General features: G+C 35.9%; 12 protein-coding genes, 1 long non-coding RNA gene and 1 pseudogene across 18 annotated transcripts; 3 read left to right on the top strand and 11 right to left on the bottom strand.

The window, feature by feature from the left end:
• Nucleotides 1-4,339: 4,339 nt before the first annotated feature.
• On the top strand, nucleotides 4,340-49,803 carry rad18 (RAD18 E3 ubiquitin protein ligase). 2 transcript variants are annotated; one of them, XM_059570689.1, is made up of 13 exons: nucleotides 4,340-4,445; nucleotides 4,829-4,907; nucleotides 5,025-5,086; nucleotides 5,747-5,817; nucleotides 17,516-17,856; nucleotides 18,174-18,273; nucleotides 21,659-21,840; nucleotides 24,039-24,109; nucleotides 24,278-24,338; nucleotides 32,498-32,625; nucleotides 35,133-35,251; nucleotides 41,723-41,769; nucleotides 49,542-49,803. In XM_059570689.1, exons 1-12 carry the CDS (start codon nucleotides 4,395-4,397, stop codon nucleotides 41,745-41,747), a joined length of 1,290 nt encoding a protein of 429 aa, XP_059426672.1. In that variant the 5' UTR covers nucleotides 4,340-4,394; the 3' UTR covers nucleotides 41,748-41,769; nucleotides 49,542-49,803. The 2 variants fall into 2 exon arrangements, with proteins under 2 accessions (XP_059426672.1, XP_059426673.1); XM_059570690.1 differs by lacking the exon at nucleotides 41,723-41,769.
• Nucleotides 49,804-71,689: 21,886 nt separating this feature from the next.
• LOC132160937 (uncharacterized) lies at nucleotides 71,690-84,591 on the bottom strand. Its single transcript, XR_009438086.1, has 4 exons — nucleotides 84,381-84,591; nucleotides 84,087-84,139; nucleotides 78,638-78,826; nucleotides 71,690-72,026 (listed from the first exon to the last, which is right to left on the bottom strand). It is a non-coding gene; the product is annotated as an uncharacterized LOC132160937 (long non-coding RNA).
• Nucleotides 78,742-87,837, top strand: LOC132160936 (isotocin receptor). The gene is made up of 3 exons (XM_059570688.1): nucleotides 78,742-78,847; nucleotides 79,050-80,151; nucleotides 86,023-87,837. Exons 2-3 carry the CDS (start codon nucleotides 79,233-79,235, stop codon nucleotides 86,271-86,273), a joined length of 1,170 nt encoding a protein of 389 aa, XP_059426671.1. The 5' UTR covers nucleotides 78,742-78,847; nucleotides 79,050-79,232; the 3' UTR covers nucleotides 86,274-87,837.
• A 314-nt stretch (nucleotides 87,838-88,151) lies between these two features.
• Nucleotides 88,152-90,566, bottom strand: LOC132160935 (caveolin-3-like). Its single transcript, XM_059570687.1, has 2 exons — nucleotides 90,242-90,566; nucleotides 88,152-88,889 (listed from the first exon to the last, which is right to left on the bottom strand). Exons 1-2 carry the CDS (start codon nucleotides 90,350-90,352, stop codon nucleotides 88,548-88,550), a joined length of 453 nt encoding a protein of 150 aa, XP_059426670.1. The 5' UTR covers nucleotides 90,353-90,566; the 3' UTR covers nucleotides 88,152-88,547.
• A 7,657-nt stretch (nucleotides 90,567-98,223) lies between these two features.
• Nucleotides 98,224-101,890, bottom strand: gpr61l (G protein-coupled receptor 61-like). 2 transcript variants are annotated; one of them, XM_059570686.1, is made up of 2 exons: nucleotides 101,469-101,890; nucleotides 98,224-100,034 (listed from the first exon to the last, which is right to left on the bottom strand). In XM_059570686.1, exon 2 carries the CDS (start codon nucleotides 99,943-99,945, stop codon nucleotides 98,659-98,661), a length of 1,287 nt encoding a protein of 428 aa, XP_059426669.1. In that variant the 5' UTR covers nucleotides 99,946-100,034; nucleotides 101,469-101,890; the 3' UTR covers nucleotides 98,224-98,658. The 2 variants fall into 2 exon arrangements, with proteins under 2 accessions (XP_059426669.1, XP_059426668.1); XM_059570685.1 differs by having other exon boundaries at nucleotides 101,139-101,889.
• A 3,026-nt stretch (nucleotides 101,891-104,916) lies between these two features.
• parp3 (poly (ADP-ribose) polymerase family, member 3) lies at nucleotides 104,917-109,776 on the bottom strand. The gene is made up of 11 exons (XM_059570684.1): nucleotides 109,655-109,776; nucleotides 108,674-108,867; nucleotides 108,428-108,553; nucleotides 108,138-108,317; nucleotides 107,906-108,050; nucleotides 107,399-107,619; nucleotides 107,037-107,192; nucleotides 106,408-106,488; nucleotides 105,948-106,125; nucleotides 105,631-105,774; nucleotides 104,917-105,538 (listed from the first exon to the last, which is right to left on the bottom strand). Exons 2-11 carry the CDS (start codon nucleotides 108,851-108,853, stop codon nucleotides 105,363-105,365), a joined length of 1,587 nt encoding a protein of 528 aa, XP_059426667.1. The 5' UTR covers nucleotides 108,854-108,867; nucleotides 109,655-109,776; the 3' UTR covers nucleotides 104,917-105,362.
• A 120-nt stretch (nucleotides 109,777-109,896) lies between these two features.
• Nucleotides 109,897-143,263, bottom strand: LOC132160932 (metabotropic glutamate receptor 2-like). The gene is made up of 6 exons (XM_059570683.1): nucleotides 143,249-143,263; nucleotides 132,146-132,840; nucleotides 117,343-118,180; nucleotides 115,309-116,372; nucleotides 112,575-112,752; nucleotides 109,897-111,437 (listed from the first exon to the last, which is right to left on the bottom strand). The coding sequence occupies exons 2-6, from the start codon at nucleotides 132,653-132,655 to the stop codon at nucleotides 111,364-111,366; spliced, it is 2,664 nt and encodes an 887-aa protein (XP_059426666.1). The 5' UTR covers nucleotides 132,656-132,840; nucleotides 143,249-143,263; the 3' UTR covers nucleotides 109,897-111,363.
• A 2,562-nt stretch (nucleotides 143,264-145,825) lies between these two features.
• Nucleotides 145,826-208,292, bottom strand: tex264a (testis expressed 264, ER-phagy receptor a). The gene is made up of 4 exons (XM_059570681.1): nucleotides 207,765-208,292; nucleotides 194,316-194,537; nucleotides 152,465-152,638; nucleotides 145,826-147,074 (listed from the first exon to the last, which is right to left on the bottom strand). Exons 1-4 carry the CDS (start codon nucleotides 208,020-208,022, stop codon nucleotides 146,763-146,765), a joined length of 966 nt encoding a protein of 321 aa, XP_059426664.1. The 5' UTR covers nucleotides 208,023-208,292; the 3' UTR covers nucleotides 145,826-146,762.
• A 278-nt stretch (nucleotides 208,293-208,570) lies between these two features.
• On the bottom strand, nucleotides 208,571-227,450 carry fancd2 (FA complementation group D2). 2 transcript variants are annotated; one of them, XM_059570679.1, is made up of 44 exons: nucleotides 227,283-227,450; nucleotides 226,978-227,084; nucleotides 226,734-226,862; nucleotides 226,516-226,583; nucleotides 226,312-226,421; nucleotides 226,161-226,218; nucleotides 225,684-225,736; nucleotides 225,509-225,587; nucleotides 225,213-225,337; nucleotides 224,933-225,020; nucleotides 224,478-224,582; nucleotides 224,264-224,364; nucleotides 223,984-224,095; nucleotides 223,845-223,880; nucleotides 223,595-223,741; nucleotides 223,353-223,487; nucleotides 223,121-223,252; nucleotides 222,820-222,927; nucleotides 222,602-222,711; nucleotides 222,442-222,496; nucleotides 221,830-221,949; nucleotides 221,676-221,749; nucleotides 221,329-221,475; nucleotides 221,119-221,219; nucleotides 220,773-220,888; nucleotides 220,440-220,548; nucleotides 220,143-220,244; nucleotides 219,948-220,045; nucleotides 219,562-219,729; nucleotides 219,368-219,484; nucleotides 218,641-218,769; nucleotides 218,425-218,543; nucleotides 218,227-218,337; nucleotides 218,005-218,138; nucleotides 217,824-217,923; nucleotides 215,344-215,466; nucleotides 212,956-213,049; nucleotides 212,790-212,861; nucleotides 212,657-212,695; nucleotides 212,501-212,575; nucleotides 212,319-212,393; nucleotides 212,032-212,178; nucleotides 209,869-209,946; nucleotides 208,571-208,880 (listed from the first exon to the last, which is right to left on the bottom strand). In XM_059570679.1, exons 2-44 carry the CDS (start codon nucleotides 227,039-227,041, stop codon nucleotides 208,815-208,817), a joined length of 4,329 nt encoding a protein of 1,442 aa, XP_059426662.1. In that variant the 5' UTR covers nucleotides 227,042-227,084; nucleotides 227,283-227,450; the 3' UTR covers nucleotides 208,571-208,814. The 2 variants fall into 2 exon arrangements, with proteins under 2 accessions (XP_059426662.1, XP_059426663.1); XM_059570680.1 differs by lacking the exon at nucleotides 227,283-227,450 and having other exon boundaries at nucleotides 226,978-227,209.
• A 275-nt stretch (nucleotides 227,451-227,725) lies between these two features.
• On the top strand, nucleotides 227,726-229,451 carry LOC132160929 (glutathione peroxidase 2-like; annotated as a pseudogene).
• Nucleotides 229,452-231,497: 2,046 nt separating this feature from the next.
• On the bottom strand, nucleotides 231,498-247,263 carry usp4 (ubiquitin specific peptidase 4 (proto-oncogene)). The gene is made up of 22 exons (XM_059570678.1): nucleotides 247,034-247,263; nucleotides 245,485-245,612; nucleotides 242,180-242,310; nucleotides 241,789-241,915; nucleotides 241,523-241,668; nucleotides 241,367-241,428; nucleotides 240,980-241,123; nucleotides 240,652-240,769; nucleotides 240,308-240,481; nucleotides 240,030-240,188; nucleotides 239,623-239,847; nucleotides 239,463-239,546; nucleotides 237,949-238,043; nucleotides 237,145-237,327; nucleotides 236,828-237,054; nucleotides 236,485-236,709; nucleotides 236,275-236,345; nucleotides 235,507-235,622; nucleotides 235,235-235,384; nucleotides 233,728-233,831; nucleotides 233,310-233,398; nucleotides 231,498-233,186 (listed from the first exon to the last, which is right to left on the bottom strand). Exons 1-22 carry the CDS (start codon nucleotides 247,180-247,182, stop codon nucleotides 233,064-233,066), a joined length of 3,030 nt encoding a protein of 1,009 aa, XP_059426661.1. The 5' UTR covers nucleotides 247,183-247,263; the 3' UTR covers nucleotides 231,498-233,063.
• A 677-nt stretch (nucleotides 247,264-247,940) lies between these two features.
• Nucleotides 247,941-251,365, bottom strand: emc3 (ER membrane protein complex subunit 3). Of its 2 annotated transcripts, none has more exons than XM_059570677.1 (9): nucleotides 251,267-251,365; nucleotides 250,535-250,725; nucleotides 250,384-250,441; nucleotides 250,203-250,296; nucleotides 249,997-250,101; nucleotides 249,808-249,889; nucleotides 249,646-249,725; nucleotides 249,028-249,110; nucleotides 247,941-248,822 (listed from the first exon to the last, which is right to left on the bottom strand). In XM_059570677.1, the coding sequence occupies exons 2-9, from the start codon at nucleotides 250,687-250,689 to the stop codon at nucleotides 248,694-248,696; spliced, it is 786 nt and encodes a 261-aa protein (XP_059426660.1). In that variant the 5' UTR covers nucleotides 250,690-250,725; nucleotides 251,267-251,365; the 3' UTR covers nucleotides 247,941-248,693. The 2 variants fall into 2 exon arrangements, with proteins under 2 accessions (XP_059426660.1, XP_059426659.1); XM_059570676.1 differs by having other exon boundaries at nucleotides 251,271-251,358.
• A 1,191-nt stretch (nucleotides 251,366-252,556) lies between these two features.
• sec61a1b (SEC61 translocon subunit alpha 1b) lies at nucleotides 252,557-257,823 on the bottom strand. Its single transcript, XM_059570675.1, has 12 exons — nucleotides 257,698-257,823; nucleotides 256,905-256,972; nucleotides 256,752-256,817; nucleotides 256,491-256,569; nucleotides 256,077-256,208; nucleotides 255,825-255,934; nucleotides 255,207-255,360; nucleotides 254,959-255,119; nucleotides 254,084-254,281; nucleotides 253,349-253,540; nucleotides 253,182-253,258; nucleotides 252,557-253,096 (listed from the first exon to the last, which is right to left on the bottom strand). Exons 1-12 carry the CDS (start codon nucleotides 257,702-257,704, stop codon nucleotides 252,910-252,912), a joined length of 1,431 nt encoding a protein of 476 aa, XP_059426658.1. The 5' UTR covers nucleotides 257,705-257,823; the 3' UTR covers nucleotides 252,557-252,909.
• An 8,538-nt stretch (nucleotides 257,824-266,361) lies between these two features.
• Nucleotides 266,362-272,893, bottom strand: ip6k2a (inositol hexakisphosphate kinase 2a). 2 transcript variants are annotated; one of them, XM_059570674.1, is made up of 6 exons: nucleotides 272,270-272,893; nucleotides 269,985-270,198; nucleotides 268,794-268,966; nucleotides 267,664-267,839; nucleotides 267,324-267,590; nucleotides 266,362-267,293 (listed from the first exon to the last, which is right to left on the bottom strand). In XM_059570674.1, exons 1-6 carry the CDS (start codon nucleotides 272,478-272,480, stop codon nucleotides 266,970-266,972), a joined length of 1,365 nt encoding a protein of 454 aa, XP_059426657.1. In that variant the 5' UTR covers nucleotides 272,481-272,893; the 3' UTR covers nucleotides 266,362-266,969. The 2 variants fall into 2 exon arrangements, with proteins under 2 accessions (XP_059426657.1, XP_059426656.1); XM_059570673.1 differs by having other exon boundaries at nucleotides 266,362-267,590; nucleotides 272,270-272,892.
• Nucleotides 272,894-274,380: the final 1,487 nt, after the last annotated feature.

Below are 274,380 nucleotides of genomic sequence, written 5' to 3'. Positions count from 1 at the left end.
AATTCAATTTTATTTGTATAGCGCTTTTTACAAAACAAATCATTGCAAAGCAACTTTAAAAAGTTTAAGTTTCTACAATATTTAGTAGTAGCTAATCAGTGGTGACTGTCAGTTTATGTGCATATGACAGGAATTTTCTGAAAAATTTATACAAGACATAATCAACCAGATGATGAACACTATTAACAGCAATTATTATATGATGCAATCACACTTTTAGCAATACTAGTCCATCAATTTATGTCTTGTGAAGAGAAAATCTGGATGCTTTTATCTATTGTAAATCGATATCTATTGTAAATCTGTTCTAATCTTCTACAAATCTGTTCCCGTGAATTTAAATAACCTGAGGGTGAGTACATTTTCAGGAATTTTTCAATTTTTGGATGAACTATTCATTCAATGTATTGTCATTTTCCTCTCCACTTCAAGAGAAGGCATGAGTGTCGTATGATTGGCAGAGATTTTGCTGTCCTCCAGGTGCTCAACAACCAATGTCTTTAATGGACTTTAATTGTTATCCTGTTGGGTTTGATCAGACCAGTGAGTGCGATCAAAACTGACAGAGTTCAAGCCCTATATGTTTAGAAAGGGAAACAGAAATTAAACTGAGTAAAGTGGACAGCAGAGTTCACCAAAGGTTCTGTCTCACTTACAGTACATTAACTTTTTTGCATGTAAAAATCTGAATAAGAGAGTGAGATTAGCTACACTGCAACCTTTGAGCAGGGAAAACAAATTTGCCGCAAAACTGTTTTCTTGCATTTATTTTTTATAGTCAAATTTAAATGATAAAATTAAAATATTGAATTGTATGTAACAGAATAAAATTTATTTAGAATATTTACCTCCAAAATTCAATGCAATTTCTACATTAATATTTCCCTCATTATATTACTTTAAGTACTGTAATTTCTCTCATTGTACCAAATTATACAATTATTTTCTTTGTACTGCAATTTAGAAATCTTTATAGTTGAATTGAAGTCTGAAGCCTGTCATTCTAAATTATTTCATTTCTTTTTTTGCAGGCCAATAATATAATGTAGTATTTACTTGTTGATAAGGTCATTGTCCTTCTGGAAAATGTATCTTAAGTGATATCTCTGACTGACTGTAACAGATTCTCCTCAAGGATTTGGATGTGGCTTTATCCATATTCCCTTTATTTCCATACATTTTGCCAATTTCTTAAAGCAACCCTAAGTCACAGGCGTAATGCTGCCACAACTGTTCTTGACTGATGATTGGGGAGGTGTTACTTTGTCAACACAACGCTTAGTATCCAGGCCAAAGAACACAAATTTAGTTTCATCACTTTCAAATGCTTCACATGGCTTTTAGTTTACTGCAGCTCTGACCTAATGTTAGCGTTTCTCAAAATTGGCTTTCTTTCGGCCACTTTCCCAGAGAGGCCAAGCAAATGAAGTGTGGTGAAAAGATCACTGATGGACAGTTTTAGCCATTTCATCCAAGACGCATCCCACAATTGTCCTGCCTGTTTGGTTGTCTAATTTGGTGGAACAGCCTGACTGAAGGCTGGGTTGTGTCATAAATTTACATTTCATTACGTGGACTTAGCAAAATGCTCAAAAAAGTATGGCGTTTTTTTTTTATTTGCGGCCAGATTTATTGAAAGTTAAGGACAGCTCATTGATCTCAGTGGCAGCAGGACTGATCTGATCTGATCTGATGTTCTAATTGAGAGACCCCACAAAGTCTTTTTGTGTGGTATTGTGATGACAAAGACACTGATAATTGTTGTGTTATCCAGCAATCGAATATGTACACTTTAACATTAGTTTATGTGATTATCTTTAGATGTTTTTATGTGTTTTAGTCTAAACAACTGTCCTGAATCTTCAGTGGAGTTTTTCAGTTTGGAGGATTTTCCGTATGGGATGCAAGTGACATGGCCTCGAATGTACTTTTATAACTATGTATAGACTACTTTTAATAAAATTGCAAAAAAAGAAAAAAAAGAGAGAGAAAACAACAACAACAACAACATATTATGCATATTAAACATGTTTAATGAGGTTGTATAAAGATACTACAGTATATACGTAAAGTGCTCCTTCAGTGATTTGAATGACTTTTTTCTTTCTTTCTTTCTTTCTTTCTTTCTTTTGGAAGCATGGGCAAACTTTCATAATTGAAATCAAGTCACGTTCTCCATATTCCATTTAATTTAATGATGGATTTTTTTTTTAACTTTTAGTAAATAAAATCCATACATTTAATAAAAGCCAAAAAAGTATCTTGCATTAAGGAATTAAGTCTACTGTACCCTGTTAAAAGAATTCTGTAAAAAAGGGCACACTAGTATTGTATTAAAATGAAAAACATTTCTTTTTTTTTTTTACTGGTGTTTCATCTGTGTTTTTAATTTTGCACTTCAGTGCATGTTTTATGGTTAACAGAAATATCCTTGAAATGAACGGATAATGTCCTGGTTTTTTGATTTAGATAAATAAATAAAATAAAGATAAATAAAGAAAGCTTAGTCAAATGCCCATTGTGGATATTGAATTACTGTCTGACACATTTTATAGTCCAATTGTAACTCTGCCAAGACATACAGTGCTGAAAGCAAATATCTTTACCCTCGCAGTTTTCTACAGTTGTGCTTATCAATGTATGTCACACATCCAAATCTAAAGTTTACACTGGTGGACATACTCTAATGACCTGACTGAGAACCCCATGATTTAATGATATCCACCTTGAGGACAAAATGGGCTTATTATCTTCTAAAAGGTTTTCATGTATCTTGGCAGTTAAGACTGCAGTCACACTTTGCTATCCATTACATTTTGCCCGTGTTCTGTGATCCACAAAGAGAGGCACCAGTAGACGTCTGAGAATATTCCCTTTCACATTTAAGTCATTTGGAACGCGTACCTGTATACTTACACTTGTCAGTCAGCCTCGTTTGTAATCATATTCATGCAAAATAAGCACCTGAATAGTGAAATTGAACCCAAGGTAGTTTCAACATCTATTTTCATTGACTATCCTATTATGTCCTAGTAAGTGCACTTACCGTAGATTAGATGAGGCTATATCACTATCCATTATAGCTAAGGAAATCAGTCACATGTGTGTGTGATTTAACTCAGTGTGTAGAAAAAATGTGCTTGTTAGTGCAATAATGTATGAAAAGTCTTAATTTTGTTATTATGTAAAGAACAATATTCAGTTTAATAGAACATCGGGATCCTGTCCTTATCGTCTAAATATCACCCTGTTTATTCTTGATGAAAGTGAGTGGTTATGGCCCAATTTATTTGTTTCTTGGCAATATTATATTAAATTATTATATTTGAAATTACAAATTCCCTTTCACACTAAATGTCTTTATTTGGTATGTACTCTAACCTTTCAGTAAACACAGAAAGAACAGCCTCTATTCACATAAACTTTCTATTTTCCTTAGCCTTGACATGTAGAGAAACAAGATAAGAACTATGTGTGTTATTCCAGAGTGCTTGAGGTGCATGACTATTCATTCAGTCTCATACTTTCTTACACCTGGCTATGATCACTTATTCGGTTTAGTGACACTCTGTGGGCTGTGAAACATCACCTTCACTTTCATATGCCAAAATATTTATAATATTCTAGTTCATTAATATGTAAAAATAGCATTATTAATAATCAATTATAAGGATTAATATTAGGATTAGAATTTGTCCTTTTGACCTGTTCCAATATTCCATAACAGTATGCTATACAGCCATAATTCATTCTCTACTATTCTGTGGAATAAATCCACTTAGCCTATTAAAGGATCATGATCAGGCCTGCATGACTAAACCACATCTAATTATTAATTACATTAATTATGACATTTAAACAAAATGTTGTTTATATGACTGATTTTAAATTGCAATATTTAACAACAAATAATCCCTAAATGTTATATGTTATTATTTATATTAACATTATAAATTATTAGGGATTATTTTTTGTTAAATAGTGCAATTTAAAATCAGTCATATAAAGTGTGTCATATTATATTTTAATTGGAGGATTCAACATTTTATTACTTCATCATGGAAATCATCGTTAAAAAACATAATCATTAGGCTACCTCACTTGTTTCTACAATAACACTCTAGTAATGTTGATTTGATGCTTTCAATCAAACAAATTTCAAAGATTCTTACAGTGTTTTGAAACTTCTAGTCTACATTAATTTATTTTGATTTTACAAAAGTAACAATAATTGGTAAATGTGTTATGCTCTTGTTACGTGTTTCAGCCGGAAGTGACGCTATTGTAGGAAGTGCTGAGCGATGCGCGGGAGTTTATTGTTGCTATTGCCAAGAGAGCTATACTAATTTTCTTCTTTCATCTAAATCAAGATAATAGCAGCACAGGGATTTGCAATGGCTCAACTAAACGAAGTGGACTTCCCGCCGAACCTGTCATGTCTGAAAGTACGTTCTGTGATTCAACTTTGTTAAGTCTGCAGTTCAAACAAGATTATCTGCTACCGTTGTGTTATTTCCCGCTCGTGTGTACAATGTTAATATAATTTTGTAATCTCGATTTCTAACGCGTTTTACAGAATATTTTTAATTTTATTTAAACGTCTTCAGTTGTTGTTTTATTGATATAACACACGAAATCTGTTCACGATGTCATTATGTTCGTTTTATGTCCAGTGGTTTTCTGATATTGATCAGAATAAACTGCGTTTCATGGTTTTATACATCAATAAGCACGTGTCACAGTGCTACAGATATAACTTAATAGTCATAAATCTGGATATTCTCAGGTTCGTTGACATCAGATCTTGTTTATTTATTGACTGTATCAGGGCATTGACACCCTCCTCCGTTGTCCTATCTGCTTTGAGTTTCTCAACATCACCATGATGACCCAGTGTTCTCATAACTGTACGTATACTTCTTCAGTTCAGTTTATAAACGTTTGACATGTATGATGTTTTATTAACTGGCATAATTGCTTTCAGCAAAATACGAAGTAATTGTTTCTTTTTGCTGTTCCAACAGTTTGTTCTCTGTGCATACGGAAGTTTCTGTCCTATAAGTTGTTGTGTCCTGTGTGTAACTTGGTGAGTCTAATGTCAAAATATTCTAAACATGACTGTCAAACCTAAAATACACACACACACTTACATATATATATATATATATATATGAAAAAAAAACAGTATAATATGTAATATTGTGAAATATTATAATCTTAAATAGCTTTCTGAATATATTGTAAGATATGGCAAAAAATAATTTTTCAACAGCCAATTCTCCACTCTTCAGTGTCATATGATCCTTCAGAAATTACTATAACATGCTTAATAGTGCTCAATTATTTTTATTTAATTTTAATCAATGTGTAATCTTTTTATTCTGCTTAATATTTTTTATGGAGAAAAAATATTTTTTATGATTTCTGAAGATTAATCTGACACTGGAGACTGGAATAATGCCTACTTAATACCAATACTTTGCCATCACAGGATTAAATTATATTTCAAAATATATTCAAATTGAAAACAATTTGAAAAAAAAACAATTTTTAAAAGCTATTTTTTATAAAATTATTTTAGCCATGGGAAGCATAAGAGAGTTCTTTCAAAAAAAAAAAAAAAATCTTTTTGAATTATTATTGACTCCTGGCTTCTACATATAAACATTGATGTTATTGCAGTTTAATGAAGTTATTAGGTTTAGCGTTAAGGACACTTTCCATTAATCTTAATCTCTCTTTGCAGCCATCAACAGAACAGGACCTGAGGAACAACAGAATATTAGATGACTTAGTTCAGAGCTTTCAAGCAGCAAGGTAAAGTTTATTTCTGTTTTAAATATGAGCATTTATTTCTAGAGATGTTCCGATACCCTTTTTCTCTTCCCGATACCGATTCCGATACCTGGGCTCAGGGTATCGGCCGATACAGAGTACTGATCCAATACCTGGGTGTGTATCTGTATATACAGCTATATATACTACTAGCCCTGTGTAAATTTCTGGAATTATTTTATGGTGTGCTTCAGACTTATCCCTTGATAAAACATGAACAAATACATGGTGAACTACTGTATTTATTACAGTATTTTTATTATCTGACATGAATTTGACAGTAATATTAATTTTCTTAATCGAAAAAGAACTTCAAATGTAGCCAAAAATCTAGAACCGCAAACTAAAAAAGGTATTTTAGTTTAACACTATAACTGTATAAAAAAACTGCAACAAATAAGTCTAGGAATATAAAAAAATTATATATTAATCAGATAATCTCTACAACAAAACAAGTAAAAAACAAGCAACCGTCTAGGCATAATTATTATTATTAATAGAGACATATTATTATTACTACATAGAGACAGCTAAATCTACTGTAGGCTACAACAGTAGCTTAATATATTGTCAATTTACTCACGTTAAACCGAACATTTATTTTGATGGGTTGCCATGAAGATCTTTGAGTGTCTGTGTTTATGATATGACAGTTTTCTCAAATGAAATGGTAAATTCTCATGAAGTGACGGTTTATGCGTTTGTGTCCTCACACACGGCAGAGACTACAAAACAGCGAGCTCCAGCGCATCTGCGCCCGTCACCCACAGAGATGTAGAATTTGCAGGAGTAATATTTAAATAGTATTTTGTAATTTAATATTCACAGACACTAGTATATATTCGGCTACAGTCTGGAGACCTGCGCTTAGACTAACACGGAAGCGACTGAGCGCAGCTGCGGGTAATGAATATACTCGGGAGTCGGTACCGGTACTACAGAGACGCTGGTATCATCACATTTTTTAATTTTCAGCACTGACTTGGTAGTGAAGTGCCAGTACTTGTGGCACCCTAGTCGCGTTTTACTGTCTGGTTGGTCCAGTCTGAAACACTGTTAAACAGCGGACATACTGCTAACCACTGATCTATAATATAGAATCAGCTTCACTGTCTGTTGGCAGTTTAGAACGCGATGAGCGATCCAGTCATATATAGATCAGTGCTGCTAACGCGTTTTCATTTCTTCTTCGCTGCTCTAAACAGGGGTTGCTCGTGGCAACACAGCACAACTTCCTGTGTTTGCAATTCATTCTGAACAGCGAAGAAGAACCGTGCAGCGGTTAGGCAAAGCTAGCGGTCATAACTAGGTCTTGTTTAAAAAAATGGTATCAGATCGGTTTATGGGTTCATGTACTCGCCGATGCCAGAATTTGTTGTGGTATCGGAATCGGAACAACTCTATTTATTTATGCTGTTTTTTTTTGTTTTTTTTTTGGACCTATACAGCATGTATTCTGCAGACTGGTTTTGCATATTGCATTGTTTTGGGGGGAAAATATGGAACACTGCATAAGTTTTAAACACGGTAAAATGTGTTTAACTTTTATAGTGATTAATTTCTGCAGAACTAAAGAGCTTTCTGAGGAGTTCTACGACTGCAAATTATGTTTGGGTCTGAATAGCAGTCTTATAGAAAGTCAGTGGGGGTTAATTAGTGGGTAGTGATAAAGTTGAACAGGGAAAAATGAATTAGTTCTAATATAATGGAAAATGCAGGTGAAGGTAGATAGTTTTTGGTTATGGGCAGAGTGAGAGGTCAAGTCATATTCAGTCTATATTTGCCCAAGAATTTATAAGAATCTCAAAAGGTAAAGGTTGAATCTGGTGCATCTGTCATTTTGCATATGTGAAAATCCTAATGTTATTAGATATATACTATTTATAACTCATATAAATGTTGATTATAATTTTCTCATTTTTATGTCTTTGTAACATTCATTTAAGATTTAGCTACAGAGTCCCAGACATTCTGATTGTGTCAATGTATGTTTTATCACAGGGTTTTGTGGGAGTTGGCACCAAATTTGTTTTTCTTCTGAATAATGTATCACCTTATGCTTCAGTTCTATTATATGCATGTTTAAGCTTTTGCTCTTTCAATGCTAAATTTTTTTTATTTCTTATTCCGAGTGTGTGAAACAGTCATGAAAAAGGCATGTAGATAATAAACAACCATCCAATTGCACTGCATACTCTAAATCTATTAACTGGAAGGGGGCGTTTAAGATTGTTCTAACTTGCCTGAAGGTATCAGAAAATCTGCTAATTTATGAGAATTTTAAGAGATGCAGTTGTTTCCTATTGTTTTGCATCTCATGACAAACTGGAACATGTAGCATCCTAGCCTGCCATAAGATTCTGGATTTCCTTCAACAATCAAGTAGGATTTTATTTTCAATATTTGGGTCTATACCTTTGGCATACTTCACCTGCTGCAGGACTCAAGGAAGCTGATCTGCCGGGCTTCTTTTCAAGGAGTCTTAAGTTCTCAGACTGTAGACATACAGTAATAAAAAATTCTTAAGGGTCTTAATGAAAAGTCTGTAACATAGTTTGGTTAAAATTTGTCAGTGGTAGTGTAAAACGACTCCCTGTCGCTTTAAATGTTAATGAGGAGTAGGGATGTAATGATACCATTTTTTCAGAACCGAACCGATCCAATACGAAAATTCTGAGTATCTGCCGATACGATCCAATCCGATACCCGCGTTTTTTAAAATCCAATATAGAATTTCTATACTTCTCTGTTTTGACCTGATCATCATTCTTTTGTGTTAATCACAATCTACTACATATACACAAATTCATTTTAATGAAAAATAACAAATGAAAAAAAAATATAATCATAAACTATTACAAAATATTATTATAAACTATGTTGGTAGATAATTCAGCAAAATGTTACACATTGCTCTTTGTATTGTTGTAAAATACATGATTGAAAAAACAAGTATATAAATTTATATAGAAATCTAAAAGACATTTATTTAAAATCTATATCACAGTAATAAAGGCAGCAACATATCATAGATAGGACAGAAAAAAAAGACTTAATAATCTTTGATTTCGCAGAAAATATTATAATACTGAAGGCGCCAATATAGAGCGCCACAGAACGCTTATGCATTGATACATTTGTACAATAAAAAAAATGCTTTCTATTGAAATATATTTTAAAATGTAATTTTTCTGTGGTCAAAGTTGAATTTTCAGCATCATTACTCCAGTCTTCAGTGTCACATGATCCTTCAGAAATCATTCTAATATGCTGTTTTGCTGCTCAAGGAACATTTTTTTTTATTATTATTACTACTATCATTATCACAAGTATATAAATTAATAGTTTTATTTTGCAAGGATTCTTTAAATTGATCAAGTGTGACAAAGACATAACATGATTTCTATTTCACATAAATTTTGTTCTTCTGAACTTTCAAAGAAACCTTAAAAAAATCTACTCGCTGTTATTTTAAATTGTAAAAATATTTAAACATTTTCTAAGCAGAAAAGACTTCTTTAAAAACATTACACATCTTACGGTTCAAAAAACTTTTGACTGGTGGTGTATATATAATATATTTAAAACCCCAATTTTTTATATTAAAATGATGAAAAAGTTGTTTAAATCGCTGATTCAAACATACTTCCCTTGTTTCATTACTGTATGAATCAGCGTTTTTGAACGATTCTCTTGAATGAAAAATTCATTCATTGACAAAAACATTTTAAGACACTTGTCACCACCTAGTGGCAAAACAGTGCAATCGACACAAACGGTATTTGAAGCGCAGTACTTTCAAAAGGGGATTTGCTCTATTTTGATCGCTGCCAGATAGATATCAATGTTTATATCTGAACTATAAACTTTATTCCAGTATTTCTGTGATAATATGAATGACTGTAAGACTGTAATACTGTATAGTTAAAAAGACCATTTGTGAATATGTTTTTTAACTAAACATGGTAAGAGCTCTCTCTGTGTCAGTGGCAGTGCGAGCACGGATTTGAATGATCCGGTAAGACTTCGTCAAAGGTTTAACAGACTCTGGGAATCGTTGTCATTTAGAAATGAGATCAAGAGGGTGTCTGAATCGAGATTGCGATCTTTTAACGATTAATCGTGCACCTCTATTGGCCATGTTAAAAAAAAAAAGTAAATAAATTGTGTATTAATGCTTACTGGAGACGCGAACCAGTTCAAACGATTCAGTCCTATTTGGTGAACTGGTTCAACCGGTTCACTAAGAAGAACCGGTTAAATCAAACGATTCATTTGTGAACCAGACATCACTAGTACAAAGGGAAGAGATATTGATACATAGACTATTAAATCTGTGCATTAGTTTAATTAGCCTTTTCTTTGAACAGTTTTAAACCTACTTTGCGCTCTTGAAGAGAGTTTCATCATTTTGACTCTAATAACCGAACGCAACATGCTCTTTGAACACTGAATGGAGGATGACAGACAGCCGCAGCGGAAAGAAGAGTTTGTGTGAACTTGAATTTAATGACTTCAGTATTAATCTGTATCTCACACTGAACTATGGAATAGCTTCAGAACACTTGAAATATGTTCTTGAAAACGTTTTGTTGCTTTATAATGTTTTTGTGCCTTTCGTGGAGCTCACAGGATCGGATTTGGATCGGTCTCATCTGACCGATACCCGATCTGCAGAAAATACCAGGATCAGCCGATCCCGAGTATCGGATCGATGCATCCCTAATGAGCAGTGCTGACCCCGGCCCTCTATTCCGAGCCGCTCTCTGAACGACTTTAATTTAGCTGCATTCACTGTGAAACTTGCTATTCAACATATTATGAAAGGAGATTTACAAAGATTCGTTAAAAACACCTTACACTCACCTGTTGAAGGTGATGGTGAAGCTGGACCACAAAGGATTTGCACGAAGATAAACCCATTTAGGTAGATTCGGGGCACATTCCCTTCAGAAACAAATGTAATCCACTGTGTCTTCAGTGGTTCAGATGTCGGGAGTAAATGATGACTGCCTTGTTCATTATTACATCCAACAACAAAACACCTCAGTCGCTTAGGAGATATTCTTATCTACATCTGCTCTTGCAGTGAAACAATAGCAGACTGATGAAAGCTCACTCGGGCGGGTTTAAGGTAAGACGCCCGTCCAATCTGTGCTGAAACGCCACTGTCAATCAAACTATTGTGGGAGGGGCCTCTGACAGGCATCTAATATCGGCTTGATTTGAGAAAGGGGAAATGATTTAACGAGATAAAAAAAAAAAAAAAAAAACACTGGTTGGATCTTTATTATTATAGGGTGGTTGTGTACACACATTTCCAAACAAACATTTCAGTTAAAAAAACTTGTGTCAGAGAGTGACAAAGAAAAACTACACTAAAAAGCTAAAAAAAAAAAAAAAACTTTCAAGCAATGCCCCTACTTCAGTGTGGAATGGCCTGAAAGCCATAACCAGCTACAAGACCCCATCCCCCAGGACTGAGGCCAATCAACAACTAGCTGAAGACCTGAACGAGTTTCACTGCAGGTTTGAAAAACAAAATTCTGGTCTGACACCCCACTCCTGCTTTGAGCGTCTCACAACACCGCCATTTACACCCTCCCCCCTACTGCTTTTCAGCCTGCACTTAAGATCTGTGAAGATGTACGCAAAGTCTTCAGGAAACAGAAGATAAGGAAAGCCAAAGGCCCAGACAGTGTCTCTCCAGCCTGCCTCAAATCATGTGCTGTCCAGCTGTCATCCGTCTTCTCATTGATCTTCAAGCAGTCACTTGAGCTGTGTGAAGTCCTTTCCTGCTTCAAACGCTCCACCATCATTCCTGCACCCAAGAAACCAAAAATCACAGATTAAATAGCTTCAGACCTGTTGCTTTAACATCTGTGGTCAAGAAGTCATTTGAGAGGCTCATGTTGGCACACTTGAAGGACATCACTGGACTCTTATTTGACCCCCTGCAGTTTGCTTACTGAGCAAACAGGTCTGTGGATGACGCAGTCGACAGGGGTCTGCACTACATCCTTCAACATCTGGACAAACCAGGAACTTATGCAAGGGCCCTGTTTGTGGACTTTAGCGCTGCTTTCAACACCATCATCCCGGATATCCTTTTGAATAAACTGACACATCTCTTTGTATCCACCTCCATCTGTCAGTGGATCAGCAGCTAGTGAGGCTGGGAAAACTAACATCCAACAGCCGCACCATCAGCACTGGAGATTCTCAGGGCTGTGTTCTCTTTCCACTGCTCTTCATCCTCCACACAAATGGTTGCACCTCTGCTGACCCCTCTGTCAAACTCCTCAAGTTTGCAGATGACACTACAGTCAATGGTCTCATCCAGGATGGAGTCGAGTCTGCTTACAGACAAAAGGTTGAGCATCTGGCTGTCTGGTGCAGTCACAACAACCTGGAGCTGAACACGCTCAAAACTGAGAAGATGATAGTCGACTTCAGAGGAAACCTCCACGACTCCCCCCACTCACCATCATGAACAGCACTTTAACTGCAGTGGAGTCATTTAAGTTCCTGGGCACTACCATCTCTCAGGATCTGAAGTGGGACAGTCACATCAACTCCATTGTGAAAAAGGCTCAGCAGAGGTTGTACTTTCCTTGCCAGCTGAAAAAGTTCAACCTGCTACAGGCGCAGATGAAACCGTTTTTCTCACCTGTTATTGAGTCAGTTCTGTGCTTTTCTGTAACTGTCTGGTTTGGGTCAGCCAGCAAATAAGATATAAGAAGACTCATAAGTCTTATTTAAATGTTCATGTTCTCATGTCAGATACGCATGCATGTACCAAGAACTCCTTAAAAAAAAAAGACAATGAATTCCTAGTGTGTTTGCTCACACTTGGTGAATAAAGCTGATTTTGAACTTGTAAAAGTGCATGACGCATCGGATGACCCCTTTAAATTAATCAACAAGGAATTTTTTTAAATAACATTGTTTTACCTGCTATCTTACGACTTTTCCACCCACACGTGTACCTCACATCGAATGTAAAAGTGCAAGGTAGTGAACAGCAAGAGCGCACAGTAGATTTTATTTGTGATATTTTTTGTTAATTCAGTCTCTCTAGGTGCCATAAATCTCCTCAGGGTTGTGTGCCTGTGAATATAGTTGGTTGGTGGAGTTTCAGATGGCCATCGGGATGAAGAGAGAGGTGCCTTATGGGACAGTGTTTTAATTTCCTGTTTTCCTCCAGTGATTTCAAAGGCATGTTTCATCTTTTGGGACAGGACGTTGGGGACCGTTATTAAGGCCTTTGATCTAGATATAGCATTGCTTTTATATATATATACAGTACAGACCAAAAGTTTGGACACACCTTCTCATTCAAAGAGTTTTCTTTATTTTCATGACTATGAAAATTGTAGAGTCACACTGAAGGCATCAAGGGCTATTTGACCAAGAAGGAGAGTGATGGGGTGCTGCGCCAGATGACCTGGCCTCCACAGTCACCGGACCTGAACCCAATCGAGATGGTTTAGGGGTGAGCTGGACCGCAGACAGAAGGCAAAAGGGCCAACAAGTGCTAAGCATCTCTCTGGGAACTCCTTCAAGACTGTTGGAAGACCATTTCAGGTGACTAACTCTTGAAGCTCATCAAGAGAATGCCAAGAGTGTGCAAAGCAGTAATCAAAGCAAAAGGTGGCTACTTTGAAGAACCTTTAATATGACATATTTACAGTTGTTTCACACTTTTTTGTTATGTGTATATAATTCCATTTATAATTCCACGTGTGATAATTCATAGTTTTGATGCCTTCAGTGTGAATCTACAATTTTCATAGTCATGAAAATAAAGAAAACTCTTTGAATGAGAAGGTGTGTCCAAACTTTTGGTCTGTACTGTATATATACTGTATATGTACTGTATATGTATATATTTGAACGAGTGGCCATCATTACTTTAAGAAATGAAGGTCAGTCAGTCCGAAAAATTGGGAAAACTTTGAAAGTGTCCCCAAGTGCAGTCACAAAAACCATCAAGTGCTACAAAGAAACTGGCTCACATACGGACAGCCCCAGGAAAGGAAGACCAAGAGTCACCTCTGCTGCGGAGGATAAGTTCATCCGAGTCACCAGCCTCAGAAATCGCAGGTTAACAGCAGCTCAGATTAGAGACCAGATCAATGGCACACGGAGTTCTAGCAGCAGACACATCTCTAGAACACCTGTTAAGAGGAGATTGTGTGAATCAGGCCTTCATGGTAGAATATCTGCTAGGAAACCACTGCTAAAGAAAGGCAACAAGCAGAAGAGACTTGTTTGTGCTAAAGAACACAAGGAATGGACATTAGACCAGTGGAAATCTGTGCTTTGGTCTGATGAGTCCAAATTTGAGATATTTGGTTCCAACCACCGTGTCTTTGTGCGACGCAGAAAAGGTGAACGGATGGACTCTACATGCCTGGTTCCCACCGTGAATCATGGAGGAGGAGGAGGTATGATGGTGTGGGGGTGCTTTGCTGGTGACACTGTTGGGGATTTATTCAAAATTGAAGGCATTCTGAACCAGCATGGCTACCACAGCATCTTGCAGCGGCATGCTATTCCATCCAGTTTTTCGTTTAGTTGGACCATCATTTATTTTTCAACAGAACAATGACCCCAAACACACCTCCAGACTGTGTAAGGGCTATTTGACCAAGAAGGAGAGTGATGGGGTGCTGCGCCAGATGACCTGGCCTCCACAGTCACTGCACCTGAACCCAATCGAGATGGTTTGGGGTGAGCTGGACCGCAGAGGGAAGGCAAAAGGGCCAACAAATGCTAAGCATCTCTGGGAACTCCTTCAAGACTGTTGGAAGACCATTTCAGGTGACTACCTCTTGAAGCTCATCAAGAGAATGCCAAGAGTTTGCAAAGCAGTAATCAAAGCAAAATGTGGCTACTTTGAAGAACCTAGAATATGACATATTTTCAGTTGTTTCACACTTTTTTGTTATGTGTATATAGTTCCACATGTGTTAATTCATAGTTTTGATGCCTTCAGTGTGAATCTACAATTTTCATAGTCATGAAAATAAAGAAAACTCTTTGAATGAGAAGGTGTGTCCAAACTTTTGGTCTGTACTGTAAATACATACATATATGCATATACATATCTCTTTGATAGAATATTTGTATGTGATTTATGACATTCGTATATATATTATGAATTTTTTTTTTAGAATAAAAGGAACAATCACAGTTCAGCAAATTTTGCCCATTAGCAAATTTTTGCTTTTTTTAAAGTTAAATTTTTGGACGTTTTCTGCCTTTTATTGAGACGGCACATTAGAGAGCTGACAGGAAAGCATTGGGGGGAGAGAGGCGTTCGGGATCGGCAAAGGACCTCGAGACAAGAATCCAAAAAAGATGGCAGATTTTATACTGTTTTTTTACAATTTCATACTGTCCTGCACCAGCTGGGAAACTGTCACTGAGTGGAATGGGAATGCTAATGAATAGCTTTCTCCCAATACTATAGAGCTGCTTGGTCTCAATGAGTGCAATTAGTCTTGTTTTTCAAGGTCTGATTATTGATTCCCCTGGGCTACTGCTGTTGCAAGCTCACAGTCCTTCTCTTGCTGTCGGAAGATCAAAGAGCTTCCATTTGAGATCCAAGTTCAAGTTCTCTGAAATTTCAATTCCATACAAACTGGGAAAGACTGTTTTTTTTTTCTGCCTTTATAGGCTTTAAGATGTTGACCACAGTATTTTTTGCAGCTATAGCCTGCTTGAAAGCTACAGAAATTAGTTTGTTTTAAAACTCTTATTGTATATAATTGGTTTTAAGCTCAGAATGATCTACTTTTCAATCATGGGTATTATTTCCAAAACTGTGGTTTCACCATGTTGCCGTTTTCTCAGCTGGAACCTGCTGGTGGTTATGTAACATATTTGGTTTCTACAGCAATACATTTTCTCTGTGCTCCATTTGCCTTACTGGATTCAGAGCAGTGCTTTGGGGAACTTAAAGTAGACACTATTTTCTGTGGTCTGGGAGTGGGTCCATGGGGGGTCTTTAATGGTCTTGGCTGGGTAGGTAGTTAAGCCTGAAGTTACAAGACTGCAGTTGATTTTTAAAAGCATTACTGAAGAAAGGCCAACAAATTAAGGAAAGTTTGTTATTCATTAGTTAAGGGGATCATATAATATTTCCTAATAATGATTTATCATTTTATTTTTGCATGAGGTCTGCTTATAATGTTAGTTTAGGTTTTTTCCTCCAAGCAGTCATGATTTAGTTAGTACAATCATGAAAATTCCACCCTGTGTCTGACCCTTTAAAGGTCTTTTTTCTTCTTTTTGCTGCTTTGTCTTTAAGACTTCTACATAAAAGTCCTTAATATGTGTGCTTCTGAAATTAAATTTAGTATGATGTTGAACAAGTGCGTTGCACATTATGGTTGCATCTGTAAATGTTTTTAATAAATTTGATGGTCATTCTTTCTACTATACCAATAAAGTGTAGTACTTTCCACTCCTTTAATCACCTTTCCCCGATTTTCCCCATAATCGGTACAGAAAACGTGTATCCTGAATTGTTTTTTCAAGACTTGTTCTTGATTCATAGTCTTTCTTGTTTTACTTACATTTACTCTCTACTGACTCTTGCAAATAACCTGCAAACACACATTTGCTTATTCATTTAGCCTCCAGGGTTATGTTGGGATATAAATCAACCAGGTGACTTTTCAATAAGTCATGGTGCCATTCTGTAAATAGAGCTTTGTGAGTATGTATTAAATTTAGCGTTTAACTAAACAAGAAGATTGGGATTAAGGCATTTTTCTTTTTTTTTAGGGTATAGGGTGAAGATGCTATTTTATATCCTTTTTAGTTTTGGTCTGTTTGCTGCTAGATCTTTTCTAATAGCATTGACATATAAGGAAGAAAACTGACATCGCCCTTCAAATATTAATGTAGACCCAAAATGGTCACAGCACATTAATACAGATTGGAGCACCTTGTTTTTTTCTTTTTTTGTTAAGTGTTTAGTTTTGCGTGCATGTATGTGGACTAATGGTCAGACAAAGAGAAATAAAAGGTTTCAATATGGAAAGTAGCATATGCACACCTCATTGATTCCACTTTATGGCTCTGTAATAGCCTCACAGACACTCTCTGCGTTTGTTGGCTTTCCACATTTCCACTGCAATTGCGAAACTGACAGGTGCTTGTCTGCATTCACTCTTTCTCACTTCCCTTTATGTACTCCCTACTCTTTCTCGCTCCTTCTGTCCTCTCCTCAAATTATTTTTCACTATTTCGCCTCTCACTCTCCCTCAGAAAGGAAGCGGAGATTTCGAAGGCTTACACATTGTATAGAGAAGCACACCTTTGCTGACATTGTCACTTTAGTGGCTCAGATACTCAAACAACCTTTCTTTTTCGTCCTTGGCCAAGTTTGTTCTTGAATAATTTTTTTGTGTCTTTGATAAATATTATATATGTCCCTAAAACACACACCACATGGCCCATAATTATGTGGAAGCCTCTTTTATCTGCTGTCACAAAAATCCACTTATTGATGATGATAATTTTTTCTTGATCACCAAATTAGCATATTAAAATGATCTCTGCAAGTACATGTGACTGAACTAATGGCTGCTGAAAATTCAGCTTTGCCATCACAGTACTAAACAAATTTAAAAAATATACTAAATACAATCTCTTATCTCACCAGGCAAAAATTGTGTCACTCAAATTTGGAATCTCCCCCTATTTCACCGGAAACCCCGGTTATGACTATCAAAGGCAAAGGAGCAAGACAGAAGGGCCTCAGAAAGGAAGCAAACACCCTCAGTCATTTTTTCCAGAAGAAGACCCCTGTGATTCCTTCATCAGAGGCCCAAACAAGTCTTGAGCTTCATGTGCCAGTCAAGTCAGAACCCGTGGAGCTGTGTTTACAGCAGCTAGGTAACCTCAAGCAAGAAAATGTAGAGGATACAGTGGGAATGGTGAAAGACGAAAAGATGGATGTAACTGCTTTTCCTTCCACGTCTCCCAATAATCCACTGGTTAAAGGTGATGTGCATTACATACTGTTTTTTTTTACATTTATATTGTATGATTGAAATAAACACACATATTAGATAAATGTTAAAAGTAATGGGTTTGTCTATCAGTCCATTACATTGTTTATCCCTTTATGCATTGACAATGGGTTGACCACTGATGCATTGAGTTTTCTTCACAATAAGTGAATTATACATATATATATATATATATATAATGTTTTTTTTTTTATATTTTTTAAGAGTAGTGACACCATTTAAAAAACATTTTTGTAATGTTGTGCTGGTTATATACAAGTAATAATTTGTTAATAATGTGTGTTGCAGTGGAATGCCCTGTCTGTGGATTAGGTGTGCCCGAACAGCATATTAATAAACATCTGGATATGTGCTTGAACAGAGATTATAAAAAGGAGGTATTGAGAAGGTATGGAAAATATTTGTCCAAAAATACAATATTACTGTGTGAAGTTTTTACAGTGCAAATGATCTGATTGTCTTAAGGAAGCATGCTGTTAGTTGTCCTGCTATTTTTCAAAATCAGAATCCTCTTTTTTATCAAGTTATTACTTGGTGATATTGTTTAGATGCAGTAATTCAATAAATAAGAAATTAATATTGAACAACTGATATTTCAGACACATATGTTGATGATGAAGGAAGTTTCAAAAGAATCTAAACATTCAGTGAAGCAAATGCGAAGAGTAAAGCAAATGCTAAGAGAGTGATGTTAACAGCAAAACATTTCAAATATCTTGAAACACCATTTGTCCAATCAAATAAGTGGAGCAAAACTAATGGCTATATATAATTCAGTTCACTTTTCTTGAAAGTAGGTTGTCCAGATTGTTTGCACATATGTCTGACAGCCTACACTTTCTTAGACCTGTTTATTTTTCTACCTAATCAAGGACCCTTTACAATCATGTATTTTTTATTTATTTTTTATTCTTGGATGTGCCTGAGTTAGTTGAATGAAGTTTAACAAATGAACTGATTGTGGCTGAAACCATTTTTTTTTTAAGATTGTTTAAAAAATTGTTCTGTGGTGAATAATTATGGGCACTTGAAAAGTTGTTGAAGAGTTATTTTGGTTAAAGAATAGATTGGATCCTTATTAAATAACATTCCCTATAGATTATAGCTTGTCTTCATCCCTCCCACTTTACTGGGTCTCCCCTTTTTCACTTGAGGGACATTCTGAAGGGCCAACATTTTGGTTTGTGTCTGAATGACAGAAAGGGTGATTTAATTTACTGGACATCTTGAGGATAACATGATTAATGAGTGCATTCATCAGCATTCCTGTGGCCTTAAGCCCATCCTGACATACTACTTCTACAGAGATTAATGATTTTTTCACCTTCAAATGCTTTTTGTGTAAGAATGTTGGGTCTGATGCTTATACCTTAATATTAGGTAAAAGTAATAACTCTCCCCTCATATCAAACCTTTATCTCTTTCCTCCTCTTTTTGTTGAACACAAAATAAGAGATTCTGAGGGGCATCCAGATTAGACCCCAGTGAGACACCTGAGACTTATTTTGTAATCCACAGAAAAAAGAAAGTCATAGAGGTTTGGGATGAAATGAGGGTGAGCAAATTTTTAGGGGAACTGTGCCTTTAATCACTACAGCTATTTAACTGTACTGCCTGAAGTCTGATGTATCCAGTTTAAAGGGGTCATATGACGTTGCTGAAAAAAACATTATTTTGTGTATTTGGTGTAATGAAGCGTGTTAATGCGGTTTACGGTTCAAAAACACATTATTTTCCACACTGTACATTATTGTTTCTCCTCTATGCCCCACCTTTCTAAAATGTGTAGATTTTTACAAAGCTCATCGTTCTGAAAAGCGAGGTGTGCACTGATTGGCCAGCTATCCAGTGCATTGTGATTGGCCAAATACCTCAAGCGTGTGATGGAAATGTTATGCTCCTTACCATATTGTGATGACGTGTACTGGTGCGACAAGACAAAACCAATAAAACCCATTGCAAACGAGGCATTTGTTGCATCCAATGGGGACATAATTACTGATTATAATGGCTTATACTGTCTTTTTACGCGTTGCATTGCATCACGCCACGTAAACCTAAAAACATTTCTGCGTTCGTGATCGAGAAACAACAAACAACAAGTGCTACTCTACACTGCTTAAAACTCGTGTTTTGAATCATCAGTGGTAAATCATTTAAATATGAAAACATACTTTTTGTCAGAACACTGGCCTTGTAGGCTACTCTCCCAGGAAACAGTCCTCATCCTATGTAAAAATGTGTTGCAGACATCTGAATATTGGGGTTGAACTGTTTTGGAACAGTGTTGTAAATACAACTTAACCACTGATTTCTAGTTGTGTCCTCTTTTGGAAAGACAAAAAAAGTAGATAAAAGTAGATTCCTTTCTTTGCTTGAACGTTTTGGGCGGTGTTTTGCAAATCTTCCCACACAGTGACGTAGACATGCAGTATGTTTAAATTAGGTATTTTAGGAGGGAGTCTTTTATAAAGAATATTCTCAGTCTGAGACTTTAGTCTTCACAACTTTAGGGATCTTATCTATTTATGAACAGCTTGTAACACTCCAAAGAGAAAGGAAAACTTAAAATAGCATCATATTACCCATTTAAGTGATCTATGCTAAGCTAAAAGTGCTACCGCCAGACCTGGAGATCGGATGAATGGATTCGAAAAATGGTAAAACTCAACTGTTTAACTCTAGGGGAGTTGGAAAATTAGCTTATTTTTTTTTTTTTTTAAATGTAGTGTTCCTTTAAATAAAGTAATGCATGATATAATCCTCTAAAGATCACACAAGTTACCAAGTAAATGGCAATACGGTCAGCTACCAGGATCATGCCATCCTTACAAACTGAGTAACCGGACAAGGGCATCTCTCAGAGAACTGACCACAAACAAGTTGCGGAGCTGTTTGTCTCGCATTTGAAAAATCCTGATACCAAGAGTATCTTCACCATTTGAGATTCACCTCTGGCACAGTGTCTAGTAGAAAGCCTTTTCTGAGAAAGGCTGGCATTAAATCATGTAAAAGCCACAGGATAAAACCTGAAACAGTTTGGTAGTACATTTTTTGGTCTGACAAGAGTTTGCTTCCTTGGCCTGAAAGCAAAGCACTTTGTTTGGTGAAAATACAACCCAGTACCAGGTAAGACCTACTCTGCCACGGTGGCAGTGTTATGTTTGGGGGATTTCTTTTTAAGATGGTGGAACTGGAAAGTTTGTTGGCATCAAGGCCTAAATGGATTAAGCTGAATGCATGCAAATCCTTGAGGAGAACTTGTTTCAGTCAGCCAGAGATATGAGTTAGTGTTACTTTCCAGCACAACAGCTGCACAAACTACATGGCAAAACTGTGAAGTTATTGCTTTATAGTTATTATTCTAGACACAGACTTTAATCCAATTTAAAATTTGTGTTATGACCTGAACAGTCACTCTCCATCTAATATGCTAGACTTACTGAGCATTTGTTTTAAAGAATGGGCTGAATTGAACATTTAGGCTAATGGACTATATTACTTTGTGGAAGAAATATTATTAAAGGTACACTATGTAACTTTTGGTCTTCTAGATTTAATAATTAAAACTGCATGCGTCTTGCAGAAGAACTTTATGCTTGAGGCTTTTTTACATGAATTCGTGAATGTGGTTTGTGCAATCAATGTACACTTACAAATCTAAATGTTTTATGAATTTATTTTGAATTATTATTATTATTTTTTTATGTACAATTTCAGTGTATTGATCTTTTTTTCTATAAATGACCCTGGGACTTGTGTATGTTTTTCAGTGGTAGAAGGCGAAAGGCAATGCCTAAGCTCTTGTACACTTTGATTGCTGTTCCAAAGCTCAAGAAGATGCTTAAAGAGTGTCACCTGTCTGCCCGAGGCAGCAGAGAGCAGCTTGTGCGACGCCATCAGGAATTCACCCACATCTATAATGCACAGTGTGATTCACTCAACCCCAAATCAGGTATAAAGTCAGAGATTAATAACTGAATGAACAAAGTGATGGTGAATTGAAAGCAATAGCTTTATAGACATTGAAAAACATGTTTGGGATTTCATGTAAATGTGTCATGAATGGCATGAACTACATATGTTGCTGGTAGGGCTGTGCGATTAATTGAAATCATCATAAAATCAAGATTTAAACGTGCACATGACCCCAACCTCCTGCAATATGCTATCCGATCCAATCTGAATGTAGCGCGCCTAAATCGAGCACGAGAACAGAACGGAGTGGGCATATGCCTACGTAAAGCCAGGTTCACACTCCTGCTTCTGCGTCTGATCCGCATACACATACTGTATACGCACTGCAGACGGAGTACATGTGAAGCTGGCACAACAAATCTTTCAACACCTTAGGCCTAAAAAAAAAAAAAGTTTGGTTCCGGTTGGTTGTCAGTTGAGGTCATTGGTCGGTAGGGATTTATTTTTAAAAAAAAAAATTGTTTTTTTTCTCCAGTGGCAGTTTTACACACACACGCGCGCTGATTTTAAATGTGTGTACCGGTACTTTTACGACAGTGATTCTGTATTCCCGTTTAAAGTCTGTTGTTGCCATAGACACGCAAAACGCACACACACACACAAAAAGCCTTCGCGGGAGTTTGACAGGCGATCTCATAGTAGATTAACATGGAGGATTTGAACTTGAAAAACGGAGTGTACAGACATCTTTTTGTAGTCAAACAACATTCTTTGTTATGTTCATTTATGTGGTTTATTTGATTTTGATGCTATAAATTAACTAGAAGCAAGAGACGATCAGTTAGTTTTAACTGATGATCTAACTTACAGCGATCTGTTCGACACATTCAAGAGCCACAAAACGGTATTTATTGTTTACATTTCTTTAAAAAATGACCACATTTGAAAGGTGAAATAACCAAATGAGACTTTGTTTCATATTAAAAGTAAGCTGGTAATGTTAATGTCCTGTCTGTCAGCATGTTGTCAGTGCCCTCTCTGTTCCGCGATATATTGTTGACTCCCCCCTCCCCCCGTGTTTCTCTTAATGTTACGATTTCCAAACCTTAAGTTATAGCTCACTTTAGGAATTGACAGTTAAAGGGTTTTGATGCAATACTTAATGGTTTTTAACGGATTACTTAAGTGTAAAACAGCATTTAAAGGAAACTGTAATTTAATTAACGATGTGTGAAAGACCGTTCTTCCCCAGTCTCATAAAATAAATTTGGGTCGCACATAAATTGACAGGGTCGGTCGGAAACCGGAACCAAACAAATTTTTTTTTTAGGCCTTAGGCACCTCTACAATGAGCTGGGCACGGGATTTATTAATTTTAAATTTTTTTGTCATATGTCTAGACATTTTGTCACACCTTTACTTAGTGATTATTTTGACTTATGTCTGTTCTAGAGACATGTTACAACTTTTTGATAAAGCTCTAATTGGGTTTCTTTTGGAAATATGTTTCAAATTCATACCGAATGCCTTTATGACTGTAAAGCATGTCTGTGTGTGTCAAAATCGTGATTAAAATCGAATTCGCAAAATTTATCCAAGAAATCGCGATATGTTTTTTTTTGTCCATATCGCACAGCCCTAGTTGCTGGTGAAAGAGAGTTTGCTGAACGCAGTTTCACTCTGACCTGTGACTGTATGTGGTGGAATGTAATTTATGTGCAGGAGTTAGTCACCCTGTGGGGGACCCTGGCACAAAGATGACAGGGCTGGAGGAAAAATACAGTAGTTTCATCCCTCATGTTTTGTCTGAGTTACTGCTTCCCTTCTCACTGACCCTTTCAGAGTTGAATTTATCTCTTTTCATTGAGCTGTCAAAGGTTTTGCAGGAAACCTTCTATTTGTCTTTGATTGGCCTTACGTTACCATGGTTTCTTTTGGACTTGAGCGTGGATTTTTTTTTTTAAGTTTAGTTTTTCCTACGCTACCTGTGTGGTTCTGTTTTGTCATATACAACGGCAGATTGAATTGATAAATTACAGTATTCAAATTACTATCCAGAATGGTATTAGAATGAAATAGAAATAGATATAGAAATAATAGAAATAGTTAGGCTACTGTATGTATTGGGTTGAGATTTTTATGTATTTGGAAATATTTATATGTTGGGCATTAAGTCTTCTTCAGAAACGTGGTCGTGTTTTATAGCTAACGTTTTGCTTTTTCATTTGTTGACAGCTGAAGAAATTGCCAAAGAAGTTGAAAACAACGAGAGGTTAAAGAATCAAATGGAGAGTAAACGAAAACCTGTATGTATTACTGTGGATTGTCATTTCTTAAATAAATGTGGGTCTACATGTCTATAATGTAATTTTTTTTATTTACAAAATAAATTGATGTAATGTTTCAGCTTTTTAAAAGTAAGCTATTTGATTTATGTGTTGCTCTTTTTTTCCATAATGTTCTGCATTTGACAGGTAATCGTCACTATGAAGAATCAGACTGCTGAAGAAATTGAGGAGCTGCACTCAATGTACCGTAAGTCCTGTCTTATAAAAATTGACCCTGAATGAAGAATAAGACTGTTACTCTTGTCAGTTTAGAGGACGCGCTGTCCTTGCACTGTTGGAAAATAATATTTGAGTGATGTTACAACAGGGTCAGGTTCGTTCTCATGCTTGTCCTTTGCATTATAAAATAAAAATGTTTCTTTGATTTATGTGCTGAACAACTTTACTATCTCCTACCTCAAGGTTGACTGAGCATATGCAAACAGTGAATATTTTTGTAAAATATTAGGTTAAGAATAGGGTTGGGTACCATTCACATTTTAAATGGTACAATACCGGTATCGGTACCTGAATTTCAGTTTCAGTTCAGTTTTTTTCGGTACTTTACTATAGAGTAAATTACGTTTTTTATGAATGGACTCTGCGATCCCGTCTGCATTTTCATAGAAACCACATGGCCCTAGAAATGTAACCACACTTCAGAATATTTCGGCTTGACCTGTGTTTTGTTTGAACCAGTTGCAGGGGGGACATCAAGTCAAACTCTCTTTCTCTCTCTGTAGCGTATACTCCCACATGCGTTCTCACTTTCTCAGGTACCGAAATTTAGCACCGATTGATTTAACGTGAATCGGTACTCTGTAGTACTGATGCAATTCGGTCGGTACCCTTAAAAGTACCCAACCCTAGAAGATATTAGTTATTCCAACCTATTGGGGGTCTATTCTCCCCACCCGTGGCGCCATCACAGTATTATTATAGTGTTTGGGTTGAGTCTTTTCAGCTAACTAATAATAACTTAGTTATTCAGGGGTAATATTATTATTTCGTAATATTATTAATATTATATTCAGGTTCAAGTTAGACCAGTCTACATTTTTATGTAACCAATTTAAAAGTTATGACCATTAAAATATAATATAACCACTTTGTAAAACTAATCTATGCCTTTCATGCAACAGGTCACAGTTCTGAGTCTAAACACTCAATTATTTAGTGAATTCAGAACTCATAACTACTATAAAGTTATTTTGTCTGAAAAAATAGCTATATTTAAAGTTCTAATGCAAAATAAAAAAGGGGGATTTGCATTTGAATCACTCATATGACTTACATAAGCAATGGTTAGATTGTCATTTTTATTCTTTAAACAAACCAGAAAGTCAGGACTGAAAGAAAATCCTGCTGTTAATATCTCATTAGGCTTCAATGGAAACAATTTGGAATATTTATCTACTGGCAGGCTCTCTTTAAAAGATGTACCCAGTGAGCTGCTGTTATGTGTTCTTGTAAGTAGTTTTTAGTGAATTTTTTATTTATTTATTATTATTACGTAAAAGAAGTGTTGTAGCTATGCTTAAGTGAGTTGCTGGGCGGAAAATGGCTGTAAGATTGAAGGTACAGCTGTGATCGTAATCATCAAACATTCCTTTTCTGATTTGCTGCTTTAATGTAATGCCCATGTATCATCAGTGTGCTCTGCAAGGGCATTTGCAATTTCCGTTTCCACCTCATATATCAGATCTTCTTGTTCAGGTGCGGTTTGGACTGGTGCAGAGATTTCTAAACTGAATACAGATTTGGCTTCGTCTTGAGTGGAGCTGCAGTCTTTCGCTTTAAAGTTTTTCTCCTGACGATTTTGATATGCATAATCTCTCTTCGGTTATCTTCAGTAGTTCTCAGCCAAAATGTTTTCCATAAACCTTTGCCTTTTGTGACTCCAAGTTCACTAAGCAGCTATGTGCGTGTGTGTACGCGTTTGTGTGTGTGTGTGTGTGGGAGAGGAAGGTAGGAAAATCCCACAAGGGGTTGGAGAGGCAGGTGGTGATCAATACGACAATACCAACAAGGTCTCAAGATCAATCCTACATCATTAAATGTTCCAATCTGCCTTAGTGACCCAGCTCAAAATGCTTAGACCAAACAATCAGACTTTAGGCTCCAAGCTTTAAAGATACTACCAATGTTTGATGGACTGCCTAGAGGGCTTATTTTTATGTCATCTATAAGGGAATCAGCCAATGACACAAATTATCAAGGTTGTAAGTTTTGTGGTGATTTAATGGAGTAAAATTTAATTACAATTACATTTTGTTAATATATACACTTTCTCTTGTGTTGTTCCAAACCTGACTGACATTCTTCCATAGATGAGTGAAGACTGATGCTTTCAAGCTACGACCATAAAATTATTGTGATAGTGGATAAATCATCAATTTGTATCATATCTTTTCATTCAGTTTCACTTATCTTAAAGATTCATTCTCATTTGGACTGACTAACATTTGTAGCATTTAACAGCCTAGAGGAGGAGAGGATTATCATTGAAAACGTCTTAAAATTTGCTCTGTTCCCCACACAAATCTATCATATGGCTTCAGAAAACTTGAAATATACTCTTATGGACCACTATGTGACACTTTTTGAAGCTTGAAAGTCTCAGGGTAATGGGGACTGATATCGGAATAGTGACCTGACCAGTACAATCTACTTTTGTGTTCCACAGCAGAAAGAAAGCCATAAGGTTTGTAAACACAAACGAAACTTATTTTTTTTAACTGTTCCTCTAATGTAAACCCAGGAAATATCCTAAGACATTCAGCAAGTAAAGCGAATGTTCTTTAATTGTTTGAGTTTATGGATGTTTATCCTCAAAGGTCCCAATGTCGTGCCCTGTTAACTTGAAGCTCTAAGGTTTTGTCCCATGTGCTCAAACCATGTTTCTGTTTGATATTACCAGGTTACAGCTGCTGGTCTTAGTAGCGTCTCTGCCATTATAAAACCCACTTACCCTAAAAAACCTCCTCCCAGGAGCTAAAATTTGAAACAAAGCCATTTAAAGGGTCCTGAAACCCCAGACTACTTTTTCTGAGATTTTAGCAGATGTGTTTGTGTTGCACATCATAGAGACAATGTTAGCATCCGATAATTTTAACTGTTTAATTTTAAGGTGTTTTTGCACTTTTTTCATATTCCGGGTTTAAAATCTATATTGTGTTGACGTCTCGATTTGTGTACTATAGAACATCGATGACTTGTCTACTAAATTTTTCATGAGACTGCGTGTTCTTATCCCATGAGAAGACACTTCGCTTCATTATTCACAACAGCATGTTTTGATTTGCTATGACAGATGTTTCAGACCGTGAGATGACATCGCAAGCATTAACTGAAAGAAATATTCATGGATCGAAGAAGTGTGTTTGTTTTTGCTTTGTAATAAGAGTTCGGCACAAACACGATTCATTCACTTGGTGAGCATAACCGTTTTTACCGCTCTGTGACACAACCTGTCAAAAGGCTGTGAAAATATAAACGATACAGAATAAGCCTTTAAAGTTCTCAGAGGTGCAACAGCGCATTCATATATATACGTTTTCGATGAAGAGTGCAAATGGCTGTGCAGTTATTTGTGTTTTTAACTCAATGGGAGCGAAATGAAGCTGCGTTTGTTGTCTGTCTCCCGCTTCCCCCTCCTCAGCTCCGCTGCTCACCACGCCCACTTTTTTTTTGCCTTTTTTAAAAACTGGGGTGAGGGCTAACCAGTGCTAAAACGGGGGATTTCATGACCCTTTAAGGTGGATTGGTGTCATTTTCGCCAAGTGAGAAAGCGTGGTCCATATTTGTTACGTAAAATGACCTGGCAGCAAAAGATGAAATGCACTGTGTGATTAGAACAGCAAGACTGTGATGTCGGAGACAGGATGTTGAAATATTGATGTGCAGCACGGAAGGGATCTATAAATAGCAGCATGCCAAGATAAAGTCTTGATTAATCATCAAAAGGGCTTGATGATTCACCAGCTTCATGAAGTGTCCGATGAATGGGGAATGACTTGAGGTGAATAAGACACACCCCAGAAATCTAGCTTTTCTGTACAACAGTGTCCAAAGTGTCACTGTTAGGCCATAGACCAGTTCTATGAACAGAATGTCATTGAAAATATTTTTTAATGATCTTTTCATTTATTTATTTATCCGTGCTTTCATTCATTTTTTCTTTTTGTGGCTGTGGTAAAAGGTTGCCAATAATTTGTAGAAAAAATTGGCATCTGGCTCAGTATAAATTGATGTATATAATTTTGGTAGAATTGGTATAACTCTTCTGTTATTATTTTTAACCACTAATTAACAATAGTTAATTTTCCATTGTCAAAAAATTAGTTTTTTTCAACAAAATCCTGATTGACCACAATGACATCCTTTATATTAGCATATTGGACAATTGCATTTTTTCCTTGCATTTATGTTCATTCTTAATTTTCTTTATAGCAATAGGAAAACTTTATTTAAATTATTTTTTTTCATGTACTTTGCCCTACGATTTCACAACGACCTGAAGGAAATTGTTTCTCTTAAAGCTCACTCTCTTGATTGTTGAAATATAGCATTTTACCTTTCATATAATCGTTTCAACCCAACCGTCTCTAAGTCTGTCAGAAATGAGGAAATGAAAATGAACAGGGCAGTGATCCGTTTTCTTGTACATGCATTTGTAATTTTGTCACATATGTGTTGCTTTGAAAGCTTTATTTTGTTGGATGATTTTGAGTCAGAGTCTTAGTTTAGTCTGTACAATGTAATATTGTTTATAGGTGCGTGTTCTGCGATTCATTGTATTTGTAATCTTTTTTTTTTGTCTTTGTCGTTAAATGTTTGTTATACAGATACACAAAGATGCTAAACTCAAGAGCTTGTTGGGAAACTGGCCATTATCAGATTTGATCCAGCTTTTGTCCTCAGTAAATAACTTGGTCTTCCATGAAGAAGCCTCAAATTTCCTTCCCAAGTGTTCTGAGTGTGACGCAATATGACTTGAGAAAGAAAAATAATATTTAGACATTGAAGTCTTGTAACACTTCACCACCCACTTCTTAGGAATAGTTTCAAGATTCCTGTAATGTTCTTTTTGTTCTGTCACAACGTGTTCATATTTTAATGTTGACTATAACCAAATAGGAAAACCGTAAGATCTGATGTGGGGAAAAAGCCTTATTTTTGTTTGTTGCATCCATTGAGATTTGGATATTTGAAATAACAGGAGAAAGTATTTCTAAAATGCTTCTTCAGGGTTTTTTAGTTGTTATCCTAGCAGATTCTTCTGCTTATAGCAAGAATTAATAAATTCAAGAACTTGTCTTATGTTTGATATCACTTTGTTTTCAGAATTTAGAATAATATTGGCTCTGGAAGAAGGGTCTGATTTCATTCCTTACTGAGTGTATTCAGCATGAGAATGAAGAAGAGACGCGAATCAGATACAGCTGGCGGGTGGCATGGCTTAGGTTAACTTAACTGTTTTTATTCTTCTGCAGTTTAGATGGATAGATACTTGCATCAATTCCATGAACAAAATTGCAGTGCAACAGAGGTTAATCAACACAGCATGGCACAGGGAAATTCACAACTGCTATGCACCTAATATATTAAAAATACAGGATACTCAAACAATTTGAAACATTCTTTTAAAAATGTATTAAATTATAAGACTGCAAAAATGAGAGGTTTGAATTGTTTCTTGTTCAGTTTAGCATTCAACTTCATGATTCTGGTTCCTAAACTATTCATTTTTTTCAGAAATTTTAAAGGAATAAATAAAGGAGCTGATTAGACATGGTCAATTTGTAGATTGATTCCAAAGACTAATTCACCATTTTGTTCTCTGGGGAATTTGGAATGTGTTTGTTTCTAAAGCTGTTTTCCATTTGCAGTGTTTTGTTTCTGAAGCCCACATAAAAAGGCAGTAATTGCTCCAACAGTTGACTACAGTCAACAAGTCATTTTAAAGTTCCCTATTTAGCACTTCTGTGATTAGCCAGCTGTGGTTTATGAAAAATGGCACTAAATAGGCTTTCTAATGGAATCACCAAAATGGACTTTGAGCTGTGGTAGTATGAAGTATGAGAACCGATATCAGGCTACCTTGCCACAAAACCATGACTAATGCACACCATATACAATAGATATTAGAAGCCATGCATTCTAGTGTTTTCAGTGAGTAACAACAGTGTGTTTGAGTTAAGATCACTAATAAACACTATATGAGTAATGATGCTCAGTGTGCTGTTTTAATGGCTAAAAATGAAGCCTTAAGGCTAACTGGCCCTTGCTGGACAAATTTGCTGTATGTGAAAATATGTAAGATGAATGTTGTGTGAAAATTGTTTTCTTGTAAGCATTACTTATGCCGCGTTTCCACCGAAATTACCCGGAACATTTGTACCAGGAACTTTTTTTCCAAGGAACTTTTTTCCCCCCAGACCTGTTGCGTTCTGCGTTTCCACCACGGTGTAAAGTACCGGGAAGATTAGGCAAATAGACTGGTGACGTAGCTCTGCGCGCGTTTCTCAATACAAAGTGCGCTGATTTTGGGCGTGCATTCTCGGTAGTTCAGACTTTGTGCATTCGACTCGGGAGTGTGATGTCCGCGACGACGCAAGTCCGGTAAATCTGCAAACAGCAGTGTACTTGATAACTTCAGTCAGCTGACCATGGCTACTGCAATTTTCCTCTCTGTATATTTACAATAAAAAGAAATAGGATATCAAATACCACTGCCTCCTTTCGTTTTCATTTAAGCATAATAACAGCTGCAGAAATGTACTTAGTTCAGGGATATGTGTATATATATATATATATATATATATATATATATATATATACAGCCATTACAATGAAACGAAATATTATATAAATTTGCCTTTTTTATTTTCATTTTAACATATAGATAAATTGAATACAGACCAAAGAAAACCTGTTACATTTACCCCGCAGCTGAATTATATTTTATGTTTAACCACTAAAGAGAAATCAAAGCCAGCGGCACACATCAGAAGGTCTAGCCGAGGTTAGGCTGCTTCTCGGCGGATACATGATCACTGAGCTCTCGCTGATTGCGTGGAGCTGACCGTCTCTGAGATCGGCGAAAATAGGCGCTGTCTTTATAAATAAACCACAGATTTGAGTTTTAAACAACTACATTCTCGCCTGAAATACTTTTAAAATTACATTTCATGACACAATAACAGTAATATTTTGAAAATGTTGATCCGGTTAATGGTGGTTGAACTCAACCAATGCTGCGCGAACTCAACCAATCAGGATGTTTAGCGCCCAAACCCCGCCCCCGAAAGTTCCGGAACTTTGAAAAAGTACCACCTCGCCAGCAGGGACTTTCTGAGGGACATTTTTTTACCCGGAACTTTATTTAGTTCCTGGTTCCTGCGGTGGAAACACACCGAGTACCAGGCCAAAGTCCCTAGTTCCTGGGTAAAGTTCCTGCGGTGGAAACGGGGCATTACATAAAAAAGTGTGCTGGTGTGCCTGCTTACTAGGCTAAAAACAAAAATGACTTGATTTTTTTTTTTGTGTGTGTAAATGGAAAACAGCATTCTATAACCTGTTCACTTGATTGTACAAATGGAAACCATACATGATCCATGAATAAAATGCAGGGTCTGCAGACATTACAGTGAGCTGCGATGGATATCTCTGTATTTGTTTTCCTGCAGTTCTTCAGTCATCGTCATTTCAGCTGATCTCTTCTTGGGCTGATGTGATTTTAAAAGCAGGCCATATGACCTTCAATCTGCTTTTGTTGGTTTTCGCCACTACATTTGTCATGGTCTACCTTATGTCAGTGCTTTCAGACAGATTCACTGTTATTTTCCATTGCAGGATTAATTCTCTGTTGTCATTCTCTGCTAAAATTTATTCATTTTTCGGTACGATACATTCAGATTTTCTTTTATGGCTTTGTTTTTTTTCTTCATTCATTTATTTTGACATTATGTAACAATTTATTATCCAGATATGACTGTTATATAATGCAGGTTATATAATACAGGTAATACAGAAATATTCCAGGTTAAAAAGGTTAAATAAAGTCGGCATAAAAAAGTGAAATGAAATCATAATTGACTTTATTTACTTTACTTATGGTGCATGTTCCTGATTCATCAGTGCACATTTTTGCAAAAGTGGGGACAAATTCTAATTAATTTTTCATCAAAATAATTTGCTCTGCCTCCTAAAACCTTCCTTGAGGCATTCAGATCTGCTATGGAATATGCCATTTTTAAAGATTCAGTATTTTATTACAAGTTCTTTTATTTCTTAATTTGTTTATACTTATGGATGAAGTACAGTTGAACATTTACATCGCTGCCTTTTGATTATTTTTCTTAGGGAAGCAGCACAGTAGCGAATTTTCCCGTTTGATTGCCCAGGTCAGAGGTCGTCTGGAGACATCCAAGAGAGTCCCGATCAAACAGGAAGAGAAGTCTGCAGAGGAAACAGACTCCAAAGGTCTCATTGTCTTCAGTTTCTCCTCAGATTGCATTTAAAGATGTTACATAATTTACATAAGTGACTTAATATGTTCATGTGGAAACACGAAAATGTACCTATGTTCCGCACACAAAATATTGCATTTGGTCATTCGGTGCACACGTGCACTGTAACGAAAGCCCTGTACCGAAATGGTCCGGTACGAATACACGTACCGTTACACCCCTAATATATATATATATATATATATATATATATATATATATATACATATACATATACATATACATACACACACACACACACACATATAATTTTTCTTTTCCCCAAAATCATCCAGAAGTCATTCTCTAGGTCTCGTGGGAGTATGTGAACCTCTAGAATTATCAGTTCATTTAAAGTAGTTCATAAAAAGCGGGTGTTAATTTGTGAGTTCTTGTGGAAGCAGGTCTAACAAGAAAATAACACACAGAATGGTGTGCATGGCAGGATAACAAGGAGAAAGCTGCTGCTTTCCAAGAAGACACTGCTGTCCGTCTAAAGGTTTCCAAAGACCCCATGGATGAGCCAGAAGACTGTTGGCTAAATGAATTGTAGACTGTAAACAGATCTTTTTGGTTTCAATGAGAAGTGTTACATTTGGCAATAAGGAACTTGCATTCAGTAAGAAATTTTATCTCAGATGTGAATCACGGTGATGACAGTGTAATGACTGCTTTGCAGCTTCTGAATCACACCTTTGATGGAACTATGTATTCTGCATTGTACCAAAAAGTTTTACAGGGGAATGTCAAGACGTCAGTCTGTAGACTGACACCTTGTGTTAAGGAAACTCGATGTCAAGCTGAAGACGTTTCTCCAATCTAACATTCAGGACTGATTTAAGTTTTTGGAAACATTTGGTTGCTTTATTGCTTTTCTGAAAGCAAAGGTCACATACTTTCATTAAACCATTTTACTTTATAAAGAAGTAAAAATATGCTTTAGTGTTTTGTCTTATTTGTTTTGATTAGACTCTCTTTATCAAGTTCTAGGACTTAAATGTCGAGGAAATGGATGCAGGAATAAAGAAAACTTTATAAACATTACAAATCTAACAGCACTATAGTGACAGAGTTACAATACACTGCATATTTCATTCACACACACAAACACTGTTTGAACTTGAGCATAAGTCATTTTGTTCGCCACCTCAACAATTGCAGTAAATAAGGGCCTGTAGACCCCATCACCTGCTCTGATGATAAAAGGCACCAGTCAATAATAATGAAGGAAACTTTATAAAACTGAACGTAACTTCAAACTATCAAAAATATGCCGTTACAAAAGAAGAAAAACACAATAAAAATGAAAAAAAAGGAACTCCGTCGCACAAATTTAACAGGCTCTTCAAATATAGTTCATTCTTTGTTAATGTTTTTCAAAGATTCGTTTTCGCTAATCGTGGATTCTGAATGCATTGCCACAGATTTTGCTTATGCTTCACAGTTTTCCGTTTGGTGTTTTGACACAAAACATCTCATGGGGGCTGGCTTAACAGTGATCTTCTCTGATTGGATAGTGAGCTTTTGATGGACAGGTGCTCTCTGACCGGGAAGTACAGACGCCACTCAGTGCGTCCATACATTTTCATGCTGTTATCAACAAAGCATATTTGGACTTCAAAGATAATAAGCAGTTTGCAGTGTAAAAGTATTCAACATGGCTGTTTGACATCTCAGTCAGTCAGTGCCGTCACAATTGGTTTAGTTGCAATTGATTTTGGAATTGTCAGTTCTCTAGAAGTTATGTGTAAATTCAAATGAAGTTCTTAGCAATGCATATTACTAAACAAAATTTTTATTTGGATATATTTATGGTAGGAAATTTACTAAATATCTTCATGGAACATGGTCTGTACTTAATATACTCATGATTTTCGATAATTTTGACCCATACATTGTGTTGTTTGGCTATTGCTACAAATATACCCGCTCTACTTAAGATTGGTTTTGTCCTCCAGGGTTATATATATATATATATATATGTGTGTGTGTGTGTGTGCTCTTGTTTTTGTGACATATCAGGACACAACTTTGTATAATGACACGGGTATTACAAGGAGAGGGTGACTTATGAGAACATAACCCATGTCCCCATTTTTCAAAATGCTTATAAACCATACAGAATTAGTTTTTTGAGAAAGTAAAAATGCACAAAGTTTCCTGTGAGGGTTAGGTTTAGGTGTAGGGTTGGTGTAGGGCCATAGAATATACAGTTTCTACAGTATAAAAACCATTACGCCTATGGGATGTCCCCACTTTTCACAAAAACAAACGTGTGTGTGTATATAAAAAATACCCGCCAAATGGTAATGTTTTTTAACTCGCCAAGACCCATTTTTATTTTATACCCTGTCTGCATCTAAAATACACATTAGCTATTGTCAAGGGGTCTCATTTTACATTTTTTCATTTTGTAGTGGTGTATTCCTAACTGTATTTTTCCTTCTTCCGTGTCTTTCCATGTAACAGGTTCACCAAACAGCATTCAGAACACTCCCCAGCCTCTCGTTTCTGCAATGCTGAAAATAAAGAGTGAAGAGATGGACGGGGTAATTGAGCTTTCATCAAGATCATCAAGCCCTACGATCAGTGAAGTGTCAGTCAGCAGGTACTGTTTGAAAGCTAATCATTTCCACCCTTCTGTTTGGAATAATTTTAGGTGGTCGATACTTACAGAGATAGTTCACCCAAATTGAAAATTATATCAATTACAAACCTTTATGACATTCTTTCTTCTGCAGAACACAAAAGAGGATATTTTGAAGAATATTAGTAACTAAACCATAGTAAACATTGACATTTGCATGAGCAAAAAAATAAATAACAGTGAGACATTTCTTAATATATATTTGTTATATGATTTATTTGTATGTTTTAAATTGACATGAGGGTAAGAAGGCATGTGAGACCATACTAAATTGCTGAGCTTTTTGTCTACAATGTCTTTTAGCTGAATATAGTATGGCATAGCAAGTTAAGTCAGAGATGTTTAATTTAACATTTTTTTTTTAAATAGTCAAGATGCTGTCTTTTCATATTTATTTTTATTATACTTAGAATCCATTAGGTATACATCTAAATATGGTCTTGATAACAAGTATGCATTTCATTTAGCCACGAAACATTGAATAGATCCTTGGACTTGCTTTGATTTGGCCTGGATTATGTAATGAAATTAATACCATTCGACCACAAATGCTTTCAAATCCTAACCTGAATGTTTCAACCCAACTTTTTTTCTCTAGTCCACTTCAAATACTACATATGTCTATTGAGGGGTTGCTGGATTGGCGTGAAATAAACAAACAAACATCCACCCCTAGTATTAAATGTCTCAGTTATTGGAATCCTGTGATTGAGAACACGTTCAGGTGTGGAAACATTGTAAATCATTTCCAGTGCCCCCTCAGTGCTCTGTTCCTGACTGTCTTGCACAGTTTTTCATTGGCTCACTTCCTCTCTCAGTGCAGATGAGCCAATTTCCTGCTGTTTTTAAAGCAATATTGACAGGTCCTTTGCTCTGCAATCATCCTGTGAGCCGTTTAGGTCAAAGTGTGGGATGTTAACTTTGGCAGAAAGAAACCTGTCAGTCACTGAGGAAACAGATTTGGAGAATTTTTCATTATCTCGAAGGCTTTTGCATACTTTGATAATCAGGTGATTGAGAGTTCCTTGTTTTTCTCATCAGGATCTATTCAGAGTCATTTTCTTTCTATTGTTGGGATTCATTGCATTAGCTTTGCTTTTTTTGAAAACAGCTTCTGTCGGACAAACAAAAAGATCATTTGAGCTCACAATAAAATTAACAGCATAAAGGGCTATGCCATCAATCAAATACAAATACTGTATGTATCAAATACATTGAATATACAGGGGATGAAATCATAAAGTATTAAAAATAACCCTATGAAAGCTTTAATGTAACCAGTGGCTGTTGTCCAGTTATAAATTGGTCATGCATTTCGGAGCCTAGCTGTGGCACATTTCAGAATTTCAAAAAAGGCTTTTTGAGGCAAATCAATTTGGCATGACCTTGAAAATGGGCTTTAGTTTCTATCAAGGCTGCCAGTAACACCTGTAGTATTTCTGATCCTGAAATGTAACGGTTCTGAATACAATTAAAATTGTGATACTACTGATAAACATAAACATGGACAAGAAAAAAACATCAACCATTATAGACAGGTTTCTCTCTTTTTTTTTTTCAGCATTTATTGTGCCCCACTTTTTTACATTTACTAACAACCTATTGTGCTTACATAAATAACAAGCCAAGTTCCTTCAGTTTTTTCAATGGCCATTAAGGATGCATTTTGAAATGTCGTCCTTTGTTTCCCTCAAAATGCTTTTTACACTTTGTATGTGAGCAGCTGCTGTGCGTTGGAAAAACAATATCCTTGCTGTAATATTTGTTTTACACAACCATTTTTAATGGTATTATATTTTGGTCCAGTTTAGTATTTTGTTTTGATGCCAGTATTAAATTCTACTGAGAGCTGTCACCAGGAGTCATGTTATTAATCATAATACGAAACTGTGGAATTTAGTTTCAGGCGAAAATGGTGTAGAATGTGTGATTAAGTTCATCAAACAGGGTCTTTTCATTATCCGTTTGTTTTTGTTTGACGGAAAATTTAGACAATAAGCTAATAACTTTTAACCAGATTTCATAAGAATATTCATGCCTGGTCACACACATCTTAAGACTGAAGAAAGTCATTGAGGGAATTATAAAAGTGTAACTTTTGGAAAGAGTTTACAAATTAACTTTAATTCTCAAGTGTTTCCCTCATTGTTTGGCTCTACATGGTGGCTTTTGTAGGACACATAATTTATATATGTAGATTAATATGATAAGATGTTATATGCACAGGCCTGCTTGGCTCAGGGGCACTATAATTTGATGTATTTGTTTTATTAATTTGTAAAAGGCCTCTGGTAACAGGTAATGTTTTAACAAGGTGAATGATAATGAGATATGCTTTTTCATTTGCGCCGTATGCATTGGCTTGCCAGACAGATCTAAACATTTATGTACATACAGTGGACTGTGAAAGTTTGGGAACCCCTTGAAGAATCTGTGAAATGTGAGTAATTGTGACAAAATAAGAGATATCATACAAAATGCATGTTATTTTTTGTTTAGTACTGTCCTGAGTAAGGACTGAAATTATTAAAATAACCCCCTTCAAAAGTTTGGAAACCCTTGGTTCTCAATACCATGTGTGGCTACCTGGATGATCTATGACTTTTTTTTGTTTTTGTTTTGTGATGGTTGTTCAGATGGTTATGTTTTTGCGCTCTACTGTACATCTTGGTGGTGTGGTTCACGGTCAAAAGAGTTTAAAAGTTAAGGTAAATTTTAGCAATGCATTAAGTAGCTTCAATAGTGTAAGGACACAAATCAGAGCTGATAAGATCTATTACAGGCTCACAAATTATATGAGCATGAATATCTACATGTAAATATTTGTAAAATATATTCTGTACGAGTATGCTTTTATATATTCATAATAAATATACACAGTACACACATTTAGGGCCCTCTCATACACCCGGCGCAATGCGACGCAAGGCGCAGCGCAAGTTTCAATCCGGCGCCGTTCGCATTTTCCCATCCAGCGACATGTCGTTTAATTAGCAAATGCATTTGCGCTCATTTGTGCGCCCATGGGCGTGCTGGTCTAAAAAAGAGGTGTGTTCAGGCACATTGCTATTTAAAGGAGCTGAAAGTAGACTGCTCAAACCTGGTCTAAAGTCAATGGCGCAGTATTTTTTTGTTATTTAAAGACACGTTGGTAGAAAATGCGCCTCTGGGCGGGTCCACAGTGTGCATTGACTTTGCTTATTACACACAGGGATGCGCATTACACAAACATGCCATGCGCTTTACACTTTGCATTTAGATCGTTAAATTGGGGCCCAAATTATGTAAACAAAAACTTTTATTTTGGATGCGATTTAATCGTTTGACAGCTCTATTATGCTTATTAAAATATTGCAGACCATGAACTGCATATTTCAAGATACTGTACTTGAACTTTGCATACTGACATTTTGAGTTTTTGCTGTAAAAAAATAGATTTAGTTTTAATGATTTGTTTACCCCTAGAGCTCTATTCTACGGTATGTCCTCTGTTCAGTACTTCTTTTTTTTAACTTCTCTCCCAGTTTGCTAAATCTTAAAGATGAAGTCTTACTCATAAAATAATTTAGGATAGTATAAGAGATAGGCTTGCCGGTTATGTTGCTTGCCCACTGTGGCACCGACCCCCACCATCTTTTTGATTTTTTTTTTTTTATAGTAATAAAAATCATTTAGTTCAGTAAAAGAACAGACACTATAATTAAAAACTGAATGCGGCTGCTCAATGCAGCATGCCGAACGACACACACAGATCAGATTCTTTTTCTCCAGTGGTAAGAGTGAGTCCAGCTGACTGACAAGAGTGAGGTGAGACAGACAAGACAATGGTGGATGATTTAGTTTCGATAAGAATTGCAAATGTGCCTGTTTGGCAATATTCAGAATTTTGAAAAGCCTGTTGACTTTTGCCTTTTATCTAAGGTGATTTTGGAAGTTTTTTTTTTATTTTATATATTTTTATTTAATTGGTTCTACATTGTTTGCTGATTTTTACTTTATTTAAACTTTGTGTCATTTATTTATTTCATTTGACATCAAGGTGTGGGCCGTGCCTCCAAGCTTTCTTACTAGTTTTCCTAATAAATGTTTTACGTTTCTTATTTATTTGGTTATATATTATACATGTTTACTTATTTCCAGTTTTGTATACATATTTAAACTTTATGAAAGTTATTTGTGATTTTATATGAGGCATAGCCTGCCCTATAGCATGGTGTATTTTTATTTTATTATGTTAAAGTTCTATATTGCATATAGACCTATAAGCTAAAATGAGTTTGACGTATTTTGTTGTTGCATTCAAGCAATTGATGTCAAATTTTTCAGTGGTAACATGACCTTTGTGTGTCTAAATATGTTATAAGAGGAGCTGTGTTGGTCCAGGTGCATGAAATGAACCAAAAATATTTCTGTTTTGCAGTTTAATAATCTTGTTGTTTATTATCATAGTAGTGAAATGTTACCAAAAAAAAAAGATTTTCAGAATTTTTGGTATTTGATTTGGTCCCTTCTTTTGCTTTGATAGGAACAGTGAATCTGTGGAAGCAAGAAATTTTAACTTTTTTCATACATGAGATTGTATTTGATCAGATTCTGTCCTGTCTTTTTTCCTTCTTGTAAATTTTCTGCAGATTAATCTTAGCTCTTCTGTCTCTGCTTGATCCCTGAATTTAAAACATCCCATTTTTCTTATTCAGGGCAGAAACAGATGCGTGTGGCTGCCTTGTTGTGGTTTTGTTTTATGTGTCTTTAATACATGTGGCTTCTTCTTTTTCTTTTTTTCTTTTATTCCTCTAAATCATCTTGGCCCTTCTTTTACTAAACAGCTCAATTCAGTCCTTGTATGTTCACAGCTTTAATGTTAAAGCTGTTAGTGGAGGCAATTAAACTCATCTTTATAAAAATTCCAATTAATAACCATTATGTTTAATGATTGTTTATAGCAGAATGCTTTTTAGATGTTCCTAAAAGCTATTACTACTGCCTTTGTACAAATTTGAAGAAATGTTCTTTTGAGTTAGCTACCTCTTCAACATAACATAGTTCTGATAATTTACTACTTGTATGTTCAGATGGTGGAGCCAGGTTTAATATGCTGTCAGTAATTGAACAGCAGTAGTATATGATTAAAAGGCCCATATGTCAGGGACATCATTTATTGATGTCATTAGTATTATAATTTTATTAAGTATATATGCCAGTATTGTACTTTAAATAACTGTTCAGTTTTGTATCAGTACTGAATTGCAGCCTCAATTTTCAAATTCAGTTTTGCACTATTTTTATGTTCAGCTGTCTGGTATAATTAACCTGTTAAACCAAGATAATGAATGAATACGGTCTTCTCCAGCATATACACAACCAATTAACCAAGTTTGGATACACCTATGTACGTCTTTTTAATTATTCAAATGTTTCTACAAATAACTTTACTTGCTTTATGCATGCATCTTTTGATGATACAAAGTCTGTCACATGCATCCAAACTTTTAAGGTCAAAGTTCACAAAATCTAAACTTTCGTACGCAGCAAGTTTATATGCTTGCCTACCTGCTCTTCCCTATAAGTCTAAGAATTGAAGTGAATGAAAACTTAATGCAACCACACAGGTTCATACATTATTGCTACCGATTCTTAATAATTTCAGTACCTACTATGTTTTGTGTTGTTTTTATATCCTCAAAATTAAAGTCAGAGATAACTGGGGGCTTGTTTTTTTTTTATCTCTCTCTCTTCATTTCCAACTTCCTCCTGTGCAACCAGTTCCCCCATTTCATCACTCTCCCCTTTCCATCACTGCCTCCAGGTTCACAATTTCCGCACTTCCTACAAGGACGATGGCTGGCTTATTGTGTCCCCTGTGCTTTTCATCAGTAGAGACCAGTTCTTTAATCATTTCCAAGCAGAGTTGGGCCCAAAGCACCAGTGTGGCAGTGACAGGGCCTTGTGTCTTGACTTAGATTATCGTCCCTTGTGTCTCACAATTCTGCCTAGGTCTTCAGAATCACAGTATGCCTTCTCTATGTATATGAATGAAGTGCAGTAAAATGTCATACTATTACATGATAACTCGATGTATTCAAGTTGGCCGTGTATAATAATAAAATAAGACCATGGTTTAATTTGAGTCAAAACAAAAAATCCAGTCATATGATGAATGAATCAGAATGTATGTATCCCCCTTTTGAGAGAGAACCATAGATTCTATTAATTATTCCTAACTGGTTTCTCAGATTTCCTGGAACATCTACAATGCAATATAACTTTGTAACATAATCACAGAAATATGTTTCTCACCAAGGTGACGAGTTTAATTTAGTTGACACTGTTTTTTATTGTTCATTTATGTTATATATGTTATATATATATATAATGCCAGAGATGGCCTGTGCTGAATTTACTTTTTTTTTTCTCTTTGTGTGTTTACTTCAGCTCCATCTCAGACATTTTCTGTTGAAGACATGGCAGCAGCTACTCCAGTAAGTAGTTCTTCACATGTAACAAAATGACTAACATTTCACACATCACATACACAATAACAAAATGTTAAATCTAAAAATCATAATATCTGAAACTCATCATTAACAGTTATAGTCATATTTGTAATGTTGCTTTTATTTAATTTCGTATTTCCTTTTATTCATTTTGTTTGAATGATTCATCTTTGCATGTGATTTCCATTCATTTCTCTTCAAATATATATTTTTCTTTTTGGATAGTGTGGCATATTTTATTAAAATTTTTATTCAGCAAAGATGAATTACATTGTTCAAAACTGACGGTTAAGACATTTGTGATGTTACAAAAGGTTTTAGGTTCATTGCAAGAAATGTTTCTTGAGCACCAAATCAGCATATTATAGTGAATTCTGATGGATTGTATTAAATTGAAGACTGAAGTAATGGCTGCCATGAATTCAGTTTGCCATCACAGGAATTAATAAACTATGTTGAAAAAGGAAAGTTATTTTAAATGTAATCATTCATAGTATTTACAGTATAGCTGTAATGCAAGTTGATCTATTGAATGTTAACAATGGACAATATCATGTCTCATGTTCATGATGAATATTCTGCAGTTGCAGGCATTCCTGTTATCCAGTACTGATTTTCCCATGTTAATTTTTTTCTACTTTCAGCAATAAACATGCGGTCTATTCTTTGACAGGATGTAGTCCCACAAAAATCCCTGCATTCACAGTCATCTAATGAAGGCTTAGAGTCTAGCGAGTTGTTGTTGGCATGGGTTGTATCCCTATATTTCCAGCACATCTGGAGTGCGTAAGGCCTTCTTTCAGCGAGGGATTGCTCTTCTTTGATATAGTAGTGCCCCCCACTATGAGCCACTCACTGGGAGACAAGACTCTCAGGCAGTAGCTGCTCTCTTTCCAGTTCAGTTTTTGTCTAGAGACAAGATATTCCCACAAGTTACCATAGAGCCTGCCTTGAGGATCCTCCTCAAGCTTTATAAATGTGGTATGGAAAATTTTACTTGTGGGATAGTATTATGTCAGATGTGATATTAAGACAGTGATGAGATACAAAAAAATCTGTTGAAAGACATTTTTTAGCCTGATTATTGAAACCAGTGCTCTTGGATTTAAAGAATCTCTATTAGCATTTATTCATATAGACTTCACTAATGGAATGTCAGTAAATCGTAGTTTGTCTTTAAATTCAGTTTTCTTATGACTGTCGTTTACAAAGGCTTAGCAGACTTTTGGCTATGGTGAGAGATGCTGTCAGAACTTTGTACCGTAATAGTCAGGTTTTGATTTTTCTATATTTAACAATCAACCTTTCTTTTAAAAATCCAATTGTACATAATAGTTCAGTTTCATAAATATTAAATTTGTACTGGACATCATACTGGTTGTGAAGCTTATCTCAACATGCATGTCAGAAAATGCTTGCTTACATGGAACAAGAACATTTGAAGGGCTTTTATCTGATATCCTCATTCATAAGCATGAGGTTTGCCCTATTTTGGTTAGAAAAGTTAATTGCATGCAGTAGGCCCATTTTACATATCTAGTCATAGTTAAATGAAAACATTAGAACTTTGGCTTGTCTTTGTTCTGAGTGTGGACAAATACTGTATAGCTGTTCCAGTAACATTAAAAAAGCACTCACATTTCAAACATGCATGTCACAGACTTTTGAACTGATATCTATCTGATCAGTGCCTGACATAAGCAATAGCAGAAATGGTGCTTGATTAATGTTCTGGAGTTTCTTTGAGAAACTTTCCTGTCTTAGCCAGAACAGAACTGTCATCTTACTGGTAATGTGAATTCTCACCACTCTGTCATCTTGCTGAAGTAGACCAGGGCTGAATCCCATTTCACATACTTTTACCAAGTACCCAAAATATGTATTGCATCGGTGATAATAAAATACTTCATAAAATGGCATATGAGAACCGTTCAACCCAGTCGTATTAGATTTAATTGAGGGATTTGAGCCAATATTATCTCAAAATGCACGCTTAGAAAATCTTCTGTAAATAATGTCATTTGGGCACCTTTGACATACTGTTTTAAAATTTGGGCCGAATAAGCAGTTGACCTATGCATGTTTATGAATGTTGAATGTTGTTATTCCGAAAATATTTGAGGACAGAAAATTTCTCAGGGTTTTAAGGTAGATTTTGACACTGATACAAATGGGAAATATCAAAATGGTTTAATTAAAATCTGTAGCATATTCTTACGATAAAGAACCTATCTTTCCTTCCTCCAAATTGTACGAATCTAGCTCAAACGTTGAAGCTAGTATGAAAGACTTGCACATCAAGGTCTCAGCTGTTTCAATTTTCTCTCAGAAGTGAAATTTTATCTCATAGCTGTGTCTTACAGCCTGTTCCCAAACACAAGAATGTTTAATGCATTTCCAGAATAGATCAGCCATTTAACGCCCTCTTTGTTGTTTATGAAACACAAAAATCCTTCCTCTCAATCTCTGTTTGGATAAACCTTCATCAAGACATACAGCTGCCTTTGTGTCCCAGACGATGTCATTCCTTTTCCTTTTGAACTGGCTGCTTTGGGAGTCATAAGCAAGTGCTCAGTGTCACTCACAGTTTCTCCAGCGCTTTGTGTGATTTATGAACCTGGGGCTGAAAGGGCTGATTTGTTTGTGTTTTTCTCATTAAGCATATGGATCAAATATTTCCTATGAATAAAATATTCTTCTATGGCTCTTAGAAGCCTTATCTGCAGGCCTTCAGCTCCTGCTTAATTGTTATACAATAAATCTATTTTCAAAGGCATAAAGAAGGGAGGAAGCATGTGGAAGGAAAACAGTACTGGTTTATTTGAGTAGCACCAAATCCCACACATATTCTCCTCTCACCGTGCAGCTGAGCCAATTTCCATAGCTCAGGGGTCTGCGACTTTTTTTTTTTTCAGGCCAAGGGGACCCCCCTTGGAGGGTAAAGAAATTGGAGCAGGAACCATATTGTGTTGCATTTTAAGCCTGGCATTCATTAAGCCATGATATGCATTTAGTATCATTACCATGTATTGGCACCATATGTGCAAGCCCATTTCCACTATTAAATAAAAACTTAAAAAAACAAATGGTAATTGCGACTTTGTCACATTTCTGATTTTTTCTTGCAATTGCAGGTTTCTCAGAGTTGAGTGGTATAAACTCGCAATTGCGAGTTATGAAGTCAGAATTGCAAGATATAAACTCGCAATTACATTTTTTTATTCAGTGGTGGAAACAAGCTTCCATAACCTTCACTCAAGTTTTTCTTATTTTATTTTGTTTTACTTTTATTCTGCAAAGATGCATTAAATTTATCAAAAGCTACCGTAAAGTCTTTGCCATCATAGGAATAAATTAACATTTTAATGCAAATTTATTATCTTGCCTGTGTTTTAGATCTCAACATGTAAACCACACCTACAGTAAATGATCTTGTACAATTACTTCACCCCAATTATTTTTTATGGACTATTTCTGTCTCTTACAGAGTAACACTTCCCTAAAGTGGCTGCAATATTTATATACATTCATATGAAATCTGTCCATATTTGCAGTCCCTTTCTACAGTGAAGTTCCTTGTCACGCATTGGATTGTATTCAAACTATGAAGCCATCTATAAGCTCCTCCATTTCAGATGAGGTGAATCAATTTGTTCCATTTGTTAAGAGCTGATCTGGAAGATATTAGGATCATTGGATGTTTGGATAAGCCGTTGCAAATGTCTTGCTAGTAATCCACAGTCATAAGCCAGAACCTGCAAAGGAGCCAGTGCATTTTCAGCGTTCTTGCTGATTTGTTAAGCTTATCCTGAGGGTTCCCTTATGGCATCTTTAGCTAGTATAATGAAAACATCTGTTTCAGGCCTCTTAGACACTAACAGAAGCCCGTGGTCGTGAGATGTTTGCTTCATCTGTCATCAAGCACTGGATAATCTGCCAGAAGAGACGTCTCTTTCACAGTTTGAATTCAGTCAGTAGCCAACATCTCTGGATGATTGCCTCACCTTTGCACCCATTCCAATTTATCATTTAGATGATATATTTGATTATGTTGAGTAGTAAGGGGAACAGGAGCTGGGTTGCAAAATCTGATCAGAAAGCCATCAGCTCTTACATTTGACTACCTTTTTATATTTTTATAATGCAGCATGGATACTACTTTGTAAGGCCATAATGCCAATATTACATTGATTAAATAATTACCGTAATTCCTCAAATAAAAGCCGGGGCCTTTATTTACCTAAACTGCAGAAGATAACATGCTTTTATTTGAAGCAGGCTTTTGTTAGAGGCAGGCCTTTATTTCTAATTCCATCTGTTTGATAAGTAATTCTTTTAAATAACCCGTTTTAAATTAAAAGCGATAGCGTTCTAGTGGACAGATATCATAACATTACCACAGAATAAGTTCAGAATCAATCACCAAAAGAACCAGTTCGGTTCAGACGCACTCTGTGTCAGTCTGCTTCACACTGAATCACATGATCAGTATGAGAATTTATATTATATACTTGTGTATATGTAACAGTGTAATATATTTGTAATAATCAAAAAATGAGTTCAAATTAAGCAATAATTGATGGGCCCTTACAATATCGCTGCAGACCCCTGTTGAAGATTTTGATTTTGTCATAGCATTTGTTACACATTGTTTGTATTTCACTTTGAACTGGTTTCAGCATTAAATAGTTTCTGGCTAAAGAAGGAAAATCTGTTTGGATGACAAAGTGTGGTTTCAAGTATGTTTTGGTTTTCACTTTTACTCCACATTTGGATTTCCGCTCTAAAGTGACCCTTAAAATTCCTTTGTTCTGTTAGAGGAAAAAAAGAACAGTGTTTCTGAGTTTTCAAAGTATGTATTATCTAAGATGATCTGATCTTATGGAAAAAGAATAAGATATTTTGCAGACAAGACATGATACTAACCAGAAAGCACAGAGAAATGGGCAAAGAAACTGCATTTCCAGTGACTGAGACACTGCACATACCAACTTGAAAATGAATGCAGACAAGTCCCTCTAAATGATAAAAGCATGTCCTAGAAAAGCAGAGGAATTACAGTTCTTAGAAATACTGGTCACACTGTGAAATTGGACTTTATCCATGATTTTGTTTGTGAAAGGGCATTTGTCTGCAGACTCAGAAAGAGCCTCTGACTATAGCAGTCAGTGATGTCAATTAACACTTGCCAAGCACGTAATGCATGTAAAACCAAATGATATTTTTGGATTTAAGGTCTTAGTTTTTTTTTTCTTTACTTGGGTAACATGGCTGAGGTTAACCCTCTGAGGTCTAAGGATATTTTTGGGTCCTGGAGAAGTTTTGTCATGCCCTGACATTTGTGCTTTTTTCAGTTTCTTATAAACATCTAAATGGCTAAAGTCTAATCTCACTGTAATCAGCACAAACTGGGCTCTAATAATATGTGAGCAGCATGTATGTACATGATTGTGTTTTTGAGAAAAAAAAGTTATGCGTGGTTAGTGAAAAACTAAAAATGTTAAATCACTTGAATAAGGCCATAAAACATAAACAGAACATTGGTTCCCGTGACTTTTGAGAACTGGAGCTTGTAGCCTAGAATTTTTCTTTCTAAATTATGTGAAAATTATCTTGTTTACTCACTCACAGAAAACAATATATTGATTTGAATTTTATAAGACACTTTTTGTTGGTAAAAGTCATATGGGTAGGCATCAACTATCATGAATATCATTGTGATTTACACCTGAGAAGACAAAGGCCTGCATAATGAGCTGCATAATGAGCCTTTCAGTCAGGTTTGTGACTGAGAGGGAAGAGTTACAAGAAAGAATGTGAAGACAAAATAAATATCATTTTGTTTGTAGTTTTAGAATATATTTAATTATCCCACAACATAATTTAATATTCACTTGCGAGTGCGGTTAAACAGTTTATTAGGAACAATCAAAGCTGACTTTCAAAGCTGAATTTTTTGCATCATTACCCAGTCACGCAATCCTTCAGAAATACTTTTAACAGTCAGATTTTCTAAATATATATATATATATATATATATATATATATTGTTGTTATTATTATCATTATTATTAATGTTGAAAAGAGCTGAGAATATTTTTTCAGGTTTTTTTGGGGGGGAGGGGGAAAATTGAAAGAACAGCATTGTTTGTTACTTTTGTTACAGTTACATTTATTTGTTACATTTATATTATTTACTTCAAGCTTTTGAATGGTATAGTATTGTATATTGTTATTGAAACTTCATAATGTTTCACTTGATTGTACATTTAGTCAGGAATTATAGTTTGGAAAAAGTCTACCTAGTAAAATATTTACACGTTATGTGAAAACTAGTAAAAGTGTGTGTGTATATATATATATATATATATATATATATATATATATATATATATATATATAAAGAGACTTACTCATGTTTATGATCTCTGCTGAATAAAGCACTTCATCCTTTTTTTTCTGAGGAAATCCAAATCTCAAATCCTCAACCACATCACATCTTTTTGGGGTGAATTATGTCTTATTCCTCTCATCGCGAAGCAAACAGTAAAATAAAAAAACTTGAACACTCTTGCTGCGTTGTCTTCTGTCATGTGGTAGTAATCAAGCCGCATGCTTCAGTGAAACATTAGAATCTGAATAGAGCGTTCAGCGCGGGGGCGTGGTCTCATTAGAAGATAATGAAGGGAGACGTGAAAAACGGACATCGCGTTGTTTTCATATGGATTACTTTATCACAGAATATTTTCGGCAGCACTTGTTTAGTTTAAATGTAGACATGTCAGGCTTTCTATAGATCTATCTCTCATGTCTCTTCATTGAGTATTCACTGAGTTACAGTTCATTTTATTGACGCGTTTGTAATTGAAGATCAGCGGAGACCAAGGCTGCAGGCAGCACACCTTGTTTGTTATCTTTATTTTATAAATGCACAAAGTTTTGTTGTTATGTCTGTATACAAAAAAGTAGACCCTTTACAGATTCGATTGATGAATTGCTCTTATCTGTACGATTTTTGTGTGTTAACAGGGCTGTGTACAAAATGTATTCTAAAATTAATTTATTTAGACATTATATTGAACTGCAAACAGTTTACTCATGGTGTTGATTTTCTTAAGCAGAATAATGTAATTTTCTGTTTTAAACAGTCAGGCAGACAGAAATAGAGACACGTCTGACTGATTTTAGATAGAAATACAAAAAGTTATAGCGTGGGTGTTTTATTTCAATGTGTATATTACAAGGACATGCTTCACAGAAAAACAAGATGAACCTAAACACAAATTGAAGATAAACTGGCTAAATTAACGAGTGGCTCAGTGAATGATTGTCTTAGTGTGAGATCCGGGGAGGAAATGGCTTTGGTCTATTGCATTTTTTTTTGTAGACTTCACCATCTCTGCTGTTGCTCAAATATTGAATTTAGTTATTTAATCATCATTAGTCTTTGTGTTGTTGTTTTTCCCATACATGTGTCTGTTTTTAAAATGATAATAACAAGGCTTCCATAGGGGAAAAACGGATGCAGTTAGTGTAATGTGTTGTGACATTTAACTTAAAGTGTAAAAGACTTTTTACAGTCTGCATTATTCTTCATTCTGATTATGTAGTAAAAGTCCATTCAGGAGAGAGATCAGTAACTCAGCCGTTTCATAACACTCTTTTTAGTTTGATTATTCTCTTTATGCTTGATTTAACCTGTGCTTTGCTGTAGTGCCAAATGGTCCCATTTCAACCATGTGAAATTCTCTCCCTAGACACGACGAGTGAGTTCTCCTCTCCAGAAGTCCAGAGCAGCCTGTTACAGAGAGAAGTATCCATTCCCATAGGGAAGATGTTTGAAGACCTTGTAAAGAGACACCCCCTGTTCATTATGTAACAAGAGTATCAGTTTCTAGGTTTTTCTGAGATAATGTGTGGTCTAAATATCTGAATTAAGTGATTTCCAACATATGTACAATAGTTTTTTTATCATTTCATTATAATGTTTTCTCCAATAAAACAGAAAAAAAAATTTCATGGAATGTCTGTAATTCATTCATAATTTCATATGGAACTTATGTACTCAACTGTAGTTGATCAGCTGAGGCAGGACTCCACAGAAGTATGTGTTTTGAAAACTTTTAATTTTTTTTTTTTTTTTACACGTGAGTGACTAATTACATTGGAGTTGGAAGAAAAGGAGATTAGAAGATCACATTCCCCGATCCTTCACTGACAACTATCCTGTGGCATGAAAGAAAGCAGATTAGTTTTTGTTTTTTAAAGAAACAACTGTTAAAAAAATCTACAGTATTTTTCAGGATAATTGTAAGTGGATATCAATGGAAGAACATATTTGTGACAAGTTTGTAGTTGCCACATCTTCCGGCAAGGACAGGGTCTGTAAAACCTTGACTCTGCTATTATGTGTTCAGAGTGTTATGAAATGCATCTTCCCTCCTGCTTTTGAACTGTTACCAATTGTGCTGTCATGAGTAATAAATAGTGAGGGTTTCCTGTGCTCAAGATTTCTGATGCTCATCCAAGCAGATAACCAAACTCAAGCATGCACATGCACTGTAAACAGTCTTTGCGTGTAAGTCCTGTCGCTTCTTTCTTCCATCAGAGCTCCACTGTACACAATTCTCTTAATGATTACATGACTTAAAATATTCTTTTGGTAGGATTTCACTTGTCTACAGTGGAAAAGCCAAAGCTGCACTTCACATTAGTGTTAAAAAAAAAAATCACAGACCAGTCAGTTATAAGCTTCAGGCAAGACTTCAGTACGGTAAAATGTATAATAATGTGTAAGATTATCCATGTTGCAAGGATCTGTACACAATTCCTGGAAGCTGAAAACATCCCAGTTCTTGCATGGCCAGCATACTCACCTTACATGTCACATGTCACCTCTGCAATAATCATTACATTTACATTTAATCATTTAGCAGACACTTTTATCCAAAGCGACTTACAAATGAGAACAATAGAAGCAGTCAGGTCAACAAGAGAACTACAACAGTATACAAGTGCCATGACAAGTCTCAGTTAGTCTAGTATAGAATGCCTAGCCAGGTATTATTATTTTTTTTTTTTAAATGAAAAGACAAGAAAAGGAAAAGTGCTAGTATTAGCTGGTTAAGTGCTGTAGAAAAAGATGAGTCTTTAGATGTTTCTTGAAAATGAGTAAAGACTCAGCTGTACGAATTGAGATTGGGAGGTCATTCCACCAGCTGGACACAGTCCAGGAAAAGGTCCGTGAGAGTGATTTTGAACTTCTTTGCGATGGCACCACAAGGCGTCGTTCACTTGCAGAGCGCAAACTTCTGGAGGGCACATAAGATTTAACCAGTGAGTTTAGGTATGTTGGTGCCGTGCCAGTGGTCGTCTTGTAGGCAAGCATCAGTACCTTGAATTTGATGCGAGTGGCTACTGGTAGCCAGTGTAACCTGATGAGGAGAGGAGTAACGTGAGCTTTTTTTGGCTCATTGAAGACAACCCTTGCTGCTGCATTCTGGATCAATTGCAGAGGCTTGACAGTACATGCAGGAAGGCCCGCCAGGAGAGCATTACAATAGTCCAGTCTGGAGAGAACAAGAGCTTGGAGAAGAAGTTGGGTGGCTTGCTCTGATAGGAAGGGTCTAATCTTCCTAATGTATAAGGCAAACCTGCAGGACCGGGTCGTTGTAGCAATGTGGTCTGTGAAGCTTAACTGATGATCCATCACAACTCCTAGGTTTCTGGCTGTCCTCGAAGGAGTTATGGTTGACGAACCCAGCTGTATAGAGAAGTTGTGATGAAGCAATGGGTTAGCAAGAATCACCAGGAGTTCTGTCTTCGTAAGGTTAAGCTGAAGGTGATGGTCATTCATCCAGCTAGAAATGTCACTCAGACAGGCTGAAATGCGAGCAGCTACCGTCGGGTCATCTGGTTGGAATGAGAAGTAGAGTTGGGTGTCATCAGCGTAGCAGTGATAAGAAAAGCCATGCTTCTGAATGACAGACCCTAATGACGTCATGTAGATGGAGAAGAGAAGTGGTCCAAGTACTGAGCCTTGAGGAACCCCAGTAGCAAGGTGTTGTGACTTAGAAACATCACCCCTCCAAGACACACTGAAGGATCTGTCAGAGAGGTAGGACTTAACCCACAGGAGTGCGGTTCCAGAGATTCCTATCTCTCTGAGGGTGGACAGGAGAATCTGGTGATTAACGGTGTCAAAAGCAGCAGACAGGTCCAGTAAGATGAGTACTGAGGATTTTGAAGCTGCTCTTGCTAGTCGCAGGGCTTCAGTAACAGAGAGCAGAGCAGTCTCAGTTGAGTGGCCACTTTTGAAGCCAGATTGGTTGCTCTCCAGGAGGTTGTTCTGTACAAGGAACATAGAAAGCTGGTTGAACACAGCTCGCTCAAGTGTCTTTGCAATGAATGGAAGAAGGGATACTGGTCTGTAGTTTTCAAGAAGCGCTGGATTTAGAGATTGTTTCTTGAGCAGTGGGCTTACCCGAGCCTGCTTGAATGCTGAGGGAAATGTTCCAGAGTGAAGAGAGGAGTTGATAATGTGAGTAAGCGAAGGTATGACTGAAGAGATCGCTTGAAGGAGGTGAGTGGGGATTGGATCAAGTGGAAAAGTAGTAGGATGATTGGACAGGAGAAGTTTGGGAATGTCCATCTCTGAGAGTGGGGAGAAGGAGGAGAAAGAGTGTGCGTCGGTTATTGTGAAGTTGTCCTCAGTCTGCGGTGTGGAGAATTGGTCACTGATGGTTCTTGTCTTATTTGTGAAGAAAACAGCAAAGTCGTCCGCTTTAAGAGTCGATAGAGGAGGTGGTGGCGGCAGATTAAGAAGAGAAGAGAAAGTCTTGAAGAGTGTCCGAGCGTCACAACAGCTGTTAATTTTGTTGTGGTAGTAGGATGTTTTAGCCGTGAAGACATTTGCAGAGAAGGAAGAGAGGAGAGACTGATACACAGTGAGGTCGGTAGAGTTTCTTGATTTCTGCCATTTCCTCTCTGCAGCCCTGAGTTTAGAGCGATGTTCGCGGAGAACCTCGGACAGCCAGGGGGCAGATGGGGCGGTGCGTGCTGGTCTAGACAACAATGGGCAAAAGTTGTCCAAGCAAAATGTTAAAGTGGAGCAAAGAGTGTCCGTAGCGCTGTTCGTGTCCAGAGCTGAAAACTGAGAGAGTGCAGGAAGCGAGGATGAAACCACAGAAGATAGGCGAGATGGAGAGAGTGAGCGTAGGTTCCGTTGAAAGGTGACCTGCGTTGGAGTGTGAGCCTCATCAGGAGTAATTGCTAGGTTAGCAGTAATGAGGAAGTGGTCTGAGGTGTGCAGTGGAGCAACTGAAGAGTTGTCCACAGAGCAACAGCGTGTGTAGATTAGGTCCAGTTGGTTGCCTGATTTGTGAGTCGCTGTAGTAGACACTTGCTTGAGATCAAATGAGGTAAGCACAGTTTTGAAGTCAGCAGCCTGGGGTTTATCTAGGTGGATGTTGAAGTCACCAAGCAGTACCAGAGGAGTACCATCTTCAGGAAAGTTTGATAGCAGCACATCCAACTCCTCCAAGAAGTTTCCCAATTGGCCTGGGGGACGATAAATGACCACAAAGTGGATTTTAACAGGGTGGGTTACAGTAATGGCATGTGATTCAAATGAACCATTACCTGTAGATGATGGCTGAAGATCAAATTTCCATTCTTTTGATATAAGGAGACCAGTACCTCCACCCCTCCCAGTGGTACGAGGAGTGTGGGAACAAGTGAAATTAGTGGAGAGGGCTGCAGGGGTGGCAGTGTCTTCAGGTTTGATCCAAGTCTCAGTCAGTGCCATGAGGTTGAGACCGGAATGAGTAGCAATAGAAGAAATGAATTCTGCTTTGTTAACTGCAGACTGGCAGTTCCAGAGACCAACTGGAATAGAGAGCATAGTAGTAGAGGTCAGAGGGACAGGCCTTCCTGTGATGTACGTAGCGCGCTCTACGAGTGCTAGTAGTGATAGTAGAGATCTGAAAGCACATAGTGACTACAAGTGTAAGAAATATTTGAGAACAAGTTATACAAAAAGTGAATAAAAAGGAGAAAAGCCTGATTACCTGTGATTGAAGTCAGCTGGCCACGCCTCACTATTTAGCAGATCGAAACTGGGCAGTCCCGCGATAGGCAAACGCAAAACCAAGCGCCACTTTCAGCACGTATTTACCAGGGTAAGACACACACAATTTTAAACCAAAAACTTTCCTAGCAATGACGATCACACAGTAGTCTAATGAGAAAACGAGACAAAACACTCAAAAGCTGCTGTCCTTCTCTGTAGCTCGACTGTTTCTTCTCTTTCTTCTGTCTAATCAGCAATGGGTTTTGCCATCAGGAGGAGAATGAGGAGAATGGATTATCTTGGCAAAGGAGAAGTGCTCACTAACACAGATTTAGACAGATTTGTGAACAATATTTGAGAGAAATAGCCTTTTGTGTACATAGAAAAAGTCTTAGATCTTTGAGTTCAGCTCATGAAAAACGGGGGCAGAAACAGAAGTGTTGCATTTATAATTTTGTTCTCTCTCTCTCTCTCTCTCTCTCTCTCTCTCTCTATATATATATATATATATATATATATATATATATATATTATTTTTAAAGAAAATAGAAGGCATGAGGAAAGCCAGATGACTGAGACATTGCTAATAAAGTTTGTAATGCTGTAAGTTTTAGTTTCTTTAAGTTTTAGAATAACAAATACATTTTACATGTTAATGTTACTTATATGCAAACAGCAAATAATTTTGCTTTCATATTCATGAAGAAATGCTAAAGTACTTCTCAAAGCTGTCCACATCCCTAGTCTCAAATTTTTTCGTTCCTATGGTAACGCTCAATCCCATGGGGCATTTATGTACAGCTTTGTTATTGATGACCACAAAATATTTAATCACTACATTATTTCGCCTCTATAATCTCTTGCAAAATATTTAAGAACAAAAAAAGCCCACCACTGGCTATATAGCATTTAAATACATTTCTGTAAATGGCATTTCAAGCGGTGTAAATGTGAGAGGCTTAGGAGACCAGAACAGAAGAATTCGGCACCATTTGTAACCCTTTAATGGAATTAGCAGAAATTCTTTGCATTGGACACATTTATGTAAAAGCAAAATACAGTAACAGTGACTCACTGCAGATGTGGCAGTAAGGGTTCAAGGCCTTATTCGTTCATTCTGCTAGTTGATTTCTTGTGCATTTCTTTTGAACCTTGATATTTTTCTTACCGCATTTCTGAGGGTGATTCTCTACCTACATAATATACAGTATTGTAACCCCCTCTCCTTTTCTAGGGGAGGGCAGCTGTGAGATGTTGAATATGCCTGTCATTTGTAATCATTGGTCAAATGTTCACCATAAGCTGCCTTTAAATTGATTTTGTGTTTGTTTGAATGTGCATTGTAGGGGCAAGATAATTCAATCTACTCAAGGTCTAAGGAAAAACAACATGAAAGAGAAGGGAACGTAGGTAATAAAGAGCGTGTGTGTGTGTTTGATCGAAATGGTAATTGAAAACAGAATGCAAATACAGTTGAAAAAAGTGATAGTAAGTGACATACTGTATGACAGGCTGACTGCTGCTTCACAATTGCTTATTGTTCACAAATGTATAAAAGATGTTTACATGTAGTCCACAAGACAAAATAATTGCTGAATTTATATATAAAAAAGTTTACATATGCGGAATTCTTAATATTGTATCACCTTAGTTTCTCTTCTTCCTCTGATGGCTGTTCAGGAGCACATAGTTTTTCTTGTTTTTCAGAAAAATTCTCCAATCCCTTGCTAATTCTTTGGTTTTGTTTAAATGAGACCTATTATGCCCCTTTTTACAAGTCTCAGGTGTCCCCACAATGGTTCTGATCATTTATTATATAATTTTGGAAATGCTAATTGTACAGTGGAAGCAAAAACAGGCTTATATCGTGCATGTCTCTTTAAATGCAAATGAGCTGCTGCTCCCCGCCCCATTTCCAGAATAGGGCTATGCCTTTACAGATGTTACCTCGGATACTCTGCTAATAAACATCTGCTTGGTTTTGATCATCATGACTGTTGTGCTGAAATCATGCGTTTTAATCCATATTCGCTTAGACTTCTGAGCGCACACATCTGAAGCACTGGCACAGAAAAATCTGAGTGGCTAATTTTTTTTTACCACAAGCTTGCAGAGAAAGGCTTACCAAAAAATATTTGATGATTTGTTCTTCTTTATGTTTTCTGGGTTGGTACATGCACCGGAGACCCGATTATAGCACTGAAACTGAAAAAGTCAGATTTACATGATACAGTATGTCACCTTTAAATATATATATTTTTCCTTTTGTACTGCCCTTCAGAAGCTACAGGAGATACCTAGGCCTACGTGTTTCCCAGAAAAGAAAAGAAATACAGGAAAGTGGACATTCACCAAAATGTCTCTTTTCTCTGCTTGCTTATTCTTTTCCTTTCCTATCTAATATTATTCCTGTGCTGTTTTCTTTCCTCCTACAAAATGCTGTTCTCACAGCTTTCCACTCCTTTGTTGCTCTATATCTTTGTCTTCTTTGACTGCAACCATCTTACACTTTCCCACGTGTCGTGTATCTCTTTACCCTCTATTATCTTCAGTATGTCTCCCTGCTCCTCTGTCTCAGGCTGGAAGCTCCTGTGCTTGTCATCCATAGTCATAACACCTCGGTCTCTGGGTTTGGAAAGGCACTCAAGCAAGCAGGGGTCTTATCGTCAGAGCCAAGAACCAAGAGGGATGTGCACACACAGACCCTCCCACAAATCCATCTGAAAACACTGCTCTCTCTTACACACACAGCTTTCCATAGCAAAAGTGCAAACATACAGCATAGCAAATTAGTTTAACAGCAATTTATTTATTTATTTGCAAAAAAACAAAGAAATCTTATGGATTATTTTGATATTACTTTTTTTTTTTGTCAATCACGTTTATGCGATTTAAAAATGTATGCTGAGAATGAAGTCAGAATTGCTTGATTTAACGTCAGAATTAATGGGATACAAATTCAAAATAACAAAAAAGTCAATTACCTTTTTTTCTTTTTTTTCTGCTGGGTTCAGACTGACTAAAAACATAAAATTAATTCTCATCACATTTTAGAAAGGTGCATGAAGGCTCATTCATGTGTATTCACTTTTGTGTTCGTGAGTTAAATAAAAAGTTAATTTATAAATACATATCATTTTTACATATTCATCAATGGAGACCCCATTCCCAGGTCCATTTAGCTTTTTAGAAAAAAAAAAACAGATATATGATGATACTCAAGGTCCTTATCTTACAAGAACATTTATTTATTATTTATCCATCTATTCTCCCAATAGGTTCTCCTATAGGGTCGCAGGAATCCTGGATCCTTTTAAATATGCTATCTGCAATGTGTTTTTGCTGGGATCAGACTGCCTGTAAGCAACAACATAATTAAAATTAATTCTGTTCACATTTCAGAAAAATTCATTATTTTTTTGGTAAAAGAAAAGATGAATAATAGGTTAACTTCAAAATTCATATATTTATTTTTATATATTCATCATTGGAGCCCCCAAATATAAACAGAAGTAAAAGTCTTACAAGGAAAGTATTAGAGACTGATGTTCAGAATGATAAAAGCTCAACCCATGAATGCAGATGAATGCACAAATCTTGCGATATGGAGTGAAGTAGGCAATATTGCAGTGTTCATCGCATATTTATGATATTTTCTGTGCCATGTGAGTTTGTCAAGTGCAGGTTGATATTTAGGGAGCATGAGCAACATGACTAATCAATAACAAAACAAAGCTGACCAAATTGCTGTGATCTCTGAGGTGCTCCACTCTTTCCACTGCAGTACATTGCTTAGTGTTCCTCTGGACCAGGACCAGAGGTTGTCTTCCACAGATTTTTGCACATTTGCCCATCCCCTTCCCTATTTACCTCGTCTTCTTATGGCTTTTCTCACCCACGCAGACTCCCCCAAATGTGAAAGCTCATTGATCTTGGCCCCATCAGAATTAAAACCCTTAAGCCTGAGCACGTTGCTATGACTGGGCAGTTTTTTTGTGCAAAAGATGTTGCCGTACATCCTGCTGTGAGCACGGAAACACAACCGAGTACACAACTCTGCTCCATTAACAATGTGTATGTCCATTCTCTGTTCACCTCTGCTTCCAATCCATTCCCACCAAGGGACACAAACCAGTCATGACCTCTTCGTAATTCCAAGTAACACTGCCAAAAAGACTGATTTAGAAACTTTCTTATTTTCAGAGAATAGCATAGCAAATAGAATAGCATAGAAAATGAGATGTGAAATGGAAACTTATCTTAGAAATCATAGCCAGAGATAGGATAATTAAGTTGCACTCTACATCACAATAGCGCTTAGCAGCTGTGGTGACTAACATTTATTCCATGACTCACATCATTACATCTGTTGCACGCTGCTGGTGTCAGTGCACACGCATGTGTTTTCTTTCTTTCCGCCAGGAACCTGTTCACAATGGTAACTAATCATTCCAAATTGGAACTAATTTTCAGTGTTGATATTTCCAGTGTTTGGCTGTCACATAGCATGACTGCATTGTTTAAAGTCGACATGAAATGGCATTTTTCAAACTTGTTATACTTCAATAATGTGATGTATTTCTACTGACTGACTGGATTGTGAATGAAGCCAGATCTGAAGTAAAGAAAGTGAGGTGACCCATACTCAGTATTTGTGCTCTGCATTTAACCCAGTGCACACACACACACTGTGAACACACACCCAGAGCAGTGGGCAGCCATTTTTATGCAGTTAGGGGTTCAGTGCCTTGCTTAAGTCGTGGTATTGAAGGTGGAGAGAGAACTGTACATGCACTCCCCCCACCTACAATTCCTGCTGTCCCGAGACTCGAACTCACAACCTTTCGATTGCCAGTCCAACTCTCTAACCATTAGGTCACGACGTCCCACGAAGTAGACTGAGTACTCATCAGGTCTGAGTTACCCATTCAGGATGGCCTACAGGTAGTATTTTAAATATAATCATTACAAATGACCAAAAAGGTATAACACTTCATAAGGAAGACCTTTAACACTATATAGTCTGTTAATCTGGTGGTTAAACAGAAAATATGTGTCAGGATGTCCTGCCTTTATGAATATGTTGTAATGAAGGACTGCCCTATTTTTTTAACTAATATTTTTTTAACTAATATTTTGTTTTGTTATTTATTAGTAACACTTAGAACTACAGGTTCAGCAGTAACAGCAGTAACCACTGCTCCGGGTGTGTGTTCACGGTGTATGTGTGTGTGTGTGTGTTCACTGCTGTGTGTGTGCACTGGATGGGTTAAATGCAGAGCACGAATTCTGAGTATGAGTATGGGACACCATACTTGGCTGTATGTCACTGAAATACTTGAACCAGACCTATAAATCGTAGTCTATGCTGCAATTTGCTGTAACAATATCATTTATCAGTGGTTCATGGTACCTATTGCATTAACATACTAACTAATTAAAAGTAAACTTGTTTCATAGTCCGAGCAAATTTTGATTAGAAATTACAAAGACAAACTTTTTTGTCTTTGGAATAATGTGCATAGATTAATCATACCTATAACCATCAGGGATGTGTGTACACTTTGATCTCATATCAATTTAAACTTTCTTCACATTATACCATGCAAATTAGGATCCGAGTGACTTTTTGATCAAATAACCAATGCAATTTCAAATCATTCTCTCCTGCAAGTGACCATATCAAACTACTGAAAATGTTTGATCTGAAAATGGAGTAATCCTTTCAAAGCCGCATCTGAATTAGTTCTGTGCTGAAGGTGCTTAGTTAATAATAAGTGTCACTATGGTGCCAGGGATAATACTGCCAAATTTGTTGTGAGTCTTAAGTCCCGTTTTGTCTGCCAGACCTTGTTGGGGAAAGGTCACAGTCATTAGATGAGGCTGAGTCCTGCCCTGTGTGTAGAGAAGGACTGCAGAGCCTCTCCAGCTTACACAAGTCTGTCCCCTGTGTGTGCTTGAGGAGAGAGATGGAGGGTGGTTATAGAGTGGAAGAGTATCAGTGGGGATGTGTGGGAACGGGATCGGTTTAGCATTAGGCACAGGGCATGCACAGAATGCATTTTTTAAAGTTATCTACTTTGAAATGTATTTTGTCCTAAAAATGTAGCTCTGGTGAAGTGAGGCAGATTGACCAACTCAATTGTGAAATGCATTTGCTGTGAACTGTAGGTCATTGGTATAACATGAAAATAATCTTTCAAAAACATGCATCTTTTGAAAGATGTATCTTATGATCAATAAGGCTGCATTGATTTAATTAAAAACTACAGTAAAAATACAGTAAAAATAATTTGTGATTGCAATGCTGAACTATTCCAGGCTTTATCATAAAATGATCCATCAAAAATCATTCTAATATGCTGATTTGTCTATCAGTTATTATCAATTATTATTCATACACAATGGTTCTTTTTATTAACAATGTTGAGAACAGTCTTTTGCTGCTTTATATTTGGATATATAATATTTGCATATGTCTAGCCAAAATATTTTTTTAATCAATTATTGGCACATACAGTTAATTCAAAGTAATGTAATTAATTCCAAATTATTATTATTAAGCAAAACTATATGTTGATTGAAAAGAAAATAGAGAAGAAAGTATAAACAAGTATAAAAAGTATAAATCTAAATCAAATCAGCAACATATAAATCACAGTACTGACCTAAACACTTTCTTGCGCATGGAAGCTATCACAACTGAAACAAGGGATTTTCTGAGTGGGCTCAAGTGTGGACGAAACCTAATAGGCTCTTTAATTGGCTTGTCAGGGTCGTAATCACATGGAGAGTTGAATAATGAGTATAAAGGAAAGGATCTGAAACGGTCAGTGTGAGCATACTGAATGGACTGGAATGATGAGTAGCAGTGGGTTTCTGTGAATGCTTCCTACTTTAGCGAATGATGACTTGCGGGTGAAGGAGAATGTCAGGTATAAATATAGTCTTTTGTGTTGGCAGTCTGATTATAAAGCAAGTGCTTCCTCTAAAATGCTAGTATGTGTTCCTGCTTTTCTGTTTATTGCAGTAACATTCATTTTATGTTTTTTTTTTATCACAGAAGATAAAGTGGAAGATGTAAACAATTATTCATGATTAATTTATCACATGAATTGTTCCAGTTCCAGATAAAATATAGGCTCAATGTGAGTTTGGTAGATAAAGGTATCAAAATTTAAAGATGGAGGTGTTATTTTCTGACTAAATTAAATTTCTCCTCAAGCCAGTTTTAACCCTCAAGGAACAATAACTTACAAACAGTAGCAATGAGAGTAATAATAAAAAAGAATTGGATTTAGAACAGCTGTACGTGGGACGGGTTAACATTGAGGTCAGTGAGTTGTTTTTTGCTTTTTTTCTCACCCTGAGGAGGAGAGAGAGCAGAATCGATGTAAATAGGGATATTAACAGCAATTATGGGCACAGAGGAGGAACAGAACCATGAGTTAATTAGCCCGTAAAATAATAAGCTCATTATCTGAAAGACATTCCCACGTCTTATTTCGCTTTATCACAGGCTTTTGTGAATAGAGCTTAAATAGGAAATAAGGTTATTTAATGATCACATAATCAGCAATGATCACCAAGTGTGAAACAACACTGAAGTTGGGCATTGTTTCTATTTTCATCTTCACTGTTTATCTTTTCAACAGTCTAATTTTGATCTGTATATCTTCATTAATACAAGATAAGCTCTAGTTTGAGTCTAAACATTATTATATTTTTCAAATGTTTTCAAATATAATTAAATAATTCTAAACTGACAGAAAACATTATATTAACAATATATAAATATAATAAGATACACCAGCAATGTTCATTTAAATGTAAATTTGTGAGGGGTAATAAAACTAAAAAAAAAATAATTTAACTATAGTGGAGATACTAAATATTGTATTTTTGTTCTGTTTTCATTTTTTCAAGAGATTAAACAATAACCTGACGGGTCACTGGTAGAAACCACTTATAATGTAATAAAATAAAGAAGATATTAGGTTCTGTTGTTTCTTAAATGTACTGTACATTCGCTTCGCTAGAGTTTTGAATCACTCAATAGCTGTCAGCCATTTTTGATCAAGCGCTGTATTTTGATATTGAAATTCCTGAAATGAAACCTTCCCTGTGCTGTTTTATCCTTCATTTTTAAGGTTTTTAAAGTGGAATGTATATAGATTCTCCTGCACTCAGCGGAAATTGGGCTTCCCTTTTAACCCTATGATGATTGAACATAAATTGTCTGGCTTGTGCTCTGGCAAGTTCCACTTGAGTAAAAGCAACTCAGAAATGACTTGTTCCACTGTTGCTTAAAGTTATTGTCCAGCCATGCAATGGACCATGTTTAGTGAAGGGCCTGAACCAGAAGAGAACCAGATTGATTACTCTGATTTTCTCCCACTGCAATCTCATGAGCGGAAAGGTGAGTCTGCTCCCATGATGCATTGCCTCTCATGCACATGTAACTCCCACAGAGCTCTGCTCCCTCTCATGTATCTCACAGGAGTGACATTTTTCAAATAAAAAGTAAACACTGGACTGCACAATCCCTGTGGTCAAGCATATATTTTTAGAAAGAGTAATATTGCTTCAATGACGCATACAATTATGATTTTATGACAATTACCATATGATGATGACTAATACATGCTAAATACGAAAGTAATAGTATCTCCGTGTTGCTGTCCTGAAAGTAAACATATAATATTATTAAGAACTGCAGCCAACATCCTTGTTTTACTTTCTTATAAAAAGAAAGCACTTGACATCTTCCTACAGTCTAGTGTCAATAACTCCTGGCTTTAAACCTCCCACCTTGCTTTTACAACTGATTTCTTATTGAAGAGCTGTCTATCATCAAATTTGCTTTTCATTTTTGCACCTGAATGGCGCTGATAAGTGTAACAGCGAAGCCTTGTGACAGCAGATGGCTCTATGTCTGAAGCTCTTGATTAGCCAATAAAGGCATAAATTGAAGCAAACAGCAGCTGCTGATGAACAAAAGGTCCAGGATGAACCATGCAACTGAGGTGATTCGCTCACCTACAAGACACAGCTGCTGAAAATACTGAAATCAGAGGACATCAAATAAGGTATTAAAGTTTTTTAATGTATTGAGAAATCAGTATTCTTATCAGTCACAGTCCAGTATTATTAGTTTTATTGTTACACTATTAATAATAAAGGTTATTTATTGGTATTAATGGTTACATGACAGATGCTTAAAATCCATGGAAACTTTCTGTAGCATAAAGGCTTATTTTAGTGGGGAAAAAAAGGTTCTTTAGGTTATTAAAATGTTCTTCACACAAGAATAAAAAAGTTATTTTAAGAACTGGGGAACACAAAATGGTTCTTCAACGACATAATAAATAATAAATAATAAACAAACATTGTTTTGAACATTAAAACTTTATTTTAAAAAAATGCATTGAATGCACCTACATTGAAGGAAGGACTTGGGCCGTTTTTAGGCACTTAAATATCAGAGAATTGAAGGTGGGCTCTTTTGAATTAGCAACCACCTACAGAACCCTGGAGCCACACTCTTTTCCATTCAAGAATTGAAAAATATAGTTTGCTTTTACCTTATTATTAGAAAGAATAACTTTAGCCTCCAGTGTTGTAAGTAATTTTGGATAAAAGCATCTGCTAAATGAAATGTTAAATGTTATTGTGTTGCTAGAGTGCAAAAATGTAAAAGTCCAATTGTTAGAATTTACTGTTTTTTTTAGTTTCTGAGCATTTTGATGAAGTTAGATTGAAAAATACTTTACTGATTGCCCAAATGACCAGTAAAATCAAACACGGAGTGCACAAATACACAACAATACGTCCACCATTTGGCTCCACAGTTGAATTTCCCTCATTTGTCTATTGGAAGAAAAGCCAGCTCTGATAACCCTGATGCACCAACAATCACATGTAATTTGTGTTCAGTATGGGTTCTGTCATCTCTTTTGTGATGCCATGGGAGATATTCCCCATCCCACAAGTCACATTAAGGTAGAGAAGATTTGGAATACAGCAGAAACTGTAACATCCAACTTGATCCCAATCTCTTGTGGTGCCTCCAGATGGCCTTGAGAAATTGAAAACAAACCATCCTGCTGAGGATTCACAACAATATGTGATGAGCTGCTGAAGCAAGACCATTTCAGGTTATCTTGCTCGTTTCTTCTTCCTTCAGGTCCATTTGTGCATGTGTGAGAGTGGCTATGCTTTAAGAATGATCTGTTGTGGTTATTTCTGGGATGACAAACGCTATATTTTCAGCAGCCATTACTCCAGTCTTCAGTGTCACACGCTCCTTCAGAAATCATTCTTAGCATCTGTTGCTCAGAAACCTTTCTTATTATTGTCAGTATTGAAAACAGTTGAGCTGCCTAATATTTTTTGTGAACGCCATGATAGCCATGATTTTTCAGAGATTATTGGATGAATATAAAATTCTAAATAAGTAGCATTTATTTAAAATAGAAACCTTTGTAACATTATGTTTTATTGTCACATTTGGTCAAATTAATGCATCCTAGTTGAATTCAGGAATACAAGTTATTTTTTATTGAATTTTTAAAAAATAAATATCACTGACACCTTTGAATGGTAGTATATTTATTTATCATGAACATCTATATTAATTTATATATTTTTTTTTTCAGGTTTCAGTTCATGATTTATGAACATAAACCTCATGAATTGCTTTTCACATGTGAACTTCAGTCTACCTCGGCTATTCTAACCGCTTCATCAAACCAACAGAGTTCCTGGGCAAATTAGATGTGATTTTCTGCAGTACAACATACTGAGCGCTAATGTGGAACTGCACACACATTTTAATACCACAGGGGCAGTGGGGTGCGACTTCTATTTAACACATGGAGAAAAAAAAACTGATTTAATTTCGACAGAGAGGAGGGAAAGTGCAGGAAAAACTGAGAGCGAGAGAGAAAGCACGTCTTACATACAGAGAAATCCTTCAAAGCTTAATAGATAAACCTCTTCTTCTACCTCTACGACAGTCTCTGAACATACTGTGTTCCAAGTTGTTTACCTTTAGTCTGTGTAATTCCAAATCCATTCGGGAGGAGAGGTGCGCAGCTGGCTTTCACTGATCGTGATTCTTTCTTGTACTCTACGTGCTTTACTGTCCCATGGGGGAATTTCAGGGAGATGATAAATTTGTGAGAGCCCTTTGATCCATGAGATTTCAGTCAGCTTCTCAATTTTTACATTCACTTCAGATTAGTACTCAGCTATTTAATTTACAAACCCGATTCCAAAAAAGTTGGGACACTGTACAAATTCTGAATTAAAACAAAATGCAATGATGTGGAAGTTTTAAATTTCAATATTTTATTCAGAATAGAACATAGATGACATATCCAATATTTAAACTGAGAAAATGTATCATTTTAAGGGAAAAATAAGTTGATTTTTAATTTCATGGCATCAACACATTTTTTAAAAGTTGGACCAAGTTGTGTGGCATACGGGTTTGTAAAAACAATGTAAATATCAGCAGAAGTGAGCAGTTGCAGTAGAATTCATTGATGACGTTTTTAACACTGCCTGTGGAGAGTTTAGTGTCTTGTACATTTTATATTTAATGCCTTTTTAATGCATCATTGCTTGCTATGTCTATTGAAACTGATTCTTTAGCTTAAAACTATGTTGAACATGATGGATTATATCACTGTGAGTGACAGATTTTCTGCTTGTAATATGTCTATTCGTTCAGATGAGCAAATGTGAGCCGCTCTCCCTCAGTCTGCAACTAGATTTCAGGATCTCTTTGGAACCTTTCAACTCATGCTGGTTCCAACTTGGCAGTGTGTTGAGTCCAAGCACACACTCAATGAAAAGCTAATCAGAATCCCAGCATAAGGTTAATTTATATATCAAATCGTTTTTTAGTGCTTTCATAGGATTTTCGCAGACATATGCCGGACGTTGATTTGTCAAGCTGAGCGTGAAGCCTGAATAATGCTTTCTGATTAATTACGCTTATCTGGAGAAGCTCTATGACTTCCTGAAAGTCTAATTACAGGCAATTGTGTCTAATTTTACAAGTCGTTTTCAAAATTAAATACATTATCTTATGTCTTAATGTCTTTTTATGTGAATTTGAAAATATTTTCTTTAGGAATACTTTAGGAACTTCCTTTCATTCATTCCTAAGGACAAAGCTTTGGAGCTGGGGTGAGTTGTGCCACTTCTTACCTATGTTCTTCAGTAGGCTAAGAAAAACTGAAAACCCCACATTATATTTCAGAGAGTGAAAATATGACTTATTAAAGCCTTGTGATAGCTTGATCCACATTAGAGGTATACAATTGTGATTTTTTTATACCTGAATAAATTAGCTTTGACATAAAATTTATTTTATTTTCCAACTTAGAAGTTTAATTACCGTTTTAGGATCCAGTACGAACTTATTCTAGGCCTACTGCAGGTTTTTGAAAATGCAATATATTCTTGAAGCTCGCTGTTCTAAATAATTTGGATGATGACTGGGGATCTTTTACGTTAATGACATTAATTAGGAGTCGTTTACAATGCAGAGAACTGAAACCATTTATTTGTACGCAAGTTCAAGATCATTTTCGATTCATAGGTTTCACATCTGAAAGAGATGCGTACATGTGTTTTCTGTAGCATACGTACATTCATTTTATGAATCACAGGTACGTTTATTCGAGAAAATTATCGTAAGATCAATTTTAGGATTGTTTCTGTGCAACATTTTAGAAATGAGGCCCAGTATCCTCAAAGCTTCACAGCTTACAAATATCCTCACGATTACATAAGCATAGATAGAAAATAACTTGAATCACGCACTGTAGCTCATTTGTTTGCAAAGAGCAAATATTGTGGTGCAGGATCTATGGATTCTTCTTGTATTTATACATTTAAATGAGTTCCAAAGGCTTGGACTGAATGTCTCAGAACAAGCTGAATTAAAATCAATGTTAATGCATAAAGCATGCAACGATTCTTCTTCCTAAGCCCGAGTCCTTCGACCTGTCTGGGAGACAAAACAGCAGCAAACAGCATAACAGCTGAATGTGCTGCATCTGGCAGAGAACACGTCTGCCAAATTAAACCATGATTTACAATAATATTACGCCTCTTTGAGTATTTATAGAGTAGAGAGAATCACTACCTCTGTGTGTGTGTGTGTGTGTGTGTGTGTGTGTGTAGTGTAATAGAAAGTTGAGAGTGTTGAATCCCAATATGAAAATTACTAATTAGTGTCGGGGCGAATGAGGGAAGCCAATTTGATAGCTTTGAATTTGTCCTCTGAATGCTGCTGTCCTGCGTCACTGCGACGCCATTATCAGGTCGACATTTGAACAGCTTTAATAAGCATCGTTTGCATTCACTGCCTGCCCCAGTCATAATTCCACCATGTGATACTTTCTTAGAAACTCTGATTGAGAATCTTGCTTCTTGTTGATAAAAGCCACACTTTAGCTTCAAACGTCACAGGATTTCAGGATGAGGAATTAGCCAAGGCTCAGGACCAAATGTTTATGATTTTTTTCTTGTAATTTAGCAGTTGATATATTAGTTTTCAGTTCCACCAATCAAGTCATGGGTTTAATGATTCTGCACACATGAATTTGCTGGAACTTGAAGAAAACACTTGGAAAGTCAGAGGTTAGCAGGACTTTTTAGTTGCTGTTTCAGGAAGTTCAAGATATTTACTTCATTAAAAAATGACTAACCCTGAAATGCGAAATGTCAATATTTATTTAAATGTATATCAAATTCCAACATTTCATCAAAGGATGGCCCCAAATGCATTCATAGATGTCTGAGCCCTGAATATTCACTGTTCCCAACAACTTGACTTGAAACAGAAAACAAGAGACATCAAAAGCATGATGACAGTATGATGTTACAAAGGAACTGGCCAATTATTTTAAATCAATTCTAGCAGAGAGTCTATTGTTGATACCTGAACAATATTTACAGCTGCTTTTGTGTTTGATTTTATAGGTTATAGCAATAATTGTTCAGATTTGGAGGATTCGGTTTAAGCATTTGCGGAAAGTAAATTACAGGCAGTCAAAACAGTAAGGAATATTAAAGAGATTATTATTATTCATGATAATAAGATTAAACTGATATTTATTTTTTATATTAATACAATATAATATTTAAAATATTATTAAAATAAGATAAAGAGAGTTTTTGTTGTTGTTGTTTCTAATAATAACTTGTATCTTGTCAAACCAAAAAAAAAAGTTATTCTTGAACATTAATGAATGCATGCATGCAATGTTTTTAATCAATTACTTGAGATTTAAATGAGATTCAATAAAATGAATGAAATAATTTTTGCAGCTTGGATTTTATGTTGGTCTCCTGAGATTATAAAGTTATACTGCTATATACTATAAATACACTGCTTCAGTCAAGAACTGAAAGACTGTAGATACTTGGATTCATTTTTGGGAAGAGGTGAATAGTGGTGGTAGCGGAAGTTGAATGGTTACCTCAGAGAGAGGTGAAATTTATAACCCGAGGGAGGTATTTTTAGACTAATAGTTCCTTAATGGCAGGTTTTATTAGCTTCCTTCTCACAGACAGAAAGCTTCAGGAACTGGACCAAAATGATTCTTTGAAGACAGAATAGAATGACACAATTACAGCAGAAATAACCACATTAGAGCACAAATAGGCCTAACACTTCCATGACCTGGTTATAGAGGTAATGCATAGTCAAAAGATGTAAATTCAGATATGAAAGATTAAACCAATAAATATAATGGATAATCACACAAATACAAGTATTCTAACATCAGTATCTCAGTAAGGAAAAAACTCCTAAGAAGTTCACATTTGGCTGTTTCTAGACCACATTTAGCATTCTAGAATCAGTGTACTTTATACTCTGTTTCTCATTTCACAGACCTGATGATTTGTGGTTTTGTATGACCTCCGCTTTTCCTGACTGACGGTGGAGTTTAAATTGAAGAGCTGCGCAGGTTTGCTTGTGGTGGTGCTTGTTTAGCTTCCTCCAGGGATGTTTCAGTGTTATGATGCTATAATTTTACCCTCTGCTCGAAATAATGAAATTATGTATAGCTATGAGAATATGGGACCTACTGTCTTGACAGTGACCTATGCCATATTTGCCTGCAAATCATAGATCACATTTTAAAATAGAGATCCTCTGTTTTCTGCCGATAATTCAGACAGGCTTATTTGCATGAGGTTCTCTTCCTTTCACATAATGAATTGCCATGCAACACTATGGGCTCAGACAAGAGAATTTTTCATGTCAGTTGCAAAATATGTTTTGCAGTGGACTCCACTGATTAAAATAAATTTTGCTGTCATGGAGATTGTAATAAGTCGACAATGGGAAAGAGGAAAAAGAGCCCATCAGCCTTTCTTGGGCCAGATCTAGGGAAAATTACACCTGTCTTAATCCCACTTTAAATGAGTCCATAGAGCCAATATGCTTAGCACACATTAGACTCACTCTCTGTACTTTTTCCAGGAGTGTGGAAAATCCTTTTTTTGCTAAGGCTCATTTGTTTGCCGTATAATATATTCTCTCAGCACTTTATCATCTTTAAAAGGTTGTTTTAGAATAGGAAGTGATTCAAAGGCCCCTGTATGATCAGGGTGTCATTATCAGTTTGCACCAGACAGCTTAGTCACTTCTTCCAAGAATTTGCAGCTCGCAATCATCTCACGATTCATTTTATAGGTCATTGAACATTGAAGCTATGTCACCAAAAGATTTCTGTGACCACAACATTTAAATTATTATTTTCACATTTGTTTATTATTGTGGCTTAATCTATTTGTCCTTAAATCACATGTAAAAAAAAAATCTATGCAAGACTAGCGGGAGCGTGTGTATGTGTATCTATATTGTTGCTTCATCTTTTCATGTATCCTACAGTCAGACTGTCTTTTTTGCAGTTGTTTTGTTCAGTGAGGGACTGAAGACATATAAAGTGAGGTGAGAAGCACGCTAGCGCTCTTGACAGTTTCAGAGAATCTAATGCTGTTGTTGTTTACTGCATCTTTTCTGTCTATGCCTCTCAGAAACACATGCTCACCAGAAATGCATAATCTCAACATTGTCTCTGGTCTGTTTAGTATTTTCTGGTAAGGAGGAGAGAATTGAAGCGATTCGGTGGTGGATGAAGTTTCAGAGAGTCTAATGCAGTAGTTATTTACTTTTCAGAGTAAAACAAACTGAACAGTGTCTGACTTATAATACTTGAGGTGAGGTTAGCCAGAGAAGCATTCAGATTTCTGTCTCTGAGCAGCTTCAAATCTAAGCACTCCTGTAAAAATCAGTGTTTGATGTATTTAGGTTTTTAAAGGTAATTTTAAGAGTGTTAACTCTTGAGTAGTTTCTCACCACCAAGAAAAAAAACTTTTTATTGTTTTTAATGCAATTCATGCAGTTACATTTTTGTATTGTTTTTAATAAAAATTGTATTGTTTCTAATGCAAATAACTATTTTTTTTTCCTTTCTCCATGCGGTTACAACATATACTTCTTAGAAGGAAACAAACTACATGAACTGAAACAAAAGTGTTAATAAAAAATAATGATATATGATTATATGTTTAATTAATTATATTTTAAATGAAGTATTCTTCAGCAAGAACACAATATATTGATCAATGTTACAAAAGGTTAAAATGACAAAACATTAATACTATTTTTTAACTTTGGTCATCAAAGACTTCTGACAAATATCTCAGGTTTCAACATTGATAATAATAAGAAATGTTTATTAGTCAGAAATCGGCATTCTATAGTGTTATAAACAAGGGGGAGCAGTGCTGCCACTGATTTGTCTCCAAGCACTGAGTGCCAGAAGGTTTTTGAATTTACAACAAACTTGAAAATAGAACAATTGAAAAAGCCAATCCAAACACACTTTCCCTTCATGCCTCTGCATCGTTTAATCAGTCAAGTGCTCATGCTGTGGGACACAGTGCAGTAGGTTTGAATGGTTTATATTTCCAATAGGCTTTTCCCCCTATACTCTCTGGGATTAATTACTGTTCAACCTGAATTGAGAATTTTTTTGAAGTCCCGTTTCCTTTTCTCTTGGTGTCTATTACCATCATTGCTTGCACACTCCAGTGAATATTTTTTGTCTGGTCTATATAGAAATTTCTAGCAAGGATGGGAGAGCTCAAGAGATTCAGTGGTGAATGGAGGTGAATTTTAAGAACTGCCCTTCACTTTTCCACACTCTCATTATGGCAATGCTGATTTCAATGCTACGATAGCCAAACATGGTCTCTCCCAAAAGGTCACCACCTTCTTAGGTTTATTTGTTTCATACTCTTTCACTTGTGGCTGCTGTCTCTCAATCTCTCTCTCTCTCTTTCTATCATGCGTGTTTGTTGACTCTCTCAGCTATGCAGTAGCATGTGTCAGCGGGTGCATACCAAATGTGAACGTGTCAATCCTCTTGTCTGAATGCCACACACACATTTCATCATGTTGCTGAGCATACATAAAATAGGGCTGATGAGGAGGTCAGACGAGCAAAGAACACGTTTCTCGTGTTTAATTGGGTGTACATACAATATCGTAGTGTTTCCTACAGGATTTAGATTTTGAAGCCTGCTATTTAGGCATGCTAAAAAATAATTTCAAGAAATAGTTCATCCAATAATTAACATTTGTTTAAAATTTAACCACCCTCAGGCCATCCAAGATGTACATGAGTTCCTTTGCAGTTAATGGGTGCTGTCATAATGATAGTCCAAACAGCTAAAAAAATTTATACAAATAAATCACAATAGATACATTTTCAGCAAATGTTCATGTTTCATCGATTCCTTTAATGCTTTTATACATGGTGTTAAAATTAAAATACCATTTATAGTAACAAAACTGTTGCCCTAATCATGCAAATTTGCTTTTGTATGCATCAAAATGAACACATAATGGTCCTCAGCTCATTTCAGGTTATGATATCCTGCGGTTCAGTGAGTGAGTAAGTGATCTGAGCTGATTCAATTCAGACTGATTCGCCAACCCAGATTACGTTGCATGCTAGTCTGATGCACAAATGGCTCTTTCTATTTCTGGGTGATCCTCAGGACACTTCTAACAGATTTGCTGCTATCTGGCCCTGAGCACACTGACTGGCCATAATACTGCAGCTATCAGGACCTGAAAATGGAGAGATATTCAGTGAGGCTGAGAGCATCGAAAGAATGGAAAAAAAAGAGCGCAAAAGATGCTGAGAAATATATCATGTTTATTCACTCATAAATGCCCCCAAGGGGTTTGATATCATGTTGTACATTGTGGCATATTTCTTATTGGTCATATATGTTGTATGTTCATGCATATAAGTTGCTTGAAAATAAGCAAAAGGCAAGAACTCTATAAAGTAATGTATATACTATAAGATCACAATTTGCAGTTGTTCAGTTTAAAGGAACATTTCACCCAAAAGTTGTCTCTATCCACATTGCTCTCTCCAGTAAAAGTAATCTCGCCTGAATGGGGGAGAAAAATCTGCAATATAAGTCAAGCACAATTTACAAACCGTCCAAAAATGTGTTGGTGCGTTTTCATACAAAAGGGGATTTCACTGGAGATTATGGTCTGGTATTGTATGTTACAAACATGCAGCTTTTCTCTTTGTCACAAGATAAATTAAAAGACTACTCCTTTAATACATTTGCACGGGTTTGACTGGAATAATCTACTGAAAGCATTTCAGATCAAGATTATTCTAAATCTTCTGTAAAATGTCCCTCACTATTTGCTTTTGCACTAAAATCAAACATTAAATTGACTCATATTAAAAATAAAAATATATATATGTACAGCCCTCAAAGGAAATATACTTCCTAAGAAACACAGAATTGCGTTGTTATAAATTAAAGTGGTTCCTCTGTATCAATTTAGATCTGAGGTCTCTTTCTCAGTCTCTCTCGCTTTTCTCTGACAGGCTAATAAGCCAATTTTGTTCAATAAGAAGATTAAATTTGTTTCTGAGGTGTAAATGAGATGTCATAGGCTGGGATTTGCTCTTCTTTGAATGAGGTTTGTATGTTAATTCCCACGCGTCCAATGTACACTTCAACACACACTATTTAAGTATATTAACTTTTTTTTGTGGGTGTACACCATCCCTAATCTTGTTTCTTTTCCCCATAATTTAATTCATTGTTGTTGAAACATCCCTTTTTATATAACAAATTAAAGACCTATAAAGAATGTGTATGAAAATAATCTATGCTCTCTTTGCTTGGGTTTTTTATTTTGTTTCTATAATGAAACGTGATGCAGAGGTATTTTACTTTTCAACGGAACTCAATTTCGAAATCCCATTTTCAGAGAGTCTGGATTGATCTGAAGATCTCTCTGGGTGAACTGTCTTCATTTACTTCATGCTTTTTCTTGTAGAAATCCCAAAATATGACCATATCCAATTTCATTTGAGAATAAGGCTTCACATCTTATATTTATGAACCACCTTCATGTTTTCATCTTATCTCAGCGCTGTCAGAACAAAAAGAAAAATAACCCTTGAGAGAGGTGGGGTACTGGAAAGTGATGCTATCTCACTCCATATACAGCTCTGAAGCACCACGGTTTAGAAATACTTAGCAGAGCTTGAACTATACCCTGTGTTCATTTCATTTATTACTGATTTGAAAGGAATCTCAACATTGGCCTCCAAATGCATTTCATTTTGATGTTTGGGGCCTGTCTTGAATCTAAATATTTGATCCAGGGATATCTTGTCATGCTTGTCTATGTTAATAAAGAATGAACTTGTTTTCTCTGTCACCCTTGAAGTGTACAACAGTTCTGCCAGAACCCCCAGAATGCATCACTTCACGCATGCCAAGATTTAGGTCAACTTATGACTGTTTTCATTAGCATTTACAAGTGCATGTGTCGTTTATCAAAGATGCCCTATAGGATAGAATACAATTAATAGCAGCACAAATAAAATTATTCTGTTTTAGCCCTACACAACGTCAAGTTTCTTCTTAAATTATTTGAATCCTTAAAAGTACTTTAAGGGTAGACAATCATTAGGCATAAAATACATTATAACAGAGCAAGGTTAGATTAATTAAACACAGGATTCAAGTTCATTATTAAAAATATTATTATAATAAATATACACAATTGAATGTAATTTTATAATGTGTTATAATAAACACAAACAATACATTATTATTATTTCGATTTTACTTTGTTGCTCTTTATTTAAGAATAATTTAATAAACAACATTGTTGCTTTACTGCTTAATTGTAATATTAAGCAGTATTTTATGTGTTCTAAACTAATCTTCTTTTTGTCTTTCTTGGAAGTCTTAGAGATCATTTTAGTCAGCTATTCCTCAAGTAAACATCTCATCACATGTTAAAAAAATAAAAAAATAAATAAATAAATACATTTTCATTCTATAATGAGCGAGTTTGTCAAATACCATCTGAATCATCTTTAGCGTGGAGAAAATGGCATATATTAAGTGCATAGATCAGCCATATCTATCATCAGTGATCACCAAAAAGAGCATGACTTGCTCTTTTCTTTCTTCATTTCTGTCAACACTACAAAATATCATACAATATGTGTGAATCATTTACCATTCAAATCTGGATCTGCATTGGTCAAAAGCATCTGCCAAATAGAAATCTTTCTGGCCAAGTGGAAATGGAAAAGTTTCTTCTATGGCTATGATTCCACAAGCACATTGCTCATCTGCTTTTTCCAAGCATATTATAGTGACGCTTAAAAAACTCACACGTACATACTGCCCTCTTTAAAGCATTATTATAATACAATTATACAAACTCTGTTATTGTTATTCTGATTCACTAGTCTAAATATAGAATCAACACAAAGGCAATTTGAAGCACTTCTTTTTCCATTATCCCATCTGTAGCCTTCATCTTTAGCTTTGATAACAAGGACAGTTCTGCATTTTTACTGTACACTGCAGCATTTTGATAGCATTTGTTTTTCTCTATCCTGTTTTGTGTCTCTGTCCTCTATCTTTCTCTCTCTCTCACCGTGTCCACATCTGTCTTTGAAGGTAAATACAAAGTCAGACTACCCTTCACTGACTTTATTTAATTTCGTACTGTGTATTCACTTTATTATCAGATAAAAAATGTACCCATATTGAAGGTTCATCTGCTCTAATATGCAATAGATGTTTAAAAAAATGTGTCTGTGAATGATAGACTTAGTAGCCCTTGATTCATGCTCTGTATATTATTATGATTATGTTGATATAAAACAGACACACTCATACATGGCTATTGACTAGCAATGATCAGTGAAAGGCCAACCACTCATCAGCTGTAACTTGGTTTCTAGTGGCTTTGCAAGGTTGACTTTGTACCAATCTTTTGTAAAACAATATTTACCTTTCTTTGACGTCTGTGTCATTAAGTGGTTGTTTACCAAAACCCCATTAGACCTTCAAAGCTCACTCTTTCTTTCATATAGGACGGCTGCTGAAAATGACAATTACAATATTACAGTTTCTGCTGTATTTCTGATTAAATAAATGCAGTCTTGGGGAGTATCAAAAACAATGACCACAAAGTTTTTAATATTAGTTCATAATCACTCTGTGGAATTAAATGATTGTGACAAATCAGTGCATTAAATTATTATAGCAATATCTTCTAGTGTCACCATGTGAGTTCATCACAGACATCCTTATCAAAGCTGTATTATGTATATTCAGTTAAAGAATATCTCTTTCTCATTTGGTATTTCATCTGGTTTGTATTTTGTACATCACAAACCACAGATTTTTCAAACAAACAAACAAACCCACTGGCACATGCAACTTCATTTATTTAAATGTTATTAATTTCCCCATTTATTTATCTATTATGGGATAGTTGGCCATTTCCAGATACTTTCTTAGCATCGTTTTTGTTTTAACCATTTACACTTGCTAAAGAGAATGACATTTGAAAATCAAATTGTGGTGGAGTTGTGCCAGGGATGATAATGAAAACCAGGCTTACTGTTCAATGATAAAGGGCTGATACAAATCATAAAGCTGATAGGAGGCGACATGTTGGTTTTTTAGTAGCCTAGTACGGTTTTTCACAACTTTATAGCCATTTAGAACATCTCTGACGAGCAAGAATTAGACTTTTTCCCTTCTCCTGTGTAACTCGATGTTATTTGAGTTAACACTAAACAAGATGTTTAAAGTTTCTAGAAGAAATCCAGACCTGTTCCCTTACGTCACTGTTACCGCTGAGAATAATGAGTGAGCTTTGCTGTAAATAAACAGCGCAGTAAGAAGAATACATCTCCTATAGGGTCAGCCAGGTCCTGCTATTTTCTGTAGAAGTAACCAGACTGTTTTTGAAGCTCAGAACAGTGATCATCCAAGGTTACTGCGGTCATATTCTGAGTCCCTCTTTGTTGGCCAAATGAGATTTTAGGATGCTGCTGTGGTAGTGATGGTGTTATTATGCCAATTATAAGCCTTACTGCATGCCAGGAAGCTGGCTTGCACATACTGTATGCTTAGCTTTTATTCGCAATGAGCTAGATCTGGACTCGTTAGAAGAATTTGTCAGGTTTGGTAATCTGTGCATGTCAATCCAGTGGAGCTGTTTGGGTAAATTTGTCTTAAAATTGAAGTTAATGTGTGAACCCCATTCAGAGGCTACCTGGCTTTGCCAATGTGCAGCAGAAAGCATCTTGAGGTTTAACTAGAGATGCCACTGACAGCTGTAATTTACAGCTCTTTGTGGTCTCAGCAAGATTTCTTGCAGCACTGTGACACTGCAAGACACTGTGGATTCTTTAAACCTGCTTGCTATATGAGGCAACTGAACTGATTTTATGCATATTTTCTCCAAGGGTACTGTAGGCAGAAGTTGTTTGGAACATAATAAGGCAAAGTGATTTAATGCAAATGAACTTAGACATGCCATGAAATAGAACTCCATTTACTTCATTTCAATGTCTTCAATTTAGGTATATTTTCCATGCTAGCACATGGTTTAAAAGGTAAGTTAGATGAACAAACCATTTTCATGCAAAGGCCCCCTGGGGTATCTGAGGTTCTGTGCTATCCAACCAAATGAGTGATGGTGAGATACCAGTTCACCAGTGGGGCTGGAAAACATTGAGGTTGTAGTAACATGGAGAGATGTATTCCTCTTGAATCTGACCAGTTTGGCACATTAAGGACAATCCACTGTTTTTGCGCAGTCGATGGATTGCACATTGTAAAATAAAGGCTATTTATTGATTTCCATGAAGAACCTTTACAGTTATAGTTCAACAACAAAAATTCTGTCATCATTTACCTTCAAGTTGTTCCAAACCTTTATAAATTTCTTTCTTCAGTTAAACATAAAAGAAAACATATTGAAGAATGTGGGTAACCAAAAAGATTACTGGTTCCCATTGACTTCCATAGCATTTTTTCCGCCATCATACCAATATTGGGGAACAGCAACTGTTTGGTTACACACATTCTTCAAAATATCTGGTTAAATGTTCAAAAGAAGAAAGAAACTCTTACATGTTTGGAACATGGACCTTGAGAGTGAGTAAATGAGGACAGAATTAATATAATATAAAAAAAGGTTCATTCAGATTCTATAGAATCACTATAAAAAGTCCCTTTTTTTAAGTGTTTAATGATGATTTGGTAATATTATTGTATGGATTTTTTTGTTATCATGTTCTTTGTGATCTATGAAATCCATTTTCTACTTAACTTTGAATTATCATAGTTCATTCAAGTTCATGTATTCTAATCCTCTCCAGTGTGACCATCACAGGCAGATTAACATATTTCAAGGACAATGTGATCTGCATGTAAAACACAAACACACACACACACACACACACAAACACACACACAAAAAAAATCAATATAAAATACATTAAAATGTAAAAACTAAATTCTCCAATGGATTGCATTCCATTTTAAATTATCAGAACATGTTATCGTCAAACATTATTTATAGAATTTCCATAGCTAATTTTTCACATCTTTCCTCGGCTGACATTATTTTAGAAGCGTGTTTTATTTATTTATTTATTTATTGTATTTATTTATTAGTTCACCCACACATAATATCAGAACAAATGGCATAATTCAGATAGCACATATATTCATGTGTGAATCAGGTCTCCCAAAGAAGCTATCCAAGCTTATAATAGGGAGCCTGAGGACATATTGACATACCAGTTATACATTAAAAACAAATAAGTCAGCTGAACAAAAAGAAAAAAAAAAAAAAAAAAAAAAAAAAAAACTTTGACTTTGAGAATTTCTCCTGACCCTGGTATGCAGCATGTGCGTCCACCGAGAGACGCTGACGCAGATCAGGACTTGGGCATTCAATTGATGGAGTGTGATAAGGACTATTAGGGCATACTAATAAGTCATCTTGAGGTGGATATTCAAAATGTGAGCTGCAACCTCTCAAATGCTACCAAAGATCAATGTGATTCACTGATAACAGTGTCTGCTGATATTTTGCATGCATTAGTCAAATATTTTTGTGTCTATGACTATGTATTTGAGAAAGAATTCTACTCGCAATATTATTAGTATTTCAGGAATATTGTCTATTTTCTTATATAAAAAAATAAAAAATTTTCCCACCTGATTTCTGTTCTATATTCCCATTATTAATAAAATTTGACTGCTTGAAAAATAGCCTTTTTTTGTCATAAATCACCCCTTGATAAAAAAGGAAAGCACACAGAAAACATATGAAGTCATTCAGAATATATCAGAGGAACTTACTGATTTGCAACAGAGCACAAGGACCCCTAGTGGAAGTCGTGGGTAAGGTCGGGTAAGGAGAACCATTGAGAAGATGTATAAGTGGCGATATCGTGATGCGCGCCATTCAGTGTGAGCCGAGTGAGCGCAAAGGAGGTTCTCCCCCTCTAGGACTCTCCTTTACACCTACTCTATCAGCAGCTGGACAACCTGATGAAATGGATAACAACTGTAAGTACCTGGACATAAAAAAATAAATTTTCTATATAAAATATAGATTTGCAATACTGAAAAATATGAGTGTTCTGATAACTGCATCTTTAATGCATCCATTTAATTCATAATTCATAAAAAGCTTGATTAATCTCCATTTGTAAAAAATAATAATAATATTTTTTATAAAAAAATCTATATATGCTTATTGTGTTTATAGTTCACAGTGATGGTTGAACAGAGCTGAGGGATCATCACCAAGCAACAAAGGACTTTCTTTCCCTGTTCCTGGAGATCCCTGTCGTGCCACCTGTTAAATTACTAAGTACAGGGTGATTATGTGCGAGGGAAATTAATCAGTTCTTTTACATTTGTGGAGAAGTAGGAGCGCGCTTTTGGCACCATGGAGGACATCTTCAAGGATCAAGATGTGTGGTCCTTCAATGAGTCTAGAAACTCCAGCGTCAACAATGAAACTTACGGCGTGAACCAGACGGTGAACCCGCTGAAGCGGAATGAGGAGGTGGCAAAAGTGGAAGTTACTGTATTGGCCTTGGTGCTCTTCTTGGCACTCGCTGGTAACCTTTGCGTCCTTGTTGCAGTTCGCACGGCCAAGCACAGTCAGTCTCGCATGTATTACTTCATGAAGCACCTCAGCATTGCAGATCTGGTCGTGGCTGTCTTCCAGGTACTTCCTCAACTCATCTGGGACATCACGTTTCGCTTTTATGGACCAGACATCTTGTGCAGGTTGGTGAAATATCTTCAGACCGTTGGGATGTTCGCCTCCACGTACATGCTGGTGCTGATGTCCATAGACAGATGTATGGCAATCTGCCAGCCTCTTCGCTCTTTACACAAGAGAAAGGACCGCTGTTACGTGATTTGTTCTTGGGCACTAAGCTTACTTCTCAGCATCCCACAGGTTTATATATTCTCCTTACGGGAGGTGGGTTCAGGAGTTTATGATTGCTGGGGAGATTTCGTGCAGCCGTGGGGAGCGAAAGCTTACATCACGTGGATTAGTCTGACAATATACATCATACCAGTGGCCATTCTGAGTGTCTGTTACGGATTGATAAGTTTTAAAATATGGCAAAACTTTAAAAGGAAGACGAAGAGGCAACAGTGTATCACTCTCACGCCCAAGGCATCGAAAAGCAGCGCGCTCGCGCGGGTCAGCAGCGTCAAACTCATCTCCAAGGCTAAAATCACCACCGTTAAAATGACTTTTGTTATCGTTCTGGCTTATATAGTGTGCTGGACTCCGTTTTTCTCCGTACAGATGTGGTCAGCATGGGATCCTGAAGCACCAAGGGAAGGTGAGTTTCTTTAACGGTTTGATTAACGTTTACGCACGTGCAATGCAAAATAGATTTTGAACACGGGGCTGACTGTTAACTTTAAACCAATGTTGCTTGTTGCATCCATTAGGCAAGCTAGATTAATAATTGGTTAGTCTGGGGATTTTAGATTAGATTGCTCCTGGATTTATTTGCTATATTATTTTAAGAATGTATTTGAATTTTTATATGTATTTTTTTTACACACACACACACACACACACACACACATATACATATAAAATATTGATGGAGAAACAAATTTTGTGCAAATTAAACCATAAAAGTGATTTGTTTTGTTTAAAATCTTATACCTTTGAGGTGACCAGGTCGGCCTTTTACACCACACACTGTGCTAAAGGAACAAAGTATTTATACAAATACTTGAGTTAAAATTATGTTTTTAATATCTACGTTAATACAAACACTTTAGCAAAGTTTGAGAAATAATATAAATTTAATTAAATAAGTTATTTGTTCAATAAAATTTGATTCTTTAAAATGTTCATACTAGAAATTAAAGAAACGAATGTAAAGATTAGGAAAGCATTAAAAGAGATCACCACCCTTAATAGTTTAAAATACAGTAGTAACAATTAACAATACATTTATTATATCATATCATATTTATATGATATATGATGGTTTCATTACAAATATAGTGATTATCTCTGAAGTGGACACCTAACTTAATGTATTATATTTATCATCTGATTCTAACCATGTTATGTCAACAAATGGAAAAGTCAACCAGCCAATGTTTTCAATTAATAAATAAATAACAAAAATAGGCATACCTTTAAAGTTGTAGCGGACACAAACATTTAATGAAATAGACATTTCAAAACACATAGTCAACCAGTGATAATGTTTTATAATGCAACTTTTCAATAGAAAAAGAAAACATTAATATCAACATTTAAAACTTCTTAATTTGAATAAATTCATGCTGGCAATGTTTGTGTAAATAGGACGGGAAGGGTCCAGGATATTGCTAAATATCAGTCAATAAATGAAAAACAGTTATGGAAACAACTTGAAATAATAGCCTTATTTGGAAATTTACTGTATATTAAAGTACCTGTCTAAATAAAATCTAGATATCCTATACAATAGGGTCAGTTATGATGTCAGTTTGTAGGCCAACCCAAAAGGCTGGTTGTAATAAGTTCCCTCAGGGGTGGAGGCTTTCAATTAATGAGCGAAATAAGATATGTAACTTCACTTAAAACGAGTTTATTTCGTTCTAAAGACAAATTACATCAGTCATACCTCAACATGAAACCTGAAGCCTGTGTATTTAAAAAACATAAGGTTCTAGGGCTGATAGTGATTTCAGCCCTGTACTAGCTAAACGGATGTCACAATGCTCCCCGTTTCACTTTTTTCTAGAATGATGTATTTTCAGCTATTCAACATACCTGAAAATGGAAAGCTATTCGCAGTATAGGCTATGCATTTGAAAATACAATTATCAGCTTGGTCATACACCGATAAAATTTGACCAAGGTAGCCTAAAGAGTTTTCGGAATCATGCGAGATGGTTTCTGACCGTGACATTGTGTTCTTTGAAAGACTCGAGAAAAGAAGCTAGCTTTGATTCACTGTAATTCTTCAGATAAGAAGGCTCTAGCAGGACAGAACTAGAATTGCTGTGATGGGCATCTTACTTTTAAATCACTACAGATGTAGTCCGCCAAAAACGGCAGAGCCATAAAGACCAGCCTCGGGGAAACATTAATGTTCAGCAGAGCTGCGCCACTTAAATCCTGACCGTCTGCAGTATGAGAAATCACCAACCCAAACAAACCCAGGGAGAACTGATGATAAATAACTGTGCATTTGAATATATAAAATCATTAACTACGACAATAATATATTACATATGATGAAATAGTGTGCTCAACAAATTGTTATACAAATCGTCATTTTGTTTTTACATGCACACAAAAGTCCACGTTTTCAGTAGACAAGAGACATTTAGAAACCCTAAATCTTATCAGCTTACCAAACCAATTACTATTACTGCATGGCTCTTCTTGTTTTTGAAAGAAAATGTCAGTGAACAATGTTCTTGCCATGAGTTTTACCATGTTTGTCTTGCAGCAATAAAGAGATTATGGTGAGGTCACATGTCACACACTTCAGAGACAAAGATTAAATATTATCAGGCCCAGAGGAAAAAGAGTGTGAGATACTCACTCGTATCATGACCTCCACCATACAAAATATCCACACATCATTGCAAGTTCAGCAGACATTCACACACTCTAAATATTCGGACAATACAGCACAGATTTATGCATCAACAGTGGCTGACACAGTCATAGTGGAATGCAGTTACTAATGACATTTTCCCTGAATGTGTGAAATAAGAGCAGTTTCTTCTGGCTGAGACCAAGGGATGGGTTTTAAAACACTGATGATCTGATGTGCTCAAAGCTTAGCTGCAGAACTAATAAGAATAAATGACAGCTGAAAACAGCATCTTCCAGATGAACTTATGTATGGTTGCTTTATTTTGAGACTAATGTTGGGTTTGGCAATGCCATCGCAGGTTTGGCTACTAGTTATGTTCTCATCTCCATGACACTTACTTGAATTACAAGAGTAAAAACACTTTCCACTAAGCATTTCAACTTTTCTGAACAGTAAAAATCTTTGCAGAAATCTAAAAATCAGACAAACATTTGGACAAATGAAACTCGCTGACATGCAGGGTGCCAAAATAAAGATTTGAGTTGAAAGAACATTTATATTTAATTAAACAACACCTTTCTGAAGTCTGGATTCAGTGTGATTTTTAAATATCAATTAATACTTTTATTCAGCAAGTATGCAATAAATAGATCAAAAATAACAAAGACAAAGAGTCAAAGAATCAGAAAAATATAGATTTCATATAAATTATTTAATCCTTTCCATGAAACATTGGAAAGAATCCTAAAAGAAGATTATCCAAAGACGATTACCCAAAAAAATAAACCATTACATATGCAACAATAATGTGGATAAATGTTTTATGAGCACCAAATCAATATATTAAAATGATTTCTCAAGATCATGTGACACTGAAGACTGGAGTAATGGCTGCAGGAAATTCAGCTTTACATCAGAACAGAAATAAATATTTTATAATTAATAAAAAAATAAATAAAAAACAGTTGGTAATATTTCACAATATTACTATTTTTACCGTATTTTGTCCAAATAAATGCAGCCTTGGTGAGCATAAGAAACTTCTTATACTGACCCCAAACCTTTTAAGACCAAGTATCAAAATTTTGAAAAGCTTTGCATCAATCTAAAATGTTCTGTAAATCTTACTTGAAGTGTGCTGAATATCTAAAGCACTTGTTTTTATCTTTTGCAGCCTATCTTTTTCAGAGCTTCATATTAAAGAATATTCTATTTCCTTCTCTCTCTGTTCATTGATCCAACTGCCGATGGTACAGAAATGTGCTTGCCCAGTTTTCTCTGATGTCTGTGAGCTCAGCACAAACAGGAGGTAGCAAACAGAAAAGCAATACACTTGACCAAAGCCCCATCTGGGTTTGTTGCTTACTCCTTCATTTCTAAATTCAATTTCCTTTTCTCTGAGAGACTAAAGGATCAAACCCAGAAACTTTATGTCTGAAGAGTTACATCCGGATTACCACACAAGTGCACACAGATACACTGGACAAGTTCTCGTCAACTTGTTTGGGTCTTGAACTTTTTTTTTTTATCATTGTATAAGCCTATTATTTATAATTACGAAGTTAGATTTTCTACTGTGATGGGTATGGTTTGTTTGTTTGTTTGTTGAATTCATTCCCAACAATCTCCATATTCATACCTGTGTTGGTTGGCACATGAATGCACATGAATGTGTGGTTTAATAGTTTATAAGCTATATTCTAAAGTGTTCTCACCTTCTTCTGTTTGCTCCAATTCCCTTTAGCTCTGCTGTAGAGTCTCTGGTGTACTGTATGGTTGGAAACAAAAAACACAGCATTGATTTCCAAGATATTCCTTCCTTTGGATGCTTTTTCCACTAGTTTTTTTTTTCCAACATGGCCCAACCATTTGGTTATTTTGTCTATTCCTGACACAATAAGGTCTTAAATGCACTGCAGTGTACATTCAGATTTTTTTGGAGGGTGGGGGGGGTGCTTTGGGTGCTCAGATGGGCTCCTGGTTCTTGTAACAGATTCTTCTTTTCTTACCCTCATGCATCATCCTTTTGTCACAGTGAAAGCTTCCAGAAATATAAATAATAAACATGAATTGAATAGCCCATATATGTTAGACCGCAATAGGCATGTCACGTTTAATCGCAGTACACAGTCGGCTCACCACCAGAATACTAATGAGACTTGTGATTACTATCACATGGTTCTCATTTCCTCTTTGCACACTTACAATAGTATTTAAGGACTACCCACGTTGTTTTGAGTTGCAGGTTTTGTATATTTTTTCTCAAGTGTAAATCTCTGAACATAGATTTTTGTCTTAGCTTCATTACAAGGCATACTTGAGACATTTTTTATCAATTTAATGTGTCCTTGTTGAAAAAAATAAACATATATATATATATATATATATATATATATATAAAATCTTATAATCCTACACTTTTGAACAGTGGTGTGTCCTGTTGCTGCCACCATTTTATATAAAACAAAAAGGGTTAAAGGGGATTTTCTTTTCTATTCATGCCTGAAAACCCCTCTTTCCCATAATTCCCAATCACAATAGAAGCAAAACGAGTTTACCTCAGTCAATCGTCTCCTGCTTTCTGGCTTAACAGATCTTTCAGCATTGTTATGAGCTAGCAAACAACATGTTGTTTATTCTCTCTTAATTTGTCTTGTTTGTAAAAGATCTTGAAGAAGCTCAGTGACAGATTCTACTGTTTACACCACGGCCCACCAGAACTGTTTTTATAATAAATAATTGCTTCTCATACCAATTTATTTTTAATGCCACATTGTGTATGCATAGATTGTAGAGAGTGATAAAGAATGTCAAAGCTTGGGACACTGTGCTAAAAGAAGCTTTTCCTCTTTTTTCCCCCGTTTCTAGGCTTCTAATGATAAACAGCACAGTGGCACAGACCCTTATCAACATAATATAGCCAAAATAAATTGGTTGATTTACAAATGACTGTTGAAGTAGTGTGCAATGTCTGCCTAGTAATATGTTTTAATCTTCCCAGTTGTTTATTCATATTTGAGGTGCACTGTAATATCGATTGTGTAAAATACAAATGAAGAAAATAATTTTAATATAGCTTAACCATATTCAGGCATTGTAAAAATGTTTTATTGTAAAAAGAAATAAGTAAATAAAACAAAATACTATTGGAGTATGTTTTAAAATAAAATACCATTTCAATTTTCGATAACATATTACTTAAAGCCTTTATGTATAATGCATTATAAAAGTAGTTCTAATGCATTAATTTTGCCTTGTAATACACCTATATTATAAAATAATGTATTACAACACACATTACGAATATTTAAAATGCATTTTACCCTTTATTAACACTTTTTAATGCATTATACATTAAGGCTTTAATTAAAGTATTAACCAATTTTACTACTGTAGAATTTCACATTTAATTTAGCGTGTTGCCTGCTGTTTGTAATTGTTTGTGAAATTCACTAGGAATTTAAGTGGAATGAAAATTGTTTTGGCTTTTAAAGGTGAAATGTGCCATTATTTATCATTAGACACAAGATTTTATAAGCACTGATGATGCAGAATGTTGAATCAAACAGGTTCAAACAAGACCACACAGCTGAAGTACAACCTTCTGATCTTTTCTTTGTATATTTAAAGCTGTCTTCTTATCCTCCACAGCGATGCCCTTCATCATTTCCATGTTGCTGGCCAGTCTGAACAGCTGCTGTAACCCCTGGATCTACATGTTTTTTGCTGGGCATCTCTTTCATGACCTGAAGCAGAACCTACTGTGCTGCTCCACGCTCTATCTGAAATCCTCTCAGTGCCGCTGTGATCCGGAGCAAGATTCCCGTAAGAGCAACTCCTCCACCTACGTCATCAAAAGTACCAGCAGCCAGCGGAGTATCACCCAGACCTCTGTCACATAAACCAGATGCACCTCAAAGCCAGTTTTTCACATTTTTGAAAGCCAGACAGGAAAGCTAAAATATGAACCCACACAAGACTGTCACCATCAGTTTGCTTCAGCTCTGTTTTCGGTTGGGAATTATTCTGAATGTCATTTTTATTACTCTAATTCATTTTCCTATCTCTGAGGACCTTAAACAGCAGTAATCTATGTATTGTGTTTCAAGACATTACAGAATGAACATCATTCGACTCCAGACTGTGTTTATGGGTCTGTTTATATTTAGTCACACATCGTTTGAATTGCTATCTCATTGTGCATGCGCATTCACTTTGGCCACATAAATGTGTCTTGGTGCTGGGCACCTAAATTGGTTGCATTTGATGTGGCTCATAAAAACAGGACGTGGCTGAATAAGCTTTGACGATTGTGGTACAAAAATAACAACCATAATGTGCTGCATTCTGTTTGGGGCTCACAAAACCTCCATACGCTGATGTAGATATGTTTAGGATGAGCAAAGTTTGCATATGTGGCCCCGAAGAGCCAGATGGATTTACACTTGGCCGAGTCTCAAACCGCCAGATCGGATTTCTGTCACTCTTAAGTGTGTCTTAGAGTGTCCAAGTGTAAATAGCCCTAATATAATGTAAACATGCAAAAACAAGTCAATCTTAAAGGGATAGTTTATGCAAAAATGAAACTACTCTAGTCTGCCCTTCATGAAAAAAGCAGTGAAAAGTTATACAATTTTCATTTAAATCAAGTGTGACATACATTGCATTGAAGGTGACAGCAGGTTATATCATTTTATGGGTTATGAGGAAGCAGTTGTCGCTCACTACACAAAACATTTTGCATATGGGTTTGAAATGAGGAGGTTAACAACACACAGATGAAAACAAGATGTTGATGACACATGAAGTTTTAATGAGAAACATGGCCAGTTGCTTTTTTTAATGAACTTGACTTGTCAAAAGAGAGTACTTTTGCATGTTTTGAGAAATCCAAGCACTTTTAATTTTTGGCACATACATGGTTATGTTTTTATCACTGTTCTTTATCATTTTACATGCGAACTTTACTGTCATGCTCAAAGGACCACATCACTTTGCAAAATGTTTCTGCAGTGCATCATGGTAATCAATCATGGCAAACAGACGATTTATTTTCAAAAAGTGAAGGACTGATTGATTACTCCTTCGCTTTTATGGTTGTTTGTCTTGTAAGAGAGAGTGTTTGTAATCGATGTTTATTCCAGTTACATATTTTGCTTAATATCGCTTTTAAAACATTGATTTCAGCCTTTGTTTGTTGCTTTATCTTTATAAAATATTCTAAAGAAAAGACGTTTACAAGAGGGCAAGTGAATTGCATATAATTGTTTATGAGTGCTGCAAGATGAGAAGGATAAAGAAAAGGCTAAAGGCAGTATTAACAGCATAAAATATTAATTTGATAAGGTTTAAATACACTTCTCACTGAAATGCTTGTTACGTTCCCATTTTAAAAGCTACTGATTTTTCTTCCTGGAAAATATACTGCCTATTTACATTAACTCTGTGTAGCTTTTATTTATTGAAATAAATTGTGTGTTGATATGTCTAACTGAGGAAATGTGTTGAAAAGTGGAGTATAACAAGCCAACTAAATTGAAGAGTTGAAAGCAAATAGATCAAATTGCAAAGTCATATTTAGTTTTTTTTTTTAACCATTTGGTATTTATCAAGGGAAACGTGTTTTGATGAAATAAGTTCATGACAACATATTTCATCATAAATTCATGCCATCAGTTTAAAGACATAAAGAAACATGTTGAATTAGTTGTTGTAGTGTAGGAAATCAAGAAAAAAATATATAGACCTATATATAAAACAATAAAACACAATTCAAACCATTGTTATTTACACTTACATTTTTAATTAGTAGTTGTACAGAATATATCTGACATTGTCATGATAAAAATACCACACTCAGCAACACCCCATTTTAAATCCGCCAAAATTAAAGAGAAAACCACATGATATCAGGTAAGACTTATTCTCCATTGTCTGTCGGAGAGGCCTTTCATCATACGTCTCTCTGAAAAATTAGGCGGCCTAATCCTGAATTGCTCCCAAAGCCTCTAACATAAAATGAGAACATACAAAACACTGCACAGGGGCATTCTATTATTCATGTAGTCTTTTCATTTTAGGGACCTCAAAATCAACACTCCAAAAATTTGATATTTGTAAAATAAAACTTTTCCCTCCAAGTACTGAACATGTAAACCTTGACTTGTCTAAGAAATCTAAACCTCTTTGCGTAACGCCACTCGTACACTGCTGAAGATTTTCCCTAGAGCTTCGAACAAAGGGTCACAGAAGGTATGGATGCAGAGAGAGTAGATTCGACTCAGGCACTGGGTCTCGATCAGATAGCTCTTAATGCAGGGCATGACTGCCCAAATGTGACAAAAGGAGATGCAGGCAAAACAGAAGCCCCACAGCAGTGCCACTGGGATGCCAAAGATGGCTGACAGCACACGGTAGCACCAGTACTTGGAGACGGTGAAGGTGGTGTAGCTGGCCTTCCACACTCCATCCATACTGTGGGTGCCATCAGGCTCAGCTATCACATCCTCAAAATCCACCTTGAATTATTGGAGGAAAAAAGACATGGTGACATTTACTGGTTAGTACAAATTTCCACAAACCACTCTGTTAAAAAAGATGGCATATGCTAGTCATCTATTTTGAAGTATGGCAGCTGGTTTGAGCTGGTTTAAGCTGGTCATGTGCTGGTCCTGGTTGAGCAACTAGTTCCAAGACCAACTTAAACTAGCTCAACCAGCTTCCATGCTTGTGTTGGTTTTTCAACAGGGCAGGGATCTGATGCCTAACCTGCTTGATACAGTATAGTCTGCAATCAAGAGTCAGTGTCAGTGATTTGACAAGCATGTGGTATGGGTATCTTCTGCTTGTACTCCTAAGAAAGGATGATGATTAATTCTCTAAACAGTGAAATTTGATATCAAAATCCCCCATCAGTAGAAGGCAGCCTGGCACCTTGTTTATTTTTGCTTCAATCTCATAACAACTAGAGAGCATTTAGAAGGAATTATTTTAGAAAGTTATTTCAAATTTTTATGTAACATCTATATCAGTGCTTAAATAAAAATCTGATCTTTGGTAAATGTACACAATGTAGTTAAGACAAGTATAATGTAGCACTGACAACATAAAATTAAAAACATTTATGAATACATTTATTTACCAATATTACTGTTTTCATTGTATTGTATCGTAATGTATATATATATCATCTATGAATATTTCTTGTAAATGTAATATCACCAAGACCTATTGTAGTAACAGTTTTGCTAACCACTACAGTGATCTTACACTGACATTCAACAGTGAGAGAATACCAGACTGTAATTTATTATTTGGACATAGATCAATAGTCAAAATTAAGAAAAAAACACATTTCCCCCTACTAATCTAGTGAATTATTAAAACACATGGGAAGGGGCAATACATTTTGCTGTCCGACACACCCTTTTACCTCCTATAAATACTGAGAGTATGGCCTGTCCTGCCAGATGAAGTAGGTTTAGTGCTATTTTTGGGTCATGCCTTGTAGCTACAGTATAAAGTGTTGTGCAGCTCACACGCAAGCATGTCTGTCAGTCTCTAAGGACCAGATCACCAATCCACTCATATCAATTCCACCATTTAGGAAGTTAGTGAATAGTTTGCAGGCTGCATTAGTTTCTTATGAAGTTATACATACATATTTTTTTCAGATATACTGTATGCTTATTGGGCTATTTTGGCTTAAAAAAAAGTAATGTAGTTTTATTTTGCACATTCTATAAACTTATACAAATAGTTTCAAAGTTCTTTTTTGTTTAAATGGCATTTTAGTTGAAATTATCATTGAGGTATCAGTGCCAAATTTTGAAACACCAGAACTACTGTAAAACCAAAAAATGACACATACCTTTACAACATCTTCATTGATCTGCTTAGGGTCCCTGTTGATCAAATCAATCTCCTTGGTGTGACTATCTCTCAGGATTTTCTCCTCATTGGTGCTATACTGGTCCGCCATATTGGGGGCCTCTGGCCCAAGACTGGCCGGAGTGGGATAGATGTAAAGCAGAAGTATCCGAAGGAAGAAGAGTAAAGCAATCTAAGTCAGCGACCAAAGGAAAAGTGTCAGAGTGGCCCCACAGTCCCTAGTCCCTTTTAATTCTCCAATCTGTGGACTGACGACACGCCTGGAATGCTAGGGACAGCTGCACTGGCCGGGGCTCCTGTCTAAAGAAGGGCCCTGTCTCTCTCTCTCGCTCACGCTAACTGTCTCACTCTACTGTATGTTCCCCTCCTCTACCCCCACCCATTACCTATTCTGCCCCACACAGCCCATACTCCCCAGTCCATAACTCACACACTTGATAAAGTGAAGGGAAACCAAGGGCCGTGTCACATTTCACACACGGCTGCGGGGTCAGACAGGCAGGAGTTGCACAGTGGCATGAATTTCCACTGTGAAGTGTCGCTCTGAAAACTGATGCCCAAAGGTTCAAGTCAAGTCAGAAGTGTAATACTTTTTACAATACAGCGAGCCATTTTCAAAGCATTAATATTAGGTGCATTTACCTATTTTGTTTTAGTGTTATTTTAGCATTGAGATACTGTTTTAACTTACGCTTAAAAAAGAAGTAGCTGAAATAAAATATTTTTTAATATCTTAATTTCAGTTAACATTTATTGTATGTCACATAAACATGTTGTTATGGTTTTAACTTAAGTTAACAATAAATATCCTGTTCTATTCAAATAATGTCTAACATGTACTTCAAATGTTGCCTTAAAATCATTAAAAAATATATATTATTTCCAAAATCTCCAGGTCCTTTCTTATTCATTAGTCACTAATTAATAAAATAAAATAAAATAAAATAAAATAAAATAAAATAAAATAAAATAAAATAAAATGTATATTGTTGTGCTAAACATAAGACAGAAAGATATGTATTATTTTCTGAGATTGAGATAAAAAAAAAACTAATTTATTTTTTGAGAACTTTCATTGAGGATAAGTTTTGCTGCTAAAAATGGATGTTTTATTATTATTATTTAATAACCACTAATTATGTAATTTCAGATTTTGTGTAACTATGCAGTTACCATGCATCACTTTTCACTATGGCTACTCTCTTTTTAATGAATGACATTACTAAAAGATAATAAAAAGGGGTTTTGAACATTCTTTACTCAGATGTCCCAAAAAATAGGAACAGTGGGCTGTAAATGTGCCAGGGGTGTGTGTGGTATGTCTTTCTGCTAATTAGAGAAATACTCTCAGTATTCTGTGAGCTGGGATGGGTTCAGGTCCTGAGGGAGAGAGGCACAAAAATACCCCACCCCAGACATGCCTGTCTACTGTTTATATCAGTGGGAACAGTAGGGAGTGTACCATCCTTGTCTTTACTTAGCATAGATCCACAGGCAAATCTACTCTTGACTACATTTACTAGTACTCATTTAAATCCAGATTGAAATGTGAAGCGGAAGAATACTTAAACGTGCAAGCTAAAATTAGAAGCTGGCTGATGTACTGATATGCAAACCTCATGCTTGAAAAGATCTAGTTAAAATTATTTGTTTTCAGCAGCCTAAGCCGAGAAATCAACATTGTTTTTAAAGCAGGTGATCAAGTGAAACCTATTCACAAGCTCTCCAGCTTTTTCCTCATGAGAGGTATTGTTTTTATTTTATTCATTCTTAAATGCTTGGGGGAATGTCGCCAATGCTCATTTATCACCTCTTCCAGTAATTTTGGGGTCTCAAGTGTGAACCAGTGAATTGCACTGGCTCATCTTTCTATCTCATAAAGTGTATGGTACAAATGATGACTTCTATTAAAAAGTTGACAAAGAAAGTAGACGGCATGAATGCAAGCATCATTGGTATGCAAATGTGCCTTTTCGAGACTGATGTGTATCTGTTGAAAAGGCCAGTATAGAAAATGATAGTCTTCTGTAGTCATGTAACTGTCAATCAAAGCATGCATACTCACAATATCATTTAACTCATTTTCACCCCTGGTCAAAAATGGTCATCTGTGAATGTGTTTGTTTACAAGGTGTACAACTCCTGCTATCTTTGAGTCTTGCTATGCACAGTTCCTTTATTCTGCTTAAAGTGTTTACAACCACAAAAATATTCACTATGTGCACAATTTACTCAACTTTAATTTAATATTCTAATATTCAGAGGTATAATGTAGTTCTAATGTATCTTATCACAAAAAATAAATGAAAGGCACAAAAAGTGTGTTTTTTAAATGTTAGGCCATTTAATAAATGTGTTTTGTTTTAGCAAATACATGACAAATGTTCAGTATCAAGTTATCATAAAAAATTATAAATGAAATTAAATGCCAATAAAAGACCATGATGCTTTTTCAAATAGTTATTGTCAGTCCATTTTATAAATGTATTTTGTTTTAGCAAACTCATGGCAAATATTCAGTATCATCAAGTTAAAATGAAAAGGAAATGTACCAGCTTTTTATGCTAAATCACAGAGGTAGGTAGGTATACATATATATATATATGTGTGTGTGTGTGTGTGTGTGTGTGTGTGTGTTTGTGTGTGTGTGTGTGTGTGTGTGTGTGCACTGCCAATACTTAATGAGTTTTTATATGAGCTCATGAACTATCAAAAAATATTTTTCACAGTATTAAGGTTTATTTATTTACATAAACATTTATTTCATGTTAACACTTTCAATAATAATAATAATTATAAAAATTAATTTTAATTAAAAAAAATTGTAGACTACATGAGAAATTTGGATTAAATAAGGTTAATAAATACTGTAAAAAGTTCATGTTATCTATTCTTATATTAAAATTAACTAAAGTAACACATGGTATAATGTAATGTATAACTAGTTATTATACAAGTTGATACTGTCAAATAGTTGCTTTATTGGTATTTAGTGTTCATTCACATTTGAAGCAGCGAAACGATGATTTAAAACCAGAGTCTAGACACTTCAAACAGACCATGACTCCATAGCCACACCTTATCAAAGCTCCTCACTGAAGCTGGCTCCACTATCACATCCTCAAAGGTCACCTGAGTAGACACATCATCAGGAAAGCTATTTTTAGGCCGCCATGGCTTTAGACCTATTACTTGTCCTACCAGCTTTTTGATAACCGGTTTGCAAGTCTTGCAATACCATTATTTAACATAAGATGGCAGTGTAGCATTACTAACATAGTAGCGCCCAATTTACAATTCAGCTGTAAGTTTGCATAACAGCAACTCACCACAGGCTGTTTAAGAAACAGCAATACTGAAATACACTCAGGTAAGTTTTAAGTTTGTAATATGTAATTACGATTAAAAAAAATGAACTGTTACCCTCATAAATACCAGACTGAGACAAGCTGTCCTATTTATACCCTTTGTTTTGTTGATTAACCATGGTTACAGTAAATGTGTATTAACCCTGTTTTTGTTTTGTATTGTTTTTTGGCAGAGGTTAATTAACTCTATAAGAAATGCTGGAATGTCTTAGAAAGGAGAGTTGGATGGATAAATATATCCCATTATGTATGTTGACTTCATTACATTGTACAGTGGCTCTGGAAAAGTATTTGGAGACTGTAACAAAATATATAGTCACATGTAATATAATATATGATTTTCATTGCATGGATAAAATATATTTCTATACATCAATGTAATAAAAACAAATTTGTATGTAACGTTTTTTTATATTATTATTATTATTATTATTATTAAATGTATGCGTTTAAGTGTGGTTTGAAAGAATAGTTCACTCAAAAAAAAAAAAAAGAAAAGAAATTCACCAGAAATATTATTCAGGCTGTTGAAGATGTAGATGAGTTTATTTTGCATACAGAACAGATTTGAAGAAATTTAGCATTACATCAGTTGCTCACCAATAGATTCTCTGCAGTGAATGGGTGCCATCAGAATGAGAGTCCAAACAGCTGATAAAAACATCACAATAATCCAAAAAGTAATCCATTTGGTTCTAGTGCATGAATTAATGTCTTCTAAGTGAAATACCTTTAAACCATCACTTCTGGCCAAATATGTATCCGCAATGCATAATAATGCTTCCTCCAGTGAAGATCCACCCCCTGCTGTCCCCTCACATTAAAATCCACCGACATATTGGTCACCCTGGACCAAAACAGAGATTTGAGTTTGAGATTGAGATTGAATAAAGCGCTGTATAAATAAGATTTCCATTGATGTAAGGTTTGTTAGGACAGGACAATACAACTATTTGAATCTGAATATTCTGAAAAAATCTAAATTTTGAGAAAATAACTTTAAAGCTGTCCAAATGAAGTCCTCAGAAATTTATATTACAAATCAAAAAATACATTTGTATATATTTACTGTAGGAAATGTATAGAAAAGTTTGAAGGATAGGGGAAATGAAAGGTCACTGCCTACAAAGTAAGGAGTGTGGTGTCCTTGCTGGGCCTGGGAGTGAAGGAAGCATCTTTGTTGAGGAGTGAAGGTCAGGGATGCTCATGAACCTTGAGGAAAATCTGCATCTGCGGTTTGAAGTGGTAGTGTTCATCTCTGAAACACATCTGACCTGTATTATTCTGTATGTTTCACTGTTATACTCACCTCTGTTTTTTTTCTAAACAGCAAAAACTGGCCATTGTGAAGAAAAAATGGAGCTCTTCAAAAGGGTTGATGGGCATTTGACAACTGATTGCTCTTCACTAAATGAAAGCATGTGCAACATGTGTCATTTCTGAAGGTCATTGGCACACCATTGTCCTTTGTGATTGCAAGAAGAGATTTGACTTAATTTATAGTTACATACAGGTATAGTTAAATAGCAAAAGATTTTCATTATGTTTTTTAAAGAATAACAACTCTAGTGATAATAAAATACAATAATACATTACAGTAAGACTATGATTCAAGGAAATGTAGATTGATAGAATATTTGAGAGAGAGAAAAAAAGTTTCCTATATTTTGTTTATTACATATTGTGAACAAATGATTTATAATAATAATAAAAAAAAGTAAATATCTGTTTTTCCTGTGAACTCGAGAAAAATCCTCATCCTTATGGTGAAAGCAGCCATGGTGGATTTTAGGAACATCTGCATTCTCCAACCTTTACAGCCATTAAGAGATCATCTTCCACTGCCATCTATTAATAACACTGTCAGCCTTGACTGTCTGCGAGAGGACACTTTTTCATCTGAGACCTGAAACACTGTTAATCTCATGACTGTCCTTCCAGAGACTCATATGTGTAAAGATTGATGATAAATTAACTTTCAAAAATCCTGAAAACTATGATGCTTATCAATATCATGTAGCTTGTCCCAGAGATTCCTTTTTTCTCTCTTTAGTTTTCACCTTAATGAGACACTCTTTAGATAATCATTGATTATTTTCAAAATGCTTGTGTAACAGGACTAATTCCCCACACGGCTCAGACTGAAAACATCAAGTCTATTCTGCCATTGATGTAGGCTGTATATGATTCAGAATTTAATTTAGAATGCCTTTTAAATACTACATATTTTTGAATGAATTCAAACTGAGGTAGCAAACACAGAAATGTACTTTGATTTTTAACTTAAATTATTATTTTATCTTAAAAGAATATTTAATTTCCTAGAATGCGTGATGTTCAGATCACATGATTGGTTGTGATATCAATATGTAAAACTACTCTTTCAGCAATTATTAAAAAAAGTTTAGTACTATAAGCACTCTCTGCTTTTCATTTTTTCAGTAATACAACAAAAAACAACAGACAGATCATGTGGATTCCCTTGGAGAATTGGTTTGAAAAATACAATCACCCTTAGATCATGACATCAAAACCCACCAAATTGATGTAATAAACTTCCATCCCACTAGCTAAGTGGATTTCGGAGTGCTGTGTTCTGACACTCACACCTGCCCCTCCAGATGTTTGGCAGTTCTCCTTCCATTCCAGATTTGCCCCACCCAAAACATGGTTTGAACCAACAGCTTCAGACAAAATTGTATCCAACTGCTCAGCTGTTACGTGGCACATGCAGACATCATCTTAGTCCTCATTTAAATCATTTAAATAAACAACTGGAATGAAATATCAATTTTGACTTCTATTGAGCATTTAAACACTTGGCCTAAACTAGTCATGCTAAGATAATGAGAAATTTTTATTATTACTAAAAGAGACAACAAAAATTAAATCAGCTCAAACATCTGCTCTTCCTGGTTTGGTGTAGCTCCTGCATATTCAGATTCTATTTTTAAAAACAAGCAATTGACGTTTATTTAAAAAAATGTCCCTGAGGTTTATATCCAGCAATAGTCTTATTATACTAATATATACAATATTTATAATAGAATAAAACATATTGTCACTTTGATGTTTTATAATAATAATAATAATAATAAAAATAATAATAATAAATCCTTCAAATCCAAAAACACTATTGCTCATGCTCATTTTAATGGCATAAAATTGTACATTTAATTTTAAAGGTCAGAAAGAAGGTGGAATGGTTATGAAGTATTTTTTTATTTTTTATAAATTAATAAATTTGTATTAATTGTGGCAAAAAACTTTACTAACAATATAAGTGGGAAAGAGGGGGAAAATAAGTTTTTTTTTTTTTGGTGTGATTCAGATTACAGTTTTATTAAAGCATTTGTAATCCACACAATGTTTACAGCATCTTGATTGCTTTCTTATTGTGTCCATTGTGGAGGGGGTGGAGTTTGGTGCTGATCATCTGTCCATTATTTCCCCCCTCTTTAATCATTTTCCTTTAATCTTCACCTCAACATGTCTAAATCCTTTCAGGTTCTATTTTTGCCTGACCTTGTTTTGATCATGACAGGGACACTCAAGTTTATGAATCCCTAATCATGCCACATGTACCTGCTTCTCTCTCTCTCTTTCTGTCTGCCCCTCCCCCTCTGTTTCTGACTCTCTCATTGTTTGAAGTGACAGATCAGGTCACTCTCTAGTGAATCATTGATGAGAAAGACCTGTTTTGAACCATAAGACTAATCCACAAAAAGAATATGGCTTCATTTTATCTTACCTGCAGTGACCTGAACTTCATAATGATTTATTTCATGATTGAGTCTGCCAAAATATGCTCATGTGATGTTACCCTAAAATAATAATAATAATAATAATTTAATTATGTATATTACACACTTTTTCTAATTCTTAATCTTACAATAATGTGAGGAAATAATAATAATAAAAAAAAATATTGCAATGCATTTAAAATCTTTGTTGTATTCGTTGTACTGGATTTAAATTATGCTAAATAAATTCAAAATGAATTGTAGTGCACTGCATTACAGCAATGAGAATCACCACTGAGAAAAACGGAATCACAAGGAGAAAAAAATTAATTGCAATAACTTTGTTCTTATTTTTAAAGTATACTGTTTGCTAATAACAAACTGGCTCCCCCCTCTGTTTGTTAAAGTTGTACACTAAAAGGCAAAAGACCATAAAACTGCAGCATGTTATCTCATTTCGTGCACTTGCATTGCATGGTAATGATTTCTAGTATACTGCTCTCAAAGATCACATTAAACTGCTACATCTAAAACTATAGGTAATTTTTTTCTACATAATAGTCATATAAACCAGGTATTACCATATAGTGCAGCTTATAAAAAGAGCTAGCATGAAAGTCTTTTTTTTTTTTTTTTTCAACCAATCTGTTAGGACAATACTCAAAGCCACCCTGTTGCTATGCAAGTCTCTGTCTTATCACATTTCCATGGTTACAGGGAATTAGCAACAAACATCAGAGCTCCCTCAGATACACAAAGGTTTTTTTTTTTTCTCAAAGCAAACTGAATTAGCCCTGGCAATGTAGCTTAAGGAGTGAGAAACTTCATACAAAGTGAGGCATTAAAGCACATTTCAAATGCTAGAAATGTTTTATTAGTTTCACTGAAATAACGTACATAATATTATTAATAACTGATATATTTGTCATGATAATATCAATATAGGCACCATTATGAGTCTTAAATAATAATAATTATTGAGCATGAGTGTTGATATTATGAAATGGATGAATGATGACTGAGAGTGATTCTCAGATAACTAAACAATGAATATGCAACATAAATTGTGAAATTTGATATTCAACCTTATCTTGAATACTTACTGTTGCCACGGATCTATGGGAACCATAACAGCAAATTATGGAGACATAGATTACATTACACTGATCCAAAGAACATTTAGATTTGATTTGGCATGGTTTTAACATTGAATTAAAGCTATTTTTATTCAAAACAAAACTTCATAAGGCCTGATTTAGCTTGTGGGACTAGAAACGTTTTCCTAGTCATTCCTCAGGGATCTGGCCAGGTAATCTGGCACCCTGATCCACATTATTCCTCGGACTGGAATTTGCACAACTGGGCCTGGTGGTCTCAGCCGTACTGCTGGTCCTCTGCAGAAACTGAAGAAAGTTTTCCTGGATGGAACCTTCGTGACTGGAGGTGCGAAGTTCAACGGGTCTACTGGCGCAACATTTTCTCAGTTTTATCAGTTCCTCGCGGATCTGTCGGTTTAGAAGACCATAGAAGAAGGGATTTACAGCAAATGAGGAGTATGCTAGCCACATGACGGCTTCTTCAATGTCCCCTGGGCTCTGAAGTGGAGTGGTGATGGACATGTGAAGGTGGAAACTGAAGTATGGGAGCCAGCAGATAAGAAACTGGCCCACAATGACGACCAGGGTGATAGCAGCCTTTCTGCCCCCAAAAACCCTCTCAGGAGACAATCTCTGGGGGAGGCTGCGGGTGGTGGTGATGATAGTGGTCTGACTGTTAATGGAATCAGAGCGGCGCTTGGCCTGGTTGGCCGTCCAAGTGGGCATCGGTGCATGCTGACGGGCTGCTGTTCGTGCGACTTTGTATACATTGCAATAAACGGCAAAAATCACAACAGTGGGAACCAAGAAGCAAAGCACGCTGAAGAGAATAGCAAAAACCTTCCTGAGGCGGCTGTGGCTCCAGTGCAAAGAGCAATGGGCCGCTGCAATGGAGCTCTGATTCCCATATGCTGGCCATCCAAGAAGCGTAACCAACGCCAGCAGGAAGGATTTAACCCAAATGAAGATCATGACACCGAGCGCCAGGTTTAGAGTCATCTTTACCTCATATCGCATAGGATGGACAATGTAGTAGTAGCGTTCAATACTGATGGCGGTCACAGTAAGTATAGAGGCACAGATGAGAAACACATTTAGAAAGATGTAGACCTGGCACTCCAGAACAGTAAATGCTACAGTGCTAAAGAACGGAGAACTAGATACTATCCCGAGAGGCATTAGCAATATAGAGCAAAGCAGGTCAACTGCACAAAGATGACACACAAACACATATTTTTTCATGTGAGGAGCTCGGGCAATGGCCACCATGACTCCGCTGTTGCCCAATAGGGCTGCCAGGTTAAGGGTCACCATGCAAAACAGCCCAACAAGATCCTTAATCTGGGATTCTGAGCGGATGACCTCCTCCATGCTGGGAGGGGTAGGCTTGGTTGTGCTCCGCTGGCCGGACGTGTCATTTGGAGTTGTTTGATTGGTCAGGAGACCCAGCACCAGACCTGGCATGGCTTTCTCCATGCTTCATGGGTTTGAGATGGAACCAAGCTTCTCCATGCTTAAATGTTGCTTTTTCTTCTGTGTGTCAAGCATTGGTGTTGAAACCATCTCTAAAAAGAAATGAAAAGATCTATTAAAACTGAATTTCATTCGATGTCAGATGTCAAACCTCCAAGTTAGGATTCTCTAGACTGATAGAATTACATTTATTCATTTTACATACACATTTAACAAAAATGTGATTTACAAATATAATTAATATGCTTATATGTTTAAAAAAAAAAAAAAAAAAAAAAAAGCAATACTGCACATTGCAATCCATAGTCCTTAAGAAGATAAGAGAACATTTCTTCATAATTTGTTGTGCAAAAGGTCATTAAGAGGATCGGTGACTGTTTCATAGCCATAATGATTAGTTATGCAAATTTTGAACACCTCCATCACTCATCATTCAGCGAGAAAGAGACAGAGAGAGAGAGAAATCTCCCTGATGTCAAACTAAACATGCATTTATTATCAGAAAACAGAGGCTGTTATTACCTACACACACTAAACATTTGAGTGCAAATGAAAAGGAAATTCCTTCATACAAAGTTAATGAATAAGTCCTGAATGCATATGGGACATCATTTCATATCAAGAAAGTGCATAGTTTATTTACATTTTCGGTCACCTCTGTAAGGTTCAAGATCATTCCCAGAACCACAGTGTCAACTTCCTTTCATTTAATCCTTCATGGAAAATCACCCCCTTTTTTTCATTTCAACCCTCTCACTATATGCTAACGAGGGCAGAACAACATCCTGCCCTTCCTTGTTGGCAACTGACAGATTGCTTTCACCCAACAGGAGCATGATATGTTTTTTTGCACAAATGGGTTGTTGACTTTCAGGGATCAATAAAGTCAGAGGACAACATGACTGCTGTTATTGTTTTGTTTTTTGTCAGTGGGAGTCATAGGAGTCATACCTGATTGTGTGCCACAGCCTCCCCTCAAAACACCCACCCTAACCACTGACCCATCCCATCCCCCAAACCTCACATAAACTTTTTCTCACTTCACTGGAAATTCTAAAACATTTTCCACTGAATTAAAATGAATGACCTGCTGTCATGTCAAATTGTACTCTGCTGTTCTGAATTATCATCACATGATGCCTCAACACACAATATTCATAAATGGCTGTGGAAGAAGACAATGCGATTTTTCTTACCGGTCAACTTCAGGGACGTCTTTACTTTTTTTGATAATTCTCCAATCAGATTTGTGACATGAACATCTGGACATTTTTTACACGTGTATGGAAACTTTCCTCTTGCAGACATTAAAACAAGTACAGCACAATCCCACAGGAGGCCAGTGTTTCAACACTCAACATCTCAGGTGATTTCAGTGGAGAACAACTAAAGTGCATGACGGATCCTTCAAAAGAATTACCAACCAGGAAAGCACCGGCCCCAAATAGCGAAGTTCATACAGGTGTCCCTATACTGCTATTTCCATCTAACAAAATCCAGGTGAAGCAGAAAGGTTATGGTCCCACCTGCTCTTCCCGTTTCCAGTGGTGTTGATCAGTATTCACACCACTTAGGCTGGTGTCCGTCAGGATGCTCTTCCACACGGTGTCCGGTGCTGTGAAGGGCTGTGACTGTCACACATTGTGTCTCTGTGATTTTTTTTCTTCCCCTTTCAAACAGACACATACTCCTCTGTCCTCCAGAGTGGCAGTCATCCCCTGGGTCCTACTGCACACCATTAAACAAGATACTCCATTGTATCTTTACCAAATCATTCATTCATTTATTCATTCATTCACTCAGCACTTGTGATGATTAAATGTATTGGGAAAAGTCAACACTGTAGTACACAAAAATAAATGTTGTATTTATACAGGTACATTTGTTTTTGTAGAAATGTGTTACATGTAAACGGAAAATTCACCATTGCTTTTTCTTTTTTACACACTCTGTTGTTATCCTTACACCAACACCACCACACATTCTTACATATCTTCCAACTGCTCTTCCACAACAAGCAACTGTGAATGTTCACAGATCACACACACACAACACATTTCTACAGATAAAAAAGTAATGTAACAATTAAACTACAGTCGTGGCCAAAAGTTTTGAGAATTACATAAATATTAGTTTTCAAAAGTTTTGCTGCTAAACTGCTTTTAGATCTTTGTTTCAGTTGTTTCTGTGACGTACTGAAATATAATCAAGCACTTCATACGTTTCAAAGGCTTTTATCGACAATTACATGACATTTATGCAGAGAGTCAGTATTTGCAGTTGTTGGCCCTTCTTTTTCAGGACCTCTGCAATTCGACTGGGCATGCTCTCAATCAACTTCTGGGCCAAATCCTGACTGATAGCAACCCATTCTTTCATAATCACTTCTTGGAGTTTGTCAGAATTAGTGGGTTTTTGTTTGTCCACCCGCCTCTTGAGGATTGACCACAAGTTCTCAATGGGATTAAGATCTGGGGAGTTTTCAGGCCATGGACCCAAAATTTCAACATTCTGGTCCCCGAGCCACTTAGTTATCACTTTTGCCTTCTGGCACGGTGCTCCATCGTGCTGGAAAATGCATTGTTCTTCACCAAACTGTTGTTGGATTGTTGGAAGAAGTTGCTGTTGGAGGGTGTTTTGGTACCATTCTTTATTCATGGCTGTGTTTTTGGGCAGAATTGTGAATGAGCCCACTCCCTTGGATGAGAAGCAACCCACACATGAATGGTGTCAGGATGCTTTACTGTTGGCATGACACAGGACTGATTGTAGCGCTCACCTTTTCTTCTCCGGACAAGCCTTTTTCCAGATGCCCCAAACAATCGGAAAGGGGCTTCATCGGAGAATTCTGCCATTCTAACCCAATCAGCCTGACATGATCTCCAGCCTTGTGCTCGTCAACATTCTCACCTGAGTTAACAAGACGATTACTGAAATGATCTCAGCAGGTCCTTTAATGACAGCAATGAAATGCAGTGGAAAGGTTTTTTTGGGATTAAGTTAATTTTCATGGCAAAGAAGGACTATGCAATTCATCTGATCACTCTTCATAACATTCTGGAGTATATGCAAATTGCTATTATAAAAACTTAAGCAGCAACCAATTTCCAATATTTATGTAATTCTCAAAACTTTTGGCCACGACTGTATATTTATACAGCACTGCTGCTGCTGTTTAGGTTTGTGACGTTCGTCCTTGTTCAAAATTATTGTGCTGGACAAACTCTATATGCTTCCGAACTTGATTGATCGGGATGATAGTGATCCCCATTTCATTACAATAGAATGTTGGGTTTCAAAGGGGCAGAAATTTTCATGATTATGATAATTAATGGAATATACACACTTGTGATAGATTTTGAATATTGAACAGATCATTTTGCATGTGATGGCTCACATGATGAAAAACCATTTAGAAGTTTTTTGACCAAGAAGAGTTTTTGATCAATGGACCATGTGCATTGTTATTCTGCACATTTTTCGAAAATTGCACATGCCAAAACTCACGTAATTTGCTTAAATCAATAAGACATTTGAATCTTAACAAAAAAAATGTTGTTCAGACATCTGAACTTATTGTTTTGAGAAAATAAAAACTCTCATTTGAGAACGGAGCAAAAGGGATTTAGAAAAACTGTAATATTAACTCATGGGACCTAATTATTACCTATTAATTTATTAAAACATCTTTATTCTTTAATTTATTTAGTGAATTCTGTGACACTACATGTCTTTTATATCTTACAGAAGATATCCTGGACCATAAAAAAAAATCATTCAATATACCATTTCAAAAAAAAAAAAAGAGAATCAGTGTTTGGATTTATTAACAAAGACATATTTTGCAATAATGATCAGTGTTTGATTGCTTTTTCAGTTAGTTTCTTATACATAAATGTCCAATTCAGTTATAGGGATTTTCTTTTAAAGAGAAGACATTGCTTGTTATTCAATATACATTGGTTTTTACATTAATGTATGAATCAAGGAGGTTGGTAATGTATATATTTATACAATATGAAGTAAACAAAATGTAGACAAATAGTTTCCTAAATTCTACAACGTGGTTTATAAAAGTTTTGTTCATGTGTGCTTATTTAAAATGAAATCTCTGTGTCAAAATGTATAGGTTATTAAATATGCAGGCATGTCTATAATGCAGTATAATACTGTATAATTCTATTGGTAGGTGGTATTAAGTAGGCATGTGTGATGAATGTGTTTAAAGAGTGTGCGCTAAGACTGTCTTTGTACTGCTGTCCACTTCATCTCAGAACAATATAGTGATTATATATGTTCAAATAAAGTCTAAAAAATTTATTTATTCATATAACAAAATCTAACTAAAGTGACTGTAAACAATTTTACTGATTATATAGATACAGTTCTTTGGCTCTCAGGGCATAGAAATGTTTAATATATACGGTAGTGTAAAAAAAAAAAAAAAAGAGACAACAAGGTCATGAGGAGAACACAGTGCAACTATATAATTATTTATTATATTTAGATTAACCCACATTAACATTTGCAATACAACTTTAAAGTTAACCATAACATATCAGAGAAAAAAATAGAATAGATATATGGACAATATAATTTTATAAAGAGCTTTAAACAAATGTTTGATAAAGGAAACATCGGACTAAACAAAAATGTCTTTAAAGTGCTATATTAGCATTATACATCCTACATAATCCGTACTCGTCAGCAATGGTTGAGCAGCTTGCATGCATATAACTGTATGAATTAGTCTAAAGAGAACTTAAATAAGGAACAACTGAAAGAAATTATAATTTAAGAATTAAAAAAAAAAAAATATTTAATTTGGCTTTAATCACACTTTAGAAGTATTAATGTTAAATACTCTTATTCTCAATAAAATAAGGGTATTTAATTTTGGGGGAATAAATCCCTCTTCATTTTGGCCTTTTTACATTTTTTTTTATTTATTAAATTGAACACTGATTCAACATTTTTTTTTTACTGTTTAAAGGTGGACAGTATAGAAACCTGCAGTTATGTTTCTAATATGAATACCTTCTGTTACAGAAGAGTAATGATAATAAGACATTTAAACCTCAATTGGAGAGAAGGCAAAATGAGCAAACATACTGTAAAGCTATATTTACCATGTTTACAGTCCATAATAAAGGTGTAATGTAGTGATGAAATTTTTATCAGACTCTCCGACTCATTAAATAGAGGAATAGAGGAAATTAACATTGCTGAACTGTATTTCAAAATCACAATTTAACATTCAACTTAACAAATAATGTTAATAATAACAAAATAATTATAAAATAACTGTATAACTGAACATTCAATGCAAGTGAGAGTGAAACCATGTAGCAGAAGTGACATTTATAAATGGTTATATGCATAACTGTAACCGTTTACAGTCCCAGGTTTTCAAATCAGCTCTAATAACTGAACTTCAGTTCCAGGAGGTATCGGATGCGACACTGGCTTTCCTTATAGATGAGGTACTCACTGTTGAAGAAGGAACTTTCTTGGTACTGCTGTTGTTTTATGGCTTTTCCCTGAGGAACCACCACCTTTTTACCATCCAACTCAATGAAGACATCTTTTGAGGGATCTAAACAAAAAAAGAAAAAAAAATTGCCAAGAAGCTAATGCTATGCAGAATTTAACATACTGTACATGCGTAAAAGAAAAATGAGAAAAAACCTGGTTCTTGGTTCCCACGTGCAACTACGCTGTCATAGCCAGCAGGAGCCTTCCTTAGGCTGCAATCATCCTGCGTGATGGTGTACTCTTTTCCCAAAGCAACTTCATTTAGAAACATGATGCCAATGTTGTTGGATGGATGCACTGAAAACACAAAAAGAAAAGAAAATTTTAGTGGCTATTAGTATACCACATAACAAGCTAACAAGCTTAGCCATTGTGTTGCCATATTGTATCTAATAAAACTTTACATGTGTTTATATAGTGCTTTTTTTATTTGAAGTCTATACTGATGCAAACAAGACACCGTTCCTAACCATAGCCAGCAGATTTGATGTTTTCAGAGGCAAAATAGATTCCCCTGCCCACACGTCCACCAGAATGGGGCATAATGCGAAGGCCGCTCTTCAGAATTGCTGCAACCACTGCCACGTTTGTTCCATGCCAAAGCAGCTTCCTGTTCTCCAATGCATCATTTTCCCTGAAGCGCTCAGCCTACACAACCAAATGCGCACATGCACACACACACAAAGGATTTAATTAGGGGAAGAAGACTTGGTAATGAACAGAATTCAGAACACCCACTGAGGCCCAGTGCTTAGTGCTGGTTTGAAATCAAATTAGGAATCTAATAGGCATTTAAAAGGAGTTCAAATAGAATAACATTACCATGCATTTAAACAGTAAGATTTTTTGTACAGTTACAATTTTACGGTTTACTTTAATAACACTAAACATTGTGTAAGCTTTAAATCTGATTTACACAATACTATTCACCTCTGCATCTCTGTCAACTTCCCAGACATCCACCAATGTGAGTCCTGTTCTTCCCGTGGCATTCAAGTACTTCTCAATAATCTTAAGAGAGAGAAAACATTTCTGAGATTACTACACTGCATTTCAAACCACAAATCAATTTAAAAATTAAATTAAAAAATTAAAAATTTAATTTATGCATTTAGCAGACGCTTTTATCCAAAGCGACTTACAGTGCATTCAGGCTATCAATTTTTACTTAAATTTTTTTTTAATTAATTAATTTATTTTTATTTAGTAAATGTTTATAATTTAAATCCTAAAGATTTCAATAACTTAAAGGTTAAATACATACAATGACATAACATGATAAATGTTTTACATCACTGACAGTATGTTCAACTTGTATTCACGCCATGTTCAAATTTGGAAATACATTTCAACTTGACAATTGAAAAAAAGTATGATTTTGCAATATTTCTAGGTCATTTTCTTTAGTTAACACAATATAAAAATCTTGCTTAAACTTTTTGTTTTTATTTCAGTATTATGCAATTAAAATACACTGCATAATTTTTACTACTAGCTTATTTACTTTATTTGTAAATTTAAATTATATTCTGAACCCCAGATTTCCTGTGAATGCAAACCTTGAATTCCTTTGACTTCTTATCCATTAAGCTTAGCTTGCATTTAAGAGACTGGTAATTTTGGTCAAATGGATGTGGCACTGTGTCCTTCATCTCTTCTTTTGCTTTCTCGGATTCAGCTTTAAGACTCTGGGCAACCTCAATGTCTGCAAGAACCTACAGGGTACAAGCATAACAGGGAAGTTTGGATTTTGGTAATTCTTATCCAGATGATAAAGCACTTTAAATTGGTAATTCTTCAAACACACAAGATCAATGTGTTTTTGTAGCCAAGACTATTTTGGGCTATGTATGATTTTACTAATACAGTAGAAAGTGTGTCAAATAGGCACTCTGAACACGGTAACTGTTGTGATTCTCACCAAAAGCATCTCCTTCTTGCCCTGAAGGACAGAATCATCAGAGATGATAGGTGGTCTGTTGCGGCCAAAGTTATGAGGAATTATGGTGAAGAATTTGTTGGTGAGATCTTCTAACTTGTTCCGTTCCCCATTCTTTATTGCAGCTTCAATCTGGTCCAAAGCCTCAAAGCCTTTGGCTATCTGCTGCTTGCTGAGTTTCCCCAAGGGCATCTTCTTAATATCTGACAGAGAAAGATGCGACACATGAAACTCCTCCACAAAAATGGATCTTATTTAATGTTACAGACAGGACTCAAAAAGGCAGCAAAAAGTCACATCTTCAGTTCACAATCACACTGACAAAACTCCCCTGTGGCCTTCAGAAACACATTTAAATGGGAAATGAATCCCTGAGTGATTGGCAGTTTTAAAAGATATAACTTGTTTTTCACAGCTATCAAAAAGAACCACAATAACAAGTCTATTGAAAGGAACAGAAGAACTGGGACACAATAATTCAAAACTAACCCAGGTTCATGCTGGTCATGGCTTCTTTGAACATGTCATTGTTGAAGATGAATCGGATGAGTCTTTGAGTTGCCTCATCCAATGTACAAGGCAGAACATGTTGTTCCGTTTTCACCTTCAAATCTCCACCGTCAACAGTGTCCACCTGAATGAAACACAAAATATTAGAATTGGTCAAATGTGTTGTTCTTTTGAAAACTTCAAGGACTTCAAAGACAAACAGGCTAAATACCTTCACTTCTGCATCCTGGTCCCCATCTACCTCTATCAACGTATATTTTCCAGAATACGAGACAAAGTTTTCACGATCGCTCCAGTTATTCTTGGTCTTATCTTTGAATTTCTTTTCAAAATTCTTAATAGCTGCATCAGCGGTAGATGGTCCAGCTAAATTGTTCTGACCTGACTCTCCCTGAAAACAGTGAAAGACAGACAATGAGTCATCTCTTAGATGCTACAAGAGCATTTTTGCACATCACGTTGTGATATATTTGATTGACAAAAGAAAAGAAACTAACATACCACTCTGCCCCATCTTGTCCAACAATAACACTTTCCTCCAGACGATAAGACTTGGATTACATAGAATTTGTTGTTGTTGTTTCCAATGTTGGTTTGGTTTAGCATACAGTCGTAATCTTCATGAACCTGTATGTTCAGACCAAAACTTTTCTGTGATTCAGGGCAAGCAGTAACTTGAGTAAAAATTTGCATTACGTTTTGCATTCACATTAATAATTTGCAATTTAACTACTTGTTCCATCTCACCTCAGAATTTAGTAGATGACAGAAGCTGTCTGGGTTCCTCATGCCCTTCACCTGTGGCTCTGTTGCCTTCAGAGCCTCTTTGACAGAGGTGAACTTGTCCTTCGGAGGAGCTTCAGGCTCCTCCTTTACCTTCTTCCCTCCAGCTTTGGTGCTTGATGTTGCCCTTCTCTTAGGTGCCATCCTCTTTCCTCTCTCTTCATAATTAATCATAACGTTTATATTTGGTAAGTTTAGTGTCATTTCCCAATCATATATATCTCAAAGTACATTTTGAAATCTTAAATAATTCTTCATAGCAATATCACAGCTAAACATTTCGCCTTTAATTATATTGTGTTATGCACTTAACTTCTATTATAAACAACTGGGAATGTAAAATGAAATAATCAAAATATTTATGTTTCTAATCAACAACAACCAGTTTGATGAAAAGGTATGATATAAAATTTCAAAAGCTTGCTAATCTGCTAATAAATCCACGCAGTACTGCTGAGACATGTGCAGACATGCTGGAGTTTACTGTAAGTGACGTAGATCTTCCTGGCAGCCTATCAGACTTTGGAAACATTGAAAATGCGTTTATTTAAACCACGGGGATGTTTAGTAAAAAAAATAAATAAAAAAAACCCAAATATGTTCACGAGTAAAGATATAATGCTATAAATGTTAAATCGCAAGTGTTGATAATTGAGGTAAGTCAGGAGCTATGTCATAACGTTAGCTAAACTGAGTGTTCTTAATGCACACCTGCAGCTGAAGCTTTAGCAACGTATAGCCTACGTGGCTGAGTTTCCCAAAAGCATTGTAAGCCTAAGTTGATCGTAGCTCCATTGGTTTCAATCATCGACATAATAAAAGCAGGTTTCTGTGGGTCTGCGATGTACTTAAGATTACGATGCTTTTTGTAAACGCAGCCAAGAGCAATATGACCGCTAAAAATGACTGGCGATTTTATTATTAGTCATATGGAATCATACTTACCTGCTAACGTCTGTGACTGTGCAGTCAAAGTTTGCAGATTCACTCTGACACTTCGGCACTGTCCGCTGCCTGACTTCCGCGTTTCTGAACTGAGAGTTTACGTCAACGTCACAACAGTTGGTCAGCCGGGGCGAAACAAAAATTTACCACAGCAACTGTTGTTTACGTCAAAATACCATAGTTACTGCAGTACTGTTGAAAGATATATATATATATAATTTTCTAATATTCTAATGGCAACTAAATACGTCACCGAAGTTAGAATAAAATTCAACATTTATAAAATACACAATTTGACATGGGATCGAAATGTTCACGATGTTCAATCAATCAATCAATCAATCAATTAGTCTTGTCCTTATTAGTAGGCATATTTTGAATTTATCTGATATTATACATTAACGTTAGTTCTGGTGTATCTCAAAGGGCAAAAACTATTTAAAAACTTATTTGTCAAGTTCAATTAAATTTTATTGTTACAAATTGTTTCAAAACTAGAACCTGTATATCATGACAAACTACAGTTAATTCAGTAACATCGAACTTATCTCTGTAAGGTATAATGCTGATTGACTTGAATGGAAGCAGTGCTTAAACAGAAGCAGTTAAAAAAACAGTTTAAAAGAAAACAATCCTCCAATGGGGTTATATGGACAGTTCAACAGAAGGCTTCCCTGTTATAAATGAGGCAAAAAAAAATGACCGCAGATGTAACCATGGCAAAGATCAGTGTATCAGGTTGAAAGGACAATTTCCTTTTTGTCATTTCGCCACAAATGATTGAGTGTGCAACTCGTTGAATATAATTGACCCTTTCTGTAACACGAGTCAGACTGTGATAGGCCACATATGTGAACATTGTGATTATTAAAGATTTAGGATATATAAATATGATACTTTGTCTATGAGACATGACTCTTCTTCAGTAGACTGCTGTATGTGCATTAAATATGCAGTGCGGTAATAGCAGTATTTGCAAAAAATTGTCTTTTTATTTTTCTTGATGGTTTACTTATTTTCCAACATGCTAAATTACTTCATGAAACAATTAAATTGGGGCATAATTTATTGCATTTGCATATCACCTATATTATAAAAAGGTCACTCGGTGCACGGTGCACCAAAATTAGCATTTAACATAAAAGTTGACCTCACTCGATTTGATGTAATGAGTAACTATATCCTCTAGATGGGGATAATGCACAACTTTTTATTCTATGCCATGAACATTCGTGTAAATATTTAACCCTTCAAAGTTGATGTGTGTAATTTTTTTTCCAATGTACAAGTTAAATCAACCAGGAGAGCTTGTATTGATATAAAACACATTTTATTTACATAAATTACAAGAAAGCACAAACCAGAATCACCATAAATCTACAATAAAAACATCTTGTATATAATACTTTAAACAGATTTACTATATTTTAACTCCATATCTCAAACAATACTTTATTATGGTTTCCATAAAAAGAACGTGTATACAGAGTTTAAACTGGCATCCTACTGATATTGTCTAACTAGTCAGAGAGAGAAAGAGAGAGAGAAACAAAATGGGATATTGTACTCACAGCACGTTGAGAACAACATAACAGGCATTCGTTATTCTGAATAGCCTCCTCAACATTAGCAAACACTTGATTTCATGACTAGTGAAGATAAGATTTATCTGTATACCGCATTTGGCAATCAAACAGGAATCCTGTTTCTCAGAGTGAGGATGTTGTTGAGTCCACTACCTCTCTGCCATTACATACTGTAGGCACGGTGTTGGAGGCCGAGGCTGTAAAGACATAATAACACAAAGATATTGTAAACTGCAAATCACAGTTATTACCATTGCCATTCAATTGATGTTTTTAAGTATGTGGGTGATTTTTTCCCCCATACGACATATGAGGTGCTTCATACTTTGCAGTTTGATAAAAAAAAAAACTAAAACACAATTAACTATTTTTCCTATTGTTACTATTGTTTTTTCATTTCCATTCTCAATCCTCCTTACATATCTATTACTGCAATACAGCATAAATCACTGTGGTATATATACCACAAATATATATATATATATATATATATATATATATATATATATCACAAATATATATATATATATATCACAAATATATATATATATATATATATCACAAATATATATATATATATATATCACAAATATATATATATATATATATATATATCACAAATATATATATATATATATATATATATCACAAATATATATATATATATATATATCACAAATATATATATATATATATATATATATATCACAAATATATATATATCACAAATATATATATATATAATTTTTTTTTTTTTTTTTTTTTTTTTTTTTTAAATGCAGCACTGCTTAAGAGCTGTACCACAAATGTCCCATGATGCATATTAAGGATTGTACCATTTAAAAAAAAGTAGAATTATTATTTTCCCAGTACATTATGGAGAATTTGTATTTTTGCATTATGGTAATAAGAGTAATTGTCTGTATCATAATGAAAAAAAAAATTAATAAATAAAATAATTTAATTTGTTTGTCACTTTGAGGTGAAATATTTTATTGAACCATTTCGTGAGATTCACATACAATATGTACTCTATCCAAAGCTTCAGCTTCAGTGCTACAGTAGAAGTATCAGTGCAATGCAATAAAGCCAAATACCTGCACTCACAGAATCAATGATACGTTATGTTTATTTTCCAATATTACTCCGCCATCATACAGCACTGAATATTTTGATCAATATCTTTCATTTCTGATGGCGGTTCAGACATTGGCAAACCATATTTTTCAATATGGGTGACAGCAGTTAATCAATATGTTAGATTTAAACAGCTGCTGTGGCTTATATTGATGGTTCTGATGTATTAAAGATTGAGATCATAAGCAATACTGTACCTTGAGAGAAGCTGGAGCCAGGGCCAGTGGTCACACTGAATCGAGTGGTGGCCACTCTGAGCGTGGTGACGTTCTTCTGGGGCTGAAAGAGGATGATGTGGATCTTGGGAGCGAATAGGCAGCCCAGCACTACTGAACCGCTCAGACTCACAGAGATGCACATGGTAGTGGTCTGCACCTGAGAGAGTACACAAAAAAGTGGTTACACCACCTCTACGTTTACACAGTGATACCACCGGACTGATTCATATTCATCAGGGATCTTAACATGGGATTGCATTTATTTTTCCATTGAACTCAATTCAAAAGTGTTGCCAAAACCTATGCAGCTGAAAATTTATCTTAAGAGGATATATCCATGTGCAAAGCAGGTTTAGTGCCATGTATGAGCAACCTCATGCATACTAATACAGGCATTAGAGACATGCATCGCCAGATAACATTTTGAAGACAAAGGGGGTGAATAAACAGGAACTGTTTCTAAGATTTTCAATATTTTAGCTGAGATGTTGGCTTGTATTGTTGTACATTTAATTTGGCAGATGCTTTTATTCAAATCGAAGTGCATTCAAGCTATACATTTTGATCAGTAATATATGTATTGGATTTCAAACCCATGGCCTTGCCATTGCTATGCTCTTTGAGTTGAGCAACAGGAGGATTTTCATTATACAGAAGTTTACTGAACAGCTAGCTACTGCTTGTTTTGATCTGAACTTGATCACAAAACATGGTTAACAACAGCCCTCTCAGGGTCACAGACTGAAGAAACTTCAATATGATCTTTTTAAATAAATTGCAATACAGGGTTCAGCTGTTATGAATTAGAGTTTTCCTCTCAATGCCAAAGAAACAAAGAGTTGCTCATTCTTTTTTTTTTTTTTTCAATACGATAAATTTGAAAGTGTTTCTGTGAAAGCAGCAATGCGCTTGCATAAACCAAAGTGCTTTTAAATAATGCATCATTCAGAGGGGAGCTTTGCTTGGAAAGGTCTTATAGATGCATTCCCAGCAACGCATGCTCTTTTCTTTATAAACATGCAGTTTTCATATAGGATATCACATTGAATGTTTTTTTGTATTGGCCCCACTATTTTATTTTGGTTCCACATTTTTGTTGTAAGTCTGATTCTGAAGATTTATTATATTAATCTTACAAGCAGTGTGTGCTTTTGTTTCTGTATATTGTAGTTTGGAGATGAGAATCAAAGATGATAGAAGTAAAATGATATTTGAGCATAATGAGGCTGTAGAGTGTGTGTGGGAGTGTGGCGAGGTCTCTGTCTCTAAGGCACACCTTGCTTTTTGAGCACAGGCCCCAGCTGGGAATCATCCTCCCATGCTCTAACACATCACACTTGCACACACACACATTTATAAAACCCAGAAACCCTGAACAGAGAATGACACCCTGTCCAATCAAAATGCAAGGATATTCCCTTTTCTTTCACAATGTCTTTTAGTCTCTTTTTGTCTTGATAGATGATATATAACTTCCTACAGTCATTAACATCACAAGATCACATTTCTGTCCATCTTTTTGCTTACTAAAGCATCCAAATACAATATAGTGGCTGTAGTACCAGCAGTGCTGACTGTCTTTACAAGTACTGAGCTCTCTTGCAAGGATATGTATATGTGTGTAATTTGTGCTCCACTGTGAAGTTTTGAGTCATGATTTTTACTAAAGTACAATTTCAACCAACCAAATATTAATAATAATATTAGATAATAATTAGAACTGAAAATAAACCTTAAGATATTTTTAATTAGATTTTTTTAATGTAATGCATGTGTCAAAGGGCTGTAAAAATGTTCTTCAAAAGTGAAAAAGGTGTTTACTGAATAGTTCTTGTTCTGAGGCACTTGAGTGAAGGATACTCAGACCAATTGAATAGCATGTTTTCATAGGCTAGTCATTTGCTGGGATGAAATATCCCCACTTTCTTTGTTCTACATTGAACAGCTTTTGAGCAACATGAAATGTGAGCTTCTCCTTTCATCAGCGCAAAAGACAGGTGATCAAAGAGATTTCATATCTGCCATCTGAATTGGCAGGTATGGTAACAAAAAAAATTAATCAGGCAAACTCTTAGACTCTTGCTCTCAGGGAAATTGTATATATGCTAAAAATAAAGGATAAAGTCAATGTCAGAAAGTGATTAAGGGTTATAAGAGAAGCTCATTATCTAAATGATGAAACATATTCCATGCTGTCATTGTGTGCGCAGTTTGATTTGAAACAGCCCCTCTGATATCCATTCCCAGAGGAGAGCCGGTAATATCCCCCGGCACAAGATTTACTTCTCAAAGAAATCACATTGTTATACAGAACACTCAGGGAAAGCTTTCATTATCAACACTGAGGGAGCAGAACCAAAACTCCACTATGCTGAGCAAACTGACATTTTCAGGGAAACCGTTAAATGATACTGTCAAAATGATTGTTTTTGACATGCTGGTTTTATTGTGCAATATTAATGTGTATACACACATGGTAAGATGTTTAAGGCTCAATTTCTTTTTTTTTTAAATTTGATCATTATTTATTATTAAATTAAATTAAATTACACTCATTATGGATGTAGGCTGCTAATGACATTTAATTTTGACGCTAACATAAAGCCCTGATTTAGAGGCTATTATTTTCGTAGAAGTTGACAAGCTATTGGGTGTTGTTGGTGAGGTATTGGTGCAATATGTACCATGCATTGTACCGTTCATATTTACTTACCCTATAGTCACTGGCAGTAACATAGAAGATTGGCTGGAAAGCCAGCCAGATTATGCACGTGGTGTACATGGTGAAGCCAATGAACTTGGCTTCATTGAAGTTCTCTGGGCACTTTCGAGTCTTAAAGGCGTAAAAGGTACAGAGGATGATGAGGACACAGTTGTAGGTTAAAGACATCAGCATGCTAGAGTCCTTGCTGTTGCACTTCAATGTCACCACGTCTCTTCTTTCAGGACTGACCTCCTTTCTCACCCCAGGAGCTTCAACCAGAAGCCAGACCACCACTACCAGGAGCTGACAGGAAATAAGAGCAGCACAGATGGCCACCTGCGAAGCTGGACTGATGAACCTTGGCCTTTGAGCTCCATCTTTAACGCCGTTGAAAATCCGAGCGATGCGGTTGGTCTTGGTCAGCAACGCGGAGTAGCAAACGGCGAAGGAAGTTCCCAGGCCAAGTCGTCGTAACGTGCACACTACAGCAGAAGGTTTGCTGATGTAGATGAAGGTCATGAAATAGCAAAGTAGGACACCTATGAGAAGAATATAGGAGAGCTCACGTCCACTAGCTTTCACCACCGGTGTCTCATTGTTCTTTAAGAAGAGGCCAATGACAAAGAGTGTGCAGAGCATGCCAAGGCAAGCAATGGTGACTGGCCCAATAGCCCAAGCGTCCTCCCAATGAATGTACTCCTCGGGTAAATTGTAACACCCCGTGAGATTGTCCATAGGCCACTGTCCGAAGCTACAATCCGCACAGGTGAATTCATCCAGAAGGTATTGGTAGGGCTGGCAGGGGATGCAAATCCAACAGCAGACATCACCGGGCTGCATGCTCTTTATTTCATTTTTCCTACATGGGTCGCTGCACTGGGATGTGGGCACCACTTGGCTTTCCCAAGGAATCAGGCTTGTGTTCAGAGTTAAATCCTGAGCCCAGTATCCCACTTTCCTATATACATATTCGTTATTCTCTTTGTGATAATGGAAGATGTTGTAGCGGCCCAGACTGTCTCCATAAACATCAAAGTGAACATTGTTCTCAGTATCAGCTGGGCGGAATGGAGCTACGGACATAAAGTGATAAACATAATTTATCTACATTCTTGGCAACAAATGAATAGATATTTTACAGCAGCAACATGTTTTTCTTTGTAAGCAGAAAATATACAACCCAGAAAGACCTTCTTATGTAAGTCCACCATGCTTTCTTCAGCGTCCTGCCCTGCACATTTCACATTAGGTTTGTAGATGCAATGGACTCAGATGCGAATGGTGCATTTACATAATTGAGGTCAGGAGGTTGATACATTGCCTGGTTTCAATGAAGTAATTTGGCATTCTTGGAGGAACATCATGAAAAAGCAGTCAGATGGCGAAAAGATTAAGAAATAGATAAAGAATAGCTATAGGAACCTGACAGATTCCCATTAGTTCCCTAATACGAGCAATTGACCACTCAGCACAGACATTTAATATACATCCATGCTTGTATTGGTTTAAATCATTTAGAAGTTAGCATGGGGCTAATGAGGCTAATGCATGTAATAAAACACTTAGTCTGTACGCAGGTCATATATTGCATTCATGCATTAGTGTAATCTATTTTACAGCAGCTGTATTGCCCTGAGGAAAATTTAGATCCATTTATCTTTCAAACTGATTTCTTTGACTTTTTTTATTTATGAAGATATACTGCTCAATCAGTGTTTGCTTTGAGATTTAAACTACTGGATGAGTGCAAATATTATTCCATGGGGTGAATGTGAATCAATATGCCAGGATTCAAGATGATTGAATGACTGTATATATATATATATACACACACTGTTTACTATGATGTTTACCTGATCTGTTCTATATGGAAGATTTTGCTAAGTAACATTACATTTTAGTCCATTCTTTGCACAAAATAATAGTATTGCTTTTCATTATTTCACATTATGTACCATTTTACATAGAAAATTCTATGGAATTGGAATGACACAGAGGTTAATAAATAATAACAGAATATATATTAAAAAAAAAAAAACTGACCGTCAAATTTAGTCTTCAGGATGTAGTCTTTGTACAGCTTTTTTCCATTGACTGGTTTCATGGCACTGCAGAGTTTGGTGGAGTTTGAGCACACTGCTTGCCTCATGTTGTGAAGAGCATGGGCCATAGCAAAGACAGCATTCACCACAAACATGATCTTGGACTCCTGCTCGAATTTGCCATCCCGGAGAGAATGCTTCCCACAATTAATGTCATGCAGGCTGCACTGAAAGCGATTTTCCCAGAACTCTCTGAACCAGGGGTTACGTGTGTTGTTGTAAGGATTGAGGTTTGTGAAGTATGTTGCAAATTCAGGGATCAGATAAGATGCAAGCTCAATGGTAAAAGCTCCATCCGCTACATTTTCACTCCCTCTAACCACACTCTCTTGCGCCCCCCAACCATCACTGGCCACCCAGATGAAGGACACGTTCATGCGCTTCGCTGCAACCAGGAGCTCTCTTGCGTCTTCACTTCTGGTGAAGAGGATAACTACTTTAGCGTTGGATTTCTGCAACAGAGATCTGATTATTCCATCGTAACTGTAGCGGTCCATGGAGCGACTGACCTTGGCAGACGTAGCGATGCAGATTTGCAAGGCCCGGGCCTCTTGCTGAAAGGCGTCGATACCCGTCTCGCCGTAATCGCCCTCTGAGGCAACCGTGGAGACGTAAGTCCAGTTAAAATAGCGCAGGATCTCAGCTATAGCTTTAGCTTGGTAGAAGTCGGGGGGTACAGTCCGGGCAAAGTAATCATAACGGGATTTGTCGCTCAGTTTTGCACTGGTGGAGGCATAACTGATCTGAGGAATCTGGAAAAGACGCAGGAGATTGGCCACCTGCAAAAGGACAAATGAAAAACTGTGATGAAAAACTACTGAAGTGTGTAAATGGTTACACTATTTCACTGTGATTCACAGGTGTTCGTTGTCAGTACAATTCTCATACACTGTGTGATCAAATTTATTTTATTTTACTTCCCTTTCAGCAAGGATGCATTAAAATGACAAAACTTTAAAGCAGTGCAATTGTTTTCAACACTGATAATAAGACATTTTTCTTGAGCTCCTAATCAGCATATTAGAAAGAAATTATGAAGGATATTGTGACACTTAAGATAGGAGTAATGGCTGCGGAAAATTCAGCTTTGCCATCAAAGAAATAAATTGTATTTCAAAATAAATAAATGTATATATAATATCTGTTTTACTATATTTTGGATGTAAAAAAATGCAGCCTTGGTGAGAATTTCTGAAAAATTGTAAATAATTGCACTGACCCCAAACTTCTGAACCACACACACACACACAAATACATGTATGTTGTTCTAATGAAAATAAATTGCAAGAAAAACTTTCATTCTGATTACTGTTATTCAGAAAAAAAGGAAAAAAAAGAGAAAACATTTAACAATATAAAATTCAACACACAAACAAATATTCAAGTCCCTAACCCTATATGAAGCCTTTTTTTATCTTTTGGTGTTATCTTAGTTAATGTATTATGCCATAGTGCATGGAACAGAATGTATAATCATCTGGTATCATTTACAGAAAAAAGCTGAAAAGTGGTCGTTTCACAGGTAAAAAAAAATGTATAAAAATTATTATAATAATAATAATAAAACATAGTTTTTACATACTTCTGTAGTAGGTCTGGTACACACAGTAGGTCTAAGCACGAGAATGTAATTCCTCTGATAACACAAATTAGGGCAGTTATCACCAGATGCTTAGCATACTGCAGCGATTAGTCTCACCCTTCTCACTTGTCTGATCTCTGAGAACCCTAATGGCAACACTTCGCATTTCTATTTTCACAGTGAAATAAGAGCAGTCCCAAGGAAATGACCCAGTAAACTTCTCTATATCTGATGTGGGTGCTGCATTGTCACCGGCAGTTCGTGAAACTATGACTCTCTATTCTTGCAGTTATTAAACTTGTCATATTGGTGGTTTATTTGTAAAAATACATGTACTAAAACTGTATGAGAAATCTATGAGAGAGTTCATTGAGCAGCTAGGAGCTGAAGGACACTTAAGCACTAGATGTACAGTATATTGCACAGTGAGTCACTTCACTCAGTAAACCTGAGACACTTCTACCAGCTCTGTGTGAGTTTTGATCATATGATATGCAATGGAGTCTGACTGGTCTGTGCCTCAGGCTACTCAGAAACCTAAGGGAAAGTCAGCATGAAGATGCCAGCAGCAGAAAAGAAAGCTCTTCAAGATTTCTTTGTTCTGTATATCAACACTGCATAACATGTAATTGTCATCTGACTTACAGCTTAACATATTCAACATCACCCAAACTTCCAAATCCTGAACACCATGAATAGGCAAAGTCTCATACACAAAAGAAAAGGTTTCATAAAAAAGAGAAATACAAAGAGATTATTTTCTGTGTGCTATCCCAATTAAAAAGTTTTATTTTAATGCAGTAGTTCCCAAGTTCTTTTTTTCTTTTCTTTTTTTTGTCTTACGTACCCCGATAGCCATATCAGTATAACTAAAGACCATTTCAGAGATAGAAAAACATACATGTATTCCTTTTCACTATAGAATAACAAATAAAGAAAAATGTATTAGAGAAAGTAATACTAACAAATCTCCAAATAACTGTGACTATAGCTGTGTGTAAAATACATGGTGGAATAAAGATCAGGCAAATAAAGAGATTACCAGCCAATGTTTGTAAGCAAAAATGGAATAAAGCCAGGAGATATTAAACACCAAGGCCAAACCTGCGCTTCACATCTTCCAGGCAAAGGCTTTTTCCTTCAAACAAAAGGCAACAAATTATTAATGTACATGCCTTACCTCATGTACTTTCACTTAAACAGCCATTTAGAAATACTACATGTCTGTTATGAGGGTAGTAGAACTTCATTTGCACAATGCCCTACTTATGTAAGTACTGTACCTCAGGAATGCATACAAGAGCAGTTTTCATATTATTCTGTGGTTGCTAATGCATGGCATCAATATTAATGTCACTTTTGACTATGTGTCACAGCTGGGGCAAAAATTGCTACTATCTACTAAAAAGCTTGTACTGGTCATTATTGCAAAATAATTCAAATTACTTTTATTTCTTTAGCTCTTCATACAATACAGACTGTATTGTAAGCAGCTTGACAGTAATAAACAGTAAAACAATTTTGGAAACACTATTTAGGCGACAATTTGAATTCTGAGGTAAAGCAGCTATAGAAATGACATAGGTGTCAGTATTTAGTTCAAGTCAGTTCAGTGCGGGTTCAGTTTCGATTAGTAACAAAGTAAAGTTCATCATTTTTGAAACAAGTTCAATTCAGCTATAAAGCAGCTCCACAGAAGACAATAGTGTCACCATCCAGCTTAATTCAGTTCTAGCTTTGCTCTCATCCAATCATGTCAGTGCAGTCATATCACTAATATTATTGGATACACAACAACAGGGTGACCTTTTAAACTATTTTAACAACTGCCCAACAAATAAATGCAATTTTAGAATATTGTCTGTAAATTGAAAGTTAAGATTGTGTAATGTACAACTGGCCTAGCACTAGGACAAACATTGCAAAAAAAAAAAAAAGATCAATATCAGATATGTTGAATGACGTGATTGGCGCCATAATTAAGTATTCTGTGTAATAACAATTAATAAATTAACTTAACATTAGATCAGATGTATTTTCATAATATTAGGGTGAAGCCAGAATTATGAAATGCTACAGATATTTTAGATAGCCTCTATCATATCTCTGCTCAAAGGCAATATAAAAAGTTCAGCATACATTTTTCATATCTGTTGCTATAGAAACAAGTCAGGTTAAAAAAATAACAAGGTGCCTTTGAAAAGCAGAGGTTAATGTTGTTACTTTGTTTCCCCAGAGTTTCCCTAACTCAGCCTTTCTGATGGTTCAATGTCATATAACATTAACTTAAACAAAACCCCCCCTTCTGTGAAAAGACCAGACTGTCTGTGTTTAAACATATTAGAAGGCAGCTGCCAGATTTGCTTTCTGCTTTCCTTTATGTCCTCTCTATTCACACACCCTTACTTTGATGCCACTGCTTGATCTGAGAAAGAAACAAGCAAGGTGAAACCAACAACATATTTATTTAATAATAAATTTAAATGGATAAAACATAGCAATATAACGTATATCGAAGTAAGACTTCACGGGTGTTTCAAAACTATAACTGGAGACTATCAGTAATTTTCTAAATTATAGTCTATGCTCTAATCACCTCTTAATTATAGTCAATTTTCTAATTTGCTCTTAAATTAGATTTAATAGCAGTCTTGTATTCATTAGGCAGCTTTGTACTACAGTAGCTTCAAATTCACTGCCATCAGTCTAAAGTACATGCAGGTGCTTATGGATATTTACTGATTACAGGTTGAGGATTTTAAATGCAAATGTTGCTCCTGTCTGATTAAATTTGTCTTGCACTACAGCAGAAAGCAGCCATTCATAATGCGATGAGAGATCATTTTCACCAATCAAGAGTTTTAGCATACACTTCCATAAATATATTAAAGGATCCAACATACCCAATGTTTTTTGGAAACGGTAGCACCACTGTACACTGTAACAGTATCTACGCACAGTTTTATACCAAGAGTAACCTTAAGTTTGATCAAAAGAAACTTATGTTATGTTAAGAAATGTTTATGAACGAATGGGATGACATATTTTAAAACAGATATCAGTGCCCAGATACTGAAAGATCTTCAAAGGTTTCAAAATAATTCAAATTGGTCACAGTTACAGTAGCAGCATAATGTTCTCAACAGGAATTTCAATCATATTTTGAGGAGCATTTCAATCCATTTGATTAGCGCTGATTAGCCGTGGGTCGCTTTTCTTTTATACCAAATGGCTTTGTGTGACTTAAACACATTAGATATGGAGCTAATGCCCTTTTTCATAATGTCATGATGCTGAGAGTATGCCTTCAAGACACAGCCTAGGATTTAATTATGAAAATCACCAGCCACATGGATTTGCAGACGGAAGATTCAGTTGTTAAGTGGATTAATTATTCTTCAGGAAAGGATGGCTCTAGCACAGCGGGATTTGCTTTTGTCGAAAGAAGTGGACATTCTGTATGTTTCATATTTAACATACAGCATCCAATTATTCCTGTTATGAAATACATTATTGCTGAAAATTCAGCTTAGCCATCATAAAAATAAATTACATTTAAAAATATGATAATAGAAAACAGTTATTTTAAATTGTCATAAATCTTACAATATTACAATTCTTACTGTATTTTTGATCAAATAAATACACCCTTTATAAGCATAAAAACCTTCTTTCAAAAACATAAAATCTAGTAGTGTAAACATGTTTTATTTATTTATTTTTTCTTTTTTACATTAAATAATTTTAGTTTTTCTCTTTAACAAAGTTTCTCAATCATATTTATATTTTTTTATTATTTTACATAATTATATATATGTTAGCATGTAAAATTATGAGCATGATGAGCATGTAAAAACTTTCCCATAAAGTCATGTTTGCAGTCTGATAATGTCCTTATCTCATGTCTTATTCATTTACACAGCTGCCTAACACTGGCCTGCTGTCAGGGACTCTATCAGTACACCCTCTGCGCTGCCTTCATATTGACTTCATATTGATTTTAGAGGAGAAACGATCCAGAGGCAAAAAAGAGAGGAAAATGGAGAATATAGACTGATAGAGAGATAAAGGGAGAGAGAGAGAGAGAGAGAGAGAGAGAGAGATTACACTGTAGTAACCTTGTTTGTAAGGCTCTGGGACCTTCTGCTCACACTAGTTCCAAGATGAGCTGGAGATAACTCAGAATATTGGTCCAATGACTCTCAGTCTCTTTAAGGAAATCTGTAATTTCAGCTTCCTCTTTAATCCAAGAGACTGAAACATCACAGCAGAGAGAGACTCACACCGAGGGCAAAGCAGCAAAAATAAGAAGTAGAGCAAGAAGAAAAAATAGACATTTTTCCATTGATATCCAGTACCGGTCTGTATATACAGTAGCTTAAGAATGAATTGATCCGAATACTCATTAATACACAGACTATTCATCTATTCTCACACTCATTTCTCACTCACTGATGCTCTTTTAACTCCTGGATGTAACACATTCTGCTTGTTTTATCACACATTCATCCGATATTTCATATAACACACAGCACTGGTTCCACTGAGCAATTTGTTCCCAAGCACAGAAAGTGTTACTATGAAATATGTATAAATAGAGTAAAGGGGAAAAAAATTAACACACTTTTGCAGAATGTAAAACAGTAAAAATAAAGATGGACAAGGACAATGTACTTCTTTGGACTGGCAAAGTTATCTGTTAAACTGCTTTTTGTTTTGAAAAGGGATATAAAGTCTATTTGGTTTATACTTTGAGGTTAAACAAAAGATACTGCTATTACAAAGTCAGTATCTTTCAGAAAGTGTTGGTACAGTACATTAACAGCATAAAAGCCAACTATTTAATTTAGAATAAAATGTCTTTACACAACAAAAATATGTTTTTAAACATATACATATCAATTATAAACTATAGGCCTACATATATTATATACAGCTGCCTTTATTATTTAGTGGATCATCATATTTGTTTGAAATCCCTGCTATAAATAATATAAGCCAAAAAAATAAAAACACTTTTAACTCACATAAGACTTCCAACACTTTTTATCTTCACATAAGATGAGATGAATTTATTGTGAAAAGGGACTTAGGTTCAAATCCCAAACTCACTACATAATCAATCAATCAATCAATCAGTCAGTCAGTCAGTCAGTCAGTCAGTCAGTCAGTCTGTCTGTCTGTCTGTCTGTCTGTCTGTCTGTCTGTCTGTCTGTCTGTCTGTCTGTCTGTCTATCTATCTATCTATCTATCTATCTATCTATCTATCTATCTATCTATCTGATAGATTTATATGTGCATGACTCTTCTGCTTTCATAAAGATATCATGACTTTTTAATATAAAAAACCAATCTGTTTGTCCCTAAAGATTGTCTCATCCTACTTTTGAAAATATATCACAAAGACACGCACATTTAAACACAGCCCAAAACTGCAGTCAGGCCTAATAAATAAAACCTCATAACATGCAGAAAAATACATACACGCAGGGATGTGTGTGAGGAATGTTATATGAGGATTTTGATAAATGCAGTGATAATGATGACCAAAATAATATTTATGATAATGCTGCTGTCATCAGTGATAATGATGATGAAGAATGACAGCTTCGGCGCTGGCAAAGAGAATATTAGTGACACGGAGAATGTTATGAATGATGGTCTAACGCTGCAGTGACATCTCTTGAGCAGCTTTGTCTGCCTCTACATCAAGAGGAGGTGGATTCCACATTCAAGATTTTGAAGAGTTCTGTTGCCAGGCAACAGCTGTGAATGTCTTTGGTCAGGAGGAAGTGTGACCCGGTTAGAGAGGAGAGGATCTCTCTAATCTTTCACCCCAGCCTGACAGAGGACTCTCTTGCTCAGGCTCACTGTCTTTCTGACAGGGGCCTTTACTTTCATGTGCCCTTTAGGTGGCATCAAAGTCACTAACCACCAGCCAAGGCTCACTCTCACAGTCTCAATGATCATTCAGCACATGAACCACAGATTATTTATTGTAATAGTCTAAATGTGAAATATCAGTTGAAATTTCCAAACATTCATTTTGACATTTATTGTAATAATCCAGTGAGATTTATCTTTGCACAAGGAGTCTGACAGCAGCCAGTGCTCCACACAGAGATCTGATCTGGAATGACATGAAGAAACAGAACAAACTGAGACAGACTCAATCCAGAAGTACTGTGGCAACATCTCCAAAATGCTTGAAGAATCCTTTGCGTTTAAAGCAGCTTTTGCCCTCATGCTTATATGTCTTTTAGGTAGCTTTGCAGGTAGGTTTCTTGAAGTGTCTTGGAGACGTTGACACAGTTCTTCTGGATTGAGTCTGTCTCAGTTTGTTCTGTTTCTTCATGTCATTCCAAACAGACTGGATGATGATCAGATCAGATCTCTGTGTGGAGCACTGGCTGCTGTCAGACTCCTTGTGCAAAGATAAATCTCACTGGATTATTATAATGAATGGCTAAATTAATATTTGGAAACATAAATTGATATTTCCTACTGACACACTACAGCAAAAGATAGAAATAACTGACTTAAAATTTTGGCCACCACTGTATATGTAAGTTCTCAAACCATTTTAACGAGGTCTTTATAAAAACTGACTGGTGTTATTTTACTGGACAGATGTCGAGTGTTGATGAAGCATTTAAAGAGATAAACTGCTGCTCATTATGGCACCAATAAACAGCCTCAGTCATGCAGACAGAGGTAATGGTATGTTTCTAACAGCCAGAGAGGGTCCTTATAAATCTCGCTAAGAATGGTGAACACAGTCAATTGATTTTCATCTTTCTATGCCCATCCATACTTGTGAAATGCTCAATTACCCAACTCATTTTTTCTTTATACTGTTGGTTTAAAATCATCTACATTATACTTTTATACTTAAAAGATTTCATTAGAAGAGGAACTGCTTTGCTTATATATTTGTTGTCAGTCTGTTAGCACTAGTGCAGGATACTGCTTCATTATCAGTCACAAAGCCAAGAACTCCAATAGACCGAATAAAGCTTTACATGCCAGCATGAATTAATCACTAGCTATTCCTGAGGCTAAATGTTCCTTGATATGATTACAGAATGAAGGCAATCAAGAATTAACTTGGAGCTCTGAGCATTTTCTGAGAAAATAAGTCAACTTCTGTAGGATTATTATTCAGTGCTTCACATGAGCGTTGAAAATTGTTAAGAATTCAGTTCAGTTCAAGGTCCTTTTGAATGTTTTTTCCTGTTTGGATAAAAGATAAAAAGCAGTATAAATGGTATGCCTGCAACTGCGTTGCAATAATCATAAGCACACTTTATACCAAGAAATGAAACAAGGTAAGACACCAATTATGAAGGTTCTACACCTGTATCTCTGCATAAAGCTGTGGGAGGAAGCTCACAGCTCATAATTCACATGCAGAGACTCTAATGCAACAGCGGCTTCATTAGGAAGGCCAAAGACACTGGTGGGAGTTTTCCAGGAAGCTTTCTCTCTGGCAGCATCAATCCTTGGTACAAAAAGAGTAGCTAAAACACAGGAAGGTGGCTGAGAACAGCTGAATATTTCACCAGAGGTGTTTTGTCCATCCAGCAGGACATCTCTAGCAGAACTAAGGCCAGAAAATTAATTAAGGATTCAAACAACAGGGAAATGCTATCATAGCCTTGAAGCCAACACAAAGAGATTAAGGGAAAATACTCTGGCTAGCTTGCAAGGTGGTTGCTATGCAGGTGGTGTTCATGTGGCCTTTTTTTTCTAAGTGAGTGACATAATAAGTGAGTGACATGACATTCAGCCAAGTATGGTGACCCATACTCAGAATTCGTGCTCTGCATTTAACCCAGCAGTGAACACACACACAGAGCAGTGAAAACACACACACTATGAACACACACCTGGAGCAGTGGGCAGCCATTTATGCTGCGGCGCCCGGGGAGCAGTTGGGGGTTCGATGCCTTGCTCAAGGGCACCTAAGTCGTGGTATTGAGGGTGGAGAGAGCACTGTACATGCACTCCCCCCACCCACAATTCCTGCCGGCCTGAGACTCGAACTCACAACCTTTCGATTGCGAGTCCGACTCCTACCATTAGGCCACGACTTCCCTCCTTCTACAGAGTAGCTAGGAGGTTTCTAGGGTTTTCTGAGTGATAGCTAATAAGCTGCATACTGCTACATAAATGTTGCTTTATCTGTGCATATTTGTTCTCTACTGATTCAGATTGGCTTTTTCACTGGAGGAAGCAATAGCATTAATAGAGGACTCGTTTGAAGTTAAAAACATCTTAATGATGGATTTGTTCAGATGGTTGCTGAGTAGCTGCATACTGACCCAAAATCAAAAGATTCTCTTAAAAAAGTAAAAAGTCCACATTTTCTCAACAAGTCAAATACAAAGTACAATTTTTGTCCACTGTTTAAAGTTTAAATCAGTAATTTAAAACTGGAAGCAACATGGGGAAGAAAAATGGTCTGTATTAAAGCAAAAGTTAACCCCGCCACAATCCCACCTCCCCCACTAGATATATAGACTCACCCTAAGGCCAAATCAAGATGTAGATGAGTTTGTTTCTTTGTAAGTAACAAATCCATCATTAACGCATTTTAACTTTAAACCTTAAATCCATAATAGATAGATAGATAGATAGATAGATAGATAGATAGATAGATAGATAGATAGATAGATAGATAGATAGATAGATAGATAGATAGATAGATAGATAGATAGATAGATAGATAGATAGATAGATAGATAGATAGATAGATAGATGGATGGATGGATGGATGGATGGATGGATGGATGGATGGATGGATGGATGGATGGATAGATTGTTTATTTAGCCACACGACAATGCCGGTGGAATTTGTTTTCGGTACAGTATGTTTAAGCTCTACATCATCATACATTACAAACAACAAATAGACAATACACTTCACAACATGTAACAATACAAGATACAGTGGGTACATGACCATGCGTAGTGTATGAGAGGAAAAACTAAACTAAAGAGAGGAATTCAGAGTCCTGATGGCTATGGGGAAAAAGCTGTTTGTGAAACGTTTGGTCTTGGTAGAGAGTGACCTGTAGAGCCTCCCTGAGGGAAGGAGCTGAAAAAGGTGGTTCGCTGGATGTGAGGGGTCAGAGATGATTTTCTTTGCCTGCTTTACAGTCTGATATGTATAAAGGGAATCGACTGAAGGCAGTGGTTTCCCTATGATCTTGGATGCTTTGTTGACAGTTTGCTGTAATGCTTTCTCCAGTGAAAAAGATCCTCTTTGTTCTTTTGCACCAAAATCCACTGACATACAGTATTTGTTTTGGACTGTTTAAGCATTTAAACACTGCTTGATCTGTGCATATTTCTCTCCTGATTCAGAAGAGACTACTGTTTCACTGGAGGAAGTGATATGGATAGAGGACTCGTTTGAAGTTAAAAACATCTTGATGATTGATTTGCTTCTTAAAAACATGCAGCTTTTCATGTCACAAGACATTTTGATGTACTGAGGACATGTGGGTTATTTGTAGACTATTGTCATGTTTTTATCAGCTCTTTGGTCTCATGCTGAAGGCACCCATTCACTGCAAGGGAGCAAGTAATGCTAAATTTCTCCAAATCTGTACAGATGAAGAAACAAATTCATCTACATCTTGAATGGCCTGAGGGTGAGTACATTCTCCTTTCTGGATGAATTATTACTTTAAAACAAACCTTAAAAAAAGAACACTGCATGCAAACGATCAGTAATTTAGTAACAAAGTTTGATGAAGAATACAAAAGCACAGCAAACAAATCTAAGTCTTATGAAAACAAATACCAATCAAAGATGACTTTTTCTTTCACAAGGATGAAGAACACAGGGCTGCAAAAGATGTCAAATAAATTTGGGAACAGGAGATAAGTGGGCCGTGAGATATTATGAATTCTTCACATTAATGAACTGACTGCATGTTTATTTAAGAATTTTTCAATGGGCCTTAATTAACAGGAATTACTGCATATTTTTAGCTTCAGCCCATTCCGTTTATTTGCTAAGCCAAGTCTTGTTCACTCTTTGTAGAAATGTAAATTTCTTCAGCGACATCTGTGCAACAACATATTGCGTTGTAAACCAGTCGACATCCCTTCAGCTTTGATGTACTGTCAAACGGATGATATATGTTTCAGATTTGGGGGGTTGGGGCTGTGCTTTGGAGCAGACACTTTAGAACAGCACCTCCATAAATAACTGCCAGGCGAGGACATGAACTTTTTATGAGAAAGGCACCAAATACCGACCTCAACCAAAATTACATCTCGTTCATCAGACTCTCTCTCTCATGCCCTAAAAGCTTCTGTAGCTTTTCGTCATTCTTATCGCTCCACAGGAGAGAATGCCAATAAAGGAGTCTAAACACGAGAACCTCTAAAAGCCTGAAGCAACCTCCTGCCTGTTTCATTCGACTCCACACAGCTACCAGTGAGTTCACACTGCTGTCAAGCAAGTCTCACCTTTACAAGCCTGCTCTCCTTTCACAGCCATACTTCCCTGAACAAAATCTGCAGCTTAAAAATTCATGGACAGATACAGAGTTATCAGCTCATAGTGGGACATGAGTAAGCATTCAGGAGCATATCATGAATACGGAATGCATAATGGACTTTTATTACCTCTTACTGTAAAATCCCAGTGCTATTTCTAAAGGCAAAAACCCACAAAGAATGAGCAGAATGAGTGTGTGCTGAATAAAAAGCAGGAAAATAGTTTTTTAAGGTTTTACAAAATTCAGAATTGAGTTTGTCCATCCTTGCCCTCAAAATGAAATGTATTAAATTTTAAATCAAATTAAATATATATAAACAAACACAAATTTCTACTATAAAAAAAAAAATCAAACTTCCACATTTTTTTTTAAAGATGTCTCTTATATGCTCAGCAAGGCTGAATTTATTCAATTAAAATACAGTCAAAACAGTAATATTATGAAATATTATTTATAATATTAATTATTATAATATTATTATTTAAATATTATTAATACAGATTTTAAAATAGAAATGATCACTTGATGTCAACGCTGAATTTTTAACAGCCTTTATTCCAGTCTTCAGAGTCACATGCTTCTTCAGAAATTATTTTAATATGCTGATTTGGTGCGCAAAATAAATAAATGAATTAATAAAAATTAATAACTAAATACAAAAACAAAAAGTACAATAAAATAAATAATCTTACTGACTACAAACCTTTGAAATGGTAGCATATTTTGTGGCATTACAAACATTATTGGATGTATAGTTAGAAATTATGAAAAAAAAAAAAGAATTCTAACTTGTATTTACTTTTTATTTTATTTTAGTTCCTTACATTCAAATTTTAATTACAATTCTACATCCTGTTTTTTTTTTTTTTTTTTTTTTACCAGATTGTATTTAAATGTCATTCTCAATTAAATTATGAATGACAAAAAACCCTTTGGTTACATGCCATTAGAAAACCATGCCATGTGGTGGCATGGACATCAAACTTGGAGCAATGCATTTCAGCATACCACGTTTGAAAATGTGCACATTTCCCTTACACAATGATACTGTACTGTATGGCTTAAAAAAACAAAGGAACAGTGTTACTTTCTGTGCTAGACAGCCCCTGGTCAAAATATGCTTTAACTTCTCAGAAAATCTTCAAAATATCTTATTTTGTATCTCAAACTGTAAAGAAAAATGACAGAAATTTCATTTTGGAGGGAAATGCTTGTATAAAGGAAATGACGGTTCTACAGTAAGTGGCGGAAAATGGCACAGGAACAGGGAATCCCAAGTGACATGCTTTAGAAGACAGCTGCTAGATGAGTCCAACTTACTTCAGCTCTCCAGAAAAGATCTCTCACTACTGCCCAAAGTTTCCCTTTACAGCATGTGAAAAGAAACCGTGCATGTGTACATATATGAATGAAACACTCCGACAGATGCCTGACATGAAGAAAACAGAAAGATAAGCAAGACAAATAAAAACTATGAACACGGAGGAAAGCAAAAACAGTTAGAGCAAGACGAGTGGGAGAGGAAAATAATTTCTGTAAAATGATGAAATAAAATTTCATACACTCAATTCTCTCTCTTCCTCCTTGTCTGTTTTTTTTTCTTTTTTTTGCATTATTAATTCATTTCATGTCCCTTTGCGGGCATTGCAGTAATTATGCTATGAAACCTTAAGAATGAACACATTTCTCTATCTCTTTCTCCATCTCAGCGAATGACTCATATACTCCAACCACAGCATGCATCTGAGTGATGCCAGTGATTTTAATGTGTTATTTAAAAGCCTCCATTCGTCAGCCAACACTGTTCTGTTGGGGGGATAAATAATTAACTTGTTATTTCAATTCAGTAAGGCTTAAACTATCAAATGTACTATTGGTATTTGCAGTGGGTCTTAACAAGCACCTAATTACCTGTCACACCAAAAGCAGCAATTCAAGAATTCCACAATAACAAGGCAAGCAATATCTCCTTTGCTCGTTTTCGTTCTTTCTTTCTTTCTTTCTTTCTTATTCTGCTACCTCCGTCAGTGTAAATATATGGTTTTTATTTATGTATTTGAAAAACTATATTTTTTACTGTGTGTTCAATTCCTTGAAAGAGTAAAATGACACCTCTCCTCAATTTATGTCTGTGGCACAAATTAAGAAAAACACAATTAAAGCATTGGTATTAATTAAAACTAAAATAACAAGTAGTATACAGTAATTGGGAGAAATAAAACTAAACTAAAATGGTACGAAATTTCATAACACAAATTGGATGGGTTGAGCATATGGATGACAGGTATTAAATTAAATACATTTAGTTATGTTCACACTAAAAAAAATGTTAGTGTAAACTATCAGACAATATAAGGCATACAGAAGAGGTTTTTGAGCAAATTTTGTAATTATGTTGATAATTTAATGTTTATGTGCATATCAGCTATAATACAGTATAGTTTATAGAGTTAACTGAACTAAACTGGAGGATTGTGCATACAGCAGAATGACAGCCATAGTGTGATAAACACAATATGCATGCAAATGACTCCTAATGCACATTTATGACTTGCTACATCACAGCATATAATCTGGTTATCAAGAAATTGTGCTGGAAGAAAACAAACAAGCAGATGAATAAACATAACGATGGGAAACAGTACCTGTATGGATACATCACTGTAGGAGCCTCCGATCACTCCAGAGATTGCAAGTGGAACATCATCATGGATGGCGTAGGATCCATCCGGACACGTGTACTCACTATCATCTACTTTTGTAAGCGAAGCGCGCACAAATTCGAGCGACTGCTCCAGCGCATAAGTGTCCTTTGAGCAAGTGTCCAGAATGTGGGCACCTAACGTTACCCCGGGCAAAATCTGATCATCTTGATTGATCTTGTCCAGAGCTAGCAGCATCGCCTCCAGTCTCTGAATCCCTCTTTGTGCATTGATACGGCCACAGTCCTGAGCTCCCTCCCCCTTTTGATGAACAGGAAACAGGCCTCCAATCACCAGGTCCCCCTCCATTATGATCTCTTTCTTGGAGGTGTCAGTGTTGTAACCTGGGACAGCCAAAGCCTGGGGTGTCCTGGCCAATAGAAGCAGCAGTAGAGTGAGATGAAGCGACCAGGTGGGGTCGTGACCTCTGAAATGAGCTGACCTCTGAGCCATGGTGAGCAAAGATCTGGACTCTTTACAGGTCAATCCCTATTTAGCAGTCTCACTTATTGGAAAGGGATTGAGCTCAGGCTAAAGGAAAGACTTCAGACACTTCAGTGCGTTTGTAAGCAGGGATAGGCAAACTCAAGCTTCATCGCCATCTCCTGTTTGTATGTGGAGTTAGTGAAGATCACAATCTGTGAATCAAACAGGTAGAAAGTGGGAATTAGATGCTGCACTGCAATACACAAACAATTGCCTTTTTTTAGGAGATATGTACGTAAATAATAAGCTTGGGGACATGAACATTTCTCAATGAAATCGAATTTGTACCATGCATTTTTTTCTATACTTAAAAATTTGGATCTCCCAAAAACTTTTTCATTAATTACTTACCCTCGAGTCATTCCAAACCCCTAAGACCTTTATTCATCTTTGGAACACATATTAAGATATTTTTGAAGAAATCCGAGAGCTTTCTGATCCTCCATAGACAGCAACGCAACTCACACGTTCAAGTCCCAGAAAAGTAATAAGGACATTGTTGAAATAGTCAAAGAGTGACATCAATGGTCCAACCTTAATTTTATGATGCTACGTCGATACTTTTTGTGTGCAAAGAAAACAAAAACAATGACTTTATTCAACAATTTTTTCTCTTAGATGCATTGCTGTCTACAGAGGGTCAGAAAGCTCTCAGATTTCATAAAAAAAATATCTTAATCTGTGTACCGAAGATGAATGAAGGTCTTACGGGTTTGGAATGACATGAGGGTGAGTAATTATGATTAGTGACAACATTTAAATTTTTGGTTGAACTAACTCATTAAAGTGGGTTACAGCAACCCAAGAATTTTTCAATTCCTGAAAAAATATTTTACAATCTACTCGGTAAATTGGTAAAATAGTGGTTTACGTAATGCTTTTGTGTGGGAACCAACATGAATAATTTCCGTTAGTGTTAATGTAACTTTGCTGAATCTGGATAGGGGATTTCTATTTTCCAGCATGCATTGCTTGGGACTGGATGGGGAGAGTAAATGTTGAAATGAAGTGTTATATTATGTGTTTTTAAGTAAGATGAAAAAAGTAGGAACCCATTAATATTTAATCTTCTGTTATGCTGGGATTTTGCAGCTTTTCTCTCATATGGTGGCGTTTTGGGGTTATTATTGTGGTGAAGAGTGAAGCTAAGTTATGAAAATATGTTGCTTTACTCAAATAGAAATTAGAAACTTCACATTAAGGTTTCATTTCTTGACATTAATAAACTACATAACTTATCATAAAATAATGATAAACAATATTTTTTCTTTGTTAATGTTAACTTTATTCCTAAAACATGAACAATTATCTGCCAGTGGGGTTATATAAACTTTTACTTTCTTTATAACCTTGTTTTCTCCTTGAATTAAGTTTTTTAGTCATTCTGAATTATTATTTTTTTAGTTAGTTTTATGCAAAAACTCTTGACTTACTAGTTTTTCATCTCAAGTAAACATATCTTGATTTAATAATGTTTAGATATACATACTGAAAAATAAGACAAAAATATTGAGTAAGAAAATATTTTTTGGCAGTGCACCAGCATCATATATTACATGTGGTTAAAAAGATATATATACATTTCATGATGCTATAGATTTAATGGAGTTACTAGACCTGTCTTATTTGATTGGCATTTATTGAATACTGATTTGAGTTACATTTAAAAGGCAATTAAGAAAACCACACATTTTAATATTGCAAAGTAAAAACATTTCAATATGCATCAATGTGTTAAATCTATCATTCAAGAATCATGTTAAATTGTCATTTCTATAACATCATGGGAGAAAACCTAATCATAAATAACTATCATAAATACCAGTGTTTCATTGCATTGTTAAATGTAATTGTAAAATCCTTTACATAAGTAATAAGGCACCAAGACATTTAAATCATACAATAGATCACACATCATTAGGATACTAATCTGACTAGTACATTTGAAACAGTTCAGTGAGCAGTTACAAGACAAAAAACCTGACTTGACTGAGGGAAAACTGGATCATTAGTATTCGATTTATTCTTTGCTTATCAGTGGTTGTAAGAGATCCCCAGCTGAGAGACTCAAATGTAATTTGTTTTGCAGTTGAAATATCATCATTAGGCTGTACTGATTTTCTCTGTAACTGTCAGTATTGAATTTCTCAGAATTTCTCTGTTATTTCATCGGGCTGCTGGATTTGTTAACTCACAGCGCTAGGTGTGGGCTCCCTAAGGCCCCTTTCCCTTAACATCCTGGCTAGTCCATTGAGGGCTTTGTTCACTTTTGTATAATATATATGTGTGTGTGTTAGGCTCTCTGCTCAGGGGACAGTGTGACAATTGTAGTGTAAATCTAGCTAGCCTGAACTCATGTAGAGGATCACTATCAGACAGCTTGTACGCCAACAGCTGCTCCACACACACACACACACACACACACACACAAGCATCTGTAATCACATCAGTATATACAGTACGTTTGCATATAACTGCATTAAGAAATATAGCAACCTTAAAAAATGCAGTTACAGCATGCACTTAAAAAAATTTAATAAAAGATTCCACATGTAATAAGCAAATTGACCAGATTTGTTTGTGTCTCTTTCCTTATTTTTCTCTGTTATATGCCAGCATATCAATGGGGAGCATACATTCTAATTTCACACATGCTAAGAGGTGTGGAGTACAACTTTCGGATGTTGTGAATGATATAATTATGAGGTTTGCAGCCTCCATTCCTGGAGTGTGTGAGAAGAACGTGTGTGTGGAGAGACTGCATGCTGAGGTGGTTATTTACTTTTAAATTACAATGACTTTTCAACTGAAAATCACTACAATTTCAAGTGAAATAAGAAATAAACTACACTGATTTAACCTTCATGTTCGACCTAATGTATAGGGTTGATATTTCAAGAGGAGAATTCACTAAGAATGAATTGCACCTGCTAATAACATCATCTGCACGTTCGGTCTGAATTGTTTCGGCACCTCATTCACTAAAGGAATTATGCAAATCAGGTAACAGTCCCAGCATGTTTAAGAAATTGTGCTGAATGCCATTTGCACAGCACTGTTCCCCAGTTTGCAAGCCAAGTGGGAGTGCAAAGTTGTGGAAGATGCTGAATTAGCAGTTTAAAAGGCCAAAAGTGATCTCTATATACAGTATGTGCATCCGTTATATATGCTTGGATATAAAACTCTTCCCCATTATTTGATATTTTGATGAATTACTACTGCCACGATAAATAGAAAATATACTGAAAAATAACTTTCGCAAAAGTCTGTGGCTACTTTTTGAAACTACAGAGGGCTGAAGTGTTGATAACATCAGGAAAGTAAGTTTTAAGTTACTGTAGATCAGAGAAACATAAACTACCGGCCAAAAGTTTGGAATATTGACTTTTTTATGTGTACAATGTTATGTTTAAAAAACAAATAATAATTGCTCACCAAGGCATTCCTTGGATGTAAAAAAATAAAAATAAAATACAGATAAAAAAAGTTGAAAATATATAATAAAATAGAAACAGCTCTTTTAAAAATGACATTTTTTCATTATATGAATTTCTGCCACTGAATAGAAAAAAAAGTATTTTTATCTCACAATTATGACTTTCTTAGAATTGTGTAATGCGAACTTGCAATTCAGACTTTTTCTTAGAACATAAGGATATACTGTACTCGTAATTGTGAGAAATAAAGTCAGAATTTCGAAATACAAACTTGCAGTTCTGACTTTTTTCTCACAAATGTGAGTTTGTATTTCGCACTTCTGACATTTTTCCTCACAATTCTGATTTATATCTCTCAATTCTGACTTTTTTACGAGTTATAAAGCCCAGTTCTGAGGGGGGAAAAGATCGATATGTTCTCGGAATTGCAAGTTTATATCTCACAACTTAAAAACTCACAATTGCATGAAGTTCTGAGAAAAAAAAGTCACGATTGTGAGTTTATATCTTGCAATTTTTGACAAATAAAGTAAGAACTGCAAGATGTATACTCACAATTGTGAAAAAAAGTCAAGTACGAGACCATATTGGAGAAATAGTGACTATAAATAAGGAGGAAAAATACATTATAAATTAGACTATTTCTTTTCACCAGGACGAGTGTCATAAACATCAAATGAAAAATCAAGAATGAAGAATTAACAGCCAAAAAGAAGTCCAACTGACCAGCAGGAGAGGGAGTGCTTGGGAATTGGATTGTGTGTGTGTGTACATCCATAGCACAAAATATATGTGTTCATCTCACTGAGACACACACTTACTCATTAGGGTCTTCTCCCTACCCTTTGTTTCCATGGAAACATGCGAGACAAGAGTGAAAGGAAGGAAGAGAGAGAGGGAGTGAGAGAGAAGTGAATCTAAAAGGGTCAATCCAGTCTGCTAGGATGGGAGTGGAGTCCCTATGGGAATTCCTGTAAAGCTGGTGTAAATTGGCTATATCTTTTCACGACATACAACCCATGAACCGCATCTCTTAAGGATTAATACTCACATCCCCTCGTAACCATAAAGATTATTTGAGACCTCTCTTCTCCACAACAGAATTAATTTATTGGATGATAAGCTTTTTAAGTAATATCTGACACTATAGTGTAATGTTAAAGTGTTGAAAATGTCCCATTTTCATGATCGTGAACAGAAATCAGGTCTGGGACAAATGGCAAACAGCTGTGGAAGAAAACAAGGGTGAGTCCTGATAGCACTGCAGAACTTGTAATCAACTTGAAATTAATTTTAAATGTTCAATGCAACACTTAACAATAAAACATGTAGGGCAGGACTTAAGTTTATTTAGGGGTTTTTAACTGAATTTTAAAAGTTGTCTCTGTAAAACAGGTGGTTGAAAAATAAAGACCATTGGTGGTATCAGCCAGAAATGTGTTATTGCAGAAGCAGAGCAATTTATATATTTTGATATTGATATATGTTTGATAGAAAATATTTTAGTTTACTTTACACACCCTAGTGTTTTTCAAAATCGGTATGTCTTCTTGTCCTATAGGAGGTGTTACCATAAGCGGAATTCCCAAGCTGTTCTTTTCCAAAATGAAAGTGAATAGGGACCAAGGGCTATAAATGACGTTTTTTAAAGCAAGATCTCCAATTAATAATTACTTAAATGTCAATATTTCGGATACTAAGTGCTTCCTTAGCACTGAAACAGAGTGCATATGTCATATGGGCTAATTTTATGATATTTTTAGGTGCTTTTTTACCCTTTTGGGTGTCTTCCTTTGTATGGAAGAGTGAATATTATTTAAACCAAACCAATGAATAGAACAACATGAGGGTAATTATAAGAAACAACTTTCCCTTAAAGAAAGTAATTTTGATTTCATGTTGACTTAAAGCTCTGTAGTTTATTTATCTCCAATTACAGAGATGGCTGTCTGCATATTTACACTAGAGATATGGCAATTCTCAGTAACCACCAAGTAACCGCTCTGAAGTGGAATATCACATTTACATTTATTCAAATTATGTAAATACATGGCAATTAAGGCCCATAAATATGCCTGAATATCCAGTCCAATTCCCCGTCTTTCTCTACTCTCCTCTCCTTCTCCTCCACTATCACTTATATCTTCCGCTTCACCAGATGGCCTCTTCAGTTTGATGGCGCTGCTTCTGCCAGCCTTCAAGACTGCTCCAGCCATGCAGTGTGAAGACACAGGGGAGCTGAGAGATGCTGGCAGAGCACAGAGGAAGAGACAGAACGCAAATAAGAGAGAGGAAGGAATGAGCAACCTTAAGGAGGGGGAGGACCCTCCCAAAGTGTTAATCCATTTAAGTATTTTCAATCTCATGCTGGCAAAAAGAGCAGCATGAATATGGTAATAGCACATCTTGGAGAGAGGTCATCTTTATGTAACCGCAGGGCCGAGGGAGGAAAAGGTAAGGGAGGAATTCCATACAAGGGCTCTTCTGCACTGATTAGAGAGGAGAAACTATGTAAATGAATTTCAGGCCACATTTTAGATGACAAAAAAATACATTTCCAGGGCAGCAGGGCATGTACCTGTATGCTGCTGCATGCTTTTTTACCAATCCAATAATCCTTCTTAGCGATAACCTGATTTTATGCGACCAACCTGTTGCTTTATTCAAAGTGGTCAACATTACTCATCAGTTAAACTGTAATCTCCACCGTCAAATACCAAATGCTCAATATTAAATTCCATTTGCCACAGTTAGCCATGCGATAAATGCACATTACACACCCGTGAGAAAATTACAGCTTCTCTCGGTCTGTGCTACATTTGGGCCGCCACCGTGCCAAGTCTGACCTGGCAGTGATAAAGCTGAAAACAATAAACTGACTGAATTACAACTTCAGTTTCTGCTAATCGCTGGATTGCAGTACATTTCTCGACAAGCTGACAAATGTCTTTTTAATTTGGAGCTCCAAACCACAAATCCAATTCAAACAACTGTGAGTCTGAGTAATGCCACAACCCAGCAGGCACGCCATTTGATAAGCATCCAAAGAGTCGGTGGCTGCTGTCCAAATTAGGTCTTGAACACCTTACTCAGGGCCCTTTGAGCAGCCACATCATCAGCCACCATTTGAAGGGGAACTGCAATCAAGTGTGTACAACTGCTCACTCCAAGGGGCCAAAATGACAGTTAGACAAGGCTAAATGCACTGAGCACTTTCTGGAAATCAGACTAGGAAACAGTCCAATGATCCTCTTCAAAGATTAAGCCATAATAAAAGATGTCTACTTCAAAAGTACTAAATGAGATAAATCATTTTTATCAACCAACGGTTAGTTCTTAAAAAGTCCACAGGAACTAAAAGCCTATGAGTGTCACGATTGCTACATAGAGGAGCAAGGAACGCGACAAGATGAGGGATAATCATAAACAAGTCTTTAATAATCCAAATGTAGGGAAACACAGGGCAGGCAGGAGAGCTCACTGAGGTCTGGATGTTTCACTGATGCTCACTGAGCTTGGAGACGACAGAAAATAACAAATATAATGCTACCGATCAAAATCCCCACACTCCAAACCACTATGAAATCAACTACACAGAAGATCAAGAGATTGTTTGTTTGAAAAATTGGATTTTTACTTACATTTGTAGCTTTTTTACTGTATGTGTGCCTGTGTGTGTATCTGAAGTTGATTTCAACATACTGCATATACAGTATCAGAATGCGCTTTATTGGAAGGTATTTTTACACAATAGTGCAACAGAATGACAGCGACTGAACAAAAAACACATAATAAAAGAATAAAAAATACAAGAAATACAAATAAGTAGGTAAGGAATGACAATATACAAATTGACAATTGTATGGCTGGTATATTACACAGCAGCAGTATGTGTCTTTTTTACAAACACAAGGACATGAGGAAAGCTTCTCCTCTGCACTCTATATGGTCTCTCCCCTCCTTCTCTAAACCTGTACATTATTCATGTCTCAGTCACTGGAGACCCATGAGCTGCTGCATACTGGGTTTCCCTTTTGCCTTTAAACACTTTAATGTAATTCTAATACATCACATTATGAATTTCTCTGACACATACTCTCAAAAGTGTGAGTAAATACACATACTGTACGGTCTTTTCTCCCTGTTGGACAAAGTACACAGCATAGACCCCTCTGTGAATGAACCCCATTACATGTCTGCCTTTAGTTCTAAGCATTTGCATTTGGTTTAATTTTTCTCCCTTTCTCTCAGAAAGTACACACATACACACGTGCCCGCAGCAAAGATGCACAAAAGAAACACAGATCCTCCTGTCTCTGTGCACAAGTCTCTCCTGGGATCTGCATGGTAGCAGAATTTCTTTTACCAGAAGTCTTTTACCAGATGCTTGACAAAAACACACACCATCTGCTGTATGCCTGATGCATTCCAGAGGATCTTAGCATTACCTCAGACTGCCAGAGTGTAAATGAAGACATTCATAAAAGTTTGGTGACATTAAACATCTACTATAATGCTATATGCTGTAAATGGCATTGCACTTAGCAAAGATCATTGATTTAACATTGAAATAATGTTAAATCAATGAGCTTTGCTATTTGGGATAATGTAAATATCATAAGAATGCACCATTAAACAAACTTTGAAGAAGAAGTGGTTTATATTCATCATTTGGTTATCATTCTGCCCATAAAGTCTAGCTAATAAAACCAAACTTTGTTGAACGATAAGAGGGAATTAATCTACTTTATTTAGAAAGCAATCATTTAATCTGTTAATCATGAGGTACTGTAGATTAATAAAATGATGTGTGATTAGCTAGGAGGGAGATGTGATAAGATAGACATCTGTTTAATGAAAACATTCGCTCAACTGTCTTTCCCATTGTCCTCTCGTTAAATGAATTCTGTCATTGTTTATTCTCCCGTCATGTCATTCCAAAACACTCTCGAAATATCTTCTTTTATATTCCACAGAAGAAAGAAAGTCATAAACATTCTAAATGACATGAGATTGAGAAAGAGAACATCCAAATTCTTCACAGTAAGCTCCCACGGCCCAGACAGGACTCAAAGCTTTCTTGCTGTGAGGTGACAATACTCCCATTAAGCCACAGTGACACCCCACTTTACACCTCCATTACTTTTACTATCTTCATTGCTGTAACCTATCAATCATTCCCGTAGCAGATTAATCTCACAAGAAGTTTCCTACAGACATTTGTCAGCATCTGTGATTTATCCCACCACCAAGATGCTTGTTGTCCAGACTGAAAAGCCATTATTTGAATTCTGTGTTAGCAATTCTGAGTTTTATTGTTGATCAGTTTTCAAAGCGGCTGTGTTACTTGCAGATAAGGAATAAGGAGGCACTTTTACACACCATGGCAGTGATAACACAGCTTCGCCCGTGCTCACATAGGCGTCTCCACTTTACTGGGATCACTGAGACCTGAAGGATTGGCTTTTAGTTCTCTCTCCATCTAACTCTTTCACTTCATTTCTCTTTCGCCCCATTTCAGAATTCAAGAATTCTAATAAAATAATTCTCTTAATTAAAGTCAAAATAAATGCAATCCAATTGGTCATAATCAATAAACAACAATAACAACAAAAATAATCAAATATATTTTATCCATCCATTCACACATCATTTAAAAATATAAATACATTCGGGTGATTCATTACTGTTTTTGATTCACTAAATAGAACCGACTCAAAAGAGCCATTCGTTCAGCATCGCAATACATTGATAACATCAACTAAACCGAACGTCATAAAAATCATTCAGTTGTTGAGGGAACCGTTTCGGTTCTCGTTTTCCAGGTTGACTGAGCAGAGACTGCGTGGAGCGATCCTTGACTCTCGCCCAAGACTTCACTGGAGGAGATAAGAGCATATCCGTCGCGAGCTTGAATTATTTAAATCTAACCATGCAGCCTAGCGGTTCTTCACCTCAGTTTTTATTTTTAAACCACAGCTTGATTTGGGCTGCCATGAATTGAATGGATTCTTCTTCTTTTTTTTTCATAAATAGGGACGAAAAATGAAAATAGTATAATGTCAATGATGTTAACTCCCGTATGATGTTATTTTAGGAGACACCAGCTAGACGTGATCAAATCTGCACATTGGGATATAAAGCTGATATTAAAGCCTGGATCTGATCGCGATTTTAAACATTTCAGAGAGGCAGCAAGTCAAAACGCAGGGCATGAATTAAAACAGTTTTTTATTGTGATTCGAGAGAAAGGTTTAGACACATCCACATAAAAAAGACAAGAAGTAGACTGCAAAATAATCAGTTACATAATGTTTACGAAAAAATAGCCTATTCTAAAGGCAATGGTCTTTTTTCTGATTTAAAATGCTGTATCTCGTAAATTTGTTAAAAACGTTTACAGCATACCTCACATGAGAGACCCCCGCTACACTTTACTGTATGATTGCTAATAGTGTCTTAATTGTAAATCAAATGCAAATTTTATAATGCAACACGTTAGAAATATGCCTAATACGAAGTTTCAGGGTGGTGTGAAAAGTCGACAAGCTTTAAGATGAAACGGTAAACCCTTAAAAAGTCATTTTAAGAAGATTCCCCACTTAAACCTTCGACAGACTTGTAATATTTTAATGCGAAGCTTGTTATATCCACTGCTTTTTCACTTCGCGAAACTGTTGGACCTACATGCAACAAGCCACGATTTTAGACAAATGAAGTTGGAGTAGTGGGAATAGGATTTCTATCCACCCAGAGATGCGTTTTCAGACACACCCCGGAGCGGAGCGGGAGTGTTTTGCTATTCAAAGCAATATGTGATGAGATGTAAGATTGTTTATCTGATCTGACGCTGTCTTGTGTTGCCTTTTTGAAAACGTGTCAACCCGAAAGACTTGTGCAAATGAAAACAATGCAATGCGTTTATTATAAAAGAGTAATTTCTTTGTTGTTGTTATTATTATTATTTTGATCGCGTCAGATGTCAAAATGCAATCCATGTTTTAACCAACTGTTAGCAACGCTAAGTTTACCCCTATCAGGATAAGTCGTGCTAACCGATCTCCAAAAAGCATATTTGGTAAAATTATATCAACAGATAAGAATCAGACGATAATCAGCTTACCTGACCTGTCCAGTTAACCCCTCTCATCGACAGATTCCTGGCGGATCTACTTAAAGAAATCCGGTTAGAAGTCCGTATCCTCGCATACAGTTACGTATTACTCTAATGTCGAATTTAAAACATATGGCTGAATTCCAGCAGGTTTCATTCAGCAGGTAAAGTTTGCATTGAGCGCGCTCTTCGGAGACGCTATGCGCGCGTGGAACTGTCCGTGGTGCTGAAAAGACGTCGCGCGCGTCATTGGATTCCTTGAGATTTTTTTCCCACCTAGACAGAATTAGCCTACCTAAAACGCTAAATTACCCTCGCCGCACACAAACTTTTCTAAGTATTACAGAGCGTTAAAGAAACGCATTTGAAGTATCACAGCTTAACCTTTTATGCATAAGTTGAACGCCTATTGACGACTCTAAGAGCGCGTGTGTGCATGCGTGCGTGCTCTGATGGTATTACATTTGCACAGATTTGATGTCTAACCCTGAAACGGTGAGCTCAAAATATCGACTGGATTTCTTCAAATGAAAAACAACTCGAAAGTGGGCATTTGTGCTAGATGCGTTTCCAATTCACCGACCACTGGCCCAGAAACATTTACAACGTAAGATCACTGACCGCATATGGTGAACTATTGAAAAAACTATGCTGACAACAACTTGACTTAGTCTTTTCTAACTGCTCCGAGAGACACAGAATATGTAAATACGCCAAAGACGACAGGTCGTGTCTGTTTTGTCTTAACTGGCCAAGCACCAGTCTGCGACGACGACGTATTAAGGTTGGCTTGTCAGAACCACATCATGAGATCAGTGTCCCATTTCTGGTCGATAGACAAGTTTCAACATGACACGAGAGGAAAGCGCGCGCGAGGGCACGAGCTCCCTTGAGGATTTTCTCAGACCGAACATTGACTGTGTGTTGACCCTCTACACATTGAGAAAGTCACATCCCATCTTGAAATATCAATGTTTTAGCCAATAACTTGTGAGAGAGTTTGCCTGCGAAATCTGTTTAGTTGTAGATCGTCATCAACGTCTTGAAAATTTAAGAAAGATTAATTACACAGATAAGCATAGATATTCCTGGAAGGATACTAAACACGTTCCATTGTAAGTGACAGAATTAGTAAACAGTACATTGATATGTAAAAGAACATATTGTGCAGTGAGCAAAGTCAGACCATTTTAAGAGCTAAGGATAGTTGACCCAAAAATGAAAATATAGTTATTTACTCACCATCATGTTGTTCCGAACATCTATCAATTTCTTTCTTCTGTAGAACAAGAAAGGGGATGTCGGGCAGAAATGTTAGGGACTGACAGCCTCAGTCACCATTCACTTTCATGACGTCTTTTTTTCATGCAATGAAAGTGAATAGTGACTGAAGCTGTCATTCTACCTAACATCCTGCCTTACATGGAAACGACAGTGCTCTTTTGAATTTAAAACATAGCCAAACTCTAATTAAACAATGTCATACAGGTAATAGTGCTACTGTGGCAGTGACTAGAAGTACAAAATAAGATTCAGCCTCGGGTTGTTGTTCATTACAGCAACACTATTGCAAGTGTGATATTATGTTTATGCAATAAGAAGGCAATAAATGAAACATACATTACATACAAAAATAGAATATATAGATCGAGGCCACTTATTGATATTCTGTTTGCTTCACCAATGAAAATCAGTCAAAAAGAGCATAACTCAAAAGTTCCTCTTTTTCTGTGCTTTACTAAACTCACAAAAATCCTGTGACAAAGTGTTCAGCAGATAGAGAACCTGCCGGAGCTTTAGGATAAAGCACTTGTATTGATCTGTATTGTCAATGGCAAAAACATCATCTAAACAAATCTTCAGAGTAACTGCATGCAGAGGAGGACATTTACACAAAAGGGGATTCCTGAGACATAAAATAGATAAGAAGACACTATTCTTATCAGTTAAGACTCAGAACTATAAGGTTAGTAAATTACAGCAGAAAACAGCTAGGGAATTAGGAACAATAATAATACAATAAATAATAGAACTTTGCACAATAAATATATAGACAACCATTCAAAAGTTTAGGGTCAGTATGATTTTTTTTGTAAAGAAAGAAAAATAAATAAATTATAATTTATAATATAACAAAAGTTTTTTTGTCTTTTCTTTTTTTCAATCATTAAGTAGCACAGCTGTTTACAAAATTGATAATTAAAAGATTTTATTTTTTTCTAGATCAACATAGAATGATTTCTGAAGTATAATGTGGCACTGAAGACTGGAGTAATGATGGTGAAAATTCAGCTTTAACATCACAGGAATAAATTACACTTTTGAAAAAATATATTAAAATAGAAACAGTTCATTTAAATGTTAAATATGTTAAAATATGTTAAATATGTTAAATGTTAACTTTTTAACTTTACTTTTTAATCAAATAAATGCAGCACTGGTGAACCTAAGATACTTCTTTTAAAATCATTAAAAAAAATCTTACAGACCACAAACTTTTGAATGGATTTTGAATGAATGTCTTTGTTTAGTAAGAAGGTTGAAGTAGCTGGTAAAGTGAACAAACAAACCACAAACACTTCCCAATTTGCCTTACACATACTTTATATATTCTTGCAGAATCACAATGTAAAAGACTGATCAAATGACCTGCTGAACATCAGAGAGCAACTGTCAGTATCAAAAGATAAAATGGCATATGATACAACTGATATTCAAACATTCTGACACAGTAAGAAAAATATAATCCAAAACAAGCAACAGTCCTTACGCTGAAAACCCTGTTTCTCTACTAATTAGCTTGTGAAAAAAGACAGAAAAATAGAAAATACATGGTAAAGAAAGAGAAAATATAGCCTGATTTACTTGAAAATGTCCTGTGTATTGTTTATATTGACTTTTTCTTTTTTTAAAAAAAACAAACAATAAATCCATTACATGCAGAGTGCACAAATAGTCAAATTAACATACTCCGATCATTAACAACATGCACTTTTTATTCTCTCTTTTTCAGTTCAATTCTACAGCAACAGACAGCATTTGGAATGAATTATTCATGTTTTGAAGCAAACGTTACTGAATACATCATCTGTAGAACATGATAATACATAATAATAAATGTCTGATTAAGCTTCATTTAGTTGCGTTAATAGTGTTATCTCATTTTCTGAATCTGCCTGATTTACTTGCTGCCTGAATGTAGTTGATGATTACCGTGGGAAGACAGACAATAGAGAAAGCCACATAAATAAATCATTTCCTCAGAAATAAATACGAAGCCAAAGAATAATGTGCATTTCATTAAGTCTTTAATAAAGGTTCTAAAAGTGATAACTGCTTGATTGCTGATAACAAAGAAGTAACTTTTTGGATATTTAGAAATGTTAATTTCAAAGACATAGGAAGAAAAAAAAGCCTTTGATGATTTCAAAGACGCAGACAAACGTTCTCCCTCTCACACATGCACCCACACTCACATATGCGCTCATCATTCACCCACATTCCCTCTAATCTGCTTTATCCTTCACTCCTCCCTGTTTCTGATTGTTTCTCCCTCCATCATAGGCTTCTGCTGTCCATTATGGTCTTCTTCCTCTCCTTCATTTCTCTTCTCCTCCTCCTCTTCCATTTCCATGTCCACCTCTTCAAAGGAAGAGCCACTGCCTACAGACTCACTGGACCCCTTGCTCCCTTGGTCTCCATCCTCACTTTGACCCTCTTCCTCACCCAGGCTTGGCTGACAGCTCTCCAGTAACGGGGCTGAGGCCTCCATCACATCTCTGCTCTCTTCAACCACTTCCTGGATCACTGGTCTCAACTTTTTCTCCGGTTCACCTGGAACATAAAGTATATTAACAGGTTAACCATTTAAGATTAACACAGAATCCCTGTAGGCCACGTTTCTTGATAAAAAAAGGAAGTGTTCATATTGTGCCAAAATTGTTCTAATTCTACTCACAAAGAGATCCTTCATTATTATTATTAGGAATAATTCTGAGTAAACAGACTGAGAAATTTGGTTCGAATTTATTAACCCTCAGGTCAACATGGATGTAGATGAGTTTGTTTCTCCATTGGAACAGATTTAGAAAAATGTAGCATTACATCACTTGCTCACCAATGGATCCTCTGCAGTGAATGGGTGCCGTCAGTTCAAACAGCTGAACATACATCACAGTAATCAACAAGAAATTCACACAACTTCAGTCCATCAGTTAATGTCTTGTGAAAGTGAAAAGCTCCATGCTTGCAAGAAACAAATCCATCATTTTAACTTCAAGCCGTCCCTTCTGGACAAAACATGAGTCTACAATTAATAATAGTGGAAAAGTCTATCGCCCTGTTGTCTTCAGACATCAAAATCACGTTTGTTTGGAGCCATTTTAGACTGTTTTGTTTTTTGCTTTTAAATGGTTCAGGATCTGTGCATATTTCTCTCTCGATTCCGATGAGGTGAGTTTTTCACTGGAGAAAGCAATATTATGGATAAATGAATCCTGTTTTAGCTGGAAAAAACAGTTAAAAGTCAAAAACTTCTTAATAATGAATTTGTTTCTTATAAACACACAGCTTTGTCCTTTACAAGACATTAACTGATGGGCTGATATGGATTATGATGATGTTTCCATCAACTGTTTGGACTCTCATTCTGACGGCACCCATTCACTGGAGAGGATCCATTGGTGAGCAACTAATGTAATGCTAATTCTCTCCAAATCTGCTCCCATGAATAATCAAACACATCCACATCCCAGATAACCTGAGGATGAGTACATTTACAGAAAATGTCATTGTTGGGTCAAGTATTCCTTTAAAATCCATAAAAACGTTTGATTGCTCAAAATGCTCTTTATAGTTATAAAATGCTCTAAGCTTAAGATTATAAAAATGTTCTTCATACTAAGAAAAAATGGTTCTTTTAGGAATTATTAAAGGTTCTTAGGGGAACCAAAAACGGTTCCTACATGACATTGCTGTAAAAATCCACTCTTGGAATTTTTAAGTTTAAATGATTTTTAAAAATAAGCTAATAAAAGTTTAAAACTTAAATTATAAAATTAAAGTCCTGCTGTTAGCGCTAATAGCCTTCGGGGATCCTTTAATGGCATTTCAGCATCAGAGGGTTACAGTCATTTACTAACAGCAGTATAATTGCAAGAAGCTGTGCTGTTATCATGACACACACCAGGTGAGAGCTATAATTGCCAAAATGCTAAATATAAGCTAAAACAACCCCCAAAGGCTGTGTTTGAGCCAAATTAAAAATGCCTCCAAAGGGATTTCAAATATTTAACTCAGAATTAAAGGTGAGGCATCAGTAAACTGCTGTGACTCTGTTGGGGGAAAAAGGAATTCCTAAACGAGGAATAGAAGCTTCATCAATTGAATTTAGTGGTCACCACACAAACATGCTAAAGTCACAAAGACCCAAAGCAGTTGTTAACATTAAGTACTAGTTATATTATTATGGCTGTACATAGATAAAATTAAAAAAATCTATTAATTACAAAAAATGCTAAATTTATTGTATTTATCAATTGTTACCAAAAAAAAAAAACTAAGAACGCAATACATTATTGTGGCAGACAAGTAAAGCATTGAATAAATATAATCAATAAACTGATTATTTTATTGGCATAATTGAACATAAGCCTAATCACACACCACAATTCTTTTGAAAATTTGGTCAGGAGCCAATGATCTCTTCGTAAAGTGTCATTTAAGAGGGTCAAAGCAGCAATCATTTGATGAAACAATTTTAAAATGCTTCAAATGAACAAATAAAGTGACGGACGGATATGGATGAAAGAGGGAGGGGAGGAGGAAGTAAGGAAGAAAGAAAGGGAGAAAGAATCTACACTGTGAGTCTAATACCAGCTATTTAAACTAGAATAAAACTTAGCATCTGGCCTAATTTCTTTTAGGACAGCAGTGAATTTGACCTCTCATCCCTCCCTGCCATTATTATTTTAGATGGAAAGAAATGATCCCTCTCTCATCTAGCTCATCTCAACATATTAGATATGGCATCTCAATTAAGCACCAACTCTCTGCTCATTGTGAAGCTCCACACCGGCAGAAAAGAGGAGCAGTGAGAGGAAGACCTCTTCAAACCCCATTAGGTGCCACAACACACCTTATATTTGCCCATCTCATAAATATGCTTAAATGTCATTCATTTTAAATGAATCCTCCCCAAGAAGCCTGAATGAATGTTTTTTTTTGTAACAGTAATATACTCTTGGTCAATGGAAGACCTACTCAGCTATGCAAACCATGACCACAAAATATGGATCTATATGCTGGAACAAATAATATTTTATGTAGACTTCTTTCAAAATTGTTTATATATATTAATATGTATTTATATATTTATATAAATATACAAACACAGACAGCAATATGTTTTTAATAATATTTTTTTTCAATTTCAAATTTCAATTTTAGTTTTTTTATGTTTTATTCTATCAAAAATATGGTAAAAGAATAATATTGTGAAATATTATTAACATTTTAAATAACTGTTTTTATTTATTTATTTTTATATATATTTTAAAACGTCATTAATTCTTGTGATGGCAAAGCTGAAATTTTAAGCATCAAATTTCACATGATCCTTCAGAAATCATTATAATATGCTGATTTTGTGCTCAAATATTATTGGTACCCATCTATTAATAAAGGTACTTATCATCATTGTGGATTGATTTATTTGGAATCAATGATACACATTTTTCCAGGATTCCTTGATGAATAGGAAGTCCATTGACTGGCATTTATTTGAAACAGAATTTATTTGTAACATTATAAATGTCTTTACTGTCACTTAGTCAATTTAATGCATCCTTGCCGAATAAAAAGTAAAAAAAAAAAAATCTATTTTCCCCAGACTTTGGACTAAAACAGAAATTGTTACACAAACAGTTCATTTAAAACCTACTCGTAAGACAGCATGTTCCTTCCCAAGTCCAAGTCACCACAGCTAATTATACCCTCTCACCCAGAGTATGTGAGAAACCTTTTAACAACCCAAAAGGGCACCGCTAAGATTAGACTGGGCTTTCCGGTCCTGGTGAATTTGCCTGTACTTGTCCTTCACATTGTGCACAGTGTACCCTTGGTGCTCTTGAGCGCCGTGACACTGGAATTAGCTCTGTTCACAGCTTGAATGACACTCTCTAAAAGATCATTGTCACATCTGAGAATGGTCATTTGTGAGCAGAACGTGATGCTCAGCGGGTCCCTAATTCACCAGCACTATCCACTTTTCCTAATCACTTTCCTGGCCCTAATAACTCACCTTATCGTCATTATCGGGTTCAGTTCTAGACAGATCCTGGCCTGCCTGAGTCTCAGAGTGTCAGACCACAGGAGACTGACAATATGGAAAATGAGACACAATGGCCATTAACTAGTATAATATGAGCATGGTAATAAATAGCATGGTGATATTGAACAAGTCACAATCTTTTCATTGAACACACTGTCTACAGCAGGTGTTAGTAGATAGAAAAATCTAAATGGCAAAGAAAAATATTATAATACATGCTATATACAGTATAATACATATAACAATCTCTCTTCATAAATCAATTGTTCAAAAAAACAGTTTTGGCACTAACACGTCAAATATTTGATATGTGGGGATGAACTTCTAGTAGAATCTACTTCCAGGCTCCCCAAATGGTTTGAAATCTCAACAAAGTTGAAGCATATCTTTCCATGGAAATCCTCTTAAATCGCATTTGCCTGAATTAGTTTCTAAATTGGGTCCAGTGGGATTGTTAGCCGAGCTTCAGGATTTCTGTTCAGTAAAATGTTTCAGACGAAAGGGATTTTGAATGGGGACAGGACTACGTAATGATAGGTACAGTAAAAGAGAAAGAGCCCATCACTAACACTGTAACAAAACCAAAAAATTAATAAAAGGACATTAATATAAGTAAACGTTAAGTGAACATGTGAAGTGCTGCACGTTTATCTACTGCTATGGATTTGGAATGAATAAAAGTCACTACACTTTCACACTTAACTCACTGAATGTGTCCAATAAGCCTGAAATACCCGAACTGAAATCCAAGCTCAGTCCTCAGTGCGTAAATCTAAAGTTCTTTGGTTCATGTTAAAGCACCTAAGACAGGAACAGGAATGAATGGAGAAAGAGAGAGAGAGTAAAAGCGAGATGAACTGCCATGCATTCACAACCTGCACTTGTCAGATCCAGCTGAGCAAATGTGATTGAACGGCCTTTAATTAAGAGAGCTGCAGGCTCACACGCAAACACACACACACACACACACACACACACTGAGTTTAGCTGTTGTCCCGCTGGAGTAATGACTCTGTTTAGCTGGGCAGAGCAGAAAACAGCCCTCAGACTTTAGCATCAATCTTTACAGCCATTTGTTTTACTGACCACAGAGTGAATTGACACAACTGCCGCTGTGACGGAGCAGTGCTCTTTCATTTCTCTCGGTTTCACAGAGCTTGTCGGCTCACAACAGAGACATAATATGGCAGATAAGGTGTGACTACTGTGTAATTGCTCTGGAATAAATGCACATGATGAATGAGTGCTCATGAACACATTCAGGCAAGCACTCACACGCTCTTTTAATGTTGCTGGCAGGTTCTGACAGATTTATAACATCTGAAATGAGGGTAATAGTTTGGGATCCTAAGCAGAAGTGGCTAAAAAACTGGACATTTAACCTGACAATAACTTAAGCCACTTGTCTGTAACTACATAGATATTACTGATATTACTACAAGATATTACTGGATATATTACTGTGATATTACTGGACAAGGGATGAGAATCAAGAGACAGCTCTTATTGAGAATTGTTATGGATTGATTTTCATGAAGCTTGCATTTTTTCACATTGTGATATATGTAACACATATGCTTTGCTTTGTACAATTAATTAATATAATGTTGTAATTGCATACTGATAATAAAAAAATAATACTGGTCTATATTTAATATTAAAAGAAATGTTTTCATTTTATTTGAATATTCTTTTTCAAGAAAATTCATACTGATTATTTTTGATGATGATGATGAAGGTAATAATATTAGCAATAACAATTATTATATTTTTGAATTTAAACATTAAATGTTTTCATTTAGTGATGTTTAAAGCAAATTAATACAGATTATTTATTAAGAAGTAGAATTCTCATCCTTATACTGGACAGATGAGTATAGTAACATACCCGCTGCCAACTCTGTAACATCAGCATCTTTATGCTCCACTGTCTCCTCAGTGTCATCAGATGTTTTCTTCTCAGGCAGTTCAGGCACACAGAAGTCCACCTGATTCTCCAGAGGACACATGTAATGGATCAGATCTCCTTTGCATATCTCCAGTAATGGGTACGCATTCAGACTCCTTTCCTAAAAGAAAAAAAAAAAGACAGAAAAATCATTAACGTTGCATACTCACAATGTCACAATTCATGCAGACATGCTGCAGTCCTGAATCCACCGAGGAACACTGTGTCAAGAACATTTTCCTTTAAATAAATCTATTTCTCCTTTTATATTTCAAGCAAGAAGGAATATCATACAGATTTTAATGACAGGAGAAGTAAATAAAAGAATAGTCAGCTATACTATTCCTTTTAAAAATCCTTTTGAAAGTCCATTTGAAAAAAGAAAAGCTCTTGCATTTTATCAACTGATCATATACTCAACTGTAAATTTCTCATGCATTTCACCTCATCCATTAAACTGTTGGCCAACAAGATTCAGCCATTATAATAATTTTTGGCAACATAATAGCTATATAAACAACAAACCATGAGTAGTGACACCAAGTTATTTGCTCTTTAATACATTCAGTACTAATAAATTATATTCATTATTGCTATGAAGGGAACGCTGTCCTCTGCAAAAGACCTTCAGTGATGTCCCACCTCATTACAATCAAACTTAGGTCAGACCTTTACTGATCAAACATACCAGCCTCATGACAACTTTGCAGCTGGACTTTACGCCAATTATTCTGCTTTTAATGAAGCAGACTCATTAAGGATAAGAGCAAATGCCACTGTAATGATCTGAAAGTCCAATGCAAAACCGCAAGCAGATCAGGCTGTTGTGCACATAAAATCATTGAGAGTAAAATCGTGAACTAAAGTTAAGACATTCAGGAGGATTATTTAGAAAGAACAGCTTTAGCATGTTTAAACAACAGGTCCAAATTATTTAGGAGTAAATAAACCACAGTCACTTATCAAACCAAAGTATTACAGCTTTATTTATTCATTTCTGCACAGTAAGCCATGAATATATTTTTAGATAGTAGTATACTGTATATCGTAAAGCTCACATAAAACCAACAACTAGAAGCTTATCGTTTCAGATTACATTCAAATAAGAACAGATTTAAAATGCATGAAGTAACAATATATGAATATTTGATATGACATGTCATAAAACATTGTTGAGGTTTCCCCATTGCAATGTATGGTAATAAAAATGCAGATGCTAGAAATAACAGACAGGGCTGCAATATTCTTTTGCACTGTGAATGATTTGATATATATAAATATATATATATATATATGTGTGTGTGTGTGTGTGTGTGTGTGTGTGTGTGTGTGCATTTATTTATTTATATATATGGAAGATGTTATGTTCTACCGAGCCCCCAGGATAGAACTGTGCTTCCATAATTGTACTGCCTCTTCATGCTGACAGTTTTATTTTGATACAGTAATACTGTTTAAGGCCCATAGAAATGACAAGTACAGGCGGAAACAAACACATGTACAAATGTGCACAGGTGAATCTAACAGACATATGCTATTCATTAACAGAATAACTTCATAAGATTTTAAACATTCATTATAAAACCGTCACACAGAGAGACAAACCTTTCAAGTGGAAAAATGTTAAAGATCTGGAAAACATTAGACTGAATAATAATTTCATTTATCATTTATCAATTTCAAATATAGTACTTGCATGATACTGCTGCTTTGGACAAAAACTAAATATTATATATAATATTTAAAAAAAATCTTTAATGTAGGCGTTTTGCCAAACAATTTCGTAATTTGATTTTCAGGCCAAGTATAAGACTCCATCCCAAGAAGACAGTGAAAGGACTGAATTGTAAAGAAAAGCTGAAGGTGTTTAGCAGTTTCATATTTCTCTCTCATTGCTAATTGATTGGTTGTATTCTAATCCTCAGTAAAAGAGTCCTGCTCTAAGCAGTATGAATGACCTGATACATAAAGACTCCAGCCCTTAGGGGCACACATGCAAATGAGAGCGCATCTCCTTGAACCAGGGGTGATAATGAGTGCGAAAGGAAAAACAAAGACAATCCAATCCACACTGTCTCACCCATGAAAACAATGACGGCACCAAAGCGAGAAAGAAGAATAAGCAAACTGCACAAATCTGTCTGTAAACACTTTAGTTCCTTTACCGTCAAGACTTAACATTGTTGTATTATATATTTAGGTTATAGACATTTCTAAAGTCACTATGGTCTTTTCAAAGCTTTCAGTAGCACCATCTGATTGCTGTTCATCAACTGCGTCAAGTAGCACTGCAGTAATAACTAGCTTCCAGACACCTCATTAGTGTAACAGCTTGTGCTCTCCATCGCGGCTCTAAACTACACTTTCAGACAGACAACAAGAACTTAATAGTCCAGTGTAAAAAACACAAGAATTTTAAACAACTTTCACACTTAATCTAATAATGAATCTAATTAACCCCTATGAAATGTAAAATAATAATTAATAAAACAAAGTGTACACAGCCAACAAGCACACTACAGTAGGTATGAAAGAGCCAGTGGCGCTTTGAGCAGGAAGCTTTGTGATAATTTTGACTGCTTTTGTTAGCGCTGTAGATGTCATGGGAAAAACAAGTAATATTGCACTTTAACAGTTTATTAACAAAGACCTCAATATTATTTGCGACTGACATATACGCTCATATGATCATAACTTGTAAATTGTACTGTCAAATACAAAAAAAAAAAGAAAAAAAGGGGAATGAAACTAGTGATGTCTGTTACATTTCACTTACAAAAATTGCCCTTAAATAATCAATATAACTTTATAGAGCTTTTAAAATTTGGTAATAACCATTATTCAATTTAACAACTACATTTTGCAGCTAATTTTAATCTTTAAAAGGTGAGCATACATTTACATACAGATTGGTGGATATTTTTTTTGTGAATTATGCCCAGCAAAACTCTTCACAATAAACATACTATTCAAATGTGTTTTTTTGTTGTTGTTGTTTTTTTTTTTTTTTTTTTTACAGATTTTTACATTTTTTAATTAAGCAAAAATGTATTCAGTGACTGCAATTGTTGATATATTAATACATTTATAATGGTGCAAAATATTTTGATTTCAAATAGATGCTGTTCTTTTCAATTTTCTATGCATTAACAATTTTTTTTAAAAAGTGTCAGTTTTCACAAAAATATTGAAAGGCAAGTTTATATGATATTCTGGCCCCTAAATATGTGTTGTGATAATAAGCAAATGCCACTAATTACACTACAATTCTTTAATCGGTATCATAGAGTATAATATAAAATAAACTCACATGAATAACCCTGAAATGTTTACATATTGCACAGACATATGTCTGCCATCATAAAGCACCTGTATAATTTTGAACGCATAGCAGAAAAACAGCTGAGAAACTGACATCAATATAAATAACACCTGGTTCCAGGATCATCCATCTCTTAGAGCTCCTTTATTATGTTGAATATCTTTTTTTCTATCCATTGCAAAAATAAATAAATAACTAGCCACTAAATTAACCAGGCCCGTTATAATTGAAAGTGTGCTTCCGGCATGAGCAGTTTTAATTACGCACCGACAAAGCTCTATTTTCCTAGCTGCTTTGTGTGTGAAACCACACCCTCGGTGGTGGCTGCGGGGCGAGTGTTACCCAACACAACAAGTCTGCATGACTCCACTTACCCTGAGCTAGATGGGGTGCAATCAGGAGATAATGAAAGGGAAACATCACCTCCTCAGCATGATGGAAAGTGTCCTGTTTATACGAGCAAGCAATCATAAGAGCTCTCAAAAGCGAATTCTACAGAACAACAGTACTGTTGATATACTGTCAACAGTGAAGTTCAGTTACAACAGCATCTTCTTCAAGTTAGAATTAAGCAAGTATGGCTGCAGCCTGCTTAAATCAGCCAATAGGTGATTTGCAGGATTTTTAAGAAGGTTTAGCTGCTCTCCCAAACAAGGTCAAGCTGGTGTCTAAATGGTTTAACTAGTCAGCCAGCTGGGGTTGCATCCTTTGCATGTTTTATATGCGATGCTATTAAACATCTGGCTGAAACAGATTAACTGATAATTATTTTCAAGTTAGGGACAACATTTTAAATGAGCATTAATTTTTGGCATTTTTCAATCTATTAATAAAATATACATAAAAATAACCAAAATTCATTGTTTAAATGCATTGTTTACAGTAAATTTAGGCATCACAACATTATAATGTCTAGTATAAAAAATGAATACTTATTCTGAGATTTGTTAAAGTCACATTAAATGTCACATTAAACATTGTTATTAAAAGGATAGTTCACCCAAAAATGAAAATGTTTTCATCATTTTCTCACCATCATGTCTTTATAAACTTCTTATAATTTTCTTTCTTATGTTGAACATGAAAGAAGAGATTTTGAAGAATGCTTGTAAATAACCAGTCGAGGATCTCCTTTCCCTACTGTGGAAGTCAATGGTTGGGGTCTTCAAAATTCTTTTAAATATCTTCTTTTGTGTTCAAAATAAGAAAGAAAATTATACAGATTTGGAACAGCATGAGAGTGAGTAAATAATGACAAAATGTTCATTTTTGGGTGAACTATTCCTTTAAAGATTAACTTAATTTGAGTATTAGCCAAAGGCAATGATAACCTATATCCAGTTTCAGAAGCTACTGTATTTATGCAATACAATCCTATCTCCAATATTGGATAATAAACAATATGTTACCAATTTATCAAGTATCCATACTATAAACAACCAAATAGGGCCAGCCTTACATCTTGGAGAAAGGCAGTACAGATCCCGGTTATATTTTCATATTTAGTGTAAAGAAAGTAGAAATGGCATTAAGAAACGTTTAGGCCAGAGTCTGCAAAATCCATATGAGCACTACATCTCCAACGTGTCAACAGTTATCCACTAAGCACTGGCCCAACTCTATTCATTAAGTGTAATGGTATATCATTTAGAAATGTCTATACATGCTGAAACATGCTTGCATCAGAGGTCATGAGGATTTGATACCTGTCCAAGACTTCAATGTACAGCCATACAGATAAAAGGTTATTTATTCCCCATTGACAGGTGAGATTTGTGCAAAGAAAGTCAATGTCTCCTGATAGATCCCTGTATTCCTGCTATGATTCAGCTCCGTCCAGGCCAATTACTGCTTCATAGATCAAGCTGTCTAAAGTGTGCAGCACAGTAGAGCACACGTGAAACAGCTTTCATCTTTAAAAGAGCTCTCATCAAATCCTTCCAAAACAAAATCACTTCAGTACATGTTAAACTTGAGAATGACAAAAAAGAAAACACAGAGATGGTGAAGTTGTCCCGGGTTCACTCAGGGCCGTCATTGTCACAACAGCGCTAAAAATAGTTTTGAAATCAGTTGTAATAAACCTCTTCGTGTTTGCTGTTAAACATCACTTTTCACTTGAAAGGTGTGGGTGTCTGGAACAGATGTGTGCCTGCATGACAAGTAACCATAAATAATAATGGACTAAAACATGTATACAACCTGGAAAAAGAAGCATGAATGAAAGTAGCAGCATTAGTATAAAATATAAAAATAAATGCAAAGGCACAGAAAGTCCAAAAGGACACCCATTTTTTCCTCCCACTAACCAACTGCCATTAAACCACAAAAACCAAGGTAACAAGTGAGATGCACAAGATGGAGCTGTAAGTCAATGCCCTTGTGAATATGAATAGCTGGTTTCATTTTTACTACCACAAGTCATTCTGTACAGGAGTTTCAAACAAGAGGGGTCTGCGGGAATTGGCAAAAATAATTGTTATTATACATTTCTAGAGTAGCGTATTTGTTAGATCCAAAAAAGAAATATGTTGAATTCTGGATAGCTGGATGTGGACGAGCTGGCCTTGACATTAATGACTGGAACTCTATTCTCCTCAAACTATAAAACCTACTGTCTAATCATATTATGGTTTAAAGGCTGATCAAGTGCTTTGGAAGGCGTCCCTGCTTCAGCCACATTCTATTAGCAAGACCTTCAAAGTAGTGGCCTGTATTAAGACATCACTGTTGAGTCTCTTCCTGTTTGCTGTCAGAGAGTGTTGTGATTGTGGGGCTGGACACAGAGATGCAGGGGACGGGCAGAGCATGACTATCTAGTCACGTGGAGTGCCAGGCGAACCAACATTTGCAGCAGTGGTGACAGATGAAACTCAGCAGGACTCCACCGCACCGCACAGTAATGTAAGAGTTTCACACAACAAGCCACAAAACCATCTATAAAGGCTGGATAAACCTATGGATCTTTTGGTTTTCAAGTCCAAGTCCTTTGCATAAAATAAACAATGAGAGGTGAAATGGAAAGATAAAGGTGACTTCATGAGAGAGAGAGAGAGAGAGAGAGAGAGAGACAACTGGAAAGCCAAACTGATTACAAATGCAAGGGGGCCTTCAACTAATTGGGTTTTCTACCCTGGTCTACTAACGTTTTCTTAAGAGTGAATAGGCAGGTTAAAAATCAATCAAAGGTAAATTAAGTCCATTAAGAATTAAACAACATCCAGTAAAGCTTAACCAAAATTTCAGAACAAATTACAAATGAAGTATGAGAGCTAACATGCAAAATCAACCTGGTTGTAATCCACTGGTGTTGGGAGAGAGAAAAATACCGCAATTCCTCAAATAAAAACCGGTAGTCAAATAAACGCCGGGCCTCTCATAGTGGCCGGGGGCGTGGTCAACACGGACAAATAAAGGCCGGTCTTAAATAAAGGCCGGTGGAAAATTTGTGCAGCAGAGCCAGATAACGAACGTACACACCCACTGCCGCAGAGGTTTCTCGTTCTCGAGTCAAGAACCGGTTGCATCGGTTTTCGGATCACCAGTACACTGACTGAACCGAGAAGCGTTTCTGTCGGACGTGTCCGATTTGAGAACAGAGGAGCTGATGATACTGCACATGCGTGATTCAGCGTGAAGCAGACTGACACATAGCGCGTCTGAACCGAACTGATTCTTTTGGTGATTGATTCTGAACTGATTCTGTGCTAATGTTATGATCTCTGTCCACTGGAACACGATCGCTTTTAATTTAAAACGGGATATTTAAAACTGTTACTAATCAAACAGATGGATTTCGAAATAAAGGCCTGCCTCAAATAAAAGCCTGCTTCAAATAAAAGCCTGTTACCATTTGCAGTTCAGGTAAATAAAGGCCCCGGCTTTTATTTGAGGAATTACGGTATATATATATATATATATATATATATATATATATATATATATATATATATATATATATATATGACAAATTACAAACATGGAAAAAGAGCAACTTAGCAAGAAATAATCTTAGTAACTAATAAAATTTCACCAATATTTGTACTCAAGAAAACAAAGATTATTGAAATGAGTTCTACATGAAACGTTTAATTCAATGTAATTTAATTCATGTGTTACTTGTCGTTTCTCTGTAATTAGTTGTGTGAACATTTTTTCAAGGTAAATCCTATACCCAAGATATTTTTGTGTACATTTTGCAAGCTACAGCTTGAGAACATATTTACTTGTTCAGCATGCTCACCGTGTCATCAAAAATATTATTTATACATTACATTTTTTAGGAGCCGTGATGAGCTAGTTCCTATAAACACGCACAGCGTTAGAGGAAGTCTGCGAGAGAGAATCCGAGGAAGAGAGTGACAGAAGGGGAATACTCCAGGGAAATGTCGTGACTTTGTTCTTTCAGGCAGCTGCTCCATGAATTTGTCTCCTCCCACAAACAGAATATGAGCACTCACAGGTAAGCACATCCCCAATCTCCCTCATCTCCCCGGGCTCCCACTGTTAATACACACATCTCTCAGCGCAATCACAGTCCAGTCACAGAGCCGAGAGCTGCTCCTATCAGACAGAGTCCATGTGAGACAACAAACCCACATTTCAGAAGGCATATTTGATGCAGCTACTATTAGTGTTGTCCCAACTGCAACTTCAGTGAAAAACAATCTCAGTAGCTGACAATACCAGTACCAGTTTTAATAGCGCTGTGCTCTCTCCAACAAGGTTTCAAGTAAACTTTAGAATCAAAACCGTAAGGTATCTTGTGGTATCTTAGTATTCCTATATTTGTTCCATTTATGTTCACTTAGTGGATGGTTATGGCAGCCAGGTTAAGCAGATAAATAAAGTACCACTGCACTAAAGTCTGTTCAGGGCAAAGTGGATGCCCTCAAAACAACACCAACCCACCTGCTCTTTTATCTCCAGTTTGTGACAAAAATAGTTCACAGAGCAGAGAGGAGGTATGCCACATGAAAGGTGTTTTAACAGTAATTTTACACTTCCAAAAAGTGAATATTAAAAAAAGATTATATTGCCACACAGTTTGGGAACTGAGAACCAGCTTAGATTAGGTAAAATAGATTGATAAGATAAAGATAAAGATAAAGATTTAGCTTAAGTCAAAATCTAACAAAATTTAGTGTGGTTTATGCTCCTTTTTAAATATTTGTATTTTTATTGAAAAACAACACAAACATAGTGAATAAGACGATCATTAACATAATCATTCCTTTTGATTTCCTTACGTACTGAGCCAAAGAATATTTTTCTTTTGTAAAACAGCTCATTTCAGCAAACCCATCTGTATAAAAAAGTAAACAAAATCTGTAATCATGTCCTTCAAATCATTCATTCATAAGGAAATGCAGCTAAACTCAGCAGGAGCAGAAGGAGGAGATGAGCATCATGAACAGTGAGCGACTAGACATGCCCATCAAAAGTGAGTGAGAAAAAGGAGGCCTATCAGTCACCTGCGGGCATAATAAGACAAGAGGACAGCAGCTGACAGCACTCGCATCTACTTGTGAGACAACAAATGAGGCCGACAGTCCACTGAATAATGAGGCAGAGGTCAGAGAGAGGAGGAGACGGATAGTTCAGGGAAGAGAGAGAGCGAGGGGCCATTTAAGTCTCATATAAAGAGTGACAGGAAGTAGCTTCGAGACCATCTCAACAGAATGCCCGCTTCCTTTGCCCAGGAGCTTCAAATGCAAGGTCTGAACATCCTTGCTCACAAGCTCTCCAGTTATAACAACAGATATCCCTGCCTATTCTTAGACCAGCGATTTCTTACAAGGATCCCCAGGCAACATACAGATGCTGGAATTAATACATTCACAAATCATAGTGACAATTGGCGACAGTCCCCAGAGCCCTTCCTCCCATGCCTATTTACTTTCATACATGGTCACACACTCGCGGACACACGGATCTGTGAGAACAGAAGCAAACTCCATTTCACACCTCCGGTGCTGTTCAATTCTGACCATCCCTTGCGGTCTCATGCTTGAAGAGGGCTGTATTTTTATCTTACATGATAACACCTTTATTCTCCCCTCCTTCATCCACGTGGGCATGTCCGAACCGGCGACAGAGTTCTGGAAGTTTTCTCTTTTTTTCCATTCAGAACAAATGAACCCACTCGGGATGGCGTGTGCCTGTGCGGATGTGCATCTCTGTGAAGCGTGTCTGGGTATGTGTGGGTGGGTGTGCACTCCGTGTACCCTGCCGATCGATACGCCGTGTTTCCTGATGAACAGTAATTGTGGAGACTTAGCTAACTGCAGTGCCTGAGTCGACACAGGAGTCAGTCCTAAATCGATTGGCTGAGCTGAGGGAGAATGTAGCCAATCAACACTGATCAAACAGTCACAGTTCATTATTCTGAGATGTTTTGGTGAATGTAAATAAATTATCCTACTGTTCAAAGTAAAGTCCCAGTCATATTTAAGCCCAAAATCAAAAGGCAGAAAAAGCTCATTATAATTTTGGCATTGCTCAATTCTTTCAAACTATTTTAATGATAAGTAAACACCCTTTAAATTTGCTTTACTAATCATTTAAAACAGTAATGTAAATCATGGTGTTGGAATCAATATATGTATATTTTAGTTTTATCACTACTTAAGTTATTAACAATAATATGTATTTTTTTAAATATACATAATGCTATTTTTTTCATGATATAGTGTAATGAGACTATTTATTGAATCAAAAATCAAAAACACATTTATTCAAATTGCTAATGGAGTTTTAATAATCAGTATGATAATAACATGTATACACAATACCAGTCAAAAGATTTTTTGAACAGTAAAAATTGTAATGTTTTCAAAGAAGTCTTTTCTACTTACCAATCCTGCATTTATTTGATCCAATGTACAGCAAAAACAGTAAAATGTTGAAATATGTTTTACTATTTAAAACAACTGTTTTCTATTTGAATATATTTTTAAACGTAATTTATTCCTGTGATTTCAAAGTTGATTTTTTTGCATATAAATATATATGTAAATTAATATATATTTGTAATGTAAATATACACATATTTATTAAATATATGTTATGCAAACAAAAACATTTTGGATGTGATTAATCGCAATAAATCATTTTGACAGCACTAATTTACACACTACATTATACTACAACATTAAAAATATTTTTCCCATAGATAATACATAATAATGGAACATTTTTCCATAATAATGGAAAAATCTAAATGGTTATAAGTGGGCTTAATTTTCTTTATTAACATATTTATTTATTAACATGCTTTTGACTTTATGATGAACTCAGTCATAGTATAAAATAGTGTTTTTACAAAAAATGTATTCCAATAATCTTTGTTTTATTTACAACTTTGAAAGATCATTTTTGTAGTGCAAAACCACACCTGCCGACAAACATATCCACAGATGATTTTCCTTGAGTTTCAGACTCCTTTATGTACTTACATGGAAAAACATGAGTGCATGTTTTGTGCATGGATCAATGTTTAATTCCTGGAGAGTCTGTCCTTATATAAATATCTCTGCACTAGCTTTACAACCCTTTCTTTCCCCTAAACACATATACAATACAGCTCAGCACAAACAAATCTGTTTGGTGGGGGACACATATATTCTCTCTGCAACCTGACGCACATGCACAATAGTATGTGTAAACAACTAATTAAAAATCCATTTACGCTTGGCATTGGTAGGAGAGACATTTACTCACTCACACACACACACATTTTCACTCATGGCAAACCAGCAACAGTCCCAAACCCTACAGAATGAGCAGTATAGTGAAGGGAAATTTTTAGCTCATCTGGTCTCATGACTATATGTCATCAGAAAATGTGCTGCCGTTGGTGTCAGGGTCAGCTCTGCATACTGGACATACATTCTCATCCCAACAATCTGACAAGGATAGTTAGCAAGCAGACAAACAGGCGCTTGACAGTCATAAATATGGACACGTAGATAGATGGAAGCCTTGTATTAATGGCTGTCAAATGGTTTCTATATATCCTAGATGTTATACAGTTACGAGTTTTTCATCTTTACCTTTCTCCATTTATGTAAAAAAAAAAACACCAAAGTGTCCCAGCTACAGCTGGTCTATTAAAACACTTGAGACATCAGGATTGATTTTTGTCTGAGCTCTAAGGGCCACAGGGTGGCATGATGATGACAAAAGACCTGGAGAGTATAAAGACATTTCTGGCTCAATACTCTTAGTGGTTCTGAGTCTGATTGTAGACAGTAAAGGCGGTAAATTGCTGAATTCTTAAGCAGACGACAGGAAGGTAAATAATTCTGCAAAGAAAAAGCCATGAGGCTTCTAAGGTGTTTCCCACAGAATTTAGAAAAGAACATTCAGATATTACATTAGGAGATATTATCCTCTTCAGAAAGCTTTGTGTCTTTAAATCCCTTGTGCCTTAAAGGAACACTCCGCCGTTTTTTGAAATAGGGCTTATTCACATTATTTCCTACATTTAGATAGGTGGGCAAATGCATTTTTGTGTCAGTGCATGCATTGTTTTAGTTTGACTGGGTCGGCGTTAGCTTAGCTTAGCACAATGAATAGAATCCTTTGTTGCCAGCTAGCATGGCCTGAGTAAAAGTGATCAAAAAAATTTAAAAAACCCACCTAATTACTTCTTGTGGCCTGCGTATTCACAACGAGTACAAATAGCGATCCAGATTAACACTAGGCGATTTCCTAGGCAGATATTGACTTGGGACTATATTATGGGGAAGCACAGGCGAAGCACTGCTGCTTAGGCGAAGCACTGCTACTTCGGCGCAGAGATATCACACAACACATGAAATCCCACGACTTCCGTCAACATACCGGCGTGAATAGTAGCTGCCTGGCTATTTTCCTTAAAGTACACGAATGGCGATGAACATGGCTGATTTTGACACTATCAGTGTTTCATGTAGGAAGAAAAGGGCTCCAGCCTACATTCTCTACAGATACTACCAGTGCTTATGTACTACTCAGTCAACTGACTCATCTTCTCTGACAGTACAGGATCTATAATAATAAAAATATATAAAAAATAATATATATATATATATATATATATATATATATATATGTATATATATGTATATATATATGTATATATATATGTATATATATGTATATATATGTATATATATATATGTATATATATGTATATATATGTATATATATATATATATATATGTGTGTGTGTGTGTGTGTGTGTGTGTTACATAAACAATGAAGACCGTTCTGCTACCTCCTTTGGTCAAAATGCTAGTAGCCTTCTCCTCTCTAGTAGTAATACTAAAACTCCCGAGTCTAACTCGGTGAGAGAAATATAGCTAGCTAACTTACCCCTCGGTCATTTCATTTTACAGGTTCGTAGTCTAGATAGTAGTCTAGTCTATCCGTAGTCTAGTGCAGCATCTATTTTACATCCGAATAAAAACACAGACTAACATAAGGAAGAGAAATAAAAGACAACTTACATGTGCACTTTGTTCTTCCTGTGCTTTGAAAATAGATGGGACGGCCATATCTTTCAGACGTAGTATCGTCTTTCTGGACCCATATTCCATTTTTTCAAAGTAGTCCTCTGGTGCAAAATGTTCTTCGCAAACACGATACTGCTTTATTTTGTTGAGAGGCGTTGAACTACAGATCTCCAGAGCTGCTAGCCATTTATTTCTCAGTTCCACAGTAGATGGAATTCTGTGAAACATTACATTCGTGTATGTCCTTTGCTTGTTCTCACAACCTTTTGCTATGCAGGTAATAACCATGTTTGCTGTAACTTCTCAAAATAAATCATCCAAAAGCGAAGACACTCGGTGCAGGTCACGCCGGTATGTTCTTCTTCTTCTGTTTTTTTGACGTGTTGCACGCCGGTATGTTGACGGAATTCGTAGGATTTCATGTGTTGCGTGATATCTCTGCGCCGAAGTAGCAGCAGTGCTTAGCCTGTGCTTCCCCATAATATAGTCCCAAGTCAATATCTGCCTAGGAAATCGCCTAGTGTTAATCTGGATCGCTATTAGTACTCGTTGTGAATATGCAGGCCACAAGAAGTAATTAGGTGGGGTTTTATTTTTTTTTTTTATCACTTTTACTCAGGCCATGCTAGCTGGCAACAAAGGATTCCATTCATTGTGCTAAGCTAAGCTAACGCCGACCCAGTCAAACTAAAACAATGCATGCACTGACACAAAAATGCATTTGCCCACCTATCTAAATGTAGGAAATAATGTGAATAAGCCCTATTTCAAAAAACGGTGGAGTGTTCCTTTAAAGGCATAGTCCACCATTTACTCATCCTTATGTCATTTCAAACCTGTATGATTTTATTTCTTCTATGGAAGACAAAAGAAAATATTTTAAAGAATGATGGTAACTGAAAAGTTCCGGTTCCCATTGACCTTCATTGTAAGATCAATAAATACAATGGAAGTCAATGGGAACAGAAACTGGTTGATTGTAAACCTCCTTCAAAACATCTTATCTTGTGTTTAGTGGAAGAAGGAAATGCATCCAGGTTTGGAATGCCATGAGGTTGAGTGAATGATGACAGAATTAACATTTTTGGGTGAACACTCCCTTTAAGGCCCCTGTGTTCAATTTCACCCATTTAGCTATCTAGCTGAATAGAAGAATGTGTCTATGTAAAAGACTCCTAATAAAAGCATCTGATCGGGCTTGCTTGAAACCATGTTTTCTTATACCCAATGAGTTGACTAGTCATTAACCACACAGACTAGTCCATTTTGAAAATCCATAGGTTTGCACATCTCCAAAAGTGTACAACATGAGGATTCGGGGCCCCTGCACCTGTGCCCTGGTTCACCCCTGGCCAGAAACTATTAACATAGAAAGAGCACTAATAGTCTGTATTTACTGTCTTCACTGCTGAGAAGCCTCTAAACGTAACGCTGCCTTTCCTGCACTAATGACTGTGATTGTGAGAGAGAGAAAGAGAGACAGAAAGACATACAAGAGAGGAGGGGACATCTCTGGAGATCGTAAATGAGAGAGAAAAGACGGTTTCACATACAGAACTGTGTTTTTCATGTTTTTGTCAAAATATAATAGCGAAATGTCTAAAATGCCAATATTACAGTGAACTATTGTGGTATAATTGTGTTTTACCCACAGTTTTTTCTCATATAAGTGAGAGTGTGAGACTGCAGTTGAATATGATTTAAGAAGTACATCAATATTCTCTGGGTATTTTTTAATGTGGGGTCAAAAAAAAAAAAAAGAGTTGATATGGGAAAGTAGTTACAGAAAACTGCAGGAGTGGAAACAGATGTTAACAGAATACTCCGTTTCCCCTGCTGTCCAACATAAGCAAAAAATATAAAAAGTGTTTCAAGACGAAACCCTTTATCATGGTAAAATCACACACAAAATAATTAATTGCTTTTATTAAATGGTAGCCAACTGCAATATGATAAATAATACTACAGTGGGGGAAAAAATGGTAAAATCTAAGTTAACTGATTTTTACCAAGACAAAAATATTATTTAACATCACTGAACCAACTTATATACATTACTTCATACCAACAAAACTAATGTTTCTATTTAAATCACATTGCCATAAAAAGATTTTGCCTAATAACAACGGTTCCGTTCAGTCAAACAAGGTCAACAGGAAAAATGCATGTAATCAAAGCTGTAATCATGACTCTTGAATCTTTCTTGTGTGGCCACCTTAGTATGTATATACTCCAAAATAGACTGTGTAATGATAAAGCTCCAAGATCACGGGAAGGAGCAGGCGGGAACCGGCAGACAATCAAAATGAAAGCTTTAATAATCAAAATAAAGACAAAACAGCGCGTCAGCCCCTCACGGATGACTGACGCACACAAATAAAAAGCAAAACACAAACTAAAACCCAGGCCTGGTCCTCTCTCGTCCTTCACTGTCGTCGCTCCAGTTTTATATCCTTCCATCCCCTCCGTGGGACTCGAGACCGGTGGGTCGAACAGGTGTCGTTCATCTCCAATCACTCCACCGGCCTCGCTCTGTTCCCACGTCTCTCGGCCCCGCCCCACTCATCACATACTGATTTTCAGTCAGTATGCTAGTATACATAGTCGTCATCAGTCACAGCAAATCAGTTCCCTGTTGAATTAAGAGCCATACCACTTCTCTTTTCTATCTCTGAGAACCACAGCTACTAATGGTTGTTCTCATTAACAGATGGATGTTTACAGAAATTGAAAAGAGAGTTGGTAGCGCCCTTAACTGAGGCTTTTGTGGCCTTGGTAATGACAAAAGACTACTTCTCACCTCCAATTCACATTAAAGAACTGACAAATTATTGTGTCTCTTTCTCTGTAAAAACAAAGCCACATGACATTGCTAAAGGAAGATGCCTACTGTTATCAGTGGTGATGTCTACCAAACATTTTCTTGAGTATGCCTAAACTTAAATGTCGAAGAGTGTCATTCTTAAAGACAGAAAAGTCTGTGTTTAGTGAATGTAAATTGTTTCTCACTAAAGCTGACAAGCGTCCTTGGTGCACACAAACATGTACTGTCCAAGGCAAGCCCTGAAGCAACACATCACACGCATTCACAAGGCAAAGTCACTCCATGAATTGCATCCATCCTGATTCACTCTATTTTACTGAATAAAAAAATAACCTTGAAGTCCTAATCATAATGCTTAATATATAATTTAAGAACAATAATAATAATTATAATAATAACAATTATTATTATTATTATTAATATTAATATATAATGTATAAGATATTATCATGTGTTGTTTTTGTTGACAGATATTTGCACTTTTTCCAAAAATTTTTATAAAGACACAATTAAAAATTGTGGAAATGTATATTTCCAAACGACCGTGAATGATATATGCCATTTTTATTATTAATGTTAGTAGCAATATTGACAAATATGTATTATGATATATTAAACACATATTATTATTATTATTATTATTATTATAAATGTCTGGTAATTATAGTGTCAAAGTCCAAATATACAATAAATAATAATATAGCTGTGGTAAATATCACAAATGTCAGAGACATTAACTCTTGAACTTAATTGAAAATAAATTTAATATTAAAATTAATATAAATTGGACAAATTCTGGAGAATCTGTAAATCTTTGTATTCTTTTTTTTTTATAGAAACTGTGATTGTCTGTTTCACGAAAACCTATGTTGTATTTTTATTTTATTGGCATATCTGTATATTTTATGCAGGTAGAGATGTACACACATAACTGTACATTTACTGTACATAGGTATTGTGTTGTACGTCTGATTAACCTCTAAAAATAATTCTGTTGGTTGTCAGCATGTCAGTTCTTCCACCTTGCAATAAGCTGTTCTGAACATTAGGTCAGTTCTTCCAGATATAACTTCACAGAAACCAACCACAGCATCTCTCCGGACATCATTAATGGTTAACCTCGAGGTTAAGCTCGAAGCACTCTTTAAAACATTCACAATCCTGAGCCCATACAATCAGAAAGATGTTGCCACATCCATGCAGCTTCTCACCATTATTATTTCATGAAAACCGACAAAGGAAACCAATCTTATTCACACTAACCTATTATTAGACTGCAATGACGATGGAAGACCAAAACAGACATCTGTTGATGCAGTGCCAAGTCTTACACTGAAAGAGCTAAAAAAGAATTAGCACAATTGTGTTTGCCATCTGCTGCGCCTCTGTGCTTCGTGCTAACATCCAAAGCACAGTGCTGTGATATGGGGCAGTTTTGTTGTGCTAGTTTAGCCTGTTTTCATGTTTGAAGTTCTCGCTTGCTAATTGGGTTTGTAGTTCCCCGCTGGGATGCCAGAGACCTTTGTCAGCAGAAAAGCAGAGGGCAGAGGAATATACAGGTTAAAAAAACCTACTTAAACCCAAGTCCCCATCCAGTTTCCCAGTGAGAGTTTGTGCAGTTGTGGCCAGAACTGCATGGCCCGAGGCTGAGAAGAAAATAATGCAGGTAAATGATGACAGAGAGGAATTTTAAAACCCAATGGGAAAGATGAGAGCAGAAATCATATTCAAACACAGGCACGGTGCCATTTTTTCTCAGAGTGCATTAGCTGAATGTGAATAAGATGAGTAGTTGGGGTGTGCTAATGTTGAGAAGCTGATTATATGTTTATTCGTTTTTCAGTCAGGTGAGTCTGTGAAACTGAAAGACCTACCCAGGAGGGAGAACTTAGTTTAGACATTTTCGCTGAATCATCAAAACAGTCTTACATGACATCCATTCAGCACACAATAACTGCAAATAATGGTGTACAAGTGTTTCTCGACTTACTCTTTTAAAGAATCATGTCAAACAGACGAACAAGAAAATGTTATTTATTTTTAAAAAGACCATCAGTAAATGAAAAATCATGTTGTGAGCAAACAATGCTTAGTGAATCTTGACTGTAACCAAAAATTTAAAACTGTTCAAGAAAGAAATATTTAATTTTTCTCATTGGCCATTATTTAAAGCACATAATATTTTTTATTATTTTTCATTTATAAATTATTCTAATTGACCAAGTTTCCATCCACTTATTATGCAAATTTTGAGATATATTATATAAGTATATTTAATAAGTATAAATATATAAACTGCATATACCTATACATATATGTGTGTTTGTGCGAGTGCTTCCTTGAATTTTTGTATAATATTCAATTTTTATTCAGTACAAAAATGTTAATTAACTTAGGGATGGGACGATAACCGGTTTTATTGATAACCGTGATAAAATGTGCTGAAGGTTAGTAATATCGTTTAAAAATGAATTATCATTAAAACCGTGTTTGATTATCGCGGTTTTAATAACTCACTATTAAATCATGTCCAGCCAGCAACAGTCTGACGCAAGCGCAGCGCACAATGTTTTTTTTTGTTTTTTTTCGAGAAGGAATGGCGAAAGTCAGTGACTTTTCTATGCTTTTCTATGCTTCTACACTTTTCATTGTAAGGAAGGAAATGCCACAGAATTTAATCTTTCTTTAAATTAAGTGCATAGAGTTGCTTGTTTTATTAGTTGTTTGTTGATTATTAAATATAAAACTTGCTGAAATGTTTTCAGTGTGAGCATCAACTATTTTTGAACACTTTCATCTCGTTTCAACAAAACCGTGATAATATTGATAATCGTGATAATTTTAGTCACTATAATCGTGATATTAAATTTTCATACCGTCCCATCCCTAAATTAACTATATACCATTACCAACCATATACATTTCTAGATAAGCATAAAAATCTGGTCAATTTGCATATCTTTAAAAGGAAGCACTGGTCGCAAACGTTAAAAATATTCTCATAAATTAATTCTGCAGTTTGGATGTAAACATACTGTAACTACACTTGAAGCATGTAGCTTCATTGTAAACAATTAATGGTTTTAAAATAGAAAAATTAAATGTAGACTTACAGTATAGTCATGACCATCATTGGTTATCAGCCCTAGTAAAAATTGCTATCCGTCATAAATAAATCTATTTAAATTCATGCACTCCCTACTGTGGCCTTTCATAAACTCTTGACTAGAATTATGTCCTGTACGATTCTATTTTTTATTGTAATTTTTTTTAAAGGACAGGTGTTCTGCTGGTGACTAATGCAGAGTGCCAAAGTGAGGTGTGTAATAAACTCTCTGTCTTGAGTTTTGTCAGTTTAGCTGTACTTCCCCCTTCATCCAGAGGCCTGGCTTAAGTGAGCTTGTTGCCAGGGCAACCGTCTCCTCTGAGCATCACTTTTCCATGGAGACAGAATTCTTTGATAATCCAAGGGATTGAGAGAGAGGAGGTGGGTGAGAGGAGAGGAGAGTAGTAGCTTTGCTGTGTCCTCTGAGGCAGACAGACTCACGCACACGTACACACACACACACACACCAAGTACCGTGTGTTAACGAAACAACTCAAACATCACCGACTACATAAAACCCTGGCAGTCTCACAGATGCACAGACTGTAAACCAGAAAGAGGTGTCGCAACATAGCACTAGACCTTTATATATGTTCATGGAGGTTTAAAAAAAGAAAAAATCTAAATATTACTAGTTTAATAGTTGAAATGTTAATATTTCATTCTCAGAAATGTATGAGTTTCCACAATTTTAAACTTTAACTTTTAAACTTTGTTTCTGGATACAAAACTCACTGCCAGTACAGTATGCTATACTATTCACAGAGAGTTGCCAGTTTTAAGAATAAATAAACTTTATGAGAATATTTTTTTCTCAAAATATTACTTATTACTTAAAAATGTTAACATTAAGGTTTCATTCTCAAAATAGTATGAATTTTCACAATTTTGACCTTTTCAAATTCGCTTCTGCATGCAAAACTCACCAGCAACTTTGCTATGGTGTTCAGACAGGTTGCCAGTTTTAATAATAAATCCAAAACCTTGAGTCTTGAACATTTAAGAAATATTACTAGTTTAAATCTTGTAATGTTATGATTTCATTCTAAATATTTAATGAATTAATTTTTGCAATTTTGACCTAATTGTCAAAATTACTTGTTTTAATTCATGCTACAACGTTATTCACATAATTTTTCACTCTATTTTCAAAATATTACTTAGAAAAAAATTAATTACAAGAATGAAGTTAAAATTTAAGAAATTAAAAACCTTGTGATATTTGATACTTTAAATCTCATAATGTTATGATTTCATTTTGTGAATTAATCTTTGCAATTTTGACCTTATTATCAAAACAACTAGTTATAAATCATAACACTACAATTTTATTCACATAATTTTGTCTCTATTTCCACAGTATTATAAAAGGTCAATTACAAGAATGATGTTAAAAATGTACAACTTAAATCCAACCACTCATAAAAGAAAACCTCTCCTCATCAATTCACGTGATTTGAGGCATCATTAATGTATGTAGTTTGTCCATTTTAGCAAATAATACAATAAGAGCTATACGTTCAAGCACCACTTATAAAGAGTTCAAGAGATCTTTGTAAAACCTCAGAGGAAACATATAGAGAAAAATACTAATAAAGCACCAAAACTACCACAATGGCATGTGGGAGCTAAATTCTTATATTCTGCACACATACAAGGAACATGTAGCATGAAAGAAAATGAGAGAAATGGAAAAAGAGGACGTGGATTGGGAATTGTTCTGCGATGTGTGACTGCAGCAAATGGAAATGTTATCCCTCATCATTAGCGCACAACCAACAATCGGACCCAGCACAGCCATACGCAGCTACCTCATTATAAAAGTGCATATTAGTGTGAGATTGTGCAATTGAGTGAGTGAGCAAGAGGGCACAAAAAGGCACCGGGTGTAATATGGGTCAGATTATCATGTCTTGTGTCATACTCTTTTCTTCCTAATGCTAAGAAAAACAGTACAACTCCCAAGGCAGTATGATGATGTTGGTCGTAGGTGGTGCTAGGGAATGCTAATGGCAGAGAGTAGATGAGATTTCCACTGACGCATATGCACATTTCTGCAGCCGCTAACTCCATGCACAGGCTAGAGACATGGTGTTTGCCATGCCTCAGTGATTTTTTTTGCCCATCTCTCAAAGCCTGACCTACACTGCGCCCTGTCATAAGGAAGAATTTATTTTGTGCTGAGTGACAGAATACCAAATGGGGTGAATATAGCAATAGATTGTACAAAAGGGGAGATTTTTTTCATATTTAATCTGTTTTAAACATTAATTTTCCCACATTACTGACAGAGGGTTTGATCTGAGCTAATTCAATTTGTTGCTTTGTTTAGCTACTTTTCAGCACCCAAAAATAAATCCTTGCTTATCACTGAAAAATGTGCAACAGCCTTGTTGTCATTACTCTAAAGCACATTTTTCAAATTTTCATTTTTGGGTGAACTATCCCTTTAATCGCACAAGGGCTTCTGTGGTCACGCACCCGAGGTAAGGTTCTTTAACATATTCTGAAGTGCATGAGATGATTTAATGAAAATTGTAATGTTGTTATTTAAGGTATTGATCTCAGACATTTGTTTGCATACTATAACTAATTCCAATTATTTTTCTCATAATCTCTCATAGCAGGAAAAACACACTTTGGAGAAGGTGATGAGCTCTGCAAGTAGAGGAAAAAGCAGCCCTTCTTGGCTGAAAAAATAATATTTTATAATAATAATACTTTGTTTGTTTCTACAGATGGACACAGATCCACACCATTCCAAACCCATTAGACTTTCACTGTCTCTACACCGGATGCAAATGGAGCAAGTGTCGCACACGATCTTCATTACTTTTTTGGATCCTCTAACTTTTGGTTACATGTCACTGGAGGGGAGGAAAGCTTTCAGGATTCATTATGAAATATTTTAATTTGTGTTTTTAAGACAACCAAAGTCTGATGGATTTGATCTACAAGAGGGCAATTATTTAATCTGGAATGTGAGTGGCTTTTTTCCAATGGCACATGGATCTTAAATTTCTTGGATGAACATTCTGTTCTGGAATGCTATGCTTTTATTAAGCCATGCCATTTAAAGCAATTTTATTAACTGTTGTAAATTCTTCCTCAAATTCCAAAAGTGAAAATGATGTCAATGAGTGTTGAAGATTTCAATGTGATGTAATAAACATTTTAAAATGTTTGACTCTCAAGAGTGTAAATTCAGAAAAGAGTGTATCTGGATATTGGATAAAAAAATATGTAAAAAAAAAAATGATAATGAAAAAAAAAATGATAATTTGATTTATAATCAGTTAAAAAATATATTTGGTTGAAAGTGAATTTTTAGTTTCAGTTGACTATAAAAAATTTTGATTTTGTAAAATTAAACCTTTTTCAGTTGAGAAAAAGTAAACTGATTACATGGAACAAGTTGGCATAATTTAAGTTGATTCAACAACATTTTTTTCATATTATTTTCAGAGCCCATTTGTTTTACTAAACAACCCATTCAACTGCAATATGAAAAACATGTATTAGACATGTATTATAAAAAGAACGAATTCATAGTATGTGAAAAACAATAGGCAAAAATTACCTGGATGAGCTACTGTACTACGTATTTATACATGGCACACTATATACTGTAGAACACAGTTTTCTAAAGTTTGCAAAGTAGTAGTAGCTACTAAAAATTATGCAATTTCAGACAAAGCTATGATGTTTATTTGATGCACAACATCAACTGATGTTCTCTGAAAAATGTTTAAATAAAAAATTTGAATTTAAGTGAAATGAACCAAAATGAACCAAAAATGAAATCCGTGTGTGGTTACAAATCCGCATGAATTTTTATTCTATAAAAACCCAGGACTTATATACAATAATATAAGGGTAACTATATCAACATCCACACCAATACACAATATCCTTCTGTTATTATGAGCACATAATGCACTTCTGTTTACTGCCAGGATGGATTCGGATTGGCTGTCAATGTTTTCATTGTTCATCAGGTAAAAAACAATCATTGTGAAAGTGATTGCAACGATATTGTTCATCAATGCCGTTAATGTTTGGACCCTGGAATTCTTTTCAAATTAAAGTGATTTAAAACAACAACAAAAACAAAAAAAACATATCATTATTAGTTAATCTTCTTGGTGTGAACAGGTTAGATAATTAAACACCCAACATTTAATCAAATTTAACAGTAGAATTTTGGTGAATTGTGGTGAATATGATGCAGAAATATTCAGCACCTTCTTCTCTACAACTTTTGGTGTTTAAAGGATTAGTTCAATCCAGAATTAAAATTCTCTGTTAATTTACTCACTCCCTGTAATCAAAGATATATATATATATATAATAGGGGTGTAACGATGCGCGTATTCGTATTGAACCGTTCGGTACGAGGCTTTCGGTTCGGTACGCGGAACGCATTATGGACCAAACGGTTCGTTGGACTAATTAATTATATTTGGAAAATAAAAAAAAATTGTGAAATATAATGATATGCGTTCAACAAGGTAGCCCAATAACCCAAACGACGTAACAGGCAACGCCCCTGACACCCCCGAAGAAGAAAAAAACACCAACTTATAAGTTTATGTTAGGCTACTCAGTCAGGCGCTTGCTCACTTAGTACGCGCTGAAGGCTCGTTGCAAAATGGCCAATGCGTTTAACAGACCAGAAATAGAAGATCCTCCAATAACCAACAGGTCTGGTCTTTGGGTGTACTTTGGATTCCCTGTAAGTGAGCGAGCACCTTTATGGGCCTTTCACACAGGACGTGGTATGCGTGGCGCTGCGGTATAAAACCCATTCATCTCAATGGCTTGCTCCGCGTAAGGACGTTTTGTTGCTCCGTCGACCAAAAGCGCAAGCGCAGCGGTGCGCATCATTTGCCGCGGTCAAAATTCAAAATAGTTCAACTTTTGCCGCTGCGCTCTGTGACGATTACCTGCGTGACCAATAGGATCCAAAACAAGCACGGAAATCAAAATGAATGAACGGCTAGTACAGTACTGTGTGTGTCAGAATTTCCTGAGCTGTACGATACAAGTTTGAGGTAGTATAGGGACATCGTCAGGAAAGCTGTGTCATGTAGACATATCTCCATTCAAGGAACAACAGACTATGATAGAGCTCCCGCTAAAAGTTTTTAAAACTCCGCCTACGCCATAGCGCAGCGCAGCGCAGCGCAGCGCAAATCGCGTTGTATCTGAAGGGCAACGCTGAACCCAGCGGCAAGCGCCGCGCATACCGCGTCCTGTGTGAAAGGCCCACTCTGTAGTGGAAAACGTAGGTTTTAAGAACATGCTTAATGTAATTGAGCCCCGTTACAATATTCCTTCACAAGCTCATTTCAGACAGACCGTAATTCCTGCTTTGTTCCAAAAAACATAAGCCCTATAGAGAACCAATTGAGTAAAAACACACTCAATATAAAGAGTTATAGAGTTCCATATAAAAAGTTACATCTTTGTATTTGTTCATAACTACTACAATAATATAACATTTTAATTTTTTTATAAGGAGCTGTTTTTGTTTTATACAGTATGCTGCTAAGAAAACACTACAGAAGATGGGTAAAGAATAGCTCCATCATTGTTCAATGTAAAAAAAAAAAACATACTTTGTTAGTTTTAATAAATAAAACATTTTTTAAAAATCAAGGAAATTTATCTGCCAATTTTTTCTTTTTGCTGTATCTAAAACGTACCGAACCGAAACCGTGACACCAGTGTATCGTATCGAACCGAACCGTGAATTTTGTGAACCGTTACACCCCTAATATATATATATATATCTATATATATAGATATAGATATATATAGATATCTATATCTAAATCTATATATATATATATATATATATATATATATATATATATATATAAAAACTAGACACTTTTAACCACAAATGCTCATCTTGCACTAGCTCTGCAATGCGCGTCACACATTACGTAATTGGAAAGGTGCATTGAAACTGCAATTTGGACCTTCAACTAGGGCTGGGCGATATACAAAAAAAAATATCATCTCGATATTGTCAAATTTTTTACGATATTCGATATATATCTCAATATGTTTGCATTTGCATTTAAATAATAAAAAATAAAACATGATTTTCTTTTGCCAATTAAAAAAAACAAAAAAACATTTAGATTAAACAGCTAATTTAAGCAGTTAAAAAATCTAGACCAAGAGATCACTTACTGCTTTTTATTAAATGAATACATGTAGGCCTATATGTAACTGAAGCAGTGCAAATTAAGTAACAGTTGCAGAAAGTGCATTCTGTCAACTTTTTAGTGCATGCAATTCACAATTTAAACTATGCAACTGGGATAAGTATTTTATTTTAATTATTTTAACAAGTTTTTAAGCTAAGAACACATGTCTGTGGTTTTAAGAGAAGCTCTGTGGCATGAAACTATGTTCCTACTGACACTAAAAACCCTCTTAGATGGGGAGCTAGTTGCTGAAGCACATAGCTATTTCTTATATATAAATATATATAAATGAATACCAAAGACTTTTGCATTTTCTCTGTCTATATTATGGAAACTGGTAAACATATCAGTGAAATTCCCCAATAGTAATTCCAAATGGCCATAGCCTATGTTTCTCTATTCAAACATCAGCGGTCGAGTAAGTGCATTTATTTTGCGATCACAAACGCAAACAATACAGTTGAGATCTCACGACAGAACACAGACCGGCTGAACGACGCTTTCATTAGATCGCTCAATTCCAGCTTGTTAGTATTTTCAGATTATCGTCGGCGGCTCTTCCGCAATGAGGAATGAGCACGTGCGCATGGTTGCCAGATTGCTTAAAATAAGCAAACACTGGGCAGAAAATGTATCCTTGTAACAGTGGAGCTCTGATTCTGAGATTTAAACTCTTGTTATCTGGCAACCGCTATCATTAAAGCTCTCGTAGTAGAGGGGCGTAGAGCAGTCAGCAGTTACAGGTTCCTTTTTTGGACATTCGGCGCGTTCTTTTGGGAAAGTATGCTTGAATTTGAAATATTCGATATTCCCGATATATTCAAATTGTACATCGTCGTCAAAATTATTCTGATATTATTGCTAATATTCGATATATCGCCCAGCCCTACCTTCAACTCATTGGTCCACAATAAAGTACACTATATGGAGAAAAATCCTGGAATGTTTTCAACAGTAAGAATCGACTGGTCAAGTAATCACAAGGTAAACTTATGTCAAACATAATCGTTTTTCCCAAGCAAACAATTTGACAAGAATCATAATCTGTTTTGAGTGTACAAAGTTTTAATCATTTTTGGCAAAAAATACTATTCTTTTGTCCTTGCACCTGCTCCCTCTATTTCTCTCCGTCTTTTTCCTAACTTAACATGTGCTCATTCATCTGTCCCCTGTCCTCCCTTTGTTCCCACATGCCCGGTTTACTTCCGTCTCCTCTGTGAAAATCACTCACTGCCTATCGACACAACACAAGATGCATTTTAGCATAGCTCAACACCCTTGACACGAGTCGCTACATTCCCCTGCCACAGGAATGCAACAAATTAAACAACCATCAACATAACAACAGCATCTATCCATTAAGATGTCCATTCTGCAGTATCCCACAGAACTATAACTTTTATTAACCCATTCTCTAATCGAAAGAGGATGCTAATAAATCTTTGATGAGTTTCCCACCACACATTAACCACCAGAATGCCTTAGTCCCTCAGGAAGACAGAGAGACAGGTGGCTAGAAGTCTGTGTGTCGATGGCAGTCAGTTAATGGCCTCCAGCCCCCCCACCCAATTCACATGGAATAACAGGAGTAGAAAGAAATGCTTTCCAGTCATGGGTGGTAAGACGGGAGCGCTCAGATGTGAGTTTGCCTGCGTCAATCAATATCCGCTGGTGGAATGAAACTGGCTTCTTAAAACACCACTTCCACTCCTGTGAGCTAAGAAGTCTGGCGGCACTCAGGTGGATGAGACTCAACCCCCAGCAGGCTGAGAGAGCATGAGCTGTACATTACTGCAAGCATTTAAGTGTCTAAGCCAGAAGGGTTCAACAGAAAAAGCAGTTTTAGCATCTCTCTGACCTTTCCCTCCAACTGACTAAAAGATTGTATAACCTTCTTCCTCATTTTTCACAATGTGCTTCTGTTTATGGACCAGTGTAGTCCCCTTATTTGGCTATGGCTTTTTACCCTATTTGGTACCATTCATAAAGGACAAATCTAAAAACTGGAGGAAAATAGTCAGAAATGTAAACCAGGGGTCTTGAGATATGGTTTCAAACACTGAACTCTCTTTAACTTCTTACTGAACGGAGCAAAAGCATGGAGTTTATGATGTTAGATGCTGAAGATGAAACTACCAAAGATACATATCTGACTTGAGTACATTACTGCATATCAGCATTTAAAAATAGCATAGATAGAATGCATTCTTTGTGAACAGGTTCTTAGCATAAAAATCAGCTTCTATACATGAGAAAACGTGAGAGAAATATTAGTTATGCATGCATTTCAAGCAATACTTGAAAGGGTTTGATGAAAATATTTAATCAAATTAATATTACATTTAAAAGAAATTAAGAAACTTAAAATTCCTCAAGGACTATGTGATGCAACCTCAGCTTTTACATGAATACATTTCATGCTAAAATATCTTTACATTTATTTAAAATTCTAATAATATTTCACAATGTTACTATTTTTACTGTTTTGATCAAGTAAATTGAGCCTTGGTGCACATAAGAGACTTAACTGCAAACGATAATCTTATCAGAAGTACCATTCATTCTATATTATTCAATATTAAAAGAATTTTTCTTTATACCAGATAAGAGTTCTTTATTACTTAACATTAATACTTTATTTTGATTATCTTCAAACATTGTTTATTAAATGTACAAAATGCTATAGCCTTTAATTGTTCTATTGTTTAAAAAGGATAGATAGATAGATAGATAGATAGATAGATAGATAGATAGATAGATAGATAGAACATACTGTAAAAGCAAGGAAGATGACATCAATGATTTAGAAGCTATTACACACTTTTTAAATGTTCATCAAATGTTTGTGTGCTTTAAAAAGAACACAACGCCTTTCAAATGACACACTTTAACAAATGTACTGTATCAGAGATGATGCGGTGTTTATTAGTTATGAGTCTCCTGTTCATCGGTTCATCTATCCATTCACTCTGTCGCTATAGTTATTCACTACCGTCTATCATCCTTTCAAAGCAGTCGCTTTTCATTCTGTTCATCTGTAAAGTCACGGCAGAGTTGAAAAAGACCCATCCGATGCGAATCCTGGTGGGCAATGCTTTTTACAGCAAAGAAAAAGAGCATATCTTTACTTTAATATTCTGTTAGACTCACTGAGGAGTCAAGAGGGGCCTGAGGGGCCATCCTATTCGTCACAGGAACAAAAGACCGCTCTCCCACTGCACATTGTGCCACAACAGTTTCTAGCATCAAAAGCTTCAAACCGCCTCAAAACAGTTGAAAAGGTCGGCACTATAATAGCAAGAAATCATAACTGATAGCATTTGAACGCTACATTCACTTTCAGTAGATGGGTTTGATGTTTTGTCTATTAAATACTAAAACTTTTTTAGACATGTGAAAGAAAAAAAATTTGATGTGTATTTTTCTCTAAAATTTGACTAAATCCAGTTAAAAGCATCTCACAGAACAAAATACAAAATGCCTCCCTGTCTGACAAACATATAAAGAGGCATCCTTAAAGACCACAGACAGCTGCAAAGAGCAGTAGATGAATAGTAAGCAAAGGGGGTTTTGGAGTCTCAAAAGGGTGCTAGGAGAATAGAGAGTATGCTTCGGAGATGCTAATGTGGTATTTAAGGGTAGATGTGATATGTAGGAAATGGACAGGAAATTGCAGAGATGCTTTTAAACTTTTTTAACCTTTAATAATCACTCGAAAAGGAAAAAAAAATACAATCAACCTCTGAATCATTCTGTTTTCTCGAGTTAAAACCATGTCTGATACTTTTACATGCAAAGTACTTTTAAGTAGTTTTTATAGAATCACTAGTTCGAGCTTTTTAAGTTCTAAACTACTATTTAAACTTTTAGGGTCAGAGTGTTTTTATTGAAATAAATGAATATTTGTATTCAGCAATGATGCATTAAACTGATCAAAAGTGATAGTTAAAGGCTTAATAATGTTACAAAAGGTTTCAATTTCAAATAAATGCTGTTCTTTTGAAATTTCTGTTCTTCAAAGAATCTTGAAAAAAAAGATCACAGTCTCCACAATAAATGTTAAGCAGGACATTTTTCAACATAATAACATGTCATGGCTGAAGGATTTGTAACAATGACTTTTTGCCCTAACTATTCAACTGTTCATACCTTTCTGCTTAAATATAAAGTATTTTTTCTGTACCACTATTTTGACCAAACAGAAAAAAAATAATAATGACATATTTCCTAAACACTCCCAGGCCTGCAATTGGTCAAACAAACAGATCATCTGCACCCCAAACTGACATTATTGGTCAAGCTAAAGTTAAAGCTACATTGGCCTAGTTAGGATGCTAAAAACAAAGCAATGTTTAGTTGAAGCCATTTCTGAAACTGATGCTGGGATAAAAGAAAGTAGTTTAACACTTGGCATTGTTTGTGAAGAGCAGGATTTCATTTCCTGTCTGATTTCAGACAGCAGACAGACTGACAAAGGCAAACAGGCAATTGCAGAGACAGTAATTGCAGGTTTGGTCCACCAGCTTTCATACAGGAAAGACAAACACTGCCAAATACTGAGAGATGAATACTTCCTTCGGCCTGGAGATGCTTAAAGTGTCAGGTAACAGAAGCTTCTTCTTTTTCTCTAATGAACAAAGATCAGACAGACACAATCATCTCACAATATTCTCCCCACTCTGTTGCTTCTATTAATCCCAATCACTGTTGATAGCTGTAACACAGATTGCATTAGCTACAAAGAGATCAAATTAGGGCCTGGCATGTTCACCTGACTGACAGAAAGAGCATAATCAATTGGTCTTCATAATTTAATCAAGTGGCTCGTAACCGCAACTCATACTGTCGGTTTCAAGCCCCACAAAAAGGCAGAAGCTCTCAAGAAACCAACGCACACAGAAACACTTGCACTTTATGCAACACGTACCAGCAGAGGAACCACACACACAAACCCAGACAAGATGCAGGATGAAACACACAGTCCTTCACATGCAGAGCATTGATAGTCTAAATATGAAAGTCCGCCTCCTCTCTCTGCCAGCATAAGAGAGGAGAACAAATGTATCTGATGGAAAGCCAAAGGATGGGAGGGAAAATCTGTCTTTTTAATCAACATCATAAAATCAATGCTTTCATACAAACATGTAGCAGCTCACACACAAACAAACAGACACACAGGTATGTAGGTCTCTAATATGTGGGAGTTTGATGATTTCATATATATACTGCCTGGAAGCACACATGAACTCCTAAAACCAGAGGGAGATGCCCACCTCTGCCCCCTGCTCATGCTTGATTCCAAGTAACCAAGTCGGGAACTTGGCTGAAAAAGCAGCTGGTTTGAGGTATAAGAATGAGGAGAGGGGCTTCATGGATTAAAATTAGTGATCGACAATGAATAGATACTGCTATCTATATAAGATATCTACCCATTTGAGATCTGCTTAATCAGTTACAGTTACAGGACTGCTTTGTGTGCCCTTCATAAAACCTACAGACAGTCTTTACAGTGGATACAGTGTTGCAGGATTTTTGGGAACTTAAAATGTTAGAAAAATACAAATCAATCAATCATTTTCAATAACTGGATGATAATGATCACTTGGAAATGTAATGATAATGGTAATGAATTGTTAATGACTGAATCATTTGGAAACAGACTGCTGAGGATGGTAAATGCAATGAGAACTGAATTCTTAGATAAATAAATAAATAAATAAGTGTGTGTGTGTGTGTGTGTGTGTGTGTGTGTGTGTTACCCAGGACCACAAAACCAGTCTTAAGTGTCAATTTTTCAAAATTTAGATTTATACGTCATCTGAAAGCTGAATAAATAAGCATTCCATTGATGTATGGTTTATTAGGATTGGACAATATTTGGCAGAGATGCAACTATTTGAGAATCTGAAATCTGAGGGTGCAAAAAAAAAAAATGCAAATACTGAGAGGATCGCCTTTGAAGTTCAAATGAATCCAAATAAATTCTTAGCAATGCACATTACTAATCAAAAAAATAAGTTTTTATATATTTATGGTAGGAAATTTACAAAATATCTTCATGGAACATGATCTTTATTTAATATCCTAATGATTTTTGACATAAAAGAAAAATTGCTAATTTTGACCCATACAATGTTTTTTTCGCTATTGCTAAAAATATACCTATATCTTCTAACTTGAACTTGAACTTAAAATGTCATATACATGCTTTATGAGAAAACATCCTGATTTATGCACATAAAAAGTATATATTTATCTGATGTGTGATTTGATTCTAATTGTTTTATGTATAATTACATTATCATTCATGTTCAACACTATCAGACCTGGAGGAGATACAACACTCATATATGCTTATAAAGCACTTATAACACGACTACACATTAAAACAATTCTTTCAGGGTTTTTTTATTGTCTCTGGTGGACCAGTGCCCTAAGATGTGAGACCAGCATTGTGTTTTGGACATTAATGACTGTGGTTAAGAAAAGTGAGACGTGATTTTTGCCTCTTTAAATATATCTGATGATGTATATATATATATATATATATATATATAAAATTCTGTATGATCTTGGAATATCAGTCTTATTTATTGACATCGTACCATGTTTTATCTGATTACGGCACACTATACTACAGGTTTTGAGCACAAAAAGTCTGATAAAACTACAGGCACATTTATGTCCAAACCCAACAGAACTGAACTAACATCATCAAATTAAATTACATTAGTCACCCGTCTGCAATTGGCTGAACAAACGAATAGCCACACCCCGAACTCATGCCATTGGTTAAAGAAATTCTGTTGTGTTGGCTGGTTTTAGTGCCAAAGTGTTTACAATTTTTGGGAAAATCAACCTGTGATTGGTTTATTTACACTTGTCTCAGCATATTAAACTGGAATGGAGGATTAACAGAGAAAATATATATATAACTTTTACCCTAAAATATTCTGCAACTTAAACTATAAGCCAAGCAAATCCATTAAAGGGATTGTTCACCCAAAAATAAAAATCCTCATTCACTCATGCTTATGTCGTTCCAAACCTGTATGGATTTCTTCATTCATATAAGATGATATTAGGAAGAATGTTAGTAACAAATCATTTTGGACTTCACTGACCATGAATAAAAGGTAAGTTTGTATGTCAACATTTCAGACATACTCTGTATTTTTACCACCTCTTCATATGCTTTGGCAATTGAATCCCTAAGGTTATAGGTTGGGTTATATTTCGCATGCATTAGAACACATTCAAAATGCATTATGGTCTTGCATTGTTGAGTCCTGTCAATGCTATTATAGATGACTGGGTAGACTATTGTCGCAATGATTAGTCTTAAGGATTATTGATCTCACAGGATCCAAATCACACAAAACGACCCAACCAAGGAGCTGGGGTCAAGCTACAGGGAACAGAAAACAACATAATAATAGAAGTAGCTTATCGTTCTCAGACCAGCTGTGACTCACATTGTTTATAAAAAACAAAGTACAATCACATCTAATATTCCATAAGATAAACACTGTCAGTTTCTCCAAGGTGAAACTGACAGCATTATTATAAAGCCCTCCACTGATGGAAGAAGCAGAGCGATACACAGCAGAAAAATCATAAATCCATAATATACTAATAAACTATACATACAATAGTTTTTCAGTAATATTTCTAATAATAAGTCTCTTATGCTCATCAAAACTGCATTTACTGGACCAAAAATACAGTAAAATACTAATATTTTGTGACAATAAATAAGAACTATTTTCTATTTTAATATATTAAAACATATTACTTCAGTCTTCAGTGTCACGTGATCCTTCAGAAATTATTTTAAGGTGCTGATATGGAGCTCAAGAAACATTTCTTATTATCAATTAATGAAAATATTAATACTTTTGTGGAAGGTTTTATAATGAATAGAGAAAATATTAATCTCTGTACTCACGCTTTTAAGAAAAAAATATTGATGTAGGTCTAGGTAATATTTTCTCTTGTTCATTGCAGAAATCAAAGAAAACACTGTCGAGAATAATTATCAAGCAGACACTCTTGAACTATAACCCACACACCAACAAATAATTCAAGGAAAAACAACAAAATGGAAACTTTTATACAAAAAATGTATGACGTGAATATGAGTGAGTGTTTGTGTGCATGGACTGTAAGGTGAGACTGATTCATGCACTGTTAATGTGTGAGGATATAGGTCTGACCCCTCAACCATACTCCCTCTGGGTCTCACTTTATCACCGTAATGCAGAAGTAAATGGGAAACTGGCTTAACACAAATCTCTATACAGCTATACAGATCTATAGAGCTGTCTTAAGTACTGGTCTATAGGCAGTGCAACGTGGATCACTTAAACACAAAGAAATTATTGTCTTCAAAATATATGCTATAGGAACAGTTGACCCAAAATCATGGATAGTCATGGATTACTTGTGGAATACTATGATGTTTTATCAGGTGTTTGAACTCCCATTCACTGCATAGGATTCATTAATGAGCAAGTGATGCTCTAAATTCATTCAGATGAAGAAAACAACCTAATCTACATTATGGATGGCCACAGAGTGAGAAAATTCAAATGTTCATTTTTGGGTGAACTATTCCTTAATTCCCCATTATTTGTGAACTAGCTGCTGTGACATTTTCTCTGCTCGCTTGATCACCATTTCTGTTCGGTCTATTATGTCAGCAATTTAAAAATGTTAAATGCTACAAACTTTAAGTCTAAGTCTAAGGTCCTTTTTATATGCGTAGGCCGTTTCCTGACAGATTTTAATATCCTTTTATTGTTTTAAACCAGAATCATTTATTAATGAAACAACTCTGAGGCTTCAGTAGACTTGATTCAGTCCCATCTGAACAACTTATTAAAGACTGAGAACCTCTGAAATAGAGGATAGACATGTGGACTAACAACTGATGTATACTTACTTGCAAAATACGAGGTAAATACTATGGTATATAAATATATGGCAATCATTTAATACAATGCCATATATCCATTACTTTATGGGTCCATGAAATTCGAAACATGATTTTTAATGCAATTTAACAACCTTTTTTTGGATAGCTTTGGAAACAAATCCATACAAATTTTCTATTTATCTGTCCTGAAAATCACTCTCGCCTGAAGGGATGTTCTGTTGAACTTTCTTTAACCTCCAGAAGAAAGTGTATCTGTGAAATATCCCAAGACTGGATCTTAAGCATTCACTACAAAGCCCACCATGGTTCAGTGATGTGATGGACACGTCTTTGCTCCTGGCTCATGCCTCAAGTTATCCATGATAACGTACACATATCGTCAGCAACAGCACACACACACACACACACACACACACAGAACAATGCTCCAGGAAGCTCATATCAATTATGAAGCAGCTATATCTGGCATACGGCCGGGCCCTCTCCAGAATGCATATGCACACACACACAAACACACTCACTGATTGGCTACTTCACTGATTAAGTCAATGACTGTCTGCCTTACAGAACCGCTCAAATGAGAACTCTTTCTATCCTGTATCAGTTCTTTTCTCACAAACAAAGACAAGAATAGTCTAATAGGCTGCACAAATAGTACAGTTAATTTTTGCTGAATACTGGGCACCGGAATCTGCTACAACAACCACATATTTAGCTTTACTGAAAGAAAGAGATAGGAATCTACTATTAACATCCATCGAATTACAAGTGCTTAGATCACCATTTAAACTTCCTTTTCCAATTTATTATTTAAAGGGGTCATATGATGTTGCTAAAAAGCAAAAAACATTATTTTCCACAAACTGTACATCATTGTCTTTCCTCTATGCCCTGCATTTTGTGAAACACGTCATTTTTTTTACAAAGCTCATTGGTCTGAAAAGAAAGGTGTGCTCTGATTGGCCAGCTGAATAGCTCAAGCGCGTGACGGAAATGTTATGCCCCTTACCATACTGTAATGCGTGTCCGGCTCAGAACACTGTAAAAATATAAAGTTATAAATGCCATCAAAGAAATAGAAAAAAAAATGTAATATATTGAAATATAAATATTTCACATCACTGAATTTACTATACTGTTTTAATCAAATAAATGCAGACATTGTGAGCAATTGGTGACACATTATATTAAATATTGTTTATATATTAGATATTAAATAATCATAATATTTTTAAATCCAAATTTTTAGATTTAGTTTTAGATGCCCAAAACAGATGTTAATAACAGGTTTAAATAGGCCCAAAGAAAGGCCAGGGGAAGGTAAAGAAAATGAGATGGGGAGGGTTTATAGGGTCTCATTAAAGATGTAGGGCTACCTGTGAGGATCAAACAGTGTGCCTGCCAGCCCACCCACACACACTTTCTCTAGAGGGGCACATACAGCATAAAAGGGGAGCCTGTGGTCAGCTTCTATTCCCACTTCTACCTCTATCTCCTCTCTCTTCCTCTCCAAGAAACAAGTCTTTGTGTTAGAACAAGCTCCAGTTAATACAATCTTAACATGAAATTACTAGCATAAGGTAAAACCCTGCTAACAGAAAAGTACAATAAGATACGGTCTTCTTGGAAGATGAATTTGTGAGAGACACCATAATAATTAACAACTGGTAGTTGAATTTTGAAAAATGACAGTATATATAAAGTATATATATATATAGTGTGTGTGTGTTTGTGTATGTGTGTATATATATATATATATATATATATATATATATATATATATATATATATATATATATATATATATATATATATATATATATATATATATATATATATATATATATATATATATATACAAACACAGCAGCCAGTGCTCCACACAGAGATCTGATCTCATCATCATCTGCTGTTTGGAATGACATGAAGAAACAGAAGAAATTGAGACAGACTCAATCCAGAAGAACTGTGGCAATGTCTCCAAAATGCCTCAAGAAACCTTCAAGAAAGCTACAGTGTTGTGAAAAGTTTTAGGCACTTGTGTAAAAATGCTGTAAATTGAGGATGCCGTCAAAAATAAAGACATAAATAGATTTTATTAATATCTATTAACTTAACTAAATTAAATCAACATTTGGTGTGACCACGCTATGTGTTAAAAAAAAAAAAAACTTTTGTCCTAGGTGCACCTGTGCATTGTTTTTTTTAGGTAGCTTTGCAGGTAGGTTTCTTGAAGTGTCTTGGAGACGTTGCCACAGTTCTTCTGGATTGAGTCTGTCTCAGTTTGTTCTGTTTCTTCATGTTATTCCAGACAGACGGATGATGATCAGATCAGATCTCTGTGTGGAGCACTGGCTGCTATCAGACTCATTGTGCAAACACAAATCTCACTGAATTATTACAATTAATGGCAAAAATTATGTTTGGAAATGTAAACTGACTTACTACTGACTACTGTATATGTACAGTATACACACACACACGTATGTATAAAAAAATCTAACTTTGTACAAGCTTTTGAAGTAGTCTCATCACCATATCCATCATTCCATTTATCTTTTTATTAGAGTCTTTTTTTGCTGCTCAGATTCACTGTGGTTCTCTTCCAACTGCCCACACATAAGAGCTCAATAAATATGGATGCCATGTACTACCACAACCAATTTTGCATGTTTAATTTATCAGATAATAACATCAAAGAGGATAGGGAGGGACAGAGCTGCATTATTCATGAGCTGATTGGACTAGAGGGAAACGGAATCAGTAAGTTGTTCAGGTAACTCCTAAAATGGGCGGAGTCGACTTTACATAGATTTGCTTGCAATTAATAGAAAGTAATGAAGGTTCCGGAAAGGCAGAGAATACATCATGTTTTGAAAATCTTGATAAACATCAGTGAACAGAAAATGGTAAAGATTTTAAATAATCTAAAGTATAAACTAAAAAAAAACTGCATGGTTATGTATAGGAATTTCCTCCAATACTGAAAACACAAACAAAAATATTCATTTACAATAATGCACTTATAGAAGTCAAAGGTGCATAGCTTTTAACATACCAGAAAGAGAAATGACATAACTATCCACAAAAGACTATTTACTAGTTACCACAAATATAATAACTGCATAAAAAAAGAGATCTTGTATATAATTGAATAAGTGGCAAAATATTGTATTTAAGATTTAGAATCAATGACTTGATAAATAGTTTTATATTGAATCGTTGTCTCATAAAAAAAAAGAAACACACATAGGCCTATTCTTATCCTTTTTATGTCTTTCAAAAACATTTTGGACTCAAATCCAAGCTTGTAGAGTTATGATTCACCTCAAAGCTTGTTTTTTGGTTTAAAGTAGTTTTTCAAAATTCCTATGAAGAAAATGGATGGAGACAAACGTATCCTGAACAAAGCCGCTGAAAAAGTTAGCAGTACCATTACATCTACAATTCATATCTAGTAGTTGATCCACCTAAAACAGCAGTTCTATAGCTAAACAGATGATGTAGACAACTTCACATTTAAATAACATTCTTGTGCTAAAGCATTCATATCAGATACAGTTGCTTGCTAGAGCTTAATGGTTTTGAAACCGAGGGCTATAAAAAGTGCAACAAACATTTAAATCATCAGGCAGCAAACGTTAATCAGTTTGGCCACTATGTACATAATTTCTTAAAGCGGATCAGTGTGATGCTGTTAACTGGATTAAAACTGTGTTTCGAGTTTAGACAAAACTCTAGCACTGAGACAGGGGTGCGTTGTTAGAAAACTGTAGGTGCTCAGGCAAATCCCTCTAACGTACTTCATCTCGCCCTTCCTTTATTCCTACTTAAAAATCACCTCTTTTAATGGGCTTAGTCAATCCTCTGACAGCCAGCTGTCTGCTGGATCCACACGGCTCGCTCACGGGTCGGCATGAACTCACACAGCTTGAAATCACTGTTACGGTGTAATGGGACTGCCCACAAACTCTGTGTACGCTGTGTTTCTTATGAGTGAACTCCTGTGTGGGTGCAGGAGATTCTGCCCTCTCGCTGTCTAACAGATGGTCCGTGTGTTTGTGTGTTTGTGTTTATCATCTTCAGCCTCTCAACAGATTGACAAGAATGTGTCCATGTCTTCTGTCGATAGCGGGTGGACAAGTGATTTATCTCCTCCTTGAAAAGCGATATATAAAAGTGGACTGAGGGACCAATAGTATGATGGAGAGATGTGTGGGAGAGGTATAAATAGAAAGCATTTGTCAATGGAGAAGATAAAAAGGGAAATCTAGGGTTTGCAGAGGGGCAGTTCAGTGTTTGACCCGTGCCACAACAGACCGCACCTCCCCGCGCCAACTGCCTCGCTCGGCAGAGAACCAACAGAAGCCATTCCCAACATATGTCCACCCCACAGGATACTATAGGAACTAGACATAAGCACTGGCTGGCTGATATGTTGGATACTCATAATTACTTGGAGATACAAATTAAACAACATTGTAAATAATAAAAAAGATTTTAATTCACTTTTATTTGAATATAAAATAAATATGGTCACCTCATCTCAGAGTTTGGTTTAGAGGTTTGATCCGTATACAAGTGCAGGACAAGTTTTGACTGCGGAGTACTGATACGGGCAGGAAGATACTGATATGAGTGCGGGACGTAGTGCCATGACATGTTGGACTCCACAAAATATAATGATCTAAAATTACAATAATAGTTACTCAAATGCATTTTTTTCAACAGAGAATGTTATTTGTATTATTCATCTATTGCACAACAAAAACTAAATAATTTACAGACTTATAGTTGAGTATTCTGCTTTTTTGGAAAGTAAATTTTTTTTGGCGACTGCAACAAATATAACAATGTGCTTATTACAAAAGCAGTATTATTTTAACACCACTGCTATCTAGGATTGGTTTTTATTACTCTCTTATCAAATGTTCTGTTTTCACTTTAATTTTAAAGTTTTGGCAATTTTGTTGTGTTTTTGTAATTTTTATTTTATATATATTTTAAATGTGTCTGTATAGCATTTATTATTTTTATTTATTTATTTTTAGTTATTCAGGTGCCATATTTTGGTGAAACAAAATATATTTGGAATATTTTATTTAATTTTTTCATATTTTAGTTACTATTTATTTTAAATAATCATTTACTTATTTATTTCATAGTTTTAGTTTTAATAAAAATATTAACCCTTACCAGACCAAGAATGAAAAATCCCCATAGACATTCTCCCGCCATCTTTTACAGGAAAAAGAAGGACAAAACGTAAAAGTTGCTGGTGGGAGCGGGACAAAAATCTAACATATTTATGGAGGAACGGGACAGAATCTTATGGGAGCAGGATTAAGAAATCCATGCCATGGAGACCTCTTGTTTATGTCATTTACTGTATATGTATGAATCAGAACAAGCTGCATCAGTTGACAAAAAAAAACTAAAAATGTTAACGGGTGACCATATGTGAAAATATTAATATACTATAATGTATTAGGAAAATATATAGGTATATTTAAAAGTGTTATTTCCATCCCAAAATTACAAAACACATTATAAGACACATCCTGATTAAAAATATACTGTTGACAAAAAATGACAAAACACAAAATAAGCCAGCTAGATAGTGGCATTGAACTATTAATGCTTTTCTTGGGGGGGGGGGGGGTTGATCTCCTTGAACAAATGCATTACAAATGAGCAAACACTCAGACACACATATCCCTGGTGACTTACATGTCCTATCTGTGTTGAAGTGTGGTGCATGTGCTGTGTGGTAGTGGTGGGTTTACAAAGGTCTTTTAAGGAAGTTTTACTTCAGTTTCATAATAAAGAAAGCGTCAGTGTGAACTTCTGCCAGACCCTACTCAATAAATCATTGTAAAGACATGTCCCTGCCTACACACACGCATGCATTTGTGAATGTCTCTCCATTATTCAACTGCTCAGTCCCATCTTTGTCAACTCTGCCACTCCATATACATCACATTACAAACTCACACACATAATCCCATAATGCAACATGCATTTTCTGCTGACTCCTACACTGCACTGCTCATGTAACTACTGCACTACTCTTAATACGCTGTCAGACAAGCCAAGTTAGGAAACGTGTGTGTGTGTGTGTGTGTTTGTGAGTGTGTGAGAGAGAGAGAAGGAAGGACAAAAAAATTGAAAGTAGTCAACAAGTGAAATCAGTTGCTTTCACTGTTCTTACATCATAGTTTTAACTATTTTCAAGAAAATGGACAGAGACTTGTAACTGAATTTTGTTTACAGTCAATCCCTTTAAAAAACAATATTATGAAACCACTACCTTAGTAATGCAATTTATATTAATTACATATTTTATCAAAGGTCTCTATTATCAACCAATCTATTCAACATACTGACTCATTAAAGTATGGAAGCCCATTTCCACCACTGAATAAAAATTAAAAAGAAGTTGCGAGATATAAAGAAGTTGTGAGATATAAAGAGATAAAACCTCACAATTCTGGCTTTTTTTCTTACAAGACTTTTTTTTCTCGCAACCAAGTTTATATCACGCAATCAAAACTGTAACTGCAGAATCTTGCTTTATAATTCTCAATTGCGAGTTTCTCACAATTCTGAGAAGAAAAGCCTGAATTGCGAGTTTTCATCACACAATTCTGAGAGAAAAAGTCGCAATGACCTTTTTAATTTTTTATTCAGTGACAGAAATGGACTTCCAAATTGAGATCTGGTTAATAAGAGCCACTTGTTCGCAAATCAAATATCACAACTTGCAATGTGCACACTAACAAGATCAAATCTGACAAAAACACATGGACACAAAGTTTTCTTAACAGCAACTACATTTAAATTATTGTCACAAACTTTATGTTACTTTATGTAATATTCATTTTAATCACAGCATGGAGCCATGCTGGCACATAAACTACAGAAATTCCTGGTATTCAAGGATAGCAAGTAGACAAAATTCTTCTTCATCTAGGGAAATAAGTGAGCATCTGGTACATGCTGCTTTCTAACTGTATGAGACGGCCCATGTGCCAGCGCAGCAACTAGGACAGATTGTCACGCCAATATTGCAAACCACAAGGATGCCAATATTGGTTGCGCCTTCCATCTTGGTTACCCAGTGTGAACAGCCAACACAATGCAAAGGTGTTATAGGTGGCTGCCAAGGCATTGATAGCTAGCTGTTAGTGTACGCTAGGTGGTTACTTATTGGAAAAATAACACAAGAACAGCATTAGCACCAGAAAAGTGACACCTATACAAATAACACTGTGTCACTAGTTCACACATGGTAAGAAACGCATTATTCATCACATTATCTCACAGCACTGAATTGTACTGAACTCATGCTGCTAGATGGCAACCAGCCAGCTCACACAAACTGACATCATTAACAGCCTCTTTACCCTCTCTATATCCAGTTATCTGTCCATTCAGAAGTGGTTAAAGCCATTTCCTCCCAATCTACACGCATTCCTCACTATACAGTCCACATGCTATCCTCCATTTGATGTTGACCATTAGTAACGTGAGGTGTGTAAAGCACCATGGAAATTATAATATATAAACCAGAATGCTGTACTCCGTTCGGCCAAGTATCTTATATTTTAATTTAGTGGTATATTATCAGACGTGACAATGGTTTGGAGATGATTTATACTGATAAACCCCGCGACTCACAGTCAGCAACAGTCAGCAACACATCATTCATTATGATTTCGATTTACTGTAAATTATAAATTGAGTTATGTTTTAAAAAAAGGGGAGGTGAAAAAAAAATCAAGAAATAAACAAACAGAATGCATTAAACACGAAAAGAAAACAATCCTGTAGTAGTTTCTTTGTTAGTAATTATGAGTCAAATATACAATTTTGCAAGACTGTTACCTTTATATACTGTTGTAGTTCAGGATGGACTCTATAAGCACCGCAGACGGGGGACAGAGTGCATCTGTTTGGAAATGAGGAAGTTACGGCACAGGTGACTTCTGGGAAGGAGATGACCTTGTAGCCGAATTTCTCGTACAGATGCTGTAACTCTTTGTCAGGTTCCTCTTCATTTTCACACAGTATGCTGCCCACTGCATACCGACACTGATCTGCTTGAGTCTGAAACAAAAAGAGAGAGATTACATCAGATTGTGCTGAATATACTGTACCACAATTAATATTTACATTTATAATACTGATCCAAGGACCTTTATATAGGCCTAGAGTTAAGAAATTCCCAACAATGTTCACCAAAAATACAGTGAAAACAGCTATATTGTGGAATATCATTACAATTTAAAGTAACTGTCTCTATTTTGATATATTTAATTTATAATGTATTCTTTTGATGGCTAAGCTGAATTTTCAGCAGCAATTATTCAGTGTCACATGATCCTTCAGAATCCATTCTAATATGCTGATTTGCTGCTCAAAAAACATTCCATTATCACAGTTAAAAAATATTTTTGATATTTTAATATTTTCATGGTTTAAACATCCCCTCACAACAGCATGTGCACTGGAGCTTTATTAATCCAATAAAACATGAATGACAAAACAATTAAGGTGTTTATAAAGTTGTCATCTCTAATTACTTATCTAGCATGTGTTCGCCCACAACAGTGAATGAATCAATATGTCGCTAACATTCGTAAAATAGACTGAATGCTGCACGTCATTGTTGTTGAGTGATGATGAGATGATCTTCTCGAGAGTTTGACAGCGGTGAAAGGAACCTACATCATGCTAAACCTATCTACAGTACATCCTTTTCAAAAACCTATTCTTTTCCCGTTTCCTGGTTTGTCTTACTTTTCCACCTCCATCCTTTGACTTACTCTCTCTCTCTCTCTCTCTCTCTACCCTGCCATGCATCTTTTATCTGTGTGCGTTTTGTCCCTTTTCCCAGCGTGAAGAGCTTGTTTCTCCAACTGGGGACTAATGATGGTATTCAGAACTCTCTCCATCGCTACCGTCCTACACAACTGTCAGCAAATAAAATGGAAATTTCTGGCAGTTCTCCAGACACAGCACCCAAGAGACAACAGGCAATTACTTGGAGCAAGAAGGCCTACACATACACTTCCCTTCACTTGTTGTTTGCCTGTTTATGTCAAATAATTCAACCAACCAATGTGGACGAAACAAGAAAACGCAGTACCAATTCAAATAATAACCACAAGTGCTCTCAAACAAACCAACTAATCTTCACACTGCCAATCCAAGACAACCGAGTAGATCTGGTCTCCAGACGTCCAAGAAAAGGAAGCGAATTTACGATCAGTGTTCCTGACGGTCGCCCCAGATTTGACAATGAACACTAATGGGCATGCTAAGGCATTCTCTCACAGCCTGATTGGTTCTTGAGTTGTTGTGTCAAACACACGGACGCAATACAGCATGTTGTGCATCTTCGTGTTCAAGGTTCACTGCACTTCTCTACGAAAGCACACTGAAACAGCCAGTCTAAAAATGGCTCTGCGGATACATTTATAAACAGATCTTTTTCATTCACCCCCCCCCCCCCCCCCCCCAATTGCTTAGAATACTCATGATTTAAACTGGATGATGTAGGAAACAGTCTTTGAATGCACTCTTTGCCCTCAGGAATCCACGATGGCCACTAAAACGCAGTACATTGTCATTTGCTCGGCTTCTTTGTCTATATTCCCTCCAGAGGCCTGCTGCAGGGAAAAGCAATTTTCAATAGCAATTCTCTGCACGGCTTTGCAAGGGTCGTCGTTTTTTGACAGACGAAGGCTCTGCAACAATAAAAAGGTGGTAATTCTTTATTAGCAGACATGTTACAAGGATTTACTCCTCTCATCTCTCCCAACCCTTATCCTTTCCCTCTGCTCGATCCTCCAGGGACTAGGACTTTAGGGAATTACCCCCAGCCACGTTCGGGATTGCTCACAGATAATACATGGTTTTTGGAGCTTGCACATTGGGGAGAGTGTCCCTTTTTTTTTTAAAGGGTTGGCAGCAAAATGGCAAAAGCTCTCTGCATACCGCAGTAGTCCCTAAGGTGCTCAGATCTGCATAATTGTAGAGAGCGAGGCAGCTCAGCCTTGGCTCAAGAGGCGACTCATGAAAATACAAGAGACATCTGCCTGGTTCACACTAGCAGCGGCAAACCAGACGCAGAATCAACAAAACTGAGCAAAAATTCTGAATCAGATCATTTAGATATTGATAAATAATTCACAGACAATGAATATTCAGACTTCACTCCAAAATTAACACACTTTAAAAAGATATTACTATAAACTATACAGTACATTTGAAATAGTTATAGGGTTAACAACAACTTTTTTTTCTATTAATCTATATAAACTGATTTTTCTCTCTCTCTCTCTCTCTCTCTCTATATATATATATATATAAAATAAACTGTGTTTGTGTATGCGTGTATATATATATATATATATATATATATATATATATATATATATATATATATATATATATATATATACATATATATACACACACACACAGTTAATTTTTTTATTTATTTATATATTTTTTTCAGTTATAGGTTCATTTTTATTTATGCATTTGGCTGATGTTTTTTATCCAAAGCAGCTTACATTCAATGTGAATTTTTAATATAAAAATGTTAGTAATTTTATAATATTATAAAAAATTATATAACTATATACACATACACACACACATATATATACACATATATATATATACACACACACATTTTATATATATATATATATATATATATATATATATATATATACACACACATACTTTACATACACACAATAGTATTATTATTTTCTTTAAACAAATACAAGAAGTAAATGTTAAAATATTATTATACATATTTTTATGAGCAATATAATATAATATAATATAATATAATATAATATAATATAATATAATATAATATAATATAATATAATATAATATAAATACACTTTTGTACTAACAAACTTTTTAAGAACTTCCTGGCCTTATTTGTGCTAAATATAGAAAAATGTATCCATATCTTAGGGCTTCACGATGCTGTTACCGATGGGTTTGAGGTTATAAAGCCATATGAAAAGAAGCAGATAGTGAGCTTAGCATGGCTGGCCTGGTTTGATTCATTAGCCCTGGTTTGTGAAGTAAGGTTTTCATGGTGCTTCTCAGTATGGACACTGCAGGTGGTACTGTCCTCAATTGAACCTGATGGAGAACTATACTTACTAGAAACCCCTTCTCTCATTATAATTAATCAAACACAGATATGCAGTCTTGTTTCAAACTGAGATCAAAATTCCACTTGGAGACCTCCTGTGCAATGTTCTAGAAACCTGTAGATCTAAAGAAGTCCCACCTCTACTCTATATAAAAATGATAAGGCCTGTTTCATACCACATGCCTAAACAGGAAATAAGCAAAGCATCAACATAATGCAACCGCAGGCTCATGTTCTCAAACTCATAGTGTTCCTGTAACAGAACTGCTGAAGAACAAATCCCACCCATACAAATCCCAAACCATACAGAATCAGCATAAGGGAGACCTCTGCTGACCACGTAGTGGAGCTACAGGACAGATCAAATCTAATGCAGCTTGTCTTTATAAATTTTAGGTTGACTATTTATCAAGCTTTTGATGAAAGCACCAGCTTCACTACTTACAGGAAAGAGCATCTCCAGATACACAGCTAATGAAACAACACTATCCAGGTCAACAAGCAGCAACCACATTTAACATTAAGATTACAGCTATCCTGCATATATGAAATAATAATACCAATGCCGCATCTGTGGACGAGCCTAAAGCTAATGTTTTTCACAAGAATTTGAAAAAAGGTAGTGCAAAAAAAAGGTTAGAGGTTATTGGTTAGAGCTGGTAAGCAGAGTTAATTTCTGCTAATCATTTCAAGCAATCCATTTACAGAGAGTCAATTTTAAATTTAGATTCAACTCTATTTTTAGTCATCACTGAAAACTATTCATGCAGTTCCCCCAACCAAAACCAGGCTCTATACAATGTCCCTGAGTGATATTTTACAATATTTTAATTTATCAAAAATCCCATGTGCTATCAAAAAAATTAAATAATATATAAATATTGCCGTGTATGACAAGGTATTGGTGACTATAGGTGGAAATTTGCATTTTAAAGAACAATCAGAGCACAAACATACAGCAACGTATTGAATAAGATGGGCAAATAAAGAAGGTAATTGTTATTTAATGTTATTCACACACACACATACACACACACATTCTGATGTATCCATTATTGATTACAGTAAGAAATAATATGTATTACGTGAACACTGTAAAACTAAGTGTTACTAATGGAAACCCCATGAAATAAAAGCATAGCACCTAAGGATGAACTTACTAGCGGGTCACGGCACCATGAATATGCATAACATGCCATTTCCTCAAGATGATTAGCTGCCCTGAATGCCCTCAAATGTTGAATAGCCTCCCATGCTGACTGAAATTGAAACCGATGGCGTATCATTTCTGGGGAACCGTAGGTGCCGTGTTGGGTAGGGGCCAATCTGGACAGAATTAATGGGGCAGAAAATAGAGTATGCAAAAAAGACCAGTTTGGAAAGCGTGTGATAATATTTGAGTTGTCGTGGAAAAGGATCACAAGAGAAAAGTTTCAGTATTTGCATTCAGCAGACAACCTGGAAATCTGAATTTGCACTGCAATAGTCAAAACCATCAACCTGAAGCTTTGAGGAAAACCATTTAGATTCATTTGATTCTTAATAATGCATGCTTCAGATTAAATTGAAGGGTAGCTCAGATTATCTATTAAAGATGGTTAACATCAGATGAATGCTTCAGACATGAATCAAAGAAGAAACGCAAGGTCCACCTAACATGCACTCGATCCTCGCTTCATTAGCTGACTGACACTGCTAAACTGAAGCGCCTAGAACCACAATGACCCTCCATCAGTCATGTTCTGCTCTCGCAAGTAGACTATAACTAATCATAACTCCTAGCTCAAGGCAACGTTCACGCCATCGGTCTAATTAAAAAAGGCAGAGGAGGGCGACTGGCATTCAAAAGTCAAGCATGTACTGTAGGACATTTTGCTAGTAGCTGGACAAAACACTCACGACTTGGCAATTTCTTTTTGTCATGTGAACAGTAAGGTCAGCCGTTCAGATAAAAGTGCTGAAAAGGACAAGGCTCAGCAGAGTTTTATCCTGAAAATGGCTTTAAATGTGAGGGCAATCTACCTGTTAATGTTATCTAAAATTAGGTCTTAATCCCCAAACTTTAAACCAGAGCCTCGAGACAAACAAAAAGCCATTCCTTTTATTCTTTCTTGTAAAAAGCATTTATTCCCCTGGTCTGTGTCTTCAGATGAGTAAACAAGAGAAAATAATGTACAAAGAAGCTGAACATGGGGGATCAAGTCAGAGCCCACCTTAGAAATGTTTTTTTTTTTTCCATCTCAAGCAGTAAACAGAAATGTATTAGCATGTTTCATAAGAGGATGCTGAATCCAAAACCACATATTTCAACTTTGACTATTCAGTGGGTTGTTCGACAGAATAGATGGCCTACGGAAACACTGTATAATTGAGCTAGTAAAGGGTCATGTTTTCCAAACACCATTTCGACTTCTTAGAGATATTTACAGTACTGTAAAATTTCAATTTTAAAATGAATGCTGTTTTTTCTACTTATAAACTTTGAACTTATCAAATAATCCTGAAACAAATGTATCACAGTTTCCACCAAAAAAAAAAAAAAAAAAAAAAAAAAAAAAAAATTATATATATATATATATATATATATATATATATATATATATATATATATATATATATATATATATATATATATATATATATATACACACACATACACAAGACAAAATAGTTATTTTAAACTGTTATATTTTGAAATGACTGTATTTTTGATTAAATGTCGATGGACAAGACACTTATCCTTATGCTCAAAACATTTTTCTACATTTTACCAACCCCAAACCTTTGAAAGGTAGTGTGTGCATGCAACAGAGTAACTGACAGATATTCAATAAATAAACAGCTCAACTCTAACTCTTTATTCCACAAAAACTATCATAGTCCTCAAAATCTGTGGGTTATTATGAATAAAAATGGGAACACCGCTCACAGCAGGCGAAGTTGGGAAATAATTGTCTTGAAATTGAGTGAAAGCTGTGCTTTGATGGCTGAAGCAGCACTGCTTCAAAGGTGATGAACTGAGAGACGTTCTGAAGCAATGCAACTGCTCAGAGAGGGTTGTAGGATGCTGCTGACAGTCTCGTTACTGATACATCATGCCCTAACCAGATGTGATAAAGACATTAAAGCTCTCTTACATATATATTTTTATTCTATATTTATTTAATACTTATACCCCTGGATTCACAGACAAGGCTTAAGCCAAGTCCCAGACTAAAATGTAAGTCTGAGCTGTGTCAACTGAAAGAAACTTGCACTGACTGATCTTAAAATATATCAGTGCCTTTGTTTTCTTTAAGGCACATTTATGAAAAATTACTTAAAAGTCCTAATTGAACTACGGCCTAATCCTGGCTTAGTCTAAGCCCTGTTTGTGAAACTAGGCCATAGTGTTTTTAATTAAATTTAACACTAGATAGATAGACAGACAAACAGGTCTGTATTCAACTAGTTGGGTGTTTGACTGTGAAGTATTCTTTGACCTACAAAACATAATAAAGCAAAGAGAACAATAAAGACATGTCAGAGCGATTTCAGTTTAGAAGATGAAAGTGTAAGGCAGAGTATAGGGACTTGATGTGCTGTGAAATAGCTGTAAAGGTTTTTTATTCATCCGCTGATTTAATTTATTAACTTTGGACAAAGTAGGGCAGTTTTAAATGGCAGCTCTTTGCTTCTATCATTAACTTCCATGATTGATTCAGTGTTTGCGAAGGTTCTGCAGATTGTTAATCAAGCCTGTGTTGCACAGAAGTAACAACTGATTCACTTTGACTGCTGAATAAAACCTGAAAAGCATCCTCTCCAATCAGCCCTGAGTGTAGACACCTGGGCTGAATAAACTGCCTGAAGAGAATAAGCTCTTCCATTTAAAAACAGTCATAAATAAGCTGGTTTCATGCTGGTGCATCACAAGGCCAAATGGCATTAATGAAGGTGACTTAATATAAAAATCATTGAGAGTTCAAACGCAGTTGGAGCATAAAAGATTAAAGTCAAAGCTGTCCCACCTCTGACTCATAATACCCTGCATGAGTCACAAACCATCACTTGAGTCAATATGTCTGGTATAAGCATCAAAATGCCAAGAAAAACCACTTCATCCACAGAAATGGGTCAAAATTAGGGTGGATAAAATGAACAGAACATTTGCTGGTTTAACTGTTTCTGTACTCATTCCCTAAGATCAAAATTGTGACTGCTGATGCTTTCAAAACTTTTGCCATGAACTTAATGTATAAAAGATGACTTAACAAGAAACCTGGCCACATTAGCTCTTTCAGTACTAGGAGTGGGGAATCTCCTCATGATACGTAGTTATTATTATGATACATAATACTCATGACATGATATTACTGTGATTTTGAATATTTTGTGATAGGCTGAGTATTGCCATAACATATTGCAACATATATTTAAAAAAAAAGTTTAACTGCAGAATACACCCAAAGGCCAATTTTCTCCACATCGGTTTATCTAACAAGATAAAGTTCTCAGTCTGCTAATCTCACTTTATTTTTATTGCTGCAAAATTGGATTTTCAAGCAGACAAATCAATCAACACTGTCATAAAAAGCCTCTCAAAAATGTTGCATAAACCAGTAATGGTTTGAAAAAGAAACTTTTTTTTAATTCAGTCTCAAAAGGTTATTATTATTATTTTATTTTATTTTTCTGACAATGTATAGTTTTATTCAGAAAGGATGAATTAAATTGATCAAGTGACTTTTACAATGTTACAAAAAGTCATATCTTATTTCAACAAAGTTGTTCTTTTAAATTTTGTTAATCAAAAAAAAAAAAAAAGAAATACCGAAAAATATGTTTCATGGTTTCCACAGAATATTAAGCAGCGTAACAATTTTAACACTGATAATAATAATCATTAAAAAAAAATCTTGAGCACCAAACTAACATATTATAACAATTGTTGAAGGATCCTGTGACACTTAATACTGGAAAAATGGCTGCTGAAAATTCACAGGAATGATTAAATTACCCTTTAAAATAAATTCAAATATAAAACGGCTATTTTAAATTGTAACTGAACTTAAAATAAAGTTTGTACTGTAATTATAAACTGTGTTTGCACCTAGAATATCAACCACCAAGAAGTCTCATTTAAATGCTTATTTAAATGCCACAATGGTTTTCCATTGCCACTAATAAGCAAGTAGGTAGAGTCATTCTCTGTGTTTTCCAAAAGCAATCTCCCTCAATAAAGTGTAAATCCCTCTATTTTACGCTGTCAAGCTCAAACACTCTGGCTCCGCTGGTAGCTGACCTTCTGAAACAGACCATATCAACCCCTGCCTCCCACCGGAGAGCTGAGCATGCTAATAACCGCCGAGCATTATGCCAATTAAAATCAGACAGCGACCTCAGCGAGTGCTAACAACCGATCATAGTCAGATCTGAAGCTAATTGGCTTTAGGGGAGACAGTGGCTGGACACTAAAAGGTGAGAGTGCCAATCAAAAACCCCAACGCTGTCACCATCTCAATACAAAGACAATAAACACAGCGGATCCCATCAGATGTCACCCTTGCACATGACTGCGTGGCACAGCTGTGAGAGCAGCCAGAGGACTGTAGAGCAGCATCACAGAGCTTTATCTGGCTTTAAAGGGGGAATGTCGCCAAAAACATAATCACCAACTACATGAATGAAAAGCACTGGGATAATAACCTTAACTCTAAGGTACTAGATTAAATGATCAGTTAAATATATACACATGGTTCCAAAAATTATTTAGAATGTAGTGACTGCATAAAAGAATAATAATAAAAAACATTTTTTTTTTAAACAGACAGGCATAAATTTTAAACAAAACATTTCAGATTTTTATTAAAATATGAATAAGAAAAATGTATAACATCCTATTATTATTTCATATCATTTGAATTTCATAATTTAATTTCATAGTTTGAAATTATAACAACTATATATTATTTTCTGTAATAATGTAATTGATGCTATTCAACTCTTATGTGGAGTAACAATTATGGTTATAAATAATAACAAATACAAATAATAATTATATTTTTACCTAAAACAATTAAATTCATACATTTTTATGTGTGGTATAAGTGTCTGAGTATACTGTCGAGCCACTGTAATGAACACTTAAAGGAACATTGTTATGATAATTATTATTATTAGTATCCAAAACAATTGCATTCATACAAAAGTGTGGTGTAAGTTTAAGTTCCAAGTGTTCATTGCTGATTTAACAGAATCTGAACATCCCTGACATTAAACCTGTAGGCTTGAACTGGACCATTTCTACTGCAAGTTATGTTCTTTACCCTGGACCATGAGTGCCATCTAGTGTTTAGGGATCTACTGGGCTGACATCAAAAAATGCATGACCTGTTTTTGACAATTTTCATTGAAACACAGGGATCAGCTTTAAGCCAAGTAAGCTAATTTGGCAGTTTATGCAGCACTGAGAAAACACCCTTTACTTTGCATTTGCTTATTGTTTCAGCAGCGCAAACATCCAGACAGTTCACAATAAATAAATAAATAATAATAATAATACTTCAATTCAATCATTTAATTATCATCATCATCATCATCATCATCTATATCTATATCTATATATATATATATATATATATATCTCTATCTATCTATATATATATATATATATATATATATATATATATATATACATAAACCTCAGAACTTAATTTCTCAGAACATATATATAGGATAACATTTTTTGTCCTTTTGTAGCTTGACAGCCCCTTGTACCCATCTGCTTTGATTGTATGAAAGAGAACAGCTCAGACATTCTACTAAATTTCTCCTTTTGTACTTCAAGGAAGAAAGAAAATTATATGGTTCAGAACAACTTAAGGGTGAGTAAATAATGACAGAATTTTCATTTTGGGCGAACTAACCCTTTAATTTAGCTTTCCAGAAAAGAAACCTAGAATTTTATGTATAATTTTATGCCACGTCTCTTTTTCCAGTTAAAAAAAAAATTACAGTGGCAGAAGTCAAGTACCAGATGGGTAACAGCATGGAACTTAATAATAATAATATTTTTTTTCACACAAGTAAGCTGGTTTGTCTTGAGTGTACATAATAATATCATGGTGCTCATGGTGAAATATATTCCTAACTCACTTCAGCCAATATCATGGCCAACTCCACTGCCAGCCTGGCATTCACTTTTTTATGTCTTTTTTTTAGTCACATCATCATATGGTTTCAATTGTTCCTATGTTGAATGCAGAAGTAGGCTATGTGACTGAAGCGTTTCATATTTTCCTTTTTCTATTCTAAGATGCATGACATTTGCACTAAACTGTCTGTCCAATAAGATCTAAACGAGTTAGGCAACTCAGACACAAAAGTGGGTAGCAACAGATCTTTTCTTATGTATTGTGACATACATCTGAGCAAAACAGATTATTAGAAAAATATGTAGGGTGAGGACTTGTTTTTTTTTTGCATTGACTGTTGATTGGATAGAGGCAGATCTGAATGTGAGCTTGCAGGAGATTGTAAGAAAATGAATTTTTATTTCATGCCTTTCTTAAAATCATATTGGATGACTATATAGCGATGCTGGGTAGATTACTTACAAATTGTTTCAAAGTACATGACAAAAATTGTAGTTACACTAGTAACATAAATCCATTATATTACACATTTAAGGTAATATAAATCAAATCTATAAGACACTTTTTTGTTACTTTTACATAAGAACTCTTTACCTAATTATCCAATAATTAATTAAAAATGTAAAATTCAAATCATTAAAAAAAAAAAAAAAAAAATATTGCATTGTATTGTTTCCCTGCATGTCAAGTGACCATTAACCAATATCAGAGAACCATGAACACGCAAATGTGTTACTTAACTTATTACCTTAAAATCTCACTAAGTGATAATTAAAATATAAATTAATGCATAAATCAGTAGTTGATTCAATGTTGAAATAAAAAATGTTATATAACCTATTTACAAGTACTTAATTTTTTGGAATCTGATTACTTAATCCAGATTATATTTATTCAGTTAAAAGCCAGCTCTGCTAATCAGGCACTGAATAAAATCTGTCCACCAATGCAACCCACCAATGAATGTCGGCAAAAACAATGATTTTATGGTCCAAGGAGGTAGGAGTTTAACGGGGATTCTGATCTGATCACACATGCAAAAAAAAAAAAAAAAAAAAAAGGAATACCTATTTGTTGCCAACTTCAACTTGCATTGAACATTACACAGAAAATAACCCCACAAAAAAGTCTTGATAGCATGGTGTATTACCTGAACTCAAAATCCACCTGGTTTTCAAACAACAGGGATTTACCCTAATGCATACACTACCATAACAGCCACTCTCCAGGGGCCTCAATTCTAAATGTGTGTAGAACTGAACTTTTCCTTTTTCCTTTATTATTTTAATTACTGGTATCAGTTGGTGCATTCATAAGAACATTTTTGTGTCAAGTTTCTGCCTTTATAAATCCAAATTTGTTCTTTACTTTCGATGTATGATGAAACCCATGGAATTTAGGTACTTTTACCAAGGTACTTTTCAAATCCAGTCTTCTGTTTTTGTCCCAGTTTACCATTCAGGAGACAAATCAATCCCAGGTCACAACTCAAAACAAATGTGCATACAGAACAGAAGAAAAATCACCAGCTCTCATGCTCTCACCAAAAAGATATTATGCAATACCCCACCTGTTCAATTTCACAAGTTATACTGAGAGAAAGCGAGAGAAAAAAAAAAAGCACCACACTGGTATGGTTCAATATATGGGACCAAAGAGACATTCCCAGTCCTTACTTTGCAAGCCAGCAATTCCATTTGGCAATGACTGCCAAGTTGCACAAAATAAAATAGAAGAGTTACCACAGCACTCAAGGTTCCAGTGTCCAACCTCATAATATGGATGAACTATTACTGCATGACTGGTGCAGTGACTGTACAGCCCTAGATCAGTGCAGAAATATTAATGACAGCCATCCAGGGAGTCTACTAGCAAGACCTGTTCTGGTTTAAATATTCATTTATATTTGCGGAGACATCTGACATTTTTTGCATATAGTTATTTCGCTTTCTGCTGAGCAGTCCAAATTCAATCCATTCTCTTTTCAGAGGTGTGCATGCATGAAGAGCATCTTAAATCTTTTCATATTATACCAAGTTGTTCCTCCATGAGCTCCATGTTCACCTCTGGATCCTTGCACAGCATGTTATACTAATTTATTATTCTGATACACTAAATAGCACTGTATAATAATAGATATGAAACCTAATATTGACTTCGGAATTAGGGTTAGAGCAGACTTTGCTTTACATTGTGGCCATGAAGTTATTTTAAGGAAACGCCTCAGTGAGTCAGTCCTAAAACCCAGATGAATCATAAATTTAAAATATTATTATAATAACAGGTTTGAGGCTTGAGTTTCATGAGTCTGTGCTTCTGTGCTTTTTTGCAAAGTAACAATAACAACCGTTACAATAAACCTTAATTTATTATACTAAGGCCTGGTTTCATAGACAGGGCTTAGCCTAAACCAGGATTAGGCCATAGTTCAATTAGGACATTTAAGTAATTTTTATAAACATGCCTTAGAAAAAAACATTACTGGTGTGCATCTTGAGACAAAATAAAAGCACTGATATATTTTAAGATCAATCAGTACAAGTTTCTTTCATTTGAAACAACTCAGACTTGCATTTTAGTCTAGGACTAGGCTTAAGCCTTGTCTGTGAAACCGGGGGTAAAAGGACCATGTTAGTACTGTGGTAATTTTTTAAACTTTGTGCAACATTAATCACTCAGTAGCATGGTAAAGCACCATGGTATTACCATCTGTTATCATCACTGTACCATAGTATAGAAATAGTCAAATTTCTTACCAATTCTTAAATTCTGGGACAAACCAGTTATGAATTATGGTTTTATAACAGGTGGATTTAGGGGGTTGTGAGCTATAACCATTGGATGGGGGGGGGGGGGGGGTTTGGAGTCAAATAAATAGAAAAAAAAGGATACTTAAATAAGTATTTGTGTTAAGAACATTATATTAATCATTTTGAAATTTTGTTTTGAACACAACGGGAGGTGAAGTTGCATCAAGAATCACTGAATCAGAAAAAACGGAGTTCTGACCTGATTGGGGTCATCGTAAAACACACCGACAGACGACAGCTTCGGTCCGATACTGCAGCTCTCCGTGAAAGCGGCTCCGCTGGCCTTGTACGATCCTTTTCTGAACTTATATGCAATCGTGATGTTTTTCACCGGAGGAGCTCCAGTCCGAATCACGACTTCCGAGAAAAGCCCGGTGTAAAAAACGAAGCCCACCAATGTTAAGATGAGACAAATAACCAGAAACAAAATCAGCAGAAAAATGACAGAGTCAGACATTTTTGCCCGGCTGTCAGAAAATCCAGCACAAAAACGCTCAATGTGTGTGAATAGTTTAGTTACTGTGATGGCACACACAAAATCAATCCTTCTGCTTTCCGAACAGCATCAGAGTCGCTCTGCAGATGTTATATTTACAGTATCTATACTTTACTGCAGGTTAGTTTACACTCGTCTTTTAGTTTTGTTATTGACACAGCTGAGCGTTTGTTTATCCTCCTCTGCACAGAAACACTGTATACACTGCTTCCTGGATGCACCATGTGACTGTGACTGAGAGGGTTGGCTTGAAACGAGCCAACCAAATAAGGATGGAAAGTCCGACTCATTTCTGCGAATCGGTTCTTTCGAACAGCTCGATTCTGAAACTGATTCAGTGACTCTTGGCGCTGTCAAATCTGTTTGATATTTTTGTTTGCTGTTGTGTTATTTTTTTCTAATTAGGGTTTAATTATGCCAATTACATTGTGTGCAATTGTCAGAATGTTTGTCATACAGTCAAATAGTGGACAAGAACGTGCATAAAATTAAGGCAATTGACAAATGTATTATTACCATTTATATTTGTATTGAATATGAAACAAATAAACAATTAGCATATTAAAACATGCAAATACAATTAGAGCTGTTCAAGAAAACCACTTGATTACAGTTAACTGAACATTGCACAACAGCTCTAATCAAAATCTTTTCCATTTAATATGAGATAACAAATCCCAAAACTAATTTAATGTAATAATCAACAATAGTGTGCTAATCATGTTACTAATATATAACAATATTTGCTTTGTTTCAGTCTGATTCATCTGATTCCTCCGCTTCTTCCTGTCCATTGTTCCTCTCATCAGAGTCGCTCTCCTGTTTTAAAACAGACTGAATTAAATACATACAAAATACAAAATCTCTCATAAAAGATCTCATGAGGAAATGAAACTCCCAAAACAAGCAAAGCAAAGTTAATTACCGGCTATTAAAGGCAATTATAACCATGCTGTATATTTGCTTTTGTGAATTACATGACACTGCATGATAACAAAATACTGCTGCTGTGCAGGTGATGACTATGTTAATGTGATAAGAGAAATTAGTTTAAATATGAAAAAGTAATACAACTAACTGTCATACATGCATATTAACACAATGTGGTCTGTGAGGCTACTGTATCATGCATAGTAATGGGAAATCATAGTATGTTGTAATGCCAGAGGTGAAGTATTCTAATGGTATTCAGATATTTCTGGAAGATTTTCAAAGTACACATCCATGCATGTTATTTAAGCTAATATTACCCAAATCGCATAAACTGTGAAATGAAAATAAATAAATAAAAGATGCTCCACAGCAAGGGTGCATTAAACTGATTAAAACCGACAGTAAAAGATTCCTATTTGAAATATATGCTGTTCTTAATATTTTGTCGATAAAAAATATTAAGCTCTGATAATAATAATAAATGTTTCCTGAGTACTCAATCAGCATATTAGAATGATTTCTGAAAAATCATGTGACACTGGAGTCTGAAGTAATGGCTGCTAAAAATTCAGTTTTACCATTGCAGGAATAAATAACATTTTATAATATATCTAAAATTGTTATTTGAAATTATAATAATACTTGGCAACATTACTGTTTTTTACCGTATATTTTCATTAATGCAGCCTCGCTGAGCATATGAGACTTCTTTCTTAAAACAATTTTTTTCAAAAATCTCAAATTTTTCAATAAGACCATAAACCTTTAGTAATACCAAATTAAAAAAAAAATCAATTTAGCAACATGCTAACATTTGATCAGACGATATGTCTGTGTATTATGCAGGATAATGCAGTCAGTCAATATGCTGTACCTCCTCTTCACTCTGCAGCTGAGAAGACTCTTCCTCTTCATCAACTGCCTGTGACCTTTGAGAGAGAATCTCTTCACCCTGTTAAGCAAAGAAAAAAAAAAACTTTTAGCATCACTGGATTATCAATAAATGTTACACTGTGCCCTTTATAGACTTATGTTATAGCTGCATAATTTACAGATAATATTATATTATGCAGCAGAAATAACAGTGACAATGTCACCAGGGCAGGTAAAAACCACAGTAGTCGTCCATCCTTATTAGGGTTGTCAAAAAAACAAACAAAAAAAAAAATATATATATATATATATATATACACATACACACACACACACAGGACACACCTTCTCATTCAAAGAGTTTTCTTTATTTTCATGACTATGAAAATTGTAGAGTCACACTGAAGTCATCAAGGGCTATTTGACCAAGAAGGAGAGTGATGGGGTGTATGAATATGACATTTTCAGTTGTTTTACACTTTCTTGTTATGTATATAATTCCATATACCGTATTTTTCAGACTATAAGTCGCACCTGAGTATAAGTTGCATCAGTCCAAAAATAGGTCATGAGGGAAAAAACATATATAAGTCGCACTGGACTATAAGTCGCATTTATTTAGAACCAAGAACCAAAGGAAAACATTACCGTCTACAGCCGCGAGAGGGCGCTCTATGCTGCTCAGTGTACAGTAGACTACAGGAGCATTGAGCAGCATAGAGCGCTCTCTCGCGGCTATAGACGGTAATGTTTTCTCTTGGTTCATTTCTCTCAGTTCACGTCAAATTAATTTTGATAAATAAGTCGCATCTGACTATAAGTCGCAGGACCAGCCAAACTATGAAAAAAAGTGCGACTTAAGGTCCTGAAAATACGGTATAATTCCACACGTGTTAATTCATAGTTTTGATGCCTTCAGTGTGAATCTACAATTTTCATAGTCATGAAAATACAGAATACTCTTTGAATGAGAAGGTGTGTCCAAACTTTTGGTCAGTACTGTATATATATATATATATATATATATATATATATATATATATATATATATATATATATATATATATATATATAAAATCGATTTTTGAATATTCGCCGAATTTAAAAAAAAATCCACATGAATTTTAGGTGTGCGTTAAGGAGGCTGCTTTAATGCCCGCCCCGGTTATACTTCACATTCCGTGCTCCGTTCCATCTCACACACAGCCTCGTCTGCACAGCTTTCAAAAGGCTGACGAGCTCAACAAGCAGTACCACATCGGTCTCATCATTCACCTCGAGCATGCACTGTTGACAGCCGCGCACCCCGTCCGTCTGCAGGCTTTTCGCGAGCCCTCTTGATGAGGAAAATTACATAATGCGGACGGTGCGTGGAAGCGGACAGTGAAATTATACTTTGGCATTTAACAGTGGCGCACAAGATGCGATGAAAATATAAGTGTCATTGTATTAGAATTTTTTGTTAGCCTATCCAGTTGAAGAAACTAGATGCAGCGCTGCTGCGATGTTAATTCAAAATATTGCGGAAAAAGAGAACATCAATGTGGAGAAGATCAAAACTGAAACAAAGCAGTTCACACAGAACGCATATTTCACGCATTTTCTAGAGGAACATCTTCTATCACCATTGCACTCACGTCTCGCACAACAGATCCGCATTTTTTTTAGAAAGCCATGTAAAATTAACGTGACTTTTTAAAAACATATTTTGAGACTTTATGTTGGGTTTTTCCCATCCCACTGCATCTCATGTTTAAATGAAAAAGTATGCTGTGATTGGCTTTCCACCCTTTGCATTAAACTATGCATGCATACATGATGCTGTTTTGTTTATAGTTCTTTAAGGAACTTAATTATAATTGGTTTATAAAAATTATTTTTAATCTTATGCACTTTTTTTTCACAGTCATGTATTCCAATTCTTTGGAGTAAACGTGCATTAGTAACATTTTGCTCGATGCGCCCTCTTGTGGCCTCAGGAGAGAAGCCAAATGCCTTTCTTCACCCTAACTGAAATGATGCATTTTAAAATTTGAATATAATTCGAATTTTGATCATATTTAATAGCAAAATTCGAATTTAGCTTTTCAGCCATTTTGACAGCCCTAGTTCTTATAGTGGATCTTTTTTAGGGATGTGACTTTGCCACATTTTTCCATCTTACCTTTAAGTCTCTGTTCTTCAGGTTCCCCAGCCAGAAGGCTTCCTGGCAATGGTTAAGAGTGAGCATCGCTTTCACACGATACACAAACTGCTCCAGATTTTTCTTCAAGGCTGGAACGTGATTGGTCAGCCCTGTATCTTGCCTAATCTGTGAACCGTAAAACACTGAGCATCACCAATTCTTTTCAACATCAATAAGTTAAATTTATTTAGCAGTTTTTCTCATTTTAATCTTCAATCCCACTCTGGCTCCACAGTCCACCATGCATTGCAGATGCTGTAATTCACCTTTGAGTGGCCACACATGTGGTGGAGTTGTCTAGTACTGAGCTGGAAGGTCTTCAGCAAACTCTGAACATCCTCCTGAGAAGATCCCATTCAATGATTAAAATGTCTCATGTTACTAAACAGACAAATTTTGCTTAAGATGCCACATTACACATACATTTTGATGAATGAGACAGAAATACCTTGTGCTTTTTAAAGCTATAATCGAGCAGAGGCATTCCAAGTTTGAGGAAGGACTCCAGAAAAAGACGACCATACTGATCAAAAACAAAGAGGAAACAAGTGTTGAATGACATTATCTTCATAAACATACCTTCATGTGTGCAAATGCTTCTTACCTTTAAACACACAGTGAGTACGGGTCTGCTGTCAAACATCTATGCCACAGAAAACAGAAGAACATGCTGTTTACAGAGTCATAAATGTGATGTGCACACTGGGAGAACAGGAAAGATGTGAAGGCCTCTGTACCTTGACCAGGTTTATGAGGATGTGGAAGTCACGCACAGCCAGATTCCATGTTAAGAGCTTCTCGCTCTGCATCTGAAGAGATTTAGGTCATTAACTTGAGACACACTTTCCTTACACTTCCTGTTGGTACCCAAAAAATAATGACATAATATCTACAGCCACACACCTCTTGATTATCTGTCTGTTTGCTGGGAGGAATCTTGCGCACAGCTCTCTCCAGCTCTGCCATCATGCTCTTGTAGTACACCAGAAACGTCTGCCTGCAGTGTCAAGCAAAGCACAGATGTCTGCATTTATTACACGCCACTGTGGAATGCCTGATTCTGATCGGTCAAATGCAACGGTGAGTTGTCAAATATTTTGGTATTAATACATCATGTATTGTACATGTAATTATCAGAGATAGGACCAAGTCACACATGTGCAAGTCTCAAGTAGGTCTCAAGTCTTAACTTTCAAGTCTCAAGTAAGTCCCAAGTATTTTTTTCTTGGGCAAGTCAAGTCAAGTCAAGTCACAAGTTATGTCAAGTCAAGTCAAGTCCAAGTCAAGTCACCTTTTTATTGTAATTTTACCTGCAGAATCTGATCTTAATAAAGTTAAAAGACAAGATATAAGTAACAGTAAATTAAAATAATTTGGATTTGCATTGTAAATACTCATGTTCAGTAAAATACATCATGGAATCAAACTAAATTGTAACTTCATAAAATTATTTATTTTTCACTTCTGCCAACAGAAATGTTTTACATTTTCAACATTGAGTCCATAAAACAAATAACAGCTAAACATCCAACAGACTACTCTCTGAACACCCCCCTCTCTCTCTCTCTCTCTCTCTCTCTCAAACGACGTGACGTGACATGACATTTGGCCAAGTATGGTGACCCATACTCAGAATTCGTGCTCTGCATTTAACCCATCCGAAGTGCACACACACACACTGTGAACACACACCCAGAGCAGTGGGCAGCCATTTATGCTGCGGCGCCCGTTGAGCAGTTGCGGGTTCAATGCCTTGCTCAAGGGCACCTAAGTCATGGTATTGAAGGTGGAGAGAGAACTGTACATGCACTCCCCCCACCCACAATTCCTGCCGGCCCGAGACTCGAACTCTCAACCCTTCGATTGCAAGTCCGACTCTCTAACCATTAGGCCACGACTTCCCCTCAAACACAGTTTACATACAACATTAAACTTTCTTACATTTCTCCTCTCTCTCTCTCTCTCGCTCTCAAGTTCAAGTTCAAGTTGCTTTATTGGCATGACATTTGAGTTACAGTATTGCCAAATTTAGCATTTAGATACAGAATAAAATATGATTACAATAAAATACAATACAATAAAAATAGCAGCAGCAGATAATATTTCTAATATTAATAATAGTAATTATATACAATTAAGAATATCAAATAAAACAGTTGAATATAATAAATTATCCCTTTTGTATGGTGTGTATGGTGTTTAAATATTTAGCAGCTATTGTGACTGCCGTCTCATTCTCTCCAAGTATATAGAGTAGTTTCTCTGAGTCATTTAGAGACAAGAATGAACGATTCAAGGCTTCAAACTGTGAGAAGAATGTTTCTCTTGTAGTGCTGTATTTGGGACAGACAAGAAGGAAGTGTTTCTCATCCTCTGTTTGATTCAGCTCATTTTTTCATTTTTCATCATAATTATACTTCAGATTTTTGTCAATTAGTTTCTGAATGTTGGGGTTGTGATTGGAGTCAGACTCAGTTTGGGTTTCCTTCATCGGGTGAAGCACGAGTGTGTTTCTCTCTCTCTCTCTCTCTGTCACACACACACACACACACACACAATCTCTCTCTTGGAGTAGCCTACATCCGTAAGTCATTACCTCTATTACAAGGTATTGCACTTGCAAAATATAAGATTCGAGAGTCTTGTCTGCAAGCCGAGCACGATGTGGCCTATCCCACCATGTATGCGCCACCGGTATGCGCGCTCATAATGGAAGCAACGCGGTCGCGACGCGCACGCGGTGAGACACGCTTGACGCCTCAGGGGCGCAACTGCCCGAGCGCTTTGGAAACAAGGAGAAAGCGGCGCAACTAGCGATTTCCACGCGTTTTTAGGCGCGAATTATTGACGACAAAAGCGATGACCCTCGGTACCCCTCAAGCTGAGATGTTGATGTGATGTGATATCTGATCTAAGTGGGCGTGGTTTGCGTAAGGTAGAGAGGGCATGACTGATGATAGTGTCCTGGTCCAGTCATGACAACGCGATTCTCAGCCTGCGCTCCAGCTGAGTAATCAATTTTATTTAAAAAAAAATAATTTATATATTTTATATTCAAACTGAAAACATAATGTGATTAACACTCAAGTCATTCAAGTCATCCTGTCTCAAGTCAAGTCAAGTCCCGAGTCTTTAAATTCCAAGTCCGAGTCAAGTCTCAAGTATTTTTTTTTTTGTCAAGTCAAGTCACAAGTCATAAAAAAAGCGACTCGAGTCGACTCGAGTCCAAGTCACCAAGTCACAAGTCCCCATGTCTGGTAATTATTCATTTGATATGGCAGCCTGCTGTACCTGTTGAGTGTTGGCCAGCTGCGTGAGTTAGCATCTTTAGCAGCATTCAACAGCTCTGGAACCCCTTCACCTGCTATTTCCTCCACCGCCTTCAGAACATCATCAGTGTGCTCCAGATAAATACTACAGCGGGAAAAACAAACTGATTTAAACATCCTCAGATATGAATAATAGTATTAAAGCATGGCATTTTAGTTCAAGTTGTTTTATTCTTGCATTCTTTTGAGTATATTAATTAGGGCATATCTTTGATCCATCCTGTTCAAAAGTCCAGAGTGGGTAAGATTTGTTTTTAATCTAATAGAGAGTAAAACAGTTATAAAATGTGGTTTGTTAAGATTTCGTATAATTTTCAGCAAAACTGAGAACAGGCTTTCCAGGTGATTTTCTCCCTAATTATAAAATATTGATGCGATGTTATAAAAGTCATAAATCTTTAATATTTCAATTAGTAAAAAAATATATTATTATAATTATAATCATATTAGAGTTGGAAGATCAGAATGAATATTTCATTTAATTCTGTCTTTGTGTATAATACATAACTTCAACTATTTCTGGATTAATGGATGTAATGAGAATCATAAAGCATAGAAATCCTTTTATTGACTTATGTCTCTCTCCTCTATCTAACAGTATCTCATATTCATGAGTCTTAATACCCTTATCGCCTCAATTAGTGTTGTCATGGTACCAAAATTTCAGTATTCGGTACCGATACCAGTGGAAATCCACGGTTCTCGGTACCAATTTCGGTACCAAAGCAAAACACAAAAATATGCTAATTTAAAAAAAAAAAAAAAACTTTTTAGCACTAAAAATAAAACCAATGCCATTCTTTATACTTATTTACAATTGTGTTTAAAGTTTTTCTACAAGTTATATAATTATGAAAAACAGTAAACAAGTTTCACCCAAATTTAATTTGTCTTTTAATTTATGAAATGTAAACACATTTTATTTTTGGTAAATAAAGGGGATTTGCTATTAAAATTAAAACATGGAAGAAATATTGTGATTTATTTCTTTAAAAAATTAAGTTTTATAAATTTTTTCAACAGTAGTAGCACTATCACATACATTTTACTAAATAATAGTAATATTTCTAGCACAATGCCTTTTATGTAAAAATTTACTTTTAGGCCTAATGAATGCATATTTGTCATTTTAACTGAACTTAAGGTAGGTGATGCTTAAGATATTTCTGGTCATTGAGGGTTTCTGTAAAAAAAAAAAAAAGTAATAGATCATATTAATTATTATTAAAAGATAATACTACTAACGTTACTAATTCTACTATCATACTAATGTATGTACAATGCACTATGAATTGATGAGCTGCTGGGTTCATGAATATTAATCACGTTATCTGCGTTCGGTCAAACTGATTTGCTGAAATCAAAACAGGGACGGTACTACTCAGCGCCAGCTAATGAAATTGGCATTTGCGCATTAGCTCCGCCCACTACCGGAGAAACCGGTATGTCTTCTGCTTGTTAGAAAATGAATATGAATAATTCTAAATGAACTCCATTATTTTGACCGGAGAAGACAACAAAGAATAGTTTACATATAGCGTGTCGATTCAGCGTGGTAAGACTCTCGCTCTCTCTCTCTTTGCATGTGTGAGAAACAGCGCTATCAGTAAAGCGACGGTGAGTCGTGCGCCTTCACCAAAAGTTTACAGAGCATCAAATACAGGTGCGCTGTGCGTCCATTGAGATGAACTGAAAAGTTCAGATCGCTTGATGGAGAGAGAACTCTGAAGCTCAGATGCTGAAATTAATGCAAGCGTCATGCGCTTCAGTCTATGTAGTAAACAAACCCGCACGTCTGCCATTCATTAATTCACACAGAGACGCGCAGAACACGGATTCATATTTCTAACAACTTTTGCAGCTTAACATTTACAGATACTGGTCCATATGGAGATTTGATTTGATTAATTTATGCAAATTATGTGACTGTCCATATTAAAATGTAAGTTTCATTTTCATGACTGGATTTTGAGATTCCGTCCTCGTTTTCTGCTTCGCGGAAATCATAGCGCTGAACCGGGTTTGAACGGGACCTCGGTACTACCGGTACTTAAAGAAACCTGGTACCGTCACATTTACATTTTTTTAGTACCGACTTGGTACGGAAGTACCGGGTCTTTTGACAACACTAGCCTCAATTCAGTGTTATTTTAGTATTATTTATATATTAATACAGAACTAAAACACGGTCCCCGTGATATTTTTGGTTTTACTTTTAATTTCAGTTAAGTTTTAGCAATTTAGTTTTTGTGCTTTGGTCATTTTTATATTTTTTTACACAATTTTATATAAGTTTTAAGCGTTTATTTACTCTTGATTCAGCTTATTTAAATCACTGAAACATTTTTTTTTGTCATTTTCGTTAACAATAAAAACACCGCCTCTATGACTCCTGGAACTGAATGGGAACTTATGCATTATTGTGTGTAACACACAACACACCTGAGTAGAGTTTGAAGAGCATCATTGTATTTGTTTCCTCGCTCTTTCTCTCCACTCGCTGTAACCCACTCCTGACAGAGGAAGTGCTTCGTCAGGGATGCTGGGGGAAATGATAGCACTCAGAATGAATGTTTTACAGAGAGCAACCAATATTATACAGCATATATTAGTGGAAACGCACTGATCTGTTCTCTGTAGGTCCTGTGGTTTGATCCCCCGTACTGGGACAGCACAATGAGCAGCTGGGTCAGACACAAGGCAGTGTTCAGGCTGGGAACTGTGCTTCGGAAGTTCTGCAGGTACTCAAAAGCGTGTCTGAGCATATAAAACACCATGTAGAGATGGTTACATCGCATATTGTCCACTAACAGCAAGTAAGAAGTATGTGCACTGATGCTCCCACCTGCTGAGCTGATCCAGGGTCAAATCGGACTCGTCCTCCTTCAGTCGGCCAGCCAGGACCCCCAGGGCACTCTTCAGCAGAGCACGATGCTCTGGACCAGAAAATCCAGCCCTGAATGAAAAGCCGGTGATTGAAGATGGTAAGAAAGTTTTGTAGTTGTCAGGAAAGTCAACTAACGACTAACTCTTTCATGCTCACCAGCTGAATGTAGTATGTAGCACTTGCAGTAGGAGCTGATATGCTGAACACATGAGCTGCTGTTCCTTCACATCCACACCAGGAGCATCAACAACACCCTGATGCTCAGACAGCAGAGTCTGTGTGAGGACAAACGTTCAAACAGAGCAATAAAACCAAACGTATGCACATGCAATGAACATGTTTACAAGGCTATAAATGCAAATGCATGTGCACCTGAAAGTGATTGTGGCAGTTCTCCAGGTGTGTGCAAAGTGTGGGCAGCAGCTCGATGCAGCAGGTGGCGATCTCTTTGGCATTTTTCTGCTGCAAGTGAGCAAAGCCAACTGCTCTGTCCGTCTTACTCTTAGAGAGACACCGCAGAACACATTTCAATACCATATTGGTTGTCAGCTGATACTGGAGATGTTTTATAATTCATTTGTGCTTATTTTACATTTAGATTACTTTTGCTGGTGCCAAACATTCATTAAATTTTATATTTAAAAACATTAATTTACTTTAATAACAATTATTTTAAATATTCCTTTTTATATTGTACATTATTAAGCTTTCAAAGAGCACTTGATAAAAGCAAAATACAGATTTACTTTACCTGTTATTAAACTATTAAATTATAATGATGCCAAATTGAGTGAATTTACAGTATAATTTGCTAAAGATTACAGTTAACCTTGTATTATTTAATTACATTATAATAATGCCAAACTTTGGTGAATTTCGGCATCATTTCAATGTAAAGCATCAAAATGTATATTTTGTGATTTGCTAAAGATTACATTTAACAAAGTTAATTAAAATTAAACATTTTAGTTTTTAATGGGTTTTTTTATGATTATTTAGATAATAATATCTGATTAGTTGATTTGAATGTTACTTCAGCATTGTCCAATAACATGTTTGACTGGGTAAAACAGGTTTAGTGATGTGCGTGTTTTCATACTTTAAGAAATGGAGCCTTTTTGGCTGGTGCAGAAGCCAAACTGAAGTCCAGTTTACGCCACATGTCCTCCAGCAGGAAAAGCAACTCTGCAGGGCCCAATTGCACTTCCTCTCTTAACTACACACAAAACAGCACTCATTTAATTAAAGTATGTACTTTTACCAAGAACTGACCAGCAAACAGACTCGTTTTACCTTACTATGTAGCTCAGTGTCCAACAGTGTCCGGGACAGAAGGCCACACTGAAGCACGCTCAGAACTTCAACATCAAGCTCTCTGAAGAACGGCCAGAACGAGGACAGACTGACTCCTGATTTGGCATCCTTTTCTTTCTCCTTCTCGTTCTCTTTCTCTGGATGATCCTGCCACAACAAACAATTGTCAGTTGTTGTAAGAGATTTAAATTAAAATCCAGCTGACACCATAGTAACATTTTCGTGTATTGAAGTAAAATATACAAAAGAGTCCCATATTGTCCATTTATTCTTCATCTCAAAGACTATGGTGTTACAGTCCACTCTACCAGATGTTGACACAAATGTCTGTTAACCAATGGGCATGAAATAAATATTGTCTTTACCTGTTGGGAATCCTCTGCTTCTGCTGCCCCCTCCAGCTGGGATTTGTCTCCTGAGGAGTTCTTACTCGCTGAAGCTTTCCTCTTCCTCCCAGATGACTCTACACACACACACACACACACACACACACACACACAGTGAAGAACTGACCCTATCTATAGCACAAATCAGTTTGCCGATTTCTCCAGCAGATTTACCCTTCTTTCCTTTCTTTGGCAGAGCACTTGAAGAAGAGGGTATCATCCCTTCAGCACTCTCTCCATCAAAGTTAGCCTGAGGAGGAGTGTAGCCTGGAGTAGCTAACACAATAAAACATTGTTAACTTAAGAAAATAAATACAGGAAATTTAAATCATTTTCAAATGTAATTAACAAAATTGTTAAAAATTACTTAAAAATAAAATACAAATTAATAAATGTAACAACTAAATTGTATGTATATATTTACACACACACACACACACTGGGGAAGAAGATAATCTGTCCCTCTGGTACCTGCTAAGCATGTCTGCAGTACACTCTGAAGGTAAGTGATATTCTGAATACGAGTTACAACCTTCATTTTCATCTCGGGATCATTCTGCTTGCAAAAAGCATTCACCGTCTACATTCATAAAACAGACATTATTTATTAATTATGATATAACATCAATAACACATCATTCCAATCTGTAGTTCCAAATAATAAACTGAACACAGACTTCTCATTTTTTGGATGAACTATTAATTTGCAACTCAAGTGAATACTTTAAAAAGGCCAAATAGTCATCAGAATGGATCAGTGATGACTGTAAAGTCATTCTGAATGTAGTAGTATGCTGTACTTACCTCTCTGAACCAGTTGATGGTGTAAAAGAGCAGAGAACAGAGGAACTCTCGCTCAGCCTTAGACAGACTCTCCACCTTCTCCACCACCTCCATATCAGTCAGAATCAAAGGACAGCCTAGAACAGCCCAAAACTCTCCAAACATGTTTCTTTAACCTTAAATACCTCTTGTGATAATCTTAACCTTGATATAAGTAATCTTACAGTTTAAACACAATCAATCATAATGCATTGATAAAGCAGAGGCATCTATTACATTTACTTTTTCACAGCGAACAAGACAAAAAACAGTCCAGAACAAAATTATGATTAAAAAAAACAAAAACTGCAGGTGTATAGTATCTGACCTAACAGAGCATCAATCTCCTCCAGATCACCCTGGTGCTGCACCTCCTCACACAACCTCAGCAGGCGGAAAAAAGAGGACAGACACAAAGGAGACACGCGCCTGTGAGAATAAGAGAATCATTCAGATAGTAACAATGCAGGGATCTTGTATTACAGTCTTCAGTAACAGAGTGTAAAAATGAGTTCAGCATGGAGTATTCATTAATGACCTCTCTTTCTTGACTCCAGCTGCTTGGGATGTGTCTGTTTTGAGCTGCTGGTCTTGAGTCATAAGTGGCAGTAGATTGATGGCGATTCCCCCTTGACTCTCATCCTCATCCAAATTATACATCACAGAGGCTGGAAACACAAACGGGCTGAGACACACACACACACACACACACACACACACACACACACACACACACACAAGAGGGGTCATGAGAAAGTCAAGACATAAAAATGCTGGAATTTAAACAAATAAATGAAACAGCCAATTGCTTTAATTTGACAACAAAATAGCAGGTCGTAATGTTTATACTATTCTTTCTTTATGAGTCCTGAATGTGTCACTCACCCTGATAAATCTGGTCCAAGGTCTACAACAAAGTCTTCCTGAAAATCCTCTAGCACACTCTTCCCGATCCATGCCTAAGAATGATATGGCCATAATAGAGAGTTTAAAATAGGCTGTTTTAAGGGGCTATTTACAGTCAATAACCCACACACACCTGAACTAGAGGGTCCAGTTTGCACGTCTGCAGCAGGTTGGCCAGCTCATCGTAGTAGAGAGGGGCAGCTTCAGGGGAACTCTCACTGCATGAGCATACCAGCTCCAACAGAGCCATCACCTACAGACACAGCAACACTCAAAACCTTACGTGGTACATGGATCAGTGACAAGTAAGGAGCGAAAGTAGGCAACACATTAATAATCTTCCAAAACTTTTAATTTCAAATAATTGGCATTGTTTTATTCTATATTATTCATCAAAGAATCCAGAAAATGTATTATAGTTTCCAGTTTCCACTGATAATAATAAAAGATCTTTATTATGCATCAAATCAGCATATCAGAATGATTTCTGATGAATCATGTGACACTGAAGGCTGGAGGAATGGCTACTGAAAATGTAGCTTTGCATCACAGGCATAAAATACTATTTAAAACATATTACATTTTAAAACCATTTTAAATTGAAATATATTGCATCTTTTGACTGTATATTTGATCAAATAAATGCAGTCTTGGTGAGCATAAGAGACTTATTTCAAAAATCTTACAGACCCCAAATGTTTGACGGCTACTGTGCACACTCAAACCATCAGATAATTTCACTTACCTGTCTGTGTGTCTCTTTGGGCAGTGTGCCACCCTGAGAGCCATCAGGTTTATTTCTACAAAAACAACACAAAACCAAAAAGAGTAAAGACCAAAGATCACAAGCTTATATGCAAGGTGTATAAGCGAAAAACACTGCAATGCACCAGCAAAGAGAGTACCTGCAGGCCCCCATACTGCCCACCATCATGACTGCACCAATAATACCAATACGCTTGTATTTGGGCACCGTGCTGGACAGCTGCTTACGGATGACGATGTGCATGTCATCCTGGTGAAGGACATACAGAGATTTGACAGATTTTTCATTTTTGGATCAGCTATCCCATTAATTGAAAAAAATGACAACTATACTTTTAAGATGCAGTGTGTTTCTCACCTGGATGTGTCCTCCGTGCTGCTCCTGTCCAAATGCCAAGCGGCTGAGCAGATGGAAGAGTCGTCTGATCTGCTGTGAGGTCAGGTTGTCCATGTAGTCCAGAATACCCTGCCAGAATACCCACAACTCACACCAGCAAACTGCTTGAATATCATTATGCACTTGAAAAGAAATTCCTTCAAAATTGTTTAAATAAACAAAATAAAACCATTTAGATTCAGACTGATTCATGTCAATCTGACTTCATGAACAGAGCTGACTCAGAAAACAAATTTCCTTCTCTATATAGGCAGGTTTATACCTTCACAAAAACAGTGAACTGGCTCATTTCTGCAGGCTTCTGAGATACCAGCTCACAGAGCAGCTCAAGAGCCACATCCACTTCACCACTCACACCACTGCATGCGTGTGTGACCAGAGAGCCCACCACCTCCTACACAACAAACACAAACGTACTGGACATCAGTGCAGGTCTTTAAATTAATGTTAGGGCCCATAAATCTGGTATTAAGAGGTATTTCTTTTTTTCGTACCTGCTGACAGTAGGAGTCAAAGGCAGTGAAGGCCTGTTTGTACATGTGACCTCCGAAAGACACCACACAGCAGTCTGGAGAACGCAAGAGTCCCATAGCTAGAGCCAGAATTGATGGGAAATAACCCCGCATCACCTGTATAAAACATTTACACCATACTTGATATGTACAAGGGAAGCCAACACTTCAGTTGGCATAATTAGGTATGTTTCTTGGTCATAAGCATGTGAATGAAAGCAGACCTGAGCATGACCCTTAAAGGTCTTCTGCAAGAGGTTTTCCTGAATCAGACCCTTGCGAACTTTGACTTTGAGCACTCTCTCAGCCCCACGCCGGCTGTGGTTTGCATTAGTAGAGTGAAGGATGAACAGCACCAACAGGTCAACCACCTGAGACACACAACAAGTTACATTAAGTCTTGCATTTTGGATGTTCAGGTATGTCAATCTAATGGGAATCGCATAAGCACATTTTGATAGGAGTCAATCAAACCTTATGGTCGTCTGACTCATCAACATTCTCTATTGCCTGAAATTAAAAAATTGGAACAGTAATTAAATAACTTCAGTTGCATGGAAATATTGTACCAAAAAGTAAAACAAAAAAAGCTATCAAGATTATATGAACTCACTTTTAGCCAAGCCTCTGAGATGGTCTTCTGAAATCGGATAGCCGACTTTATGACCTCCAAAACCAAAGCCACACTGTCCTGACCATTGCTGCATGATGGGACCCTGGAGGACCTGAGCAGTGACATTAAAATCAAGAACAAGAACAGCAGAACTGGATACATTTACAACTTCTTATTTGTCTTCCAGGGAATAAATTGTCATATGGGTTTGGGAGGGACAGATGAGAGTAAATAAATGAAGACAGAATTTTATTCAAGAGAAAGTAGGAAAAAGTCTCACCCTGACATGGCTTTGCTTTTCATACGACTCTGGGAAGCCTGCAACACTGCTGGCAAAACACATTGCTCCAACTCCAGCTTTTTACGCAGGTCACACACCACCTGAGGAGCATGAAAGGACATGAGCATAACTACAGCTTTACAGGAAATTGATATAAAATCGTCAACCAGAGAAAAGACATTTTTATGAACAAAACACAAACAAAAGGCCTGACCTCATTAGCATCAGATGCAGAGATGGAGTGTAAGATGAACTTGACTACAACAGGAAGATCCTCTAACTGCACAGCAGAGAGAGTTCCCATAACTACCTCACGCACCTGATAGAGAGAAAGACACAGTATACATTACAGTCTAAAAGGCAAAATAAATTAATCCTTTTACTCAGCAAAGAAAATGACTGACTTTTACAAACATTTAAAAAAAAAAAAAAAAAAAGCTTTGCCACCACAGGAATAAATTATATTATAAAACATGAATGTTAAAATAGAAAACTTATTTTAAATTACAATATTTTTTTTTTTTTTTTACTCTTAAATAAATGCAGCATGACATACTTCTTTAAAAACATTAAACATAAAACCTAACATTTTTTCTTTTAAGAATTAATTAAAGCAATAACACGGAGACCAATACTTTTTAGGGAAGATATTTGCATCTTTAGAAGTACCTCGGAGAGTAACGCAGAGCTCAGATTCAGACTGGATAAAGCATCCAATATAGGCACAGGGAGCTGAGTGTTTTGCTGAAGTAAACCACTGCACAAGGGAGCAGATGCAAACACAGACTCGCTTAAACAATATACACGATGATAACAAGCACCTCAACATTACCATCACAGCCAGCCATAATTACTAAACCAAACACAGGACAAAACAACACAATTTTAATTCCATGCATTGGGAAATGGCATATAAAAAAAAAAACAGGTTTGGCTATGGCTGATGTACTTTAGCTCTTTGGCCATATCTCCATGCTGGGAATCCTCCAGGATTTCAGGCAGGCTGGTAATAATGTCCCGCTGGATCTCCACCGGAGCCACAGACACCATCTGCATCAGCTTACTGCTCAAATCCTACACATTCATAGCAGTTATATCAGTCAGACATTGGTCACGGTAGTTCCATAATTTGGCTTTGACAAAGATTTATGGCTGCTACAAAGGAACTTTTGACAATTCTGATGTTCACTGGGACATTTTCATCATGTAGGACATTCACACAGACAGTATCTGTCGACTGTGTACCTTGCCATCTACAATTCGGTCCAGCCACTTCAACTGGTTTATTATGAGACGGGGAACATTGAGGCCATCCTCACTCACACTGTAACAGAGCACATTGCCATCAGTGATAAGGGAATGTTACAGGACTGTTTTAATTAAAGTAATGTGTATAAAAAGTGATCAAAAAGACATTTACCCTTCAAACATGAATTCTGGAAGCTTTTCAAACAAAGTGTTTATGACCTGGGTCTAAACGCAGGAAAAGGAACATATATATTACTTATATTCCCCCAACTATTTTGAATAAATGTTAATAATTAATAGCTGTAGTTAATTATTTCAGCAGAACATGTAAAAAGGCTGCATTAAAAATAAAAATAGTATCCTACTTTTTTCCTTTTTTTTGGACCAATTAATTTTCATGACTTTTTCCATCTAATCGTTTAAGAATGGATAAGGATGTTTTTTTTTTTGTTTTTTTGTTTTTTATTAAAATAGTAAATAGTAAAACATATAATTAAGAATAATATATAAAACCAATATATAATTATTATAGAATAAAATAACAATAACGAATAAAAAAATTATATATTCAGTCCAGTCTAAATTTAGGAAAAGGAAATTTTTTTTATATTGCTTTTTATTTTAAGATGTAAATTGAGCAGGTATTTACCTGTAGCATGTCTATTCCAAGCAACAAGCGTACAAGACTTTCCTGATAGGAGCCAGAACTGATATAAAAGGGAAAATAAGCAACAAGTAGAAAATTAGAATAACAAAACATTTTAATGTTTCAGAAGGAAAAACAAGAATCGGTCCATTACTTGGCATCCTGCTGTGGAGTGGATGATGGCACGCAAGGCAGAAGGCAGTTTCTGAATCTCTCTGGGTCTTCAATGTATGTTTCCAGTGCAGATATAAACTCCTGAATTATCTATAAACAGATATTTAACAATGTAAATATATGTAAAGTAAGCTTTTTCGTTGGAAATAAAAAAGTAGTAGTATAATAATGAGCTGTTTCTCACATTGGGGAATCTGGGATGCTTTCGTAGCTGCTGCTGGAGCCGCTTTTGAAATATTACTTGGTCTACAGCTTTAAAAACATATAATAATAGTTCATTAATAATTAATTCATTTAAAAAATATATATATTATATGTTTATACATAATGTGTTAGTTGATATAAACATGCATGTATGCATTTTGATTTCAGCTTTATTGTATACAATGCATATTTTCTTACCGATTTCATTAGCTGTACTGCCAGCTGTCAAAGTGACGCCAGATTCCTTCAGAAACTGAACAAAAACTGATTCCGAGTCCTGTACTGAAGACTTTAGTGCTCGTCCACTGCTCTTGGTCTTTTTTGATTCTGTGCGAATGGAGAGACATTAATAAACGCCAAAAATAAATATTTTTAATTTCACATAATGTAAAAATTATTTTAGCCATTCCAGATTTAAGACGTGACGTCATCATGAACTTACTAGTAACGTCAAGTGTGGAATCGTCATTCGCTGTGATGGACGAGCGCTTCTTTTTACGCATCATCTTGAACTCAGATCAGATGGAAATTATAAATAACCGATATGACCTGTTGGGGTTACATCGAGCAGCTATTTCAGAAAACTATGTACACAACTGACAGTTCAATAATGACAATCCTGGTTCAAACAATCCCTGAATCCATTCTCTGAAGATGGTAAACAATAATGTCATGCTAGCAAGAGCTAAATTACATATTCAACTATCTCGACGAAATTTGAAACAAAATTTGGTCAGAAGTGTTTACCTTAACGTTACTCCCCACGATGCTGATCTTAAACGTTTGTAACGTTGATGTGATACTAATAAATGCTGATTAAATTTAGACGTGAGCATAAAACGTGTTTTCTTCAACAGGCTAAAAGATCAGTCAGTCACAAAGCTTCCCGCGCCAGTGTTTCGTAAAGTCTAGGAACCGTGATAAAGTTCTCAATTCTGTATCGACATACAAATTATTTTGGAACGTTACTGTATGTTTTGTCTATTAACTGTATCCGTATTTATAAGTGTAAAAATGCAATAGACATAACAAAACATGTAATCAGATTCACAGATAAGAAGATAAACTTTCCCAACCATTAAGCAGTAAACAGAACAATTTGATGACACTCCCTAATATTATATGGGCGTGTATTAAAAGTACGCGTGGAGCGTCTTGCCATGATTGGTCGCTTCATAGCACACCGCCCACGTGTATCAGTTTTATACAAGTGTCACTTTCCTATATTCTGTATTAGTTACCTGCAAGACAACTCTAAACATGGCTGGGATAAAATCGTTTTACGACATCACAGCCAAAACCATCACTGGAGAGGAGTTCAAGTTTTGTTCTCTACAGGGCAAGGTGGTCCTGATCGAGAATGTCGCTTCTCTTTGAGGAACGACCACCAGGGATTACACCAAGATGAACGAGCTCCACGATCGCTTCTCAGATAAAGGGCTTGTGATTCTGGGAGCTCCCTGCAATCAGTTCGGCTATCAGGTAAGGTAACTTACAGTAAACTCCTTGTTTGATTCAATAGCTCTTGACTGCCGAACAGGTGCCTGTGGCGCACTCGTTCTGTCATCACCTGCTGTCTTACACCTGTGCTTATGTGTGATGGTTCAACTGTATAAAATAAAGGCAGCCTAAATGTCTTGACCGTAACACTTTATTTTTAAGTCATTAATCAACATTTGTAAATTATGTAATACTTAAAAGATTATTTGTTGCGTTGCATTACAATAGAAATATCAATAAATTTTAATTTACATAATTACATAGATGTAATATTTAATATTGGGATATTATTTACTGATAATAAATTATATAATATTATATTATGAACTATTATAAAACAGATCAGTCGTGTTTTGAATGTTGATCCTATAGACATCTTTTTAGATTGAAGAACAAAATATCCAATAGCTGTAGAAGATAGATAAATATTTGGGTGCAGTATAAGATATGATAAATATAATTATCAATAATAATACTTTTATTTTTATAAATAACTAAATAAAAGTAGCTGTATTTAATTAAATGATAGACTTGGATGTATTATGAAATAACGTATAGGTAAAACACTCAATAACCAAAGCAAAACACAGTTCTATTAAATTTGCTTCTATGTTTATAAAATGTAACAAATCAAAATCAAATCAAATTAAGTAACTACATATAAAAAGTGACCACATATGTGCATATTAAGCAATACTCTTTGAAATCATTTTCCTTTGGCTTTATTTTATTAAGATTCTATAATATGTTTATTGTATATAATTTTTATTGTATAACTGTTTTAGGAAAACTGTACAAATGAAGAGATCCCTCTGTCCTTAAAGTACGTCCGTCCTGGCAATGGCTTTGAACCTAAATTCCAGCTCTTGGCGAAGGAAGACGTGAACGGGAAAACCGCTCAACCTCTCTTCGTCTTCCTTAAGGAGAAACTTCCATTCCCGAGCGATGAGCCAATTCCCTTCATGAATGACCCCAAATTTTTCGTGTGGAGTCCCGTGTGCAGAAACGACATCGCTTGGAATTTCGAGAAGTTTCTCATTGGATCTGATGGAGTTCCATTCAAACGCTACAGCAGGAGATACCTGACCAGCAACATCGAGGGAGACATCAAGAAACTTCTCAGCATAGCCAACTAAAATGGTTTTGTGGTCAAAAGGGTGTCAAAGTAAATCAATATCCCAGCTTCTGCATTGCATACCTTGACCTGCATGGGTCTCCAATAAGTGTTCATGACAGGTTGTGCTCTCATGTGCATGATGTTACTGTGTTTGGACTTTTACTTCATGAAGGTGCTCCTGTAAACATGCTTTGTCTGTGGGTAGCATCTGATGCCGCGCAAAAGTCCTAACCGAACAGTTTCATTTAGCTCTTGTATGGCACAACATGCAATCCAGACCAATAAATGTGTTTTCTACAGCTTCAGTTAATGTGGGAGGACAAGAACACAGTGCTTTAGGGTTTGGTCTGTTGTGTAATATGATACTGATCATCTGGTGCTTTTAAAAGATTCATTCTGTATTAATGAATTCCAATGGAAACTTATCTCTAGTGTGGGGGTGTGAAGCAGGAGTAGAATTTCCCACAGCATTTACTAAGCCAAAGATATTTGAAAAAAAAAAAAACTTTATCAAAAAAATAAAAATACATAATAATAATAAAATATAACAGCTGACCACCAACTAAGCATATCAAAATTATGATCATGAAAGGTCATGTGACACTAAATACCAGGGCCCGTATTCACAAAACATTTTTTCCTACCTCAGAGTTCTCCTAAATAGCAGTACGTTTTTAGCTCAGAGTTTTCTCTTAAAACCGATTCACAAAGCTGCTGAAACAAACTTTTACTAAGCAACAGAGAGAAGTCATGAGCTAAGAGTAAGGGCTGGGTTGACCTAGTTGCTATGGATGATGTCACCATGCTTACTAACTATGCACACAGTGATAGGCTGATAGAGGAGGGGTCTCTGTCTGTATTCAAATAAATGTTAAAAAATAAAAATGGTAATTGCCACATTCAAATAAAGATTTTAAAATGCAGGCTAAGTATCACTAATGAAGTATATGTTCTGCTAATTGTCAGCCTCTTACATGTATGCTTCTCATAATTGGTGAATATGCATAAAAACAGCCTTTTATTTAACAAAGTACAACAATCATGGCCGATAGTATGCAAACGTAAAAGAAAACCAAACTGGACTAGGGTGACCATACAAGCCATTTTCCCAGGACGCATCCTTGCCAGGATTTCTATATCACCTAAAACATCCAAAGTAGTTTGACCAATAACATGCAGGAATGGTACATAATCAACGAATCATGGCATGTGAGAAGGTGAGATCTACTGAGAACGATCAAAGCAATGCAAATACACGCACATGTTAGGTGTTCGTTCATTCAACTTGAAGCGTCGCTGCGCACCTATCATTGTATGACACCAAAGTACCAAGAGAGTGATTCGAATGCATAAGGAGCCATCTGCTTATCTCTCTATATATCTTATGAATGTCATACAATGATCGATTTGCACAGTGCTAACAGCCAAAACCTGGATAGTTTAGGCAATATAGAAATCCTGGCAAGGATTCGTCCTGGAAAAATGGCTTGTATGGTCACCCTAAACTGGACACAAGCACATCTGTTACTTCTTGCCCAGCTGGTTAATGAAAACAACAATAAAATCAAAGAAAAATCTGGAGCTAGGATAACCTTCAAAACCAAAGGTGATACCTTTATAAAAGCTCATTATCATCAAATAATATCAACTAAAAGGATAGTTTGTGGCTTGATCTTAGTGACTTAGGAGTCGTCTTCTCTACTTCTAACCTTTCACAGATTTAGGAGCTAGTTTAGTGCTAAAACACTTTATGAAATACTTTTAGAGCAAAAAATATGATCTTCTCCTAAATTGGTGAGTTATGAGCTACTTTTAGCCTTAAGAGGTTTTGTGAATATGGCCCAGATTACTAGGTGCTGAAAAATCAGCTTGGAAATTACAATAAATTACATATTAAACACACAAATATTATTGTTTACTGTTTGTAAATGCAGGGTTGGCGATAATAGGATTAAAATACCTTGACATTATTCAATACACATTAAAAAAAAAAAAAATCTAAATGCACACATAATTAAATATGTTGTAAACAATCATACATCCATTTCAGTTTACAACAGCCAAAACTAATGCAGATTTCACCTCCTCAAAACTTATGCAAGTTTTTCCAGTAATTTTACATTTTAGATTTACATTTATGTATTTGGGAGATGCTTTTATGCAAAGTGACTTGCATTCAATGTTTATACATTTCTATCAGTTTTAGCATTCTGTTGGGATCAAACACATTACCTTGGTATTAGTCCAATTGGAAATAATATAAAATAGCAATAACAAATAATGGGTAGCTAGGTGATTTACTTAATGTTATATAAAGAAAAAAACAAAAAAGCCACTACCTATAATCAGGCTTCCACATTTTATTATATTTTTAATTCAAATAGGCTTTAATCAATATCTGGTGTTGCACATGGTGGCAAGATAAATAGAAGAACACAAAGCAGCTATGTCCTGTGCCCCAGATTATGTACATCTATGCAAGAAAAGTCTATGATTTTACAAAAACAAAACATTTTGCTGGATGCTTTACTAATGTAGGAGCTGCAGGGGGGCAGCTTGAGTCAATGATCAGTTTGTCTTCAATTTTATATCTGGATCCATAAATAACAAGAGTGGATTTACCAGTCAGTGACTGCTAATACCATAAAGCGGTAAACACCAGGAACAACCATCTATAGTTTTGCAGATTCAAAAATTGCATGTCATTTTGCCACACAAAAAAGAATATGCTTTGTGTATTATGTTCTTAGAAGAATGAAGCACTTGTCATTTGAGCTTTGAGTTGTTGCTAAAGCCATTTGACACACATAATGCCATAACTAATCACGTGGCAAATGTGCCAATGTACATCTACAGGTAATGATAAGAGCTATTCTTTTTATCAATAAGGTTGTTCTTAATTAGAACAACAGCCATTGTTGGTGTTCCTCTTTGTCATGTACCTTTTCAAATGTCATAAAATTAGCACCACATTCGATATTCCTCTGGACCGAAGCCATTTAGACAGGAGAAAAATCCACCAAAAAAGAAAAAAAAATGGATTACAAAGCACAACCATCATATCTGAAAAATAAAAAATGCTTGGGCACGACCGTGACTCATGTTGTTCCACATTTTCGTAAGCTTCCCATTTCACAGTTTTTGGGCGTAAAAGGCTGTTAGTGTGAATATGTTAGAGTGCAGCCCGCCCAAAAAACCAACATGATAATAAACTTGACATTTTGTGACATCCTTATAGCCGAGCGACTTTGAAAGTGAAATATTTCACTCTCTGGCTTGGTATATTTAACAAAAACGTGGCATGTGATAGAATAAATGAAACATGGAGACAATATTTAATATAAGAGCGCAAGCTTCTCCGAGAGAATCTCTGTGCTTATCACCACACGCTTAAGTTATTAAACACAGAGAGTCTATTCTTCACACGAGGCACATGTTACAAGATGCTGATAGCTAGAGTCCAACGGAAGTGAGTAGAGGCATGACTGAAACATTTCAGATGAGCGTAATGTTGCATACATAGTCTATGTCTAGGCATTTCCCCACTCCTGATCTAGATCATCTAACATTCATGTCGTCCAAAGAGAGGTTATATTGCCTTTCACCCTCATTCCAGACTAAAAGAAATGCGCTTCAATGATCAGCAGGCATCAAGGTCCAACAATAAAGTCTTTCATGTTACGCTTCAAACTAAAATTCTCTTTATTTATTATTAATATTCTTTTTTGGCTCTTGATAAAGACGCATGTGTGAAAGAAAGAAAAAAAATTAAAATAAAGCTAAAAACAAAGGGCCTGTTTGTGAGCCTTTAATAGTCACTGAAGTAGCCAGGGATGTGCGTCGATGCATTGCTGATTTCATCTTTATGTAGTTTTTGTTTCAGCGTTATTCCTAGAAAGACTAAAAGAAACTCAGTTGGTGTCCATGTGGTCGTCCAGGGTCTCTGGAGCTCCGCCTAGTGATGCGGCGGGGGTAGATTTGGGTGGCGTGTCTGCATCTCTGCGTTGGTAAAATAGCACATAGGCTGCTTTAGTCTGTGGAGAACAACAAAAAAGACAACTCTGAGTCAGTTTACAAACCAGCAACTGCCAATTCCCAATTTGGAACGCTTTATGAGTCTGCAAAAGATAATAAAACAGAAAGCATAGTGGCCTCACCACAATCTGATCCTCAGTTGCAGACGACACACTGCTGTCGTCAAAGTAATACCATTTTCCATCCACCTTGTTCTTGCCGTATGCTGTGTCTGCAAGAGGAAATGAAACACAGTGCTTAACTTTGGCAATCAAAAACAAACCAAACTATCATTTACAGACAGCAATATAAAAGACCTAAATGATCAACTCTGTGATATACTTTCTGTAGTAATCCATCAAACATGATATCCAATTAGGTTGCAAAAGTGCACAAGACAAGTGAAGGTAAAAAAGGGAAAATCAAAGGCTGATGAAACAATCGGCGAGTCGACCCAATCATGTATTAATATGATTAATACATAACTGAACATATGAATAGCAAGGGTGTGATTTCATCATTATAAAATAATAGGAGAGCTGAGCAAATAGAGTGACTTACAGTGGCCTCCGCCCATTCCTCCATAGTGGTTGGAAACAGCAATGAGGTCATAGATGTATGGGTCAGCTTTGGGGTCACAAACAAACTCTGACATGTTCAAGTCCCTGTATGAGAAAGTTTATAATTATTTCCAAACACAAAGTCACCAGAATCCCAGAAGTTTTCTCAACAGTTCATTTGTAAAGTAAATTTTTATCAAAAAAAAAAAAACTACCAAAAGTTCAATCACCAACAGTAAGTGTGGCTGATCAAATTGTTTATTTGAAATTTTAACCATATAATTTTTTTTATCAAGACAGCAGTACATAAGTACTAGACTGCAGTTCTGGGTTATTGTGTTCCTTTTACCACAATGAACAAGGGATGGCTTTGTCTGTCCAGACCAAACATATTGCACCTAACGTTTGTGCACTCTTTCCTCCTTGCCGTCCAGTAAGGTAACCCTGACTAAATCCAAATAGGATCAAAGCCAAATGCAAATGGAAAATAACATGTTGAGAAGAGAAAAAAAGAGAGTGTAATTTTTGGTACCTGAAGTGTCAATATTCTGCATGTTATATGAATGTTACAATATAACTAAAATAAAAATCGGATTTATTAATACAAAGTTACACCTGAAGTTAGGAGTACATTGAGGCCTAAGACAATGACAGTATTCTGAGTGGAGGGGAAAGTTTTGGCGCCACCTGCTGGAATATTTAAAGTATTTTAACGTAGTTAAAACACTGGCCACGCCCCCAGACTTGTACCACATCTTATATTACATAAAGTTGACTGCAACAACCCCATAAACGAATTTATGCACTAAAATTCAAGATATTGGGCATATTCATATCATATGATAATCGATATCACATGAGTGCTGTTTTTGTCAAGAACACGAGTGCATATCAGACTGTATTAGGTCCAAAACAGGAACGGACTGGGAGTAAAAAAACGGCCCCGTTTTCCAGCAGGTGATTGAAATAAATGTATTACTAACTTAAATACAAGAAATCTACATAAAAAGAGCTGAAAACAAAAGTATATGACAATAATAAACAAAATCTAGAAACCTGAAACTACAGAATTCTTCAATTTGAGTATTCATGTGTCTGTGTGTCTCATGTTAATCAGAGCAATCACCTTATAGGCTACTTCATTTTCTATCTCATTATCTCTCAAATAATAGTCATCATTTACATCATAGTTTGCACAATGAAAAATAGACTGTTGGAAAAGCGGTTTTGGTCACCAGTGACTTTGATTGCATGAATACAAATACTGAGATGTTTCTTAAATTATCTTCTTTTATGTTCCATACTTTATGTTAGGCAGTTATACATTTAACACAATAATAGCTTTAAATGATCTTTTGGGGGTATTTTCACAGCCAAATTAAGTTTGCGATTAATCGCAGCAACCTGTAATTAATTACATGAAAGTTTTTAAAATCGACTGACAGCCCTTATATATATATATATATATATATATACACACACACACACACACCTCGCAACAGATTTACCTAATAGGAAAGTCTACAACAGTGTCGAGCTTGTCTCTCCAGCAGCGATTGTAAGAGAAGCGCTTCAGATGCACGACCAAAATGCGTGGGAGAGACCACAGGTCAAACTTCTTTGTGGCCTGCTGGTGTTTCTTACATGTGGGGCAGTACCTGCAGAGGAGCACAGCAATAAATCAAATTTCGCTAAATGTGGTAATACTTTAGTAAATCATTTGACCTTGAAAGTATAGGCAGTAAATGTCAATGTGTAATGATAGGAACATCCTCCTCACCAGGGGTCGTGTTCTCCCAGGGTCTCCATTGTAGTAAAGAGCTCGATGCATTCTCTTAAAGCTACTGTAGTCTTCTTCTTCTGAGCATGTAGCATACTCTCATGTTTGTCATAGGCCTGGGGAGAGACTTCACATTAATGTCTGAGGAGACTTAGCAGGTAGCTAAAAGATGGTTGACTAGTCAGTTTTTGCTATGGTTTATGGTAGACATTATAATAGTTCATGTATTTGTACCAAAAATTTTTAATACTGCATGGGAATTGAGACAAGACTTTTAAAAAAACTGTAAAAAAACTTTTATAAAAACGGTTTAAATTAAAATTGTAAACATTTAAGTGACAGTGATTTTTTTAAATGCGTTTTTTATATTTCTATTCATCAAAGTATTATGAAAAAAAAGTATCACCGTTTCCACTAAAACATTAAACAACTGTTTACAACATTAATAATAATAATAAAAGGTCGAAAAAGAAAGGTTTTTTAAGCAACAAATCAGCATATTAGAATTATTTCTTAAGGATCATCACACTGGAGTAATGGCTGCTGAAAGTTCAGTCTGCCATCACAGAAATAAATGACTATTTCTAAATGACATCGTCAAAACGGGGGAAAAAAACAATACACTAATTATTACTGTATTTTAATTAAATAAAAGCAGCCTTTGTGATCATAAGAGACTTCCTTCAAAAACTTAAAAAAATTTAGCAGTCCCAAAAATGTTTGAACAGTAGTGTAATTTTGCACAATTACTGTATTAGAGGGAATTACCTCAGCCTCCTGGTCATCGTAGCACATTTTTTTTGTGTCCGAATCCCAATCAATGGCTACTGTAGAGTGAGCTGTAGAAAGGAATATCTATCAGTTTTGATTTTAGCAAGTAACGCTTAAGAGTTAGAGTCAGACAAATAGTTACAGTTAATAATCCACCTGATTCATTTTATTAATTATTAGTATCAAACGTAAAAAGGTAATAGTTACTTGTGAGCTTTAGGAGATTGCCATCAAATGGGAGAGAACTAATGTTGGCTGTGCCATAGGAGTTGACCATGCTGAAAGAAAAGAGTTTCGGTCGAGAAGGAAAAGATTTTCCACCACTGCTATTGGGCCCATTCTCTGGTTCTGAATCCTCCTCTCCATCCACAGTGTCTGAATGACTGTTCTCTGGTTCTGGACTCTCCTGGTGATCCATGGCTTCCTCATCACCTGAAACAAAAGCATACAACAAGATCAGATTTGTACCTGATGAATGTTTAAAAAAACATAAATGGATGACAGTGTGAGTACAGCATTTGGGAGTATTATGCAAGATTCAGTGTCCTACCATCACAAACTCCATTGGGGCCATTGCAGGTTCCAGAGTGGTTGCTGCCGTTGGATCCAGCGCTGCAGGAAGCTCCATCTGAAACTGGGCTGCTGCAGGCACTCAGGCCTGTGCTGTGACTGGACACTGAAGCGAGGCATTCTGGTGATTGGCTGCTGCTAGAGGATGTGGCTGAGGCAGATGCTCTACTGTCTGTAATGGTACCCTGTGAACGTTTAACATAACGCCTAAAATAAAAGACAGATAAAGGGTCAACCAAGTTTGCAGAAACAGAACTGGTGTAAAATTGAGATGGACCACTAAAGCACAACACCAACCCGATCCTCTCCAGCACACGCTCATAAAGGCTATCGACAGTAAGGTTGTGGCGTGGGACACTGATGAGGAGAGGCTGGCCAAAGAGCATCGTGCCCGAAGAGCCTCCACTGTGCTTAGAATGCCTCTCTCTGAAGTACACTGGCAGGTTCATCTTCTCACTATCTTCCTCTAACACCTCATAACTGAACCACAAAGACAGAATCAGTAAGAGGCCACGCACTCAAACAACACACTTAGCTGAATGGCAAAAACTTAAATTATGCAAAACAATTCAATAAACATATGCTCCAGTTCAGAAGTTTGGGATCAGTTAAAAGTTTTTTTTAGTTGTTGTAAGAAACACATTTTTTTAATTAACAAGTAGGCATTTAATATTTTTTTTTTTTTTTAATGAAATTAAAAATATGTACAATGTTATAACAGACTGATATTTCAAACAAATAAAATTTCAAATAAATTCTTTGATGGACTTTATCCAAATAATCCTGAAAAAATGTATAACTTTTAAGTTTTTAACTTTAGTGTTAAGAAACTGAGCACCACATTAGCATATTATAATTCTTTCTGAATGATCGTGTGACACTAAAGTAATATCCGCAGAAATTTCCAATTTGCCACCAAATTAACAAATCACATTTAAAACAAACTAAAATAGATATTGTTGTAATGTTTCAACAATATTACTTTATTTTGGATCAAATAAAAATGGCAACTTCGTAAACATAAGAACCATCTTTAAAAAAAAAAAAAACTGAACCTAAATTTTGAACAATAATGCAAGTAGAATTTAAGAAATTACTTACACAAAAATGTCATCCTTCTCCATGATGTGATTGAGACCGTCATCTCGTTTGTAGATTTTGTGGAATCTGTGATTGTAAACATCTGCCACAACCATCTAGAAAACAGAAAACAATCTCAGACGGTCTGCTAGAAATTTAAGCCAGGGTTATATAGAAGCAAGAGGATATTAAGGCCCAATCCCAATTCTACCCCTTAGCCCTTCCCCTTTCCCTCCATTTCGTGCGTTCACGTGAAGGGGTAGGGGTGTCTCGATTCTCTTTATACCCCTCAAACGAAGGGGTATGAATTAAAACGAAAAGTTATCATTTGTTTTGTTACATTCAACTGTGAGTTCGTATTAACAGTCATGTTACTCAAAGACATGTTAGCAAAAAAATCGTTAATATTTGCCAACGTCATATCATTACAGACTGCATGATTGTGCCACAGCATATGTCTGATCAGGGCGATAACTGCCGTAGACTAATCCCCCCAATAATTAGAAATCGCTAAACCATTTTCTCAAATATTGAGTATTCGAGAGAGTGAGAGAGAGAGAGAGAGAGAGAGAAATGGAGGTTTGCGTGTATTCGCGTCTGTGCGTTTATCTTTTCAGAGTGAGTTTACTTAAAAACAGCGATTGTATCCTCTCGTCACTGGAAAATATAATGTAGACTGTATTTAATAAAAGTCGTGGGGCAGCGTTGACAAGTTTATTTTCTCCTGGATGTGGGAGCTGCGCGATTTCTGATGTGTGTGTGTGTCAATAAGCAGAAGAGCGATAATTAAAGGCTCTAATGCACACCAGTATATGCGTGTATTGAAAGGGCTAGACGACGTATGATGGCGTGTGACGTCATGGTAGTGGTCTCCCAATCCTTAGGGGAATATTTTCACTCCTACCCCTTGACACTCTGTTTCAAGGGACAAGGGGAAGGGGTAGGCGGAGGGGTAGGGGAAAGGGAAGGGGTATAAAATAGAATTGGGATTGGGCCTAAAGAAAGAGTTGAGCCAAATGAGAAAATAGCCATAATTTACAACAACCTAATTTAGTTTCAAACTCATGACTCTCTTTGTGTAACAGAACAAAAAATGTCAAATTTACCGTATTTTCCGGACTATAAGTAGCACTTTTTTTCAAAGCTTGGCTGGTCCTGCGACTTATTTATCAAAATTAGTTTGACATGAACCAAGAGAAATGAACCAAAAGAAAACATTACCTTCTCCAGCCACGAGAGGGTGCTCTATGCTGCTCAATGCTCCTGTAGTCTACAACTGAGCAGCATAGAGCGCCCTCTCGCGACTGTAGACGGTAATGTTTCCTTTCGGTTCTTGGTTCTAAATAAATGCGACTTATAGTCCAGTGCGACTTATAGTCAGAAAAATGCGGTACATGCTTTATTCCAAGGTAGCCACATGGATTTATAACAGTATGGGTGTGGGTAAACTACAATCTTTTTATTTTTTAAGGTTTTTGAAGGCAACATTAACAATGGAAAAAGAGGTGTTAGGTTGGAAACCACAAAAGTCTTACATTCTCTGAAGGAACTCCTGATAGCTTGGTCAAAGCGCTGCACAGGTCTGCCACTACACCCATTTTGGGAACAACTACACGATACTGGAAGATAACAGAAGTATACTTTAGCCCACCTCCTGAACTAAAACACGTACCTTAGTGTGAAAACAGTTCTTACTTGCATGGGTCTAAATTGTGGGTCAGTGCGGACCAGGAACACCTCCATAGTGCGATCCTTTTTCATGGGCAGGGGTAGTGTGAGGTAGCAGAAGGGGTCAAAGGTAACGGAAACTTTGGAGCATTCTGGGCAAACCAGCGTAGATTTGAACAAGCCATGGAAGATGTCCACAATTATAGAATCATTCCGCAACCGGTGATTCGCGCACGCTTCCTTGGCTACAATCTACGGGCAAATGAGATTACTGTAAGTTTAAAAGTAAAGGTCCAAATGCCTCCAATGTTATAGAGGTTTTCAGAATAGTGCTTATTCACTAGCACAACAGAAACAATAGCTTTTTCTTAGTAGTATTTTGTTTCCAACTAAAATGGCATTCTGTGGTTTACACATAATGATGAAAGGTTTACCTCATCAGGCCGCCCCTCAGCATCTCTCAGGGCCAGATAAGGCTTCTTCTTAACACGGTTAAGATCCTCATGTAAGCCGTCCAGCAGAAAGGCCAGCAGCTCCTGAGAGTCTTGTTGCTGGTACCCTGAGAACTGCGGGGCAAACCGACCCACTTGGGTCTGACGAGAGAGAGAGAAGATACGTTTCAAAATTCAGAATGAATTATAAGGGTTTGTGTTAAAAATGGCCAATGATATCCACAGTAACTTTAGCCCCTGCAAGCTATAGATTGACTCACTTTAAAAGTGCGTGGAGCCACATAACTGCTCCGACTAAGCCACATCTGTTTGACCAGATCCGCATAGGCCTCTGCAATCTCCCCTCGCATGCCTAATGGATTTTCCCGGTTGATCTCAGCTTCGTACCGGTCCTCCAAGAAATATTCCGTTAGAGGGGGAGTGTTGCTCAGGCACTGAAATAAGAAGTCATTTATAATGAGAATGAGAAGGAAATAGTCTAAATCTCTAAACCAGGGTTTGGCTGCCAATTATCATAACTACACAATCTGGGCCTTCTTTTAATGACAGTGAATATGGCAGATTTCAAAACATACTGCATAAATGAGCATTCACTTTTGAATACCTGGAGGGCAGAGTTCATGAAGCAGGTGTTGCCCAGGTTGCTCAGACCACAGAGGCCTGGCTGAGCAGAAGATTCTCTGTAACTGTAGGATGAGCTGTACGAGTTGTAACTTCCCAGTCTGCAAAATGTATGATGGGTTAGCAAAGACATTGACCATTAGTTTCCATCACAATTAAGGCCTTCACTATTGGTCAACCAAATACTGAATACGAGAAAACCGACCTTGAACTAAAATCTTGTTTTAGTTCCCCATTTAAACGCTCACAGAAAGGAACTAAACTAGTTTAACTATGGAGTAATTAAGGACCATTTTGAATCTCAAGCTGACCTGTTACCAGAAGTACTGTTGTTCAACATGTAGCTAGAGTTGCTATTGCTATCCCCATTTGTTATTGTGGAGGATATGGTGGCAGATGAGTTTGAAGAGAGTTTTGGGGAGGTTGTATAATTCCGAGAGGTGGAAGTACTGGACCTAGGCATAAATCAACAAATAGGTTAAGGCAAATCCAAGCAGTGTTGTAAAGAGAGTTACTGGCAATCAATCAAAGTAATTGATTTAAATGAATGCTCCCAATAATTAACTAAAAATATAGAAGAACTAAAAGAAAATAATACCTCCAGATCAAACCCTTTAAGTGATTTCTTTGAAGCATTAAGCTCCCATGTTAATTGCAGTTGCTTAAGCATGAAAATGTCCTAAAACGCATGTACATACTTTGAATGGCAGGTCTGTCTGGGCCATGTACCATCATCGTTCTTCTTCTCTATTACAATAACCTGAGGAGTGAGATTGATGATGTGAACTCAAAAAATGTCAGTCAAGAGTCTCAAACCAACCACAACTGGAACGGAATCTAGCATGATGGTTTACCTGGCCTTGAAAAAGCCCTGCATCCTGTACGGTGCTGTCAAGCTTGTTAAGTTGTTCATAAGTATTACTCATATATTTATTCCAAAGTCGAGTTTCCTTTTCAGATGGGATATCGAATAAAGACCTCATCTCCTTTCCAATGGTATCTAAAGGGGGGGAAAGTAAATTAAAAAATGACTGTTCACAAGGGCAGCACAATTTCTGTGACAAAATCAGTAATGCAAATAGTATTGATGAGAATTGTTTTTTGTGTGGAAGTCTCATACCTATAGTGTCTGCTTTGCTGAAATGGCGGGTGACAACTTTGTCCATGTTGTCATTCTCACATAGGTTTAACTCAAGCAAATACACTTCCACTTTACAGTGCTTCACAAACATTCCATGTTCAACAACCTGCAAAATAAATAAATAAAAGCACATAGCAAAACAAAATTAGAGACTTTTAAAGAGTCCTCACTTCAACTCAATTAAACTTTAACCATTTAACTGTAAGTTTCAATGAGATTAAAAACATGAATAGTATCACCCAATAACCCTGCCTGTAATCACTCAAGTATATCAGACATGATATTCATTAAAAAAATAATGTAAACCAAGAGATCACCACAATATGTAAAACTACAAGAAATATTTAATATACAAAGAAAGATGTGGAACCTTTCTGATGATGGGTTTCTGACCCTCCAGACAGCCATACCAACTGACCAGCTTATTCCAGGCCTCTGTAGGCACTAAAACATAGTCTAACTCATCTATGAGATGGTCTTTCAACGTCTGAGACTCGTGATCTAGGATACAAAGAGAAAAGGAGAAATCATTAGAAAAACACACTAGAGCCCTTTAACAATAAACTGTATTAACTAAAATAGTTTGCCGTGCTAGGCTCAACTTGAAATTGTTTTAATGGTTTTCAAATGGCAGGTTATTCTGAAAAAGGTTACCTTAAAAATAAAAAGTTGTCATTAGTCATTCACCAATTTGTCTCAAGTTTTTTGACTCCCTTCCAAAAAGAAGAATGGATATACCAAAGAATGGACTTGTTGCTTTTTTCCATGTAATTACAAAAATGGATAAATGGAGCTTTCAATCTTCAAAAAGGATCCAATGTAACATAAAAAAAGGCTATACAACTATATTCCAAGTCTTTAGAAATCAAATGATAGCTTTAGGTGAGAAAAATCAACCAATCTACTTTAGCTATGCAAAAAACAATCTTCAACTGCAGTGAGATGTTGAATCAAATTATTTCATTATTAATTAGTTTAAACCTTATTATTCTAATGTTTTCATTGATCAGTGATTTGTTCATTGTATATGGTTTCAGATCTCCTTTTGTGCTCCACTGAGGAAAATGAGGTTGGGATGACATGAAGCGGAAAAAATTTAACCCTCTGGAGTCGATTAACGCGTATACGCGTTATGAGGCATTTTTTCCTGATAACCCCGAAAAGAACTTAATCTGTAAAGGGTATACCTTTTTTTGTATACAGACATAAAACTTTGTGCTTTATAAAATAAAGATAACAAACAAGGTGTGCTATCTGCAGCCTTTGTCTGCGCTGATCTTCATTTACAAACGCATCATTAAAATGAACTGTACCTCGGTGAATACTCAACGAAGAGACATGAGAGATATATCTATAGAAAGCCTGACATGTCTACTTTTAAACTAAACAAGTCCTGCCGAAAATATTCTGTGATAAAGTAATCCATATGAAAACAACGCAATGTCCGTTTTTCACGTCTCCCTTCATTATCTTCTAATGTGACCACGCCCCCGCGCTGAACACTCTATTCAGATTTGAATGTTTCACTGAAGCACGTGGCTTGAAAACGCCCACACAACAGAAGACAACGCAGCAAGACTGTTCTTCAAGTTTTTTTATTTTACTGTTTGCTTCGCAATGAGAGTAATAAGACATAATTTTCACCCCAAAAAGATGTGATGTGGTTAAGGATTTGAGATTTGGACTTCATCAGAAAAAAAAGAATGTAGCACTTTATTCAGCATAGATCATAAACATGAGTAAGTCTCTTTTTATTTATTTATATACTTGTACTAGTTTTCACATAACGTGAAAACATTTTACTAGTTAGACTTTTTTCAAAGACTTTTTCCAAACTATAATTCCTGACTAAATGCAGGGTTTCCCATACATTCATTAATTTGTGGCGGCCCGGCACAATATCAACGCTGACCGCCACGGATTGATTCAGATTTTAAAACTATTTAATATGTGTACAATTGTATTTTATTGTAGAGCTGCGCACTGCTTGCTCCCTCCCTCTCACAAACTGACAACGGAGGCACGCACGACTAGCCCCTCCTCTTCGAACACGATCTGAATCAAAACATGAGGATGCGTTAGTTACAGATTGTTGCCGGTGCTTAATGCTTATTCCCCCAGCGAAGATTCCAGAATCAATCCGGAGTTGAATGGTTAGTAATGAACACTCTTGCTCAATATAACTCTGAGAAGTTAGTCTATGTTAAGCGCTGTCGCATTTCCATTAGAGATTCGCGCAAAACTTTAGTGTTTTTTTTCTAAATATCGATAAACAACTATTGCGAAATGACGGCGTTTCCATTAACCGATGTCATTTTTTTCCTCTCGCGATCAGTCATTCCAAAAATCATGGCAACGGACGTTGGTAGGTTTATATATATCACAGCCACCAGACTAGACATTATATTATTATTATCTCCAGGTTCAGGTTGGTGTGTGTGTGTCAGAGTCTTTGTGTGTCCACCTCCAGGTCCAGTTTGGTGTGTGTGTGAGCCTGTGTGTGTCTGAGTCTGTGTGTGTGTGTGTGTGAGTCTTTTTGAATGTTTGAGTGTGTGAGCCTGTGTTTGAGTGTGTCAGTAAATTTGTGAGTTTGAGTATGTGTGTGTTCCTCTCCAGGTCCAGGTTTGTGTGTGTGTGAGCAAAATTTGCAACAAGAAGTCTGTGGAGCATAGAAAGTGTAGCAATTGCATAGCAATGTAGCAATAGCAATGTCTTTAAAGGGATAGTTCACCCAAAAATGAAAATTCTATCATCGTTTACTCACCCTCAAGTTGTTCCAAACCTGTATTAGTTTCTTTGTTCTGCTGAACACAAAGGAAGATATTTGGAAGAATGTTTGTAACCAAACAGATCTCGGTCCCCATTGACTACCATAGTATATAGTTTTTCCTACTATGGAAGTCAATGGGGACCGAGATCGGTTTGATTCTGTCATTCTTCCAAATATCTTCCTTTTTGTTCAACAGAACAAAGAAACTCATACAGGTTTGGAACAACTTGAGGGTGAGTAAACGATGATAGAATTTTAATTTTTGGCTGAACTATCCCTTTAAGGTATCTGATATTAAGTGTTGGCAATGGAAATGTGTACTTGTCACTAAAAATAAAAAAGATATGATATATTTATGATACATACATATACATACATATACATATATATATATATATATATATATATTTACAAGCTTCAGTTCTCAAAAGTCACGGGAACCAATGTTCTGTTTATGTTTTATGGCCTTATTCAAGTGATTTAACATTTTTAGTTTTTCACTAAACATACATAACATTTTTTTTCCTCAAAAACACAATGTACATACATGCTGCTCACATATTATTATAGCCCAGTTTGTGCTGATTACAGTAAGATTAGACTTTAGCCATTTAGATGTTTACAGAAACTGAAAAAAAGCACAAATGTCAGGGCATGACAAAACTTCTCCAGGCCCTAAAAATACCCTTAGACTCCAGAGGTTTAAAGAACATTATTGGGTGAACTACCCATTTAAGACTGAAATATCAAAACATAAATACACAGTAAGTTCGTAAAAAAAATATTTACCTTATTCAGATGCTATTCACATACCTTACTGAATAAGAAATCATATTCTTAAAAACTCTGTTTAAAAATATATATATTCCTGGCAAGACAAAAAAAAAACACTCAACATTGATTACCTGAAAAGAGTCCAGAGTTGTCAATGGGTCCCGGGTACAGATTGTGCTCTCCAACATTATACAAATCCCAGCTGTCAAAGCCCACATATTTCTTCCACTGTTTGAACCACCTGCTGTCAGTCAAATACCTACACAATTGGAACAATAGGTGGAGATCAGTGAAAAGTCAGGGGGAAAAGGACAACTAATGTGTTTCTCTCCTAAAATGTTAGGGTTAGACTGTTGGAAAAGAAAATATCTATTGTGTTGTTACACATCTTTCTTGATCTCATCTAAAGTAGGAACTTGTTCCACTACATAAGCTTGTTAACATTTGATTCCACACTGCCAAAAGACAGACCTTATACCTTGGTTAAAAGTCCAAATTCTGAATTAAAATTCTGTTGTTTACATATGACTATTTTATTCAGTGGAACACAAAAGATTTCATTTTTATTGTTGGGGGTAAATGCATCGAAAGTGAAAGGAAAGAGAAGCTGTCAGTCTCTTAACTTTCAGCTTAAAATATATCAAATAAATAAATAAAAGTTAAATTGTAACGTTAAAGTATTTAGCCAACATTAAGCTCTACACGGGGTACACGGAGCTTAACTAAAGGTTACCGGAGTAAATTATTAGTTTTCGTATAATTATATGCACTGAAAGTACTATTGATCCAACTAAAACTAAACATTGTCCTTTCTGTTGAGTCACTAGTCTCTTCGCTTATTAAAACTCGTCAGTCTGCTTTCAAAATAAAAGCAGACTGTCATCGAATCCCTTACACATACTAACGGGTTTAAAATCTAAAAAATGCATATATATTTTGATCTTATAAACTCCACTAACTTCAGACATATTTTTGTGAATTTACTATCTGTGCCATAAACTCGTCTCTTTCCAAACAACGTTGTGAGTGACTGGGTGTTATCCAGTGGCCATGACAAAGCACTGCCTCGCTGTAATACTGGTTTATGTGGCTTAGTTTTCGTTACAAGTTCACACGGAGGAGTTTGCCCGTTGTTTTAATCTAGTTTTGACAGTTCGTCTAAAATAAGGTTGACGTCTGACAGAAATGAACATCTAACCCGTCAAATGAAACGCAAATTAACCTGGCTAACTAGCCTCAGCTAATGAAGTGCCTTACGTGCCTGACACTGCTTTGCCATGTAGCTTATCAGAGAACTGATAACCGACAACGGGGTGCTTGAGTTTATTTACCAACCCTTCAGCTACTAACGTGTCTGAAAACGTCTCGTTTCTCGTTTCTTCGCGTAGAGAAACGCGAAGCTAAGGCTGGTTAACCTGTGCTAACTAGCTACAAGACAGCTTCCTCCAATTCTAACCGATGTAAATAGTGTTAAATCCTTATTACAGTAAACCGCACTCTTGCTTCGTACACATCCTCGATAATAATAGCAGCCTTCTAGTTTATGGGTGTAAGCAGAGCAGGTGGCTGTCCAATGCCCGACTAGTGAAGGGATTTCCGGCAGCCGGTGTCTCCGTCAGTAGGCCTGAGCTGATGCCGACAAGCGTGCCTTGACTTCGGCTTCACATAAAAACCTCTTACCACTCGTCTCCCTTTCGAAGTGGCGTTTTTAGCAGTGTGCCGACGCTCTGCTTTTGACTCTCGGTGGACGGTACTGGTGTCTGTGCGATCACCGGCTTCTCGTCGGGGTCTGAAGCGTTACCCGACTCGGGTCCGCCTCCCTCCGCCATCGTGCAGCGAGTGAACCCGCAGCGGCCGCGAGCGCGCTCAAGAATACCGAGGACGCGCCGCGCGAGAGTGAGCGTGCCTACTTGGCTGCCGAATCCGAATTCAACTAACGTTAGCAGTTACATGCATACTCGGCACAGTGAACGAGGAGAGGCGGATAATTAATACATTTTAGTGTCCTTTATAAATAATTATTGGTTTCCGCATCCCTGACATCTTGATGTATTTCTGTCAGCCGCTACATTTTTTTACTGATAGGACCGTTGCTAATTGTCGCGGAAATTGTTTTTCTGTTACATTGAGCTTTACGTATAAACCGATGACCGATCCATGAACGAATCTTCGGTCTATCGATTTTGGTTTGTTCCAGCGTTTAATGATTGACTCACTGAATCACTCTTAAATCCAAAAACACTTTATGACTACGTGGTTAACAGCTAGTTATTCAAACTTATTCTTAAGACACAAGCTTAAGTTTATGCCACTGGTCCCTCGTCTTCGCATGACAGGTTGAATTTGGGTTTGGTAATGTTTGGCAAAATATTTCAATTTAAAATAAAAAAATTGACATTTTGATAAAAAAAAAGGATAAATAAAGTAGCCTATCATTTTCTTTGAAACAGCGTTCTCTAATGACAATCAGATGTTAAAAAGTAAAAGGGGTCAAATAGGATACTGTTTACTCTAATGGTGGCCACATTTTTCCTTCCAACAGTGGTAGAATGGAATTAAATAGTTTGAAAAAATACAGAACAGTGCATCACTATTTAGTAAAACAACTGTATTAAGAATATACACATCCAGTAAATGTACTGAGCAACATTTATTTAACAAAAAGAAAAAAGACATTTAATAAAACTAAAATAAATATATTAAACATGCCATTAAATCTTAAACTGAAATGAAGTTGTCTTTTTACTACATACTCCGTGCATGATGTATTGGCACCATAAGAAAAGCATCTAAAACACTAGTCAATTTAGGAACATACTATTTAGGTAACTGAACCTATGTTATGGTCTGATCCACTTTTTAAATGTCATCACTTCCTAAACTTATTTTTTGCCTACTTGGTCCATACAATCATATGGTCCTAGTAAACTAAGAACATGATGCTCATAAAATAAAAATGTAATTGTGTTAAAAGAAAAACGAAGAGACATAGCAATAATCATTAGGGAATGTTTTCACGAAAACCAGGCCACACGCTACATTATAGGGTGCTCTGTAATGTTTCTGTTGCGTTGTATTAATGCAGTCACAAGAGATAATCCATAAATCTTAAAGCTCAAAGCTTTATCACCCTATGACACTTACAGCTCAGCAAAAATGAATAATGGAGGGAATGATGCATGCATATGACACAAAATGTGATATGTCTGCAATGAGGTTTATGACCCTTTCTAGAAAAAGAAAAAATCTGAATGGAACCGATTTGTCACTCCCAAATCCAGTCTGACAATTCACAATTCTCAGTGAGGTCCGCCAGAACCTCTCAGTAGTGGACAGGCACTTAGAAGATGCCCGTTGGCAATTCTTTGCTGAACATCCCAGACAAGTCCAAGTCCTTACTCATCAGATCCTCCTCGACATTCTCTAAGGCCCACTGATGATCCGTCAACTCCAGAGCCTCCCATTCTGCCTAAGAAAAACATATACATAAAAAAATAAATAATTAAATGAAAGTTTGCAGCCTCAAAATAATATATATATATATATATATATATATATATATATATATATATATATATATATATATATATATATATATATATATATATATATATATATATATTTGTTTTTTGTAAATTTAAAAATATTATTGTGCATCTTCTAATTTGTGAGACCTTGAATGCTTTGTTTGTGTCAGCAGGCATTGCCATTGCAGCACCACTCATCTGTTCCTGCATGATGCGAGACTGATCTGCACCTGTTGCAAACGTAATAATATTAATTGCATATGTACTTTATATACAGAGCCTTCCCTAATTAAATACAAATTCAACATAAGAAATATGAATATAATTCTACAACGATTCTTAAGTTAAACGTTTAAAGTAGTACAACGTAAGTTTAGCCCTTGTGCCGTTTGAAAAAAAAAAAAAAAAAAAAAATTACCTACTCTGGTGTTCCAAGTCAAAAATGACCAGCCTTTTAAAAATTGCTTACAAATGCTATATCATAACCTTATCTGGATCTTTTTGTCAACTTGTATTTTCAATTAGCACATGTTTTGTACTGACTGTAAGCCTCACTGATATGAGCTTATACAGTACATCTCAGTTTACTCAATTTACGTTTTGAGAAAAAGCATTTTCAGGAAAAGGTCCTCCTCTCTGGGGTAAAAATTACCAGAACACAAAAGAAGACAACTGACTGTTAGATCAATATTACAACCTGGCATCACCACTGGAGTAAGTCAAAATTATGGTGTATTGAAATGGAACATCTGTAAAGTTATTTACCATTGTCTTGTCCAAGAATCAGAGAATACATGCTCCTGAGACCAAAGACATTCAGGAAATACCAAGATGCTGAACTCACCCTGCCGATGTATACAGCACAAGATTGTTTAAAGACACAGCTTTGAGTGAAATGAGAACACTCAAGGGTTTGAGAGCACTAACCAGGAGGCATCTAGAGAGAGCAACTCAATTCCCTGCTGCAGCATCGGCTTGAACCGGAGTGTGAGAGGAAACGGTACCTTTGCTTGAAAGAGAACAGAATTACAAATGGGTTAAGACAAATTCAGTGAGAATAAACTAGAAGTAGCCAAACTCTCATATTTGATAAGGGAAAAAAACTGTATATCTTACTTGTGACAAACCCAGAAAAGGTCCAGTTGATCCAACCACCAATAAGGATCATGGGCAGGACGTTTGTCACATTGCCTTTCATCATGTCTGTCAACATGCTGGGATCTAATCAAGCAAATAACATTATCACTTTAATATTTCCACTCAATCCTGACTGTCATCTTATGATATGAAACATGCAGGAAATTATCTCCACTGAGACTTACCAGTCATTGGAGATGGTGGGACCACCTTTCTTTTGGTCTTCTTGAAAAATCCATCTTCTTGATTATTGAAGTAGAATTTTCTCATCAAGAAAGACTATTTTACAAATACAGATAACATTTCAGTTTTAGTAATGTGGAAACATCTCAAGCAAAAGACACAAAAAAGATAGCAGGGGCTCACTTGTTTAGGGATGTATTTTCCATTTTCCCGTAAAACTCTGCTCCTGATGAGAACCTGGCTGTGTAGAGAATGTGATCTTTAGTATTTTGTAACATTTTGTGAGTTGCAAAACATATGTGGATAGGTAATGAAACAGTCCAGTGAAAGTTACCTGTCTGAAACCTGCTCTAACGTGAGCTTCTTGTCACTTTGTAACAGAATCGAGACATAATGGCGGATCACTCCAACCAGAAAAGTAATAAACACGATTGGCAGCACAACCCAAAGACGGATATTGGAGTCCAGGAGGAGCTCGGGCTCAGCCATGCTTTAGTGAAGGGATGTCGATGGGGTATGCCCACCCTGAAACAGACAAACAAGGAGATCTAGTAACCCTTTGACTCGTATAATCTAATGTTCAGAGTTATACTCAAAATAACTAGCAGATCATCGTTAACCATTATGGATTAATGAATAGTAGTACATGTACAAAAAAGGACAGCACTGATACTTTAATAATAAGCTAGTACTCGATTCCCTCAAGTGCCTTATGAAGGTTAAATATGTCAAAATTGCTTCATAAGGATGTCATATGGTACATTTATAGCTTAAATTCAGAGCGATTTCCAATTAATTTGTTCATATTCATGTCAAGTTCAAATATGTCTATTTCGTCTCTGTCTATTACAGAACACAGAAAGAGAAAAGCAGGTGCTTCAGAATTCAATTTAAATACACCAACTTTAACGACGCATCAGGGTTAGCATGCTGCTAATCACCTTCTTTCAGGGTTAGGGTGGAGGCATCTTTTTTTGACATATACACACTCGCACCGAGCATATTATATATTTTCGACGCCATATATTGCGACAACTGAGACTTTATCATAATGCACGTATTGTACCTACTCTTGTATTCAAATTGCGGTTTATCTCTTTGAAGCACGATACCAGCTCAAACCAGGATGCTAGTGACACCATCGAGCCGCTGCTGCTTCGATGTGAACAGAATTTCAGAATAAAAGTCATTTCTGTAACCTTTTCATAATTAATGTTTTAATGTCAAATTGACCTTAATTATCAAATCAGTGTGTCAGTAAAATATAATTAGGATAAGCATTATTATAAATGTATACTTTTATTTAAAAAATTTTTTACCGCTATATCACGGCAGTTAACACTTATATACTGATATATAAATCTGCACTGCACACAGACTTAGTTTATGGAGCTTATCATATATTTATATTATAGAAAAATAAGCTTCATTGACCCAAATCTTAGTACAATAGGATCATTAAAAAAATAAATGGTCATTAAAATTGTAATTAGCATAAATAAAATAAAATTAGCATAATATTATTTAGTTATTACGGTTCAGTATATTTTAGATAGCACTTCATAATCTATTAAAATTGTTATACATTAACTATTCAATCATCCTGATTAAGAAAGCATAGTACAGTACAGTATGTCCTGAACCCCAAATACATCTCAGAAATGAGTATCAAATATGTATTTATGAACATAAGCAACTTATTTCATTATCATTGACAAGGTCATGTATAATACATCACATTAAAGCACATAACATTAAACTAAGAAAGAATGAACACAAATTATGTTGTTTTAATTAGCCGTGGGGGTTCAGCACAGAAATTGTTTCACTCTGAAGATTACAATAAAGTTTTTTTGTCCAACTAACAACATCTTTAGAAAACGGTGCATAGAAAACTGCTAGGAAAAAATTGCTCAATTTCCAAAGATCAAAACTCCAAAAGTATTCGCAACACATTTTAATACTGTGGCCTGTATATGAAAACAACACATGAAACATTCTTTTCACAAACCACATCCTCTCATATCAACACTGGCATATTCATTTACAGGCAGTTTCTGTAGCATTTGGTCTACTAAAAGAAACCACAGCTAATTAGATCTAAAAAGGTCGATGATAGAATTAAGTAGTGTGACTGAAGTACATAGAAATGTTTTATAACAGCTTGTAAATACAGGAAGAAAATAAACAAATATAACAAAGTCTGTTGGCAAAATTTATAACAAATCCAATTTTAAATCAATTTTAACAATCAATTCCATATTAATCGCACACACTCGGTCCACACCAAACGCAATAGGCACATGTGCACATACCCACACATACACTGCAAAAATCTTTTTATTTACACCAAATCATTCCACTCACCTCATCACAAACATACCGAGACACATTTAGTTCAGGACGTGTCAAAGCGTGATCAAGTTTGGACATGTTACTTCTCTTATGCATTACTAAATGGAATCAGAAACACCCATATATAGATACTGGCTTGGGAGGTTGGTGAAAAGTGTGAAAATGAACAATGGTTACATTCCCATGCTTAATACTGAGTTATCAAGCTGCCATATTTTTCCCAAGAGAACAGAATACTATTCACTCTGCAACCTTTATGTAGAGCAATGAATCTGTGCATAAAAAAAAAAAAAATCATACAAAAGGACTTAACCTTATAATTTAGTCAGTCTGATGTGGTTACAGAGGGCCGTACTAAAAGAGGAGAGCACCCATACTGCCCATTTCACTCTGTTCTTTCACAAAGATCTCAAAGTACTGGTAGATGATAGTGACGGCCAACAAGATTCCAGTTCCTGAGCCGATGGCTCCCAGGAAGTCGGCCATGACTGAGAGGCCACCTATACACAGGCCTCCGAAAGCTGCAGCTGTGGGGATGTACCTAAACGAGCATTTAAAGAAATCTTTAGTTATTCTATGTTTGGTTCATTGAGTCTAATTAATTTTGAGTGCTCTGTATGTATTACCTGTTGAGTTCATGGACCATAGAAGTTTCTCTGTGTCCCCTCATGACCATCTGCTGTTCTTTCAGCTGTTTGGCGACCTAAGTAACGCAAAGTGTACATATGCCATAAGTCAACTGTACAATGCAGCTCAGTGTAATCAATAAGCAGGAACAGACTAATGCTCTTACATCTTTGGCAGAAGATCCAGACACTTCGATCCAAGTCTTAGAAAAGAAGGCACAGGATCCCAGCATGAAGATGATGTAAATGATGGCATGGACTGGATCTTCCAGTAATGTGCTGAAAGACTCTGGGGGAGAGAGATAGTAACACAGACCACCTACTGGATAAGCACGAGCTGGTCCTCCACTTGAGCTATCCTGTTAACCGAAAAAACACACACACTTTATAGGTGCATCAAGTATTTTTATAAAAGAATTTGTTATAAAACTCTAATAAGCAAAATAAAATGAGTAGCATTCAAACGGTCATGTAAATTTCAAAACAGTAACTTCATCTTCACCTGGTGTGTGAGTGAACAATTTTAAACATGTATGGGGGTCGGGGGCCCAGGGCTCTCACCAACTTACAAGGAAAGAATTATTTAAAATATTTAAATTATTAATTACTATTACCATTAACATGCTCTGACTCAGAAAATACAGTTCTTGAAACAAAAGGAGTCATAGTTGCTTATTTTAATATATCAATACTGCAATTAGTTGCACTATATTTATATTTTGAAAATTGTGTTGGACAATGGGGCTGTTGAGTCACAATAGTTCATTTAAAAATGTATTTAAAACATGTTACACTATTTATAGGTGCAAGGAAAAAAAGCATGTTCAGACTAAAAAATAATAAAAATAAATACAAACAGTTCAGACAACACAAATATTGGAAAGTTTAAACAAGTCACTTACCGACCAAGTCCCCAGCAGGTTGACCAAGAAGTTCCCACTGAAGCGAGTGGAGAGCATTTGAGAGATGACGTAAAGGTTGGACACCAGTGCAGACTGCAGGATGATGGGAATGTTGGAGGTGTAGAACAGTTTGATGGGATAGGTGTTGTACTGGCCACGGTAACGTGCAGATTTGATAGGCAGGTCGACTCTGAAGCCCTGTGGAGCAAGAATTAATATACTTCACATCTAATACTTCTAATTTGGATCATTTATAATTGAGCTGCAATATTCAAGGTATCATCTTCAGGAAAAACTATGGAGGTAGAGCTTCAGGGCTTGAAAAATATTATATTAAATAGAGTAAAACTGTAAAATTACAGTATTAATATTTACTTAATTTCTTAATTAGGATGTTAGCACAAATGCACATTAGAAGTAAGAATTTAATTAAAATTAAATTTATGCATTTAGCAGACGCTTTTATCCAAAGCGACTTACAGTGAATTCAGGTTAAAAGTTTTTACCTAACATAAGTAAAACAGGGTCACCCTTCACTCTAAATTATGCAGTGCAGAGATTGATATGCATGTGTTGTGTTTGATTAAATCAAAGGCTTTGTTTTTGTTTTGTTTTTTATATTGCACCGAGCCAAACCAGAAGGTAAGGTGAGGGCACTTTCACAGGCGAAACCCAGTCATTCCAATAGAAATCTGCACAATCTGGAGTTTAGTGTGAGGTGTAAAAACTTCCCCACACTAGTTTCACTCATTTCACATGAACCAAAACACACTTGGACTGAAAGTGACTTATGTGTGCGTTGTGCTTTTACATCACTATCACCACGGAACTTCTCTTGGCAATGTGACCACATCTTTATGCGATGACCCACTAACCTGAAAGTATATGACCACTGCAAAGACAAAGATTGTAGAGATGAGGTTCATGAGATTGGGCAGGTTCTGTCTGTAGAAGGCCTCTCTCAGTGCTCGCACTTTATCGGTACGAGTGGCCAACAGGTGGAACAGAGCAATAATGGCTCCCTCAAACTCAGTACCTGTACATACACAAACAACATTCAGTCCGCATCACTGAAGACACCACAAAATGGTTCAAAACAAGATGCTACATCCTGACCACAAACCTCTTCCTGTGTTGACTGTGGTTGGACTGAACGCCTTCCATACGATTGTCTCACAGATGTTGGTGGCGATGAAGAGAGAGATACCAGAGCCCAATCCGTAACCCTTCTGCAGCAACTCATCCAGCAGCAACACGATCATACCGGCTACAAACAACTACAAAGAATATACAAATACAGTATTAAAAGACTCAACATAGCCTAATTAACTAAAGGATAATGGATAATGTTCTCCACAAAACAAATCACAAGATAAGACTGAGGAGATACAAGATGTTGAGCAGTCAGTCTTTTTATAATGATGCTCATTTGTGTAGACAAGATTATTTGAACAATGCCTGCAAACGTCACTACGATAAACCGAGCAAAGGCCAAGAGAAATGGTTCCACAATAAGGCAAATACAGATCCAATTTGACTTGGTCATTGTCAGTGATCATTTCTAGAATGAAGAGTACTAAAATTAAATGTACACAATATACAATAATAATGACTGAAAATGGAAAATGTTTGGAACCGAATGCATCTGATAAATGGCTGAGAAAAAAATGTTTTTGGCTGCATAAATTTATCAGTTTATCACAAAGTCTGAATATTTCACAGAGAATGAATGCTAATTTACCTGGATGATGATGAGGAGGCAGATTCCAGCACCCATCTCTGAAGGGTCTCCATACATGCCAGTCATCACATACACAATAGCCTGGCCAATGGTGATGATCATACCAAAAACTGGTGGAAAGAGCTCACAGTTAAATATCTTAACAAAACAAATGCAATGATGACATTAACATGGGTTCCCAACAAGACTATTGCACTAGGAATAAATTTATATTTCATCCCCCATATAATAGGATGTTGTAATATCTCTTACGTTTTTGAGCTCCGTTGAAAAGCGCTCTATCTTTAGGTGTGTCTCCAACCTCAATGATTTTTGCTCCAGCCAGCAGCTGCATGATTAGACCAGATGTAACAATGGGAGAGATACCCAACTCCATCAGAGTACCTGAAACACACATTATTCAACTGTAAACAATCTAATTTACATTCATTCATTGACTGATATAAAAAACTAAAAAAAAACTTTTTTTTAAATGTAATTTTTGTAAATTATGTATTAGTTTTTAGCAGATATTAATTTTCCTAAAATCAGCCTAAGTTAATTGATTAAATGATATAATGCTGTGCAATTGTTATTAATCTGCCATTGTTGCTTGATTAAATCATTTGTCCTCATTCAACAAGAGGATTCAATCACTGCTTGCGCTGCTGCTTCAGGTATGCGCACCTCTGTTGGATGCCAGGATCACTCTCATCCAGTAAAAGGGATCAGCTGAATCTGAAGACATAATTCCAAAGAGGGGAATCTGGAGGACAGAGATCACCATAGATCATTCAAAAAAAAGTTTATGGTCTCTGACAGCAAATAAAAAACACATCCAAAGATGGTAATGCTTGGTTTGAGAGATTAATAAGTGCACAAGAATGATTTTGTTGATCATCAACAGCACTTCAGAGAGCTCTGGAGTTAAAATGAGAGTGAACAAACCTGGCAGCACACCAGAAAGATGAACAGGGTGATTGCAGTCCATAACACTTTTTCTCTGAACTGAATCTGTGGGGAAGAGATTCAAGGAGTTAGTATAACTAAAGCGCCACAAGAACAAGCAAAGCAAACATATGATGTGATCAAACTGCATACCCTCCTCTCTGGTTTCTGGATCTCTGGTAAAACCGCACAGAATGGCTTGATCACTTCTAGGAATTTAACTTGGGGAAAAAAAAGGAAATAAGGTTTACAGTTGTTATGCCTTACTTGAGAAAACAAGACAATGTTACTATCCTAAGAGGTCTTGGTGATTCAGGTGACGTGGCTTTAAAGTAAAAAAACAAGTTACTTGAAATCTGTCTCTTGCAACGTCATCATTCAATCCAAGAAGAAAAGCCCCGTTTTGAATAACAAGATCAAAACCCCATCTGTCCATTAAATGCGTGCTAAAAACTAAAACAAATCACGCTTCAAAACAAAAACTACCATTTACAATTTCCGACGTTAGAAGAAATGTGAATTTTTGAGTTCTATTTTAATTATGCACCATGTTCCCAGTTAAATTATTTGTTATGCGCATATAATTTACACGTTTAAAAAGCATCCGACGTCTATGAAATGAAAATAAACAATAAATGCATTTGTGACCAGCAGTTTACTGACCAAGTACTAGCTGTCTATGGTCGCTTTAAAAATCAGTATTACAAATGTAACCATTAAAACCACATTTTAGACAACTATAAAGTGCGTGTTTTTGTAAACTCGACAATAAAACAATGAGGAACATGAGATTCTGACAGTAAAATACAGTTGCTAATCTATAATGAATGAATGAAGCACTGAATCTAAACAGTTTTTTTTTTTAATAGCAGTTGTTGATTGCTACAGAATGCATTCAACTCCTATTTAATAGAATCGGAGTAAAGTAATAATCATGACGACTCACTGGCCATGATGTCCCCTCTGATGATGGTCCCAGTATAGCAGTTAGCAAGCACCGGTCAATGGAGCGCATTCAGGACACGTCATCACCCAGAGCACAAATACACGTCAGTGCCACAGATACAGCGGGTTGGATGGAAAGCCAATACAGTATGAAATGGGCGGGATTAGTGGCCCGGAAGTTGTAATACAGGCATGATTGTAAAAAAATAATAATAATAATAATAATATGTTTTGCTGTTTCATTTGCTGTTTTTATGTAATCGAAATCTAGGGATCTAAGACGTGAGTGTGTTCAGACGTAGATTACAGCTTGAAAGTATAAGGGTGTCACGTGTCAACTGTTACTTTTCTCAGCGCAGACATAAACTGACAAACCAGAATCATTTATGCTATGATAAGAATTTAAAGACTTTTACTGGAGTTGATTCCTGTATTTATGCTAGGAAAAACCCGTTGGAAGGTATATATTTAAAAGTTTATACAATTTAGTATACAATTTTCCCCTATAACTAAAACAAACACGTGCTGAGATTTTAGTGAGATTTTAATTCTAACTTTAGTTAGAATGATTATTTTTTTAATACAAACTACGTTTAATTAGAACATAATACCCACAGTTAAGAAGCACATCATAACCTGTCAGTGTTTAGCTATATAGATTGTGTGGTAAATTATTTGAGTCTGCTCAAAATAACTTAAATATTCGAATTCACGTCTAATTAAAAAAAAATATATGAAGTCATTGAGTGCATCTTCAACAACGCCGTTTAATTTAGGTGACTTGACACAAATAACCGACAGGGGGCATCCCTTCATCAGAAATCCGCTCTTGATTCATGGAAAACCTGTTGCCACAAGGTTCTGACTGCAGTGCTGACTCAGAGGTATCAGATCCCCTGAACAAAAAGTACCCAGAAGTTCTATGATTCTAAGGTAGTTTTGGAAATCATACCACATTTATTTGGACATATAGACTACCAACGATAATACCATGATTTTTGGACATGAATCATCATATTTCCACTATTCTGATTATCATTTATCAAATTATTATTTGATACCATCACGGTAGTTCCACTTCAGTGCCTATAGTTCAGCACAGTCCTGTGATTTGAGATTATGAATTGATTTGAAAACAAGGTGATTCACATGGTCAGAAATCTGACCGATATAATCTGATGTATTTTTGTTATTATATTATATTAAAAAGTAGCAGTTTTATGAGCTGCAACATTTAAAACTTGATCATGAATTATTTAACTGACCCTTTTTAAACAATTATAGTTCATCAGAACTGATTTGTTGAATGGGTATAATGTGAATATGACAGCAGATTATCCTAGTCTGGTGTCTGCAGTTGATGCAGGCCAATCTGACACAGATAATCACTGAGCCGTACTAACAATTACACCAACCAGGGACTGAACAAATGACTGAGCAGAGAAAACATGGCTTTTCGCTCTTTCTTTATATACGGTACATTTATGTGCACATCGGCTGATTCTGTGGTGTGCTTGTTCTGGTTAGAGATGAGCTGTTGTCTGCACTTTAATAAAGAGATACTTGTTCAAACTGGTTATATAATGATGAATGAACTATGAGATAACACAGGGTTGAGGCCAAGCAAGTACCACACAAATCACACATACCGTTCTCACCTAACTATTCATTTTCTTTGACATCTCAGTGTTGTGTCATATGAGGCAAAAATGTAATTTTGCACTTTGTTTGTGTGTGTATGTATACCTCATGTACAAAAAAATAAGAAAATTAAAATACAATAAATAAATAAAATCAAGAAGGATGTGGAATCTGGACTGAGAAGAAAGTGGCATGATACATAAGCAAAGGAAATTAGTATTTCCCCAAATGTTTATTTTCATGTACACCAAGTCCACTTCTTTTATTTTTATGGTATTTGTATTTCTCAGTGAGATATAGTCCATTTGAGCTGCTATTTTCAGATGCTGTTGACATAATGCAAGACTTAAATTCTTCAGTTGCTAACTGTGCTGAGAGTTATATGATTTATTTTATGGATTGTGGATGAGACACAAATTGCCGAGCTACAACCTTTTTCAGTGCCTTACATAAACTGGTGAAGTAAACTTATTTAATTTAATTTTTAGGAATCAAACTGCCATAATGAATGTTGTTTTTCTTGTTGTTCTTATAACCAATCAAACAATACCAGGCACCAGTACAAATGCATATTTCACTGGTCAGCATGGCTTAAATTTTCCTCTTAATGAGCTGACAAGCCAATTAAAAAGATTATTAAAAATGACAATTACAGTAATTTTTCCTTGTGAACAGACTCTTCCTGCAGTCTTTGAACAAAATCAATTGCATTAATAATAAAAAAAAATTACTCTTTCATGATTTCGTTTTATTGTGTATTTATGCAGTTAAGAAAAAAAAGTATTTATTTAACATAAAAATATTAATATAAATATTTGCATGTGTTAAAATATGTGTTACAAAAATATGAATACTATAGTGTTTAAAATATATATTAATTTTAATACTTTAAATAGTTTTTAAAATATTTTCAAATAATTGTAACTTTTAAGAAAGTGCAATTAAATGTGGATGCTGACACTGAAAAAAAAATTGTGCAGAAACGTTTTCATTCAGAAATTGCTGGTACATTTCACAAATAATGTACACAATAAACACATTAAATTAAACCTGAATTTTTGAAGTAGAAATACTGAAATTGGATTTTTTTTTGGTCAAATTTACTCTAATAATCTTTGATATATTTTCAACTTTGAAAATTATTTACAGTGTAACAGGCATCTTTTGGCAAGATATTGTTACTTTAAAATTGTGAAACCCATTGTTTAGTTTCTCTGTGCTCTTTCTCCCTGCTGTTTAATGACATAAAACCATTTAAGCTTTATGTAAACTGGTTGGCCTGGTGCACATGGTATTTTCCAACATCCTGAGACATTTACTTAAGTGACACCCTCATTTATTTATCACGTCAGAGATATGATCCCTAAGCCTTTGATGAGGCATGACAAATTTGTTTAGGCAGAGTAAACTCTGGTTAATTCCGCATATTGTCTGCTCAGACACAATCACTATACTGATACTGTCTACAGACTACTGAGGTAAATTGATGCATTATCATCAAATGCCAGAGCCATTTTTAGATTAGTGTTTTCCCCTATATTTAGATGCATCTATAAATACTGTTGGTGAATTAGAGAGGTGTCTGATGAGTCCCAATGTAACATTACTCAACCAGTTCAAAAACCAAGGGCGCTATGCTAGAATCAACTGGGAAGTCAAAATATTTTAAACTTAGTTCTTGTTTTTTTTTACTCCTTAAAATGCCATAAGAAAAATAGTATAAGAATGCCTTTGGGTCCGCACCCAAAATATTTTCTCTGAAGTATTATACACAGCAGACTAGTTGCATGCCTCTGAAAACATTCAACAGAAAAACAGAACACTTTACAAATGCCCGAGACATTGTTACATCAGGGCCACTGAATAACATTCAGTGCTTCACTTGCCATTTGACCAGGTTTTAAAAGGAAGAATTCAGCCAAAAATGAAAAATCTGTCAGTATGCATTGTATTTGTGTAATTTCAAACACATATACTATTGCTTTATAAGCTGAGCACAAAAGGGGAAAATTTTGTTTTTTCATTCAACAGCAGTTTGTACTAGCAATTCCATCAGAAAACACCTTCCATTAATGTATTAACTACACTGTAAAAAAAAAAGAAAAGGTTTTAATAAATAAATAGGTTGTAATTAACATGAACGTGTAAATAATTACATAATTTTAGGTTATTGAAAACCACTTTATAAATGCCATAAATATCAAGTTTTAGGTTTTTTTTGTAGTACACTGTAAAATCTTTATGTTATTAAATTTTTCTTTTTTAAAGGTTTTACCTTCAATGCATTGTGTTTTAGAGTTAACAGAAATGGCTGTAAAATTAATGGGTAATATTCTGAAAAAAAAAATGCAATTAAATATAATTAATATTTAATAGAAACAATAAAGAAATATAAATAAAGTAAATTGAATACATAAAAATCCAAAATTATATATGTGTGTGTGTGTGTGTGTGTGTGTGTGCGTGTGTGTAGAAAATACATATTTTTTCTGTCTAAAAAACTGCTTCAGACCATACCCCTTCCATTTTCTTCAACTTTTAGGTGGAAAACAAAGAGTGTGAGTTATGTAAAAACAACAGTCAACCTTGACCTATCTTTCTGCCTCTGGGGGCCTCAGCTGGCTGAGCTGGTTTGACAGAATATTCACATTACAACACACACATCACATAGAAATAAGACTGGATAGGAATTTAAATGCATTCATCTTTTCTTTTATTCATGCACTTCTCACTTTACTATAGCAAAAAAGCATTTTTAATTGTTTCTTGCACAAACAGAATGAGCACTCTAAGCTATTTTAACGAAATAAGCCATGACAATATATCTGATCAGGAATACGTCGGTGGATAGATTTAGTTGATCTTGTTAGTGTAACTGGCAGGCCTGATTAAACACATGTTGACAGCGCAGTCAGTGAATGAAGTCAACACAGTCCGGTTCATGCTATATGGGAGCAGCGTTTACGTCATGACGGTTCTTATGTAAGATTCTTATTCTTTCTTGGCCTGGTTTTTTCTCAATCTTTCTGACTGTGGTCAACAACTAAGGGCCATTCATGACCCTACGGCTGGCCCTGTCATTGTGTGTTTATGTCTTAGTCTTCTTGAATTCTTAGAGAAGACATTCTTTTTTGCTTTGTCAGTTGCTACCTGTAACATGTGAGGTTGGCTAGTGAAGCAGTGCCAATGTCTTTTTCCCACTTGTTTGAATGCTTCATATGACGAATCATGGCCACAGAACACATGCTTTCAGTGGAACTGGAATAGGATGAAATATTGATTTCCAACAAGTGTAAAGTCGATGAAGTGACCTCGATAAATGACCCAGCTGCTACACTGAGGATCATACCGATGATGGATACAGGATCACTCTTGAAATTCCCTTTTCTAAAATCTGAAATTGACCTGTCACATAAGAAAGGAATACTAGACCTCAGTGGATACCTAAAGCAATAGTTATTCTCTCCCTATACAGATATTTAATAAGGTCCAAAAACCAACTAGAGAAAATGCTTTTATTTTGCATTTTTAATACAGTTGTGTTCATTGTAGTTTATATTTCTTCATAATATTTTTTTATTATTGATTGAGTTTATTTATAAACCTTTTAATAACTTGTAAATACCTAATTTATTATGTATTTATTAAGTTTATTTCATAATCGTAAATGTTATATAGTGAAATGCCTCTCTTTGGCATTTTATGAGATATATAATGGCAAGATTTTCATTTTAGGCTATGAATAGATTGCAAAACGCTTTATAAAAATCATAAATGGAAACGTTTTTTCTATTTTAGTACACTGTAAAAATTCATAAGAATAGGGCACAGTGTACTGTGTTAATAATAAGGAATTTTCTGTACTGTATGTTTTTTACCTGCATTTTAAATTTTGCACTTTTTCACAATTGAACCATTGCATTGTGTTTTAGAGTTATGAAAACAGAAAACATTAAATACAATATTATATATTATTATATATGTAAATTAAAAATCAGCATAATAAATTTGAGTGAATAAGTAAACATAAAAGTGAATTTATGTAAACATAAATTTATTTATTTACCTTTCATTTATTTATAAATGTGTTTTTTTATTATTTATTTGTAAAATTGATAAAATTAAGTAATAAATTTAGCTTTAAAATATATATAAAATATATAGTAAAATTCACCATTTTAAATTTAGAAATGTTTTGTTCTTTATAATTATTGTCAGCATAATAAATTAAGTAAATTAGAACTGTTATTTAAATTGAACTGTTATTTAAATAAAATTATAACTTTTTAGTTACTTATAAATGTTGTATTATTTATGAAAGATCTATATATACATTTAATAAAATGTTAGTGAAAATGCTGCAATTTCGCATTTTAATTTTAATTAATGTATAATTGATATAAAACGTACACTTTTATTTCTTTGTTTTATAAATGTTCATTCATATTATTTTCTTTACAAGCTAAAAACTTGTCCCAGTTTGTGTATCAAAAGCGTCTCACATTGGCACTTGGAAAGTTGAAAAGAAAATAGCAGAACGATGATTAAGAAACTAAATATTTACACGTGTGTGCGTATAAATGTGACCTCAAAAGGTGTGACTCAATTCAGAGAAAAAGACAAAGAAAGTGAGCAATGCTTTGCCCTCACAATGCTCTATACTTAGGAACACAGAGAGAACAAAGGTAGAATAGAATGAACTGAACTAAAACAGCACAGCTGAGTACCTGTAATGAGCATGCACATGTTAACTCTCTAAATGAACCAGCTGCATACTTCAAAACCAGCAATTATATAAGCTGAAAATATCCCCCAAATGTTTCAGATTGGGGATGATTTCATTTGATATTTGCCTGAGATTTTAAAGGATGCCTAATTAACGTATGTAGGCCAACGCATGATCCCCGGCGCTAGAGAAAAGAACTAAAAATATAGCGATTTCAGTATTACCAAATAGCTCTGTTGCCATGGCAACCCCTGTTCTGGAGAAGAGGTGATGCTAAGCTATACTGACAAACAAGAGCATGCTAAATCACATAACACTTCCACACATGCACTGACCACTAACCATTTACATTTCTATTGACATCCATGATGCTACATCTAATCACTGGAACAATGCAGTCCACTGAGACACGGGATAAAGCAGATAAAACAACCAAACAGAACAAATAATTAAATTCAAAGCACAGTATTAGGAGACATTTGAGTCCTTTTGAGTATTAAATATTATTATATTGCCGAGCAAAGGTTGCGAGAAGGTTGTTTTTTTTAATTTTTAAATAAGTGTCTAAGCCTGCATTTACCTGAGCAAAAATAAAGTAAAACTTTAATTTTCATAAACGTTATTACAATTTAATAACTGCTTTCTATTTTTATATATTTTAAAATGCATTTTTTTTTTTGCTGTGATGGCAAAGCTGAATTTTCAGTCCAGTCTTCAGTGTCAAACGATCCTTAAGAAATCATTCTAATATGTTGATTTGGTGCCAAATTATGAATTCATTGATCTTATTATTGATTCTATAAAAAAAAACATCAAATCTTTTACTCTAAATATTCACTGGAGAAAAAAGCATGACAACTAGCCCCAAGCTTAAAGAGTGCTGTCTGATAATGCATTTCTGTTTTACGTGTGCGTCATTCTGTGAGTGATACAGGTCGATTTGTAACCTAGACAAGCGTCTAAATTCTCAAACAGCCAGTAGAGGAAAAGGTCAGGCCACTTGGTCAGGACACCCTGTGTTAAAAGTTTCACACAGGGCAAGACATTAGCATCCTTAAAACTTGTGATAAAGTGATCTGTTGACCGTGAAAGCTAAAGAAAACATCCTGAGTAAGTTTATGTAAAAATAAACATTAGTTTGGTGACCAATTCTTACTATTAAACTAACTATTATCTCTGACTTTAGCCTCAGTAAGCTCCTAATTTGCTGCTTATTAATAGTAAGTAAGGTTGTTAAGGGATTTAGAATAATGGTGTGCAGAATAAGGCATTGATATGTGCTTTATAAGTAGGCTAATAAATAGCCAATATGCTTGTAATGCATGCTAATAAGCAGCTATAGTGAGAATTGGTCTTTAAAGTGTTAACAAAATTTCAGTTGTAGTGTTTCCAAAAACACTACAACTACAACTTTAGTGGAACACCAGTGTAGAATTTTTGAAGAATGTTGATAACCAAATCATTTTGTTCGTACAAAAAAAATATTTTATGTTTGACAGAAGAAAATCATACAGGTTTGGAGTAAATAAACACAGAATTTGCATTTTTGGGTAAACTATTGCATTTTTAACTAACTCAAAGAATTATTTTGATGAAATCCGAGAGCTTTCTGAACCCTCCTTAGACAGCAAGGGTCCTACCACGATCAAGGCACAGAAACAAAGTAAGGACTTGATTAAAATAGTGTAATCAACGGTTCAACTTTAATTTATGAAGCTTGTGTGTGCATGCGTGTGATACTGCTGATGTAAAACATGCATAGTGGCAGACTGTCCCGAGAGAGAAGAAATCATTGAATAAAGTCATTATTTTTGGTTTCTTTGAACACAAAAATGTATTCTTGAAGCTTCATAAAATTACACAAAACCACTTATGTCACTATTTTACAATGTCCTTACTATGCTTCTGGGCCTTGACCATGTCAGTTGTGTTGCTGTCTATGGAGGTTCAGAAAGCTCTAGGATTTCATCAAAAACATCTTAATTTGTGTTCCAAAAATGAATAAGGTCTTACAGGTTTGGAATGACATGAGGGTAATTAATAAAAGAAATTTAGTTTTTTGGTGAGCCACCCCGTTTATACTTTTTATTGCACTATTCTTTATTAAGCATCTACAGCTCAAGACCCAAACTGGGTTTTAGTGACAAATAGTGACTTGCTGTAATTTGATATACAAGATACAGCACATCTTGCAAAAAAAAAAAAAAAAAAACAAATTCACAGTACAAGACCAGATTTTAACACAAACAAGTTTTATTTTTTTGAATGACAGATATAAGATAGAGGTATCCGAACATGTCAAATAATAATATTTATTAATATCATTATTATAACATTAATAACATGGAATGTAGTTTTCAAAGCTCCATTCACTTTTCAATGTTTTTTCTTTTTAGTTTATTTAGGAAATATGACAAATAAATAAAGCTTTATTATCGTCTCTGTATGTCAACTAACTATCTGAATATAGTTGTCTCTGCACGATGGGTAAAAGTGCAAGGGGAGGGTGCTGTAGAGCGTTAACAGTCTTTCTTTTCACCACCATCCAACAAGGAGCGCTCCGAAGCTAATCAAAGTTCCAGACCCTTCTCAAGGAATGAGGACGGGAACAAAATCAGGTCCTTTTCGGTAAATAACCATTCCTCAATAAATAGAACAAAAAGGGAAATGGAAGCAACCTTGTAAGAGTACATGGGGGAAGTGAGTAAAGCTACTAAACATGGAGGAAGCAGATCGTGTGACGACTTGATGTTAGTTTCTCGACCCTTTTTAATCCTCTACAACACAAAAAACAACTGAACAGGTGGAGCTTTGAGAGCTGAACGTTTCAAGGGATTGAAAGAATGAGGAAGAGAAAGAAACATTTCCCCATTCGAACGCCATGCTGGTTTGAACAAAGCTGGGGTTTAATCTGTGCTGTGGTCCTCTAGTTCTGAAATGATGGTGATGAGGTTCTCCAATCCGAAAATGTAACCGCTGTCCTGGCCCTCGTGGACTACACTGTCCTCGTCGTAGTGTCGACACGTGGTGTGAGCAAAGTCAATCATGCGAACATCCACCACCGGGCCGCTGTCTGGCCTGGCCATGCGTCGCAGCACAGCAGAGCTGCTGGTGCCGCCACAAGCACCGCTGTTGCTACTGCTGCTGGCTGCACCTGCGCCGTGAGGGAATCCAAAAGCACCACCCTCCTCTTCTTCTTCCTCCTCCTCCTCCTCCTCTTCTTCCTCATCGTCATCTTCCTCGTCCTCCTCTTCCGAAAGCCCATCCTCTGCGGAGTGGCGTGATCGCGGAGGGTCTCCATCGTATATTATCAAGAGTGAGCTGGAGTAAAAGCGGTAGCTTTCGCAGGCCTCCAGTGCCGCCTGCATGTCTCGCAGCCTCCGCAGCACCGGCGACAGGAGCTCGCGTCTTAGGCACCTCCCATCGTGGAAGAACTGAAAGATGGCCTCTTTGAAGCCAGACAGAGTCAGCTTGCGGCCGTGGTACTTGTTCATGAACATGAGCTGCCCTGTGTCTGAATGGTAGACCTGGAGGAGAGCGAAGAATAGCGTGTGAATGTGCTTCTAATATTATGGAATTACGCTCAAGAGCTGCACTAACCTGCATCCCGCAGAGGCGCACTCCGATGCTGGCGGAGGTACTCTGCTGACACTTGCGGATCTGGACGGCCTTCTTCTCCTCAGAGGCGTCGTCCCCGTGCTGCCTCGTGCCCATCTTCAGATCAAGCACGCATGGAACTGTGTAGCGCCATGTCAGGTTCTCCAACAGGATGAATTCTGAAGGGAGGTTCTGGGTTAAGGGAAACATAGATTCTCCTTTCTTTTCAGTATTGCTCTACAATTAAACTTTGTTTTTCTGCAGAATAAATCTATTTACATCACAATTGTAATTCTAATTGTAAATCTGCATAGCAATACATGCTTTATAATGTTTGGTGTTTTTCTTCTGCAGTATGAATAGCTACGTTAATGAGTAGAGATTTCCATATATATTTTAGTGACTTAAAATTTGGGTAAAATAAGTGTCAATGAATAATTTAAATACATTTTGTATATAATTATAAATCTGTTATTATTCATTTGTATTATACATCATATTTCTTTAATTACATATCAGTAATAATATATCTTTATTATATGCAGACATTAAAATATATTTTATAAATAAAATATATATAATGGTATATAATGTTTTGTATAATATATATATATATTATGGAAATATACTTTCTATACAAGTATATACACATTTTTTTATTATATTTTAAAACAATTATTCTTAAGAACATCTTACAGCATGGAAATTTTGGTGTCACATGATCCTTCTAATAAAATCATTCTAATAAATTATTCTTATTTGCTGCTCAAGATACATTTCTTAGTGTTAAAAACAAACTTCATTTTTTTTATTTCATAATCTTTTTTTCCAAGATACTTTGATGAATAGAAAGCAAAAGAACAGCATTTATTTGAAAAATAAATATTTTATTACATCATAAATGTCTTTACTGTCACTTTTAATTCATTTAACGTTCATTTAACGCATCCTTGCAGAATAAAGTATTAATTTTTTTTTTTATATATAAAAAGGAGAAGGTTAGGTTAAGCCTTACTGACCTCAAATGTTTGAACAGTGCTGTTTATTTATATAAATGAATGACATGAGCTAACAATCAGCAGTAAACTGCACTAGACCAATCCAGCTTTGTTTGTGGCAGCATTGAAGGATACTGTACTGGTTGCGGTGTTTTGCGTTCTCCTTCATCCTCTGCAGGTGTTGCTGGTGGCACTTGAGGCTCCAGGGGTTGTGCTTGAGCTGAGGGCCGGCAGCATTGCTCCTCTCCAGGCTGTAGTAGAACACCTCGGCCTGTGTAAGCCACTCCAGCTCCTCCTCGCGTTTGACACTGGAGAGGTGTGGATAGAGGTCGTCAGCCTGACATGCAGATTACGGCTAACTTGGTAGAACTTGTATTAAGAGATCTAAACAAATTCCTTAAGTTTTAATATTACATTTTGGCGTGAAACTTGTCCTGTGCCGTCTGTGCTACATACATAAACAACACCCCAAGGCTTGTTGAGGTGGGTTAATACCCATGATTCCTAAAATCCTAAATCCCCCCACAAAGAACAAATGCCTCTTATCTAGTGTTTCACCCCCTCCACGGTCACACTGAGGTCACTTCTAAGTCACAAAGCTACGCTGGTTACATAACCTCTTGCCAAACTTTGGCTCAAAACACACATTTGAACCAGTCCGGTTGCCAGCAGCTGAGGGTGCATCTGTTCTGCCCAGCTGGGTGTTCTGTAGGTCAGTGCGCTCAGTGCCTCCCCATGACGACAAGGACGTTGCGATCGGTCACATTCTCATTGAGTCAGACAAGTACTGAGCAGGGCCATTATTACAGGAGAACACAGGCTAGTATTATTCAAGAGATGTAGGGTATTGTGGCCTAGGCATTAAAGCTTAAGACTGCTAACTGAAAAGCTGCTGGTTCGATCCGCAAGAAACAGTACGTGATTTGTCAGTACGGTTGTCCTTGAGAAAGACTCTGAACCTCCCTGCAGTCTCTGGTAAATGGATACATTTTGATCTAAATACACATTTTTACAGAGTTTATTCATGCAAAATTGTGCTACAACGTAACAGGTAGTTGTCACATCTGTGCCAACTGTTCTAAGTGTTTTTTAGTACGTCTAAACAGTTATTGGGATGTAGTAGCGCTGAACAATTTAGGGGAAAATCTAATTGTGATTTTTCTGAAAAAAATTGTGACTGTAATTTAAATTGCACATTTTTTTAGGACTGCATTAAAAATTTATGGCCATTAACACCACTTCTATGTTTCAATTCTTCAACACTACTTTTGCATGTTATGCATATTGCTAGGATGTCTGTGCAATCTGATGTTACCGTCCCCTCACCTCTTGTCTTTGTCCTTCCGAGCGTGTCTGGACCGGTCCTTGCTGTAGCCCTCATTGTCCAGAAGCATCTTACTGACCCATTTTATTTTGTTATTGGGTTCCAGGTCTGCCGAGGGGTCCACGTTCTCCAAGTCCCCAAGCTCACTGTGCAGAGGGTATGCAATAAGACACAAATTTCCTTCCTCATCCTCCTCAAAACTCACCGAAACCACACCTGCAGACAGATGAGAGAGATATGGAATAGGAGAAAAAAAAAAAAAAAAGAATGAGGTCAGAGGTGAAATCATAATAACTTCACTTCAGCAAACAGGAAGTAGTCAGAGATCCGGGCTTAAAGTAAACTGTCTGGGAAATCTTTAACATCTCTTACCCACTTCTCTTTTTTGCGCTTAAAAGCTCGCCAGTCTTTAACAAAAGCTACTGAGCCGACAGCACGGGCTGCTCCTAACCTGATAGGAATCACACAATCCATAAACAAACGAGACAGAAATTCTTGAAAAAGAGAGGGAGGAAGCAAAGAAGGCTGAGGATTGGGAAGAGAGAGAAGTCTATCAAACAACAACAACAACAACAACAACAGCCAATGAACAGGAGCAGCTTCACTGGATCAGATTTCTGAATCTGTCACAGCAAACCACATCAAACCTCCATTTAATCAATGCCACACAAGAAGGAAAACAGCCAGTAAATAAATGACAAGAGGCTAAAGATATGATGAAACCAACACTATTTATTGTCAAAGATCATATCACATCATGACTCTAATTCAAGAGCATCCATAAACCACAGTGCATCAAAACCTGGCAAAAAAATTAAGGCATCACATGTAAACACCACAAGAATTACAAAAATAAATTATAAACCTGAAAGACAGCCCCAGAGATATACACAAGAAACATTTTTTGCACTAAATAAATATAAAAATGATATTCTGAGAGAACAAAAGAGTACCAAAAGGGATAATATAAAGTCATGAAAAAGTTAGATAAAAAATTAGAATTAAAATAAAGATTTAAAAATGAGATTTTTATTCTCATTCTCAGTTACATTATTGAAGTATTTTTAATGTAACAAAGTAAAAAATGCAAATAATTCAAACAAAATTTTTTAAAAGACAGAACAAAAAATGTTCATGTAAATTATATTTCATCAGCATTTATTACAGAAAATGAGATTTGTTTAATGAAGCATTAAAAAATATATATTTATAAAGAAATTTAAAAGCATTTTTTTTCAAAACAACAGAGCATGATGCAAAAAACATAGCCAGTCTCGCATTGACTTCCAATTCAGAATATTAAAACACACACTAAGTATATTTTTATTGACAATAGCTTCCTACCATTAAGAAAAGGATAAAAATGCATTTCAAGACACCATAAACATTCACAAAGATGCCCAAGCTTCTGTTTTGACATCACACCCATCCCCCCAACCTTACCCAATAAAAAACATATGTCCTGCACACTTAACACACTGGAAAACAGGCCATTTAAAATGTATGGATACTGCAGTGTGCATCCAAACTGGGCTGTGTGTATCTGTGTTTTGAAAGAACAGAGAGAGAAAAATGACACAGATGGACATAAGCAAAAACGAAGCCGGTTGAACTTGTTTTTCCAGGTGTTTCTTCAGGAATGACAGCAAAGTGTGTGGGAGGCAGTCTATGACGTCATGTCAGCAGTCTTTGGGTCCAGAAAAAAAAACTCACTTGTCATTGCTGCCGCTTTTCAAGTTTGTTAAGCTGGAATGCGCTCCACATTCAGGTATCTTCAAACGAACCCTGACAGGTGTATGCGTTAAAGTACAGTCTTGCCAACAACTTACCTTTTAGGGGCCCTACCGAAATGGGACATTTACAAAGACACTATACCTAAATACTTAAAGAAATATAAACTTCTATAAAACAGAAAGGTGATGGTTGTAACCATTCACATTCAATGTAAACGACAAAGAACGTGACTGGCTGGTGTCTGTTTCCACTAAATAAAAACAGACACACGGCACGGGTTTGCAACAACATGAGGGTGAGTAAATAATAGCAGAATTGTCTTTTTTTGGGTGAACTGTCCTTTGAAGAATTTATTACAACATCGCCACCTCCAGGAGAATAGCGTTAAGACGCAAACACAGCAGCAGTGCTGGCCTTCATTGAACATTAAGATATTTTTACATTCTAACACACCGAAATATCACATTATACACGAAAGACAGTTATGAAGAAGAAAAGAATGGCTTTAACAGCCAGGAAAACGTAATAAGGCTTCACATTAGTAGCTACTTACCTCTATATTGCGGTGTAAACTTCCGCATAGCCGCAGGGAGGCTCTTGTAAAACTGGTGCTCCCGGGGGATGAGGGGCTTGCATATTGTCTGCTCCCCGAAGCGGAGCACACACGAGTGTCCCCCCACCTGGTGCACAAAGGGCTCAAGGAGCACCCCTTTGCCCAAATACCCCTGCGGCTCTGTCTGCATCCCCTCGATGGCTGGGCTCATCCTCCGGGGGCATTAGACTCTCGCTCCTGGTCCAGCTATACACCGCAGACGTGTAGACGGATGAAAAGGACGAAATGGTCTCAGTATATTTCTTTCTGTCTTTCGTTTATCTCGATTCACTCTATCGTTTATTAACGGCCAGTAATGTATTCTCCGTCGTGCAGCAGAACACTGCAGGACATAAACAAAAGAAACGGGAAGGAGGAAGAAAGGCTACACGACAGAAGAAAGAACACAGCTCTGTGTTTGGATTCAATCCTTTCTTTTACGACAGGAATAATCTAGTTTGTATCTTATTCTAGTTGTTCTAAGGGCGAAATTTAGGGGATTTTAATCGAGAAAGAGCATCTTAAACGCCCGAGTGTCGGCCGCTTTCTCGGAAGCTCTTCTACTGATACCGTAATCGCTTGCCGAACTGACAAAATGTCAGCGCTGCTTCAGTTGCTCCGCCTCTAACACAAACTCGACCAATCAGAGCGCCGGAAACGGTGTAGGATGGCAACAAGTAGAGAGGACGGAATGCGAACAAAGAGCGAGGAAGGGTGGGGGAGGGGAGGATGTAGATGAAAAACAGTCTGGGGTGGAGGGGAGGGTGAGCTGAGCGACTCAGCTGTTTTTCTCCCTGTGACATGGATGTCTTAGGAAGCTGGTAAAGTGCACACTTTGGCACTCACAAGGGTCACGACGCAAACATGCAGAAAAATTCAGTTCACGGGGGACAGGAAACGAAAAAGCAGAAATGAAAATGTTCTATATTAAACGAAAACTATAATAAACTAGCAGATAACATTGACTTGGCTAAGAAGTCAAAGAAAAAAACAATTAGCAATAAAAAAAATGTTTCCAAGTTTTATTTATATAGCGCTTTTCTCAATACACATCGTTTCCAAGCTGCTTAACATAAATGATGATAATTTTTTTATAATGTCTTAATGTCTTCATGCCTTTCATAGCTTTTTATATACTTCACATTTGTGATTATCTCAACAAGGCTTATATATTGTTTATTGCTTTGCTTGAGTATAAAGTTGGATATATACTACTTATATAGGCCTATCCAACTTTATATCTGTGTGTGATAAGATTAAATTTTTGCAACAATCAGGCAGTTGAGATTTGCTATATACTATACTACATGAGTATACCATATTTATGAGGATAAAATTGGACTTAGCTATAGGCTATTCAACTTTAGAGAGCTTTGCAATAATATAGTTTACATATTTTATGATGATATGAACAGTCACACAGTTTTGCTATAAAAGCTACATATTGCTTTACTTGATGCTGCTGGATGTACTATAAATCCAAATTTGGCATGGCATAATATTCATACATAAAACACTGTATATATATACATAATATCTGTAGTCCCCTACTGTGCAAGACAAATGCAACTGTGGCCTGCACATTAAAAACAATATATATATTTTTTTATAAAGAACATGCATATGAAATTCTATTATAGTACTAGTGTGATATTGTCTGTGCAAATATGTAGGAACCTGGCAAATGAGAGGAAAAACAGGTGAAACATGATATCAGTGGCCCTCGGGGTATAGGGGATTACTGTTGTGTGCTTCAGTGTAAATCGTTCAGCCAACGAAATGAAATAGGGTGTCTCACCTGACTATGGACAGAAGTTTTTTTTTTTGAGGAACTGAGAGCACTGAGATAGTGGCAATGGTATTGTGTCAGTGTTTTTAATTTTTTACTAACATAAAGTTAATGAAATAATCTGGATACATGATTTTCCTCAGAGAAAGATAAATGCACATAGTTTGAAGGAGGATGGATGCATATCATGTATTCTACAGTAGGAGGTTTTCAGTAGTGTTGGACCACAAGCAGCAGATTTGACTTTAATCTCTCTCTCTCTAATCTCGCCTGCTGTAACTCA

The sequence above is a fragment of the Carassius carassius genome, chromosome 17 (genome assembly GCF_963082965.1).
Source record: "Carassius carassius chromosome 17, fCarCar2.1, whole genome shotgun sequence".
In the NCBI taxonomy this organism is placed as follows: Eukaryota; Metazoa; Chordata; class Actinopteri; order Cypriniformes; family Cyprinidae; genus Carassius; species Carassius carassius.
This window is presented reverse-complemented; position numbering and strand designations above follow the sequence as displayed.

Coding starts and splice junctions, on each gene's coding strand:
- rad18 (XM_059570689.1), top strand. CDS start 4,395: ATGGCTCAACTAAACGAAGTGGACTTCCCGCCGAACCTGTCATGTCTG. Junction 5,818..17,515: donor CAGAGCTTTCAAGCAGCAAG/GTAAAGTTTATT, acceptor TTATCTCACCAG/GCAAAAATTGTGTCACTCAA. Junction 18,274..21,658: donor AAAAAGGAGGTATTGAGAAG/GTATGGAAAATA, acceptor TATGTTTTTCAG/TGGTAGAAGGCGAAAGGCAA.
- LOC132160936 (XM_059570688.1), top strand. CDS start 79,233: ATGGAGGACATCTTCAAGGATCAAGATGTGTGGTCCTTCAATGAGTCT. Junction 80,152..86,022: donor TCCTGAAGCACCAAGGGAAG/GTGAGTTTCTTT, acceptor TATCCTCCACAG/CGATGCCCTTCATCATTTCC.
- LOC132160935 (XM_059570687.1), bottom strand. CDS start 90,352: ATGGCGGACCAGTATAGCACCAATGAGGAGAAAATCCTGAGAGATAGT. Junction 88,890..90,241: donor TCAATGAAGATGTTGTAAAG/GTATGTGTCATT, acceptor CAATAATTCAAG/GTGGATTTTGAGGATGTGAT.
- gpr61l (XM_059570686.1), bottom strand. CDS start 99,945: ATGGAGAAAGCCATGCCAGGTCTGGTGCTGGGTCTCCTGACCAATCAA.
- parp3 (XM_059570684.1), bottom strand. CDS start 108,853: ATGGCACCTAAGAGAAGGGCAACATCAAGCACCAAAGCTGGAGGGAAG. Junction 107,620..107,905: donor CATGACCAGCATGAACCTGG/GTTAGTTTTGAA, acceptor TTTCTCTGTCAG/ATATTAAGAAGATGCCCTTG. Junction 105,539..105,630: donor ACGTGGGAACCAAGAACCAG/GTTTTTTCTCAT, acceptor TTTTTTGTTTAG/ATCCCTCAAAAGATGTCTTC.
- LOC132160932 (XM_059570683.1), bottom strand. CDS start 132,655: ATGGCTCAGAGGTCAGCTCATTTCAGAGGTCACGACCCCACCTGGTCG. Junction 116,373..117,342: donor CCTGAAGACTAAATTTGACG/GTCAGTTTTTTT, acceptor TTATGTCCGTAG/CTCCATTCCGCCCAGCTGAT. Junction 111,438..112,574: donor TGGCTCCAGCTTCTCTCAAG/GTACAGTATTGC, acceptor ATGTCTTTACAG/CCTCGGCCTCCAACACCGTG.
- tex264a (XM_059570681.1), bottom strand. CDS start 208,022: ATGTCTGACTCTGTCATTTTTCTGCTGATTTTGTTTCTGGTTATTTGT. Junction 194,538..207,764: donor TTTACGATGACCCCAATCAG/GTCAGAACTCCG, acceptor TTTTTGTTTCAG/ACTCAAGCAGATCAGTGTCG. Junction 147,075..152,464: donor ATGCTGATGTTACAGAGTTG/GCAGCGGGTATG, acceptor CTTTATGTTCCA/GGTGAACCGGAGAAAAAGTT.
- fancd2 (XM_059570679.1), bottom strand. CDS start 227,041: ATGATGCGTAAAAAGAAGCGCTCGTCCATCACAGCGAATGACGATTCC. Junction 220,046..220,142: donor GCCAAAGAAAGGAAAGAAGG/GTAAATCTGCTG, acceptor GTGTGTGTGTAG/AGTCATCTGGGAGGAAGAGG. Junction 217,924..218,004: donor GACCTACAGAGAACAGATCA/GTGCGTTTCCAC, acceptor CATTTCCCCCAG/CATCCCTGACGAAGCACTTC.
- usp4 (XM_059570678.1), bottom strand. CDS start 247,182: ATGGCGGAGGGAGGCGGACCCGAGTCGGGTAACGCTTCAGACCCCGAC. Junction 240,770..240,979: donor AACAGTACTTCTGGTAACAG/GTCAGCTTGAGA, acceptor TACATTTTGCAG/ACTGGGAAGTTACAACTCGT. Junction 237,328..237,948: donor GAGAAGGATGACATTTTTGT/GTAAGTAATTTC, acceptor TTTGTGGTTCAG/TTATGAGGTGTTAGAGGAAG.
- emc3 (XM_059570677.1), bottom strand. CDS start 250,689: ATGGCTGAGCCCGAGCTCCTCCTGGACTCCAATATCCGTCTTTGGGTT. Junction 250,297..250,383: donor GAAAATACATCCCTAAACAA/GTGAGCCCCTGC, acceptor TTTGTAAAATAG/TCTTTCTTGATGAGAAAATT. Junction 249,111..249,645: donor GATTCTTGGACAAGACAATG/GTAAATAACTTT, acceptor CGTTTGCAACAG/GTGCAGATCAGTCTCGCATC.
- sec61a1b (XM_059570675.1), bottom strand. Junction 256,570..256,751: donor TCTTTCTGGTGTGCTGCCAG/GTTTGTTCACTC, acceptor TCTGTCCTCCAG/ATTCCCCTCTTTGGAATTAT. Junction 253,541..254,083: donor ACCTGCTGGGGACTTGGTCG/GTAAGTGACTTG, acceptor TTCGGTTAACAG/GATAGCTCAAGTGGAGGACC.
- ip6k2a (XM_059570673.1), bottom strand. CDS start 272,480: ATGAGCCCAGCCATCGAGGGGATGCAGACAGAGCCGCAGGGGTATTTG. Junction 268,967..269,984: donor CGGAAGGACAAAGACAAGAG/GTGAGGGGACGG, acceptor ACACCTCTCCAG/TGTCAAACGCGAGGAGGAGC. Junction 267,591..267,663: donor TGCGCCTCTGCGGGATGCAG/GTTAGTGCAGCT, acceptor GCTCTCCTCCAG/GTCTACCATTCAGACACAGG.